At 38.0% G+C, this 288,358-nt stretch overlaps 13 protein-coding genes and 4 long non-coding RNA genes across 28 annotated transcripts; 11 read left to right on the top strand and 6 right to left on the bottom strand.

Annotated features, from left to right (window-relative positions):
* The first annotated feature begins 61,048 nt into the window (after positions 1 to 61,048).
* On the top strand, positions 61,049 to 116,175 carry LOC106087870 (zonadhesin). Its single transcript, XM_059361099.1, has 15 exons — positions 61,049 to 61,141; positions 69,298 to 69,563; positions 69,620 to 70,678; positions 70,738 to 71,019; positions 71,083 to 71,265; positions 71,326 to 71,436; positions 92,569 to 94,029; positions 94,096 to 94,263; positions 94,323 to 94,496; positions 98,479 to 98,649; positions 98,722 to 99,231; positions 104,715 to 104,891; positions 104,971 to 105,543; positions 113,066 to 115,867; positions 115,927 to 116,175. The coding sequence occupies exons 1-15, from the start codon at positions 61,135 to 61,137 to the stop codon at positions 116,098 to 116,100; spliced, it is 8,118 nt and encodes a 2,705-aa protein (XP_059217082.1). The 5' UTR covers positions 61,049 to 61,134; the 3' UTR covers positions 116,101 to 116,175.
* A 34,629-nt stretch (positions 116,176 to 150,804) lies between these two features.
* Positions 150,805 to 192,557, top strand: LOC106087881 (anoctamin-5). Its single transcript, XM_059361108.1, has 12 exons — positions 150,805 to 151,372; positions 180,703 to 181,038; positions 181,235 to 181,413; positions 181,746 to 182,792; positions 187,993 to 188,138; positions 188,199 to 188,779; positions 188,842 to 189,059; positions 189,155 to 189,319; positions 189,394 to 189,847; positions 191,360 to 191,753; positions 191,822 to 191,912; positions 191,977 to 192,557. Exons 2-12 carry the CDS (start codon positions 180,795 to 180,797, stop codon positions 192,325 to 192,327), a joined length of 3,870 nt encoding a protein of 1,289 aa, XP_059217091.1. The 5' UTR covers positions 150,805 to 151,372; positions 180,703 to 180,794; the 3' UTR covers positions 192,328 to 192,557.
* Positions 192,558 to 195,932: 3,375 nt separating this feature from the next.
* On the bottom strand, positions 195,933 to 196,479 carry LOC106087864 (uncharacterized). The gene is made up of 3 exons (XR_001221338.2): positions 196,417 to 196,479; positions 196,180 to 196,306; positions 195,933 to 196,073 (listed from the first exon to the last, which is right to left on the bottom strand). It is a non-coding gene; the product is annotated as an uncharacterized LOC106087864 (long non-coding RNA).
* Positions 196,480 to 205,407: 8,928 nt separating this feature from the next.
* On the top strand, positions 205,408 to 206,521 carry LOC106091180 (tubulin polyglutamylase complex subunit 2). 3 transcript variants are annotated; one of them, XM_059360759.1, is made up of 5 exons: positions 205,408 to 205,553; positions 205,607 to 205,774; positions 205,834 to 205,913; positions 205,974 to 206,152; positions 206,266 to 206,396. In XM_059360759.1, exons 1-5 carry the CDS (start codon positions 205,484 to 205,486, stop codon positions 206,309 to 206,311), a joined length of 543 nt encoding a protein of 180 aa, XP_059216742.1. In that variant the 5' UTR covers positions 205,408 to 205,483; the 3' UTR covers positions 206,312 to 206,396. The 3 variants fall into 3 exon arrangements, with proteins under 3 accessions (XP_059216742.1, XP_013113073.2, XP_013113072.2); XM_013257619.2 differs by having other exon boundaries at positions 205,412 to 205,553; positions 205,974 to 206,178; positions 206,266 to 206,521; XM_013257618.2 differs by having other exon boundaries at positions 205,412 to 205,553; positions 205,974 to 206,521.
* On the bottom strand, positions 206,451 to 207,707 carry LOC106091181 (viral IAP-associated factor homolog). The gene is made up of 2 exons (XM_013257621.2): positions 207,451 to 207,707; positions 206,451 to 207,249 (listed from the first exon to the last, which is right to left on the bottom strand). Exons 1-2 carry the CDS (start codon positions 207,451 to 207,453, stop codon positions 206,542 to 206,544), a joined length of 711 nt encoding a protein of 236 aa, XP_013113075.1. The 5' UTR covers positions 207,454 to 207,707; the 3' UTR covers positions 206,451 to 206,541.
* A 1,345-nt stretch (positions 207,708 to 209,052) lies between these two features.
* LOC106091170 (uncharacterized) lies at positions 209,053 to 213,100 on the top strand. Of its 2 annotated transcripts, none has more exons than XR_009396422.1 (3): positions 209,053 to 209,207; positions 211,705 to 211,785; positions 211,875 to 213,100. It is a non-coding gene; the product is annotated as an uncharacterized LOC106091170 (long non-coding RNA). The 2 variants fall into 2 exon arrangements; XR_001221963.2 differs by lacking the exon at positions 209,053 to 209,207 and adding an exon at positions 211,130 to 211,435.
* A 3,287-nt stretch (positions 213,101 to 216,387) lies between these two features.
* On the top strand, positions 216,388 to 217,281 carry LOC131995149 (uncharacterized). Its single transcript, XR_009397205.1, has 2 exons — positions 216,388 to 216,604; positions 216,698 to 217,281. It is a non-coding gene; the product is annotated as an uncharacterized LOC131995149 (long non-coding RNA).
* Positions 217,282 to 217,796: 515 nt separating this feature from the next.
* Positions 217,797 to 227,920, top strand: LOC131995146 (uncharacterized). 9 transcript variants are annotated; one of them, XR_009397200.1, is made up of 6 exons: positions 217,797 to 217,870; positions 219,242 to 220,229; positions 220,283 to 220,362; positions 226,889 to 227,023; positions 227,102 to 227,243; positions 227,337 to 227,920. XR_009397200.1 is itself a non-coding variant. In XM_059363212.1 (4 exons), the coding sequence occupies exons 1-4, from the start codon at positions 219,824 to 219,826 to the stop codon at positions 225,814 to 225,816; spliced, it is 570 nt and encodes a 189-aa protein (XP_059219195.1). In that variant the 5' UTR covers positions 218,347 to 219,823; the 3' UTR covers positions 225,817 to 226,618. The 9 variants fall into 9 exon arrangements, 2 of the variants coding, with proteins under 2 accessions (XP_059219195.1, XP_059219194.1); XR_009397204.1 differs by lacking the exon at positions 217,797 to 217,870 and having other exon boundaries at positions 218,351 to 219,815; positions 220,126 to 220,229; XR_009397203.1 differs by lacking the exon at positions 217,797 to 217,870 and having other exon boundaries at positions 218,352 to 219,826; positions 220,126 to 220,229.
* Positions 227,921 to 233,276: 5,356 nt separating this feature from the next.
* LOC106091179 (alpha-endosulfine) lies at positions 233,277 to 240,494 on the bottom strand. The gene is made up of 4 exons (XM_013257617.2): positions 240,260 to 240,494; positions 234,096 to 234,174; positions 233,913 to 234,029; positions 233,277 to 233,806 (listed from the first exon to the last, which is right to left on the bottom strand). The coding sequence occupies exons 2-4, from the start codon at positions 234,156 to 234,158 to the stop codon at positions 233,633 to 233,635; spliced, it is 354 nt and encodes a 117-aa protein (XP_013113071.2). The 5' UTR covers positions 234,159 to 234,174; positions 240,260 to 240,494; the 3' UTR covers positions 233,277 to 233,632.
* A 5,788-nt stretch (positions 240,495 to 246,282) lies between these two features.
* LOC106091168 (probable prefoldin subunit 6) lies at positions 246,283 to 246,933 on the top strand. Its single transcript, XM_013257606.2, has 2 exons — positions 246,283 to 246,470; positions 246,547 to 246,933. The coding sequence occupies exons 1-2, from the start codon at positions 246,398 to 246,400 to the stop codon at positions 246,849 to 246,851; spliced, it is 378 nt and encodes a 125-aa protein (XP_013113060.1). The 5' UTR covers positions 246,283 to 246,397; the 3' UTR covers positions 246,852 to 246,933.
* A 7,719-nt stretch (positions 246,934 to 254,652) lies between these two features.
* Positions 254,653 to 256,566, top strand: LOC106091171 (Golgi reassembly-stacking protein 2). The gene is made up of 2 exons (XM_013257608.2): positions 254,653 to 254,869; positions 254,930 to 256,566. Exons 1-2 carry the CDS (start codon positions 254,807 to 254,809, stop codon positions 256,319 to 256,321), a joined length of 1,455 nt encoding a protein of 484 aa, XP_013113062.2. The 5' UTR covers positions 254,653 to 254,806; the 3' UTR covers positions 256,322 to 256,566.
* An 82-nt stretch (positions 256,567 to 256,648) lies between these two features.
* LOC106091172 (zinc finger MYND domain-containing protein 10 homolog) lies at positions 256,649 to 272,666 on the top strand. Its single transcript, XM_013257609.2, has 4 exons — positions 256,649 to 257,746; positions 257,806 to 258,223; positions 258,326 to 258,771; positions 272,516 to 272,666. Exons 1-4 carry the CDS (start codon positions 257,298 to 257,300, stop codon positions 272,562 to 272,564), a joined length of 1,362 nt encoding a protein of 453 aa, XP_013113063.2. The 5' UTR covers positions 256,649 to 257,297; the 3' UTR covers positions 272,565 to 272,666.
* Positions 259,586 to 260,684, bottom strand: LOC106091173 (uncharacterized). The gene is made up of 2 exons (XM_013257610.2): positions 260,651 to 260,684; positions 259,586 to 260,584 (listed from the first exon to the last, which is right to left on the bottom strand). Exons 1-2 carry the CDS (start codon positions 260,667 to 260,669, stop codon positions 260,121 to 260,123), a joined length of 483 nt encoding a protein of 160 aa, XP_013113064.1. The 5' UTR covers positions 260,670 to 260,684; the 3' UTR covers positions 259,586 to 260,120.
* LOC106091174 (small ribosomal subunit protein eS12) lies at positions 272,610 to 273,648 on the bottom strand. The gene is made up of 4 exons (XM_013257611.2): positions 273,621 to 273,648; positions 273,477 to 273,519; positions 273,152 to 273,286; positions 272,610 to 273,086 (listed from the first exon to the last, which is right to left on the bottom strand). The coding sequence occupies exons 2-4, from the start codon at positions 273,491 to 273,493 to the stop codon at positions 272,819 to 272,821; spliced, it is 420 nt and encodes a 139-aa protein (XP_013113065.1). The 5' UTR covers positions 273,494 to 273,519; positions 273,621 to 273,648; the 3' UTR covers positions 272,610 to 272,818.
* A 1,137-nt stretch (positions 273,649 to 274,785) lies between these two features.
* On the bottom strand, positions 274,786 to 275,830 carry LOC106091176 (SAGA-associated factor 11 homolog). Its single transcript, XM_013257614.2, has one exon. The coding sequence runs from the start codon at positions 275,813 to 275,815 to the stop codon at positions 275,042 to 275,044; it is 774 nt and encodes a 257-aa protein (XP_013113068.2). The 5' UTR covers positions 275,816 to 275,830; the 3' UTR covers positions 274,786 to 275,041.
* LOC106091177 (uncharacterized) lies at positions 275,726 to 276,694 on the top strand. Its single transcript, XM_013257615.2, has 2 exons — positions 275,726 to 276,187; positions 276,267 to 276,694. The coding sequence occupies exons 1-2, from the start codon at positions 276,087 to 276,089 to the stop codon at positions 276,637 to 276,639; spliced, it is 474 nt and encodes a 157-aa protein (XP_013113069.1). The 5' UTR covers positions 275,726 to 276,086; the 3' UTR covers positions 276,640 to 276,694.
* A 1,287-nt stretch (positions 276,695 to 277,981) lies between these two features.
* Positions 277,982 to 279,161, top strand: LOC131994025 (uncharacterized). Its single transcript, XR_009396381.1, has 3 exons — positions 277,982 to 278,261; positions 278,340 to 278,482; positions 278,578 to 279,161. It is a non-coding gene; the product is annotated as an uncharacterized LOC131994025 (long non-coding RNA).
* The last annotated feature ends 9,197 nt before the right edge of the window (positions 279,162 to 288,358 follow it).

Raw genomic sequence — 288,358 nt, 5'->3', positions numbered from 1 at the left:
GCCAATTGACCGGTCTCGAACGAGACATAAAATGTTCACCAAACTCTCCTCTTAATAAGTCCATTGTCTTTGCTCGGTATCTCTTTGTAGGTAAACAAAGAATAATGGATAAAAATTGTCATGCGATTGGAGCTATATAAGGTTATGGACCGTTTCGGACCATATTTGGTTTGGATGTTGGAGACCACAGTAAAAGTAATTGTGCATAATTTCAACCAAAACAAACAAGAATTGCGCCCTATATGGTCTTAAGAAGTAAAACCGGGAGATCGGTTTATATGGGAGCTATATCAGATTTTGGACCGATTCAGACCATATTTGGTACGTATGTTGAAGGTCATAGGAGAAGTCATCGGGTAAGAAATTTTTGAACGAATTTAAATAACAGCAGACAGAATAACTTCTACTTAAAGTGGCAAAATTTTTGTCTTATATATAAAAATCAATTTGTGTTTGTTTGTATGTTTGTGTGTTCTTTATAGACTCAGAAACGGCTGAACCGATTTTCTTGATATTTTCACAGATGGTGTATAATGACCCCGTGGTGAAAATAGGGTACTACATTTTTTGATAACTGAAGGGGGAGCGGACCCTAATGTTCAGAAACGCCAGATCTCGGTGATAGGTGGTGCGATTTAAATTTTGTGTGCTCTCATATAGTACCCTAAAAATAAAAATTTGGTATCCAAATTTCAGATGGGGTACCTAGGGGGGATGCCACACCCGAAAACTTACCAAACAAATATTTGGACCATTCACGACAATATGGGACTCAAATGAAAGGTATTTAGGATAAGAAAACGTATCTGATATCCAATTGTCGGACCAAGTGCTAGGAGGACCACCCCAAGCCCCTAAATCGGACATATTTACCTACCATGGCAATATGGGCTCAAATGAAAGGTATTTACGAGTAGAATACGAATCTCATATCCAAATATGGGACCACGTTTCTGGGGGTCCACCTCTTTCCCAAAACACCCCCTAAACTGGACTTATTTACTGACCATGGCAATATGGGGCTTATATAAAAGGTATTTGAATGTAGAATACGCCTCTCACCAAAAACATCCCCCAAAAGGGCACAAACTTACGACCATAGCAATATGGGGCTCAAATGAAAGGTCTTTGGGAGTAAAGCACGAATTTTAATATTCGGAAAAAGTGTGTATGGGGCCACGCTACCCCCACAACACCACCCAAATAGTAAGTAATTTCTGACCTTTGCAATATGAGGCTCAAATAAGAGGGTTTTTAAAGTGGAACACGAATCCGATATACATTTTCAAGGCCAACTCACTGAGTGGCCGTCCATTCCCCAAAACACCCCCCAAGCCGGTCATGTTTGTCGACTATGGAAATATGGGGCTCAACTTAAAGGTATGTGGGAGTAGACCACGTATCTGATATCAACATTAGGGGCCAACTGTATAGCGGACGTCCCACCACCATATCAACCCCCAAGACAATTTGGGTCTTAAATAGAGTGGAACTAAATATTCACAGTTTTTAGGGCCAATACCCAAACCGGACATATTTGTTGACTTTTGCAATAAAGAGTTTAAATGAGATTAGAAAACGAATTTGGTATCCAATTTTGAAACCAATGGCAATATGGGGTATAAATAAATGATATATAGATATATGAGAATAGAGCACGTTGCTGATATATTTTCAGGGCTAAGTGTTTGGGGGACCACCCCAATCCCCAAAACACCCCTAAATTGGGCATATTTACCGACCATGTCAATGTGGAGCTTAAATAAATGGTATTGGGGGGTAGAGTAAGAATTGATACCCAATTTCGGTACCAATTTTCTGGGGTCTAACCCTTTCCCAAAATACACCACAAACAGCAATTTTCTACTGACCATCGCAATATAGGGCTCAACTAAAGGTATTTGGGCTTCACCCCTTTCCCAAAACACCATGCCAATATATGGCTCAAATGAAAGGTATTTGAGATTAGAAAACGAATTTGATAACCTATTTTGGGACCATGTGTTTGGGAGACGCCAATTGCACGATGCTGACATTTTTTCAGGGCCAAGTATCTGGGGGACCACCTCTCCCCCGAAAACACCACTAAATCAGACATCATGAGAATATCGGGCTGAAATGAAGTATTTTAGGAATGGAGTACACCTTACATCCAAACTTAAATTCGTAGACCAATAAAGATCATATGTCATTCAGATAAAGGCACTTATATTGTTAAACTGTTATTCAAGTTAGCATGGTATCTCACTAAAAGATCTTTAATTGTCAAATAAATATTCCCAGGAAACTTTTGTTCCATATAAAGTAAAAGAAGGCGCAGCGGGCCCGCTAGTAGCTAGTATGATATAAAAAATGAGGTCCATGTAATTGATGGTCTACCCACCCACGATAAACCCCCCAAATGGGAATATTACTCAATCATAGCTTGATGAAACTCAAATAAAAGGCATTTGGGAGCAGATTACGGATATAACATTAAACTTTGTGTCCATGAATCTAGGTGGTGCTTTACCTAAAATCGCCTCCAATAGGTTATTTGACTCATTAAAACAATGGGGAATCGAGTGATAGAGATAGATGAGTAGAGTGCGTCTTTCAAATATGTGCTCAAGTGGCAAATGAAGTGTGGCGCACAACCCTCATATAGACACGCTCCACCAAACGGCTGTATACACCAATAATGACAATATGGGGTTAAATTAAAGGTATGAGGTTGTGTAGTGCGAATCTGATATCATTATTCTGCTCATATATCTAGCGGACCACCTCACCCAAAAACAGTTGATTAAACATAATGACCTAGCAGGACACTGTGTGATTTAATTAATGTGTGGGGACACAAATAAATGTAGGCCGCAATACCCCAAAAATTATGACGTTCAGCGTGATAGGACGAGTTGCAAACCTTAATGTTAAGATTGCAACCATTTTTAGCCCCTCGAGAAACAAAACCAATCGACGTGCTGCAGAGCAACACTTTTTTGTTCAAAAGATTTACATGGTTTAATAGTAAGAACTATCGCCACCGCACAAGATATATAGACTGGCAAATTAGTTCTTTACCACAGAAAATCGTTTAATATGGCAATTTGATTTCATTTAAAAAATACTAAATGATGACTATTTAATGGTAGTCATATAGTTATTTATAGACAACTACCACATGATGATCAATGCTATAGGCGTTAAGCCACTTCAAGCGAGTAGTAGCACTAACATTTAAATTATCGCCATCTACTGGCTGCTTTCAAATGGATTTAGTTGATTCAATTGAAAACAGCCAGTAAATGGCGCTAATTTGGAGAATCCAACATGAACCGAAAGAGGGCATTATTTGTTAAAAAGATTTACATGGTTTAATAGTAAGAACTATCGCCACCGCACAAGATATAAAGACTGGCAAATTAGTTCTTTATCACAAAAAATATATATTTAATATGGCAATTTGATTTGATTTAAAAAACACTAAATGATGACTATTTAATGGTAGTCATATAGTCATTTCTAGACAATGACCACATGATAATCAATGTTATAGGCGTTAAGCCACTTCAAGCGAGTAGTAGCATTAACATTTGAATTATCGCCATCTACTGGCTGCTTTCAAATGGATTTAATTGATTCAATTGAAAACAGCCAGTAAATGGCGCTAATTTGGAGAATCCAATATGAACAGAAAGAGGGCATTTATCTTCGCTATGACTTCGTTTCTGTTGTCTGGGGTATTATTTTTTATCTTTTACACCCTAGAGGGCCTAAACAATAATTTTCAAAAACACCAGATCGGAAACTCAATTTTTAAACTACGAAATGATTACCCAGATTAATTTACATTTCAAATAAAATAATTATTTCAAATAAAAACATTTTAATTTTTTTCCTGGAATTCCATAATTGACAATACAGTATTTAAGGTCATTCTTGAGGCCATACGGAGCTCATAGTGATTAAGGGACGAAAATTCTAGTAGAAATTCTAAAAAAAAAATCTTTAATGCAATTCGACGAGTAAAATTACATATTTACAAAAAGGTGGGTATTAAGTTGGCGTTTCACAGTGATATACCCATGTTTTTTACGATAACGTTTTTGAAAAACTACAAAAACCTCGCTGATAACGTAACACTTTTATTAAAATTTTATTATAAATAATGGAAATGCCCTAATGAATGAAATCAGATACCTTTTTCCTTCAACATCTACAAAAAGTAATGCGTTACCATAAGAGAGGAAATGTGAGAAAATATTATTAGTCAGCAGACTTTTATCTATGAGAGCAAGTTTTATATTACACTAACGTTTGCCGCTATGTCGCTTGACATCAATTAGTGGGAGAAGAAGGAACAAGTAAAAGCGCGCTAAGTTCGGCCGTGCCGATTCTTGGCTGATGGCCATGGATTCTGCTAAAAATGTATAAAAAATCAATTTAGTTGGAGGGCATCATTTTATTCTACATACCAAACTTCTGTGCAACCAGCAAAAATTAAAGTTTCTGGGAACCGAACAAGGATGATCGAGAGACCAGTTTACATGGGAGCTATATCAGGTTATAGGCTGATTTGGACGGTACTTGGAACAGTTATTGGAAGTCGAAACAAAACACTATGTGCAAAAATTCAGCAAAAGCGGACAAAAATTGCGGCTTCCAGGGGCTCAAGAAGTCTAATCAGGAGATCGGATTATATGGGAGCTATATCAGGCTATAGACCGATTTGGACCGTACTAAGCACAGTTATTGGAAGTCATAACAGTCAAATCGGGAGCTTTATCTAAATCTAAAATACGACCTACATCGACATTACGTATCTGTGCAAAATTTAAAGCGGATAGCTTTACGCGTGCGACCGGTATCGTGATTTCGACAGACGGATGGACGGACATGGCTAGATCATCTCTAAAAATCAAGACAATCAAGAATTTATAAACGTTATGAGGTCTTGGACGAATATTTCGAGGTGTAACAAACGGAATGAGTAGATTAGTATTCCCCCATCCTATGGTGGAGGGTACAAAAAAGTTTACAACGGCAATAACATAGACATTTTTAAGTTCTACCACCTTTTCTTATTTTATCTCCAATAATAATAAATTTAGGACTCATGTCTTTATGGAATTTATAAGCATATACGAAAATAGTCGGATGCAATTTTTACCGGACATATTTTCCATCAAAAACGGATTTTCGATCGATTTTAATTAACTTCGAAGAAGATATAAGCGACTTCGTTAGAGCAGAATGTAGGTGTTTCTTCGCAAAAACTGTTTAAAGTTTATTTTTTTCAAATATTGGGTTGCCCAAAAAGTAATTGCGGATTTTTCATATAGTCGGCGTTGACAAATTTTTTCACAGCTTGTGACTCTGTAATTGCATTCTTTCTTCTGTCACTTATCAGCTGTTACTTTTAGCTTGCTTTAGAAAAAAAATGTAAACAAAGTTTATTTGATTAAAGTTCATTGTAAGTTTTATTAAAAATGCATTTACTTTCTTTTAAAAAATCCGCAATTACTTTTTGGGCAACCCAATATTTAGCAATTATAGTTGCTTAGTGTTTGCGTAAAATTTGTTGCGTAAAATTTTAGAGAAATAAAAGACATTTAAACCAATAGAACACTGTGTGCCTCTATTGCTTAAGCTAATTCGGAGTCTATCGTTTGATACTTCGAAATTCCCAATTGCTCGTATTCTCCGCTTTTGTTATCCTATGTATTATGGAATCAGATTCTATAGCACAGGATGTGACATCATCATCGCACTCCCTCTAATTTGAGAGGTCATTAATTGAACATCCAGGCGTTATAGCAATGTTTCAGCAGCATAATTCTTTATCTTGGGACAGCAGGTTGTTCCAAACATTACGTTTAACTTGTTGTCAGGGACTTGATAATATTATGTCTGCTTTCTGAAGCCAAAAGTTTTTGGATTATTAGTTTACGGTGTTTGAATCTTCGGATTGCTGCTTTATCTATAGGCTGAATTAAGTATGTGGAATTCGGTGGAAGAATATTACTGTAACTTTTTCAGATATCAAAACATTTACATCTGGTTGTGCTCTCATCCAGAAGCAAAAGCACTTTGCGTTCCTCATCGAAGCCAATGCTTTATAGAATTTGTCTTACTTCTGGCTTTATTCAAACCATCCATAGATTCACTTCTAGAGGCATATTTTAAATTTGTTTTCTTCTTTTTTATTAAATCGCGTAGAATTTGATTGCTTATATCATATTTTTCTGATTAGAAACCAACCGAGATGTGTATTTACTGCACTCAACCAAATTTGTTATTCAAAACAGCAAAAATGTTTGCTAAAACAGCAGTTTTTGTCTTCTGAAAATGGGAAAGCAGACATTACTGCTGTTTCAGCAAACAAAGGGCTGCTGTATCATTAAACAATTTTTACTGCTTTTTCTAACTAACAAAATCTGACAGACTTTTCAGCAGTAAGCCTGCTGCTCTGAAATTGCAGTACTACTGCTGTAATAGCAGAACTACTGCTACAATAGCAGCAAAATTAACTACTTATATTTAGCAGACAGTATTTGTTATTTTAAGCAAACTTTTTTCTTTGAGTGTGTGATCTTTAATCTGTTCTAATTGTTCCTGAGTTGAATGAACTTCACGTTTCCTTCTTTTCTTTATTGTTGTTGGAGCCATTTTCGAACAAACACCTTGACCTGCCATTTTTCAGACTGACAAGTAGAACTTTAACTCAAAATAAAATCCCAGAATTTTACATCAATAATGGGTGCAGTGCTCTATTAACCACGGTTAATAGAGGTCGAAATCCAAAAGCACAACATGTCGGTTAACAGGCGTAACCGTTTAATAGAGGCCCGGATAATCGACTAATTCAACTGTAGTAGTATTAGTATTAGAGGTATATAGAGTATATGTTGCTCTAATTTTCTACAATTTTATAATTTTTATACCCTCCACTATAGGACCACTATAAGACCCTATAAAGTATATATATTCTTGATCGTCATGACATTTTAAATGGATCTAGCCATGTCCGTCCGTCTGCCTGTCGAAAGCACGCAAACATTCGAAGGAAGCCGCTTTAAATTTTGCACAAATACTTCTGATTAGTGTAGTTCAGTTGGGATTGTAAATGGGCCACATCAGTCCGTGTTTTGGTATTGCTGCCATATAAACCGATCTTGGATCTTGACCGATCCGATTTGACTGAAACTTTGCATGAGATGTTTTGCTATAGTTTTGAAAAATTGTGCTAAGTATTGGGTTGCCCAAAAAGTAATTGCGGATTTTTTAAAAGAAAGTAAATGCATTTTTAATAAAACTTAGAATGAACTTTAATCAAATATACTTTTTTTAACCCTTTTTTTCTAAAGTAAGCTAAAAGTAACAGCTGATAACTGACAGAAGAAAGAATGCAATTACAGAGTCACAAGCTGTGAAAAAATTTGTCAACGCCGATTATATGAAAAATACGCAATTACTTTTTGGGCAACCCAATATAATTGAAATCGGCCGATAACCTGATACAGCTGTCATATAAACGGATCTGGGGTCTTTTGAGCCTCTAGAGGGCGCAATTCTTATCCGATTTGGCTGAAATTTTGCATGACGTGCTTTGTCATGACTTGCAATAATTGTGCCAAATATGGTTTGAATCGGTACATAACCTGATATAGCTGCCATATAAACCGATCTGGGATCTTGACTTCTTGAGCCCCTAAAGGACGCAAAATGGTGGAGGGTATATAAGATTTGGCCCAGCCGAACTTAGCCACTTTTACTTGTTTAATGATGCAGCAGAAAAAATATCTACTAAAATCATTTTTTTGATAAATGAACCCGAAAACTGATCAAAACCGTACATTAACGTATGGGAAATGTTTTATTTATTGTTTTTAAATTCATTAATTTGATAAGGTTTCCTTTAAATGTTAAAATATTGTAATTTAAAATCTGTAAACTCATTCCTCTAAGTAGTTATCTTTAAATGTAATGTCATTCCTTTTTTAAAAGTAAATTCATTTTAAATTCAATTGCCGTCAATAGGGGTCAAAAACCATTCCAATCATTCACAACAGGGTCGTTTTGCTCTTCAATCATTGAATTTAATAATAGTTGCTATTAATTCCAATGGCATCAATATTTACCTATTAATACATTTCTACTCAATGTGTTTTCAAAAAACTCGTCCCAAATTAACTCCACGTTTATTAAAAAAAATATAACTCAGAAACATGAGCAGACTTCTTGCGCCAAGTATTATGTCATCATAAAACAATGTTAAAGTTTAAAAACATTCTTTTGAGGAATGTAAATTTTCTAGTGGTGCAGCATTTTTTCTTTTGTTTAAACGCGCTGCTGAGTTCACGCCTTAAAGCTGCTTAATCTCTTTTAAAGTATTCGTCTTTATTTTTTCGCATAGAAAACAAGTTTAATTTTCGAATAAGAAAAAATCAACGTGCTTTATTTTAGTATGCAACCTATCATCATTTAGTCGCTGTTATTTGTTTGAAATGTTTGTGTCTTAAGTCTTTTGTTGACACAGTAACACCCCAGATCAACACTCAAATCCATAACTGAATACATGTTTAGATTTTAGAATTTGCTAGCATTTGAAATTCCGAATATTTGTCTCAGTTTTTAGGGCCGATGTTATTTTTCAAATCACAATTTTTCAAATGCTAATTTTAAATTGAACCTATAAATTAAAGTCATCAACAATAGAAATACCACAGTGTTATTAAAACAGACATTTGAACTAAAAGAAGAATCAAAATCAAAAATCCAAAAAACCCACAGAGACGTCAGGTCTTATAAATGTCTGTTTTGCTTTTGGCTGCTGGCACGCTTGCAATCAACGGGAATTTCCCACAATGCTCTGTGGCTAAGCCCTCCCCGAGTTGTTCGGCAAGGCAAGCAAATAAAAAGCAAAATCACCAAAATCAAATTTCTTTGCCGGTATTTGTCAAATCTCTGACTTTTGCATACATTTTTAGATCTATAGGTCCATGGCTGGATAGGTTATTGTTTGATGTGGCATTTTTTTTTATATATCTAAAATGAATTGGCTGTGTCAAATTTACGTCATTTATTATGGCAGAGAATTTTAATGTTGTTTTTTTTTTGCTTGTTAAAGTGATGATTTTGTTGTTGCCCCAAATCCAGTTCGAGAAAGTAGCTTTGGATTTTGGCATTTAATGGCGTCTAGGTGACGCCAAATCATTTTGAGTAGCTAATAAAGGTGTCGCCTTTTGAAATGCATAACTTTGGGTATATTAAACCGGTTTGCAGATGGCGAATATGGGTTGGTTAAACCCACCACGTGTGAAGACGAAATAAACCACAATAACTAAAACTAAAATAACCATATAATCTGATACATTTGACCACAAATATTTTCTTTACTTTCTAGGGGGTTTTTGGAATATGCATTAATTTTTATAAACATCAGTATAAAACTTAAAATAAAATACAGAAAACAAAAACTAATAAAAAATTTGCATTGGATCAATATAGTGTTGTCTTCCAAAACCTCTTCTCTTCTTCTGCAGACCATAATTTAAAATTATCAAATTATTATTTATAGATATGAAAATATATATTGGCAATTATAAAAAAAATAAAATTTAAGTCCAGTAGTCAAATCCAGTAGCTATATTCAGTGATTGTCTATAATTTATAGAAAACAAAGTTAGGAAATAACAAAATAATCAAAGAAATCTAGTGTTAAACCAATCCAACAGCAATTCCATAAATCCTTGCTCAAGTCACTCTATTAGTTCATGTATATTTAAATAAATAAATCAGAATTTAATTCTTCAGGTCAAGGTCAACATATTAGGAATTTTAAAATTGCATTTTTAAATAGAGAAGGGAAGTCATAAATTTTTATCTAAAAAAAAAAAAAGATTCTTAAAAATTTTAACGTATTGTGGTTGGGCCTACACTGAGAAAAAATTAAATATTGAATGAAGGATGAATGAAACTTTTTTGAGACGTTTAAGTTTTCCTAAGAAACAAAAGAAAAATATTCGATGACCAATTCATGTTGAAGTCTAGGAAATGTATGAAAAGACTCAAGAAACAAACAGTCAATGACATCTTTTAAATAGTAGTAACAAAATTTATGGTCACCTCGGTAGTCTAGTTGGTAACGTGCTTGAATTACTAGTGCTAGATTCTGACTGGAGGCTACTGTGAAATCGCAATAGGTTAAAATAGTCTCAGTGAGTGTTTAGAAAGAAGAATACCACTCGAAACTAACCGAACCTGCTACAGGTTATTGACCAACCATGCTGGTTTCAAATACGTTAAAAAATAAGATCCCTAGACTCCGGGTCAAGTCTAAGCATATAAGGGTTTGCAAATTGTATTATTCGTAAAATTTTAAACATACAAAGAAGAAAGCTCCAAATTTGAAGCTGATGCACATATAAAAACTTTAGCTACATCATTTGGCTAACAAAAACATTGGAAAATCTAAAAACAGAATAAAATGTATTCCAAAATTTAAAACAAAAATAAAAAGATATTTTTTATTTAGAGTTTAAATTAGACAATATACAGAGAAAAACTGCTCCATGATTAAATTATGAAAAAATTTTTAATGTTTTACAAAAAGTAAGCCAGGAAATGCCATTAATTTTTAGAAACATAACAAAAGGCTTTGGAAATAACCAAACAAATATCTGCCAACTTTTTATTACTATTGAAAAAAATGAAGAAAACGTCAAGAAAAAAGGCTAGTATTTTAAACTGCACAAACACTTCTTATTGATGTATATTGGGGGATTGCAAATTGGTAATATAGATTTAGAAATTGTTCACGTGGTGCTCTGCTATGCCAAGTACGAGTCAATCGGTTTATAACCTGATGTAACTAACATATACACCGATCTCCCGATTTCAAAGCAGCAATTGTTATCCGATTTGTCTGATTTCGCTTCCAATATATGGTCCAAATCGGTGTATAACCTGATATAGCTCTCATACGATCTACCGATTAGTATTCTACGCCCCCCAGAAGTTTAAATTTTTGACTGAATTGTTAGAAATTTGGTAGGTAAAGAACAAATATGCCCTTTAAACAGGTTCATTGGTGGAAATTTTTATCTGAATCCATGGTGGTGCGTTTCCAAGATTCAGCCCGGCCGAACTTAGCATGTTCTTACTTGTTTAATGAATTTTATAGAATCGTCCAAGACCCCATAAAGTATATATATTCTTGATCGTCTCGACTTGAGTTGATCTAGACTGAGTTGATCTAGCCTGTTTGTCCGTCTGTCGAAATCACGATAGTGGTCGAACTTGTAAAGCTACCCGCTTGAAATTGCAGAGATACTTAATATTGCTGTAGGTCGTTGAGGATTGCAAATGGGCTATATTAGTTCAGATTAAGATATAGCTCAGATATAAACCGATCTCCCGATTTGACTTCTTCAGCCCCTGGAAGCCACAATTTTCGTGCGATTTGGCTGAAATTTTAGATGTAGTGTTCTGTTATGACTTTCAACAACCGTGCCAAGTACGGTCCGAGTCGGTCTATAACCTGATATAGCTTCCATATAAACCGATCTCCTGATTCGACTTCTTAAGCCCTTACAACCCGCTTATTTTATCCGATTTGGCTAAAATTTAGCATGTAGTGGTCTGTTAGGACTTCCGACAACTATGTCAAGTACGGCCCGAATCGATCATTAACCTGCTATAGCTCCATATACCCCGATTTGACTTCTTGAGCCCTTATAAGCCGCAATATTTGTCCGATTTAGACGAACTTTTGCAGATGGTGTTCTGTTATGCTTTAATTTTGATAGTTTGGCAGAAGTTTGGTATGTAGAACAAGATTTAGCCCTTCAACTAAATTTGTTTTGTATACATTTTTTGCGAATCCATGGTGGTGAGTTTCCAAGATTCGGCCCGGCCGAACTTAGCACCATTTTACTCGTTATAAACTAACTGTCTTGATTTGGTAGAAACATATGAAGTGGAGTATTTTTCTTTCTTGCTGCGCTACAAATGAAAATACACTTAAGAGAATAGTTTCAATCTAGAAGACATACCTTATGTTACTTGTATATGAGTTCTTGGGACCTGAATAAAATATGATCGAGACCAGCTCCTATTTAGATATAACTATGGATATAGTAATGGAGTTATAATAAAGTAGGATGATTAATATATCCTTAGTGGTGGGTATCCAAAGTTCGGCAAGGCCAAAATTAAAACGTTTTTACTTGTTTTCAAGTTTTTTCGACTGTTAAAGCGAAGATACATTTTATTTAATAATTCTCATTTTTATTTCTCTATCGAGACTGCCTTAGGTTAGTGTAGGTAAGGTTTAAGTGTTAGTCTGCCATCAGAACTTAGAGGTATTCGTCCATTGTGATACCATAGGAACAGAAGAAGGAAGATGATTTCTAGTTCCTACTGTTTAACCATACAATTCGCTCTAAAAAGCCCAACAATTTGCGAATGTTCACGTCCGCTAAATCAGACAGGTTCTCAAAGAAATGTGAACCTAAATTGGTACTCCATCTGACTGCCAGTGCTTGGTCCTTAAAACTTAGCTTACATGTCGTAGAGACATACCCATAGATTCCAGTTTCCCTGGTATGTGTAAGGTAGTTTATAGTCTCGGAAGCTCGTCCGCTTTACAATTCCCTGGGATATTTCTGTGGCCCGGCACCCAGAACAGGTGAATTTTGAACTGTTCAGCCATCTCGTTAAGATATCTGTGACAGTCGAGGGCGGTTTTTGTGTTCAGAAATACGTTCTCCAGGGATTTAATGACTGCCTGGCTGTCTAAGAAGATATTTATGCCAATCGTCGTTATGAAATTATATAGTAGTCATTCTACTACTTCCTCAATTGCAAGGATCTCCACATGATATACACTGCAGTGGTCGGGTAACCTTTTTGATATGACCAGTTCTAGATCTACAGAGTGCACCCCAAAGCAGACCTGGTCGTTTCGTTTGGAACCATCCGTATAGAAGTCTATGTAACTTCTATTACCAGGGATATTGTAGTTCCAATCGGTTCTATCAGGAATAGTGGTACAGTACTTTTTATCAAAAAGCGCCTCAGGTAAGGTGTAATCCACACTGCCTGGAACATCGGACACATGATCAAAGGAGAAAGCTGCCTTAGCTTCACGTCAGTGGTCGCAGCAATTTGTTTAGTCTCATTGTCCATAGGCATAAGATGTAGCATTAAATTCAGTGCATCAGATGGTGTCATCCTCAGTGCGACTGTGATGCACAAACAAGCCATCCTTTAGATCCGGTTGATTATTGAGCAGTAGGTGGACATTTGAATCGCCGTCCACCAAACCACAACACCATATAGCAACTTTATGATCGGAAAAAATTTTTTGGACGGGAAAAGTAAAGTCAGAAGATACAGCAACACCACAACGTGTGACGCGTTTCGATTCTTGGTGAAAATCTCATGGGACACTTTTAGGTTTAAATATATCCGCCCATATATAAGATTCGTGCTCTTTTTGATTTATATTTCCATTTGGTGGTTTTTGGAGGTGGCGCGGCCCCCAATATATCCCACCCTAAATAAGGATACCAAATAAACAAACTAAATTTCGTTTAAATTGCCTCACCTATCTCCGAGAAGTGGCATTTTAGAAAAAAGGGTAAGGGGAGGGTCGCCCATCAAAGTTTGGATGTTAGATCTACTTTATTCTCTTGATTTTGGTGTAGGATTGGAGTAGCCAAACCCTTTGCCCCAAAAGTGGATATTAGATTCATATCCTTCTCAAAAAAAAAAAAAAAACACATTTGAGCTACATATCGCTATAATCGGTATATATGTATGGTTTAGGGGGAGTTCATGAGGTGAGGCCTCTTTGAAACACTTAAACACACCCTTTTTGCCATAATCCACAAATATGTCCAGTTTGGGGGTATGTAGGATGGGTTGGCCACCCATACACTTAGCCCTGGAAAAATATCAGAATCGTGCTCTACTCTCAAATTTCTTTAATTTGAGCCCCAATTGCCATTGGTTTGGAGAGTTTACGGGGTGAGACGACCCCCAAACACTTGGCCTCAAAATTGGATATCAAATTCGTTTTATACTATCAAATACCTATTATTTATTACCATAGTAGGCAAATAAGTTTGAAGCGAGTTTAGGGGGCAGACCCTGAAATAATATTAGCATACTGCTAGAACATGGTTTTGTTTGAGCCCCATAATGTCAAGCATTTCAGGACCAGAAACGGGGTCCTGATAGTGGGTATGTATTTCGTGCTCTACTCTCAAATGCCTTTTATTTGAGTCTTATATTGCCATGACCGGTAAATACGTATGTCTGATTTAGCGGTTTTTTCGGAAGTGAGGTGGTCCCCTAGACACTTAGCCCTACTCTAATATACCATATCATATATAAAAGCCCCATATTGGCATTGGTTGAAGGGGAGTTTATAGGATGAGACCCAAATTCGTTTTCTAATCTCAAATACCTTCCATTTGATGCACCTTCTGTGAAAATTTCATGAAAATCGGTTCAGCCGTCTATAAGGATCTATAAGGATAACACAAACAAACAAACACAAATTGATTTTTATATAAAACTAGCTGAACCCGGCCCGCTTCGGTGCGCTTCCTTTTACACCATATGAATTATAACTTTCTTATCAATTATTATACCCACCACCGAAGGATGGGGGTATATTCATTTTGTCATTCCGTTTGCAACACATCGAAATATCCATTTCCGACCCTATAAAGTATATATATTCTTGATCAGCGTAAAAATCTAAGACGATCTAGACATGTCCGTCCGTCTGTCCGTCTGTCCGTCTGTCTGTTGAAATCACGCTACAGCCTTTAAAAATAGAGATATTGAGCTTAAATTTTCCACAGATTCTTTTTTTGTCCATAAGCAGGTTAAGTTCGAAGATGGGCTATATCGGACTATATCTTGATATAGCCCCCATATAGACCGATCGGCCGATTTAGGGTCTTAGGCCCATAAAAGCCACATTTATTATCCGATTTTGCTGAAATTTGGGACAGTGAGTTGTGTTAGGCCCTTCGACATCCTCCGTGAATTTGGCTCAGATCGGTTCAGATTTGGATATAGCTGCCATATAGACCGATCATCCGATTTAGGGTCTAAGTCCCCTAAAAGCCACATTTATTATCCGATTTCGCTGAAATTTGGGACAGTGAGTTGTGTTAGGCCCTTCGACATCCTCCGTGAATTTGGCTCAGATCGGTCCAGATTTGGATATAGCTGCCATATAGACCGATATGCCAATTTAGGGTCTTAGGCCCATAAAATGCTTATTTATTATCCGATGTCGCCAAAATTTGGGACAGTGAGTTAAGTTAAACCCCTTGACATACTTCTGCAATATCGCACAGATTGGTTCAGATTTGGATATAGCTGCCATATTGACCGATATCTACGTTTTAGGTTTTGGGGCCATAAAAGACGCATTTATTGTCCGATGTCGCTGAAATTTGAGACAGTGAGTTTGGTTAGGCTCTTCGAAGTCCTTCTTCAATTTGGCCCAGATCGGTCGAGATTTGAATATAGCTGCCATATAGACCGATATCGCGATTTAAGGTCTTGGCCCCATAAAAGGCGCATTTATAATCCGATTTCACTGAAATTTGACACAGTGACTTATGTTAGGCTTTTCGACATCCGTCTCGTATATGGTTCAGATCGGTTTATTTTTAGATATAATTAGTGTACTTTTAGTATTTGGTCCAAATCGGAACATATTTTGATATAACTGATATGGGACATAAGGTATGAAATTTCCACCGAATTTTGATGAAAGGTGGTTTACATATATTCCCGAGGTGGTGGGTATCCAAAGTTCGGCCCGGCCGAACTTAACGCCTTTTTACTTGTTCTTCTTTGCATTGTCTAAGTTACGAATCTATTTTGTGGCCATGTTTTTATAGAACTTTTTGACTATTGAAGGACAGACAATTTGTCAAAACAGTAGTGAAAAGCATATGATTATCTTTGAACACACTCTCCTGTACCTCTCACGATCTTTTTATTTGTTGGGGCTTGCAAGGCTATTCAAATAATTTCTATCCCCCAATAGATGGCGCTGAAGTTGTTGTTGGTGATGCTCGCTGTTAATCCCCATTACATTGTCATAATTTTGTCTATATTTGAATTCAATCGAATTTCCACTCTTGTGGGCCTATCTAATGTCACCGTTGCGCATGGGTGAGCATCTTCGGCTTACCCATGGCATAAATATCAGAAAAAATGTTCTGCACTGGATATTCCTTTAATAATAGTTGCGACAATAATCATTATCCATTTAAGACTTCAGTACAAAAACTTACGGCCTAGACCACTAAATTTGTTTTTCCTTTTTATACCCTTCATCATAATCTAATTTCGTCATTCCGTTTGTAAAGCATCGAAATATTCATCTGAGACCCAACAAAGTATATATGTATATTTTTGATCGTCTTGACATTCTAACTCGTTTAAGCCATGTCGGTCCGTTCATCTGTCGAAAGCACGAATCTTTCGATCGGAAAAAGCTATGCGAATGAAATTTTGCACAAATACTTCCTTTTAGTGTAGGTCAGCTGGGATTTTAAATGGGTCATATTGGTCTATGTTTTGATATAGCTGCCATATAAACCGATTTTAGATCTTGACCACTTAAGCCCCTAAACGTCGCAATTCTTATCCGATTTGTCTAAAATTTTGTATTTTATATTTTGGTATGATTTCCAACATCTGTGCTAAGTATGCTTCAAACCGGTTTAAAACTTTATGTAGCTTCCTTATAAACCGATTTCCCAATTTGACTCTCTGAGCCTCTAGAGGGCGCAATTCTTATGCGATTTGGCTAAACATTATTTTAACGTCTTCTATGACCTTCCACATACGTGCCAAATATGGGCTGATTGGATCCATAACCTGATATAGCTCCCATATGAACCGATCTCACGATTTTAATTCTTAAGCCACTATAGGGCTCAATTCTTATCCAATTTTGGCTGACATTTTGCACAATGACATCTACCATGGTGTCTAACAGCCAAACCAAGCACGGTCCGAATCGGTTGATAACCGAGAAATAGCTCCAATAGCTTTGGAATTTTTATCCATTATGCTTTGTTTGCCTATAAAGAGATATCGGGCAAAAAATGACAAATGAGATCTATGGTAGAGGGTATATAAGATTAGGCCCGGCCGAACTTTTCACGCTTTTACTTGTTGTCACTCGATTCTTTCGCCAAGCTCTTTTCCTTTTATAAAATCAGCTGTTTTCAATGACTTGGCGAACGAACAAAATGAAAAAAATGTGTGCTTATCGGCATGCCACTTGGGCTCGACTATAAAAAGGAGGCTTCTTATCTTATCTCGCTCCACTGTGCTTTCGCTTTCAAAACGTAGAAAAATTTCACCTCTGTAACGTAACCTACTCTCCAATAGCTCTGATTCTGTGTACGTTCGATGAGCCTTCCCCTCTAACAGTTTAACACAAATTTGGATATTCGCATTCTACAAAATAAATTTTTATCTATGGCAAAGATAGCTAATATGTCCGATTTAGGGGTGTTTTGGGGGTTGGGGTGGTTCCCCTAACACTAGGTCCGACAATTGGATATCAGATACGTTTTCTTATCCTAAATACCTTTCATTTGAGTCCCATATTGTCGTGATTGGTCTAAATATATGTTTGGTAGGTTTCAGGGTGGTTTTACTTTTAGGGTACTATATGAGAGCACACAAAATTTCGCTTAAATCGCACCAGCCATCTCCGAGATCCGAGAGAGTAAGGGGAGGGTCCGCCCCTCCTTCAGATATCAAAAAATGTAATACCCTATTTTCACCACGGGATCATTATGCGCCATCTGTGAAAATTTCAAGAAAAACAGTTCAGCCGTTTCTGAGTCTATAAAGAAACACACAAACTAACCTACAAACAAACATATATTGATTTTTATATATAAGAAGATTATGACAATATGGGTTCTAAGTATAAGGTGGTAGAATGAAAATATGATATCTTTATTCTGCTCATATATCTAGCGGATCACCTCAACCTTGATCAATTATAATGACCTAACAGGACTCTGCCGCCATACCCCAAAGTTATGACGTTCAGTGTTGTAGGAGCAGTCAAGGTGGCCGCCATTTTTAGCTCATCGACAAGAAGCTTTTTTTCCTAGACAAGTCCAAACAACGTGCTGCTGGGCAACAGTTTCATGTTCAAAAGTTTTACATGGTTAAATTACTAAGAACTGTCGCCACCGCACCAAATATTATGACCGGCAAATTAGGTCTTTACCACTGAGAATCGTTTAATATGGAAATTTGATTTGATTTAAAAAGACTAAATTATGACTATTCAACAGGTGGTCATATAGTATGTTATAGACCACTTCCACATCCACTTCCAAATAGGCGCTAAGCCGCTCCAAGCGAGTAGCTGCATAGACAAAGAAAATCTATAGACTCATAACATATGTCTAAGAAAGTTCTAACAGATGGGAGAAATGTAAAATTCTCAATCGTTTATATGTGATTGCGCAAGCATCCGAGACGACATGGAACGGAGAACTTTTAAGATATTTTATTAACATTTTGGGTATTAAAGTCTACACCTTTCCCTTATCGATGTTTAAATTAGCGCCATCTATTCTGTTTGCAAATGGATCAACTGAATGGGGACGCCACCACGAACAGAGAGAGGGCAGAGTGGTGAAAATTTATCATGCAGCATTTATCGTTGTTGTGGCAACCTTCCGGTTCATAAAATAAAGAAAAATAAAGTATAGGAATTTCGTTGCGGTTTTTTGCTGTATTATTTTTTAAATTTGCCACCCTAAGGCGGGCCTTAACAATAGGTGTTTCAGGTAGTTTAAGTGGCTATCTTTTCCATAGATAAAAATTTATTTTGTAGAGTGCGAATGTCCACGTTTTGTGTTAAACTGTTAGAGGGGAAGGCTCAACGGACGTACACAGACTCAGACCTATCGGAGAGTAGGTTACGTTACAAAGGTGACATTTTTCTACATCTTAAAAGCGAAAGCTCAGTGGAGCGGGTTTGATTGAAAACAAAGGATAATGGATAAAAATTGCAAAGCTATTGGAGTTATTTCAGTTTATCAACCAATTCGGACCATGCTTGGTTTGACTGTTGGAGACCCTAGTAGATGTCATAGTACAAAATTGGATAAGAATTGAGCCCTATAGTGGTTTAAGAATTAAAATCAGGAGATCGGATCGGTTCATATGGGAGCTATATCAGGTTATGGACCGATTCAGACCATATTTGACACGTATGTGGAAGGTCATTGGAGACGAGTGACAATAAGTAAAAGCGTGAAAAGTTCGGCCGGGCCGAATCTTACATACCCTCTACCATGGAACTCATTTGTAATTTTTTTTGCCCGATATCTCTTTATAGGTAAACAAAGGATAATGGATAAAAATTGCAAAACTATTGGAGCTATTTCATTTAAGCTAAATCGATTTAGAATGTCAAGACGATCAAAAATGTGGGATGAGGGATGTTTTAGGGAATACCAAATACCTTTAGTTGAGCCCCATATTGCGATGGTCAGTAAAAAATTGTTGTTTGTAGGTTATTTTGGGAAAAGGGGTAGACCACTTGGTCCCGAAAGTAGGTATAACTTCTTGCTCTACCCCCCAATACTTTTCATTTAAGCCCCACATTGCCATGGTTGGTAAATATGCCCGATTTAGGGGTGTTTTGGGGAGTGCGGTGGTCCCCCAAACACTGAGCCCTGAAAATATATTAGCAACGTGCTCTATTCTCATATATCCATATATAATTTATTTGAACCCCATATCGCCGTTGGCCTCAAAATTGGATATCAAATTCGTTTTCTAATCTCAAAGCCATTCATTTAAACCCATTATTGCAAAAGTCAGCAAATATGTCCGGTTTGGGGTATGGGCCTAAAAACTATGAATATCGAGCTCCACTGTCTTGAGTGTCCACTGTCCTACTTGGGGGTTGTTATTGAGACGGGATTCATGGTCTACTCCCAAATACCTTTCATTTGAGCCCCATTTTTTCATAGTCGGCAAACATGACCGTTTTGGGGGGTGTTTTGGTGACTTGGCTTTAAAAAAATATATCCGATTCGCGTTCTACTCTAAAATACCTTTTATTTGAGCCTCATATTGCAATGGTCAGAATATACTTCCTATTTGGGTGGTGTTATGGGGGTGAGGTGGCCTATAGATAATTTTCCCGAATATTGAAATCCGATTCGTGCATCTTTACATCCAAAGACCTTTCATTTAAGCCCCATATTGCAATGGTCGCAAATTTGTCCTCTTTGGGAGATGTTCTCGGGGATGGGCGGCCCCCCAAACACTTGGCCCCACAACCGGATATCAGATTCGTATTCTACACTCAAATACCTTTTGTTTAAGCCGCATATTGCCATGGTCAGTAAATAAGTCCTCTTTGGGTGCAGTTTTTGGGAAGGGTTGGACCCCCAGAAACTGATATCTAATTGTCGGACCAAGTGTTTGGGAGACCACATTTACCTACCATGGCAATATGGGACTCAAATGAAAGGCATTTGCGAGTAAAATACGAATCTGATATCCAAATGTGGAACCAAGTTTCTAGGGGTCCACCCCTTCCCCAAAACAAACCCCAAACAGGACTTATTTACTGACCATAGCAATATGGGACTCAAGTGAAAGGTATTTTACATTAGAAACGAACTTGATATCCAGTTGTCGGACCAAATGTTTGGGGGACCACCCCAACCACCAAAACACCCCAAAATCGGACAAATTTACGACCATAGCAATATGGGGGTCAAATGAAAGGTCTTTAGAAATAAAGAACGAATCTGATAACAATATTCGGGAAAAGTGTTTATGGGACCATCCCACCCCCATAACACCACTCAAGTAGTAAGTATTTGCTGACCAGTGCAATATGAGGCTGAAATAAGAAGTTTTTAGAGTAGAACATGAATCTGATATATATTTTCAAAGCCAAGTCACTGAGTGGCCGCCCCATCCCCCAAAACACCCCAACATGCCTGTCATGTTTGCCGACTATGGAAAAATGGGCTCAAATGAAAGGTATTTGGGAGTAGTCCATTAATCTGATATCAATATTCGGGACCAACTGTCTAGGGGACGTCCCATCCTCATAACAACCCCCAAATAGGACGTCTTTGCTCACCAAGACAATTTGGGTCTTCAAGACAGTTGAGCTCGATATTTATAGTTTTTAGGGCCCATACCCCAAACTGGACATATTTGCTAACTTTTGCAATAAGGGGTATAAATTAATGGTATTTGAGATTGGAAAACGAATTTGATATCCAATTTTCACTAAAAGCTCTTTAATTGTCGCAAATAAATATTCAAAGAAAAATGTTGTTCCATATAAAGTAAAAGAAGGCGCAGCGGAGCGGGCCCGGTTCAGCAAGTATAAATATAAATATGACCAATAGTAAACTGTTCAGTGTGAACAAAGGGCATTAACAAGCTCTCTTTATGGAGGTCCATCGTTAGCCAAGCCTTGGCTTGAGTCCAACTTAAATAATAAATAATTTAATACATTGTTTCTACAGTTTTTTTTTTCAGTGAACAAAGTTAAAAAAGAAATGACAGCATTGTCTTGAGTCAGATATTTTGTTTATTATTTTAAATTAACTAACCGTACATTACACTTCAGTTTTAAGATAACCTCTCATTAGTAATCGAAAAAGGTCATTGTTTTGTTTTGCAAGACTTTTAGTTATTAGAATGATGTGTGGTTTTATTTATATATTTTTATTGCATCTAATTTTCAAAATAAAATTTCTAGAAAAGCAAAAAAGTTAAGGAATTTTTAATTAAGATAACGGACAGACAAAAGTATAAACATCAGTCTTTGGCTCGTAAATAAGATAATGAGGTATAACGTACTATTAAGTGCTACAAGCCGTACTACACTTGCAATAATATTGATCATATATTCGTAAACAAGGAATTTAGAAATTATACTCACTAATTAGGAAGGCCATGTCAATCTACAATAAGTAATGTAATCGTCTTCTGAAAGGATTTTAATTGAATATTCCATAAAAACAGTTAAACCCTATTAATGTTGTGTTAAAAATATAATTAATAAACAAATCGCTAACATATATTTAAAAAACAATTATTAGTGACGCAATTTTATGGCATGGCAAGAGCTACTGTTTAATAACAATTTATTTTTGATTTATTCCATTCGTGAAAAAATTAGAATAAATTTAGTACTGACGAAAAGGTTAAGATAAAATTAATTTTTAATTAGAAAAGGTAATAAATAAAAATAATATAAATAAACAATATTTTTAAATGTATTCATTCCACTTTGGTATGAAATGCTAATTGTATGTGTGCTAATTTTGGATTAAATTAGGGATTTTTTATTATAAAAAAAAAAAACAAACTACCTTTGCATTCCCGTATTTTAATCCAGACCTTGGTACTTCACAAAATATGATTAAGTGCCATAAAATGAGCTCAGCAAAAATGTGCAAGTTTCACTTGCAGATTGACGCTTCTTCCATGAAACTCGTCATTAAAATTAAAAAAAAAATACACTTCAAACATAACCGATGAAGCATTCAGCCAATAACTTTCCTTATGTGTCATTTAATGATCTGTGATGCTTTCAACCATTGAAAAAAATAAAATTATTTATAAATAGGACGTGCTAATTTTATGTCATACATGGTAGCGCCAATGTAAATTCCATAATCGATAATACAGGCATTTAAAGTGTTTAATTATAACATATTGTATAATTAAAAGGGAATTTCGCAGACAATAAGAGATGTGGGATATTTGTTTTTGTTAAATACATGAGAAAATTCAAGTTGCTTCTTAATACAGATAAACAATTTCTTGAAATTGATTATAATGATGGCTCTTGGCATCTGTATGATACAAAAGAGGCTGCTCCCTTAACTTTATTGTTTGCAATTTTATTCATTTCAGCGTTTTTTATCTTCAGTTTTAATGATTTTTGTCTAGGTTGACATTTTTGTTCTCAGAAAACGAATTTAAACCAGATTAAACTAAGCAAAAACCCATTAAAATGAAGAGCAAAACAAACCCCCTACCCTTTCTACCATATACTTTGTACTTTAATGAAATTTACGATTTTGGTGTTTGTATTTCAAACATCAAATTCCAAAATGGCAATATCATGTTTATAACATTTTCAAGCGGTTTTGATTTGCCAAATTGTTTTGTTTTTTCCCTTGGTTCGTTTTCTAATTTTGCATGCTGATTTCTCATTAAGCAGTTGTTTTTTGAAATATTATAGTTTCGGCATTTAATTTATTCAAATTATGTGAGATTAGAAACAAACAAAATTTCGATTGGAGATAAAAAAAAATCAAAATAGAAAAACCCAAAATATTTTTGCATTTATCTTGTTTCGCCCCCGGTGACGTCAATGTAAATTATTTGACGACATAAACAAATAAAAATACATTATTAAGCCATAATAATAAACAATTGTTCAGAGATGCTAACCCAAAAAAGGAAAGAGTTGCATTGCTCCATGCAAATCTTTTTCAATATGCTAATTTTTTGGGCGGGAACTAGCTCAATATTTGGGATTTTTTAAGTTATTAAGATAAATACTTACTCAAGTTAAAGAGGAATGTAAAGGCACTTGGATTTAACCTAGGGTGATCAGTTCGGTTTTTGAAAACCAGTTGTTTGAGCTCAATATACTAATCGGTTTCTTCATAATTGCCAATTTTCGGGTTTTTGATAAATTGGTTTCTTGCCAAAATTAACAGGTTTCTTACTAATGGTTAATTTTTACCCATATTTTGTGATAATTACCAATATTATTTCATTAAAAACTCGTCATTTGAGATTTTCCTTGGGGTTTACCATTTAGAGAAAAATTCTTAAAAAAAAATTTCGAATTTCTGTTTTTTCCTACGAGCGCCTAGAGAGAGAATATGACCTCTGCCCCGCCAATGACATTAAAATCGTTCTGGGAGATTTTAAAGCGAAGATAGGGAAGGAAGACATCTTTGGTCCAACAGTCGGAAAGTTTAGCCTCCACGAGATAACGTCCAGTAATGGGTTGAGGCTGATAGATTTTGTCGCGGCAAAAAACATGGTAGTTAGTAGCACCAGATTTCTACATAACATGTAAAAAGGTGTAAAATTCGGCCGGGCCGAACTTTGGATACCCACCACCTCAAGTATGTATGTAAACCACCTTTCATCAAAATCCGGTGAAATTTGCAAACCTTATGTCCCACAGTAGTTATAACGAAATATGTACCGATTTGGACCAAATACTAATAAGTACAAGTCATGGTTCAATTGTGTATAACAAAATATTGGTCTTTTTAGTAGCTATATCTACTTATAAACCGATCAGAACCATATAAAACATGGATGTCGAAAAGCCTAACATAAGACACCGTGTCAAATTTCAGTGAAATCGGATTATAAATGCGCTTTTTATGGGGCCAAGGCTTTAAATCGAGATATCGGTCTATATGCCAGCTTTATGCAAATCTTGATCGATCTAGACCAATTTGCAGGAATATGTGGAGGGGTTTAACTTAACTCTCTGTCCCAAATTTCGGCGACATTGGACAATAAATGGGCCTTTTATGGCCCCAAACCCTAAAACCGAGATCGGTCTATATGGCAGCTATATCTAAATCTGGACCGATCTGTGCCATATTGCAGAGGTATGTCAAGCGGCTTAACTTAACTCACCGTCCCTAATTTCGGCGATATCGGAAAATAAATGTGCCTTTTATAGGCCCAAAACCTTAAATTGAAGGATCGGTCTATGTGACAGCTATATCCAAATCTGATCCGATCAAAGCCAAATTTAAGACAGATGTCGTAAGGCCTAAGACAACTCACTGTCCCAAAATTTCAGCAAATGGGATAATAAATGTAGCTTTTATGGGCCTTAGACCCTAAATCGGAGGATCGGTCTATATGGCAGCTATATCCAAATCTGGACCGATATGCGCCAAATTGCAGAAGTATGTCAAGGGGCTTAACATAACTCACTGTCCCTAACTTCGGCGACACCGGACAATAAATGCGCCTTTTATGGGCCCAAATCCTTTTATGGGCCCAAAAACCTTAAATTGAGGGATCGGTCTATATGGCAGCTATATCCAAATCTGATCCAATCAGAGCCAAATTAAAGACAGATGTCGAATGGCCTAAGACAACTCACTGTCCCAAATTTCAGCAAAATCGGATAATAAATGTGGCTTTTATGGGCCTAAGACCCCAAATTTGGGCCAATCTGAGCCAAATTGACGAAGGATGTCGGAGGGCCTAACACAACTCATTGTCCCAAATTTCAGCAAAATTGGATAATAAATGTGGCTTTAATGGGCTTAAGACCCTAAATCTGAGGATAGGTCTAGATGGCAGCTATATCCAATTCTGGACCGATCTGTGCCAAATCGCAGAAGTATGCCAAGGGGCTTAACATAACTCACTGTTCTAACTTCGGCGACACCGGACAATAAATGCGCCTTTTATGGGCCCAAAACCTTCAATTGAGGGATCGGTCTATATGGCAGCTATATCCAAATCTGATCCAATCAGAGCCAAATTAAAGACAGATTTCGAAAGGCCTAAGACAACTCACTGTCCCAAATTTCAGCAAAATCGGATAATAAATGAGGCTTTTATGGGCCAAAGACCCTAAATCGGAGGATCGGTCTATATGACAAATATATCCAAATCTGAACCGATCTGGACCAAATTGACGAAGAATGTCGGAGGGCCTTACACAACTCACTGTCCCAATTTTCAGTAAAATCGGATAATAAATGTGGCTTTTATTGGCCTAAGACCCTAAATCGGCGGTTGGGTCTATATGGGGACTATATCAAGATATAGTCCGATTTAGCCCATCTTCTAACCTAACATGCTTATAGACATAAAAAGAATCTGTGCAAAGTTTCAGCTCAATACCTCCATTTTCAAAGACTGTAGCGTGATTTCAACAGACAGACGGACGGACATATCTAGATCGTCTTAGATTGGTCAAGAATATATATACTTTATAGGGTCGGAAATGGAAATTTCGATGTGTTGCAAACGGAATGACAAAATGGATATACCCCCATCCTTCGGTGGTGGGTATAAAAATGTTCACAAAGCCACATGGCTGTCACCCGAACAAAACACGAGGAACCAAATTGATCACGTGATAGATGCCAAGAATGTAATCAGTAGCAACGCGCCACATGAAGGAGAGATATCGGGAGAAAAGGAAAGAGGCGAAACGTCCATCCCGCAGAAAGAAAAAGGAAATGAAAATACGTGAGTGTGAGCGAATTGAGATGTACAGGAGTTAGAATGAAGTCCGGAAATTCTACCAAAGAAATAAACATCAAACCGATGGCTTTGGTGCAGGCAAATCCTCATGCAGAGACAAATAAGGAAGTCTGGCAACTGACACAGATAGCATGCTGAGGATATGGAAAGAACATTTTACCCAACTGCTAGTGTCCGACGTTGGCAGCGAAGAGGATACCGCAGAACCAATCAATGATGACGGTATAGAATTTTAACCTTCTAATCAGAATGTGGTCTAAGTAGCAGTGACCCGATTGAAGAACAACAATGCAGCAAGAACCGACGGGTTACCCGCTGAACTATTTAAGACCGGAGGCGACACGCTGATAAGGCGTATGCATCAGCTTATCTGCTCAATGTGGCTAGAAGAACATATACCCGATGATTGGAATCCCAGCATACTATGTATCGTACACAAGAAAGGAGAGAAGACGGAATGTGCCAACTACAGAGGAATAAGTCTTCTCTCAATCACATACAAGATACACTCGAGCGTACTGTGTGAAAGATTAAAACCTAAAGTCAATGATAAAATTAGGCTCAATTAATGCGGCTTTAGACCTGGTAAATCCACCCTAGACCAGATATTCACATTAAGCCAAATACCCGAGGCCAGATATCCTGGAAAATACCCGAGAACGACAAATCAACACTAACCATCTCTTTGTTGACTACAAAACCGCCTTCGATACCCCTTTACGTTCAAAGGTATTTGAAGCCATTTCTAAGTTTGGTATCCCTGCAAAATTAATAAGATTCTGCAGGATGACACTTGCTGATACGCGTTCGTCAGTAAGAATAGGAAAGAATCTCTCCTAACCATTCAATACCAAACTAAGTTTCAGACAAGGAGACAGCCTATCGTGTAATCTCTTTAATATCCTGCTGGAGAAGATTATACGAGATGCAGATGTGAAAAGATATGCCACATTAATCACAAGAGAACACATGCTACTCGCCTATGCCGACGACATCGACATCATAGATCGGAAGTAGAAACTGCAGCCGTTGAAAAAATCGAAAGAGTGTCAATGAAAATGGGTCTGCCAGTAAATGGAGACAAGACGAAATGGATGGGTTCAACTCCCAAAACGTCTTGTACAACCGAGCAGAGATAGTCAGTAATTTCATTCACCTCGGCACCGCAGTAACCGAAACGAATGACAGTTTTGAGATTAAGGGAAGAATAATACTGGCAAACAGATGATACTTTGGATTAAGTAAGCAGTTTAGAGACAAGGCCACCTCTCGACGGACGAAGACTACACTATACAAGACACTGATACTACCTGTGTTGTTATATGGTTTTGAGGCATGGGTACTTGTGAAAGCAGATGTGCCAGTGCTTGGAGTATTTGAGAGAGAAATTCTTCGTAAAATATATGGACCAGTTTCCGTTAATGGAGAATATAGGAGATGTATGAACCACGAGCTGTATGAGCAGGGTGGTTCATACGTCGGCTAGGCTAGATCATGTTGTCAGAATGGATGAAGAAGCTCCAGCAAAGAAGTCTTTTTGAAAACAAACACGGTGGTATACCCAAATCGGGAGAGACAGAGATTTTAGTATGAGCGCGGAGGATCGAGGGGCTTGGAAAGCTATTCTATGTTCGGCTAGTGGAACAAATGTTCTGAAATAGCCAATTAAAGTAAGTAAGTAAAAAATTTAATTAAAATTTGTTCTTTGGAAAATTTTTATTGAAATTTTGTGTTAAAAAAATGTAATAAAAAATTTGTCTTGTAAAAATTTGTTTGACAACAAATTTCATCGAAGTTTGAAACAAAAATTTTTAAAAAGTAATATATAATAATATTTTGTCTCAAAGATTTTTTTATTAAATAATTTTCCTAAGAGAAAATATCATTGAAATCTTAACTTTATAGAAAATTTCGTTAGATTATTGCTTTTAGATAATGTTTCTTTCCAAATTTCATCTTCTCAGAAAACTTAAAAATTTTTCAGTAAAATTAAAGCGAAATGTTCTTCGATAGATTTTGCTTCCGTTCTACATCAAAGTTGTCTCAGATACTGAAAAAAGCATATTATGGTCGACTTAAAATTCTTCTAATGTTCATCCAATTTATAAAACTGTTTAACTTTATAGAGAAAATAACCAGTTGGCCGGTTTTTTAAAAAGCAAATTTTTTGAATAGTTCGAAGCTCGGTTTTAGTGGAAAAAGCCGGTTTAGTGATCACCTTAGTTTAACCTAAAAGCAGAGAAAAAGATATTATTGTAGGAATTTTCTTGTTTTAAATAATTAGAAATAAATTTGTTAACGTTTTATAGTAAGAACTTTTAAATGGTATGTTAATAAATCCTTATCTTTGCGTTTTGTTATTAAAGACAAAAATCTAAAATGAAGGTCAAAATATCATTGAAAGTTAGCAAACTTACCTTGGGACAAGACAACAGTGAACCGTAGTTAAAGACGTAAAATAGCCTTACAAATAGAAGCGTCTTTAAATATTTAATTTTTTTGGGTTAAGATGCTAAGTTTAAAAAAAAGGAATTTTCAAAAATTCTAGAAAAGTATATGACCGATATTTCCGACTTACAAGAAGTGCGATGAATTAGGAAAGGCATGACAACAACACCCAAATACCCAAAAGGTATTTACCCGGTAAATCGAGTCAATACTTGGGTATTTACCCATTTATACCCAAAAGCTGGGCATTTATAATTTTGCAGATATCTTGGGTAGAAAAACATTTTTCAAAACATTTTTGATTTCACATTCTTTGTATAGAAACCTGAACTTGTGATCTCATAAAATCGGATTTTAGTTCTATATAGCCGCTAAATAGACCGATCTCCAAACTTAAAGTCTTGAGGCAATAAATTGGTAATTTTTCTACCGATTGCGATGACATTTGAAATTTCATCAAAATCAAACAAAATGCTCCCTTTATGGGCTCAATACTCTATATCGTGAAATAGGTCTATATATTGGGTTGCCCAAAAAGTAATTGCGGATTTTCATATAGTCGACGTTGACAAATTTTTTCACAGCTTGTGACTCTGTAAGTTATCAGCTGTTACTTTTAGCTTGCTTTAGAAAAAAAGTGTAAAAAAAGTATATTTGATTAAAGTTCATTCTAAGTTTTATTAAAAATGCATTTACTTTCTTTTAAAAAATCCGCAATTACTTTTTGGGCAACCCAATAGCAGCTTTATCAAAATATGGTCCGATCTGGACGATATTTAACAAAAAGGTTTAGAAGGATACCGGAACTGGATGTGCCCAATTTCATTGAAATAGGATGAAAAATGCTCCTTTTATGGGCTCATCACTCGGTGCGGCAAGTGATAGCATGTATAGGGCATGCGGGGACGATGATGAGACGTTGGAGCATTCCTTTTGTCATTGCCCGGCTTTCGCGTAGAACAGATACCGGTACTTAGGTAAAGGCATAATATTAGATATGAACCAACTTAGGGGAGTGGTATTGAAAACAATTAAGGATTTTGTAAGTAGCATGGAAATCCTAACATAAAATTTTCATTTTAGAGGTTACTTTATAGTTTTTAGAGCGCAAAACTAGCCGATTACCGGCTTAGGTGTATGTCCATAGTGGCATGGGGCGGATTAATATCTGCACCCTCTTTTCAACCTAACAAAACCATGGGCTCATTACAGAATATCGGGAGATCGTTATGTATGGCAGCTATGTCCAAATATGGTCTGATCTGCACCACATTTGACAGGACCAATTTATTGTCTCAAGACTTTAAGCCTGGAGATCGGTCTATATAGTGGCTATGTATCACTACAATCCGATTTTATAAGGTCAAAGATCAAGTTTATATACAAAGAATACGAAATCATCAAATATTTTTTGAAAAATATCTTTATACCCAAGATATCTGCAAAATTATAAATACCCAAAAAAGGTATTTATTGGGTATTTACCCAATAAATACCCAAGCGTTGAGTATTTACCCGGTAGATACCCATCTTTATTCATTTATTATACCCCTGTTTAGAAGTGGATATAAATCTCATGTCAAAAACTATAGAACAATCATAGACTTCAACGCTTTTCCCAAAATTCTTGAGAAAATCATCACCGAGACACTGTTTCCCGACATCTGCACGGATTCCGTAAATCAAATTCAAAATGCAAATATTGCACATGAACATTCCACTAAGGAACAGGGGAAAACTTCTCACATATCAATGAGTGCAGTCCGATTCCTTTATAGCCGAGTCCGAACTCCGTGCAGCATAGTACCTCATAAATGTTGCCAGCATTAGGAGGGGAAAACCAACGCAGAAATTTTGTTTTCTGATGGTCTCGCCTGAATTCGAACCCAGGCGTTCAGCGTCGGACCTATAAACGAATTTGCATTATTGATTTACCATTTTGCAATTAGGATTTATGGCAAGCTCAAAAATTCAATTAAAGCGGTAATTTATGCAGCAACAACAGCTTGAAGACGCTTCGGCGACAGAATTTTCGGCGGATTTGGAGACAAGGGGGTCTAAGGACTCAATTCTGAATTCATTGTACTAAATGGAAGAACAATTGGGGCGAGGAAGGCAATTTTACTTATATCAGCACAACTGGATCTTCGGTTAATGACATTGCCTCGGTATCACTGGATGTACTTAAAACCATAAAGAGTTTTTGTATTGAGGACAAAATATGATCCGATCACTTACTTATTGAAATGAATGACAAAGAAAATAGAAAAACAACAAAACCATTGAGCCTTTTGCCAAAGTTGAAATGGAAGGATCATGAAAAAGACGGTTATCAAAGAAATTTGAATAGATATTTGTTGGATGCAGGAAATAGTATAAACAATTTAATGGTTCTTGTAAATATAGTAAAAAATGCAGTACCAGCACCAAGTAAAAAGAACTTATCGAAATAAAAAAGCAAGTGGTTTAATTATGCTTGTGAAAAAGTAAGAATTCGATGTTTTGAGTGTCTCCAAAACTTTGGAAGAACATATACAGTGATTATAGAAAAATATATTTGAATGCGGTAAAATCATATAAAAACATCTGTAAATGGAGTAAAATTGAATTTTTCAGAAATCTGGAACAAAAAGTAACCCAAACTTCTGATCCCAAGGAATGATGAAAGCTAGCTAGACTAATAAGAGGTCAAGACCATAAAATAAGTACAAGTATATCATCACACGACTTCAAAATATATTTTAGAGCTCTATTAAACCAACCACTTATTGCAAATGATATTCAGTACGCTATATTTTACCAGAAAGATCAATATATGGACTATGATATTGATATAGTGGAAATACATAGCATCTTACAAACACACAAAATATAACAAAGCTCCAGGGATAGAAATCATAAGGCACCCTTATGAATTCTACAAGAATGCATTAAACGAGTTTCTAGAAGAAATGGCGACAATGTGTTTAACACAAAGTGTTTAACACTGGCCAAGTAGATGGCATTCTAAACGAAACGGTTATTTTCCCAATAAACAAAAAAGGAAAAACTGGCACACTGGGCAACTACATGGGAATATCGTGTATGAAACAATGTTCTAAACGAGTATCAAGCTGGTTTCAGAGCAAGCTATTCAACAGTGGTCAATATATTCAAACTGTCGTCTATCATTCACCTGAAATTGGCAGAGAAGAAAAAGGTGTATACCTTATTTGTTGACTTTTCCGCGGCTTTTGATAGGGTATCAAGAAACCTTTTGATATATAATTTGCATGCTGCAGGAATGTCCACCAAAATGGTGAATATGATAAAGATTCTATACCAAGATACAAAATCTGTTGTGTGGACAGGCAACGATTTATCAGAATACTTCATTACGTATTCAGGCTTGAGGCAAGAATGTCTATTATCTCCGCAACTTTTCTCTTTCTCCATGACTGCCTGGAAGGCGGTCTAATGTTGGAGGACCTCAATATTAATGCATTTATTCAAAGTGGAAAGCACTGATAAACCGACCAAAGGTTACCCTTTTGTCGAAGTGAAGAAATTTCAAAGGTATTTTCTTAAAAGGGCTCTTAAACTCCCTGATTTTATACCGAACTACATATTGTCGTTGGAAACCGATACAGTTGGCAATCACTTCTACATGCTACAAATGCATATAAATTATATTTCCAAGGCGCTGTATCAATATGGAAACGAAAGACTGCCGCATAAACTAACGTTGAAGGTATGGGATATAAAAATTTTCTGAACAGAAGCGTTAGTAAGCAGGTTGAGCGAAGCAAATATCTCAACTGATAATATTAAAAGAACTGCAGAAGAATGGAATATAAGAACTAATGCATTGATGCAAGAACTCAAGTAACGAAATTATTTGGAAAATATTGATCGAGCCCTAACAAGCGAAACCCGTTACTACAGATTTTTAAATTACAATGTTGGCGTAGATTACATGAAAGATTTCTACAATCTGGATAAAATTTCCATTATAATGAGAACCAGAGCAGATATACTGCTATTAAATGCCAACTCTTTTAACCGAACGGTTAGTACACAGTGTACCTTATGTAACACAGAGCAAAATGAAACTATTCAACATTTCATTGCAATATGCCCAATTATGAGAGAATTAAGGATTAGATATTTAGGAAAGAGTCAATTAGAAGATGGAGAGCTAATTAACTTATTAAATGGTGAAGAAGATAATAAAATGGGAAATTTTATAATTATATTCTACTGCATTAAATTACAACATATGTATAATTCATGAATTATATTGAAAATATGAAAAATTTTATATCTATAAGAAAATACACAATTTTTCTTTAATATAAAAAACTTAGCAGAAGAAACTCAATTGATAATTGGTTGTGAAAGACAACTTTTAGTTATTGTCACATAGTCGATATGGTATTCTTAAAATTAGTTTAAAATTTTAATAATGTAATCTTTGTAAATACTATTATAACTAGTTATATTGTTTTAAATATTTGTAAAAGAAAATTATAAGAATGAATAAACTACTACTACTCAATAAGCCAAATTATTTGAAAGTTGTCCCTTTTATTAAATAACATTTTTGACAATTTAATAAAAAGGAATATTTGATATTTTTTGCATTATTAAAAACCTTTTTAATTTATTGGATTAAATTGCGGATAAAACATATAATATATTGCTTTAAACTATTTACTTTTTTAATTTATATTTTCTAAGAGAAAGAAAAAAATTGTCTCTTTCATTATCATAAAAAGTGATAGTTACAAGTGTTTTTTTTTTTAAATTAATAAATTTGGAAATGTGGAAACTAAAGGAAAGGAAATATCCATATCTAAAAGAAAAATAATTATTAAATTGTGGAAAGAAGGACAAAGCTTTAAAATATTGGTGGAACAGTTGGAAGAACGTATTCTTCTCTTCAGCGCGTAATTTATAATTACAAAGAAACCGGCATTATAAATTCAAAGCCCCGGCCTGAGCGTCCAAAAAAATTATCCGTTAGAGAAGAGCGCAAAGCGATTAATATGGCAAGCAACAACTCTCGTATAACATCAACCAAAATTGTTGATAATATTAAAACAATGTTTAAAAAAAGCATCTGTGCCGAAACTGCCAGAAAAATATCACATAGAGCTGGATTTCATGGAAGAGTTGCTCGAAGAAAACCGTATATTTCAGTCATAAACAAACAAAAGCGGATTGCGTTCGCTAATACTTTCATCAATAAGCCTCCTGAATTCTGGAAAAAAATTATTTTCTCCGACAAGAGGAAATTCTGTATTTTTGGCATTAAAGGTCGGCAAATAGTGTGGCGCAAGTCCGGGAATGAGCTGGAAAAACAAAATTTAGTTGGAACGGTGAAGCACGGTGGTGGTGGAGTTATGGTGTGGGGGTGTATGGCTGCTAGTGCAGTGCGTCAATTAGAATTTATTGAGTCCAAAATGGATAAATGGGGTTATCTCAATATTAAAAAAAAATTTAAGCCAGGTGCTGCTTAACTAGGGTTAGCAACGACATTATGGTTCCAACAAGATAACGATCCAAAGCATACATCGGAGGTTGTTAGGCTTTGGCTTCTATATAACCAATATAACCTCAAATGGAAGGTATTTGCGAGTAGAATACGAATCCACCCCTTTCCCAAAACACCCCCCAAACTGGACTTATTTACTGACCATGGGAATATGGGGCTTAAATAAAAGGTATTTGAATGTTGAATACGAATCTGATATTCAAATATGTGATCAAGTGTTTGAGGGGTCGCCTCTCACCAAAAACATCCCCAAAGGGGACAAATTTACGACCATAGCAATATGGGGCTCAAATGAAAGGTCTTTGGGAGTAAAACACGACTTTAATATCAATATTCGGGAAAAGTATCTATGGGGCCACGCCACCCCCACAACACCACCCAAATAGTAAGTATTTTCTGACTATTGCAATATGAGGCTCAAATAAGAGGGTTTTTAAAGTAGAACACGAATCCGATATACATTTTCAAGGCCAACGCACTGAGTGGCCGCCCCTTTCCCCAAAACATTCCCCAAGCCGGTCATGTTTGCTCAAATTAAAGGTATGTGGGAGTAGACCATGTATCTGATATCAACATTAGGGGCCAACTGTCTAGCGGACGTCCCACCACCATAACAACCCCCAAGACAATTTGGGTCTTAAAGGGAGTGGAACTAAATATTCACAGCTTTTAGGGCCAATACCCAAACCGGACATATTTGCTGACTTTTGCAATAAGAAGTTAAAATGAGATTAGAAAACGAATTTGATATCCAATTTTGAAACCAATGGCAATATGGGGTACAAATAAATGATATATAAATATATGAGAATAGAGTTGCTGATATATTTTCAGAGCTAAGTGTTTGGGGACCACCCCAATCCCCAAAACACCCCTTAATCGGGCATATTTACCGACCATGTCAATGTGGAGCTTAAATGAAAGGTATTGGGGGGTAGAGCAAGAATTGATACCCACTTTCGGGACCAATTTTCTGGGGTCTACCCCTTTCCCAAAATACACCACAAACAGCAATTTTTTAGTGACAATCGCAATATGGGGCTCAAATAAAGGTATTTGGTCATCATATATTTGAGATTAGAAAACGAATTTAATAACCTGTGTTTGGGGGACGCCTCATCCTGTAGACTCCTCTTAAGCCAATTGCAATGTGGGGTTTAAATAAATTATTTTGTTCCGAATAGAGTCAATAACGGCTAAAATAATTTCATTGAAATTTTCACGGATTGTGAAGAGTGATCCGGAAGGAGCAATATATTTATTGTAATTTTTAGATATCGCAAGGGGAGTAAGGTGAAGGGTCCTCTCTACAATATGGGACTCAAATGAAAGGTATTCGGGAGTAGAATACAAATTTGATGTCAAAAATTCCAAGTACCTAGGGGGCTGTCGAGACCCCAAAACAATTGGGTCCGAGTAACTAGGAAGCCGTTCCAAGCCCAAAACTGCCCCGAAAGTAGTGACACAAATCAAAAGTTGCCCGATCGGTACACTATGGGACTCAAAGGAAAGGTATTGGGGAGTAGATTACGAATATGACATAAAAAGTTCGGTAGGTCCAAGTAATTCGGGGTCGTCCCACCACCAAAAGGGTATATTAGCCTATTATGAATATGTGGGATTCAAATAATAGGCATTTGGGGCTAAATTTACAAGTATGACATCAAAATTTGTGTCCCAGTATCCAAGTAGCGCTGTACCTTCTAGAAGTGCTTCAAATAGATTAATTGACCTATTAAGACAATGGGGGACCAAGCGAAAGATATTTTAGAGTAGAGTGCGATATTTTAATAAATCATATGAAGTTGTGACCTTCGAATCTGATATCTTTAATCTGGTAATATATCAAGGGGAGCACCTCATCCCAAAACAGTCGATCAATCCTAATGACCCAACAGGATGCTGTGTGATTTAATTAATTTTTAAGTTGAAGTTGCGCCACGGTGGCCATCACAGTGACAGCAGGGATATATCTCACATATCACTTATCCGATTAAAATTTTAGTTAACCGATATCGGACCTTTCTTTCCTAGGCAAGTCCAGACCGAGGTGCCGTTGGGCAACATTTTTTTTGTTTAAAAGTATTACATAGTCATCTTCACACTATTGGCGTGTGGAGATGACCATACATTTTTTTTCAATGCCTTCGCAAGAATAAATAAAAAATAAAATATCGGAATTTAATGAAGGTTGTTTGCGGCCTTATATTTTAACGCTCCTACCCTGAGACGAGCCTTAACAATAATTGTTGAAAATAATTTAAGAGCCTGTCTTTATCATAGATTAAAGGAAGACAAATATTTAAGAAAAATTAATAGAACAAAGAATTTAGATCTGTACAATTGAAATGTCAATTTTTTTATAGACTAAGAACAAGAAACATACTTTTCGCTTGGTGTATATGAAGGCACAGGAAAGCGGGGAGGCCTTAGCTTATATATATATATATATATATATATATATATATATGTATATATATATATATATATATATATATATATATATATATATATATATATATATATATATATATATATATATATATATATATATATATATATATATATATATATATATATATATAAGTATATGTAAGCTGAGGCCTTCCCGCTTTCCTGTGCCTTCATATACACCAAGCGAAAAGCATGTTTCTCGTTCTTAGTCTATAAAAAATTTTACATTTCAATTGTGCAGATCTAAATTCTTAGTTCTATAAACTTTCCTTAAATATTTGTCTACATAAATATATATACATATATATATATATATATATATATATATATATATATATATATATATATATATATATATATATATATATATATATATATATATATATATATATATATATATATATATATATATATATATATATATATATATATATATATATATATATATATATATATATATATATATATATATATATATATATATAGATGTGGCCAAATACTGTCCACATCGATCGAGAACATGATATAGCTCCCATGTAAACAGATCACCCAATTTGACTTCATGAGCTCTTATAAGCCGCGACTTTTTATCCGATTTGGCTGAAATTTTGCATACATTGTTCTCTCATGACTTCCAATAACTGTGCTAAGTACGTTCCAAATCGCATGTTGGTGCTTTCCGGCCCAGCCGAACTTACCACGCTTTTACTTGTTTTTCTTCCTGTAATCATAATGGTCTAAAACTTTGTTCCGATTTTTTTCTTCAATAATTTATGGCAATTTATAAAAATTAATTGCACAAAAACCTATGCGATTAATTCAAAAAACAATAGCAATGATTAAGCGAAAACAGTAGTGAAAACAACATTAAAATTCTATGAATGAAGATAGAGAGGAAGTAATAATAACACGTTCCAGGTATTACAAATAAATCAAAAGCCCAAACGACATACAAATGATTCTACTTGCGCAATTGTCGGAGTCCCCTTTGGTAATTTACATTGAGCGGTGTGTTGATTATTACAATTAAAAAGTGATAATGTCGTTAAAAATAATCTAATCAAAAATATTATATCACATGATGCTACAGAACAAATTTGATGTTGTGTTCTGTAACCATGAAACAAAGCGTTGCACAATAATATGACATTATTGTTAAATTGTGATTTTATGTATGTAAATATATGATAATAATAAAATAAATAATCATACCCGTCTGTTAAAAGAATATATTTCAGTATTTTTTTCTTTTAACGTCATTTTGTTAAAAGGAAATCTATTTATGTATATGCTATGAAACCTTCACGAATTCCAAGAAAACAATGGACATATTTATTGATTTATTTACGATCAGACCCGATTAAAAAACAACATTATTTCAAATTACAAAAATACGTCTTAATAACTTTTGATTTGGATTAATTTTGTCGATTAATTTGATTTGGATGAATAATTCAAATCAACAAAATAGCACAAACGGGTTCATTCAATTGAAATGTTTTTCAAATGATAGTATTCGGCCGAATTGATAGTATTCCTTGTGGTTAATCAAAAACTATTGTCTAGTTTTAGGCAATTTTATTTTAAGGCACATTAAAAGATAAGCCTACACAGAAAAAAATAAAAATCGGTTCCAATCACTAATTAATTTTTCAATTGAAACTGCTTCAATGATAATATCAATCAGAGTTTATGAAAACAATGATTGAAAAAATTGTCAATTGTCACATATGTTAAACTCCTGGCATACGAATTTGAGGTTTAGGTGTGGGTCTATGATCACTCCTTAGAAACCAAACATTTCCGGGGGTTTTTCCAAAAATGAGACGGAAAAACATTTATGTAGAATATGTTAAGCCGTTATGCCATTAATATGCACACTTTGATCATAAATAAGATAAGAATTGTGTTTGTGAGAGCGTTTTATCTTCTATATATAGAAAGTAATTATCAAAATTTTGAGGGGTTAGACTTTTTCAAAAACGGAAAGTCATAACTTTCATTTTTTAATTGGAAATTTCAATCACGATCGTAATTGAAAAAATTCGGATTCATTTAAAAAAATTATTTAATCAATTAGTGTTTTAACTGGAAATTTCAAAAAATGAATCACGATCGTAATTGAAAAAAAGTCGGATTCATTTAAAAAAAATATTTAATCAATTAATTTTTTAATTGGAAATTTCAATCACTATCGTAATTGAAAAACAAATCAATTAATCAATAAATTTTTTAATTGGAAATTTCAATCACGATCGTTATTGAAAAAATTCGGATTCATTTGAAAAAATTATTTAATCAATTAATTTTTTAATTGGAAATCAATCAAATCAATTTTTCAATAACAATCACGATCGCTATTGAAAAAAATTCGGATTCATTTAAAAAAAATGATTTAATCAATTAATTTTTTTAAATCGTACGTAATTTTTTAATTGGAAATTTCAATTACGATCGTAATTGAAAAACAAATCCGGATTCGATTAAAACGATTGATTCAATTAATTTTTTATTCGAAAATATTTTTATTTTGTTATAAATTTTTAATTAAAAAAATGTTCGTCATATTTTTTCCTGAGTAGTTAAAAGATAATACATTTAAAATTTGAATTAATATAAATAAAAAAATTGTATGTATAATTTAAAATTAGCTTAGGGTTTATTGTTTTAAAAAATATAATTATTATAGAAACAATAAAGCGTAATATTTATAACAATGTGATTATACATCAAATGAGACAAGAGTGGACCCAAGATGAATGAGTTTACAAGTCCCCTGAGATGTTGTATATGCTCTCCCGACAAATTACCTGCCGTGCTCAGAAAGATGTAAGGCAGCCACAGCCATAAGGTAGCACAAGATGGTGTATCGCAAATATTCGCAGAACAACTTGCCGAAATCATAGTTATATGCGAGAAATAAGGGGAAAGAAGTCACAGATCATCACTTGGGGATAAACTAGATGAGATTAAATACACAAATCTTATATTAGAGGGGCATAACATAGCAGCTGGCGATTTCAACTCTCTAGGTAGGGATAGAATGAGACATGCAAACGACTATTGAAAACGAGTTCCAGAAAAAGATTACTTACTGTAAACAGTGGCAACGCACCCAATTTTAAGCGACCAGCATGCGGTGCCACCATACCGGACATCATCCTTGGGTGCTTTATAAGTTTTTGGCCTAGCCAACACTAATTGTTGCTGGGTTTAATTTGAGCGCATGCAAAAGTGTATAAATCTAGTTGGAGGATACTTTGAAAAGCATTAAACCCATTTTTCATGATAAACATTTGCATTTTCATTATTAGGCGAGAAACTAATGAAGTTACGAGGGTGTAACCTTTAATACTGGAAGAAATGTCAAGACGATCAAGAATATGTATACTCAGTCTCAGATGAATATTTCAGATAGCTACAATCAGAATGACGAAATTAGTATACCCCAATCCTATGATGGAGGGTATAAAAAGGGGTATTGTATTATGTAGTAAAAAGATTTACCCAAAATTGGTATAAAAATCGTATTACGCCCAATGAAAATGTTCTCATTTGTAATGAAATTTTGCTAAACTACGGTAGGTTAGGTTAGGATTAAGTGGCAGTTTGCCATTAGATCCACTAAGACGTTTTCGTCCATTGTGATACCACAGGAACAGAAGGAAGATGCCTTCTAGTTCCTATCGTTGAACCATCCAGATCGCTTTAAAAAGCCCAATAACTTGTTAATGTTTACATCCGCTAAATCAGACAGGTTCTTAAAGAAATGAGAACGTAAAGTGGAACTCCTTCTGACTGCTAGTGCGGGACACACACACGGAAGGTGTTTTTTAGTCTCATCTTCTCCGATGTCTTCACAGCTTCTGCAATAGTCGTTGCTGGCAAACTTCAGTCTGTCAGTATGTTTTCCGATTTAACAGTGACCTGTCATGACGGACACAATGACTGAGACGTCTGTTCTAGCCAATGATAGCAAAGCAGTGGACCTCTTCAAGTCTAGATTACTTTATTTAGTTTACTTTAATTGGCTATGATAGAATAGCGTTCCAAGCGCCTCGATCTTCTGCGCTCATTCTAAAATCTCTGACACCAAGTTTCGAGGTGTCTCCCACAACTTGATCTTTCCATCGTGCTTTTGGTCTTCCCAGTTTGCGTGTACCCCCGTGTTTGCCTTCAAAAGACTTCTTTGCTGGAGCTTTTTCATCCATTCTGACAACATGACCTAGCCAACGCAGCAGTTGTATTTTGATGCGTGTAACTATGCTTTCGTCGTCATACAGCTCGTGTTTCATACGTCGCTTATATTCTCCATTTATATATTTTACGAAGAATCTTCTTCTCATCTGCTTTCACAAGTACCCATGCTTCAGAATCATATAACAGCACGTGGAGTATCAGTGTCTTGTATAGTGTAATCTTCGTCTGTCGAGTGGTGGCCTAGTTTCTAAACTGCTTACTTAGTCCAAAGTAGCATCTGTTTGCCAGTGTTATTCTTCCCTTAATCTCAAAACTAGTGTCATTCGTTTCGGTTACGGCGGTACCGAGGTAGATAAAGCTACTGACTGTCTCGAAGTTGTGGTTTCCAACTTTCTCCATTTTCTTTATCTGCTCGGTTGTGCAATGCTTTTTGGGAGTTGAAACCATCCATTTCGTCTTATCTCCATTTACTGCCAAACCCATTTTCACTGACTCTCTTTCTATTCTTTCAAATGCTGCAGTTACTACTTCCGTTGACCGACCTATGATATCGATGAGGTCGGCATAGGCGAGTAGCATGTCTTCACTTCTGATTAGTATGCCATATCTATTCACATCTGCATCTCGTATAATCTTCTCCAGCAGGATATTAAAGAGATCATACTACAGGATGTCTCCTTGTCTGAAACCTCGTTTGGTTCGGAAAGATTCTTTCCTATTCTTACTAAGGAACGCGTATCAGCAAGTGTCATCCTGCATCCTTTTTCTTTCTGTGGAATAGACGTTTCTTCTTGTCTTCAGTAGCATCTCGACACTCTTGGTCGTACCATGGGTTTCTTGGAGGAGGCTTCCGGTACCCTAGTACGGATTGTGCGGCATTTTCCATGGAGTGGGCAATAGTTTGCCACTGCGCCATTATATCATCGGAACAAGGAGTGCTTTCAACAAGCAGTTGGGTCAGTCGAGTGGAATATGCCGCTGCCATTAGTTGTGTTCAATGTCCAGCTTCAGTGCAGTGTCAGATCGTACTTTCCTCGCCATGTTCAAACGGGTGCAAACCTTTGCTGCAACAAGGTAATGATCCGAATCTAAGATTAGATTTGTTTTCTATTGCGCTTATGAATCAAGTCGTCTTAAAGAGCCCTGTTCAAATTCAGATGTGTGCTTTACAACTTACTCCAGTTGGAATGGTTGTAAAGCACCATGATCCATTTGGCATCTCCTGCTGATGATTTTTCTTGGTCGAAAATGAAATCGCGATACAGGAAACCAGTCAAATGCTTTTAACACCTTATGCTGACTTTTAAATGGTTTTTACTAAACTATTCTTTGAATAGAAGGCATTAAACATTGGTCTACAGCCGGACAATATCCTGCAATGGAATCTCAATAAGAGTTTAAGAGCAAAAAACGAAAGCGCAAACAGATATACTACAGTTACTTCAATTAGTTATTTTTTGTTTTCATTTTAGATATTTTACTTGGTAAATCAAAATTGCAGATAATATTTTTTAAACCACAAGCGTGGCTTTTTGCAGCTTAGAAATTACAAAGCAGCAGATATATATCCACTTTAGGTAAGTCCTATTTAAGTAATTTTATATTTACAAAAATAATTTTTTTTATTTAATTTTAGAAATTTTTTTCGGAACATCCTAACTCCGGTTAAAATGATTAAAACCACTAGTAACCATGGGTTTAAGCAGCAGATAAATATCCAAAATGGTTAGAAGAAGCGTAGAAACGCGTCAAAGGATGCGTAGAATAATTCATCTTTAAAATAAATAAATGTTTTAGGTAACTTATTTGTCAGTGCAGCTCGAAAGTGATATGGAAGAGTTGTAAAACGATCAAATTTAAACTTTTTGTTTGACTAAAATTATAAATTACTGACCATTGTTTAAAACTTTCCTTTTTGATTAAGCGTAAATTAAATAAATGTAAAAAAGTTAAATCCAAATAAAACGCTTAAATTCTTAATTAATAACTCTATATATATATATATATGTATATATATGTATATATATATATATATATATATATATATATATATATATATATATATATATATATATATATATATATATATATATATATATATATATATATATATATATATATATATATATATATATACATATATATATTTAAAAATGAATTTGTGTTTGTTTGTGGGTTTGTAAATTTGTTTGTTCTGTATAGACTCAAAAACGGCTAAACCGATTTCTTTGAAATTTCTCAGATTGTGGGGAGTGGTCCGGAAGGAGTAATAGGCTGTATAAGTTATTGATACCGGGAGGGGTTGGACCCTCCAACTTACCCCAAAAGTACCACCCAAAACTAAAAGTGGACCGATTGGGACAATATAGGGCTTAAATGAAAGGTATTCAAGAGTAGAGCACGATTTCCATATTAAAAATTGAGTCCAAGTAATTGGGGGGCCGCCCGACCCCAAAACCCCCCAAATTGGTTTATTGGACGATAATGACAATATGGGGCTCGAATGAAAGGTATTCGCGAGTAGATTTCGAATATGATCAGGAAGGAGGTATAGGCTATGTAATTTTTTGGAAGAGGGCGAATCCTCCCTCGTTACCGCAAAAACTCCACTCAAAATTAAAAGTTGATCGATAGAGACAATATGGGTATCAAACGAAGGATATTGGAGAGTGGAGAACGAATGTGGTATAAAAACTTGGGTTCAAGTATCCAAGGGGTAGGCCAAGCCCGAAAACTGCTCCAAATAGACATATTGGACGTATATATCAATATAGGACTCAAATGAAAGGTATTCGGGAGTAGACTACGAATATGACATTAAAAACGAGGTCCAAGTAATTGATAGTCGCCCCATCCCTGATAAACTCCCCAAATGGGAATACTACTCAATCATAGCTTGGTGAAGCTCAAATGATAGGCATTTGAGATCAGATTACGAATATGACATTAAACTTAGTGTCCAAGAACCTAGGTGGTGTTTTACCTCCTACAATCGCCTCCAATAGGTTATTTTTGCTGTCAAAACAATGAATGAGTGCGTCATTCAAATTTGTGCTCAAGTGGCAGTGTGGTGCACAACCCTCATATAGACGCCCTCCACCAAACGGCTGTATACACCAATCATGACAATATGAGGTTAAATTAAAGGTATAGGTTGTGTACTGCAAATCTGATATCATTATTCTGCTCATATATCTAGCGCACCACCTCACCCCAAAACAGTCGATCAATTATAATGACCTAACGGGACAATGTGTGATTTAATTAATGTGTAGGCTGCCATAGCCCCGAAATAATAACATTCAGCGTGAAAGCAGGAGTTGCAAACCTTAACGATAAGGTTGCAACCATTTTTAGCTCACTGATAGACAAGACCAAACGACGTGTTGCTGGGCAACACTTTTGTGTTCAAGAGTTTTACATGGTAAGAACTATCGCCACCGCACCAAATATATAGACTGGCTTATTAGTTTTTTACTACAGAAAAACGTTTAATATGGCAACTTTGGATACCCACCACCTCGGGTATATATGTAAACCACCTTTCATCAAAATTCGGTGAAAATTTCGTACCTTATGTCCCATAGAAGTTATATCAAAATATGTTCCGATTTGGACCAAATACTAATAAGTACAATTCAATTGTTCAACTGTGCATAACAAAATAGTGAAATTTTTAGTAGCTATATCTAATTATAAACGGATCTGAACCATAAACGACATGGATGTCGAAAAGCCTAACATAAGTCACTGTGTCAAATTTTAGTGAAATCGGATTATAAATGCGCCTTTTATGAGGCCAAGACTTTAAATCAAGATATCGGTCTACATGGCAGCTATATCCAAATCTGGACAGATTTGGGCCAAGTTGCAGAAAATTTAAAATTTTCAAAATTTCACTCACTTGGAGTAATCATATCGACTCTGTCGTTGGTCAGGGATATTCAAAATTGCGTGCTCTCTGGGCCACTCAGTCGGTTACTCCGCTGCGGGTTAGGTCTCTCTTGGCCAACACTAATCTTGTTCCTGGCATTTTCTACGGCTGTGAGTTGTTTGCTAATTGCGACTCGGTAAGTAGACGTAAGCTAAACACCTTTTTTAATAGCGTTACTCGTTATGTATTTGGCTTGAGACAGCGCGATTCCATCTCTGAATACTCTTTATGCCTGTATGGGGTCTCCTTACAGCACCTGTTGTACCTGAGAACGCTTACTTTCGTGCATAAACTGATCTACACGCAGGCAACACAATATTTGTATGGATTTATTGATTTCGCCAGATCTACTAGAGGTAAAAAATCGTTCCCAAAATGTATCGGAGACTTGTTTCTGAATGGCATATGTTCATATTCGCTGTACGTCTCTGGAATTCACTTCCTAACGATCTGCAATTACTCAGTAACTCGGCAACATTTAAAACCAGACTTTGGAAACACTTTACTGCATTAAGTTGATGAACCTTAAGACTCATTTATATATTTATTTTTATTCTTTTATATTTAACTTCATTTCTTTTTTTCGGATCAACTAAGTCTATTAATTCCTCTTTAATTGATAAATTCACTATTTTTTTTTTAATTCAAATCTACAAAGCCACAAATGTTAGTTTTTTCCGTTAGTAAGATATTCATTCAAAATCTGTGATGTATTATACAATACATTAGCTATAGATTCTTAGTTTTAAGTGTTTACTGTACTATGTATGTTGGAGATATTACCCGCACTTTAATTATAAGAATTTTATATTCTTGTTGTGCGGGTGTAAATAAATAAATTACAAATTAAAATTAAATTTCAGCGACATCGGACAATAAATGCGCCTTTTATGGACCCAAAACCTAAAACCGAGATACCGGTCTATATGGCAGCTTCCAAATCTGGACCGATCTGTACGATATTGCAGAAGCATGTCAAGGGGCTTAACTTAACCCACTGTCCCAAATTTTGGCGACATCGGACAATAAATCGTTCTATATGGCAGCTATATCCAAATCTGAACTCATCAGGGCCAAATTGAAGAAAGGTGTCGAAGGGCCTAAGGCAAATCTCTGTCCCAAATTTCATCAAAATCGGATATTAAATGTGGCTTTTATGGGCCTAAGACCCTACATCGGAGGATCGGTCTATATGACAGTTATAATCAAACCTGAACCGATCTAGGCCAAATTAACGAAGAATGTCGAAGGGCCTAACACAACTCACTGTCCCAAATTTCAGCAAAATCGGATAATAAATGTGGCTTTTATGGGCCTAAGATCCTAAATCGGCGGATCGGTCTATATGGTGACTATATCAAGATATAGTCCTATATAGCTCATCTTCGAACTTAAGAATCTGTGCAAAGTTTCAGCTCAATATCTCTATTTTTAAAGATTGTAGAGTGATTTCAACAGACAGACGGACGGACATGTCTAGTTCGTCTTAGGTTTTTAAGCTGATCAAGAATATATATACTTTATAGGGTTGGAAATGAATATTTCGACATGTTGCAAACGGAATGAGAAAATGAATATACCCCCATTTTCGCCCCACCACCAAAACCTACCAAATATATATATACACCAATCACGACAATATGTGCCTCAAATGAAAGGTATTTAAGATTAGAAATCGAATCTGATATCTAATTGTCGGACCAAGTGTTTGGGAGACCACCCCAATCCCCAAAACACTCCAAAATCGGCCTTATTTACTGACCATGGCAATATGGGGCTTAAATAAAAGGTATTTGAGTGTAAAATAAGATGTGCGACTAAGTTTCTGGGGGTCCACCCCTTCCCCAAAACACCCCCCAAACAGGACTTATTTATTGACCATAGCAATATGGGACGCAAATGAAAGGTATTTTACATTAGAAACGAATTTGATATCCAATTGTCGGACCAAGGGTTTGGGGGACCACCCAACCACCAAACACCGCAAAATCGGACAAATTTACGACCATAGCAATATGGGGTTCAAATGAAAGGGGCCACCCCACCCCCATAACACCACCCAAATAGAAAGTATTTGCTGACCATTGCAATATGAGGCTCAAATAAGAGTTTTTAAGAGTAGAACATGAATCTGATATATATTTTCAAAACCAAGTCACTGAGAGGGCGCCCCATCCCCCAAAACGGTCATGTTTTTATCGACTATGGAAAAATGGGCACAAATGAAAGGTTTTTGGGAGTAGTCCATGAAACTGATATCAATATTCGGGACCAACTGTCTAGGGAATGTCCCACCCTCATTACAACCTCCAAATAGGACGTTTTTGCTCACCAAGACTCGATATTTATAGTTTTTAGGGCCCATACCCCAAACGGGACATATTTGCTAACTTTTGCAATAAGAGGTATAAATTAGTGGTATTTGAGATTAGAAAACGAATTTGATATCCAATTTTGAGGCCAATGGCAATATGAGGTTCAGTTAAATGATGTATAGATATATTAGGATAGAGCACATTGCTGATATATTTTCAGGCCTTAGTGTTTGGGGGATGATTCCACTCCCCAAAACACCCCTAAATCGGGTATGTTTACCGACCATGTCAATGTGGGGCTTAAATGAAAGGTATTTGAGATTAGAAAACGAATTCGATAAGCAATTTTAGCGTGATATGTTTGGTGGACGCCTCGTCGTGTAAACTTCCCTTAAACCAATGGCAATATGAGGTTTAAATAAATGGTATTTGAGAGAAGAGTACGATCCTGATATTTTTTCAGGCCAAGTGTCTGGGGGACCACCTCACCCCCGAAAACACCAGTAAATAAGATATCATGAAAATATGGGGCTGAAATAAAGTATTTTAAGAATGGAGTACACATTACACCCAAACTTAAATTCGTCGACCCATAAAGATCATATGGGATTCAGATAAAGGCACTTATATTGTTAAACTGTTAGTCAAGCGATATACTTTTTTCGTAGCATGGTGTTTCCTTAAAAGCTCTTTAATTGTTGAAAATAAATATTCAAAGAAAAATTTTGTTCCATATAAAGTTAAAGAAGGTGCAGCGGAGCGGGCCCGGTTCAGCTAGTTATTCTATAATTTATTACACAATGTATAATAGTTCCTGAGAACTATTATTTCTTATACCTTACACAAATCAAATCTTACTTTAATTTATTCCGCTTATACCTCAAACGTTGGAGTACTTAAAAAAGATAATAATTTCTAAGAAATACATCAATATTTCCAAATTTATATGTTCTAAATTAAGGGTTATCATTCGACAAATTTGTATGAAATTGTTATTTAATTATTATGTTAATATTTAATTATTATATTATTTTACTTATAAATTTGTTTAAAATATGCTGAAATTGAGTTCAGATATCCCAACATATAGAAAATTGTAGCTTGATTTTATTACACTACCATATATCTAAAACAAGGAATTGTGTATACTAAACGGTACTAAACAAATTTTAAGCGCTAAATCAGAGTCAATTTTACTCCCATTTAGTTAAATTTTCATTCATTTGGGGTTTACTTTTTTAGTGTACTTTCGCTAATAAAATCTTATGAAAAAGTCATTACGAAAAATTCTGACTGTTGCAAAACAGTCTTAGTATATCACTTACAAGCTGCTGTTAACAATGTTATAAAAGTGCATTTACACATTGAGAGGATCATGTAGACCTATTTTCACTCCACACCAACTACAAATTTATATATAAAACTAGCTCTTACAACGTGATAGGCTTCGTACTGACGAATCCTCAAAATCAATGGTAATAAGTTTAAGTAAAAATTTGCAGCATAATTTTTTTCCACACACATTTTTTTGGCATGTCATGGATTACAATTTGAGATCTAATTTTCCTCCTCTTTCATACCCACTTCAAGTATATGAACTATTTGCAATTTCTTTGGTAATAGGATATATTTTCAATTCAATTAATTTATTCATCCAATGATTGTAGGTACTACATCCAATTTATTTACAATAGTTTATGAGATCTATCTTAATTTAGATATTACAGCATACAATTCTTGCGCATTTGTTTTAGGTACTTGAGATTTTCGACAATGAACAATATTTTAAGGTAAAAATTGGGATAAAAAACCTTATCTAGTAAAAAAGAGGGGTTTTCAAACATAATTTGGAAATGTAATGCTTATTTATATACAATAATCTACTATAAACAAAATTTCCAGTTTGTTGATGAGATAGTTACACATGATTGTGTAAACAATTATTCTATGGATTCTCTAATTATTTTATAAGAAGAGCTTCTTACTTTTGTAAAAAAAAAAATAAATTTTGTCTTTCTATGAAATCGCGAAATTTTTCATAGCCAGTTTCATCATGTAAGGATTGTGTGGGGAATCTCTATTGTTTGATTTAACTGTTTTTTCGCAGGCGCTTTTTATATGTTTGCTAAACAGAAGTTTATAGTCAAGAGTAATACCAAGATATTCAACAGTCGTTTGTATCTCTACATTGTATCCATTAAAAATAATAGGGCAGGGATTCCTTTTTGGAGATTTATTATATGGAAATATTATATCTGGGGTCTATGAATGATTGATTTTAATTTTTCACTTCGTGAAGTATTTGTAGCAACTTTCTAAACTTTTTTCCATTTTTATGAGTAGTGCACTGGTAAGTTTACTGATCGAGATTAGTGCCGTATCGTCAGCGTAGTACGCAACGTTGAATGATCTGGAGGGTTTTGAAGTCAGATGCCTACAGGGAGTATATAATTGGCGATAATATTGAACCTTGAGGTAGACCTGCAGGGATACTTTTAAACGATGAAGTTCTGTTGTTGACGGATACATAAAAGCTACGATTTTTTATTATTCAAAAATATTTTTATTTTCCGAAAGATTCATGGAGATTAATTTGTAGATTAGCTCATTGTGCCACACAGTGTCGAAAGCTTTCTCGATGTCCAACAAAACCATACCTGTCGACTTCTTGCATGGTTTGTTTATTAGAATTTAATTACGTATTCCCTTTCCTCGTCCACAATGTTTGACTCGTTCGCCACTTCCATGTCATCAGGAGTGGATAAAATACCATATATGTTTCGGCAAGTAGTGGTGGCCCCCAAACGTAAACATTGGATTGGGGCGTTTATGAACATTGGCCGGCCCTCGGGCCATGATGGACTATTTTACTTGTTTTCCAAAATTGGATGAAACTTGCGTAACCAGTTTAAGGGAACACAGATTATTCGCAATTACACTGCTTTAATTCTTTATGCACTCTTTATGACCGTTCAGAACGAAAGCCGAAAACGAACTGCGTGGTATTAGGATATGTTTCCGTAGTTTTGCCAAATTTTCACAGCATGAGAGAAAATGTTAATAAAGCGTAATTAAATTTGTATACCAACTACATAATACTACATAATATGATACTCTTTTGTATTAGTGCATATAAACCACTCTCCCTATTATATATATTCTATTTGGCTATTATTTTGTACTATGACGTTTTTTATGACATTCAACAGATGTGCTGAGTATGGTCCGAATCGGTTTAAAACCTGATATTTGATATTAGAGGTCGTAATTGTTAGTTTGGCTGAAATTTCCCACAGTGACTTTTCTCAGACCTTAAAAAATATACGTGGCAATTATGATTCACAACCTGATATAGCTCCCATACAAACCGATCCCATACAAACCGATAGGGGCGACTGGCGGCAAGCATCGAATCTTGGAGCAAGCGGCTCGCGACATCGAGGGATGCGCGTGCGATCCCACAAAACCCATGCGGTTGGGGCGCTGGGCCAGTAACTCGTCCCCGGAAAATTATAAGAATGACTCTGAGAAATAAAAGAATAGTAAGAACGGACTCCCCTTACGTTGACGAACCACGCAAACGAAAAAAGGACCATGATTTGTGAATCTGCACCTGGAATGTCCGGAATCTTTATAAAGAAGGTGTAGAATGTATTGGCGGATGTATTGGACCAGTACAAGGCAGATATTACCGCCTTACAGGAATTGCGATGGACCGGGAATGGGGTCACAACAACACCAAATGGTGACGAGCTGTAATATAGCTGCCATGACACGAAGCATGAATTTGGTTGTGGATTTGTGGTTAGTCGGAGACTGAAACACCTTGTTTCCAACTTTACTCCGGTGGGTGAGAGAAATTTGTAGAGGAGGACATAAGCTTTCAGAAAAGTACTGCCGTGGGTCCATATCTTTAATACAGGGTGTCAATGTTGACCACGTTTCACATCTCCAACCTTACCCTATTTTTCAGAAACGCCAGATCTCGGAGATGGGTGGTGCGATTTAAGCGAAATTTTGTGTGCTCTCATATAGTACCCTACAAATAAAAATTTGGTATCCAAATTTCGGATGGGGTACCTAGGGGGGCTGCCTCACCCTAAAACCTACCAAACATATATTAAGACCAATCACGACAATATGGGACTCAAATGAAAGGTGTTTAGGATAAGAAAACGTATCTGATATCCAATTGTCGGACCAAGTGCTAGGGGGACATTTTTACGACTATAGCAATATGGGGCTCAAATGAAAGGAAAAATTTCTATAGGGCCAGCCCTACAACACCACCCGAATAGGAAGTATTTGCTGACTATTGCAATATGAAGCTCAAATAAGGGGGTTTTTAGAGTAGAAAACGAATCCGATATATATTTTCAAGGCCAAGTCCTGAGTGGCCGCCCCACCCCCGAAGCCGGTCATGTTTGCCGACTATGGAAATATGGGGCTCAAACTAAAGGTATTTGGGAGTAGACCACGTATCTGATATCAACATTAGGGACCAACTGTCTATGGGACGTCCCACCACCATAACAACCCCCAAATAGGACGTATTTGCTCATCAAGGCAATTTGGGTCTTAAAGAAAGTGGAACTATAAATTTTTAGTTTTTAGGGCCAATACCCCAATCCGGACATATTTGCTGACTTTTGCAATACGGAGTTTAAATGAGATTAGAAAACGTTTTTGATATCCATTTTTGAAGCCAATGGCAATATGGGGTTCAAATAAATGATATATAGATTTATAAGAATAGAGTACTTTGCTGATATATTTTCAGGGCTTAATGTTAGGGGGCCATCCCAATCCCCAAAACATCCCTAAATCGGGCATATTTACCGACCATGTCAATGTGGAGCTTAGATACAAGGTATTGGGGGGTAGAGCAAGAATTGATACCCACTTTCGGGACCAATTTTCTGGGGGTCTTCCCCTTTCCCAAAATACCCCACAAACAGCAATTTTTTAGTGACCATCGCAATATGGGGCTCAAATAAAGGTATTTGGGAGTAGAATACGAATTTGATATCCAAATGTAGGACCATGTGTTTAGGGCATCACCCCTTCCTCACAACACCCCCAAAGGGTAAACATTCAAATGTTTGAGATTAGAAAACAAATTTGATAACCGATTTCGGGGCCATGTGTTTTGAGGACACCTCATCTTGTAGACTCCCCTTAAACCAATGGCAATATGGGGTTTAAATAATTGGTATTTGAGAGAATAGCACTATGCCGATATTTTTCCAGGGCCAAGTATCTGGGGGACCACCTCACCGCCGAAAACACCCCTAAATCAGATATCATGAGAATATCGGGCAGAAATGAAGTATTTTAAGAATGGAGTACACCTTACATCCAATCTTAAAGATCATTTGGGATTCAGATAAAGGCACTTATATTGTTAAACTGTTAGTCAAGCGAGATACTATATTCGTAGCATGTTATTTCTCTATAAGCTCTTTAATTGTCGAAATAAATATTCCAATTAAAATTTTGTTCCATATAAAGTTAAAGAAGGCTCAGCGGAGCGGGCCCGGGTCAGCTAGTATCTAAATATAATCCGATCTTGACCATAGTGCTTATGGAAAAAATGTGGATCTGTTTCAAATTTCAGCCCAGTAGCATTATTACAATGCCCGTCTGTTGTAAATGAAAGACATGATCTGGAGTCGACTCACAGTACCAAACTTCAGCAAAATCGGGTAACAGATATATTCAAGAACCTAACCTGCGTATGGAAATAATATAGATCTGTCTCAAATTCCAGCTCAATATCCCAATTTTTTTTTTGATAGTTGGTTGTCAAGAGACATTTTTTCAACAAACAACATAAAAATTTTGTTGTTACAGAACATATATAATTGCTAAGTAGCAAATCTACGACTCACCACTAAATATTTTGCAATGCTTTGCGCTCAACAAACTATATTGTTAAGAATACATTTTATTTGTTGGCTTGGTAAATGAATGGTTGTATTTTGGGTTGCTAAAATTTTAATTTGAGCCTTGTTCGTCTATCTGTCGAAATCACGATAGCGGTCGAATGCGTAAAGCTATCCGCTTGAAATTTTGCACAGATACTTAATATTGATGTAGGTCATTGGGGATTGCTCCCATAAAAACCGATCTCCCGATTTGACTTCCTGAGCCCCTGGAAGCGGCAATTTTTGTCCGATTTGGCTGAGTGTTCTTCTGATATTTTGAATGCGATGTTCTGTTATGACTTTCAACAACTGTGCCAAGTACGGTCCAAATCGGTCTGTAACCTGATACAGCTCCCATATAAACTGATCTCCCGATTTGGCTTCTTTAGTCCTTACAAGCCGCAATTTTTTCCGATTTGGCTCAAATTTTGCATGCGGTCTTCTGTTAAGACTTCCAATAACTGTTTCAAGTAAACAGAAAAAAATATCCCTTAGAAAAAACCAACTATTAAATTTGTATATGAAACTTTAAATTTTCCACGACTTTTAGCATTGAATTGTTGAAGTACGTAAGTAAGTCTCTACAAAAGACTTGACAGACCAAAATTCTCATGCCATTCGAGTCTCCCAGTCGGCCGAACATTTTTTTTTGTTTTTATACCCTCCACCATAAGATGGGGGGTATACTAATTTCGTCATTCTGCTTGTAACTACTCTAAATATTCGTCTGAGACCCCATAAAGTATATATATTCTTGATCGTCGCGACATTTTATGCGATCTAGCCATGTCCGTCCGTCTGTCTGTCGAAAGCACGCTAACTTCCGAAGGAGTAAAGCTAGCCGCTTGAAATTTTGCACAAATACTTCTTATTAGTGTAGGTCGGTTGGTATTGTAAATGGGCCATATCGGTCCATGTTTTGATATAGCTGCCATATAAGCCGATCTTGGGTCTTGACTTCTTGAGCCTCTAGAGTGCGCAATTCTTATCCGATTGGAATGAAATTTTGCACGACGTGTTTTGCTATGATATCCAACAACTGTGCCAAGTATGGTTCAAATCGGTCCATAACCTGATATAGCTACCATATAAACCGACCTTGGGTCATGACTTCTTGAGCCTCTGGCGTGCGCAATTCTTATCCGATCAGAATGAAATTTTGCACGACGTGTTTTGTTATGATATCCAACAACTGTGCCAAGTATGGTTCAAATCGGTCCATAACCTGATATAGCTACCATATAAACCGATCTTGGGTCTTGACTTCTTGAGCCTCTAGAGTGCACAATTCTTATCCGATTGGAATGGAATTTCGCACGACGTGTTTTGTTATGATACCCAACAACTGTGCCAAATTGGTTTAAATCGGTTCATAACCTGATATAGCTGTCATATAAACAGATCTGGGGATTTGACTTCTTGAGCTTCTAGAGGGTGCAATTCCTATCCGATTTGGCTGAAATTTTGCATGACGTATTTTATTTTTACTTTCAACAACTGTGTCAAATAAGGTTCAAATCGGTTCATAACCTGATATAGCTGTCATATAAACCGATCTGGGATCTTGACTTCTTGACCCCTAGAGGTCGCAATTATTATCCGATATGCCTGAAATTTTGTGCGATGGATCCTCTCATGACCATCAACAAACGTGTTTATTATGGTCTGAATCGGTCTATAGCCCGATACAGATCCCATATAAATCGTTCTCTCAATTTTACTTCGTGAGCCCCAATGGGCGCAATTCTTATACGAATTGGCTGAAATTTTACACAGGTCTCCAACATATAATTTAATTGTGGTCCGAACCGGACCATATCTTGATATCGTTTTAATAGCAGAGCAACTCTTTTCTTATATCATTTTTTGCCTAAGAAGAGATGCCGGGAAAAGAACTCGACAAATGCGATCCATGGTGGAGGGTATATAAGATTCGGCCCGGCCGAACTTAGCACGCTTTTACTTGTTTTCTATAAAGTTGCATGTTGAATTTATATGCGGCGTGGTTTCCGTGTTGTAATTCTGTGATTTTATTGTTGACCTTTGGAATTTTATAACTTTGTCCCCTTGGTTTGGCTCGAGGTCATCGAACAATTTGCAAAAAGTTGTTGGTGTTTTATTTAATTGTTTTATTTGTAATTTTTACCAATAATTCGATCACCGCCGGTGATCTTCATCAGGGTTTTAACTGATTGTCTGCACTTGATGAGGAATGTTGCTGTTGATTTTTATTAAACTTATTTTAGAAAATTCGGCATAAAAAAATATGAATTTCGTATTCAAGAAAAAAAATTTTAGAGTGGTTTTTACCTTTTTCTAAATTTAATTAATTGAGATACTCATTACAGTGCATAATGAGTATTGATTTATTATTGATTTATAAAGAAGATGATGTCGGTAGGCTAGAAGATGCGTGAAAGACTACCAAACATGAGATCATGAGTTCAATACCAAAATTATTAAAATTTGTTTTTATTTGTGGCAGAGGAAACCCCGAGAGCAGCAGTAAAATGAACGAGACAAAGCAGCGCGAGCCGAACAAAGAAAACAAAAACATCACCACCCGAAGCAAATCAAATGCGGTTGGGCTGTTTAAATGGTTTTTTTTTCCTTGCTTATGGATATATTGTTGTTGTTGTTATATTTTGGGTTGCAAAGAGAAATTTTCAACAACAAATTTGTACTTTGAGTCGTTAAGATTCAAAATAAATTGTTGCAGGAAAATTAACAACTTTCGTAGTTGTTTTCTCGACTAAAGTGATGGTTTTTCAAAATTATTGGGTTGCCCAAAAAGTAATTGCGGATTTTTTAAAAGAAAGTAAATGCATTTTTAATAAAACTTATATAATTGCCATTTTGTTCCATAACCTTTTGCCATCTTCCTGGCAAATTTAGTATTCCACGCTCATAGAACTTCTGGCCTTTATCTGCAAAAAACTGAACCAAGTGCGATTTTATAGCCTCATCATTGCCGAAAGTTTTACCATTTAAGGAGTTCTGCAAAGATCGAAATAAATGGTAGTCTGATGGTGCAAGGTCAGGGCTATATGGTGGATGCATCAAAAGTTCCAAGCCAAGCTCACTCAGTTTTTGGCGAGTGACCAAAGATGTGTGCGGTCTAGCGTTGTCCTGGTGGAATATGACACCTTTACGATTGACCAATTCTGGTCGCTTCTCCTTTATGGCTGTATTCAATTTGTCCAATTGTTGACAGTAAACATCCGAATTAATCGTTTGGTTCCTTGGAAGCAGCTCATATTATACCACACCCTTCCAATCCCACCAAACAGACAGCATAACCTTCTTTTGGTGGATATCACCCTTTGAACGTTTTCGACTAACGTTGTTGTGAACAATCCATTTTTCATCTCCAGTTATGATTCGTTTTAAAAACGGATCGAATTCAATGCGTTTAAAGTGCATATCACAAGCGTTGATTCGATTATTTGTTAAATGAAGTCCAAGACTTTTTATGTGATAATGAACGGTTGATTTTGGTATATTTAACTTCTCTCCTATCTCACGCTCAGTTACATGACGATCCAATTCGATTAATGCTTAAAATTTGTCAACGCCGACTATATGAAAAATCAGCAATTACTTTTTGGGCAACCCAATAGCTTGCTTTACAAAAAAAGTGTAAAAAATTTATATTTGATTAAAGTTCATTCTAAGTCTTATTAAAAATGCATTTACTTTCTTTTAAAAATCCGCAATTACTTTTTGGGCAACCCAATATTTTTATCTGTGTACGGTCCAAATCAGTCAATAAGCTGCTATAGCCCCCATATAAACCGGTCTCTCCATTATCCTTGTTCGGTTCGTCAAAGCTTTCATTTTTGCTGGTTTGACAGAAGTTTGCTTTGTAGAATAAAATTATGCCCTTCAACAAAATTTATTTTGCATACATTTTAGCAGAATCCATGGTGGTGGGTTTTTTAAAATTCGGCCCGGCCGAACTAAGCACGCTTTTGCTTGTTTATGTTCAAAATCATGGTTGAAGATAAGCTTTAAAATATGACATATAAACAAAAAATTTCTTTAACATTTGTTTTAACATTGGCCATTGCCCTTATTACTGGTTGCTTACAACTGCATGTGTAATCAATGTACACATGTACAACAATTTGGTGAAGTTACATGAAGATATTAATGAAGGCCTACATTTACCAACTTAGGTTATTCAAGGCCAAAGTTAACTCAATGTTACCAATACCTTCGGTTGATGGCAGATACAAGCATATCAATTTCAAAATGGTTATGTTCGTAATTTAGTATATCTACTATTGAAATACAATTTAGAAAAATTCTTATTCAGCGTGTCTTGTGATAAGAGAAAATTTCCAAAATATAAAATAATTCTTATCAAACAATCGCTGATGGCGCACAGGCGATTGGAAAACGATATGGCGCACCCCAGAGTCAAGTTGAACCAGTAAGGAAAGGCAAAAGTCGGGCGGAGACGACTATATAATACCCTACACCTACCCTATAATCATAAATTCGGGCAATATATGAATGTATGTGTATATGAGAGCTATATCTAAATCTGAACCGACTTTTAAACAGATCGTTTGAAAATTGTTGTTATTACGGCCATATAAGTACAAGTCCGGCGATAAATGTGTATGGGTGCTACATCCAAATTTTAACCGATTTTGATGAAATCTCGCTGATATGTTAAGATCAGTAACAATTCAATCCGTTCCAAATTTTGTGCAGATCGGTTACAAATTGTATATATTACATACAATGGGAGCTATATCCAAAGCTTAACCGATTTTGGAGAAATCTAACAGGTATGTTAAGATCAGTAGCAAAACAATCCGTGCCAAATTTTGTGCAGATTGGTTAAAAATTGTAGTTACTACGGCCATTTAAGTGCAAATCGGGCGATACATATATATAGGAGCTGTATCTAAATCTGAATCGATATTTACCAAAATCAATAGCGTTCGTCCTTGGGCCACTAAAGTGATGTGTGCAAGATTTCGTGATGATGGGACAACAAATACGACCTCCACTTTGATTACAACAATACATGTACTGGACTTTGATTACAAGAATACATGAACAGACGGACATGGCTAAATCGAATCAGAAAGTGATTCTGAATCGATCGGTATACTTATCAATGGGCTGTTCTAGCTGTTCTCCTTCTTAGCGTTGGCACACAGTGGTGGTGTAGGGTATAACAATATAAATCGAGTAGAGTACGAATATTTCATTCAACTGTATGCTCTAAACGATTTGTCTAAAACATAATTTTTAAAATATTTCTATGATAGAAAATTCGGTGGAATTTTGTATATCATAATTTAGTTCCATGCGAAGATCTTATATTTATTAGAATATCCTAGGCAACAAAAATTATAAAACAATCAGCGATCAGGTTAATTTCTGGGAAAATTGATACGTTAACAAGCAAAACTATTGCATCTGGAATGAAGAAAAGCCACATGGCGTACAGTAGTTCTCAATGCGTCCCGAAAAAACAACAGTGAGGTTTATGGGAAGGTATGGTATAACACATGTTATTAGTGGAACACAGGCCGAAATGCGCAAAAAAGTTGTGGACAATTTGAACCAGTGCCGCGCGCAACATTCACATAAAGTCAGTTTAAAAGCGTAAATGACAATTCCTGTAAAAGTTTTATTTATAAGTGAACAAATTTAAGTTTTTAAACGATTAAAAAAAACTACATAAAAAATTGTTTTTTACAAATCACTGATAGTACATTGTATGGAAATTTTATCAGGTATATACTTTTTGTTACTCGATTCGTTTGCTAATTCAATGAAAGCTGCTTACCCTTTATAAAATCAGCTATTTTCAACGAATTGGTGAATGAATCGAGTGACAAAAAGAGAAAAAAGTTGGTTATTGTTTAACTGAAAAGATAAAGTTTTCATTCACATTTTATATATAAAAGTTTTTAAGATGGAGATTTTAAATGAAATTTTAAAAATTTCAATCATAATCGCAATTGAAAAAAATTCAGATTCATTTAAAAAAATGATTCAATCAAATAATATCTTAATTGAAAATTACAAAAATTCCAATCACGAAAATTCAGATTCAATTAAAAATAATTAAATCAATTAATTTTATAGTTGAAAATTGCCTAAATATCAATCCATTGAAAAAACCCGGATTTAATTAAAAAATTATTGATTCAATTAATTTTATATTTTTAATTGAAGAAATGTTCGCGAAATTTTTTCAGTGTACGGGTGCCCACGAACATTTCTTTTTAATTGAAGAAATGTTCGCAATATTTTTTTTTCGGTGTATGGGTGCCCACGAACCGTTTCCCAAACAATGCATCTCAAGTTCATGTTTCAGGAGGTAAATATCTGTGTACCAATTGGTAATTTCTTTACAAAAGGCGACAGATTTTTAAAATTTGATACGCAATTACTATTAATTAATTCATTAATTTATTAGATCAATTAAAAAATAATTGAAAATTTTAAAAAAATTCAATGCCTTTTTTAATTTTAAAATTTTTCCATTACTTTTTTAAATACGATGATTGATATTATCATTTTCGTGATTGAAGCAGTTTCGATTAAAAAATTAATTGGATAAATTCATTTCGTGATTGAAACCGATTTTTATTTCTTTTGGTGTAGTAAACCCTCTCCTGTAGTGAAGGGCATAAATATAAATTTGGGTTTGTTTGGGATTCTCTGGTGCAAATAGGGTGCTTAATTTTTGAAGGGGATAGAAACTTATTCACGCCCCATGCGGTAATTTTTCAAAACTAATAATTTTCAAATGGGAGTTACGATTCGAGTGAGTATTATTTGATTCCTTATAGAGTTAGCCAAAAGCTCGAAAATAGCATACAAATTAAAGAATCTGGGGGAACGCCTGATCAAGGGGACATGTATATATGCATAAATCGAGAAAATATTGGCAACAAATTGAAGGTACATTTAATATCAGAAGATAGGGGCAGTTGTCTGACGGTCGCCCCACACTCGAAATTCCCCCTTACCGGAAATTGAAGCCAATACGGCCAATATATGACTCAAATAAAATTTTTGGAGAATAGACTAGCATAGAATCCAAATTTAAGAATCCTGGGGGACGCCTCATCGAGCGGACATGCGTATATATAAAATCGAGAAAATATGGGCAACAAATGAAAGGTACATTTGATATCAGAAGTTTGGGACAATTGTCTGAGGGTCACCCCACACTCGAAATTCCCCCCTACCGGAAATTTAAGCCAATATGGACAATATATGGCTCAAATAAAATTTTTGGAGAATAGACTAGCATAGCATCCAAATTTAAGAATCCTGGGGGACGCCTCATCGAGAGGACATGCGTATATGTAAAATCGAGAAAATATGGGCAACAAATGAAAGGTAAATTTGATATCAGAAGATAGGGACAATTGCCTGAGGGTCACACCACAATCGAAATTCCACCCTACCGGAAATTTAAGCCAATACGGACAATATATGACTCAAATAAAATTTTTAGAGAATATATTCGGATTCGAAATTTCTAAACCAAAATATGTAGTATGTTCCATAGTGTTAGGTTCGGTAAAATCTTAGTGTCAATAGTTTTTGCTACTGGTCTTTATATAAGCGATAGCGACAATATCGTACATAACAAACACACATTAGCAGCAACACTTCTAAGAATATGTCTCCATTTTGCTTTTTGCATTATTCCCCATTAACGATAGCATCAAAATTCCCAAAAATTTTTATGTGTATTTAATAAAATGGCTCGTAGAGAAAAACAAGATAAATGGACGTGTTCATGTTCCGATGTCAACGATAAAGAAAAAAATGTGTTGAAAGCATCCTTATCAATCGAAAGATTTTTGATTTTGCTATCAGCATATATAAGGGTAAGGAAGTTTTGGCAAAGACACAGAGTTGCTGTGAAACTCTAAAAGTGTGTCGGTTTTTTGAATAATTGCGGTGAAAAAAATTGAAATTTATTGTCAGAATAAGAGATATTTCAAAATGAAAGGTGAGTTGGTACAACCTAAGGACAACACACACACACAACTGTGGAATATCACCCATCTGATGGACGACAACGGATACAAAATGGAATCAGTTATATATGAATAAAATATTTGTAGTGAAGTGGATCGATTGTAATATATTGACAATTGAATCGTAGTCTCAATAATATGCTGTGGAATTTTAAAATAATTAATGGAGATTATTCTACGTGGCATATATAGTTCTTCGAATCAGTGCATAAAAATATATTGTGAAATAATCTGAAGTGATCTTTCAAACTATTTGAATACCTTCTGAATTTGGTTTTGACCAAAAGTTTGAGCGCTCCGGTAAATGAGCCGCCTTACCTGTGCGGAAGTTGAGGCTTTGATTGCCACCAGAGCTTTGGCCTATTGTAACAAAGTAAATATCTAAATGAACTAAAAACTGTCTAAGTGAGTTTGAATGCACACAGCGACTAACATCTAGGTTTTTGTTCAAAAAAGAATGATTTCTTATCATTCATCATCATTGCATGGCCCATTGATATGACTATTTCAGTGTTTTGGCCTCGTTATGATTGTGCTTATAATCTTGCTAGTAGAAAGATTAGCATGTCTGCCCATGATGCTAAATGTCTCGGTTCGAAATCATGCGAAAAAAACTGTTTCAGCCGTGTAATATATGACCAAATTATTGCAATATTAGTCAAAATCGGACGAAAATATATGTTAGAACTGCATCTGAATCTTAAAAGATTTTAACCAAAATCGGCATACATAGTTAAAATCATAGAAAAAGACATTGTGCAAAAATTTTAGAGAAAATCTGTTAAAAGTACATTGACAAAGGCTTTAAAAGTGAAAATCGGTTGATACACATACATGGGTGCTATATCTGAATATGAACCTATATTTATGAAATTCAACAGCAATATCGGGTGCCATAAGGGAATCATTTGTGCCAAATTTCACGTGAATTGGTTAACAAATGACCACATTATTGCAATATTACTCCAAATCGGATGAATATATATATATGAGAGCTATATCGAAATCTGAACAGATTTCGACCATAATCCCCACTTTTGTGGTAGTCGTTGAAAAAAAGTTGAAATTGAAATCGGGCGATAGATATATATGGCACCTATATCTGAATTTGAACCGATTTCCATCAAATTCACCAGTAATGTTGAGACTCATAAAAGACTCCCTTGTGCCAAATTTTGTGAGAAACGGTTCACAAGGATGGGGGTATATTCGCTTTGTTATACTGTTTGGTACGTATCGAAGTATTTATTTCTGACCCTACAAAGTATCTATATTCTTTATCGTCGTAAAATTCTCCGACGATCTATACATGTCCGTCCGTCTGTTTGTTTGTGTCAATCACGTTACAGTCTTTAAAAATGAAGACACTGAGATAAACCTTCGCACAGTCAATTTTGTTTACCATAGGTAGGTTAAGTTCGAAGATGGGCTAAATCGGCCTTATCTTGATATAGCCCCCATATAGACCTATCTCCCGATTGAAGGTCTAAGGCCGCATTTATTATCCGATTTTGCAGAAATTTTTCATAGTGAGTTGTCTTGAGATCCTCGATATATGTATCGAATATGGTCTTGATACATCCCCCATACAGACCGATCTCCGGATTTAAGGTCTAAACCAGTGATGCCCAGCCCTTTACGGCAGCGTTGATGGTGAGTCACAGGTATTTTTATTAGACTTCTTGAGCCTCTAGAGGGCCCAATTCTCATCCGATTTGACTGAAATTTTGCACGTAGTGTTTTGGTATCACTTCCAATAACTGTGTTAAGTATGGTGGAAATCGGTACATAACCTGATATAGTTGCCATATAAACCGATAAATTTAGCATGAGGTGTTTTGTTATGACTTCCAATAACTGTGCTAAGTAGGGTGCAAATCGGTACATAATCTGATATAGCTGCCATATAAACCGATCTGGGATTTTGACTTCTTGAGCCTCTAGAGGGCGCAATTCTCATCCGATTTGGCAGAAATTGTGTACAACGGCTTCTCTCATGACCTTCAACATACGTGTCTAAAATGTCTGAATCGACCAATGGCTTGATACAGCTCCCATATAAACTGATCTCCCGATTTTGCTTCTTGAGCCCCTACAAGGCGCAATTCTTATCCGAATGAACTGAAATATTACACAATGACTTCTACAATGTTAAGCATTTATTTGTGGTCCGAATCGGACTATAACTTGATATAGCTCCAATAGCACAACAGTTCTTATTTAATATTCTTTGTTTGCCTAAAAAGAGATACTGCGCATAGAACTCGACAAATGCAATTCATGGTGGAGGGTATATAAGATTCGGCCCGGCCGAACTTAGCTCGCTCTTACATACACATAAAACGTGTATATTTTTGCAAAACACGAATCATTATGTTCCAAAAATAATTTTTTACATATTGAGAGAATTAAAAAACACTGTAAGAGAGTATTTCACACATACAGTCACATTTAAATTTTAGACATCGCTGGTCTAAATACATAGAAGCCGTGTGTAGTACACGATTGGACTGACATTTTTAACGTGATTTGTCTTGGAACCCTTGATATCCGTATCGCATATGGTCCAAATCGAACAATATCTTGAGCTTGTTGAAAAACCGATTATTACGGGCCTTTAGAAACCGAGTTTTTTACCGAATTTCGCTTAAATTTGGCACTTTGAGCTGTGTTAGACTTTCGTTGCTTATGCGGAGTATGGTTCATTTGCGTATTTATTACGAGATATTTTTTAAATTTAGTATGGTGAGTTGTATTAGATCCCTATACATCCGTTTCAAATATGGTGCAAATCGGATCATGTTTGGGTATTTATATGACCATATTTGGATTTAGCTGTCATACAGACCAATCTACCGATAAAGAGTATTGAACCCATAAAATGAGCATTTTTTGTTGAATATCGTTCATATCGGACCATATTTGGATAAAGACGATACTCAACAAAAACTTGTAGAGGTCTATCAAAACTCACAGTTTCAAATTTCATCAACATCGGATGAAAAATGCTCCTTTTATGGGCTCAATAATCTATATCGGTGGATCGGTCTATATGGGGTCTATATCAAGATATAATCTGGACAAAAAAAGAATCTTTTCAAAGTTTCAGCTCAATATCTCTATTTTTAAAGACTGTAGCGTGATTTCAACAGACAGACGGACATGGTTGGATCGTCTTAGATTTTTCCCGACTATCAAGAGTATATATACTTTACAGGGTCGGAAATGGATATTTCTATGTGTTACAAATGGACTGACAATTTATTGGGTATTTACCCGGTAGAAACCAATCTTTAGACATGAACGCTGGCTGTATACAAATACTTACTTAGGCATAGGAAGTTTGGTGGAACGCGACGGAGAAGTGCAAAGTAAGGATATAACAAAAGGTTTAAAGAACACGTTGTCTTGGTACAAGTGGGGCGATGAGAATTCCGCCTACTAGGGCACTGGGAAATTAAGTCGATAGGAGAGTGGATAGAAGATATACCGATAGATACCATCGTGGGATAATCGAAGCAGCGATAGGAGACCTGCATGGATTGGAAGAGGTTTCTGGTCAGACAGCTGAGAAGATTTTGAGGTCGAGTGCAAGACTTTATTATCAGTGGCAGTCTTGAATTGACCGAACTCTGATATGAAGTCTGGGTGTCTTCAATGAAGATCTAGAGACTGAGTTCGGTGTCCGGATATCTGACTATAAAACGGTGTCTTTGGGTGCAAAGTCAGGTGATTTACAATGATTCTTCTTCTCTTGTTCGTTTTTCAAATTTCTCCGAAGACTTCAGGCAAAGAAATTGTGGCGTGTGTCATTCAGAATTCACCGTTCTACGTTGTTCAAGCGAAACTATAGCTTCATAACCCAAGAAACTGGTGGCTATTAGCTTCAAAATTCTTCTTCAACGAACAGGTTCGTTGGACTTGACTCTTCGTTGGACTGGACTCTTCAAAGACCCACATGGTCGAATGTTGTTTTGTTTCGGGCTCATACTCATAGCTTTATGATTCGTCACCTGTGACTATCTTATAACGGCTTTTGAAGCACCGCGATCCTATTTTTTCAACATTTCTTTGCAATAATGTTGACCGATTGTTAAATTCCCAGGATTTAAAGAGTACAAACCTTTTTTTAGGGCTAGGTGCCCATGCAATATCGAATGTATTCTGGTGAAAGAAATGCCTGAAGATCCTCCCATCTAACGGAATCTAGCGGCATCAATGTTCTCTGGTACAACGTCAGTTTTTGGACAATCTTTCTGGAATTCGGCTTTGAGCCAGCGTCGGCAACGATTGAATTCATTAAACCAGCATTTCACAGTGATGGTGCTTCATCGCCATACAAATAAATAAGTTCACCAGTGCTGATTTCGATAGATGGACAGACATTTTAGAATGTCAAGTCGGGAACAAGAAGACAAGCATTAGTTAGCTACAATAAATTTGGAAAATGCCAAATCTCTCAATCTCTCGTGGTAATTCGCACCAAGTCAAAAATATTTCCACTTAAATATCTAGATACGAATCACTGTAATTTTTTCCAACTTTAATTTATGACATATTTTTGGCGTAGTCAAACATTTTTATACCCTCCACCATAGGATGGGGGGTATACTAATTTCGTCATTCTGTTTGTAACTACTCGAAATATTCGTCTGAGACCCCATAAAGTATATATATTCTTGATCGTCGCGAAATTTTATGTCGATCTAGACATGTCCGTCCGTCTGTCCGTCCGTCCGTCCGTCTGTCTGTCGAAAGCACGCTTACTTCCGAAGGAGTAGAGCTAGCCGCTTAAAAATTTTCACAAATACTTCTTATTAGTGTAGGTAGGTTGGTATTGTAAATGGGCCATATCGGTCCATGTTTTGATATAGCTGCCATATAAACCGATCTTGGGTCTTGACTTCTTGAGCCTCTAGAAGGCGCAAATCTTATCCGATTGGAATGAAATTTTGCACGACGTGTTTTGTTATGATATGCAACAACTGTGCAAAGTATGGTTTAAATTGGTCCATAACCTGATATAGCTGCCATATAAACCGATCTTGGGTCTTGACTTCTTGAGCCTCTAGAGTGCGCAATTCTTATCCGATTTGAATGAAATTTTGTACAAGGTCTAGTATGGTCTGAATCGATCAATAGCTTGATACAGCTCTTATATAAACCTATCTCCCGATTTTGCTTCTTGAGCCCATACAAGGCGCCATTCTTATCCGAATGAACTGAAATATTACACAATGACTTCTACAATGTCAATCAGCATTCATTTATGGTCCGAATCGGACTATAACTTGATATAGCTCCAATAGGATAACAGTTCTTATTCAATATTCTATGTTTGTCTAACAAGAGATACCGCGCATAGAACTCGACAAATGCGATCAATGGTGGAGGGTATATAAGATTCGGGCCGGCCGAACTTAGCACGCTCTTACTTGTTGTAATTTTGATTCTTTCTTCATTGCACTCTGTAGCCTTCACCACTACGAGTTCTGCGGTAGTAGGTATTATAACATAATACATTTGTTTGCAACGCTAAAACGGAGAAGTGGTAGACCCATCTTTAAGTACACTGTTGGAAAAAATAGTTCGCATGAATTTGGGACAATGGTGTCATTATCATACGCAGGCGTTGTTGAAGATATTGTCAACATGCGCGGGTAAATTTTGAGAACGAGCGTTGGTTGTTGTTTCTTGCACCGACCATTGTGAACATCATCCCTAATATTGTACATAGGCGGCTGTGGTGCAATTTGATAAGGCGTTTGTAAGCACACAATCATCAGATGGAACACAGTTCCGATTCTCAGGATCACACAAAAACTTTTTGGAATCTTTAAAATAATACCTGTGCACAAATTGATGAAAGAATCTGCACAAAAACTGTAGATAATTTATGAAAATTTGGTGTTAATCAGGTTTAAGATTTAGCATTGTCCGCTTGTTTGTGCTTGAAGTCTTGTAATCCATATGTACAGATCTCACTTAACTTTGGCATTTCTGGGTGGCGTGAAATTGACATACATACCACTATAGTAATACTAGCTGACCCGGGCCCGCTCCGCTGCGCCTTCTTTATATGGAACAAAAGTTTCCTGGGAATATTTATTTTCGACAATTAAAGATCTTTTAGTGAAATACCATGCTAACTTGACTAACAGTTTAACAATATAAGTGCCTTTATCTGAATCCCATATGATCTTTATTGGTCTACGAATTTATGTTTGGATGTAAGGTGTACTCCATTCTTAAAATATTTCATTTCAGCCCGATATTCTCATGATGTCTGATTTAGTGGTGTTTTCGGGGGAGAGGTGGTTCCCCAGATACTTTGCCCTGAAAAAATATCAGCATCGTGCTTTTCTCTCAAATACCATTTATTTAAACCCCATATTGTAATTGGCTTAAGAGGAGTGTACAGGATGAGGAGTCCCCCAAATACATAGCCCCAAAATAGGTTATCAAATTGGTTTTCTAATCTCAAATACCGTTCATTTGAGCCACATATTGGCATGGTCGTAAAATTTTTTCCCTTTGGGGGTGTTTTAGGAAAGGGATGAAGCGCAAATACCTTTATTTGAGCCCCATATTGCGATGGTCAGTAAAAAATTGCTGTTTGTGGTGTATTTTGGGAAAGGGGTAGACCCCAGAAAATTGGTACCGAAAGTGGGTATCAATTCTTGCTCTACCCCCCAATACCTTTCATTTAAGCTCCACATTGACATGGTCGGTAAATATGCCCTATTTAGGGGTGTTTTGGGGATTGGGTCGGTCCCCCAAACACTAAGCCTGGAAAATATATCAGCAACGTGTTCTATTCTCATATATCTAAATATCATTAATTTGTACCCCATATTGCCAAAATTGGATATCAAATTCGTTTTCTAATCTCATTTAAACTCCTTATCGCAAAAACTATGAATATTTAGTTCCACTCTCTTTAAGACTCAAATTGTCTTAGTGAGCAAATACGTCCTATTTGGGGGTTGTTATGGTGGTGGGACATCCGCTAGACAGTTGGCCCCTAATGTTGATATCAGATACGTGGTCTACTCCCACATACCTTTAATTTGAGCCCCATATTTCCACGTCGGCAAACATGATCGGCTTGGGGGGTGTTTTGGGGAATGGACGGCCACTCAATGAGTTGGCCTTGAAAATGTATATCGGATTCGTGTTCCACTTTAAAAACCCTCTTATTTGAGCCTCATATTGCAATAGTCAGAAATTACTTACTATTTGGGTGGTATTACCATAGACACTTTTCCCGAATATTGATATCAAATTCGTGCTTTAGTCCCAAAGACCTTTCATTTGAGCCCCATATTGCTATGGTCGTAAATTTGTGCCCTTTGGGGGATGTTTTTGGTGAGAGGTGGGCCCCCAAACACTTGATCATATATTTGGATATCAGATTCGTATTCTATATTCAAATACCTTTTATTAAAGCCCCTTATTCCCATGTTCAGTAAATAAGTCCAGTTTGGGGGGTGTTTTGGGAAAGGGGTGGACCCCCAGACACGTGGTCCCACATTTGGATATCAGATTCGTATTCTACTCGCAAATACCCTTCATTTGAGTCCCATATTGCCATAGTAGGTAAATATGACCGATTTAGGGGTGTTTTTGGGCTTGGGGTGGTCCCCCTAACACTTGGTCCGACAATTGGATATCAGATACGTTTTCTTATCCTAAATACCTTTCATTTGAGTCCCATATTGTCGTGATTGGTCTAAATATATGTTTGGTAGGTTTTAGGGTGGGGCAGCCCCCCTAGGTACCCCATCCGAAATTTGGATTCAAAATTTTTATTTTTAGGGTACTATATGAGAGCACACAAAATTTCGCTTAAATCGCACCACACATCTCCGAGATCTGGTGTTGGTGAAAATTAGGGTAAGGGGGAGGGTCCGCCCCCCCTTCACATATCAAAAAAATGTAGTACCCTATTTTCACCACGGGGTCATTATGCACCATCTGTGAAAATATCAAAAAAATCGGTTCAGCCCTTTCTGAGTCTATAAGGAACACACAAACCTACAAACAAACACAAATTGATTTTTATATATTGTCAGTATCCTTCTTGGCACTCACTCTACTAACTCACTTATAATATTCCCATATCTAGGTTCTCTTTTGGCTCTAGCAGTCTTAGCTGCTATAGCTATACCCTCATTGGCGGTTGATGAGGAATGTATACAACGTAAATTGCAAGGTCTACGAATGCATTGGCCAAATCCAAAATCTTGTACAAGTTTCTATCGTTGCACTAATAAAAATATTGTACGAGAATTACGCTGTCCAGAAGGCAAAGAATATAATCCCAAGACAGGAAGATGCGCTCCGCTTGGGAGAAATTTGTGCAAATTAAGTTTAAAGGCTCCCTTGGAAGAGGTAATACAAGTATTGCTTCTCACTTTTTTGTATTCTATATGAGTGTTCTTCCATAGCCCAACACTAATCCGTGCGCTGACCAAATATCTGGTACTTATGTAGCTGATCCGAAAAGTTGCCGCAGTTTTAGCATTTGCAATAAAAATTTGGCCTATCCTCAGTCCTGTAATGCTGGAAGTTATTTCAGTATATCTGTAGGAGCATGTGTGCCTGATACAAATACCGAATGCTGGGAAAATCTTTGTGTCAATAAAGCGAATTCTATTTTCTTGCCAAACGCAGATAACTGCAAGGGATACTACGTTTGCTCCGACAAAACTGCTATACCTCAAGATTGTCCCGTTGGCAGTTATTTCGATACCGAAAACTTAAACTGTATACCCGGTACCTGCCCATCTGATGAAACTGCAACTACGATGGAGCCTTCGGATGGAACCACAGAAACGCCAACAGATACCACTTCAGATGGCGAAACAACTATGCCAACAGATACAACATCAGATGGAGAAACAACTATGCCAACAGATACAACATCAGATGGAGAAACAACTATGCCAACAGATACAACATCAGATGGAGAAACAACTATGCCAACAGATACAACATCAGATGGAGAAACAACTACTACACCATGTACACCGACTACAACAACTTGTACTACAACCACAACTTGTACCACTACCACGACTTGTACCACTACCACGACTTGTACCACTACCACGACTTGTACCACTACCACGACTTGTACCACTACCACGACTTGTACCACTACCACGACTTGTACCACTACCACGACTTGTACCACTACCACGACTTGTACCACTACCACGACTTGTACCACTACCACGACTTGTACCACTACCACGACTTGTACAACGACCACAAAATCCTCATCAACAACTACAACTTGCACAACCATCGCAGAAACCACAACCACCTGTACGGAGGAGACAACAACCACTTGTACCCCCGAAGAAACTACAACGACGTGTACCGAAGAGACTACAACCACATGTACTCCCGAGGAGACCACAACTACGTGTGCCGGAGAGACTACAACCACATGTACCCCCGAGGAGACCACAACTACGTGTACGGAAGATACCACAACCGAAGTAAGTAAATAACAAAAACATATGTAAACTAACTTAATACCATTTGTTCTGATTCCTAGGAATCAACAACACCATGTAAAACTACTACGACATGTGCAACCACGAAAAAAACTACCACATGTACAACAACGAAAAAAACAACCACATGTACAACAACGACATGTTCTACTTCCACTACCACACCCTGTACTACTACTGAGGAGACCACAACCACTTGTACTGAAGAGACTACAACAACGTGCACGCCGGAAGTAACCACAACCACTTGTACTGCAGAGACAACAACCACATGCACACCAGAGGAAACTACAACTATGTGTACAGGAGAAACCACAACAGAGGTAAATGATTCATAAACGCAGATTTCATTTTCGTTAATTGTATTCAACAAATACTACTTTTAGGAATCAACAACACCATGCACAACTACAACAACATGTACAACTACAACGACGTGTAAACCCATCGCAACTACTCCTTGCACAACTACAGTAGATACCACAACAACATGTACCCCAGAAGAAACTACAACTACCTGTACGGAAGAGACAACAACTACTTGTACAGAAGAAACCATCACCCCAGAGGTAAGAAATTCAACAATGATAAGAAAGACGTTATAATGACATTTATTCTTTAACTCAAAGGAAACGCCGTGCATTACTACAACCACATGCACTACCACTACAACATGTACTACCACCACGACATGCACTACTACTACCAGGTGTACAACTACCACATGTGTCAATGAAACGGTACGTATGCATATACAGCCGGACCTCGATTATCCGGAATTCTCGCTACCAGAGGCATTACGGATAATCGATTTTCCCGGATAATGGTTTTATACATATTTTATTTATTTATTTTGTCTTGTTCTGAAAAGACAGAACAGACACGTCTCTCCAATAAGTCAAGAAAATGTAGAGGAACAATGTATTGCTTCTTTTAAAGATATTTTTGGCCGAATAATATCATCGCCATCTCTTTCATCCGAACTATCCTTCTGAGTCTTATCTGTGGCATATGACATATCTAAAATTTCACCATCAGGCAAAACAGCAAATTTGGAAGCATTATTACACCTGAGCTATCTTTCCATATACTCTAGGGTAAAAACATTCGATACATTTAGTATTTCTGTTGCTTTATCGGATATATATTATGTGTCATTCCCAAAATCTGCACTCTGTTCCATCGGCTGAATTTAATTTACTTTATGTCTGGATGTGTCGGACAGTTTTTTTATTAGCAGAAGGATTCTACTATCATCTTCCAGACCAATTTTCTTAAAATGATCTCTTAGTTTTTGATTTACCCAAGCTTTTCTATTCGCTTTTTACACTGCATTGGCTTTGCTAAAAATCATTAAAGATCTTATCCAAGAGCTTTTTCCAATAACTAACGTCTTGAATTTGAGAGTACCAGTAGCATTAGAACACAATAATGCAGTTAGTCACTCATTTGCCCATCTATGACTGCATCATCATGGCATACCAAATAGCTTTATTGCAAACACTTCCAAAATAGAACAGTTTTATCACCTCCATTAAAAATTTGTCTTATTGCTTAGTTTTCCCTAGGTGTATATCCATAGTAGCACGAGACAGATTATTATCCGTAACCTCTTTCGCCCTTGAAATAAATTAGTTCAATTTTCCACAAAATATATGGCAACTAAAAAGTCAGGTGAAGCTTTTTCTCCTTCAGCCTTATGCTTAAGAATTTGAATTCGCTTTTTAAACTTTTGCAACCAGTTAAAATAGTCACATTTCGATCTAATCTTCATCTTTAAGTGGAATACTTACGCCTTTTCCATTATCAATGTTGTAAGGGAAGAGTCTTCTTGGACAGGGTAATTGTCCGGTTAAGGGCTTTACCTCAATGTTGTTTTAATTTTAATTGATTGTAATTTTATACCTAGACATGAATAAGGCAAAACAGCAGTTTTCAACTCGCTGCGGTAATCTAAAAAATATTCCCGAGTCTGAGCGAATAATATGGTTTTATTCGTATTTAATTTTTAAGTGTCTGCGAAGTTTGATTTTTCAACTTTATTCTCCAATAGTGGGACAAGAATAATTCTTTATTTTAAAATGTACATAACCATTAAGACTTTGACAGAATCATTTTAACTATCTAGAGTGAAAACAAATCAATGTTCGAAAAAATCAAAAGAACAATTATTCATAATAATCGAGATTTCGAGCAAGAGTACATAAAGTCATGTTGAATATTAAAAAGAGAGAACAGGTATACACCATGCAAGATAGAGTGAGACAGCAATATAAAAATATCAAGAGAGTAACATTTTCCCTCGACGAAAGGCTAACACAAAGCGTGAATGTTTTTAACAGAAATTAGTATTATTAATATTGACAAGCTCTTTTGGACATTTACTCTGCTTAAGGCTCTTTTACATGGCATGTAGTTGTCTTATGACATGTCAAATTTAGCACATGTTGAGTTTTACATGTCGTGAGATACAAACGAAACAAACAAATGAAAATCACTTTTCAAAATAGCACATGTAATTGTTTTCGATTATAGCGTGCTCTGTTCCTTCTGACAGAAACATAAAGAAATCAGCTGTTTTTGTTGTCAGTCGAATAAAAGCAACCCCAAATTAAATTGTTTTAACAAATTTATGATTTAACCAGATTTCTCAAAACTTTAAGAATTATTACGCATAAAAAACAGATTTTGCTAAAATTTTTAGGTTATGTATACGAAAATAACACACAGGTGTGATGGCAAAATTGATGAATCGTGTGTAAATTGGAAATTTTGACAAACATATTCAATTACATGTAAATACAAAAACTGACATGTCATAAGACATTTTTATGCCGTGTAATAGCGCCTTTAGCATACGATTGAATATTGGTGACGTTTAACATGTACATGAAAATATTTTTGGGCTGTTACAATGTGCCCGTAACTGAAGTTCCCCTAAATCGTTCTTGACGACCATTCTTACATTTCTAAGTCCACTTTTGGTTCTTCTGCGTTTTCCAAAGCTTTTGGGGTTTAAATCCCACAAACAGTCACATTCTGCACAAAAACTGAGATCCATCTTTGATTTATTTTCATTTTGTTTGCTTATCTTCTTCTTATATGTATATAAAAATTAATTAGTGTTTGTTTGTTTGTTCCATATAAACGTCTGAACCGATTGAAATTTTCACAGATTGTGTAGGTTGGTCTGGAAGGAAACTTAGGCTACTTAATTTTTGATATCGGAAGGGGGCGGACGCTCCCCCTTACCCCAAAAGTACTTCCCAAAAATAAAAGTGGACCGATCGGTACAATATGGGATTCACATAAAAGGTATTCAGGAGTAGAGTACAAATTTCATATCAAAAATTGCATCCAAGTAGCTGGGGGACCGCCCCAACCTCAAAACCCCCAAAAATAGGTTTATTGGACTATCATGACAATATTGGACTCAAATGAAAGGTATTCGGGAGTAGATTGCGAATGGGGTCAGGAAGGAGCAATAGGCTTTATAATTTGTTGATTTCGGAAGGGGGTGGACCCTCTCCCTTTAACCAAAATCATAAGTGGAACGATCGGGACAATATGGGTATCAAATGAATTGAATTGGAGAGTAGAATAGGAATATGTATTAAAATTTGCGTCTAAGGTCTCATCGGGGCATCAAACCCCAAAACTTTCCCAAACAGACATATTGAACGTTCATGTCAAATGAAAAGTTTTCGACAGTAGACTACAAATATGGCATAAAAAATTAGGTCCTAGTAATGGGTGGTCGCCCCACCCCGAAATGGGCACATTAGCTGACCATGTCTATATGGCACTCAAATGAATGGTATTTGGGAGTAGATTACGCCCTAAAGGACCCCAAATCTGAACTTCATTTCCAATTATGGCGATATGGAGCTCAAATTAACGGTATTTGGGAGTAAAGAACGAATTTGATATCCATTTTCAGGTCAAAGTGCCGGTGGCCGCCCAAGCCCCAAAACACCCTCCAAACGTTTCATATTTCCGACCATGGCAATATCGGGCTCAAATTAAAGTGATTTGGGAGTGGAGCATGAATTTGATATCCATATTAGATTCGATATGTCCGAGGTACCATCCCTCCTCTAAAAAGCACATCTCATTACCCAAATTTTCAAAAACACCACATCCTGAAGATTGCTAATGCGTTTCGTTCGAAATTTTTTTTTTTTTTGCACTCTTAACGTGAAAACAAAACATGATTTCTTTTGTTGGGATCGGGTGCCTCGGGGACCGTCCAAAACCAGCCAAATGGATATATAGACCAATCACGACAATATAGAGCTCAAACGAAATGCGCTTAAGAGAAAAAAATTAATTTGACATCCAATTGAAGAGCAATGTGTTTGGGGAACTGCCCCACCAGAAAATAACTCCCTATTACATAAAAGCTATTTGATGTGGAAATTGATTGATTTCCAGGAAATTGATACTCATTTTCGGGACAAAGGGGCTCTTATAAAATGTATTTGAAAATAGAGCACGAAGCGTATATTTACTTTAAGGGCCAAGTGCCTGGTTTGCCACCCCACCCCCGAAATGCCCCCCAGGAATAGAGAAGGGGCAAACTTCTCACAAAGGAATTTTTTTTTTAGCCAAGTCCCAATTGCGTGTCGCAGAATTTTTTACTTGCCCATGCATGGCATGATACCTCGCAAATATCGCCAGCATTAAGAGGGGATAACGACTGCTTTAAATTTTGTTCAATGTTCTCGCCAGGATTCGAGCGCAGGCGTTCGGCGTGATAGGCGCACAGAGGCTACAGTGGCACGAATTCGACATTCGACAGGGCGAAGTGTACCCATATTAGAAAATTAACAAGTAAAAGCGTGCTAAGTTCGGCCGGGCCGAATCTTATATACCCTCCACCATGGATCGCATTTGTCGACTTCTTTTCCCGGCATCTCTTCTTAGGCAAAAAAGGATATAAGAAAAGAGTTGCTCTGCTATTAAAACGATATCAAGATATGGTCCGGTTCGGACCACAATTAAATTATATGTTGGAGACCTGTGTAAAATTTCAGCCAATTCGTATAAGAATTGCGCCCATTGGGGCTCACGAAGTAAAATAGAGAGAACGATTTATATGGGATCTGTATCGGGCTATAGACCGATTCAGACCATAATAAACACATTTGTTGATGGTCATGAGAGGATCCATCGTACAAAATTTCAGGCATATCGGATAATTATTATTATTATTATTTATTAATAGATTGATTAAGAAATACAAAATAATACATGCATGTATATAATATTGATTCTTAAGCATACAATCTATATATGGCTTAGCACATATGCTGCTTGCCATGTTAAAATATTTAATCATTTATATAATTTTCAAACATCAAAACAGTTTATTATTAATTTTCTATATTTGATACAGCTTTCTAAATAAGAGTACAGAGAGGTAAGATTCGTGCCATTTAGTATGTTTAATGTTTCATTTTCTTCGAGACTTATTTTGTTAAAATAAAGTTTCCTAAATTCTTTCAAAATAGGACATTTTCCAATAAAATGTAAAGTATTTTCAGGTTCATCTGTGTTACAGATAGAACATATGCCAGTAGTGTTACTTCGAAATGCCCTGGAATTCAGATCAAGCAATCCACCTCTGGCTTTAATGATCAAGCTGGTAGCACGAGCAGAAAGATTCTCTGTCAGTGTTGGGATCATATTATAATCAAGATATGGGTAGAGATCGTGAAACTGAGAATTTCTGGCTGCCGATTCAAAACTATATCGTTCCTTTACATTCAAGGCATCAATTATTTCCCTCCAATAGGCGCATAAGGGCAATCTATTGTTGGCGGGCAGATAGTTCAAATCCTGACATAATTCCGACCACACTTTTGCCCAGGAAATATTTAGTTTAAGGATTTCCTCTGCTAGAATTCGAGGAAGTCTATTAACTTCTAGTTGAAGTACCCTCTTGATGTAAAGAAAATGAGTTTTAAGGGTGGAGGAGTATAAGGAGTATAGTCCGGATTCTAGATACAACATATAATTAGGTGTGTTGTTAGGTAAGTAAAACATCTTTTTAATGAAAAAACGAAACAACTTTTCAACATCATCATATTTTTCGTAACCCCATACTTGAGCAGCATAACACATGATAGACTTTGAACAAGAGTCAAATATTTTTAATTTATTATCGTGAGAGATTCTTGGGTTATTTATATATTTCGACCACGTGGAGTTAATAGCAATTTTCGATGCCGATAATTTGTTCTTTAAATGGTCTTTGAAAGACAAATTGTACGCGATTTCCACACCGAGATAAGTATATCTGTTAACTATTTCTATATCTTCATCGTTGTAGCGGAAACGAAGACCGGACGATATCCTAGTACTCTTTCTAAAAACCATAACTTTCGACTTAGTAAGGTTTACTTTTAAGCTCCATGTACTGCAATATTCCTGCAAAGTGTCAATCATAATCTGTAAATCTTTAGGTGTATCAGACAAGATCACAATATCGTCGGCATAGAGTAGTATCTTCACGTGTGTGTTCGTGATATTTATTCCTCCAGTTAGAGCATCGGGTAAGTCATTTAAATATAGTGAAAAAAGAACTGGGCTAAGAATACATCCCTGTTTCACTCCCGACTCTACAGGAAAATATTCCGAGTATGTATTTCCATCCCATACTCTGCTTTTAGTATTCTTGTACAGTAATGTCACTATCGATACAATTTTCGTTGAAAGTCCTAAAGATGAGAGTTTGTAGAACAGACTGTTTCTTGGGATAAGATCAAAAGCCGCGGAAAAATCAACAAAAAAGGCATAAGTGGTCTTACCTTTAGCCTGGTTCAACTTCACAATGCTAACTAAATTGAAAATGTTGTCAATCGTAGAATAATCCTTTCTGAAGCCAGCCTGAAATTCATTCAAAATACTATTCATTGACAACCAATTCGTTATCCTATTCAAAAGAATAGAGTTGAAAATTTTACAAACCGAGTCAATAAGCGATAAGCCTCTGTAGTTGCTTGGTACGTTTACATCCCCTTTTTTGTGTAATGGAATCAGAATGGATTCAGTGAATGTGATTGGTATGTCTCCCTTAAGGAAGATTTGATTGAAAACGTATAACAGTTTTTGAAGGAAACATCTGGGAGCATGTCTGTAGAACTCATAAGGGATACCATCCTGCCCTGGGGACTTATTCGGTTTCAACTTCCTTATAACATTATATAATTCATAATATTCAATAGGGGAATCTAAGAACGGGTCTACGAAAAACGGCATGCACCAACTAATTTCCTGGGATTGACCAGACTTATCCAAAAGCGAGCTGAAATATCGTTTGAACTCATTTGCATCAATGTTTCCTTTCATGCTGTTCGAACTGGTACTTAATGATTTAGATAGTTCCCACCATTCCTTGCTACACTTTACTTCGTCTAACCTCATCAAGTTGTTGTTAAAATATTCCAACTTCTTTTCACTACACAGCCTTCGAAAACTTTTCCTTGATGAGTAATAGAGCCTCCTATTGTTCTCCGTATTCATTCTTTTGTACAATTTTAGCCTTCTGTACATAACAGACCGTGCACGGAAGCAAGACCAATCAAACCATCTTTGCCTAGGTTCAAAAAATTTTCTATTCCTCCTGTGGATATGAGCCTGTCTAATTGCCCGGGAAATGCTCTCGACCATAACATCAACAGGTAAACTATTTATTTGACCTAGATCAAGTAGCATGGAATTAAGTTTTCGTACATACTGTGCTTTATATATTCCTTTCCAATAAAGACGGTGTTGAATGTTGTTATCGCCTCCACTGCCCATTAGCCTAGGAATTCTGATTTGAAGGCACAAAGGCATGTGGTCAGAATATGGTTTAGGGGGAATCACAAGTTTCTCGACATAATGAATGAAAGTAGTGGAACAGATACAGTAATCAATAAGCATATCGGATAATAATTGCTACCTCTAGGGGTCAAGAAGTCAAGATCCCAGATCGGTTTATATGGCAGCTATATCAGGTTATAAACCGATTTGAACCTTATTTGACACAGTTGTTGAAAGTAAAAATAAAAAACGTCATGCAAAATTTTAGCCAAATCGGATAGGAATTGCGCCGTTTAGAAGCTCAAGAAGTCAAATCCCCAGAACTGTTTATATGACAGCTATATCAGGTTATTGACCGATTTGAACCATACTTGGCACAGTTGTTGGATATCATAACAAAATACTTTGTGCAAAAATTCATTCAAATCGGATAAGAATTGTGCCCTCTAGAGGCTCAAGAAGTCAAGACCCAAGACGGTTTATATGGGAGCTATATCAGGTTATGGACCGATTTGAACTATACTTGGCACAGTTTTTGGATATCATAGCAAAACGCGTCGTGCAAAATTTCATTCCAATCGGATAAGAATTGCGCACTCTAGAGGCTCAAGAAATCAAGACCCAAGATCGGTTTATATGGCAGCTATATCAGGTTATGGACCGATTTGAACCATACTTGGCACAGTTTTTGGATATCATAGCAAAACGCGTCGTGCAAAATTTCATTCTGATCGGATAAGAATTGCGCACGCTAGAGGCTCAAGAAGTCAAGACCCAAGATCGGTTTATATGGCAGCTATATCAGGTTAAGGACCGATTTGAACTATACTTGGCACAGTTGTTGGATATCATAACAAAACACGTCGTGCAAAATTTCATTCCAATCGGATAAAAATTGCGCACTCTAGAGGCTCAAGAAGTCAAGACCCAAGATCGGTTTATATGGCAGCTATATCAAAACATGGACCGATATGGCCCATTTACAATACCAACCGACCTACACTAATAAGAAGTATTTGTGCAAAATTTCAAGCGGCTAGCTTTACTCCTTCGGAAGTTAGCGTGCTTTCGACAGACAGACGGACGGACGGACGGACGGACAGACGGACGGACATGGCTAGATCGAAATAAAATGTCGCGACGATCAAGAATATATATACTTTATGGGGTCTCAGACGAATATTTCGAGTAGTTACAAACAGAATGACGAAATTAGTATACCCCCCATCTTATGGTGGAGGGTATAAAAAAGGCGCGATGGAGCGGGTCCGGTTCGGCTAGTTCAAAAATAATGGTGGGGGTATATGCGGATTATCGAAGCATTGAAAAAAAATCAAAAACATCTTGACTATCCAGGATAATGGTGGTTCCCGGATAGTCGAGATTCGACTATAAATACTATAACCAGTTAAAAACGACTTATGTTTGGCCGTGATGAGCTTTGGATATTCACTAAGATTCATATTTTTATTGGAAAACCCTTCTTTTTTCTATTTTTCCCTTATAAACGGGCCACAAAACGATGATTAGATTAGAAAATTATTAGATAAGAAAATTATTTCTATATTCCAATGGCTGAAAAATAAACGTCAGGATATGTATATTGAAACATATAAAAACAAAGTATTTATTCACCAACTCTCCACCACAACATGCATATTCCTAGCATTTTTTCAATCACTTCATATTAAAGTCGACTTTTGACTAATCGATAAGTCCACTCTCAATGATTAAAAAGTCGAATAGTCGAAAAAAAGCTGCATAGATATACAAGTTTGGCTTTGCTAATGTTGCTGCTAGGTAAGAACTGTTTTCTATTTTACGATTCATTGCTATTTGATTTACTCTTGTTGCCATAAATAACTCGAGCCAAAGTTTGTGCATATTCAAGCCAAATTTTGGTATTGCGTCATTTTAACTGTAAGATTCATCTTAATAGTTTTATGTTTATGGAAACACAAATGTATTTTTTTATTCATTATGTTCGAGGATGATCTGTATAGGACTTTATCTTTTCATAGCCCCCGCATAGACTAGACAACAGATTTGAAATCTTCAGTTGCTAAAAGGCGTATTTAATGTCCTATTTTGCTTAAATTTGGAATAATTTATTATAATATACTAGGCGTCTTATGAACCATGAGCTGTATGACGATGATAGAATAGTTAAACCCATCAAAATACAACGTTTGCGCTGGCTAGATTATGTTTTCAGAATGGATAAAGAAGCTCCAGCAAAGAAATCTTTTGAAGGCGACTATAAAATAAAACGCAAAAGGGGAAGACCAAAACTCCAATGGAGTGACCAAGTGGCGAGCGACATCTCCAAACTGGGTGTCAGAAATTGGATAAGCGCAGAAGATCGATGCGCTTGAGCATCCACGTTCGGCCAGAGGAATACATTTTCTGTAATGGCCAATTAAATTAAAGTAATATACTCATCCCAGTCCATATGTTGATGTAGCTATCATGTAGATCGATCTCCAGATTAAACATCTTAAGCCTATAAAATGCGAATATAACGAATATGGTCCATATTGGTCCAGTAGCTCCTATATGAGGTTACATTTCACAAATAGAGATTTTTGCAAATTTGCGAATTAAGCGAAGTCTAGATGGAATTTAGAATAGATGGACTCCAATTTCGATAAGGCGGTCTTTTTTCATGTTTAATGGTGACGACAACAAAGCAATTTGGAAAATTCAACATTTTTTGAAAAATAGTCTTTGATAATGCAGGGTACTTAAAATCGAATAGAATAGAGATATTTTTTTGTGTTTCTTTTTGGGTTTTATAGAGAAAGTGTTATTCATATTTGCGTTCGTTTCGTTATTCATATTTGCTATAAAATGTAATGTTCTACTTAGGTTTTAATATTCATAAAAACACTAGTTGAAAGTGGGCTAGGATATATGGACCATTTGGAGCTTTAATTCATAGACAAAAAAGGGTAAAAATATGCAAAGATGTGGAAACTTTTAAAATGTAGTAAAAAAACATTAGCCATATTGGCTTTAAGATGACGGTGTGGCTTGACATAAAAATGAGCCAATTTTGCATTTGAAAATTTTCTTCAAAGCTCCCTTAGAAAATTGAAAGAAATGATCATATCTTGATGGCAAAAGTTTAAAAAAAAATTGTTGCAAATAGAGATATCTTATTTAGAAAATTTTGCAAATTGTTGACAAAAAGTCGAAACGTCTACTTTTTGCAAAAGTCGACTTTTTGATAAAGGCGAAAAGTCGACTTTTTGGCCCAACTTGGGATCCCTAGGATGTAAACACATATTCAGCTTCAGTTCTACTTAAGACGAAATCCTGATGATCATGGCACTGCAGCTGGCTTGCAATTCTCCATACTGCATTCTTTCAGTATTTTATTGATGAACGTATCTTGACTTATTTTAATGTCTCCAGTTTTACCATTCCGGCATACTTCCGTTCTGAGAAAATGCTCCAATTTATCAGTCAATTAAAAATTTGATGCAATTTCTTTTGATTCCGATTATCAAGTCATCAACGCAGACAGCTATCAGCACTAAATGACCATTTCGATTTTATTTGTACAAACAAGACTCATTTTCACAGCTTTTAAATCTTATCTTGCACAAAAAATCATTGAGAGTTGAATTCCATACGCTCCCAGCTTGTGTGAGTCCACAAAGTGATTTATTTAAGCGTGGAACTTTATTTTTGTTGTTCTCATCTATAAATTCTTCGGGTTGGCGCATGTTTATTTCTTCATCCAAATCGCCATTCTAGTATGCAGTTAAAACATCTACTCTAACATTTAATGTTCGACGGCTAATGCAAGTAATATTCGAATAGTTGAATATCTTACCACAGGCGAAAATATTTCATTGTCATCTATGTAGTATTTCTGACTACAACCAGCAGCCTTGCCTTGTAGTGCTCCACCTGGCCATTCCTTTTTCCCTTTATCACATAAACCCATTTGCAGTTTATCGGTTTGCATCCTGGTGGAAGGTCTTGCACTGTCCATGTGTTATTTTGATGATGCGATAATATCTCAGCTTCCATTGCTTTTCTTCACTCATTGCTCAATTAACTTGACAATTCTCCTTTGTATGACTTTGGAACCCTCTCCTCCACCACATTATTTAATAAATTATAAACCTTTCGGGGACGAGCAGTATTATCATTCCTTATAATTTTTGTGCCTACCTCGTCCTCTATTTACTGCAATAGGTTCGGGGTCTCTTGCTCATCCGAAGATGTGGAGTCATGAAATTCTATGGCCTCTTGAAAACATTCGTCTGAACTTGAATCTTCCCATTGGTTTCGTGATTGTTTGAATATGAATATCCTACCATGACAATTCTGAAACCTTTTCAGCAAATTTACAATTTGCCTTTTTGTTCAACATAACTGCTTTAGAACCAGGCACTCTCAGATGGTTGACTTTTGGTTTTCGGTCGGACCATACTTCCATAGGTGTTGTATTTTCTAAACATTTTGAGGGACATCTGTTTCTTAGGTAAGTTGCGGTTGCGATTGCCTCGGCCCACAAACTTTCATGTAGTCCAGATTCAATTATAAGGCAACGTCCCATTTCAACCAATGTGCGATTAACTCGTTCCACAATACCATTGTGTTCGAGGTATATGGAACAATTAATTGCCGTTTTATGCCCTTATCCTCAAGATACTTGCCAAATTCCTTGCTTGTATATTCTTCACCATTATCGCTTTTTTCAAATACTTCCGACATGTTCTTCATAAAATATGTAAATATTCGATGAGATTTATCATCAACAAATGTCACGAAGTACTTTGATCCACCCAATGACCCAACTTTCATAGGGCCACAAACGTTTGAATGTATCAATTCCAACAATTCATTTGATTTTCTCTCGGACTTTTTATACCCACCAACGAATGATGGGGGCATATTCATTTTGTGATTCCGTTTGCAACACATCGAAATATCCATGTCTGACCCTATAAAGTATATATATTCTTGATCAGCGTAAAAATCTAAGACGATCTAGCCATGGCCGTCCGTCTGTTGAAATCACGCTACAGTCTTTAAAAATAGAGATATTGAGCTGAAACTTTGCACAGATTCTTTTTTTGTCCATAAGCAGGTTAAGTTCGAAGATGGGCTATATTGGACTATATCTTGTTATAGACCGATCCGCCGATTTAGGGTCTTAGGCACATAAAAGCCACATTTATTATCCGATTTTGCTGAAATGTTATTACAGTGAGTTGTGTTAGGCTTTTCGACATCCTTCTTCAATTTGGCCTAGATCTGTCCAGATTTGGATATAGCTGCTATATAGACCGATCTCTCGATTTAAGGTCTTGCGCCCATAATAGGCGCATTTATTATCTGATTATGCCAAAATTTGAGATGGTCTAACCTTCAATGTCATAGGTTGTCATAGACAAATTGTTCTTCCTAGTACCTCTTAATAGTAACTGACCTTTATCACTGTACAACCGTTTTCCACCATTTTGTTGACGGAAATAAAATTCTCATTTAATTCGGGACAAAAAAAAATCACATTCTTGAGTCTTATTTTCGAACCATTTACTAATATTTCAACAGAACCTTTTCCTTTAGATTTGATGGACCTTTTGTCGGCCATGGCTATCATTTCGTCTGAATCCTTGAGAATCGTATCAGCTTTCTTTTCCATTCCGGCTGCTACAGCAATCATTGTAAACGATTTGTGATCACCTCCTTTCTGCCATGTTTTGATATAGCTGCCATAAAAACCGATCTTGGGTCTTGACTTCTTGAGCCTCTAGAGTGCGCAATTCTTATCCGATGGAATGCACGACGTGTTTTGTTATGATATCCAATAACTGTGCCAAGTATGGTTCAAATCGGTCAATAACCTGATATAGCTGTCATATAAACCGATCTTTGGTCTTAACTTCTTGAGCCTCTAGAGTGCGCAATTCTTATCCGATTGGAATGAAATTTGCTCGTAGTATTTTGTTCTGATATCCGATTGGGATGAAATTTTGCACGACGTGTTTTGTTATGATATCCAACAACTGTGCCAAGTATGGTTCAAATCGGTTCATAACCTGATATATTGAGTTGCCCAAAAAGTAATTGCGGATTTTTTAAAAGAAAGTAAATGCATTTTTAATAAAACTTAGAATGAACTTTAATCAAATATACTTTTTTTACACTTTTTTTCTAAAGCAAGCTAAAAGTAACAGCTGATAACTGACAGAAGAAAGAATGCAATTACAGAGTCACAAGCTGTGAAAAAAATTGTCAACGCCGACTATATGAAAAATCCGCAGTTACTTTTTGGGCAACCCAATAGATGCCATATAAACCGATCTGGGATCTTGACTTCTTGAGCCTCTAGAGGTCGCAATTATTATCCGATTTGCCTGAAATTGTACGATGGATTCTCTCATGACCATCAACATACGTGTTTATTATGGTCTGAATCGGGCTGTAGCCCGATACAGTTCCCATAAAAATCGATCTCTTTATTTTACTTCTTGAGCCCCCAAAGGGCGCAATATAAGATTCGGCCCGACCGAACTTAGCATGCTTTTACTTGTTTTTGATCACGTTTCCTACCATTGCTATTCTTTTCTTTCATTCCAACAGCTCCAAATGCCCGTTGACTGGCTGATAAACTTGCCGTTGTATCTTGTTCACGGCGATCCCATTGGATGATTGTCTCTAGTCTCCATGGCTATTATAAAATTTTCGTAATCCTTTTCCAAACTTGACAATAAGATTATCACCAACAGTTCTTCTTAAATCTGTGATATATGAAAATGCGTTCAAATATTCTTGCCATATTCTTGCAATTTTTCATGTTTAAGTTTAGCAGCATCTTATATAGGGATACTTTTTGCATAGGACCACTTGGCTTATGAATAGCTTTCAGTTTCTCCCAAGCATCATTCTTATATAATTCAATTGGGAAGGCTTCACATTAAGCTTCCAAGAAGCAAGAGCATTTCATCAATGTCATGCCAAGTTTGTTTTTGCTCCGCAGTCCAAGTTGAAATTTTCTTTATATCACCTTATATCCAGAATGCATGAACACTCATCGCATCTGCACAGACCAAGTCTCATAGATATTTGCATCCAGAACAATGGAGTCGATGCCATGATGATTTCGTTTTTCTACAAATTCTTGCGTTAACCACACTATCAATTAAGCCCATAATCAATTGAAATAACCTTCTATAATCACCACCACCATAGGATGGGGGCATACTAATCTAGTCATTCCGTTTGTAACACCTTGAAATATTCATCTAAGACCCCATAAAATACACATATTATTGATCGTCTAGAAGTGTAGGTCGATTGGGATTGCAAATGGGCTATATCGGTTCAGATTTAGATATAGTTTCCATTAGGGACGTAGCCATGGGGCGAGGCCTCGGGCCCCACCTAAAAACAAAATTTGAATGCATTTTTAAGGACTAAATTTTAGCGAAAAACTCTCTTAAGACAACCTAACCTAGAGATTATATTTTAAAGCCAAAATTTCGATAAAAAGTAGCATTTTGCAACACAACATTTTGCATAAACATTTTTAAAGTCTTTTTATTATTATTTTTATTATTTTATTATGCTTATCTGTCCCAAACAACATTCTCATAAAATTTTTTCTGAGACAAATTTCAACAAGTCTTTTTAAAGACAACATTTTTACCCATTACGCCTGACCCTCGATTCCTTTGTCCGATTTAGATGAATATTTATTTATTCATAATTTAGAGAATTTATAGCAACGTATATATATATATATATTTTTTTTTGTAATAGTTTGAATTTTAAAATTTTTGAAAAAATAACTTCTTTTATTTCCTAAGCCCCTACAACAACAAAATTATTTTCTTAATATTTTGTGACCATTTTGCGAAGAAATCTGGATTTAATGATTTTGGCATAAAATCGCACCTGCCGTCGACAGAAGCCATAAATTTATTTTTTAATATAGAAACCATCAAATGCAACAAGACATTAAAGCGGATTCCAAAAATCTCACTCCTCAAAATTTTGAGAAAGTTTTTCGTTTGATTTTTGGGATATAAAAAATTGCCAACTTTCGACAATCCAATATCCACCAAAACATGACGGGAAAAATTTTTGTAACTGGTTTCAGCCGTCCACTTTACGCCAATCCAAAATTCATTGCGATACCTCTTTCCAAACTCGAGCTAGCATTTTCTAAGACAGTTCCTAGATATTTTTTGTAGTTAATGGATTAATGCAATTTTTTTAAAGGATGAATCGCATTGCAATTTTTTTAAAAAAGATGTTTTGAACGAAAATTTTCTATGACAAAATTCTATATGCATTTTCTCTTAATTCTCGTTTTATTATTTTAATAGAAATTTTATCTGTAGAAAAAAAAATTATTTAAAAAATGTTTTTAAATCAAATATTTTGCTTGCTCGTCTGAAAAACTTTTCCAAAGAATAATTAGTAAAATTTAATTATAAAAAATATTCGAATTACATTAGCGATGAAATGAATAAATTTAAGGACTCGGAAACACAATTTAAAGTTCCGCAATGATCACCCGGATTAATTTACAATTTAAAATAATTATTTAAAATGAAACATTACCATTTTTAACTTGGAATACATAATTCGCAATACAGTATTTAAAGCAATTGAAACGGAGCTCATAGTGATTAAGGGACGAAAATTCTAGAAGAAATTTTTTGGTTCTGTTGGCTTTAAGCGTAGATTTATGTTCAGTAAAATATTATTTAAATAAATTTTAATATTGCAAATTTTGCCTATGAACATTCCACTAAGGAACAGGAGCAAACTTCTCACATATCAATCCGATCAAGTTTAACCTCAATTATAAGGGGTCTCCCTTGCAACACCTCCTTGGAGAGAAGTTTTACATGGCATAGTACCTCACAAATGTTGCCAGCATTAGGAGGGGAAAACCACCGCTTAAAGTTTTTATTTTTGATGGTCTCGCCATGATTCGAACCCAGGCGTTCAGCGTCATTGGTGGACATGCTAACCTCTGCACCTTTTTGAATTTTTGATTTTTCCCAGAAAGAAAGAAAGAAAGAAAATCTCTTTACAATGAAAAGATTTTGCGAATAGTGATTTTCTTATGTGTTATGTACGAAAATCTTTAATGAAATTCGGCAATTCAAATTGCATATTTACAAAAAGGTGGGTATTTAGTTCGTGTTTCACAGTGAAATTATCATGTTTTTCACGGTTAAATTTTTTAAAACTAAAAAAATATCACTGATGACGTAACCCTTATTAAATTTTTATCATAAATAATGGGAATGTCCTAATGAATGAAATCAGAAAGTGATGTTGCTTGAAAATCTATTATCTACAAAAAGTAATAAAAAAAGATTAATTTTCGCCGTGAAACACGATCTTAATACCCACCTTAAGTGCAGTAAAATAACATAGTCATCAGACTTTTATCTATGAGAGCAAGTTTTATATTTTTTCATTTCATTTGATATCAATTAGTGAACAAAGAATGAAAGAAAGCAGAATGTAGAATATATTTTTTGAAATATTTAACAATTATAGTGGCTTAATGTTTTCAGTTGTTTGCGTAAAATTTTATGAAATCAAACGATAACTTGTTGATTAGCGCAATGAAAAAATTTCATCAAAATACTGAAGCTGATTACTCGAAACTTTCACTATAAAACTAAGATATTCACACAGACAACCACACTTTGAAGTCTTTGAAAGATTAGGATCGGTCCATAAATAGTGTGTTGGCAATCATTACAAAATTCAGGTCTGACTTAAACCAAATGTCTCCACCGATGGTTCAGTTGCTGCACCAAATAGCGGCCACAATATTCATAAAAATTTTTTTTGCGGTATCTTTATCAATTTCATAGTAACAGAAAAATGTTTTCAATTTTCGATTTTGAAAAAATGTGGGGTGGGGCCCCCCGCAATTTTTGTGCGATTTGGCTGATATTTCGCATGCAGTGTCTTAACAGAGACTGTGGTGGATTGTGTTTTGGAGTCAAGCTTTTCGACTTTCCATTAAGAAACAAAAACATTGAAAGCTGTTTTCTTAGTACCCCGTGCTTAGGGTGTACTATAATTTTGTTCATCTGTTTGACTTTTAACAGCCGTTCATGCGAATCAATTTCTATTTCATTGTATTTCAATTTTAGCTAATGACCATGAAGAGATGAAGACACCCAATTATCGAAACGCGTCCACCAGTGGGGTGACATGTGTCCTGCCTTGTCTGAGGAACTGACAACTTCTTTTCTTCAAGACTCATTTAACAATCATTCCTTTGTGTGTTGCATTCGCTTGGTCATTAAGCTCGACTTGAAAAACAATGAAACACAAATTGATTCACATGACCGGCTGTTAAAAGCCAAACAGATGAAATAGAGAATATATTTATTATAAAGAACCCACCACCATGGGTTCAAAGATTTGGGCCGGCCGAACTTAGCACGCTTTTACTTGTTGTAATTGAGTTAAAGCTTGAAGTAGTCTATATTACCTAGAGGACTTTCAACTAGTTTTACTCTGAATGTTAAAACTCAAGTAGAACATCACTTTTTCTTGCACATATCTACAACGAACTTTTTTTCTTTATCACTTCCTCTATAAAACCCAAAAAAAAACACAAAATTATCTCTATTCTAACCGGTTTTATGTATCCGGCATTATCAAAGACCATTTTTGTACCCTACACCACCACTGTGGTACAGAGTATTATAGATTTGTGCATTTGTTTGCAACGCTAAGAAGGAGAAGAGACCCATCGATAAGTATACGGATCGGCTTAGAATCACTTCCTGATTCGATTTAGCTTTGTCCGTCTGTTTGTCTGTCCATGTATTCTTGTAATTAAGGTACAGGTCGCATTTGTTGTCCGATTTTCACAAAAATTTGACGAACGCTATTGATTTTGAAAAAAATCCGTCCAGATTTAGATAAAGCTCCCATATAAATATTTCATCCGATGTGCCCTGTTAAAGCTGTAGAAGCCACAATTTAGCTCCGATATATATCTTTCACAATTACACAATTTTGGTCCCATCCTTTAATGTTTTTAATGTGGCACTACATGCAAAAAATGTCATCAAAATTGAAGCAGATTTGGGTAAATTTCCCACTATTAATGCTGTAGTAGCTACAATTTTAGTCCGATCTCTCTTTCATGAGATGTTTTAATTGGCATCCCAATACGTGTGCAAAATTTCATCAAAATCGAATCAGGTTTAGATAAAACTCCCATACATATCTTTTATGCATTTCAACATTTTAGGCTGTAGAAGCCACAATTTTCGTACCATCGTAAAGAAGAAGGTTCTATTCGATATTTCAATAGGTATGCAAAATTAAAGTCTGACAAAATTTGGATATAAATGCTATATATTAAAAGTATTACGTAGACTCGGTGGTGTAGGGTATTATAAAGTCGGCTCCGCCCGACATTTGCCTTTCCTTACTGGTTGAAAAATTAAATCAAACATGAAAACAGACCGCCTTCACTAAATCAGAGTCTACCTGTTCTAAATTTCCTCTCAACTTGCATAAGTTCGTTGCAAAAATCTCAATTCGTGAAATGTATCCTTATATGGGAGCTACTATAAAATATTGTTCGATTCGTCCTTGGATTGAAATACACTTTTACCATACCGAGAAATTTCGCTTGGACAAATATATCTGTGCAGCTTGTTTTTATCTGTGCGGCTTTCTTTTGGACTATTCGACTTCAAAATAGATTATTCGACTTTTTAATCATTGAAATTCGACTTCGACTTTTAGTCATTAAAAGTCGACTTCGACCTTTTCACACAAAAAGTCGACTAATCGATTAGTCGAAAGTCGGCTTTGGGATCGCTACGCCTGAATTTGTGAGCATTGAACAAAATATATATTTGTTAAATATAATCACAGGGTTTAAAGTGATTTAGAAGATTTGATTGCAACGAGATTTAGATGATCAGAAATTTTGGTATTCAAATAAAAGGTCTTTGCGAGAATAAGGGTAGGTTAGGTTAGGTAGAAGTGGCAGTGGCATTTACGGACTCACTTAGACATCTTTAAGTCCATTGTGATACCACAGTGCCGACAGACATCTGGTGCAAATCGAACGCACGACCCTTTCACTTCAAAGTTAGCTTGCTGACTGATTTATATTCTACTTTACAAATTAATCCCAGTTGTTTCTTTTTTTTTATTTTAAGACCCAGTATGCACCTCAAGCGAAATTTTAGGTAGCAAACACATGGTGACAAAAAAAAAATGAATTCGTTTGGCCAATCTGCCACACTTTTAGGTGATTAAGTAAGCATTTATCCAAATTAAGCGGTATTTTGTTCAAATAAATACATTACGTTGCGCAAAAAAATTATCAAGGCAATAGCTTTCTTGCAATGAATCATAAAAAAAAATATTAAATTTTTCAATGTCACATACAGCCCTTAAAATATAAATATTCTAGGAATATTCGCAAGAAGTACAAATATTTATTCGAAGGATTCATTTCCAACAACGAATAGTGAATTACATTAAACAAGTAAAAACGCGTAAAGTTCGGCCGGGCCGTGCTTTGGATATCCACCAACTCGAAGACTTACCTCACTACCTCCGATCTAGACCAAACTTGGAAACTGTCCTAGACCATAAAAAGGGAGATTGGTCTATATGGTATTTACATACAGTCGAACTTATCTGTAACGAACATCCTTATAACGAATAAAAATTGTTAACACAAAAATCTGCCATTTGAGAACGGGTGGAAAGTTTACGGGATTATGTACGCCTCTCATAAATTGGTCAACTCGGGATTTCGAAAATTTTTTCGGGTTGCCAATTTTTAATTTGTGGTCTAATTTGCAAAATTTTTGCTTGATGTGTGCAATATCACTTCTGGTTTCGGGACTTTCGACTTTTTCAAGTTTTGTTGGAAAGGCCATCTTTGTCCGAAATGGATGTTTGGGTATTTTAGTGAAAAACTGGGTTGGTTTTTTGTTTGTTGTTTTTTTTTTTAAGGACAGTTTTATCTGCAAAATTCAAAATCTAAGGCCTTAAATTTTTGGGCAGAATCTCATTAACACCTCAGCTTAACCATTCAAAATTTGAAGAGTTATCTTAACCCGTTCTCAAAAGGCAAATTTTTTTTAACCATTTTTTCGATTCTATCCCACTGTGTAGAATCGGGTTGTTTGCACTCAAGTCAAATTAAACCTTATTATTATCAGCTTCTCTTTAACGCAGTATTTCGTCAGTCCCCAACTGGTACGTTATAGAGAAGTTCGACTATATGTCCAAATAAAGTCCGATCTACACCATATTCAGGATGTATCGGGGTCGTATACAACTCATTGTACCAATACTCAGCGAAATTGGGTAATAAATACAGCTTTTATGGCCCCTAGACCTTAAATGGAGGTATTGGTATATATGATAGCAATATCCAATTCAAAATCCAGCTCAGAAAGTCAAATTGGAAGATCGATTTATATGGCAGCTATATCAGGTTATCAACCGATTTAGACCATACTTGGAACAGTTGTTGGAAGTCGTACCAAAACGTGGATATATCGATGTGGCAAAATGAATGTACCTCCATCCTTCGGTAGTGGGTATAAAAAAATATTTCTCTTAAGGAAATGTTCCCTTAATTTTTTTTTTAGTTTACAAATCATATATTTTAACATTAGTAGCCAGCGTGGTGCATAGGGTACCTAGCCTATAAATAACTCTGAACACCTGCCTTCGAATCCTCATGATTAAAATATTTCAGCGCGACTTTCAGTCGTTTAGCGTTAAGCCCCTTATCATTGAACTGAAACATGAATCGGGCCAAATTTGCAATATCAATTAAAAGAACAGATCCCTCCAAATCAAAAAGATTGTTGTTCCACAGTTTAGCTTTTTAAAACCAACAACAAGTGTTTAACAGTTACATAATATTTTTCTAGATAACAGTTTGCCAGCCCTGACAACAATTTATATCAATAGTTGAAAACTATTATAGTATTCCAAAACTCAGTTCGTCTGAACATTTTCCAAATACCTCATCATTAATGTGTTCTCCCTTTAACTCTCAGAGTAATTGTGATCAAAATAGATGCCAAACGGAAGGAGACTTAAAACCATTCCCAGCCTTAAACAACAACAAAGGTTTTTGTGTCTGCGACAAAGGAGAAGTGGAATACCGCAGTTGTCCCGACGATACAGTTTTCGATTCAGTGTTAGGAGTTTGCAAATATGGAACCGCAGCAATGCATGAAATACCTTGTCCCAATGGCTACAAAGAGGGAGATTTCATTCCTCACCCAATGAGCCGCCAACTCTTCTTTATTTGCTTTAATGGAGAACTGGTCGAGGCCAAATGTGGAGCTGGTAACTACTATGACAAGGACAGCCAAAGTTGCTTACCTGAAAAAATTGAAAGACAACACATTGAAAAAATTAAAGTTGAAGAAGAAGTTGAAGTTGAAGAAGAAATTGAAGACACCAAATCGCGTCGTAAACGCAGTGTGGTTCATCCCAGATCCCTAGATGCTGATTGTTGTCCCGGTGGTTATAAGAACGGAGATGCCATTCCCCATCCCAATGATTGCACCAGAATGTTGGTTTGCTGCAGTGGAGAATTTAAGGAACAATCTTGCAATGCCGGCGATTATTTCAATCCGATTTCCAAACAATGTGAGCAGGATGTAAATAAATCTTGCCGAACTCCATGGGGCCCCTGTGAAGCTGGCGATCAAATCCAAAATCCTGCAAATTGCTCTTCCTACTATGTGTGTTGTAGTGGCTCTTTTAGGGAAGAGTTCTGTCTTAAAGGGGAGTATTACAGTCCTGTAAGTAACCAATGTGAACCTGATACAAATAACATCTGTTGGCCCAAATGTTCTGAGGGTGAACCCGAAGACAAATGCACTGAGGGCGAAAACGAACCCGCCGAAGACTGTGACAAATACTACACCTGTTCCAATGGGGAGTTGGTGCTGAGCGAATGCGGCATAAACAATTATTTTGATGCTATCAAAGGCGAGTGTCTCCCAGATACCAAGCATGTTTGCTGGATTAATTTGTGCGCCAATGAGAGCACGGGCACTCTATTGCCTAATCCCTTGGAATGTGATGCCTTCTATTCCTGCAAAAATGGCCAATCGACAATATGGCAATGTCCCGAAGGGGAATACTTTGATGCCACCGAACTTGCCTGCCTTCCCGATTTACAAGCTGTATGCTATAATCCTTGTGCCAGCGAGCAGCAAATCACCGTACTACCGCATCCAAGTTGCAACAAGTTCTACTGGTGCAATGGCAACCAGACATTGGTGGGCACCTGTAACCAAGGTGGCTTCGATGAAAGCATATTAGCTTGCAATCCCGAAATATCTTGTTCCACCAACCTGTGCGAAGGAAAGCCCAATTACTATCCCTTCCCGGATCCGGAGAGCACCTACAATGTTTATATTTGCATAAACGGAGTTCCAGTATTGTTCACATGTCCCAATGGTACTCAGTTCGATGGCACGGTGTGTGCTCATGCTTCAGATGTAAGTCGAAAGAATTTATGATTAATGTTTGGTGTAGGAATTATTTATTTGAATTCTCATCTTCAGCCCGATTGTGATGCCGAACTTTGTGATACACTTTCACCATACGAAGCCTTCCCAACTTTAAATGTCACAGACACCAATGCCTTCTGCATGTGTGTCAATGGTTACGCCAACAGATATGAGTGTCCTGCCGAATATATCTTTAGTGCCGAATACGGCAGATGTGTGTCGGTATGGAAGACTTTTGTAGTATTATTTTATTTTATTTGATTACATTTTTTTCTGTTTAGAATGAGCCTTGCGATCCCATGATTTGCAAAACAAGCCCTGATTTCTTTGTGTTTGCCAATAACAACGACACCAACAGCTTCTGTTTGTGTCTGAACAATGAAGCGATAGTTGTTGAATGCCCCAGCGGCAGTTATAATCCCTACACCTCATCCTGTACTGATGTAGAAATATCGGTAAGTACTAAATTACTCAAATTTCATAGAGACTAAGCAATTTTAGAGAATCTTACAATAAACTTGGTTAATCCGAAGCATTTCGGGGCGACGCAGTCCGAGTTAAGAGCGTCCTAACCTATCCTAACTATCTAAAGGCTTTTTACACGGTATTTAATTGTCTTATGACTTGTCAAATGTAGAGTTGCACATGTCGTGTGATACAAATGAAACTCACATATACACTTTTCAAAATACCTTTAGTCAAAAACATAAAGAAATCAGCTGTTTTTGTTATCAGTCGTATGAGTGCAACCCCAAATAAAATTGTATTCACAAATTTATGATTTAACCACCTTTTTCACAACTTTAACGAATTTAAGGCATAAACAAATCAGGTTCGCTAACATTTTAAGGGTATGTCATACGAAAGTAACATACAGGTGTGATAGCAAAAATGCAATCCCATGGCAGCCGGTTGTACGCACCGGATTGACCCGATGGAATCCTCATCGTCAAGGGCTGCCGCCTCAGTGTACGTGTTCGTCTTTTTTCGTCATGGGAGAGGGACATCCCGGAGTGCCTTCTCCGCCTCCATCATCGGTCGGTGTCGGTGAGATGTAACCGATGCATGGAGTGGGTACATTCCCAATCTTGCTCTGGCCTCACTTCACTACAAGAGTATAGTCATACTGGTTATGTCGCAAGGTGCTGTGCGAACATAGCCAGCAGTGGGTGACAAGCGTCGTCGTCGTCGCCTTCTGCGTCCTCGTCGTCGGACTATGTGACCCTCCCGACCTCTCCTGTACGGCAATTTACACAACGGCATCATCCCAGCCCAAATATGGCCAGGCCAGTGCCGGGAAGTGTATCGATTTTGCAGTTAAACTGCAACGGACTCCGTGGCAAGATCGATGAGATTATGGGCTTCATGAGTCGGAAGAGCATATCGGTCGCAGCGATCCAGGAGACAAAACTGACCAACACCTGCAGCTTGCACAGTTGCCACGGATACAATGTGCTACGTAAGGATCGCTCAGGGAATGAATGTGGGGGATTGGCCTTCGTGATACACCATTCCGTGCAATATCGACCTATCTCGCCTGCGCATAGCGCTAGTAACCCCTACATGGAGAGCATGGGGATAGCAGTCAGGTCCGGTACTGCCGTGATAGAGCTATATGACGTGTACATACCGCCGGTTGGTAGCTGTGTCCCGATTAATGGCCAGGCTTACAACCCCGACATAAGTGGGTTACTATCTGGCCATAATCGTCTGGTTCTAGGGGACTTTAATGCGCATCACACTTCATGCGCATCACACATTCCCCCTAAATAACGACCAGCGTGGAATAGCTTTGGCAGAGCAGATTGAAAACTCCACGTTTTGCACGGTGAATGAGGATGCCCCCACTAAGATTAGGCGGAGGTGCAGCAGCTCGCCAGACATCTCCATTGCATCTCCTGATCTCCTGAGTTACGTATCCTGGCAAACCATCATCTCTTTGGGGTCAGACCACCTACCCATAATTCTCACCATCGACCGAACACCCGACTTCATAACCTCTGAGCGCCGGACGTTTATAAATCATAAGAAGGCCGATCGGACTGGCTTCAGAGAGTATACCAATCGCCGCTTAAGTGAACTGCCACCCCCCTCTGATGTGCTTGTGGCCGAGAGGAAATTCCGAGACATCATTACCGCAGCAGCCGCTCGCTTTATACCAGCCGGTCGAATACCCCTAGTGCGTCCCAATTTCCCGGTGCAAGCAGTGGTACTCGCAGATAAGCGTGATGGGATTCGTGCTATGGACCCCACTAACCCCAGAACAGCGAGCTGAATCTGGAAAACGAACATAAGCGGAATTTGTGGCTGGAATACTTGGAGTAATGTAGCTTAGGCACCGCTGTAGGCAAACTGTGGGCCACTGTTAAGTCACTCTCGAACCCGGCGAAATAACCGTGACTGATCCGAAGAGATGTGCCAGGTTGTTCAACCGTCAATTTATTGTGCATCCCGAGAGAGACAGGGCGAGGAGGAGAGCCATTAGCCGTATTCGTGGTCTCCGAGCCGATGAACAGCCATCACAATTTACCGTGGGCGAAGTTACGAATCTCATCCGTGGCGCCAAATCATTTAAGGCGTTAGGCCCCGACGGAATCTCTACATTGATGTTGAAGAATCTGGATTCACCTGGAGTTGAGTACCTTACCACTGTCCTCAACCTGTCATTGAACACTCTTATAGTTCCCGATGTCTGAAAAATGGGGAGAGTGATCCCGCTACTGAAGCCTGGAAAAGACCCGAGTTTGAGGGAGTCGTACAGACCGATCTCCCTTCTCTCACCAGTGGCAAAGACGCTTGAGGCATTACTCCTCCCGAGCCTCGTAGGAGAATTTCCATTCGCCTAGCATCAACAAGGATTTCGAAGACTGCATAGCAAAACAACTGCTTTGCATGCCATCACCGCACCGTGGCTTCAATCAGCCCAGGCCATGTTATAGGACGGTCTTTATGACACTGGACCTATCGAAGGCATTCGACACGGTCAGCCATGCCAATTTATTTGAGGACATCGCCAACACGTCGCTCCAGCCAGGTCTGAAACGATGGGTCGCGAATTATCTGTGTGGTCGCCAGGCATTTGTGGAATAAGAAGTCGAAACACCGTAAAGTGAAACAGGGAGTTCCCCAAGCTGGGGTGATATCTCCGGCACTGTTTAACCTCTACCTATCCTCCATTCCAACCCCTCTAGACGGCATAGAGATCGTATCATATGCGGACGATTGTACGATCATGGCATCGGGCCCCCCACCCATTGATGACATCTGCGATAGGTTGAACGTCTACCTCAACGAGCTTGCCTCATATTTCGCTGCAAGAAATCTAAAGATATCCGCCACCAAATCTTCAGCCACATTCACTACGAATACACGTGAGGTGCGACCATCAAGTGTCCCAAAATACTTGGCGTCACATTTGACAGCTCTTACACATTCACCCCACATGCCACAGCAATCTGCGATAAAGTCAAAAGTAGAAACAAGGTCCTCAAGTCACTTGCTGGCAGCACTTGGGGTGCAGACAAAGAAACCTTGTTGACCACGTACAAAGCAATTGGCCGGTCTGTGGCAAGTTATGCAGCGCCAGTGTGGTCTCGTCAACTTTGTGACACGCAGTGGAATAATATTCAGATCTGTCAGAATGCCGCCCTCCGAACTGCGACGGGCTGTCTCCTCAGTTCTCATGTGGACCACCTCCATCAGGAGACAAAGATCCTACCAGTGCGAAGACATAACTACATGCTGTCCAAGGAATACCTTTTGGGCTGTTATCGCAGAAACCATTCAAATCATCATCTTGTGGATAGATATCCACCGCACAGAAGCCTTTAGGTAAATCTACATAGAGCGTGAGGTTCAGCGCTACAAGAGAGAACCTCTAGATCAAGCGGCATATCAAGCGGGTCTGAACAACATTCATGCAGACACGGTAGCAGACGCGGTAATTGGCTACCGGGTGAATGTAGTCCTTGGAGAACGACCGCCACCCATTGCACCCGAAGAAATCGACCTCCCCCGGCAAACCAGAGTAGTTCTGGCTCAATTACGTTCCGGCAGATGCAGCCGCCTCAATTCCCACAGAGCTAGGATTAATGCCGACGTGCAAGACGTATGTCCCGATTGTAACCAGGGACCGCACGATACACGTCACCTGTTTAACTGCCCGGCCAGACCCACTCGACTCAGACCCAGATCCCTGTGGACGCACCCCATCTTAGATGCAGAGTCCCTGGGTCTTGACACTCAACAGAATCAAGCAGACGAAAGATAGAACACAATAAACTGCTACAACAACAACAACATAGCAAAAATGATGAATCGTTTTATTTTAAATTACATGTGAATACAAAAAGTGGCATTCATTAGACAACTAAATGCCGTGTAATAGCGGCTTAACTAGCAACTTTTTACCTTTTTGACAATGTTTCTTTTTCGCAGAAACAATGTGATCAACTTGTATGCCGCAATACAAGCGATGATTATATCTATTCTGCCGATAACTCCTCTCTCAATGGATTCTGTAGATGTGTATCTCAAGTGGGCGTATTTGAGGATTGTCCCGCAAATTCCCAATTCGATCCAACAATGAATCTGTGCAAAATGTTCAGCGTATGTTATCCACTCACTGTACTCAAAACGAATTGTTTAATGAATTTCTATTTTGTCTACGTTATTTAACAGATTAATTGCGATTCCTCGCAATGTCCGAGTGGCACAGATATTGTAAAAATTCCTGCCCTCACCACCGAGCAAGGCTATTGTGAATGTGTTAACGGCAGTGCCACATATTACAATTGTGAAAACTATGGTGATTTTAACGCTATCACCAGTGAATGTGATCCACCCGTTTGTAATCCTACAGAGTGCGTGGGAGCTCCAGATGGCAAGGCATTCCCAGCTTACGGCATTCCAACAGGTTTTTGTCTATGCGAAAGCGGGAAAGTTCAATATTACGACTGTCCTGGAGGAGGCGTTTTCAGCAATGTAACCGGAGCTTGTAAGGTGCCTTTGCAAAACTGCAACAGTAACATGTGCATTGGCATAGCGAATGGTGACAAAGTGGCCGCCCTGTATACGCAGTACGGTTATTGCTTATGCAATGGCAACTTAGCTACCTATGAGGACTGTCCTAATCAGTGGATTTTCAATGCGGATACACAAAGTTGTAGTCCTAAACAAGTTCCCATTGAGGTAAGTTGTCTTTGAGACAAAGAATTTAGTAAACATTTTATTTAATCAACATATAATTATGTTTTAACAAAATTTTGTTTTTACAGAAAAATTTAATTTTATAAAATTTTAACTATTACTTTATCAAAATTTTATTGCTACAGAAAATTTTGTCAAAATTTTTAAAAAAGCAAATTTTTTCAAGCCTTAACTTCTACAGAAAATTTGATCGGAAATTTATCTTATATATAAAAATCAACTTGTGTTAGTTTGTTTGTATGTTTGTGAGTTCCTTAAAGACTCAGAAACGGCTGAACCGATTTTCTTGAAATGTTCCCCGTGGTAAAAATTGGGTACTACATTTTTTGATATCTGAAGGGGGGCGGACCCTACCCCTTACCCAAATTTTTACAAAATGCCAGATCTCGGTGATGGGTGGTGCGATTAACCGAAATTTTGTGTGCTCTCATATAGTATCCTAAAAATAAAAATTTGCTATCCAAATTTCGGATAGGGTACCTAGGGGGCTTCCCCACCCTAAAACCTACCAAACATATATTTAGACCAATGACGACAATATGAGACTCAAATGAAAGGTATTTAGGATTAGAAAACGTATCTGATATCCAATTGTTGGGGACCACCCCAAGCCCCAAAACACCCCTAAATCGGACATATTTACCGACCATGGCAATATGGGATTCAAATGAACGGTATTTCCGAGTAGAATACGAATCTGACTTCCCTTTCCCAAAACACCCCCAAGCAGGACTTATGTGCTGATCATGGGAATATGGGGTTTAAATAAAAGGTATTTGAATGTAATATACGAATCTGATATCCAAATATGCGACCAAGTGTTTGGGGGGCCGCCTCTCACCAAAAACATCCCCAAAAGGAGACAAATTTACGACCATGGCAATATGAGACTCAAATGCAAGGTCTTTGGTAGTAAAGCATGAATTTGATATCAATATTTGGGAAAAGTGTCTACGGGGTCACGCCATCCCCATAACACCACCCAAATAGTATGCATTGCAATATGAGGCTCAAATAAGAGGGTTTTTAAAGTGGAACACGAATCCGATATATAAAACACCCAACAAGACCACGTATCTGATATCAACATTAGGGGCCAACTGTCTAGCGGACGTCCCACCACCATAACAACTCCCAAATAGGACGTATTTGCTCACCAAGACAATTTGGGTCTTAAAGAGAGTGGAACTAAATATTCATAGTTTTTAGGGCCAATACCCCAAACCGGACATATTTGCTGACTTTTGCAATAAGGAGTTTAAATAAGATTAGAAAACGATTTTGATATCCATTTTTGAAGCCAATGGCAATATGGGATTCAAATGAATGATATATAGATAAATGAGAATAGTGCACGTTGCTGATATATTTTCGGGCTTAGTGTTTGGGGGACCGACCCAATCCCCAAAACACCCCTAAATCGGGCATATTTACCGACCATGCCAATGTGGAGCTTAAATGAAAGGTATTGGGGGGTAGAGCAATAATTGATATCCATTTTCGGGACCAATTTTCTGAGGGTCTACTCCTTTCCAAAATACACCACAAACAGCAATTTTTTAGCGACCATCGCAATGTGGGGCTCAAATAAAGGTATGTTGGGAGTAGAATACGAATTTGATATCCAAATGTAGGACCATGTATTTAGGTCATCACCCCATCCCCAAAGGGTAAAAATTTTTCGACCATGCCAATATGTGGCTCAGATGAAAGGTATTTGAGATTAGAAAACTAATTTGATAACCTAGTTTGGGGCCATGTGTTTCGGGGACGTCTCATCCGGTAAACTCCTCTTGAGCCAATGGCAATATGGGGTTTACATAAATGGTATTTGAGAGAAGAGCACGATGCTGATATTTTTCAGGGCCAAGTATCTGGGGGACCACCTCACCCCCGAAAACACCTCTAAATCAGACATCATGAGAATATCGGGCGAAAATGAAGTATTTTAAGAATGGAGTACACCTTACATCCAAACTTAAAATCGTCGACCAATAGATCATATGGGAAAGCACTTATATTGTTAAACTGTTAGTCAAGTTAGCATGGTATTTCACTAAAGATCTTTAATTGTCGAAAATAAATATTGCAAGGAAACTTTTGTTCCATATAAAGTAAAAGAAGGCGCAGCGGAGCGGGCCCGGGTCAGCTAGTTTCTTATAAAATTTGGTCAAAATATAATTTCTACACCCATAGAAAATAGTCTGCTGACACTAACTGCTGACTGTAAGTTGTTAATTTTGCTGCTATTGTAACAGTAGTTCTGCCGACAAATGTTTGCAATTTCAGAGCAGTAGGGTGCCTTATAAAAGATTAGGTTAGGATGATGCCAAGACCTTAGTCGTCTAGACATCCACGTTGTCCAGATTAAGGTCCATTGTGATTCCTCATCTTCCTTCTTCTCCTTCCGATTAAATCACTTCACAAAACAAACATGACAGCCATACGTTAGAACTGGATATACCACCGCCTATTACAGCCAGTGCATCAACCTAGATCGTAGACCCCACTTACTTCCTATAAGCTTCTGACAGAAGAAAAGAGCCGTAAATGCCTTCTTTACCCAGGAGGCTCTATTCAAGTTCCAGTCCCATTTACTATCAAGAATAACGCCAAGATATTTAGCCGATTTAACCAACTCCGAAAACGCCATGCACCAAAGAGCACAACAAAATGTCCGATATAATGTCTAGAAATTTACCCGTAGCGAGAAAGACAAGGTCATCTGCATATGCATACACCTTCACCCTTTCGACTCCTATCTGAAAAGAATCATATCGATTACAAGAAGCCATACTCTCAACCAAATTTGGTATACAAACAGTAAAAATGTTTGCTAAAATAATAGGTTTGTCTGCTGGAAATAGGAAAGCAGACATTACTGCTGTTTCAGCAAATATTTCGGTAAACTAAATCAGCAAACAAAATCTGCTGTTTTAAGTACAAAAATCTGATGAAAAAAAAATGGTTATGCTATTTTTAATGTTTGCCTGTTACGTGCTTTGATTACTTTAGACTTAACGCCACTAGGGGTCTAAAGTATAATAATGTAATAAATTTTATAGCCTCATTATTGACGAAAGTTTTACCATTTAAGAAGTTCTGCAAAGATCAAAATAAATGGTTGTCTGATGGTGCAAGGTCAGGGCTATATGATGGATGTATCAAAAGTTCCCAGCCAAGCTTACTCAGTTTTTTGGCGAGTGACCAAAGATGTGTGCGATCTTGCGTTGTCCTGGTAGAATATGACACCTTTACGATTGACCAATTCTGGTCGCTTCTCCTTGATGGCTGTATTCAATTTGTCCAATTGTTGACAGTAAACATCCGAATTAATCGTTTGGTTCCTTGGAAACAGTTCAAAATATACCACACCCTTCCAATCCCACCAAACAGTCAGCATAACCTTCTTTTGGTGGATATCAGCCTTTGAAGTGGTTTGAGCTGGTTCACCATGCTTGGACCATGATCGTTTTCGACTAACGTTGTTGCAAACAATCCATTTTTCATCTCCAGTTATGATTCGTTTTAAAAACGGATCGAATTCATTGCGTTTAAGGTGCAAATCACAAGCGTTGATTCGGTTTGTTAGATGAATTTCTTTCAATACATGTGGTACCCATATTAAAATTGACGCCAAACAAACAAATGTAAACAAAATTTCGCGCACTTTTTTTCTAAAGCTAGCTAAAAGTAACAGCTGATAACTGACAGAAGAAAGAATGCAATTACAGAGTCACAAGCCATTGAAAAAATTTGTCAGCGCCGACTATATTACTACTATATTTCCGACAATTACTTTTTGGGCAACCCAATATATGGTTGGTATCCAAATTTCGGCCCGGCCGAACTTAACTAATTTCTATTTCTAATGAAATTTTTTAGTTGTGACTTTTGTATAAAGTTTTATTAAAATTTTAGTTTCATATAAAACCAGCTGACACGGGCCTGCTCCGCTGCGCCTTCTTTTACTTTATATGGAACAAAAGTTTCCTCGGAATATTTATTTTCGACAATTCAAGATCTTATAGTGAAATACCATGCTAACTTGACTAACAGTTTAACAATATAAGTGCCTTTATCTGAATCCCATATGATCTTTATTGGTCTACGAATTTAAGTTTGGATGTAAGATGTACTCCATTCTTAAATTACTTCATTTCAGCCCGATATTCTCATGGTGTCTGATTTAGTGGTGTTTTCGGGGGTGAGGTGGTTCCCCAGATACTTGGTCCTGAAAAAATATCAGCATCGTGCTCTTCTCTCAAATACCATTTATTTAAACCCCATATTGCAATTGCCTATCCCAATGTTAAACCTAAATGCACGAATTAAAAACAAATCTTCTAACAGCCCAATATTTACTGTCAAGGTGTAACCGCATCCTAATTTTGATCAATTTGTAAAGAAAGTACATATTTGTACGTTTTAGTACCTAAATGTACGATTTTGAATAATCGCCTGATCACCCAAAATTTATAGTCAAGGTGCACTTGTCTTTCTTCCACATGTCGTATTTTTATCATGACTGCGATAATGATTGTCAAATTGCTGATTTTTGCCCTATCCGATCGCGCTGTGCAAATATGTACCATTTCGTACTTTTTAGTATCTAATCGTACGAATATCACCAAATCCAGCCTTATCCCGTGCCTCTGACCTAGCTAGCTTTATCCGTTTAGGTTGGGCGATGATCAGTCCGTCTGCAATTAGTCAGTCACTCAACTCTTTTATGTCCTTTATTTACAATTGAAGTATATTAAATATATTACAATCCAATATGGCCAATAATCAACTGTTCAGTGTAAACATAGGGCATCAACAAGCTCTCTCCATCGAGCTCTATCATTGGCCAAAGCCACGATATATGGGTTTATTCCAACTCTCTTTTCGTGCAGAGGATCCATGTGTTTTTCGGGCCTACCCTCCCTCGTTGTCCTTGTGAACCAACCAAGTCCATTTTCTCATCCGAATTTCTACATCGACAGGGGAAGTGCTTGTTCTCATTTGCAATTCTTCATTAGAAATACGGTTTGGCCAGAAAATTTGAGGTATTTGCAGCGATTTATGAAAACTTTGACTTCATGGGGCCAAATCGGTCCTTGTTTCGATATATGTAGCTGCCATATAAACCGATCTCCCGATTTAAATTCTTGAGCCTCTAGAAGGCGCAATTACTATACAATTTGGCTACAATTTTGAACGTGGTATGTTTTATGACTTCTAACAGCAATTGTTCATTCAAAGAAAAAGGATTTAGAAAGTTTTCTCAACATTTTATATCTACAAAAAACAAAAATATGTACATATGTATATAGAAAATATTTTATCTTTATTGACAAATTTCTCAATAATTTATATGTATGAAAAATATTGTCAAATTTGTTCATGGACTTTTTATTAAAGTTTTATATCTATAGAAAGTTTATCCAAAATTCAAGTTTTTTCTTTTCCACTTCTTTTAGAATGTATGCGACGTGAGTTACTGCAATGACCCTGAGGCCACCGTGGGCGAAAGATTCCCCTCATATAACAATGTCTATGGCTACTGTATGTGCACAGATTCCGGCACCACTTTTGTGAACTGCGGCGCAGGCGAGATTTTGGATCTTTCCACAATGGCATGTGGTCCTTCGGCCGCTGTAAGTAATTTGTTCATACATAACACAAAACACTACTGATATTCATCGGTATTAATTTTTTTTTTTTTTCTTTTTTCAGAGTCAATGTGACTTGGCCCTGTGTGCCAATGCTACAGCGGACAATACCTATACCACACCGGCCAAGAGCAACAATACCCTATTCTGTTTCTGTGCCGGTCCCGACAATGTCATGCTGCTCAGCTGTCCCGATGGCAAATACTATAGCCAAGAACAGCAGTTGTGTGTCAGCAGCATACAAGAGGGATGCTCTTGTCCCAATGGTCTTCAGAACGGAGACAAAGCTCCAGACACTAGCGATTGCACTCAATACTATGTATGCAATAGTGGCTCCATGCGCCTTCAATGTTGTCCCACTGGCCAATACTTTAATATAGATGCCAATTTCTGCTCTGTCGATAATGGAACATGCAATCCAAATACAAATGCCCGCACCTGCGTGGGTGCATACCGTGAGGGCGAACGCATAATCCACCCATATAATCAGCGAATGTATTATGTGTGCGAAAATAAGATGTTGCACGAACATGATTGCGGTCTGGGTCGCATTTTCAATCAATTCATCAACCAATGCATGAGGGCCCCACGCATTCACAATCATTTAATGAGCAAACGATCTGTCGATGTCGATGAAGTAAGAACATTCAAAAAGTTTACAAATTTCTCCACAAAATTTCTTTGGTGAAAACCAGGCGGGAAATACTGACAGGCCGTTTAATCCTAAGTTGAGACATTAATTCCAAAACCCTAAAAGCCTAAACCAAAAAGTAGCTGCCCTTTAATATTGTGGGGATATAAGACATTTCCAATGTGTGCTTCTGTTTTGAAATGTATTCGATAAATTAAGAAAAATAAAACAAAATTTTAAAAGGAAACATGAAAACGTTTTTAGCGAAATTCTTAACAATATTTGGCATTTTTATTTTTTCAAAAAAAACTGCACTAATACTCGGTAAGTAACACTGTATAAACAAAATCAAACGGATTTCGCTAGAAAACACGTTTTTTGTTTGTATAGATTTTTTTGGTCTTGGTATCGTACAAAAAAAAACACCGTTGCCATGTTGGAAATGTTATATAACCTACAAAAATGGCGAAAAAAAGGAAATTCTAAAAAACCAACATGGAAAATATTTTTGCCATATTGGATTTACTAGCATACCCCGGTCCGCTTCGCTACTCCTTTGGATGGTATTTAAGATGGCATTACAGTGAACTACAAATTTCAAAAGCAATGTTTTGAAAACTTAAATGTGTAACTGTAATAAAATTTTGCGTACCCGAACGTACTCATTTCAAAAAACTCTTGCAGTCGTGCAATCGACAAAGTGTAACTGTATCCCAATTTTGATAGCTTTAGCTCATTCCGTAAAGGAAGTACCATATTGAACGTTTTGCTACCTAAATGGATGAATAAAAAATTTTTCTAGACGGTTAATGTACACTGCCTAGGTGTAACTGTATCACAATTATGAGAGCTTCAACTCAATCCGTAAAGAATGTATCATTTTGTACGTTTTAGTAACTAAATGCACCAATTTCAAATTAATCTTTTGGTAACCAGATATGTACTGTCAGGGTGTATCCAATTTTAGAGAGTTTTAACTCAGTCATTGAAGAAAGTACCATTTTTGTACATTTTAGTACCTAATCGTATGAATTTCAAAAAAGTCTCTTAGTCGCCTGTTATAGACTGTCGAGGTGTAACTATATCACAATTTTGAGAGCTGTAGCTCACTGTAGTCGCCCTATATATACTGTTAATGTGTACCTGTATCCCAAATTTCCGAGATCTAGGTCAAACTGTAAAGAAAGTATCAATTACAGCACTATAAGTATGTTTTCTTCCACTTCTAGTACGATTACAATATATCGTATCTGGTACAACTTCTGATATTTTTTTTTTCACGACGATAATTTTTACCAAATTGCTTAATTCTAGCTGTTTTCCATCGCTATAGACAATGATAAGCTACTTCGTACTATTTTGCACTATTTTTGTATGAAAATGTACGAATTTTGAAGTAACCATTCAGTCAACCTAAATATATTTCCAAATTGTGTCTGCATGTCAAATTTCAAAGATCTAGCTCAATCCGTAAAGAAAGGACCAATTGGAACCAATTTTGGTACTTAATGTACGATTTCTCTTGGTTCGGGAACTATTTTTCAAAACGTTTCGCTTCACCCCCATTTTTACGCAACAGCGTCCTCTAGGCCAAATTTCGAAGTTCTCGCTCTATCTGTTCGCCCTGTGCAAATGTCGTACCTTTTTGGTACTTTTTAGTACCTAAATGGCCTAAAGCCAAAAAACTCATTTACCCATCCAATTTAGGTTGCTATAGTGTACCAAAGGACCGAAATTCAAAGCTCTAGCTCAATTAACAAAAAAGGTACCAATGCGTTACAAAACGTGCTATTTCTGCCACCTCCGGTACGATTTTGCGAAATTTTTTCACCAAATCTTTATTTTTTCGACACGCTCTTTAGTTTGAGCCCAAAATCACAATCATAATCCGTTCGCTCTGGGAAAGAATTCACCATTTCGTAATTTTTGGTACTTTTTAGTACATAAACGGACGAATATTACTAAACCGCGTTTTATCCCGTGCCTTTGAGCCAAGACCAATGTTCGTGTAAAATTTCATAATTCTAGCTTTAGCCGTTTGGGTTGGACGATGATCAGTTAGTGAGTTAGTCTTTTATTATTCGATTTATAAACAACTTTGTTTAGAGATTTAACAGTGCACAGAAAATCGAAAAAAAAAACCAGGAAAAAATATGCAGTGTGAGAACGGGTGGAGAGATCTCTTTAAAATTTGGATTGGTTGGAGCCCTTCAAGGCCCTATGTTGTTCAGGTGCCTTTTGGTAGGCCCCTTAAGTTGGTCGCATCGGTATTTCAAAAAATTGTTTGGACTGCCAAATCTTTATTTGGTTCGATTTTTTGCTGGATAGTGCTCAAAAGCCCCTACAAAAAAAATCCTCGTGAGGTCTACAATGTCTCCAATGGTTTCGGAGAGTTTTAATTTTTATTTGTTGGAATTTTGGCCGAGATTGGCTTTATATATTGCAATTTACGAAAGCATTTCGATTTTAATTTTATGCATGATTTGGATTTGTGACAAAATTTACAACGAATTTGCAGCAACAAGTGTCCACATATGACTATTCAGTTAAAAGTTATACAAGTCAAAAAATGTGAAAATAAGTATTTTTTGCGTTGTCTGGTCAAAAAAGTGATGTCATCTTAAACTCGTGCTATATGTATTCAAAAATAGGCAATTTTTTATTAAAAAATTAGGAAAACCCCTCGAGTTCTCAAATTCGAACCCAGATCTCCCATTTGGCATTATGTTTTTTTACTTCATATGTCTTCTAAACTCATGCAAAACATTTTTTGCACCTAACAATATTTGTAGCCTCCATAGCAAATTTACTAAAAAAATGCCGATATTGAAACCGTCTTTGCCCTGTGGGTTTTTTAAGCACACTTTTATCTGCAACATTCAAAAGGAGTAACAAAATATATTTATTCGCTATTATACCCTACACCAGCACTGTGGTACAGGGTTTTATAAGTTTGTGCATTTGTTTGGAACGCTAAGAAGGAGAAGAGCTAGACCCATTGATAAGTATACCGATCGACTCGGAGTCACTTTCTGATTTGATTTAGCCATGTCCGTCTGTCCGTCCGTCTGTGAGCCCATTTATTCTTGTAATCAAAGTGCAGGTCGTATTTGTTGTTCAATCATAACGAAATTTTGCACATATCACTTTTTTGGCCCACCATCATTCATATTTAGATATAGCTCCCATATATATGTATCGCCCGATTTGCAATTAAATGGCCGTAGTAGCTACAATTTCCAATCGATCTACACAAAATTTAGCATGAACAGTTTTGTTAATGATTTTAACATATCTGTGAAATTTCATCAAAATCGGTTTAGATTTAGATACAGCTCCCATACATATGTATCGCCCGATTTGCACTAAAATGGCCGTAGTAGCAACAATCTTCAACCGATCTGCACAAAATTTGACACGAATTGTTTTGTTACTAATCTTAAATATGTGCAAGATTTCATCAAAATCGGTTCAGATTATGATATAGCTCCCATATATATGTTTCACCCGATTTGCACTTAAATGGCCGTAGTTACTACAATTTTCAACCAATCTGCACAAAATTTGGCACATACTGTTTTGTTACTGATCTTAACATATCTGCAAAATTTCCTCTATGGCTATCACAATCAGCGATCCGGACCGGGTACCTTTTTTCCGCTCCCGCTTCTTTACTTTTAAAATGACTATTTATTTTTACATTTTCTTTTTATACGCACCGTGCCCTATGAAGTGATATATTAACTTTTTCATTAAGTTTACCACATCAAGCAATATTCAACTCCGATTATATGAATTCTTGATTTCCGTCTATATCGGCTTATATCCTTATAAAGCCGCTATATAAACCGATCTCCTGGATTGATTTCTTGAGCCTCTAGATGGCGCAATTCTTATCCGACTTGGCTGAAATTTTAAAAACCGGTTTCTTTTGTGACCTCCAACACTTTTTTGAAGTATAGTCTCAATCGATTCATAACCGTTTATAGCCCCCACATCAACCGGTTTCCCGATTGTATTTCTTGATCCCCTAGATGACGCAAATCCTTTCCGATTCGGTTTGCATAATACCTTCTACGACCTCCAACTCCCTATAACCCGACTCCGATTTTAGTTCCTAAGCGTCTAGGGGGCACAATTATTATTTGACTTGAGTGAAATTTTGCATAATGATTTCTCCTATAACCTCCAACATCCATGCCAAATATGGTCTGAATCGCATTCTATTGGTCCTATATAAAAAGATCATGCGACTTTGCTTCTTAAGAATATACCGGAAGCAATTCCTAACCAAATTTTATACCAGTAGGAAAGGCTAAAGTCGGGCGGAGCCAACTATATAATACCCAATAGATATATGTATATGAGAGCTATATCTAAATCTGAACCGACTTTTCAAACATATCCTTTGAAAACTGTTGTTTCTACGGCCATATAAGTGCAAATCTGGCGATAAATATATATGGGAGCTATATCCAAATCTGAGTCGATTTTGATGAAATCTTGCACATATGTTCAGATCAATAACAAAACAATCCATGCCAAATTTTGTACATATCGGTAGAAAATTGTGTTTATTACGATCTTATAAGAGTAAATCGGGCGAAATATATATAGGAGCTATCTTATATATAAAATTCAATTAGTACCCTACCCCTTACCCCAAAAGTACAACCAAAAGCTATTCAAGACTAGAGTACGAATTTCATAATAAAAGCTGCGTCCAAGTACCTGCGAGGCCGCCCCAGCCCCAAAACCCCTCAAAATAGGGTTATCATCATCATGACAATATGGGACTCAAATGAAAGGTATTCGGGAAGTAGGAATAAGCTTTATGATTAATTGATAACCGTTACCCCAAAAACACTACCCAAAATCAAAAGTGGACCGATATGGACAATATGGGTATCAATTAAAAAGTATGCGGGAGTAGATAACGAATCTGGCATACAAATTCATGTCGAAGTATTGGGGGTCACCCCACCCCCACAAAAACGCACAAAAAGGGCACATTAGCCAATCACGGATATATGGGACTCGGTTTGTTTGTTCCGTATAGACTGAAAAACGGCAGAACCGATTTTCCGAAATTTTCGCATATTGTGTAGGTTGGTCTGGAAGGAAACATAGGCCATATAATTTTTCGATTATCCCAAAAACACAACCCAAAATCAAAAGTGGACCGATCGGGACACTATAGATATCAAATGAAAGGTATTGGAGAGTAGAATACGAATTTGGTAATAATTTGAGTCTAAATACCCATCGGGCCGCCCCAACTCCAAAACTCCTCCAAACAGACATATTGGACGTTCATGTCAATATGGGACTCAAAAGAAAGGAAAGGAGTAGATTTCGAATCTGGCATACAAAATCAGATCGAAGTAAAGGGGGTCACAACACCCCTCAAAAACGTAAATGACTGTATGATACTTGGCTGAACCGATTTTCTTAAAATTTTCATAGATTGTGTACGTTTGTCTGGAAGGAAACATAAGCTATAAAATTTTTAGATATCGGGTGCAGCACGAATTTGATATCCATATTTGAGTCGAAATGTCTGAGGAGTCATCACTCGCCCCTTGAGAACATTACCACCGGGAACCGAGAAGGGACAAATTCTCTCACATAAATGAGTGATTTCCGATTCAAATTTAAACTCAATGATACGGGAATTTTTTTTTATAGCTGAGTCCGAACGGCGTCCCGCAGTGCGACACCTCTTTGGGGAACATTTTTTAAGTGACCATTCATGGCATTGTGCCCCGGAAATGTCGCCAACATTATGAGGGGATAAACACCGCTTTGTCCGATGTTCTCGCCAGGATTCGAACACGTTAAGCGTTTTAAGCCACAATGGCACGAACTCGATATCCGCATTCAGGGCGAAATGTCCCCATCCTAAAAAGATATTAGAGAATTAGAGAAGGCGCAGCGGATTCAGCATGTAATAACGCATTAAGTTCTGCTGTGCCGAACTGTGGATACCCATTACCATGGATATATTTACTATAATTTTTTATTATAAACCTAATATTTAAATATTAAAGCCAAAGTATGGTACCGATAAGTTTATATAAGTCTCAATTTAAAAGTTCAACGAAATCAGGTAATAAATGAGGATTTAATGGCTTAAGACCCCAGCTCCCTCAGATCGGTCCATATGGCAGTTATATCCAAATATGGTCTGATATGGACTATACGCGATACCGGTTGGCCTAGTGCTATTCCATGTTCCAAATTTATATCAAAGTGTGATCCGATCTGAGCCAAATTTGGTTCGGACAAAGGGAAATCTAGTCCAACTCACTACTCTAAACTTCAGCGGAATAAGAAAATGCGACCTTTTATCGGCTTAAAACCCAAAATCGGTAGGTCGGTCTATATGGCAGCTATATCTAATTATGACCAAATATGAACCATTTTCGGTTCTTATATTCGGGGCCTTTGTACAACTTGGGATTTCAAATTTCAAAGAAATCGGATAATAAATGCGGCTTTTATGGGCTTAAGACCCTAAAAAGGGTTTATATGGCAGCTATATATTAGTATGGTCCGATTTGCTCGTTCAAGAACTTATGCTGCGTATAGACAAAATTCGAATCTGTGCCAAACTTTCGCTCAATACCTCAATTTGTTTAATGCTGTAGCGTGATTATAACAGACACACTACCATTGTTAAATCATCTTAGAATTCAACGACGATCCAGAATATATGTATATCGATTTGTTGCAAACGGAATCACTAAATGAATATACCTCCTTTCCTATGGTGGTTGGTATAAAAATCTATATATTTTGCTGATTTATTCTAGTTATCTGTTATCTCATGTTAATTTAATAATTTAAGATTTTTGTTTAAAGATTTTTATTTGTTTGAGCGGAGTAAATTTTGAGATGGGAAACCGCTCCGCTGCCGCTCTGGCAAAAATAGGCCTGTTCCGCTCCGAATCCCTGGTCACAATATCAATGGAGTTTGGTGGAAATCGGTTCAGATTTCTATATAGCTCCCATATATTTGTTCGTCCGATTGGGAGTTATGTTGCAATAATGTGTTAATTTTTAAACAGTATTCACGAAATTTGGCAAAAAGAATTCCCGCCAATGTTGATGAATTTCATAGATATCGGTTCAGGTTTAGATGTACAATAGTTACAACCAGGGACGTAGCCAGGAGCCCTCGGGCCCGAGCTGAGGAAACAGCTCAAAGCTATGGCTATATCTCCCATATTTTTTATACATTGCCCGATTTTCACTTCTAGTGTCCTTCCAAACTCATTTATCCTTTCTTTTATCTATCTTCTCAAGACTTTGCACAGAGAATTCCTTTATGACTCTCACATTATATACGGATTTTGGCCAAAACTCTAAAATAATAACAAATTTTAATTTCGACCACTTAGCATGTATACCCAATATGTGGTAGGGTATGCTAAGATCGGTAATGCCGGAATTAAGCCCATCCTTACTTGACTTCTCTTAATCCATTGTTACCTAAACATTAGTCTCTACAACTCTTCCATTTCAGTTCTTTTGTATCAATGGAGAAAAGCGCTCGGTTCCCTCCAACTGTTCCCAGTACGAAATGTGTGTAAATCAAAACTGGAAACGTCAAACATGTACGAATTTACAATACTACAATCCAGAGCAAAAGAAATGTCTAGAACCTCGAGATGATACAATCTGTGAATATGCCAGGGTAAAAAATCTGCCAGAGTGTACCAGTAAAATGGAACAACGCTTACATCCGGGACATATGTGTCAACAATATTTTCGTTGTCAAAAAGGCAAATGGCGTTTGAAGACCTGTGGCAAAGCTCAGTATTTTGATACATTTTTGGAGGCTTGTCTTCCCCATGGCCAAGGAAATAAATTCAAATGTCCTAACATATCTCAGTCTTTGATTTTCAAAACTCAGCAAAGCCAATGTGCCCATTTGTCGATGAGGCCATATGAGGAAAATTGTGCCATGTATCTAATGTGCCTGGAGGATCAATGGTGGTATCAATATTGTCCATTGGGCATGTACTTTAATAGATCTCTTAATTACTGTATGCCCGATTCTGATAACAAATGTCCCAAGGCGATCAAATCTAACAACGTCACAGCTGCAGTAGAAGATTTTGTTAAGGAGAAATGCAACCACGAAGGGGTCCTCCGTCCCTCAGCTTTGGCCTGCAATCGTTACTACATTTGCATAGGGGGACAATGGCTACAACAGCAATGTGCCTCCCAAGAGTTCTATGATGTGCAACACAGTAAATGTGCGCCAGATGTAAATGGTTTATGTGCTCAACTTCAAATGGACTGTATGCCACATGAGAAACGCCCGTTTCCTTTGAACTGTTCAGCCTACGAGGAATGTTCAAGCAATGGTCAATGGCAGAGAATGGATTGTGCAGCAACAGAGTTCTTTGATGAACTATTACAGCGCTGTGTACTCAACGAAGAGGGGTTGTGTTCATCCCGTGGTCTGACCCGAGTGTGTAATGAGCGTGAGACCAGACGTGTAACCATGAATTGTAGCCAGTTTTACTATTGCGACAAAGACAATTGGGTTTTGGGAAATTGTTTGAAGGGCCACATGTATTTGCCGGAGAAACAAACCTGTATTCCCCACAGCGTGAGCGATACGTGTTCACCATTCCATGACCTGGAGATGCATCTGCAAACCCCTTTATCCGAGGCAAATGCAACGAACATATGTGAGAATCAAGAAGAGGGCGCTTCTGTGCCCCATCCCTCAGATTGCACACGATATTTCATATGCGTTTCGCCTTCAAGACCATATGAGATGCAATGCTCTGTAGGCAGTTTCTTTGACAGCTCCTCAAGTTATTGTCGTCCCAATGATGGCTCCTGTCGTCTACAGTTGACGGGCGCCTGCGAAAATGCCACCGATGGTTCCTTTGTGGCCCATCCCTCAGATTGCCAATCCTACTACTCATGTTCCACTCTAACGGGAACGGAATTGAAGCATTGCCCCGAAGACCAATATTATCATAATTTCACGCGTCAGTGCCGCGTAGATCATGGCGAATGCAAAGGAGCCAACGGCAGTAATGCCAAATGTGCAAATGCTACTCATGGTACACGGCTGCCACATGAACGTTATTGCAACATTTACTACGCCTGCGTAAAGGGCTTACCCATACCCGTGGAATGCCCCGACCATTATCAATTCAATGCCCTGCTGGGCAAATGTCTGTATGATGACGAGAATCAATGTCAGGATGGTCAATTGGTGGATAGCAACCAAACCACTTACAGTTGTGGTAATTTATCCGATGGATCCTATTTGCCCGATCGCAAGGACTGTACCCGCTATTACATATGCTCCGAGGGTAAGGCCCAACCTAAGAAATGTGCTGGCAGCACGTTTTTCGATGCAGAGCAGCTGCTGTGTGTGCCTGACGATGGCTCCTGCCCCTTTGTTGATGATGATGAGCCCAACCAACATCCGGTGCCCCCTGACCCCATAGTGTGTGAGGGAAAGCATGGCTATTTGATGCCAGATCCCTTGAACTGTAATAATTTCTATGTCTGCCTTAACAGCAAACTCAGACATGAGCGTTGCTATCCCCAGCATTTCTTTAACGCCTCAAGCAATCAATGTCACCCCAAGATGGAGCAAAATGAGGAAGACATTGAACTTAGTGCAGAAATAGAAACGAAAATCAGAAAAGACCAATGTTGGGATAACATCACTTCAGTAGAACAAATGTGCTTGGAATATCCACCTGGTTCAACTCTGGCTGAGCTGGGAGATTGCCGATTTTTTATCACCTGTCAGCAGGATGATGTGCCCATTGCCCAAAAATGTCGCAATGGTGAAAGTTACGATAGTCTACTTGGTTTTTGCAGACAAAATGATGGCACCTGCCTGTTGGAAAATGGCAAAAGGGTTGGAGAATGCAATGACCGCCATGGCCAATTGGCCAGAGATGCCAATCATTGTCGGCAGTATTTCACCTGCATAAATGGTCAGAAAATTCCTCAGACTTGTCAGGAGCACGAATATTTCAGTAAATCTCAAAATATGTGCCTTAATGATACCCTGAAGATATGCAATCCCGAGCAGGAAGAAATCGAAGAAATTGGTCAGCAAAGTTGTGTGGGCCTAAGTGAATCTGTCTTATATCCCTACATTTACGACAATTGCCGTTCATATTTCCAATGTGTAAAAGGTGTGGCTAAAATCCATCAATGCGCCGATGATTTATACTTCGACCCCGTGGCCATAAAATGTGTTAAGGAACCCACAGAATGTGTGATGCCCCAAAAGAATGTGCAAAGGACGCAGGAATTTAAGCGACATACCTACGAGGAGGTAAGAGAAATGTTAAGGAACAATAATTGTTTGCTAATATAACAACTGTTTATTTGCAGTTATGCCTGGGAAAGGAGAATGATAAAATGTATGCCAATGTGGAGAATAAATGTCGCTCTTATTACATATGTCGCGAATCTGGAGAAGTTGTTCACGAATTGTGTCCTTTGGGTATGGCCTATGATAAGAAGCAAAATCAATGTGTACCACAAAATAAAGCGATTTGTTTATAAAACATTTTTTTTTGTTATAAAAGACTTCCCAAAATCCAATGAAATTCGTTTGGTTACAACTACAAGAAACATGAATTTGTATGATTTTCCTTTTTTCCTTATAAATAAAAATTAATTGCGTGTTTTTTTTAAACAGAAATAGTCAATCTTAAAATAGAACAACTATTTTTACACTACACAATTGCGAACAAAGTACTTGGGAAAATGACTCAGATTGAGTGTTTTTTGAGGTACCGCTTGAAAACTCAATGGGGAGCACACGTCAATCGACGATGACGTAGAAAGCACGCAAATACAAGACAACGATAACCTTACAAAAGATATTTTTAATGCTAAAGTACGTGATAACAGCTGAATTCGATTTGTTGTTTGTTGCAGTTAATACAAGTTGAGAAGGTTAAGGAAACAAAACCATTACCGAAAAACGTGCGTGTCCACCCATCGAAGTAAAACCAAACATTGACCTTAAGTGCTGTAAAGCTCACCGCTTAGCTATTCATTAACTTTATTTGTGTATGTCATATTAAATCTACCTTTCGTTAAGGATCCTTATGCTAGGTCACGGCACATTACAGCATGTTTCGATTTAAACCCATCTAACATTTTGTAAGAGATCGTCAGGCAAAATCATATTGCCATGACTCACCGCTAGCCCGAAAAAAAAAATTTTCTTATTTTAGAAATAATTTTTTTTCGTAGTATTTAGGAAGGTATTTTGTCTTAAATGTCAAGTAAATGCACCTAATATTTACGATTTTAAGCTTGGTTTTAAACACAAAAATTTGTTGACTTAAAATTAGTATGTTTAACCTTTGTAAAATTTCGTCCTTGACATAAGGCTGCAAATCCTTAAGATAATTTGTAATATATAATTTGTTGATATTGGCAGAGAGCGGACCCTCCACCTTACCCTAAAAGTACGACCCCAAAATAAAAGTGAACCGATCGTAAGTCACAGGAGAAGTCGTTAAAATAAGGTTTAGCCAAATCGCATAAGAATTGCGCCCTCTAGAGGCTCAGAGAATCAAATTGGGAGATCGGTTTATAGGGGAGCTACATCAAGTTTTGAGACAAATCGGAAACATAGACCAATATGACCCATTTAAAATCGCAACTGACCTACACTAATAGGAAGTATTTGTGAATTTGTGCTTTACAAACGGAATGACGAAATTAGATTATGTTGGAGGGTATAAAAAGAAAAAACAAATTTAGTGGTCTAGGCCGAAAATTCTTGTACTGATATCTAAATGAATAATAATTATTGTCGCAACTATTATTGAAGGGATATCCAGTGCGGAAAATTGTTTCTGATATTTTTGGCATGGCTAAGCCGAAAAAGCTTACCCATGCGCAACGATGACATAAGATAGGCCGACGAATCCGGAAATTCGATTGAATTCAAAAAAAGACAAAATTATGTCAATGTGATGGGAATCAACAGCATAATCAACAACAAATTCAGTGTCAAGCAAAAAGAGCGCGAGAGAGTGTGTTCAAAGTTGATCATAAGTTTTTCACTACTGTTTTTAAAAGTTGTCTGTCCTTCGAATAAATAAAATAGAGGGACTAACCTTTGACTGTTTTCGGTACTATTTGTTTAACCCTCCTACCCTGAGACAAGCTTCCACAATAGTCCAAAAGTTCTATAAAATTACCACGCGACTTTGATTTAAAGTAAAAAAAGTATTGATATTAGTAAGAAACTTTTGCAACTTTATTATACCCACCACCATTGTATGGGGGTATACTTATCAAGTTTTTAAGATTAAGCAAGTAAAATCGTGCTAAGTTCGTCAGGACTGAATCTTGGGAACCCACCACCATTTACTAAAAATTTATGCAAAATAAATTTGTTGTAGGGCATAATTTTATTCTACATACCAAACTTCTGACAAACCAGCAAAACCGAACAAGGATGATCGAGAGACCGGTTTACAAGGGAGCTATATCAGGTTATAAACTGATTTTGGCCGTATTCGGCACTTATTGGAAGTCATAAGAGAACATCGCATGCAAAATTTCAGCGTAATCGGACAAAAATTGCGGCTTGTAAGGACTCAAGAAGTCAAATCGGGAGATCGGTTTATATAAGAGCTGTATCAGGTTATAAACCGATTTGGACCGTACTTGGCACAGTTATTGAAAGTTATAACAGAACACTATCTTCCAAATTCGGACAAAAATTGCGCCTTCCAGACGGTCAAGAAGTTAAATCGGAAGATCGGTTTATATGGGAGCTATAAATAAATCTGAACCGATATGGCCCATTTACAATCTCCGTTGACCTAAATCGATATTTAGTATCTGTGCAAAGTTTCAAGCGGCTAGGTTTATGCGTTCGACCTCTATCGTGATTTCGACAGACGGACGAACATCGAGGGATCGCTAGATCGACTCAGAACGTCGAGACGATCGAGAATATATATACTTTATGGGGCCGAAGGCGAATACAAACGGAATGACTGCATTGGTAGACCCCCATTCAATGGTGGTGGGTAGAAAAATACTTAAACGAAAGCCAAGTTTTAATAAATTTTAAGATATTATCCTCATTATGAGGCAAATCTCCATATTTATTTAATTAGACCTCATAAAGTGGCCTAATTTAATAAATATGGAAATTGGGATTGCAATCCCATATTCGGCCCATATTAGGGAAGAAATATTATTATCTCTTTGCCCTTAAAAATTCTGATTCAAAAATGGGAATATAATGCATGACTTGACTTGAAATTTAAACGGTTAGTTCCATCGTCGAATGTGGTGAATCAAAATATAGTAAAAATAAATAAATATGTAGTTTAAAAGTTACCATATCAAAACGTGAAAATATTTAAAATAGACTTTTTGCTATAGTTGTATTCCATTCAAATTTATTCATTAAACATGTCCTAAAAAAATCCCTAAATCCCGTAGATTATATTCTTCATGTTTTCTTTTATTTCTCCCCAATATCTTTTACGTCATAGAATAACAGGTAAAAACATTATTTGGATTTTTTTTTCATTTCGTTCAAATGGTTTCTATAGCATAACAAACCAAAATTGGTATTTACAGGCCTTGGATAGGGAAGCATGTCCGCTTATGAAGCCGAACGAATTGGTTTTACCAAAAAAAAGCGGTGGTTATGTTCCTATTAATACTGGTGACATTCTTGAGAACAGTCATGTTAAACTTTTATACATTTTGGTTACGCTCAGCGGTACACTATTCGGACTTGGCTACAAACACGAGGTCGCTTATCATTGGGTTACAAATTGGAATCGGACAGCATTCACTGAAATAAGGGAAATCTCTTGTTCTCTAATGAGATGTTTATAAGGAAATTTGCAATTTACAAGAACATATCAATGAGTTCTGCCCTATACAAGTTTAAGCTCTATGAAAGAGCTTATTGTCGAGTCCGAACGTCTTACCGTTCTTAACAACACTTTAGTAGATAAATTTTCACGGCTGATTAAATAAGGTTAATACCTCATAAGTGTCGCCAGAAGTAGGAGGGGATAACAACCGATGAAAAATGAATAAAGTAGCTACACTGATAGAAAAATGACGGTACTTTGCTTATACCATCTGGTATTATTTTGTTTTCGTCATTGAAAAAGATTTTTAACTCCATTTGGTATATATTCAATACCAGGCAAAGGAGGCTATTGAGAATTGACGGCGTCAAATTTATATTCTTGTCATCTCGCCAGAAGTGTTGTTGAGCTTTGTACTTAAAATTTGTTAAACAAATATTGTAAATAATATGTAATTGCCACAGAAAAAAGTCTGTCATTACACAAAAACACATTAATTGGGAAAAGGTACAGCTAATAAACAGGGTTATCGAGCGCGGTTAATGTGATAATTGTATCATAGATGCGTTTTCGCAATTAATACGATTCAAATACAACGTACCAACGCACGGCCCTTGAAGCCATCACACCTAACATGGTTGAAAAGTCTTCTAACCAAAGACAAAACGCGTCCCATTGTAGTTGGTGTGTGTTGCTATCTTTGACATTTCTTTTCCACTTGCAATCTCCGATCATTGAGCTTGTAACCTTCAAAGAAGCCTGTTGTTTGTTTTGTGCAGCTCCAACTATTCTGCAAGTCAAGGGCGATAGAGTAAATCTCGTAAACCGTCTCCACTTAAATTTGGCGAATCCAAACGCACCACATATATTCAATGACGAAGAAGGCAGAGTAACACATTCGGTGGTTAAGCAACAATTTCAAAATAATTTAATTCAATTATTCACAAAATGAATTAGAAAACCATTGGAAATACCCCATCACAACTAATATTACAATAAACATTCAACAAACATCAGCTGCGCTGTTTACTTAAACCTGCTGTTCGTAAGTCTATTATACCGTCATCGATTACATTGTAATTGTGGAATCATATTGTAGTGGCGCTTGTGGTTGTGTTCATGTCTTTCTTTGTATTGTAGGATTGGTGATTTTATTTTGGCAAAAGGCTGGCAAAAGGCAAGTATAATTTAACCTGTGATTTCGCACATTTAAACTCTGTTGTTTCAATGTTATGCCATTGAGTCTTTGTGCCTTAGGTAATGATGTTATCTCCCTTTCCCCGCGACATATTGAGTTGTTTTGCATTAGTTGGGTCATTTCTTTGTTTTTGTAAACTTTGGTAAGAGCTTGGGAAATTTAAAGTCTTGGTTTTTGACTTCTTGAGCCTCTAGAGTGCGCGATTTTTATCCGATTTGAATGAAATGTTGCACGACGTATTTTGTTATGATATCCAACAACTGGGCCAAGTATAGTTCAAATCGGTTAATAACCTGATATAGCTGCCATATAAACCGATCTGGGATCTTGACTTCTAGAGTCTCTAGAGGTGGCAATTATTATCCGATTTGCCTGAAATTTTTTACGACGGATCCTCTCATGTCCGTCAACATACGTGTTTTTATGGTCTGAATCGGTCTAAAGCCCGATACAGCTCCCATATAAATCGATCTCTCTGTTTAAGTTCTTGAGCCCCCAAAGGGCGCAATTCTTATTCGAATTGGCTGACATTTTACACAGGTCTCCAACATATAATATAATTGTGGTCCAAACCGGACCATATCTTGATATCGCTCTAATAGCAGAGCAAATTTTTTCTTATATCCTTTTTTGCCTAAGAAGAGATGCCGGGAAACGAACTCGACAAATCCGATCCATGATGGAGGGTATAAAAAATTCGGCCCGGCCGAACTTAGCACCCTTTTACTTGGTTTTTCCTTACATTTTTAAGGTTTTTTTTTTTTTTTTTTTTTGTTATTGGGTTGTTTTTCTCGCTTCCATACTATTATTTTGTTTCTTTTTTTATTATTTAAGGAAAATACTTTTCCGAAAATTTCTAGGTGTTTGAATTAAATCCTTTTTGTTTAAATTTTTCTTTCCGATTGAACTTATTTTTTTTCAGAATTGTACTTCAACGGAGTAATGAAAATTTGCCTACCGCGGTAGCTGATAAGGAAGATAGCTTATGAGGAAGATGGAGCGGCGGCTAATGGGGAAGTTAGATCGATATGTGGTATATGCAGTGCTATCGTCCCAGATAAGTCGGCGGTGTTTCTGGTAGTAGAGTGGGTCATCTTCAAAAGCAATTGTCAGAAATTGATATCTTATCTGACCAGACACCGGTGTTAGAATTTTTGCCATATGATGAGGATATAGCAGAGATAAGTTTGATTTGCTGGAATTGCCGAGGGGCTGGACACCGTTACCATGATTGTTTGGCGGAACGCACCGTATTTTGTTATGGGTGTGGGCGCAACAGACATATAAACCCAGCTGTAAGAAATGCAGTTCAAACTCAACAAACTACTTATCGACGGCACAAGCCCCGAGACGATGTAGGATATGAAAATATCTTACCCAGATATGACACCACTTCACCCAGATAAGACAAAAATTTACCCAGACTTGAGAATGAAATACCTAGCTTTGATGATGAAAATGATGTGTTACTCACACAGGAAATGGAAATGAAAAGGCATGGCTTTATACAGATACTCCCGATTTAGAACGACGCTTAGGTCCTAATCCTTTGGTTTCTTTCCATGGGAGGCTTAGGAATTATTATGAAGTCAGAAAGAGTATTTTCGGTGAAAATTACAGGCCTAGTAGGTCCAGTATTCGAATGAAAATTTTTTGGAGAAAGGTTAAGTCTGTGAGGAAAATTTTCTCTATTTCCGTCCTGGATAGACCCGTGGATGTAAGACCTTATGCTGAGGTTCAATTGTTAGGCAGAAATATAATATGTCTCCTTAAAACTGGCGCACGTATATTACATTCGGATGTTCCACACAAACGCCTTCACACCACAGTGAAAACTACCGATGGCAAAGCTCAAAAGGTTTTAGGGACTTTGGAGACTTCAATTGAATTTCGCGGGCGGAGAATGAACATACGGCTTTTCATTGTACCTACTCTCGCACAGGATCTGATTTTAGCTATTGATTTTTGGCGGTTATATGACCTTCTACCACCGTCTTCGTTACCAGCCATAGGTTCCCTTAAGCTTTTCCTGATATAAATGAGATTTGGGTGATATTGTTTTGACTTCCGAGCAGCGTTTTGAGATACAGAAGGCAATAGGTCTTTTTCTATCATTTGCGAAAGAGGGCCTGAGAAAGACTGGTGTTTTATGCCATACCATTGATACTGGTGATGCGAAACAACGGCAACGGTCTCTACGGCGATTGAGAAATGGATTTATGAGGAGTTGGACCGAATGCTTGCTATGGGGGTGATAGCAGAACCCTCCAGTGCCTGGTCCTCTCCAGTGGTTCTACATAAAAAACCTGGCAAGAATAGATTTTGTCTCGACAGCAGAAAACTGAACTCTCTGACAATAGGTGACGCTAATCCGCTTCCACATATCGACGGTATTTTGAGTCGTCTGCCCAAGACGGAATTTATCAGTAGTTTGGACCTTAAAGATGCCTTTTGGCAAATACCACTTGATGAATCATCGAAAGTTAAGACAGCATTCACGGTACCGGGACGGCCGCTATATCATTTCAAGGTCATGCCCTTCGGTCTGCGCAATGCGTCACAGACTATGTGCATCTTTGAGCGACATATTGCTGTGTTAATGGAAGTGGGTAAGTGTTTACGAAACTCTGGTTTAACCATAAATGTTGAGTAATGTAAATTTTACGTGACTGATGACCGATATTTAGGCCATGTTTTGGGAAACGGGGTGATTCGCCCAGATAAGTTGCCGCCGTTACAGGATTTCCGATACCGAGGTATGTTAAATTGGTCAGACGTTTTTTTGGTATGTCAGGTTGGTAGCGGAAATTTATTAGGAACTATGCTGCCCTTTCAACCCCTTTAACAGATTTGTTAAAGGCAAAAAGAAAATGTGTGTGGACCGACGACTCGCAGAAAGCTTTTGAAGATTTAAAGTCAATCTTGAGTTCAGCTCCTGTTTTGCATAGTCCTGATTTCTCGCAGCCTTTTTACATACACTGCGATGCTAGCAAAACAGGAATAGGAAGTGTATTGGTGCAGATGAATGCAGAGGGTGATGAGTTTCCGATAGCTTTTATGTCTAAAAAGCTTAACCAAACCCAACGCAACTACAATGTCACCGAACAAGAAAGCTTGGCAGCGATGCTGAGTATAAAGAAATTGAAGGCTTATGTTGAGGGACATGAGTTCACAGTGATTACTGATCACTCATCATTAAAATGGCTCATGTCCCGAACGGACTTAAGGCTGGCCAGATGGGCTTTAAAACTACAAGGCTATCGGTTTAAGATTGAGCATCGAAAGGGTACCCAAAATATAGTTCCTGATACGCTTTCCCGTGTCAATTCTGATGAATTGTCCGAGGTCTTTTGTTTGTCCGAAGTAGATAAGGACAGTGGAGTTTTTGTAGATTTGAATTCTACCCATTTTAACTCTGAGGACTACAAGGACTTGTTAAGAAGGGTCCAAGCTAATATCGATCACACACCTGACTTAAAGATAATCGATGGGTTCTTGTATAGAAGTACAGAGCACGCATGTGGAGAACAAACAACTGACGATTTGGCTTGGAAACTTTGAATTCCATCGGGCTGAGTTCCTGAGGTCCGGCGAAAACACCACGATGACCCCCTTTCATTTCATTGTAGAATTAACAAGGCACTGGAGAGAATCAGAAGATACTGCTACTGGCCAAATTTAGTCAATGATGTCCGGAATTACATAAACGGTTGTGAAATCTGCAAATCCACTAAGCACCCGAATTACGTTATGAGGCCACCGATGGGAAAGGCAGGGGTTCTTCCAGAGGTTGTATGTAAACTTTTTAGGACCGTATCCTAGGTCCAGAACCGGTGACGTTGGACCATTTCTCGAAATTTTGTTTCATACATCCTGTTGAAAAGTTTATGGCCGATATAGTTGTCAAGTTCCTGGAGGAGTATCTTCTTCACACTTTTAGCGTCCCTGAGGTGGTTGGTTACGACAACGGCACCCATTTTAAGGCAAATACTTTTAACAGACTTTTGCATCATTATGGCGTCTTCTCTTCTTAGGCAAAACAGGATATAAGAAAAGATTTGCTCTGCTATTAGAGCGATATCAAGATATGGTCCGGTTTGGACCACAATTAAATAGAGAGATCGATTTATATGGGAGCTGTATCGGGCTATAGACCGATTCAGACAATAATAAACACGTATGTTGACGGTTATGAGATAATCCGTCGTACAAAATTTCAGGCAAATCGGATAATAATTGCGACGTCTAGAGGCTCTAGAAGTCAAGATCACAGATCGGTTTATATGACAGCTATATCAGGTTATGAACCGATTTGAAACATACTTGGCACAGTTGTTGGATATCATAACAAAACACGTCGTGCCAAAATTCATTCAAATCGGATAAGAATTGCGCCTTCTAGAGGCTCTAGAAGTCAAGACCCAAGATCGGTTTATATGACAGCTATATCAGGTAATAGACCGATTTAAACCATTCTTGGCACAGATGTTGGATATCATAACAAAACATGTCGTGCCAAAATTCATTCAAATCGGATAAGAATTGCGCCCTCTAGAGGCTCAAGAAGTCAAGACCCAAGATCGGTTTATATGACAGCTATATCAAAACATGGACCAATATGGCCCATTTACAATACCAACTGACCTACACTAAAAAGAAGTATTTGTCCAAAATTTCAAGCGGCTAGCTTTACTCCTTCGGAAGTTAGCATGCTTTCGGCGGACAGACGGACGGACGGACATGGCTAGATCGACATAAAATGTCGCGACGATCAAGCATCTATATACTTTATGGGGTCTCAGACGAATATTTCGAGTAGTTACAAACAGAATGACGAAATTAGTTTACCCCCCATCCTATGGTGGAGGGTATAAAAATTAAAGAGAAAACAAATCATTTTCTTAGCCCTTATTGTTACTTAAAAAAGAAAGAACGACAAAATATTTTTTTTTTTGAATTTTGTTTTAAAAAAGTATGCAACGAAATGAAGAAATTCAAAAAGAAGGAAAAACAATTCTGGCGTTGTAGTAAAAACAACAATTTATAAAAAAAACATCAATTTAATTTTGTTGTTGCCCAAATCACTTTGAACTAATTTACTTTGACGACATTCAAAGCCCATGTCCATATTTTATACACCATGCTATTACAAATGACATGATACATGTGTATATATAAAACGATGACGTCCTTGAGGAGGTGTAATTAAATTGAATTGATGTGCGAGTATACAATTATTTTACGTATGAACAATGGGCAATTTAAAAACTATTTTCAAATGTCATAACTATATCACTTTTTTTAGCTATCCATGATTTTTGGGAGGTGGTAAAAGCAAATACTTGTTACTTACCCATGGTTTTAAAAAGATGTCTCAAAGAACACCTGTGTACAATGGGTTTGGAAGAAAAAGGTTTATGCCACCTGGAAAAGCATAGAAAAAGAAAAGGAAATTAAAAACATTATTAATCAAAAATTTATTGTGTAAATATGAAGATGAATAATAATAGATTTGCACAAAAACCTCATTGAGGTTGTGACACCAAAGAAAATATTTGTGGGGGAAGGTTGAATTTTAACGATTTTGTGGAGCCTGTAGATTAAGTTGCGGAACAATCGATTAATGATTCGTCGATTTTGAAATTAGTTAGAATAGCGCTTTCTAGAAAATGTTCGGAACAGCTGCTAGCTATGATGCAGGTGAAAGGCCTGGATGTGCCGCTTTCTGTAAGAAATTTATTGGAGAAACAAATAAGAGCGTGCTAAGTTCGGCCGGGCCGAATCTTATATACCCTCCACCATGGATCGCATTTGTCGAGTTCTTTGCGTGGAATCTCTAAATAGATAAGAATTGTTATGCTATTGAAGATATATCACGTTGTAGTCCTATCTGGACCATAAGTGAATTGAATGTTGAAGACCATAGTATTGGGTAATATTCCAGTCCATTCGGATAAGAATTGCGCCTTGTAGGGGCTCCAGAAGCACCATCGGGAGATCGGTTTATATGGGAGCTGCATCAAGCAATAGATCGATTAAGACCATATTGGACATGTATATTGAAGGTCATGGGAGAAGCCATTGTACAAAATTTTAGCAAAATCGGATAATAATTACGGCCTCAAGATGCTTAAGAAGTCAAGATCGCAGATCGGTTTATATGACAGCTATAGCAGGTTATGGAGCGATTTAAACCGTACTTAGCACAGTAGTTGGGAGTCATAAAAAATCACCTCATGCACAATTTCAGCCAAATCGGAAAAGAATTGCGCCCTCTAGAGGCTCAAGAAGTTTAGATCCAAGATCGGTATATATGGTAGCTACATCAGGTTATGAACCGATTTGAACCATACTTACCACAGTAAAGTGATACCAAAACACCCCGTGCAAAATTTCAGTCAATTCAGACGAGAATTGCGCCCTCTAGAGGCTAAAGAAGTCATTTACAATCCCAACCGACCTACACTAACAAACAGTATTTTTGCAAAACTTCAAGCGCCTAGCTTTTCTCCTTCGAAAGTTTGCGTGCTTTCGGCAGCCAGACGGACGAACGGACATGGCTAGATCTAGCTAGATGCATATTTTGAAGTGTTACAAACAGAATGACGAAATTAGTATACCCCCATCCTATGATCGATTTATATGAGAACTATACCATGTTCTTGACCGATTTAAACCGTACTTATCACAGTTGTTGAATGTCATAACAGAACACTGTGTGCAAAATTTCGGCTAAATCGGAGAAAATTGCGGCTTCCAGGTGCTCAAGAAATCAAATCGGGAGATGGGTTTTTATGGAAACTATAGTAGGTTCTTGACCGATTCGGACCGTACTTGGCTTAGATATTGAAAGTCATAACAGAACGATATATGCAAAATTTCAGCCAAATAGGATAAAAATGGAGGCTTCCAGGGGCTCAACAAGTTAAATCGGGAGATCGGTTTATATGGGAGCTTTATTAGGTTATAGACCGATTAGGACCGTACTTGGATTAATTTGTGAGAGTCATAACGGAACACTGTGTGCAAAATTTCAGCCAAATCGGATCAAAAGTGAGGCTTATAGGAGCTCAAGAAGTCAAATCGGGAGATTGGTTTTTATGGGAGCTATATCAGATTATAGACCGATTCAGACCGTATTTGGCTCAGTTGTTGAGAGGCATAACAGAATGCTATGTGCAAAATTTCAGCCAAATCGGATAAAAATTTAGGCTTCCAGGGGCTCAAGAAGTCAAATCGGGAGATCGCTCCCATATACGTCTTTCATCCGATTTGACCTATAAAGGCTGTAGTGTGGCTTCTACTACATTTTGGTCCAATCGTTACTAAATTTGGCATAAAGTTCTTTTTTCGGATCAGATTTTGATATATCTTTCGTCCGATATGCCTTTTAAAGCTGAAGAAGCCACAATTTTGGTCTGATCTTTGCCAAATTTGATACGAAGTGTTTTTTTTTCGACATCTCAATATGTGTGCAAAAGCGTTTTAGATTTATATATAGGTTACATATATATCTTTCATCCGATATGACTTTTTAAGGCTGCAATCGCAACAATTTTGGTTCGATCTTTATAAAATTTATCTTGTGATATTTTATTTAGCGTCCTAGCACGCGTGCAAAATTTCATTAAAGTCTGTCCAGATATATTTAGATATATTTCGGATATATCTTTCATCCAATATGGCCTGTAAAGTCTGTAGTATCGACCCTTTAAGTCCTATCGAAAAAAAAAATTACAAAGTTCTATTCAGTTTTTCAATAGGTATGCAAAATAAAAGTCTGACTAGATTTCAACATAGGTTTCAAATATTGAAAATAGTATGTATGTTTACTTGGTGGATTAGGGTATTATATAGTCGGCACCGCCCTACTTTTGCCTTTCTTTACTGTTTTTTTTTTTTTTGTAAAATGAAAATTGCCAAAATTCTTCCGTTTCTGTGAAACTGTTAAAGATACCTCAAATTTTGTTTTTTGAAAATTGTGGTCGCCATTGGGTGCAAGAACTGACCCATCGGCGGTAACATTTGGTCATAAAGTCAGAGATGAATTTTGTACTGATTGCCAACGCACTATTTATAAGCCGATCCCAATCTTTCAAACGCATTCAATGTGTGGTTACCTTTGCGAATATTTTCGCTTTATAGTGAAAGTTTAGGAGAATCAGCTTCAGTATTTTGATGACATTTTTCATTTGCGCTCATTTTTGCTCTCAAACTAGTTATTGTTTGTGTTGATTTTGGATTTTGGTTTTAAATGAATTTTATTTCCATAAAATTTTACGGAAACTAACATTTCAAAAAATTTACGAAAAACTATCTAGATTCTGCTTAAATGATGTTTTTTATTGCAGATAAAATAAGAATAGATGGTATAACTAATAAGTAAGTTCGTGTTAAGTTCGGCCGGGCCGAATCTTATAAACCCTCCACCATGGATCGCATTTGTCGAGTTCTTTGTGCAAAATCTCTTTTTAGGCAAACTGCCAAAACGAATTTGAATTGCGCCCTCTAGAGGCTTAAGTAGTCAAGATCTCAGATCGGTTTATATGGCAGTTATATCAGGTTATGTACCGATTTGCGCCACACTTGGCACAAATGTTGGAAGTCATAACAAAACACCTCATGCAAAATATCAGCCAAATCGGATTAGAATTGCGCCCTCCAGCTGCTCAAGGAATCAAGCTTTAAGATCGGTTTATATGGCAGATATACCAGGTTATAAACCGATTTGAATCATACTTAGCACAGTTGCTGGAAGTAATACCAAAACACCACGTGCAAAATTACAGCCAAATCAGATAAGAATTGCGCCCTCTAAAAAAGTTAAGACCCCAGATCGGTTTGTATGGCAGCTATATCAGGTTATGGACCGATTTGAACCATACATACCACAGTCGTTGGAAGTGATACCAGCAGGTGCAAAATTTCAGTCAAATCGGAAAATAATTGTGCCCTCTACAGGCTCAAGAAGTCAAGACCCAAGATCGGTTTATATGGCAGCTATTTCAAAACATGGACCGATTTGGCCCATTTACAATCCCAACTGATCCACACTAATAAAAAGTATATGTGCAAAATTTTAAACGCCTAGCTTTACTCCTTCGAAAGTTAGCGTGCTATCGACAGACAGACGGACGGACATGGGTAGATCCACTTAAAATGACATGACGATCAATCGCACTAATTCAATCAAATTAATGAAATGACATAGCGTCAAACGTAAGTGCAATATATGTAAATCTTGCGCTCATAGATAAAAGTCTGCTGACTAATATTATTTTAAAACATTTCCTCCCTTAAGGTGGGTATTAAGTTCGTGTTTCACAGTGAAAATTAAAATTTTTATGATTACTTTTTGTTGGTAATACAATAGAATTTGAAGCAAAAGGACTTTCTGGAATGACAGTAAAATGCTTGAGAACTGATAACGGTCGTGAAAATTTAAATAAAGAATTTGATTTGTTTTTGCGAAATAATGGAATTAAAAGACAGCTAACCGTACCATATATGCCGCAACAAAATGGTATCGCGGAAAGAGCCAACCGTACGTTAGTTGAGATGGCCAGGTTGTTCAACCTCGAAAATCGAAAGGTGATCGTCGGACTAGATGTCGTATTCTTGGAGAATACGTTTGATGAGGTAAGCCAAAATTATGATGTTTTCATTTATAAATATGATAGCCCGAATACTGAAAAAATTGTGGTGGACAATGAAAGCGAAGTTGATGACGACGAAGACGAAGATGAATGCTACAGAAGACATCGAACCAGAAGCAGAAATGGATGCATTAAATTAAGAAGATGAGCCTGAAGAAAACAATGCAGAAAGCCATCAACGAGAAGGAGCTCATGAACAGCCAGCAAGAAAAAATTGGACCTGGTAGACCCAGATTACTGCGTGACGGTTCCCGAGGACGACCACGAAAGCTGTTTCATGAAATAAATGCTCTAAGTAAATGCAATATGGAGACTCCAAACAACGAAATTGAAGCAATTAATTGTCCATATTCTGAGGAATGGAGAAAATCTATGCAAAGTGAGTACGATTCTCTAATTCGTAATAAGACTTGGGAGTTATCCGAGTTGCCAGAGGGACAAGTAGCCATTGGGTGTAAATGGGTTTTCACCGAGAAAAGAAACAAAGATGGTGCTGTGCAGAAACTAAAGTCTAGACTTGTGGCAAAAGGGTGCAGCCAAAGTTACGGCATATATTATAGGGAGACATTTTCTCTAGTGGCTCGCTACTCCAATATACGGCTTGTAATAGGTTTGGTCGTAGAGCATGGTCTTGTAATAGGTTTGGTCGTAGAGCATGGTCTTCATTTGCATCAGATGAACGTATCTTCAGCATACCTTAATGGCGATTTAAAAGACATAGTTTATATGAAGCAGCCTCCACAATTTGAAGACAAAAGAAGTCCACAGACAGTTTTACGACTAAAGAAGTCCTTATACGGTTTGAAGCAGAGTGGCCGATAGTGGAACTCTAAATTAAATGACATCTTAATTAAATACGATTTCAAACCCTGCATCAGCGAACCTGTATATACATAAAGCGCCAAAATGGTATATACAGCATAATCGTCGTCTATGTTGATGATTTAATCGTTGGAAGTTCATGTTTGTTCGAGCTGGAAAATATCAAGAAATCCCTTGCAACGGAATTCGAAATTGTAGATGGCGGAGAATTATCATATTTCCTTGGTATGGAGTTTAATCGCGAAGGTGATCTTGCAGCGATCACTATATCCCAAAAGCAGTATATACTTGACGTTCTCGAGCAATATGGAATGCGCGACTGTAAAGAAGTTTCTACGCCGTAAGATCCAGGATTCCAGGTAAATTGTACTGACTCTAAATGTAGACGAATCGACAAAACTCAGTACCAGTCAGCGATTGGAACCTTAATGTATTTAGCGTTATCGACTCGACCTGACATTCTATTATCGGTGACGAAACTATCACAGATGAATTGTGACCCTCATTCTGAAGACGAAGCAGCGTACAAACATATACTCCGATATTTGAAAAAGACCGCCGAGTATAAGTTACATTTTAAGAAGACTGGGAAACCCATTGAATGCTTTGCAGATGCCGATTGGGCAGGTGATGCTAGTGACCGAAAATCATTTTTGGTTACTCATTCGTTATAGCAGAGTGCGTTTTTACTTGGAGTGCAAGAAAGCAAAATGTGGTTGCTTCACGCACAACAGAGGCCAAATATATTGCTTTTTTATCGGCTGCGGCTGAGGCGGCATACGTGCGGAAAATTTTAAGAGAATTGCAGTTTCCTCAAGACAGTCCGATGGTCGCTTACAACGATAATCAAAGCGCTCAATGTCTAGTGAAGAATGCTATCCATCATTCCAGAAGCAAACATATTGAGATAAAAGATCTTCACGTCCATGATATGCACTCCGAAAAATTTATGTAAAATAAAGCATTTGAAATTTTTGAAAAGTATGGGCTTAGGTTAAGAAAACGTACGTATATAGTTTGAAATTAAATGTTTGTATATAGGCATTTTGATAGATGAATTAATTAAAGTGTTGAGAAAGAGTGTTGGAAATATGGCAACACGTTAATTGAATTAGACTAGGCAACTCTTCTTAGAGATATAAATAATATTCTACTTAAAAGTTGTCGGCTTTCATTTATTTTGGATATTAAACAAATGACGAAACGCGTCCCATAGTGGTTGGTGCGTGTTGTGATCTCTGGCTTTCCTTTTCCATTGAACAAATCTTCGATCGCTGCGCTCATCTCGAAAGAAAAACAAAACGAAAAGTTACTAATTATTCTATGGAAACGTTTTTCTGATAAGCAAGTAAATTATTTCATTTAAAGCATTATTTAAATAATATTTTTTCTACTGATAAAATTTCAATTAAAATAATAAAACGAAAATCAAGAACTAATTATTTCTTAACAAAATCTTATTACATGTTTGTCTTTCGGAACAATTTTCATAAACAAATTTTTTGGTAAGAAAATACTTGAAGATTGTGGCTCAAAGAAACTTTTAATAACTTTAATCGTCAAAGAATCACAAAAATTTTATCTTTTGAAAAAATAACATTGCGATTCGGTCTTTAAAAAAAATGCGTTTACCCATTAACGATGAAAAATACCCAAGAATAGAACTGCCTTACAAAAATTCTAGCTCGAGTTTGGATAGAGGTATCGTTATGAAATTTGGTTTGTCGAAAGTCGGCAATTTTTATATCCTCCACCATAGGATGGGGGGTGTACTAATTTCGTCATTCTATTTGTAACTACTCGAAATATTCGTCGGTTGGTATTGTGAATGGGCCATATCGGTTCATGTTTTGATATAGCTGCCATATAAACAGATCTGGGATCTTGACTTCTTGAGCCTCTAGAGTGCGTAATTCTTTTCCGATTGGGATGAAATTTTGCACGACGTGTTTTGTTATGATATCCAACAACTGTGCCAAGTATGGTTCAAATCGGTTCATAACCTGATATAGCTGTCATATAAACAGATCTGGGGACTTGACTTCTTGAGCTTCTAGAGGGCGCAATTCTGATCCGATTTAGCTGAAATTTTGCAAGACGTATTTTATTCTTCATTTCAACTACTATGTCTAATAAGGTTCAAATCGGTTCATATCCTGATATAGCTGCCATATAAACCGATCTGCGATCTTGACTTCTTGAGCCCCTAGAGGTCGGAATTAGTATCCGATTTGCCTGAAATTTTGTACGACGGATCCTCTCATGACCATCAACATACGTGTTTATTATGGTCTGAATCGGTCTATAGCCCGATACAGCTTCCATATAAATCGATCTCTCTATTTTACTTCTTGAGCCCCCAAAGGGCGCAATTCTTATTCGAATTGGCTGACATTTTACACAGGTCTCCAACATATAATACAATTGTGGTCCAAACCGGACCATATCTTAATATCGCTCTAATAGCAGAGTAAATTTTTTCTTATATCCTTTTTTTGCCTAAGAAGAGATACCGGGAAAAGAACTCGACAAATGCGATCCATGGTGGAGGGTATATAAGATTCGGCCCGACCGAACTTAGCACGCTTTTACTTGTTTAAATTTCAAATCATTTATATCAAACGAAAAAAATTCCGACATTTCTTAGGAGTGAGATTTCTGGAATCCGTTTTAATGTCTTGTTGCATTTGATGGTTTTTATGTTAAAAAAAATAAATGTATGGTTATATTCCCAATTCTTTTGACAGCAGATGCTATTTTATACCATTAAAACCAGCATACTTCGCTAAATGGTCCTAAAATATTAAGAAAATGTGTTTTTTTGTTGTAGGCACCGATAAGCATAATAAAAAGAAGTTGAAAAATTTTGAAAAATTTGAGCTTTAAAAATAGTCTCGAGGTTCGGTTGTCTTTAAGGAGTTTTTCGCCTATAAAAATTCATTAAAAAGTTTTCTTTAGAAAAAATTTTAAAGAAATTTTGTCTTTTAAAAATAATTTCGCGGGGGTCCGTCCCGTGCTTTTTTGCATTAGTCCTTTTGTCCTTACGAAAAAAAATTTAAAGCGGCCCTGTCCTCAAGAAAGTTTTGTCTTTGTAAAATAATAAAAATATGAAATTTTTTTACTGACATGTTTTTTTTAGAATAAATTTAATTTTAATTTTTGTTTAGACAAAAAAAAAATATCATTAAAAAAAGTGTTAATGATATTTTTCTAGGGACAAAATTTCAGCGTAATATTCCCTCATGAGAAAACTTCAGCAAGGGCCAGGGCTTTTCAAGACAAAATTTCTTAAAAATTAAAGAAAAAATTTTTATAAAAAGAAATTTTATTATATTTTTTTAAAGTCTACATTTTAATTAATTTTTTAAGGACTAAATTTCAGCGAAAAACGCTCTAAAGACAACTTAATCTCGAGATTATTTTTTAAACCCAAAACGTAAATTTTGCATAATCGTTTCTAAAGTCTTTTTTATTATTCTTATCACTCCTAAATTACATTTTCCTAAAATTTTTTCCATAGATAAATTTCAATAAATATTTTTAGAGACAAAATGTTAACCATTACACCTGACGCTCGATTCCGTTTTCTGATTTTGATGAAATTTTATCTCTATATATAAAAGAGACGCGTGATAGACGGATTAGCTGACTGACTGATCAACGCCCAGCCCAAACGGTTAAGCTGGAATCATAAAACTTGGCAAAAATGTGGGTCTTGGGTAGTAGGCGCGCGATAATACGGAGTTTTGTGATATTCGTACGTTTAGGAACTAAAAAGTACAATATGGTGACTTTTTACCCAGCGCGAACGGATGGAACTCAAAATAATACCGAAAGTGAAAAAATGGTACGTTTAGTATCGTACTTTTTGGTACCTTGTTTGTTAATTGAGCTAGAGCTTTGAATTTTGGGTACACTATGGCAACCTAAATTGGTATGCCAAAGAAGTTTTTGGACATTTAGAAACAAAAAAGTACCAAAAATGGTACAAGATAAGTGAACTTTGCATAGGGCGGACATACAGAGCTAGAACTTCGAAATTTGGCTTAAATGATTGTTAAATCGCTAACAATGATCGATGTCTTGACATATATACGATAAGTTGTACCAAATATCAAATGTTGAAATCGTACAAGAAGTGAATAAAAAGTACTTAAGTGCTGTAATTGGTACCATTTAGTACTTTCTTTCTACATTGAGCTACAGATCTGAAATTTGGGATACAGGCATATCTTGGCAGTATGTACCAGACGACCAGAAGATTTTGATGATATTCGCAAATTTTGGTACTAAAACGTACAATATGGCACCTTCTTTACGGATTGAGTAACAGCTCTGATATGTAAAATACATGTAAATCTAGGCACTATTTACCAAGCGACTAGAAGATTTTTTGATATTCTTTAATTTTGGTACTAAAACATACAAAGTGGTTCTTTATTTACAGATTGAGCTTCATATGTGAAATAAGGGATACAGGTACATCTTGGCAGTCTGTAACGGATGACTAGAATATTGTTTTGTACATTTTGCGAATTGAGCTAAAGATCTCAAAATTGCGATACAGTTACACCTTGACAGTATTTATCGGCCGACTAGAGTTTTTTCTCCTAAGCCCCTACAGCAAAAAAAAAACATTTTCTTAATATTTTAAGACCATTTATTGAAAAAAGCTGGATTTAATGTCTTTGGCATAAAATAGAACCTGCTGTCAAAAGAAGAATGATTATTGCCTTAATTTCTTTTTTTTAATAGAAACCATCAAATGCAACAAGACATTAAAACGGATTCCAGAAATCTCACTCCTAAGAAATTTGCGTAATTTTTTTGTTTGATTTTTGGGATAAAAAAACTTTTTGAGCCCTTACAAGCCGCAATTTTTGTCGCATTTGGCTGCAATTTTGAGTGTAGTGTTCTGTTATGACTTCCAATAATTGTGCCTGGTACGATCCAAATCGGTCTTTAACCTGATATAGCTCCCATATAAACCGATCTCCCGATTTGACTTCTTGAGCCCTTACAAGCCGCAGTTTTTGTCCGCTGAAAATGGGAAAGCAGACATTACTGCTGTTGCAGCAAATATAGGGAAGCTGTATTAGCAAACATTCATACTGTTATTTCAAGTAACAAAATCTGCTGTATTGAGTACACAAGTCTGCAGAAAAAAATTTATGCTACTTTTTATGGCTGACCGCTACTTGTTTTGATTACTTTAGCCATTTTTTAGAATTTGTTAGAAATTTTGTTGGAAGAGATGATTTACATTTGTGCAACATGTCTGCAAAAAAGCTACCTGATCCATCCATTGGTATACATTTAGAACTGCCATATAGACCGATTCCTCGATTTAAGGTTTTGGGGCCCAAAGAAGGCGCATTTTTTGTCCGATGTCGCCGAAAATTGGGACAGTGAGTTGTGTTAGGCTCTTCGAAATTTTTCTGAAACTTGGCCAAAATCGATCCAGATTTGGATATAGTTGCTATGGGGCATAAGGTATGCATTTTCATCGGATTTAGACGATAGGTGGTTTACGTATATACCCGAGGTGGTGGGTATCCAATGTTCGGCCCGGCCGAACTTAACGCTTTTTATTTGTTTGTTATTGATGTACTAATATGCACATAACTGGCATGGCATTGTGTATCTAAATTTAAAGAAAAAAGTTATGGAAAGTATACATTCAGTGGTGATTATAAGCCACCACTGATACACACATTTACATGTGTTCTATTTTTTCTTCTAACGTCCCCTTCATAATTGAGCGGCAGTCATTGTCAGCAAACATCAGACTTTTCAGCAATAAGCCTGCTACTCTGAAATTGCAGTATTACTGCTGTAATAGCACTACTAATATTCAGTGGACAATGTTTACTATTTTCAGCAAACATTTTTCTATGAGTGTATATAAAAATAATATTGGGTTGCCCAAAAAGTAATTGCGGATTGTTTAAAAGAAAGTAAATGCATTTTTAATAAAACTTAGAATGAACTTTAATCAAATATACTTTTTTTACACTTTTTTTCTAAAGCAAGCTTAAAGTCACAGCTGATAACTGACAGAAGAAAGAATGCAATTACAGAGTCACAAGCTGTGAAAAAATTTGTCAACGCCGACTATATGAAAAATCCGCAATTACTTTTTGGGCAACCCAATATTAAGTTTCGCCAAATTAAATTTCTCTTTAAATAAGTATTTTTCATGTACTTTCTTGTTTAGTTAACCGAAACATATATATATACATTAGGGTGGGGTGATTAGCATGGAAGAAAAAAAAATCTAAATGGATTCTTAGCGTTTCTGATTCTTGGGATTATACTGATTAAAAAAGTCCACTAGGCCATACGTCTACGGTGAAAATCGAGCTTCCAGATTTTGACATCCAGTTTTTCTCAAACTTTTGCCACATTTTTTGGATATTTTAGCCTATAACAGCCAAACCGTTGAGATTCTCGATCCAATACTCTGTCTAAAATTTTTGGGAAGACAGTAATTAAGAACCCTCACGTACATCGCAAAAGCATTGGAAAGCTGCTTCAGGCAGTTTTGACATTTTTTTTGGTGAAAATATTAATAAATCTCCATTTTTAGTTCTTTATAGCGCTAAATCATAGAAATGTTCTATTTCGTATTTTTATAAATTTTTTTTTTTATTTTTTTTACCCTCCATAATAGGATGGATAAACTTAATTCATCATTCCGTTTGTAATACCTCGAAATATGCGTTTAAGACCCCATAAAGTATATACACTCATAAAAAAAGTTGATAAAAATAGCAAACACTGTCTGCTCAATATAAGTAGTCAAATTTGATGCAATTTCAAAGCAGCAGCAGAAAATGACTGCTTCTTAGTTATGAGGCTGATGTTGGAAGAAAAAATAAAATACAAATGAAAATGTGTGTCTCAGTGGATGTTTATTATCACCACTGAATGTATACATTCCATAATATTTTTTCTTTAAATTTAAAAACAGAAGGCCATGCCAGTCATGTATACACAACTCTAATAGAAATTTGTTAGTAAAAACAGCAAAAATGTTTGCTGAAACGGCAGTAATATCTGCTTTCCCACATTCAGCAGACAAAAACTGCTGTTTTAGCAAACATTTTGAAAAACAAATTTGGTTGAGTGTATATTCTTGATCGTCATGACATTTTAAGTCGATCTAGCACTGTCCGCCCGACTGTCTATCGAAAGCGCGCTTATTTTCGAAGGAGCAAAACTACGCGCTTGAAATTTTGCACAAATAATTCTTATTAGTGTAGGTCAGTTGGCATTGTAAATGGGCCAAATTGATCCACGTTCAATTCTTATCCGATTTGGTGAAAATTTTGCACATTGTGTTTTGGTATCACTTCCAACAACTGTGTCTAGTATGGTCTAAATCCGTCCATAACCTGATATAGCCGCTATATAAACCGATCTCCCAATTAGACTTCTTGAGCTTCTACAGAGCGGTTAATAACTTGATATATATGTCATATAAACCGATCTCCCAATTCGATACTCTGAGCCACTGGAGGGCGCAATTTTTACTAGATATGACTTCTAACAGACATGACAAGTACGGTCTATATCGGTCAATAACTTGATTTAGCTCATATATATTGAAAAAGTCCCGGCCTCTACGGGATAACTATGAGCACCACACAGGCTGGAACTTTGAGCTCCGACTTGTGTGGTGTCCATCGTTATCACAGGAAGCTTAGCTGAAAGCTACCGGGCGCGTCCACAGGTTGCGGGTGGTGGAAAGCTCAGTTTTTATGCGGAATAGCTGCAAATGCGGCCGCGGGCAGTCAGCGATTTTCGAGAGGAGAGCCTCAGTGAAGAGTCAGGTGGCACTGGTTCTTAATTAAATGCTGAGTGCCAATGATACTCGAGATGAAAAGGCGAGTTATTGACGCCTTCAAATAGCCAATGACCAACATGGTAGTTAATAGCACCAGATTTCAACATAAAGATATTCACAAAGCCACATGGCTGTCACCCGATCAAAACACGAGGAACCAAATTGATCACGTTGTGATAGATGGAAGGCATTCATCCAGAGTGTTAGATGTACGAACGATCCGTGGCGCGAATATAGATTCGGATCATTAGATTGTTACAGCAAAGGTTCGCACCCGTTTGAACATAGCGAGGAAAGTACGATCTGATACTGCACGGAAGCTGGACATTGAAATGATGCAAACCTAACAGATGGCAACGGCATACTCCACTCGACTGACCCAACTGCTTGATGAAAGCACTCCTTGTTCCGATGATATAATGGCGCAGTGGCAAACTATTGCCCACTCCACGGAAAATGCCGCGAAATCCGTACTTGGGTACCGGAAGCCTCCTCCAAGGAACCCATGGTACAACCAAGAGTGTCGAGATGCTACTGAAGCCAAGAATGCGACATATAGAACAACCCTGCAATCAGTAGCAACGCGCTAGATGAAAGAGAGGTATCGGGAGAAAAGAAGAGAGGAGAAATGTCTAATTCGCAGAAAGAAAAAGGAAATGAAAAGACATGAGTGTGAGCGAATTGACATGTACAGGAGTCAAAATGATGTCCGGAAATTCTACCAAAAGATTAAAAATCAGAACGATGGATTTGGTGTAGGCACATTCTCCTGCATAAACAAAGAAGGAAATCTGGTATCTGATACAGATAGCATGCTGAGGATTTGGAAAGAACACTTTATACAACTAGTGTCCGACGTTGGCGGCGAAGAGGATACCGCAGAATCAATCAATGATGATGGTATAAAATGTTTACCTCCTAGTCAGAATGTGGTCCAAGTAGAAGTGACCCGATTGAAGAACAACAATGCAGCAGGAGCCGACGGGTTACCCGCTGAACTATTTAAGACCGGAGGCGACACGCTGATAAGGCGTATGCATCAGCTTATCTGCGCAATCTGGCTAGAAGAAAGCATACCCGATTGGAACCTCAGCATACTATGTCCCGTACACAAGATACTCTCGAGCGTACTGTGTGAAAGATTAAAACCTAAAGTCAATGAGATAATTGGGCCCTTTCAATGCGGCTTTAGACCTGGTAAATCTCCCCTAGACCAGATATTCACATTGCGCCAAATCCTGGAAAAGACTACCATATTTTTGTTTACTACAAAGCCGCTTTCGATACCCCTTAACGTTCAAAGGTATTGCAAGCCATGACTGAGTTTGGTATCCACACAAAATTAATAACACTCTGCAGGTTGAAACTTGCTGATACGCGTTCCCTAAGAATCTGTCCGAATCATTCAATACCAAACGAGGTTTCAGACAGCCTATCGTGGGATCTCTTTAATATCGTGCTGGAGAAGATTATACGAGATGCAGATGTGTTGTTATATGGTTTTGAGGCATGGGTACTTGTGAAAGCAGATGAGGCAATGCTTGGAGTATTTGAGAGAAAGATTCTTCGTAAAATATATGAACCAGTTTGCGTTAATGAAAATATAGGCGTCGTATGAACCACGAGCTGTATGACGCCGATAGCATAGTTGGTAGGAGACACTTCTCTTGGTGTCAGAGATTTTAGATATAAAAATAATAAAAAAAATGTGGATAAACCAGTGGATTCGGATAATACATGCGGAGATGGAGACGCAGCCAGAATCATCAGAGTCAACATCAAATCTAGAAAAAAATGCTTTCGCAAAACGTATTGGCATTCGATTTAGAGGCAGCATTTAGAAATATTATTTTTTCTTGGCCGCTCGTTGCAAAAACGCAAATAAAAGTTTTGCGTCAAATTTGGAACAAATTAAATATTGAGGTTAATGAAAAAAAATATTATTAAGAAATTGGGCAGATTACCGAAAAATGACGGTGAACTTTGTAAGGGACAAACAAAAAACAAGTAAAAGCGTGCTAAGTTCGGCCGGGCCGAATCTTGGAAATCCCACCACCATGGATTCTGTAAAAAATGTATACAAAGCAAATTTAGACGAAGGCCATCATTTTATTTCACATACGAAAAATCTGTCCAACCAACAAGAATCAAAGCTTCAAGAACCGAACAAGGATGATCGAGAGACCGGTTTACATAGGACCTATATCAGGTTATATTATAATACTGTATGCAAATGTCAGCCAAATTGGACAAAAATTACGGCTTGTAAGGGCTCAAGAAGTCAAATCGGGAGATCAGTTTATATGGGGCTATATCATGTTATACAGCGTTTTGGACCGTACTTGACACAGTTGTTGGAAGTCATAGCAGTACACTACATGCAAAATTTCAGCCAAATCGGAAAAAAATTACGACTTCCAGGGGGTCATGAAGTCAAATCGGAAGATCGATTTTTTTTTGGGGCTATATCTAAAGCTGAACCGATACGGCTCATTTGCAATCCTCAACGACTTACATCAATATTAAGTATCTGTACAAAATTTCACGTTCGACCGCTATCGTGATTTCGACAGACGAACGGACAAGGCTAGATCGACGATCATGTATATATATACTTTGTGGGGTCTTAAACGAATTTTTCGAGATGCTGCAAACGGAATGACTAGATTAGTATACCCCCATCCTATGGTGGTGGGTATAATAGTGATAAATTCAGAGAAAATATTTTGCATCGGAAAATGTAAATGCCAGCTCAAAACATCTCCTTGAAATTGGGGCAAAATTTCGGACCGACTCCATGAATTCATCTTGGATCAGTATAACGAACGCAGACTTACAATACCTGAATACATGTCTGTCGATGATAACACATCTTTACATTCAGGTGCATCATATTTCAACCAACCACATCAGTTGTGCATGAATTGGAAAACTCTGAATCTCCAGGTTCGCAAATCCATACAGCAACCGAGCGAAGAATGTATACTCCACGATATAGTACACCACGGTTTACAAGGATGTACGATCGCTTTAGGGTATCCGATCGATTAGCATCTGTTTTGGTTTCAGCTTTATTTGTTGACATACAGTTTAAGGATGAGCGAGGTAAAACCATTGTAATGGATAAAAGAAAAGTGAGCCGAGAGCGTGAAAAATCGAAACACGATATTTTACGATCGCTTTTTCGTTTGATGGTCGCAAAAATTATTCACTAACTCGGGAGAAAATTAATGATGTATATCATACTACAATACGAAGGGAACCACACCTAGTAGTAATACGTGAATTACATTCGTCACTAATTGGGCATTTGATTTAGTAGGCAAAGCCGAAAGTCAAAGCGAAACAAGCCGAATTGACTGCATTCAAATCTAAAAGTCTTTCACTTGAAAATTTAATTGCCGTTTGTAGTGACGGTTAGATGGCAAACACTGGGTGTATATAGATAGACCAATATCTACAATAGATAGACCAATACATTGGTTTATCTGTTTACTTAATTTCAACGAATTGCTGTTCTGTCATCTGTACACCGCTGTCGAAAAATTCGGCACCTACTGGATCAACAAAAAGCACAGGATCGTTAGCTCAAAGGAAAGATATTTGCAATACATTACAAGTAAATAACATAACTTTATGTACTTCTTTCTCTATACGATATAGTTTTGTAATTTTTTATTGAAATTATTTAAACAGGTTATCGAAAATTTTCAACTTATTGCACTTGAACACATTCCTCCAATGAATACAGATGCTTATGCACATTAAAGCCACATTTATAATCCGATTTTGCTGAAATTTGAGACAGTGAGTTTTGTTAGGCCCTTCGGCATCCTTCTTCAATATCCCAGATCAGTCCAGATTTGGATATAGCTGCCATATAGACCGATCCGCCGATTTAGGATCTTAGATCCATAAAAGCCACATATATTATCCGATTTTGCTGAAATTTGGGACAGAGGCCCTTTGACAACTCCTTCAATTTGGCCCAGATCGGTTCAGATTTGGATATAGCTGCCATAAAAACCGATCTCTCGATTTAAGGTCTTGCGCTCATAAAATGCGCATTTATTGTCCGATGTTGCCAAAATTTGGGACAATGAGTTGTGTTAGGCTCTTCGACGTCCTTCTTCAATTTGGGTCAGATCGGTCCAGATTTGGACATAGCTGCCATATAGACCAATCTCTCGATTTAAAGTTTGGGACCCATAAAAGGCGCATTTATTATCTGATGTCGCCGAAATTTGGGACAGTGAGTTGTGTTAGGCCCTTCGACATTCTTCTTCAATTAGGCTCAGATCGGTCCAAATTGGGTATAGCTGCCATATAGACCGATTTCTCGATTTAAGGTCATGGGCCCATAAAAGGCGCATTTATTGTCCGATGTCGCCGAAATTTGGGACAGTGAGTTATGTTAGGCTTTTCGAAATCCTTCTTCAATTTGGTCCAGATCGGACCAGATTTGAATATAGCTGCCATATAGATCGATCTCTCGATTTAAGGTTTTGTGCCCATAAAAGGCGCATTTATTGTCCGATGTCGCCAAAATTTGGGACAGTGTGTTGCGTTGGGCCCTTTGAAATTCTTCTTCAATTTGGCTCAGATTGGTCCAGATTTGGATATAGCTGTTATATAGGCCGATCTCTCCATTTAAGGTTTTGGGGCCATAAAAGGCGCATTTATTGTCCGATTTCGCCAAAATTTGGGACAATGAGTTGTGTTAGTCCCTTTGACATTTTTCAGAAACTTGGCCCAAATCGGTCCAGATTTGCATATAGCTGCCATATAGACCGATATCTCGATTTAAAGCCTTTGGCCCCATAAAAGCCGCATTTATAATCCGATTTCACTGAAATTTGACGCAGTGACTTATGCTAGGCTTTTCGATATCCGCTACTAAAAAGACCAATATTTTGTTATTCACAATTGAACTATAACTTGTACTTATTAGTATTTGTTATGAATTTTTGACCACATTTTGACGAAAGCTGGTTTACATATATACCCGAGGTGGTGGGTATCCAATGTTCGGCCCGGCCGACCTTAACGCCTTTTTACTTGTTTTAATTAAAAAAATTGCCTACTTTGAAGTACATATAGCACCCGTTTGACCTAATATATCTTCTTCAAATTTCACTTAAAAACCATCTACAATAAGTCCTCTTTACAAGTAAGAAATAAAAATATTAAGGTATTTGAGCAAGTTTTTTCTATAAAGACTAATAAAAAAATACTTGTTTTGACCAAAAAAAAAACGCAAAAAATTAAGTGTTTTCACATTTTTTGATATACAAACTGCATAACTTTTAACTTTTAAGTCGATGTAAATTTTGTCACGAATCCAAATCACGCATTAAATTGATAACAAGAACCACGAATGCCTTCGCAATTGCATTGCTGTCACGAGAAGCTCAGCTGCGAGCTACCGGGCGCGTCCACAGGTTGCGGATAATGGAATGCTCCATACGAAGTAGCTGCAACGGCAGTCACGGACAATCGGCGGTGTCGAGCGGAGAGTCTCATTAAGAGACCGGGCGGCACCGGCTCTTTCACAAATGTTGAGTGCCTATGATGCTCGAGATGACAGAGCAAGTTAATGGCGCTTTTAAACAACCAATGGCCTCCCAGTTCCAGCGGCGACGGAGCGAGACTCCTACCCACGCTCTGATGGAGGAAATCAGCAAGGGCTAGATTAATATTGCTTTAATTCAGGAGCCATGGACGACCCGGAACAAAGTTTCTGGACTAAACCATATCAACTACCAATTATTCTATGCTAACACTGGTACTCGGCCGAGGACCCGCGTTATTTGTCATAAAAATTTGAATTATATATTTTACCCAGAGTTGCCAACTTCGGATACAACAGTGGTGAGACAGGGAGACGGTGGAGCATACCTGGCATCACTTTATCTGTCTTTCGACTCTCCGACACCCCCACCCACGTTGGCGCTGCAATGGCTAGTGAGGAAATCAAAACAGACAGGAAACGAGGTACTAATAGTGTGCGATGCGAACTATCACCATATTTCGTGGGGTAGTACCAACACTAACAAGCGGGGCCAAGCCCTGGCAGAGTTCATGATTACTTACGACCTAATAACACTTAATATTGGCAACACCGATACCTTTTTAATAGGTTTAGGGAGGAGGTATTAGATGTGGGGATATGTTTGGAAAATTTAGTCGATGAGGTTCAGGATTGGAGGGTCTCTATGGAACACTCTTTCCCCGACCATCGCTACATTAAGTTTAAAATAGCACGGCCAGCGCCGAATCCGATAGGCTTCGGGAAAACTAACTGGAAAAAATTCGGAAGGCTACTTAGAAGAAGACTTGGGCAAGATAATTTGGATTGTCCAAGCATAGAAGACATGGACAAAAATATCAACAGGATTACGACTGCTCTGGTGGGGTCCTTCGAAGATAGTTTTCCTTTTCGAGAAAGGAAATCAACCCAAGAAAAACCCTAGATGATCGGGGAGATTCGCAATATTGGGAAATAGGTCCGCAGACTTTTTAACAGAACACGTCGTAAAAAAGCGGAAGTTTATCGGGATGTGTATTACACAGGGCTTAAGGAATACAATAAGATTACCAGAGCGGCAAAACGTGCCTCCTGGAAGCTTTTCTGCAAACAGGTCGATAGAGTTAATGACGCCGCCAAGATAAAAAAGTTTCCCTCTAAAACCCATGTCCAAACTGAAACTTTAGTAAATGACTTGGAAATGAGGGCAGAGACAACGGAGGACATGTTGAGGCTTTTGATGAAAACCCATTTTCCCAGGATACGACGGGACTCACGGAGACACCTGAATCTTGCAATAATGACGTTGAACAAAGGTTTATAATTACGGAATTTATGGAGAAGGAATCCTTAAGGAGCTTCAAACCATTTAAGTCACCCAGAACTGATGGAATATTTCCGGCGTTAGTGCAGAAAGACTCAGACTATCTGGCGCCTCATCTGACCAATATTTACACCGTGCCTAGGGCTTGCATATACTCCGAAAGCCTGGCAAGAGGCAAGGGTGGTGTATATACCCAAGCATATGACTGAGCTAGACCTAGTCTCAATGTTAACCCAGTGAAGACTGAAATATGCCTGTTCACGAGGAAGACGAAGGTGGGCCAATTTAACGCCCCACGTTTCCTCAAAAAGACGATTTCGATATCTGATAAGGTTAAATACTTAGGTGTGATCTTGGACAGGAAACTGAATTGGAAGTGTCACATTCAGGAGCGTACTGAGAAGGCTCACAGTTGTTGGGCACTATGTAGAGGGGCCGTAAGCTCGATATGGGGCTCTACAGGAACGTGATTAGACCAATACTTACTTGCACCTCAGTAGTTTGGTGGACAGCTATGCAGAAAAAGTGGAACATAAGGACCGTACAACAAGTTCAGAGAACATGTTGTCTTGGCATAGGCGGAGCGATGAGGAACACGCCCACTAGGGCACCAGAGACTATTCTATGGGGGTTCCAGATTGTTGGAAGACGATGCTATTACTGAAAGGAAATAAGAAGGAGGTCAGTACAGCTATTGGTATCATAACGGGACACATAGGACTACGAGCTCACTTATGTAAAATCGGTGCGGCAAGTGATGGCATGCGGGGAAGATGATGAGATGTTGGAGCATTTCCTTTGTCATTGCCCGGCTTTCGCGTCTAACGGATACCGGTACTTAGGTGGGGACACAATACCAGACTTGAACCAACTTAGGGGAGTGGTATTGAAAACAATTAAGGATTTGTAAGTAGCACGGAATTTTCTTTTTAGAGATTACTTAATAGTTTTTAGAGCGCACAACAAGCCGATTACTGGCTAAGGTGTATGTCCATAGTGGCATGGGGCGTTTTAATTTCGGCACCCTCTTTCAACTTAACCTTCGTCGTTGTAAATTTTGTCACGAATCCAAATTTTATATATAAAATTCAATTTGTGTTTGTTTGTATGTTTGTTTGTCGGTTTATTTGTTTGTTCCGTATAGACTCAAAAACCGGTGAACCGCTTGCCTTCAAATTTTCACAGATTGTGTGGGTTGGTCTGGAAGGAAACATAGGCTATATAATTATTTCATATCGGGAGGGGGGCGTAGGGTCCAAGTACCTGGGGGGCCGCCCAGTCCCAAAACCCCTTAAAATAGGTTTATTTGACGATTATGACAATATTGGACTCAAATAAAAGGTATTTGGGAGTAGATTAGGAATATGGTCAGGATATAGGAATAGGCTTATAATTTATTGATAACGGACGGGGCGGACCCTCCGCCGTTACCCCAAAAACACCACCCAAAATCAAAAGTGGACCGATAAGAACAATATGGATATCAAATGAAAAATATGCGGGGGTAGGTAACGAATCTGGCATACAAATTCATGTCGTAGTATAGGGGGTCACCCCACCCCCACAAAATCGCCCAAAATGGGCACATTAGCCAATCACAGAACCGATTTTCTCGAAATTCGCATATTGTGTAGGTAGGTCTGGAAGGAAACATAGGCCATACAATTTTTCGGTATCGGAAGGGGGACAACCCTCCCCCTAATGCCAAAAATACAACCCTAAATCAAAAGTGGACCGGTCGGGACAATATAGGTATTAAATGAAAAATATTGGAGAGTAGAATACGAATATGGTATTAAAATTTGAGTCTAAGTACCCATCGTGCCGCTCCAACTCCAAAACTGCCCCAAACAAACATATTGGACGTTCATGTCAATATGGGGCTGAAATGAAAGGTATTCGGGAGTAGAGTTAGAATCTGGCATACAAAATCAGATCGAAATATAAGGGGTCACGACACCCCTCAAAAACGTCATTAGACCCATTACGACTATATGATACATTGCTGAACCGATTTTCTTAAAATTTTCATAGATTGTGTACGTTTGTCTGGAAGGAAACATAGTCTATATAATTTTTAGATATCGGGTGGAGGCGGACCTTCCCCTTACCCCAAAAACGCAACCCATATCCGAAAGTGGTCCGATGGGCACAGAAAGGGTATCAAATGAAAGGTATTGGAGACAAGAACACGAATATGGAATTAAAATTTGAGTTCAAGTACCCAGCGACACCTCTTTGGGGAAACTTTTTCAAATGACCATGCATGACATTGTACCTCGCAAATGTCGCCAACATTAAGAGGGGATAAACACAGCTTTGCTCGATGTTCTCGCCAGTATTCGACCGCGTTCAGCGTCATAGGCTACAATGGCACGAATTCAATATCCGCATTCAGGGCGAAGTGCCCCCACCCTAAAAAGATATTAGAGAGTTAAAGTTTTGTCAGCCCGAAAAATTTTTCGAAATGCAGAGGTGACTAACTTTAGGGGTCTGCCGAGAGGAGCCCGGATCACCTAAGACCTTGGAATTTTGCACACGATATCGATAACATCTCACCTCTAACTATTCTAAATTTCAAACATATATATCTCTATTTATATAATAGTTTTTTTTTTCGATTTTCTCCCACTGTGGGACGTTAAATATCTATACCAAATTGTCCATGCCATTTCAAATGGTACATCCTATTAATCTTGCAGACGTCAGCAAAAGCTAGCAGATTGCTCCATTTGTATATTACGACAGAAAACCCATCACAAAATTTACAAATTTCGGTAGGGTACATCACCATTTCAAGGCCCACTAACACCTTGTGTTAGTGTTGCTAAGAGCTCAATCGACAAAAACAGTGCAGGTATAAAGGTATCTGAATATGAAGTCCGAAAGAAAGCGCCTCGTATGGAATCTCGAAAAGATGTAGAAGGCAATCTTTATAATAATAATAATAATTTAAATGAATTTCTAATCATTTTCAAAATAAATATTGAACAAAACAAGAAACAAACAAACATTATATTTTTGGACAAATAAGTGGAAAAATAAGAAATAGAATATTTCTATGATTTTGCGCTATGAACAACTGAAAATGGTAATTTATCTATATTTTCATACTGCCTGAAGGAGCATTCCAATGCTTTTGCTATGCACTATTTGTTAACTATTTTTTGGCTACAATTTTTGTCGTAGTATTGGATAGAAAATCTCATTGGTTTGGCTGTTATAGATCAAAATATCAAAACAAAACGTAACAAAAAAGGTTAAATTTTCTATATACTCGTAACTAAAACTTTACTTTAGAAAATAAGTCAACATTTTAAACAGTTTACAAAATATAAGCCCAAGAAAATTTGCAAATTTTGCAAAAAAGAATTAAGTCAGCGATAAAACTGCAAGTCAATCTAGAAGCTCGATTTTCACCGTAGACGTATGTTCTAGGGAACTTCCCAAGAATCAGAAACGTGAAATGTTTTAACAATAGAAGTTAAAACTTCATATGGATACATAATTTCACAGGCATAGGAAAAGATTTCATTCGTGTAAAATACTGTTTTCAAATTTGGAGCTACTTGACATACATACCCCTATACATATGGACATTCAATAGTTCATTACTTCAATATGCCTCTTAAGAGAGACATAGTTTAACTAAATTATATTGAATAGCGAATGTTTGGTTTACACTGTTCGACAACAAAATTTTGTCAAAATGAGAAAATGCACTTACATATTCACTATTATGTTATAAATCTCAATCTCATGTTTTGCGCTAAATTTATTAGGTCAAGGTCTTAGGAAATAATTCATACAATCGGATATTGTCCGGGCGCAGACCATAGGGTAATCTGTTTCTAAAGGGTGATTTTTTTGAGGTTAGGATTTTCATGCATTAGTATTTGACAGATCACGTGGGATTTCAGACATGGTGTCAAAGAGAAAGATGCTCAGTATGCTTTGACATTTCATCATGAATAGACTTACTAACGAGCAACGCTTGCAAATCATTGAATTTTATTACCAAAATCAGTGTTCGGTTCGAAATGTGTTCATTCACCGTTCAGCGATGAGGCTCATTTCTGGTTGAATGGCTACGTAAATAAGCAAAATTGCCGCATTTGGAGTGAAGAGCAACCAGAAGCCGTTCAAGAACTGCCCATGCATCCCGAAAAATGCACTGTTTGGTGTGGTTTGTACGCTGGTGGAATCATTGGACCGTATTTTTTCAAAGATGCTGTTGGACGCAACGTTACGGTGAATAAACACATTTCGAACCGAACACTGATTTTGGTAATAAAATTCAATGATTTGCAAGCGTTGCTCGTTAGTAAGTCTATTCATGATGAAATGTCAAAGCATACTGAGCATCTTTCTCTTTGACACCATGTCTGAAATCCCACGTGATCTGTCAAATACTAATGCATGAAAATCCTAACCTCAAAAAAATCACCCTTTATTACAAATAGAAACAGATTACCCTATGGTATGCAGTTGTTCAGCCGAGTTTTAACGAATCTCTTAAAAAACTCAACTAGTAGCTCGACAACTTCATGGTGAATCACAAATTACATATTAATCTAAAGCACTTCAAGGTATGCAATAGATTTAAAACTGTGTATTATCCTAAATGCTTACTACAGAGGCAATTTTTGTTTTGTTTTGTTGCTTAGTGCTTTCAATAGACAATCTTTCGAGGTAAAAGTAACGAATTGTATGTAAAATCTAGATAGGATTGTTTTTGTAGTCTTCTACTCCATATGAATTGATTGTTACAATAAATATTTCATTCTCTACAGTAGTTGTAGTTGTTGTAAACATTTTTATTAACGTTAGCCATTGTCATTGCCACTCGGTACTCGGTGGTAAAAAGAACACATGTTTGTCTCTTCTGCACAGGAAGTGCAAGTTCCAAATGCGTGACTATACACGACGTTTCTGTATGTTGGTATTTGACGGTTGACCAATAAAATATTGAGAGCTAACTTCCAACCATTCTTTAGTGAGCGGTTAACTGGAGAGGTTCACTGAAACGGGACAATATATAAGAAAAAAACCATAACCAGCCTAAAATCCTACCTAACTGGTTTTATACTAGAAGTAATAAAAAAGAGTACAATCAAAGTGTCAAACCTAGTGTAAATATTTAATTATTTATTAGTTATTATTCGAATGTAATTGTAATATTTACAACAACTTGTGAGAACTTTCCAAGTTGATGACGTAAAAAAGTGAATGGTATAGAAAAAGTTATTTCATTCTAAGGAAAAAACAAAGGAAAATCCTTTAAAATTCCCTTAAGAAAAAATTGTCACCAGTCTATATGCAATGATACATTTAAGTCATATGAAATCCGACAAATCTTTCTCAGATATATCACTTATTGAATGCAAAATATATTTTATAACTTAATATATTGTAAGTACAAAAAAAACTTAAAAGATAAAATATTTTAAAAGAAGTGAACAAAGTTTAAGGGAAGACTTTTTTGCCAATGAGAAAATGTTATTGTTGGATACATAGGTAAACATATGGAAAACAGATCGAATGGCTTAATCAATTTGTTTTATTTGGATGCTTGCAATCAGCCCACGAAGGTAAGAAATTTTACCACGTAAACTTTTTAACAACAAAATTTCACATTTACACTTACCATTAACTTTGCTTTAAGGAACAGGAGTATTTCCCCATAGCCGGTTTATTTTTACCTCAAAGGTTATCATTGTCTCCTTTTAAACGAATTTTTAGTCATTGCTGCAGCGTTAGCCAGAATCAGATTTCTGGGTCAAAGTCGGGCTTCGACCCAAGGTCTTCTAATCCGCAGCCCTGATTCTAATATCAGCGACACGTATTGCATATATTATATGGTTAACATAGTAAAAATCGTATCACATGTTCTTTTTTTCTATTTCTGTTACCATATTTTCCCTTTCTTGCGCCAAATCAACTTTCAAATGACTTCTTGCCCAATTTTCTCGTCATTCCATTTGATACACTTCGAGTAATTGATCTACGATTCATTATAGAATACAGCAATCTAGTTTTGTGCATCCGTCTATGGAAATCACGATTGCCGTCAAACTTTTCTGGAGATATCCGCAGCCCTGATTCTAATATCAGCGACACGTATTGCATATATTACATGGTTAAAATAGTAAAAATCGTATGGCACATGTTCTTTTTTTTCTATTTCTGTAACCATATTTTCCCTTTCTCGAGCCCAATCACCATTTAAATCGCTTTTTGCCCACTATTCTCGTCATTCCATTTGAAGCACCTCAAGTCATTGCTCTACGATTTTTTAAAGAATATATCAATCTAGTTTTGGTCATCCATCTATGGAAATCACGATTGCTGTCAAACTTATATGGAGATATGCGCTTGAAATTTTGTTGGATTTGTCAAATGGGCCGAATCAATTTTTATTTGGATATGCATAACTCCCATATAAAATGGTCCTTCAATTTGAATTGTTTTACCCCCGAAAGCTAAAATTTGCAAAGGGAAATACATTTATGCCCATTAGTTACGGACGGACTTTGACGTTAAACTATTCAGCTCGGTTTAGCATTCGCTGGGCCAATTTGCTTAGAATTCTTTGTAACGGGATTTCGATTTTGACCGCTTGGTGGTTCTTTTTTTGGTCTACACAAATTGACCCACCCAATGTGGAGTATATTTATATACACTCCAATACTTAAATTCAATACCTGCTATATACGTCAATAAAGGTCAAAGACATACTACACTCAGAAAAATGCTTACTGTAACTATGAGTTAAATACATTATACATGTCACTTCATGATATTTACCCTTAATTAGTTAAAAATTCTTAATCATCTCCATTTTTAAAGACTTTTTACGACGATCAAGAATATATGTACTTTAGAGGGTCGGAAAACGATATTTCGATGTGTTGCATCCTTCGGTGGTGTATTTATTGGGACGATAAGTCATTAACCGGCACCCATCTCCCGGTTAAGGGTTATCGTTAGGATAAGCAATAATCATATATTCGGAAAACCAAATTCCTTTAACCAGGAGAATATCGATACGAAAAATTGTAAGCAGAGAATGAGAAAACGGCCATTACGCGGTTACACCCTTTCGTAGGTGTAACCTCAACTATTAGAATGTGCCACATTTCTCATAATCAATAAATGCGCATGGCGTGTCTATCACGATGTATGAACAAAACACTAGCTAATCGCCAATTTGAATCTACTAAAGAGATATACAATTAATTACAAAGCTACAATGCTTGAGGTAGGGTTTTATCTAGATATTACTTAGCTCAGGCTTCATAATTTATTCTTAAAAAACTATCAATAGATGTGATAATAAGTCTTGAACATCCATGTACATACTTCATTGGTTTTGTAAACTTGCATTTTAATGAGATCAAGAACTTTCTAATTTAGAGAAGAAAAATATTTTAATAATTGTAATAGCTGTGATCACCTGTTCGGCTAAGGCCTTTTCACAGACCATCATTGCGTTGACGCCTAACTTATGATTTTGTTGTTTAATATCAAACCAATGCAATTACTTTAATTGCATATCCTTACAAATGAATAAAAAAAATACGAGCCTTATACTATGCGAGCACTATTGATTGTTTTACCGTGACATTGCTCACAGGTGTACATAAGTAGCTACGGCATATACATAAGGGTGGTTTACAAACTTAAAAATTATATATTGCTGTATAAAAAACAAGTAAAAGCGGTTGGGCCGAATCTTATATACCCTCTACCATGAATGACATTTGTCCAGTTCTTTGGGCGGTATCTCTTTATATGCAAACAAAGGATAATGGATAAGAATTTTCCACAATGGGTTCTTCTATTGTCTTTCAAATTAAGCCAAGTATTATCCGAATTGGTTTATAACCTGACATAGCTCCAATAGCAGAGCTATGTCAGGTAATAAACCAATTCGGGCAATACTTGGCTTGATTTTAAAGACAATAGTAGATCCCATTGTGAAAAATGTCAACCAAATCGGATAAGATTAGCGTCGCTTTGCATGGAAGCTATATCACGTAATGGACCGATTCAGACCATTTTTGGCACGAATATTAGACGGCATAGAAGAAGTCAGTGCGCCCTAGAAGCTCAGGAAGTAAATCGGTTTATATAACAGCTATATCAGGTTAATGTAACGATTCAGACCATATTTGTCATGTTTGTTAGAGATCATAGATACAGTGACTGTGTCAAATTTCATCAAAATCGGATAAGAATTACGCCTTTTAGAGGTCCAAGAAGTAAAATCAGACTGGTTTGTATGGAAGCTATATCAGGTTTTAGACCGATTCGAACCGATCCATTCGACCGATTCCATTATATCTCATAGTGCAAAATTGGAAAAGAATTTCGCCCTCTAGAGCCTTAAGAAGTTAAACCTGTAGATCGATTTATATGGGAGCTACATCTAAATATGGCCCATTTCCAATCCTACACTAAAAGGAAGTATTTGTGCAAAGTTTCAAGCGCCTAGCTTTACTCCTTCGAAAGTTAGCGTGCTTTCCTCAGACAGACAAACGGAGATGGCTAGATCGACCTAGAATGTCAAGCCGATGAAGAATATATGTACTTTATGGGGTCTAAGATCAACATTTCGAGGTGTTAAAAACGGAATAGCGAAGTTAGTATACCCACATCCTATGTTGGAGGGTATAAAAATTAAATGTAATTTAAGAGAAGTTTTGCGAACCTATTTTTAAGTGCAAATTCAAGAAGAATTTTTTTAGAAAATTTTGATACCTGCACCACATTGGGTATGTGAATAAAGTTGTCGAAGTTATAGTTTGCTTACGTTGGAAATGACTATTTCGGCCAAAATCCGTACATATAGTGGGGAACATAAAGAAAATCGCTAAACAAACTTTGATAAGATCGTTTGATAAATGCGTTTGCAAAGGGCGGAAAAGAAAAAATGCGGCGATATATTGTAAATATACATATATATATAAGGGAGCTATAATAATTTATATAATATAATTTTGTAAAAAATTTTATGAGATCGGTTAACAAATTAGCGAATAATGACTGTATTAGAAACGCTGACAAAGGCTCTAAAAATTATTTTTTTTTTTCAAATTCAATAGGCTTCGTTTCTTAAAATATCGACTTGTACTTTGCACACAAATTTACATGGATATGGGAGCAGCAGTCTTCATTGAATTTCTTGAAATCGGGGAATCTTATAAGCTTCAGGATGGGCGCAGCGTCTTTCAGTCGAAGGTTTTCGCGATCCTGAAGGCACTGGAGACGATGGTGATGCGGGAGCGGCGGAACGATTAGACTGTGAATATACATGTGGACAGTTAGACGCCGCTGGGCAAAACTGGTTAGGGAACGAAGCGGTCGACGAGCTGGCCAGGAATGGATCGCTGATTGCCTCAATACTTGCTATGGAATCCGTGAACCCACCAATCTGCGACCTTCTTGTTAGGGTTGAAGCCTTCTATAATGTTTGTGTCAATAAGGCGTGGGCTGGTGCTGCAGGTTGTAGGATTCAAAGACCCTGTAGCCTTCGTCTGAGAAAGCATAGCAGCTATGACTGCAACGCGAGACAGACTGCAGGATGTGCGATGTTAAGGACGAGTTGAAGATGGGCGAGCACCTGTTGTGTCACTGCCTCGCAATTGCGAGGGGAAGATATAGGACAATGGGTGAAAACCTCTTTCCGTGCCTAGATTCCCTACAGGCTCTTGGCCTCTTGTCATTCTGGAGTTCCGTAGAGGCCTAAATTGGTTGGTTGGATCTTACTCGCCGGTAAGAGTTTTTCTTCTTGTCTCATTCGTTAGTTATATAAAGAATGGTTTTTATAGGGTGTTTTTTAAAAGCTATCGGAAAGTTTTTAACATAGTGCCACAAAAAATAGTCAATAGGTTATAGTTAAATCGCACGATCAAGGTGGCCAATTTAACAAATCCCGAACGTGAAATGACATGTTCTCCGAACTCGCCTCTCAATGAGTCCATTCTTACGTGTGCTGTGTGACATGCGGCACCGTGTTGTTGAAGCCATATGTTATGGAAGCCAAGCTCTTGCATTTTGGAGAAAAAGGTAGGACATCATCTCACGATAGCGCTCACCGTTCACAGTTACGTTACGATTCGCATCATTGAAGAAGTACGGTCCAATGATGCCACCAGCCCATAAACCGCACCAAACTGTGACATTTTCTGGATGCATTGGTAGCTCTTGCAATTCATCTGCTTATTTACGTACCCATTGAGCTAAAAATGAGCTTCGCCGCTGAGCACAAAACGCTGAACGCTTAACTTTTTAACAGAGCACGTATTTTGATAATTAAATTTAATAATTTATAAATGTTGTTCGTTTGTAAGACGATTCATGTTTAAATTATAGACCAAACTGAAGATATTTGACAGTGAAACAAAACATGAAACATACGAAAGCTGTTTAAACCCATGTTGCCAAAAGGATAATTTAATTTACCAAATTCGACTCATCTTACTATTTCAAATTCCACCCAAATTGGATAATAAATGCGCCGTTTATGTCCTTAACCCATAAATCGGCTAATCAATGGCCGAATCTCGACATATTTGAGTTGGATGTCGGAAGTCCTAAAGCAGCTCAGTGTTTAAAATATAAGCAAAATTCTAAAGCTGAAGAACGTTTCGTTCAATATGGCACCTATATCTGAATAAATCCCGATCTGGACGATGTTCGGAACATATGTCCGGAGTCTTGATACAACTCACTGTTCCAAATTTTAACGAAATCGGGTAATAAATGCGTTATAGGCCTAAAACCCAAAATCAGCAAAGATCGGTCTGTATGGCAACTATATCGAAATATGTTCCAATCTGGGCCATATTTGGTTCGTAAAATAATAAAATTGGTATAAAATTGGAAATAGTCATGTATTTCTTAAAAATCACTCTTTTTTCCTGTTTTATGAAAAGGAGAATAAATAAAAGTAAGGTTTTATTTGCATTACGTAGTTGAAATAAATAGTTCCCATGAAAACTTTACCCAAAGCTTTTATATTGTGTAATTAACTGTGGCTTAAAAGTATTATTAATTAAGAAATTTATTATTTTATTTGTAAATATGTAATTATTTTAAATGTACAATTTTCGCTTAGCCAAAAAAGTGTTAGTCAACTTTTAGTCAAGCTAAAAACACAAATTAGATTGTTTAATAACACTTGCACCTCACTTTTCAGTCGCATTTATCTAAACTACTAAATTTCCCATGAACATTCCACTAAGGAACAGAGGATAATTCTCTCATATCACTGAGTGCAGTCCGATTAAAGTTTAAGCTCAATGATAAGGGGCCTCCGACACCACCTGGAAAAAAAGTTTTAACTTGGCAGCATACCTCACAAATGTAGCCATTAGTAAGGGGATAACCACAGCTGAAAATGTTTCTGATGTTCACGCCGGGATTTGAACCCAGGCATTCGGCATCATTGCTAACCTCTGCTTCACGATGGCCTCCCGAATCATCTAAAACATTTATTTATTTAACGATGAGTGTGTATCCTTTTGGACCCATGAATGGCGCATTTATTGCCCGATGTCGCCGAAATTTGGGACAGTGAGTTAAGTAATACCCCTTGACATACTTCTGCAATATGGTACAGATCGGTCCAGATTTGGATATAGCTGCCATATAGGCCGATCTCTCGGTTTTAGGTTTTGGGACCATAAATGGCGCATTTATTGCAATTTGGGACAGTGCGTTGTGTTAGACTCTTCGACATTTTTCTGCAACTTAGCCCAAATCGGTGCAGATTTGGATATAGCTGCCATGTAGACCGATCTCTCCATTTAAAGTCTTGGCCCCATAAAAGGCGCATTTATAATCCGATATCACTGAAATTTGACACAGTGATTTATGTTAGGCTTTTTGCCATCTGTGTTGTATATGGTTCAGATCGGTTTATTTTCAGAACAATGACTTGTACTTATTAGCATTTGGTCCAAATCGGCACATATTTCGATATAACTGCTATGGGACATAAGGTATGCAATTTTCACCGGATTTTGATAGAAGGTGGTTTACATATATACCCGAGGTGGTGGGTATCCAAAGTTCGGCCCGGCCGAAATTAACGCCTTCTTACTTGTTACCATTCATCTAGCCAATTTGGATATATATTTGAATAAAAAGTCATGGTTAGTTTTAGTTTGATTGGTGCACAGAATGTCTAAAATTAAAACAAAAGAAAAAAACAATTTTTTGTTGAAGTAATTTGAAGTAGCTATAAATAATAAGATACTGGAAGGTGAAAACGTAGACGAGTCATTTATTAAAACTATTATATACGCAATATAAAAAAAGGCGATTTTAATTACAGAGGAATTGCGTTCTCAAACTGTATTGCAAAGATAATGGTGGGGATTCTTAACGAGCGGTTATGGAAATGGGTAGAATCTGAGAATGTTTTCAATGAATTTCAAGCAGGATTTAGACGAGGCTAGTCCACATCCGATAATATATACAACTTGTCTACAATAGTAAGACTTAAACTAAACGAGAGAAAGAAAGTCTATGCATATATTGTTGACTTTTAAGTTGATTTTGACAATGTGTCCAGACAAGCCTTAATTTATAAATTATTTGAACTGGGAGTCTCCTGTAAATTTGATAGGCTTGTTGAGAACATATACGACAATACACAGTACGCAGTATGGACGGGGAAGGAAATGTCCGGATAATTTCAAACTAAGGCTGGCGTAAAACAAGGATGGTTGCTATCACCCCTGTTATTCGCTTTATACATCAACGATTTGCATGATAACCTGGAGGGAAGACTGCAGTGCATTAGTATCAATCTGAGAATTTTACTACACGCAGATGATATTGTCATTATCTCTGATGATATGGAAATAACGCAACGAATGATTGACAAGTGGGAAATCTATCTCAGATGTTCATATTTAGAAGAAGTGGAAGATTAAGCTCACTAGAAAAGTGTTATTATAAAGGGGAAGAAGTCAAAATTACCTCTGAATTTAATTATTTGGGAATTATTTTTATTCCAAAGCTGAGTTTTCAAAAGCATGTAGAAAAGAGAAACTCGAGGCTAAGAATGCTCTTAATTCGAATTGGAACCACATAATGAAGGAGAACTACATCAGTCTACATATGAAATGGAAGTTGTACTTAGCAGTTTGTTGTCGAAAATACGTCAAATTTTCTACTGATGTTGGAAACTAATGTTGAAGGAAGTCATATACATATATACGATAGGTCTTCATTTGAAATATATTAATAATGTTGTGCTATATTATCCCGATAATCGGTTGCCAAAGAAGCTTACGAGAGCCCTAATTGAAAGGAATTCGTTTTGGGTGAAAGATTTGAGAAATATAGCAAGATATCTCAATATCAATTGGCCGGAATTGCCGAATATTTTCGACCAATGGCAAACTTCCAGCATTGACCTGCTAACGGCTTTAAAACTGAAAAACATCCATGGTAATATCCGAAATAAAAACTCAACAGAACGGTTTTACAAGCATTTGACTATAATAAAAGGCTATCATATATAACAGATAAGAATACTTTAGAAGATAAGAATATACTAAGAATGCATCATATGGATTCTAAAGGCGCGAGGCGGAATGCTTACCTAAATGACAATTTATACGGAGTGGAAGATAACCATAAATTATGTAACCTCTGCAACATTCAGGCTATCGAAAATATATATATATAAACTTGAATCGGATTGCACTCATTGATATGTAAGAAGTTTGCCCCTGTTCCTTAGTGGAATGCTCATGGGCAAAGTAAGACTCTACAAGAGACTTGACAGACAAAATTATTGATATTTTGTTGACTTCCTATAAATTCTTTAGTTGAGGTAGTTGTTACTGTGCAGCAGTATTTATTCATTATTAGTATTATTTCATCATAAAAAAGACGATGTCGGTAGGATATGCGTTCAAGACAACCAAACATGGGATCATGAGTTCAATACTCTGCTGCACCAAAATGATTAAAATTTGTTTTTAAGGGTCATAGTAGGGAGAGTGACAAAGAGATTTTCTCACGATAGGACCAAAATTGTGGCTACTAGAGCTTTAAAGGTCATACCATATAAAAGAGATATATGGAAGCTATATATATCTTAATCTGGCAGACTTTGATCAGTTTTAGCGCACGTACTAAGAAATCAAATAGAACAACTCACGCTAAATTTTATAAAAATCAAACCAAAATTGTGGTTTCTATAGATTAATAGTTCATATCGGATGGAAGATATATATGGGAGCTATATCTAAATCTGAACTGATTTTTATGAAATTCTGCACACGTATTTGGGCATAAAAAAACCATATCATGCTAAATTTTTAAAGATCGGACCAAAATTGTGGCTTCAATAGCCTTCATGGGAGCAATATCTAAATCTGAACCAATTTTTATGAAATTTTGCACACACACACACGTCAAGTAAAACATCTCATACTAAATTTTGTAAAGATTGGACGAAAATTGTGGCCTTCAAAGGCCATATCGTATGGAAGATTTATATGGGAGCTATATCTAAATCTGAACCGATTTTTATAAAATTTTGCACACATATGGGAATATAGAATATAGACCCCCTTGAAATAGAACCCCTCATGCAAAATTTTGTAAATATCGGACCAAAATTGTGCATCTAGAGCCTTAATAGGCCACATCGGTTAAAATATATATTTGGAAGCTATATCGAAATCTGGGCCGAATAGCGTTTGTCCTTGAACCAAATAAGTGACTTGTGCAGAATTTTGTGACAGTTGGAACAAATGCGACCTGCACTTTGATTACAAGAATACATGGACAGACCGTATGACGGACATAGCTAAATCGAATCAGGAAGTGATTCTAAGCCGAACGGTAAAATTATCAATGAGTCTACCTCGCCTCCATCTTAGTGTTGCAAACAAATGCACAAAGTTATAATACCCCTTACCACAGTGGTGGTGTAGCATATAAATACAATTTTGTTTTTTTATTTTTATTATTTTTTTTATTATTTTTAACACAAATTTATCTTTTGTTTTAGGAAGGGCTAATTAAGTACATTTTCCGTCAGGAAAAGAACAGTTTTAGTAAATTTTCTCTTAGAAAAGTGTTTCTTTAGTTTCATTTCCTTTGGGCAAGTGTCGTTTTATTATCCATATCCTTAAAAACGGTATTTTATTACCGTTTACCTTAGGAAAGAGTAGCTTCAATACATTTTCCTTACAAAAGGCACCTTCTTCCTTAGGAAATGTTCTAGTGCCTTTCCCTTAAAAAGTAGTGGTATTTTTCTCCTTTCACCATAAAGGAAAAGTAGTTAGCAAATGATACTTTAACTCCACATACATTTAGAAAGAGAGTACTTTATGTACCCATACCCTTAGTAAAGGAAATTCCAAGTAGAAAACCGTTCATTTAGTTCCCGAAATCTTAAAAAAAAGAGTACTTTTAGTACCCATACGCATAAAAAAATTAATGTTTTAGGACTTTTTACATTACGAAAGTTTCATATTGAATGTTGGAGTACGTTAGGTTAAAGGGGCAGTCTATTTTCTGAGCAGACTCATTTAGACTATTGAAATCCATTGTTACTCGGTTTTTTTTAGCTTTTGTTCTGGTGATCCAATGTCGCAACTTTGATTTTCACACCCTCAGGCAATTAAACACCGAAACTGATATTTGTACATGTACGTTATACCTAATACTCACAAACTTCTCTCACATAAAATAGGGATGTACATTTGTACCAAAATTGGAGCATTTAATGTCCTCGCGCCGCAGTAATTATACACTGCTATGAATAAAATGTTTCAAATCCAAGCCCCTCGTAATAACATAGTTTGTCTGGTAACATAGATTTACCCTAGTATGAAAGCAATGGGAATAGCGTGTCATACATTTAACTACAAGCGCAATATATAACAAATTATATTTATGGCATGTACACTGACGCATAAGTACACATACTAACCTACTTAAATTGTTTATAGCATATTAAAAATAGACACTCGTTGTGCTAGGAAAATCCATCATTCTTCGTTCCACGGCAACAGAATTTATAAAGATTGTCCAACAGAATTTATTGCTGATTCATCCCTAGGGAGATTTTTGGGGAATTTAGCTATCACCACAACAAAGTGTTATTCAAGGCTATTCTGGTTCGGTTGATTACTTTTTCAAAGCCCTCATATATATCGGAACGAAATACATAGCTACGATATAAACTAAATCCTTCACTAATTCAACAAATCATAAAACGAACAAAGTCAACCCTCTTAGTTGGTTTTTTCTTTGTTTATAATTTGTGGGAATATTGACCAGTTGGACTAGTTGAGCAACAAGTTTATGGCCTGTCTGCTTATTAGTTTGACCTTCCATGTGTGTGTACTTTGCAAGGCAATGTGTGACGTTGATTCAGAGGGAGAAACATTTAATATTACCTAGAACAGGTTGGAAAGAATCTAATGACAACAGTAGTAAGAATACTCGTACATGTGACATTCACACATACTATACCAATAAAGGAGTATATTGTTATTGAATATTCAGTTATTGACCAGTACATTTAAAATGGGTCACACCTCATTGTTGCCGCATTTTAATGACCGAACCACCCCAATAGCTTTAATCTGGAATTGTTTTTAATAGCAATTAGAACATTTGAAATCCGATATTAAAGGCGGAAAATTGACATTAACTACCTAAAATTTAAAATCAAGAATTGAATATTATTTTTAAGCGTCCCGGTAGCCAAACAGACAGCGTTCATGGACTCATGCAGTTGACTATAATCAAAAGTCTGGTTTTTTGCGGCTTAACCCATTTTCGTCGAATAGGGAGGAAAATGCACAAAAATAGAGCGAATTTAGAAGGAAAGAGGTATTCGAATGCGGTGATGAAATACATAAAAAGTACGAATGAAACTAGTTACAAAAAACGTTCCCGTCATATCATACATCAAAAGTGAGCAATAACTCAAAAATTAAAACCAAACATTTTTTTGAAATTCTTGAGAGTGATATGAAACCGTTTTAGTGTCCTATTGCATTTAACGGTTGAACTCAACGTTCCATATTTCTGCAAAATCGCAAGAAAAGTATGGATTTTATGAGCTCAAAACGTAGCATCCTGCGATTTGGTCGGCAGTTAACTCTAATATTGATATGACCATTAATCCTTTCACTTAAAGTTGCCAATGAACGAATTTTAAGAGAATAAAGCAATTGCCTTCAAATTTTGCACAAATACTTCTTTTTGATGTAGTTCGTTGGGGAATGAAAATGTGCCACATTGGTTCATATTTGGATATAGCTCTCATGCATACCGATTATTATCAGATTTAGCTGAAATTTTGCACAATGACTTTTGTTGTGGCTTTCAACATACATGCCAAGTTGTTTGGTCCAAATCTGTATAAAGCGGTATAATAACATAGATAAGATTTCACATTAGGCTAGATCTCTAATTTTTATACCCACCACCTTAGGATGGGGGTATACTAATCTAGTCATTCCGTATTTAACACATCGAAATATTCATCTAAGACCTTATATTCTTGATCGTCTCGACGTTCTGAGTCGATCTAGCCATGTCCGTCCCTCCGTCTCTCGAAATCACGATAGTGGTTAAACCCATAGAGCTAGCCAGAGCTATATATAGCTCCCATACAAACCGATCTCCCGATTTGACTTTTTGAGCCCCTGGAAGCCGCAATTTTTCTTCGATTTGGCTGAAATTTTGCCAAGTACGGTCCAAATCGATCTATAACCTGATAAAGCTCCCATATATACCGGTCTCTCGATCATCCTTGTTCGGTTCCTAAAAGCATTAATTTTAGCTAGTTTCGCAGAAGTTTGGTATGTAGAAGAAATGTATGCCCTTCAACTTAATTTATGTTGAATAAATTTGTAGCAGAATCCATGGTGGTTAGCCTGGCCGAACGCGCTTTTTGCTTGCATTTTACCAAGCAACATTTTTTCTTTCCAGAGAAAAATACCCATTTATATACTTCTCGTAGCAATAGATAGAAGAAATCTATTTTAGTAAAAAACGAAAATGTGCTTTTTAGCCGACAGCGTCACACAGAATCAAAAGTAAAATGACAAAATAAGTGTTGTCCTGTCCACAATTGATATGTAAATATAAGAATAGTACCGTTAATACACTTAAACAAAAAAATATAACAAAAATCATATGAGTAATGAACAGTGGACTCTACAGAGGACATCAGTAGTGAATTTAGTGATTTAGGGTCTTAAGCCATTAAAAGCCACATTTATTATCCGATTTTGATGAAATTTGGGACAGTGAGTTGTGTTAGACCCTTCGACTTTCTTCGTCAATTTGGCCCAGATCGGTTCAGATTTAGATACAGCTGCCATATAGACCGATCCGCCGATTTAGGGCCTTAAGCCCATAAATGCCACATTTATTATCCAATTTTCTGAAATTTGGGACAGTGAGTTGTCTTAGGCCTTTCGACACATATCTTCATCGGTTCATATTTGGATATAGCTGTCATATAGACCGATATCTCGATTTTAGGTTTTGGGCCCATAAAAGGCGCATTTATTGTCCGATGTCGCCGAAATTTGGGACAGTGAGTTAAGTTAAGCCCCTCGACATACTTCTGCAATATCGCACAGATCGGTCCAGATTTGGAAGCAGCCATATAGACCGGTATCTCGCATAAAAGGCGCATTTATTGTCCGAATTCACTCAAATTTGACACAGTGACTTATGTCAGGCTTTTCGACATTCATGTGGTTAAGATCGGTTTATTTTTAGATATAGCTACTAAAAAAATCACTATTTTGTTATGCACAATTGAACAATTGAATTGTACTTCTTAGTATTTGGTCCAAATCGGAACATGTAACTGCTATGGGACATAAGGCATGAAATTTTCAATGAATTTTGATGAAAGGTGGTTTACGAGGTGGTGGGTCCGGCCGAACTTTTCGTTTTTTTACTTTTTTTTTAAATCATATTAAATTGCCATATTAAACGATTTTCTGTGGTAAAAAATTAATTTGCCAGTCTATATATTTGGTGCGGTGGCGATAGTTCTTACCGTGTAAAACTCTTGAACTTGGTCTCTTCTATCGGTGAGCTAAAAATGGTTGCAACCATATCGTAAAGGTTTGCAACTCCTGCTTTCACGCTGAATGTTATAAATTCGGGGCTACGGCGGCCTACACATTAATTAAATCACACAGTGTCGCGTTGGGTCATTATAATTGATCGACTGTTTTGGGATGAGGTGGTCCGCTAGATATATGAGCAGAATAATGATATCAGATTCGCAGTACACAACCTTATACCTTTAATTTAACCTCATATTGTCATGATTGGTGTATACAGACATTTGGTGGAGGGTTGTGCGCCACACTGCCACTTGAGCACAAATTTGAATTACGCACCCAACTCAAAAAAACCTATCACTTGATTCCCCATTGTTTTGATAGGACAAATAAAGTATTGGAGGCGATTTTAGGAGATAAAACACCACCTAGCTTCTTGAACACAAAGTTTAATGTCATATTCGTAATCTTCTCCCAAATGACTTTTATTTGAGTTTCATGAAGCAATGATTGAGTAGTATTCCCATTTGGGGAGCTTATCGGGGATGGGGCGACTATCAATTACTTGGACCTCTTCCATATCTTCCATTTGATACCCGTATTGTCCCTATCGGTCAACTTTTCATTTTGGGTGGCGTTTTTGTGGTAACGGGGGAGGATTCCTTCCTACAACTTACATATACCTCCTTGCTGACCATATTCGTAATCTACTCGCGAATACCTTTCATTCGAGCCCCATATTGTCATTATCGTCCAATAAACCAATTTGGGGGGTTTTGTAGTCGGAGCGGCCCTCCAATTACTTTGACTCAATTTTTAATATGGAAATCGTACTCTACTCTTGAATACCTTTCATTTAAGTCCCATATTGTCCCAATCAGTCCACTCAGTGGCACTTTTAGTTTTGGGTTGTACTTTTGGGGTAAGTAGGAGAGTCCGCCCCCCTTGCGATATCAAGAACTTATATACCCTATTGCTCCTTCCGGACTATATTCGTAATCTACTCCCGAATACCTTTCATTCGATTCTCATTTTGTCACTATCGTTCAAAAAACCTATTTTGGGGGCTTTTTGGGGTCGGGCCGGCCCCCCAATTATTTGGACCCAATTTTTAATAGGGAATTTGTACTCTACGTTTGAAAACCTTTCATTTAAGTCCCATATTGTCCCAATCGGTCCACTTGTATTTTTGGCTGGTACTTCTTGGGTAAGGGGGGAGGGTCCGCCTCCAATGCGAAATCAAAAAATTATTAAGCCTATTGCTGCTTCCGGACTCTGTGAAAATTTCAACGAAATCGGTTTAGCCGTTTTTGAGTCTAAACGAAACAGACAAATTTACAAACCCACAGACAAACAAACAAGCAAAAATCATTTATATATATATATATATATATATACCAAATGTAATACATTTACCACTTCCCCACTGGGCACTTTCCAAGAGTAGGCAAGAATAAGGAGCAAAAAACAATGCTGTTTTTTCTAAAGATAGACCAATTGTATTTGTTTACCTTTAGCCGCACACAATATAAACAAGTGGTTTGTTGGTAGCGCACCTGACTAGGAAACGAGAAGACCCGCACACAATATAAACAAGTGGTTGGTTGGTAGCGCACCTGACTAGGAAACAAGAAGACCCATGTTCAATCCCCACTGGCAGTAAAAAGTAAAGGTTGCACTAAGATCCAATTATTTATTATTATATATAATAATAAATAATTTAATACAATTAGATCCAAATATATATAACCATTTTTCGGATCCAATTATATCTGATGCCATATGTAATTGGATCTGAACCAGTAAACTTTTTTTACTCGGGCTAAAAAAACTGAACATTAAGGACACTTTACTTGAAAGGCTATTTTGCGTCTTTAACTACGATTTACTGTTGACTTGTCTAAAGGTCAATTTCCTACCTATCTACGATATTTTTACTTTCATTTTAGATTTTTGTTTTTAATAACAAGATGCAAATTTTCTTCATATTAGGAAATTATCTTTCACCAATGCGAATATTTCCTTAAAAATTTGGAAATTAGGTTTTTATTAAGTTTGCTAATCTTTGTCTCGAATCTTTAAAATTAGGACAACAAATTTTTCTCTGTACGCCTTTTATCACAACCACTGTACTGTTGCAGGATACAGTTTGTGTTTTCATAATAAATTATATGGATGTGTACTAAGTTAACCAATTTCATGCTGGGACCTAAATTACTGAACCTCTAGAGTGCGAAATTATTATCCGACTATGGTTGTCAGCTAAATTGGATAATTACTGCGCATGGTATGGTCTAAATCGGTTTATAACCGGATATAGCCCCCATATAAACCGATCTCCCGATTCTTATCCGATTTGGCAGAAATTTTGCTCAATGACTTCCACTATGATCTCCAACATCCAAACCAAGTATGGCCAGCAACGGTCCATAACCTGATATTTGTTTGCCTATAAAGAGATACCGGGCAAAGAACTTGACAAATGCGATCCATTGTGCAGGGTATATAAGATTCAGCCTGGGCGCTTTTAATTGTTTTAGTATAATGGCCTAGGAGACCACCTTGGCGCAGAGGTTAACATGTCACCCTATGACGAAGAACGCCTGAGTTCAAATCCCGGAGCGAACATCAGAAAATTTTTCGATCAGCGGTTGTTATCCCCTTACTAATGCTGGCTACACTTGTAATGTATCCTGCCATGTTAAAAACTTCTCTACCAAGAAGTTCGATATGCGGCACGCCATTCGGACTCGGCGTAGCAAAGGAAGCCCCTTATCATTTGGCATAAACTTTAATCGGACTGCACTCATTAATATGAGAGAAGTATCCCCTGTGCCTTAATGGAATGTTCATGGAAAATTTAGTAGTATTATAGCTTTGTCCGATTTTTCTGCGATTTCGCGGTAGAAATATTTTTCCGAGTGGTAAACACCAATTTTTATCATTTCCGGTGAACTCAAACATTTTCATTTTAAAATTGAGTCTTGAAGCTTCAATGTTAATTTTTTTATACGCATACTTTTTAGCTCCCAACGAAAGGGCAGAATGCACCTCTGGCGTAATTTTCGTTGCCATAAGAAATGCATTGACATATCCTGAGCGAAATTTTCGGTTCCGAAACCGTTACTGAAAATTTCGCTTGCAGGTACGCCGCTAAAATGAAATTTTCTTTGCGTAACAGGGAGCATTTTTTTCTTGCAACTATGAATGAAATTGTATGATTGTATAGCTCCATGCAACATAAAATAAAGCTATTTGCAAAAAAAGGTAAAAGGTTCGGGAAATATGTACTTCATTAGCCAAAAATTTTTAGAAAAACGGCAAAATATTGAATTGATTTTTGTCGCCATCTTGTAGTCTACACAGCTATTTTCCTGTGGAGACATAAATGTCTTGTTTGCAACCGAAAATTCCGCTAGAGGTGCATATCCAGCTTAAAGAAAGAAAAAGTACCGTTATACAGAAATTGAAGCCAATATTTGCTGTTGGTAGCAGTGGGTTTCATTCCTTTGATTAATTTTATACTATAAAAACCAAGTACTCTCCCCTCTAGTAATAATAGAAACTTTTTTCTGCCAATATCTCAGTGGTTCAATCCTGGTGAACCGCATTGAAGAAGTATTTAAGAACAATTTCGGTTGGGTAACAAGTTCGCACTTTTGACAAAACTAGAGGGACTTAAAATATAGTGGCAATTAACAATATACATATATATTTTATTGTGTCTCAGGCCAATATTTCAAGGTGTTGCAAGCCGAATGAGCGATTCAGCAATTTAGCCTTAAAATTATTGTAGTTATACATACATGTTCTGTCCTTTAAAAAAGTTTTATTTTTTTATTTCAGACTACATATGCTAATAAAATTTTTACAACTATTTTTAGTGAAGCCAACAATTATTGGCCTCATTTAACAAGTCTTTCAAAAGTGTGCCAATAACAGAGGGTTGGTAAATAGACAAAAATTCCTATGAACTTTCACATTTTTCAAGGTTTCTATTATCCAAGTATATAATGCTGGTCATATTTTTGTTGGAAAACTATTTAAAATTTAACAAATTTAACTGTTCTTCTTCTATGACGTGCCAGATTTTGTTTCGAAAAGAAAATATTGCGTGGAATTAAGTTATGGGCTTATTATACACATACATTCTAAATATATGCCAACAACGTCATGGAGCAAACAAAAAGTAATAACATTTATTGAAAAAGGGTAAACGACAAAACATTAGGTTGTAATAAAAACGATTATAATAAAAATATATAAAACAAGTAAAAGCGTGCTAAGTTCGGCCGGGCCGAATCTTCAGCTAAAATATGGGAGCTATATCTAGTTATATCTGCCAAATCAGAAAAAAATCGCGGCTTGTAAGGTCTCAAGAAATGAAAACGGGAGAACGGTTTATATGGGAGCTACATCATGTTCTTAACCGATTTGAACCGTACTTACCACAGTTGTTGGGAGTCATAACAGAACACCTTGTACCATATTTCAGCCAAATCGGATGAAAATTGCGGCTTCAAGGAGCTAAAGAATTCAAATCGAGAGATCGGTTTATATGGGATATATATCAGGTTATACACAGATTTAAACCGTACTTGGTAGTCATAACAGAAAACTGCAATATGTGCAAAACTTCAGCCAAATCGGATGAAGGGGCTCAAGAAGTCAAATCGGGAGATCGGTTTATATGGGACCTATATCCAAATCTGCATCGATATGGCCCATTTGCAATCCCCAACGACCTTCATAAATATGAAGCATCTATGCAAAATTTCATGGGGCTAGCTCTACGCATTCGACCGCTATCGTGGTTACGACAGACGGACGGACGGACATGGCTAGTTCTAATCAGAATTCCTAGACGGTCAAGAATATATATACTAGATCAATATTTCGAGGTGTTTCAAACGGAATTAGTATACCCCCATCCTATGGTGGTGGGTATAAAAATGCTAATCAACAATACTGAAAAGAAAAGATAACAAGTAAGAGCGTGCTAAGTTGTGCCCTTATATACCCTCCACCGCGGATCGCATTTGTCGAGTTCTTTGCGCGGTATCTCTTTTTAGGCAAACAAAGAATAAGGAATAATAACTTTATGCTATTGCAACTATATCAAGTTTTAGTCTGATTCGGACCATAAATGAATTGAACGCTGAACATTGTAGAAGTCATTGTGTAATATTTCAGTTCATTCGGATAAGAATTGAGCCTTGTAGGGGCTCAAGAAGCAAAATCGGGAGATCGGTTTATATGGGAGCTGTATCAAGCTACAGATCGATTCAGACCTTATTGGACATGTAGGTTAAGGTTATGGGAGAAGCCGTTGCACAAAATTTCTGCCAAATTAGATGAGAATTACGCCCTCTAGTGGCTCAAGAAGTCAAGATCCCAGATCAGTTTATATGGCAGATATATCAGGTTATGTACCGATTTGCGCCATATCTACCACAGTTATTGGAAGACATAACAAAACACTTTATGCAAAATTTCAAATCGGATGAGAATTGCGCCGTCCAGCAGCTGAAGACGTCAGAATCCAAGATCGGTTTATATGACAGCTATACCAGGTTATGAACCGATTTAAGTGATACTTAGCGCAGTGGTTGGATGTGACACCAAAACACCACGTACAAAATTACAGCCAAATCGGATAAGAATTGCGCCCTCTAAAAGCGCAATAGCGTTTATATGACAGCTATATCAGGTTATGAACCGATTTGAACCATACATAGAAGAGTTATTGGAAGTGATACCAAAACACCACTTGTAAAATTTCAGTCAAATCCGACGCCCTATAGAGGCTCAAGAAGTCACGACCCAAGATCGGTTTATATGACAGCTTTATGAAAACATGGACCGATTTGGCTATCCCAACCACCTACACTAATAAAAAGTATTTGTGCAAAATTTCAAGCGCCTAGCTTTACTCCTTCGAAGGTTAGCGTGCTTTCGACAGACAGACGGACGGATGAACGGACGGACTTAAAATGATATGACGACCAAGAATTTATATACTTTATGGGGTCTTAGACGCTTATTTCGAGGTGTTACAAACAAAATGACGAAATCAGTATACCCCCATCCTATGGTGGAGGGTATAAAAAGAGGCTAGGAAACATAATTTGCTCATCAGAAAAGAATTACTCATTGGCTTTACAACTAAAGGCGCTATTACACGGCATGTATATGTCTTATGATATGGCACTTTTTGCATTCACATGTAATTCAAAATGTTTGTCAAAATTGTCAATTTACATACGATTCATCATTTTTGCTACCACACTTGTATGTTATTTTTGTATGGCATAACCAAAAAATTTGAGCGAAACTAATTTTGTTTATTAAATTTTACCTTAAGCAGACCTAAGTTCCGTAAATGATTTTTTATGCTTAATAATTGTTAAAGTGCGCTCTAATCGAAAAAAAATATATGTGCTGTTTTGAAAAGTGAATTTCATAAGTTAGTTTTGTTTGTATCACACGACTTGTACAACTCAACATGTGCTAAATTTGACATGTCATAAGTTGTCTTATCACGCCGTGTAATAGAGCCTTAAGTCCTACAACTAAATTTCTACCTCTCCAAACATTTTTTTGTAGATTGTCTGGTATATGCATTTGAACATGGTCAGAGACTTGCATCATCAGTGTCTCTATAAACCCAGACAGATGATACATTGAATTGTTTATTAGAAACCCATATACACAATCATCACACCCTAATACAACATACACTTATACGCGTCTAAATACCCATTTGTGTGAATGTCTATGCTTTGTGTAATTTATTAGAACTTTGACCCATAAGTAAGTAAAAGAATCCAAAGTAAAAACAAAACGAAAAATTAAATGCTCAGCCAACTGATGAAATAAACCACCAAAACAATTTGTTATTCTATTGTTATGATTTATTTAAGTTAAGTTATTTATTTTGCCTATAAGTGTGCTTTTCATTCAGTTATTATCTCACATTAGATCCCCAAAAAGTAGACGGTTGCTTCATTTAAACAATTAATAATATTTATACAACATTGCTCTCACCCTTTCACAAACAAAGCTAATTATAGCAAAGGACTCTAATGTATATAAAGTGTTAATCAAGATATATGAATTCTTGAATATTTCCTAACAATTTCATTTACTGCGTATTTGGAACAAGAATTGTCCAATAAATTATATGTATACATTGAACAATTCAATTGGCTCTTTTTATACGCCCAATTGGCTCTTCTATGGGCCCAGTGACCACTTTCAGAGGTAAAAAGTTTATTTCCAAACCTTGCAATCTTCAAAAAGCAACACGAAAAAAGGCATTAAGTTCGGCCGGGCCAAACTTTGGATACCTACCCACCTCGGGTATCTATGTAAACCACATTTCGTCATAATCCGGTGAAAAATGCATAATTTATGCACTCAGCAGCTATACCGAAATATAGTCCGAACTGAACCAAATTTGGTTCAAGTGGTCTAATAAATACAAGTCTGTCAATTTTGTAGAACACAATATTGGCCTTTTTGGCAGCTATCCAAATCTAGACCGATCTGAACCATATAGGACACGGATTTCGAAAAGCCTTACATAAGTCACTGTGTCTAATTTCGACGAAATAGAACAATAAATGCGCCAGATATGGGTCCAAGGCCTTATATCGGTGTATATGGCAGCTATATCCAAATCTGGACCGATCTGACCTTAATTGAAAAAAGATTCGACAGGGCCTAAAACAACTCACTGTCCCAAATTTCAGCGAAATCGGACAATAAATGCATCATTTTTGGGCCCAAGACCTTATGTCGGCAGATCTGTATATATCGCATATCCCAATCTGGACCGATCTAAACCAAATTGAAAAAAATTCGAAGGTCCTAAGACAATTCAGTGTCCCAAATTCCAAAACCGGACAATAAATGCGCCTTTTATGGGACTAAGACCTTAAATCGAAAGTTCCGTCTATATGGCAGCTATATCCAATTCTTAACCGACCTGGACCAAATTGAAGAAGGATGTCGCATAACATAACCCACTGTCCCGAACCGGGCCCGCTCCGCTGCGCCTTCTTTAATTCTCTAATATCTTTTTTAGGATGGGAACATTTCGCCCTGAGTGCGGATATCGAATTCGTGCCATTGTAGCTTATAACGCTGAACGCGTTCGAATCCTGGCGAAAACATCGGACAAAGCGGTGTTTATCCCCTCTTAATGTTGGCGACATTTCCGGGGCACAATGCCATGCATGGTAACTTAAAAAATTTTCCGCAAAGAGGTGTCGCACTGCGGGACGCCGTTCGAACACGGCTATAAAAAAAATTCCCTTATCATTGAGTATAAATTTGAAACGGAAAGCACTCATTGATGTGAGAGAATTTACCCCTTCTCGGTTCCTGGTGGTAACGTTTTTCTGGTGGTTTCAGTTTTTGGGGGGTGCTTTAGGGCGTACCTCAAAACACTTGGCTCCAAAATTGGATATCAAATTCGTTTTCTACTCTCAAATACCTTTAATTTAAGTCCCATATTGTCATAATGGGTCAAATAACCTAGTTGACGTATCTTTAGGGGGAAAACCCCCACCTAGACTTGAACGCAAATTTTAATATCATACTCATAATCCCATGAGTCGCTATATCGGACTCAAGGGACACATGGTCGGCTAATATGCCCATTTGAGGGTATTTGGGAGTGGGCCACCTCCCTTTACTTGGACCTAATGTTTTATGCCATATTTGTAATCTACTGCCTAATACTTTTCATCTGAGTCCCAGACTGTTTATCTGTTTATAGGAGTTTTGGGGTTGAGGGGCCCGCTGGGTACTGGACACTTCTTTTAATACCATATTTGTTTTCTGGTCTCCAATAGCTTTCATTTGATACCCTTATTGTGCCCATCGGACCACTTTCGGATATGGGTTGCGCTTTTGGAATAAGGGGGAGGATCCGCCTCCACCCGATATCTAAAAATTATACAGCCTATGTTTCCTTCCATAGGTGTCGTGACCCCATATACTTCGATCTGATTTTGTATGCCAGATTCGAAATCCACTCCTTTCCTTTCATTTGAGCCCCATATTGACATGAACGTCCAATATGTCTGTTTGGTGGAGTTTTGGAGATGGGGCGGCCCAATGGGTATTTAGACTCAAATTTTAATACCAAATTCGTATTCTACTCTCCAATACCTTTCATTTGATACCTATAGTGTCCCGATTGGTCCACTTTTGATTATGGGTTGTATTTTTGGCATAAGGGAGAGGGTTCGACCCCCTTCTGATATCGAAAAATTATTTGGCCTATGTTTCCTTCCAGACCAACCTACACAATAAGCGAAAATTTCGGAAAATCGGTTCTGCCGTTTTTCAGTCTATACGGAACAAACAAACCTAGTCCCATATATCCGTGATTAGCCAATGTGCCCATTTTGGGCGATTTGTGGGAGTGGGGTGACCCCTTATACTTCGACATGAATTTGTATGCCAGATTCGTTATCTACTCCGTCATACTATTCATTTGATACCCATATTGTCCTTATCGGTCCACTTTTGATTTTGGGGTAATGGTTATTAATAAATTATAAAGCCTATTCCTACTTCCTGACCATATTCGTAATCTACTCCCGAATACCTTTCATTTGATTCCAATATTGTCATGATCGTCAAATAACCCTATTTTAAGGGGTTTTGGGGCTGGGGCGGCCTCCCAGGTACTTGGACGCAACTTTTGTTATGAAATTCGTACTCTACTCTTGAATACCTTTCATTTGAATCCCATATTGTCCCGATCGGTCCACTTTTATTTTTTGGTTGTACTTTTGGGGTAAGGGTCCGCCCCCCTACCGATAACAAAAAATTATACAGCCTATGTTTCAAGGTAATCCATTAAGTCGTTTTTGCTTCTATACGGAACAAACTAACAAACAAGCAAACACAAATTAAATTTTATATATAAGACTAGCTGAGCCCGGCCCGCTCTGCTGCTCCCGATTATGCTATGTTGGAGAAGAGTACCCTAAATTTGAAATTTTCTACGTAATTGTAGTTGAAAATGTATTCCAATTTTCCTATGGATTTTTCTACACTCAAGTACCTCTTATTTAAACCCCACATTGCAATGGCAAGTAAAAGTCCTTATTGGGGTATGGTGGATCCCCAGAGACTTGGTCCCAAAAGTGAAAGTCAATTTCGTGCTCTATTCCCAAAGACCTTTCATTTAAGATCCATATTGCCATAGTCGGTAAATATGTCCGATTTGAGGGGTTAGTGGAGGGGTGACCCACGAAACACTTAGTTCTGCAATTGGTTATCAGATTCGTTTTCTACTCCCAAATATCTTTAATTTGAGTCCCATATTATAGTGGTTGGTCTATAAATCCGTTTGCCGGGTTTTGCTGGTGGGCGGCTCTCCTAGGCATCCCACCCCAGAATTTGATACCAAATGTTTTGCTTTTAGATCCTTCCTATATTCCTATATTTTATTTTTCTTTATTCAAAGGACCGATAGGTTGTCATAACAAAATTACATGATGATGATTAATTTTTACCACTCTGCCCTCTCTCTGTTCATTTCGGCATGTTTTTAATTGGATCTACTAAATCCAATTGGATCAAACAATTTCAATTGATGACTGCCAGATGACGCTAATTTAAATGTTAGTGCTACTCGCTTAGAGTGGATCATATGGTACGGTGGTTGTCTATGAATAGTCATTCATAGACAACAACCATACCATATTAAATAGTCATCATTTAGTATTTTTTTTTATACCCACCACCGTTTGCAACATATCGAAATATCCATTTCCAGCCCTATTAAGTATATATATTCTTGATCAGCGTAAAAATCTAAGACGATCTAGACAAGTCCGTCCGTCTGTCTGTTGAAATCACGCTACAATCTTTAAAAATAGAGATATTGAGCTGAAACTTTGCACAGACTCTTTTTTGTCCATTGATTCGAAGATAGGCTATATCGGACTATATCTTGATATAGCCCCCATATAGACCGATCCGCCGATTTAGGCTTTAAGGCCCATAAAAGCCACATTTATTAACCGATTTTGCTGAAATTTGGGACAGTGAGTTGTGTTAGGCCCTTCAAAATCCTTCGTTCATTTAGCTTAGATTGGTCCAGAATTGGATATAGCTGACAGATAGACCGATCCTCCGATTTAAGGTCTTAAGCCCATAAAAGCCACATTTATTATTCGAATTAGTTGAAATTTGGGACAGTGAGTTGTGTTAGGCCCTTCAACTTCCTTCGTTAATTTGGCCTAGATTGGTTCAGATTTGGCTATAGCTGTCCTATAGACCGATCCGCCGATTTAGGGTCTTGGGCCATTAAAAGCCACATTTATTATCCGATTTTTATGAAATTTGGGACAGTGAGATGTGTTAGACGCTTCGACATTCTTTGTAAGTTTGGCCCAGATCGGTTTCGATTTGGATACAGCTGGCATATAGACCGATCCGCCGATTTAGGGCCTTAGGCCCATAAAAGCCACATTTATTATCGGATTTTCTGAAACTTGGGACAGTGAGTCGTCTTAGGCCCTTCGACATCTATCTTCAATTTGGCCCTGATCGGTTCAGATTTGTATATAGCTGTCATATAGACCGATTTCTGGATTTAAGGTTTTGGGCCCATAAAAGGCGCATTTATTGTCCGATGTCGCCGAAATTTGGGACAGTGAGTTAAGTTAAGCCCCTCGACATACTTCTGCAATATCGTACAGATCGGTCCCTATTTGGATATAGCTGCCATATAGACCGATATCTCGGTTTTAGGTTTTGGGTCCATAAAAGGTGCATTTATTGTTTAGTGAGTTTAGTTACGCTCTTCGACGTCCTTCTTCAATTTGGCCCAGATCGGTTAAGATTTGAATATAGCTGCCATATAGACCAATCTCTCGATTTAAGGTTTTGGGCCCATAAAAGTCGCATTTATTGTCCGATTTCGCCGAAATTTGGGACAGTGCTTTGTGTTTGGCTCTTCGACATTTTTCTGCAACGTGGCCCAAATCGGTCCAGATTTGAATATAGCTGCCATGTAGACCGATATCTCGATTTAAAGTCTTGGCCCCATAAAAGGCGCATTTATAATCCGATTTTACTGAAGTTTGACACAGTGACTTATGTTCGGCTTTTCGACATCCGTGTCGTATATGGTTCAGATCGGTTTATTTTTAGATACAGCTACCAAAAAGATCACTATTTTGTTATATACAATTGAATGACCTGTACTTATTAGTATTTGGTCCAAATCGGAATATATTTTGATATAACTGCTATGGGATATAAGGTATGAAATTTTCACCGAATTTTGATGAAAGGTGGTTTACATAGGTGGTGGCTATCTAAAGTTCGACCCGGCCGAACTTAACGCCTTTTGCCAGTCTATACATTTGGTGCGGTGGCGGTAGTTCTTACCATGTAAAACTCTTGAACACAAAAGTGTTGCCCAGCAACACGTCGTTTGGTCTCGTCTATCGGTGAGCTAAAAATGGTTGCAACCATATCGTTAAGGTTTGAAACTCCTGCTTTCACGATGAATGTTATAATTTCGGCGCTATGGCGGCCTAGGCATTAATTAAATCACACAGTGTCGCGTTTGGTCATTATAATTGATCGACCGTTTTGGGGTGAGTTGATTCGCTAGATATATGATAGTTCGCTAGATAATGATATCAGATTCGCACTACTCAACCTTATACCATTAATTTAACCTCATATTGTCATGATTGGTGTATACAGCCGTTTGGTGGAGGTCGTCTATATGAGGGTTGTGCGCCACACTGCCACTTGAGCACAAATTTGAATGACGCACTCAACTCAAAATATTCTATCACTTGATTCCCCATTGTTTTAATAGGTCAAATAACCTATTGGAGGCGATTTTACGGGGTAAAACACCACCAAGGTTCTTGGACACAAAGTTTAATGTCATATTTGTAATCTTTTCTCAAATGCCTATCATTTGTGTTTTATCAAGGTTTGATTGAGTAGTATTCCCATTTGGGGAGCTTATCGGGGATGGGGCGACTATCAATAACTTGGACCTCGATTTTATTTCATTTCATAGTCTACTCCCGAATGCCTTTCATATGAGTCCTATATTGATATATACGTCCAATATGTCTAGTTGGAGCAGTTTTCGGGCTTGGGCTACTCCTTGGATACTTGAACCCAAGTTTTTATGCCACATTCGTTCTCTACTCTCCAATATCATTCATTTGATACCCATATGTCCCTATCGGTCAACTTTTGATTTTGGGTGGCGTTTTTGTGGTAACGGGGGAGAGTCCGCCCCTACCAACATCAACAAATTACATATCCTATACCTCCTTCCTGACTATATCCGTAATCTACTCGTGAATACCTTTCATTCGAGCCCCAAGTTATCGTCCAATAAACCAATTTGGTGGGTTTTTGGTGTCGGGCGGCCTCCCAATTGCTTGGACCCAATTTTTAATGTGGAATTTGTACTCTATTCTTGAATACCTTTCATTTAAGTTCCATATTGTCCCAATCGGTCCACTTTTATTTTTGGCTGGTACTTTTGGGGTAAGGGTGAAGGTCCGCCCCCAATGTGATGTCAAAAATTATATAGCCTATTGCTCCTTCCGGACCACTCTCCACAATCTCTGAAAATTTCAAAGAAATCTGTTTAGCCATTTTTGAGTCTATATGGAACAAACAAATTTGCAAACCCACAAACAAACACAAATTCATTTTTATATATATATATATATATATATCTCAAGATATAGTCCGATATCCCATCTTCGAACTTAATCTGTCTATGGACAAAAAAATAATGCGTGCAAAGCTTCAGCTCAATATCTCTATTCTTTAAAGAATGTAGCCTGATTTCAACAGACAGGCCGACAGACGGACGGACATGGCTAGATCGTCTTAGATTTTTACGACGATCAAGAATGTATATACTTTATAGGGTCAGAAAAAAAATTCTTTTTCAAAAAGGTTTTTATTCCCTACACCGTAGGATGGAGGTATACTGACTTCGCTATTACGTTTGCAACATCTCGAAATATTGATCTAAGACCTCATAAAGTACATATATTAATGATCGTCTTGACATTTGAAGTCGATCTAGCCATGTCCGTCCGTCTGTGGAAAGCACGCTAACTTCCGAAGGAGTAAAGCTAGACGCTTGAAATTTAACACAAATACTTCCTATTAGTTTACGTCGGTTGGGGTTGTAAATGGGGCATATCGGTCCATATATAGATATGGCTCCCATATAAATCGATCTCCATATTTTAAATCATGTATAAATCTCAGCCAATTCGGATAATAATTGCGCCCTCTAGAGGCTCAAGAAGCATAATCGGCAGATCGGTTTATATGGGAGCTTTATTTAAACATGGACCGATTTGGCCAATTAACAATCCCAAGCGACCTTCGTTAGAAAGAAATATTTGTGCAAAATTGCAAGCGGCTTACATCACTCTTTCGAAAGTTAGCGTACTTTCAACAGACGGACGGATGTCTAAATCGACTTGAAATTTCAAGACGATCAAGAATATATGTATATATTTTATGGAGACTTAGAGCAATATTTCGAGGTGTTGTAAACGGAAAAGCAAAGTTAGTATATCTCCATCTTTTGGCGGAGGGTATAACCAGAAACAGTTGGGTCTAAATCTAGTCAATATTCTGTTAAAGAGCGACATCTCGAAACTGGGTGTCAGAGATTGGAGAAGAAGTGAATATGATCGAGGCGCTTGAACAGCTATTCTACGACGAATAAATTTTCTGTAAGGGCTAATTAAAGTAAATCAAGTAAAAATCAGCCTAGCGTTGTCAAATTGACCACAGTGGTTCATAAAAATGAATCAACACACAGGTGTTATCAGTTCAACCTCAGTTGTTTATTAATTAACAACAGTTCGAAATTGTTCCTAGCCGTCAACATTCTGACAACGTCTAGTGCACAGTTTTGTTAAAGATTGCAAAAAGTTTTTGTGTTTTGCTGACCATCGAACCTGTGTTCCATTATCCCATGATTTTTTCCTTTAAACGCCTTACCACATTGCATCATGCATGTTTTTAGTCATTTAAACTAAGGGATGGTATACATACACATTTTGAAGGGATGATGTTCATTCCCTCACGTTGTCAATTTTTCAACAACGCCTATATATGATAATGACACTATTGGTGTATGATTTTAGAGTATCTTTTTTCTATCAGCGTAAACATTCAGAAAAGCGGGAAAGACTTTTCCAAGCTTTGAAAAACTCTTTAAAAATGTTAAATTTTTTTAGAATTCTGATCCAACCGGAGTGGGCTTGTATACAGAATTAAAAACAAGGTTATGGTACAACTCGTGATGAGATTTTAAACCAAGTCATGTATAAAATATTTTTTCTGCTTTTAAGCCCTGTTTTATTGTTCTCTTTCTAAATAAATTTAATATTTTTCGGTTCTTCCATAACATGCTACTAAATATTTACTGAGAGCAGTTGTGGTGCCAAAGGTCCAAACAATACTAAAAATTAAAAAGAGATTACGTGGAAGGCATCGTGATATTAAAATAAAATAAACATGGTCAATGGAAATTCTAATTAAAAATTCAAGACCATTTCAGTACATGAAAAGTTAATTGTGCAACCGAAAACATCTGCTGATAATAAACTTCAACTGTAGTAGCAATATTTTGTAGTGCTCTTAGTTACAAACCATGTAAACTATATGTTATTTAAAAATTTTCCTTTTGTTTATTCCAATATACATAGAGTACTTTACAATTTCTAATTATAAAATAGCCTAACAGTGACGTATATTACACACACAATCACATTGCGGACTTTTATTTTAAGTGAAATGTGCTAAGAGTGAAGCGGATATCGAAATCGGTGTCCAAATTAATGATTCTTTGGGCGAAGCAACACGGTTTATCGCCCGCCTTGATATGAGTGAACAGAGTAATGCAATCAAACGACATGTGGGTCGAGAATCCTCCGCGTCAGACACTCAACACCCATTCCAACATCCCCCACCATATGCCATACGTGTTGATAGCCTGGAAGAGGATCCAAGTACGGCCCCCATAACCGAATCCAATTCACATGAGGACCTTATTGTTCAAGATCCCGATGATGAGGAAGGAAATGCAAGGACAACCCATTACAAAGAGGCCACACAACAGTTTCCACGTAAGTCCGTCCGTCAGTCCGCCCTACCAACACTTATCACACAAATGTACAAATTTATCGATGATGGCGATTATACGATAATTACACGCAAAAACACCAAAAAAAAGACTTAAATATGTATAAGTAATTTTTTTTAAACACCAATACAGCTGAATGTTGTTGATATTTTTTTTATGTTTTACTCGATTGTTTCCAGGATTCCTTTCGGTGCCAGCTTTGCGCAATGCTCCAACACGAACTATGGGTAGAAGACAAATTGTCTCCAGTCCAGCCAAAAGTGAGCGCATGAACCGTGATGGTTCAAGTAAAAAAATACCAGCTCGAAGGTTGAGTCAGGACAGTGGCATTGTGGCAGGTCGTCTATTTAATGGAGCGGTAAGTAAACTATGTGATGTACACAGAATATTTGAAGTAAATTTGCTTGTGATATTTTTACAATGGTAAAAACATACTCGCATAGTATGGAAAATTTACATAATTATATATTAATGAGAAAAAAAATATTTGTGTGAGAAAAGCATACGAAAAAGTTAATTTAAAATTTTTATATATGAACATATTTATTTGAAAAAAAGGTTTTCGATAACATTTTTTTTTTGAACATTTTGTCAAAAATTGCTTGAAAGTAAATTTTGTGAAAATTGGATCTAGAATTTGTGACAGCTAATTTTTAATTGTAACAAAAATGTTTCTTTTCTTTTTCCCAGGATTTAAGCCTTTTTGATACTGGACCTTTAAGCTCATTCAGTATACATCATCCAAGAACATCGACCGATAACATTTATGCTCTTCTTGTTAACGAGGCGGAAATTCGAAACTGCGATAAAGATACATCACTCACTACACCTCAACACTCACCGGAAACGGAAATGACAATGTTAGCGCCTTTTCCTTACTCTAGCAACAACGACAACGGTAATAGCAATAACACCCATCAACGCAATAGACTGGGCAGTGCCAACAGCAACAATCAATACAATGACAAATGGCGTCCTAATTATTATAAATCTCACAATATGTCCATACCGCTGCCTACCCATTTGGAAACGGATTCGGCCGAACCCAGTCCCACCCAAGCATTTGGACCCAAAATTGATAACATGGAAAACTTACCCGGTACAGCAATGCATCGCTCTTTAGCCTTACAATTGTCCGCCCCACCTACCCCAGACACCATGGACCACAATTCTTTGGTCAATGATTATGTACAACCACCTGATGAGTTGGAAAAACCTATGATTAAGAGTCAGGTTTCAATGCTGGAAGATCAATTTGCCTATAAACAACTAATATCCTATGAAAAGGCCCAGTTAAACTCAAAACCCACATCAATGGAGTCCAGCCTTAATGGAAGTGTTTTCAATAACAGTCGTAAGGAGAGCAAACGTAACTCCATGGAGGAGGAACAATCGCGACGTGTAAGCAAACAGGATCGCGAAGGTCTTGACTCAGAATCATTAATGTTTCGCGATGGTCGTCGTAAAATCGATATGGTTTTGGCTTGGGAAGAGGAAGATTTGGGTGTAATGACTGAAGCTGAATCAAGAAAACGAGATAATCGCAAAACATTCATGGAAAACCTAATTAAAGAGGGCCTCGAAGTAGAGTTAGAAGATAAATCGCAATCATTCAATGAATGTACATATTTTTTAAAAATTCATTTACCCTGGCGTTTGGAAACTCGTCTGGCCGAGGTAATGAATCTCAAATTGCCAGTGAAAAGATTCATTACCATATCGGTAAAATCTCCATGGGTAAGTGTAGTTTTTTATACTCATACATTCATAGAAAAAAGTCAGCTGAAAAAAGCAAACATTATCTGCTGACTGTTAGCATTAAATTCTGCTGCGATCACAACAGTAGTTCTGCTGTTATAGCAAAATGTTTGCAGTTTCAGAACAGCAGGAAAAAAAGGAAAAATCTGGTGTTTGCTGAAAATTACTGCTGATTAATTTATGATGGGTTTGTAAGAGAGAAAATTTTAATCTTGGAAAGAAAATGAGAAGCAATTGCCGAATCGCAGCCAGAAAAAATATCTAAAATAATCAAAACACAAAACCTGTTAGGCAAACATAAATGAAAGCATAACATTCCACAACATTTTGCGACACAAAACAAGTAATGGCTCTTGTTGATGAGTTTCAAAGATAGCAATAACAAGTAAAAGCGTGCTAAGTTCAAAAAGCAAAATAGAGAGATCGATTTATATGGGAGCTGTATCGGGCTATAGACAGATTCAGACTATAAAACACGTATGTTGTTGGTCATGAGAGGATCCGTCGTACAAAATTTCAGGCAAATCGGATAATAATTGCGACCTCTAGAGGCTCAAGAAGTCAAGATCCCAGATCGGTTTATATGGCAGCTATATCAGGTTATGAACCGATTTGAACCTTATTTGACGAAGTTGTTGAGAGTAAGAATAAAATACGTCAAGGAAAATTTCAGTCAAATTGGATAGGAATTGCGCCCTATAGAAGCTCAAGAAGTCAAGACCCAAGATCGGTTTATATGACAGCTATATCAGGTTATGGACCGATTTGAACCATACTTGGCAAAGTTGTTGGATATCATAACAAAACACGTCGTGCAAAATTTCATTCCAATCGGATAAGAATTGCGCACTCTAGAGGCTCAAGTAGTCAAGTCCCAAGATCGGTTTATATGGCAGCTATATCAGGTTATGGGCCGATTTGAACCATACTTTGCACAGTTGTTGGATATCATAACAAAACACGACGTGCAAAATTTCATTCCAATACCAACCGACCTACACTAATAAGAAGTATTTGTGCAAAATTTCAAGCGGCTAGCTTTACTCCTTCGGAAGTTAGCGTGCTTTCGACAGACAGACGGACGGACGTACAGACGGACGGACATGGCTAGATCGACATAAAATATCGCGACGATCAAGAATATATATACTTTATGGGGTCTCAGACGAATATTTCGATTAGTTACAAACAGAATGACGAAATTAGTTGAAGATTATTTCATGCAAATGTTGACCGTGGCTGCGCCTCAAATAGTCCATCCGCTTAGTTCAATTTTGGCATACTCTTTCCAACATTTCGGCTGGTAACTCACGAATAAATGCTTCAATTTTGTCTTCCAATGCGTTAATTGAAGCGGGCTTGTCTGTATAGACATGCATTTTAACATAGCCTCACAAAAAATAGTCTAAAGGCGTTAAATCGGACGATCTAGGCGGCGAATTGACCGGTCCCGAACGTGCAATAAAATGTTCACCGAACTCGCCTCTCAAAAAGTCCATTGCTATATGTGCTGTGTGACATGTGGTACCGTCTTGTTGAAACCACATGTCATGCAAGTCAAGCTCTTACATTTTGGGCAAAAAAAGTTGCCATTTCACGGTAGCGCTCACCATTCACAGTTACGTTACGATTTGCATCATCTTTGAAGAAGTCCAGTCCAATGATGCCACCAGCCCATAAACCGCACCAAACTGTTACTCTTTCTGGATGCATTGGTAGCTTTTGCAATGCTTCCGGCTGATCTTCACTCCAAAATCGACAATTCGGCTTATTTACATACCCATTGAGCCAAAAATGAGCTTCGTCGTTAAAATGGAAGAAACGCGCAATGAACATTCTTAACAGAGCACGCATTTTAATAATAAAATTGAATAATTTAGCAAATTTTCATCACGAGAGAAAAAACGGACATGGCAAAATCGACTTAAAATGTCATGACGATCGTGGGGCCCTAGACGTATATTTCGAGGTGTTACAAACGGAATGACGAAGTTAGTATATCCCCATACTATGGTGGAGGGCATAAAAATTAAGTCAACAATTTCAATGGAAATTTGATTTCCTTTGAAACCCACCGCTGGGCAGAGGTTCGAATCCTCGCAAGAACATCAGAAAAAGTAGCTAAGCGGTGGGTTTCCCCTCCTAATGCTGGGGACATTTTTTCGGTGTAATGCTATCTTGTTCCATACGCCACTTTATTGATTTTGGGATAAACGCACTCTAAGTTTGCAAAATACATTGAAATAGGCCCCATTTGGTATATTTATACTTCAATATCTGGGAAACTAAATAAGGAACGTGAAATTTTTCTTAGTGATTCTAAAAGGACGGGTCATAACATTAAAATAACCGATACTAACCCAAAAAATTCGAAAATGGCGTATAAAACAAGATAGCATTAAGGCAACAATTTGTGAGATACTATGCCATGCATAGACCCTTGTAAAAACTTCTCTCCAAAGAGGTATCGCGCTGCGGCACGCCTTTTATACTCGTCTATAAAAAGGAGTCCCCTATCATTGAGCCTAAACTTGAATCGGAGAGCACTCATTGATATGTGAGAAGTTTGGCCCTGTTCCTTAATGGAATGTTCATGGGCAAATTTGCATTTTTATACCCACCATAAGATGGGAGTATACTAATTTATTCATTCCGTTTGTAACACATCGAAATATTGATCTGAGACCCAACAAAATGTATATATTCTTTATCGTATTGACATTCAGAGTCAATTTAGCCATGTCCGTCCGTCTGTCTGTCGAAAGCACGCTAACTTTCGAAGAAGTAAACCTAACCACTTGAAATGTTGCACAAATACTTCCCTCTAGTGTAGGTCGGTTGAGATTGTAGATGGGCCATATCGATCGATGTTTTGGTATAGCTCCCATATAAACCGATCTCCCGATTATACTTCTTGAGCCTCTAGAGAGCGCAATTCTTGTCCGATTTTACTGAAATTTTGCGCAATGACTTTCCCTATGACTTCTAAGATACGCACTAAGTATGGTTTGAATCGATTCAACACTATATAGAGCTCCCATAAAAAACGATCTCCCAAATATACTTCTTGAGCCTCTAGAGAGAGCGATTCTTGTCCGACTCGGCTGAAATTTTACACATTGACTTTTCCTATGACTTCCAACAGATATGGTTTGAATCGATCTAAAAATTGATATAGCCCCCATATAAACCGATCTCCCGAATATATTTTTTAAGACCTAGAGGGCGCAATTCTTATCTGATTTGGCTGAAATTTTGCACAATGACATCTACTGGTCTTCAATATCCAAGCCAAGTATGGACCGAATTAGTCTATATCCGGATGTAGCTCCAATAGCATAGAAATTCGTATCCATTATTCTTTGTTTGTCTGGAAGCCACAATTGTTGTCTAATTTGGCTAAAATTTGCACATGGTGTTCTGTTATGACTTCCAACAACAGTGCCAATTACGGTCCGAATCGGTCTGTACCTGATATAGCTCTGATATAAACTGATCTCCCGATTTGACTTCTTGAGTCCTTGGAAGCCGCAATTTTTGTCCGATTTAGCTGACTGTTGTGACTTTTAACAACTGTACTTAGTAAGGTCCAAATCGGTATAAATCCTGGTATATCTGTCATATAAACTGATCTGTCCGATTTGGCTGAAACTTTGCATGCCATGTTCTGTTACAACTCACATAGCTCCCACATAAACCGGTTTCTCGATTATCCTTGTTCGGTTCCTAGAAACTTTAATTTTTGCTGGTTTGGCAGAAGTTCACTTATGCATTCAACTAAATTTAGTTTGTAATTTCGTGGATAGTTCGGCTTGAGGTCATGTACAATTATTAAAAACAGGTGTCGGTGTTTTTTATTAATTGTTTAATTTTAAATTTTTCCAATATTTCGACTACCGCCCGGTAATCTTCATCAGGGAATGGATTAATAAAAAGATTATAGTAACATAAAACAGTATTTAACAAAAGCACAGAAACAAAATATGAATTTGATTAAAATTGAACGTTTGAAACATAAATAACATTTTAAAACAAGTGACCTTATTTTTTACACCACACAAGAATGACTGAAGCTTATTGTCTATGGCTTATATTAGTCTATTGCTTATATCAAGTTTCTATATATTGGTGCACAGTGGTCTGTATCCGTTTTGTAGTTCATACGTTCGGCAGTTGGGGTGTTAATTATGTACAGCATTTCCAATGTGTATCTTCTTTTGTAGTTAGGTTCTTGGGCTAATATGTTGACGTCCTTGAAATTTGGTACATGTCCTCGAGTAGCACAGTGGGCTGTGAGTGCAGTCTTCTGTTCTAAAGGCTTATCCTTTGCCTTTTGATCCGATTTATGAGCGGGACAAGTTTGTAGGACTTGTCCCCATCGCAGCTTATCTTGTATACCACGTTCGATTTTTCCTCTTTCCTTATCCTGGTTTTAGTCTTGCTAAACAAGTTGTTGACGGTATTGCCGCTTTTTAGTGCCAGTTGGTATGAGTCCTTGTTGTAAATGTTGGAATTACCAAAGCTCTCCGAAAAGCCTGAAATATATGTTGTCCTTTTATAAATTCTTGGTGCAAGTTCCTTCGTATCCTTGTCCTTTTTGTTCTTCACGTGTTTTATTAGATCCGTTACCGTTTTTCTTGGGAAATCATTTTGCTCTAATAGGTTTCGAATTCTCTTCTCATTTTCGATGTGGAAGGATTTGTCGCTTATTTTGAACACCCTATTGATAAAATTTGTGGCAGTGTTGATTTTTATCCTCCTTGGATACTTCGAATAGAAGTTAATGAGTCTTCCGGATGCTGTTTCTTTTTGGTACCAATCGAGCTTCAATCTGTTGCCTTTCCTATGGACTACTGTGTCAAGTTAGGATAGCATGCCATTTGTTTCACATTCCATTGTAAATTCGATCTGCTTATTGAATGAATTCAACATTTAATTTGTATAATTTTTTAGCAGAAATCATGGTGATGGGTCACCAAGATTGGGTCCGGCCGAACTTAGCACGCTTTTACTTGTTTCAACCTAACCTCACCTAGATTGAACCTTTTTTAGTGTACATTTAATAGAATATAGGTTTTCTAACATTTTAATAAAAATTGATGTTTATTAAAATTTAATTCTGATTGATAATTTCATCCAATGAAATTATAAAAAATATCAATATGTTATAAATTTTCAGGAAGAGGAAAACATTGTTTCGCGTAATATTACCTACTGGAAAGAGGTATGGCATAAATTAACTCAAAAAATACAATTGGAAGCAAGTGTTTTAGAAGGCGAGACGACTTTTAAGGCTGCAACGGCCAATGGAAACCCGGAAGAACAGTAAGCTAAACAATTTTTGAGCTGGTAAATCATGCCATAATTTTTTTCTTAATAAAATAGGTTTATTGTTAAAGACCGAGCAACTGCCTACACCAGTGCCCAAAGATCTCAAATGGTCATGCAAATTCTCTTGAGAACACCCTTTGATGATAGTGATCGCTGTGGCATACGGCGTCTCTTGAATGACAACACATATTTGGCTTGTTTTCCACTGCATGAAGGTCGCTATGATCGTCCTCATTCCAGTGGAGTATCATTGGACCGACGAGTTCTATATCAAACATGGGCCCATCCCTCACAGTGGTATAAAAAGCAACCACTGTGTCTTGTGCGCAAATATTTTGGTGATAAAATATCATTGTACTTTTGTTGGCTGGGCTTCTACACGGAAATGTTGGTCTATCCATCGATAGTGGGCACCTTATGCTTTATCTACGGACTAGCTACTCTGGAGTCTGAGGATAATACACCTAGTAAGGAAATATGTAATGAATGGGGACCGGGCAACATAACGCTATGTCCTTTGTGTGACAAGGCTTGCAGTTATCAGCGGCTCTCACAGTCTTGTTTATTCTCAAGAATCACATATCTTTTTGACAATCCGTCGACGGTATTTTTTGCAATATTTATGTCCTTTTGGGGTAAGTGTACATCACATAAGTAGAAACGGCAAATCACCGTTTTGCAATTGCCAACATTTCAGCAACAACATTTTTGGAGCTGTGGAAACGTAAGCAGTCTGTGGTTGTTTGGGAATGGGATCTAAACAGCGTAGAATCAGATGAAGAAAATCGCCCAGAATTTGAAACAAATGCGACAAATTTTCGCATAAATCCTGTCACTAGAGAAAAAGAGCCATACATGTCAACTTGGAATAGAAGCATACGTTTTGTGATCACAGGAAGTGCAGTATTTTTCATGGTAATTATCAAACATATATATATATATATATATATATATATATATATATATATATATATATAATTGTTAAAATCCTTCTGATTCACTTCTTTCAGATAGTTGTGGTTCTCTCTGCTGTCTTGGGTACCATTATCTATCGCATTTCCATGGTCACAGTTATATATGGGGGCGGTGGATTTTTCTTGAATGCGCATGCCAAACTATTCACCACTATAACAGCTGCCCTTATCAATTTGGTTGTTATCATGATATTAACAAGGGTGTGCCAAGATACTACAAATTACTTTTTACCACATACAATATATTTATTCATTTATTTTTCTTGGTATTCCAGATTTATCATCGTCTGGCTATACGTCTAACAAATCTGGAAAATCCTCGCACTCACACAGAATATGAGGATTCATATACATTCAAGATATTCTTTTTTGAATTCATGAATTTTTATTCATCCCTGATCTATATTGCTTTCTTCAAGGGACGTTTCTTCGACTATCCCGGCGATGATCAGGCTCGCCGTAGTGACTTTTTTCGCTTGAAGAACGATATTTGCGACCCGGCAGGTTGCCTTTCCGAATTATGTATTCAATTGGCCATTATAATGGTGGGCAAACAGTGTTGGAATAATTTTATGGAGTACTTGTTTCCCAAATTTTACAATTGGTGGAGACAGAGAAAACACAAACAGGCTACGAAAGATGAAAGTCATTTGCATATGGCCTGGGAACAGGACTATCATATGCAGGATCCTGGGCGACTGGCTTTGTTTGATGAGTATTTAGAAATGAGTGAGTATACTTTGTATGGATACATCCATTTTTCCAACTTTACGCATGTGGAGCACCCTCTATTATAGCTCTCTGAAAATATTTTTCATAATTTTGGAAGAGCGTTTGTCACCGCGACGAATAAAACTATTTTCTGGAAGATCGTTCTTCCGAATGAGTAGCGAAACACTCTTCTAGGATTTCATTGGATCCATTTGGTGTGTGGAAGTTTTTACAATTCTTCGCGACGATTATTACGCAACTCATTGCGTTACAATCGTCCAGAAGAATTGTTTATCTCCTGAGTTTACTTTTCGCGATTTTTTCAATTTTCATAGCGAAAAATATAAGGAGTTGTTGACACGACTTCGGAACAAAATGTCTAGGGGAAATCTGATGTTTTTGTCGACACTTCGCACCGAATTCTGACAGAATTCTGAACCAAAATTATGGGAAATTCGGAAGGAAATTTAAACTTGTCATAGTTGTAGACTTCTGACCGAATTCTGATGTTGATTCTTATGAATACGGATGTGTTTTACGACTTTTCTTATCGAATTTGGACCGAAAGTATATTAGAATTCCTTAAGAATTTGAATGTTTTTTCCGTTAAGTCGAATCGAATTCTGATATAAGAATTTGTAGAATTCGGATGTGCTTTCTGACTTATCGAATTCTGAAAGATTCTTACAATATTCGAATGAGTTTTCCGACGGTTCAAATTTGCTCTTGAACATTCTCTAAGAATTCTTTCCTTTTTATAGCCGAGTCCGAACGGGAGAAGTTTTTACATTGCATAGTCACCACCAGCATGGAATAATCACTATAGAAATTTTTTCTAATGTTTTCACCAGGATTCGAACCCAAGCACTCAGCGTCAGCGGCATCCAACGGTTCACAAACAAAAATATGGAAACAAGCAAGCATAGAAGAGACAAAAACATTTGACAACGAGTTGAGACATCGTTCAGAATTGCTTCCGTACTGTCGGGAAAAATTTCTACCAGTAAAAAAAAGGAAGCTCAAAAGAAACGACAAGTCGTTCAGAACTCTTTTAAAGTGTAGAAAAAAAATCCCTCAGAAAATCAAACGGACTTCGGAACGATTTCATAAGGTCTTGTCAGAAGAGTTCAGAATTTGTACAGAAATGTCTGATATCCGAAATTTGGTTCACTGGGTAGATAATTCACGTCTCGACAATTGAGTAGTGGTTCGCGAATACCTGAGATAAATCCACTGGTTGTATTAACCCGACAACTTACAAAGAGTTAACAACTTTTGAACCAAATCCCTGGAAGACGTTCTTCTTTTTGATAAGTTCGCAAATGCAAATTGCAAATTTGCCCATGAACATTACATTTCTCCGCACTACCACCCATTCCTCGCTTTAGTTGTTGTTCTAGCATTGGTTGTACACTGAGGCGGCAGCGCTTGCCGATGAAAGACTCCATCGGGCCAGTCCGCTTTAGTAGAATTACAATGCTCCTTTGGCACACCAAAGATTACATATTACAAAATTTTCGCTTTTTTCAGTTCTCCAGTATGGTTTTGTAACCCTTTTTGTAGCTGCTTTTCCTTTGGCGCCCCTGTTCGCATTACTGAATAATGTTGCCGAAATTCGTTTGGATGCTTACAAAATGGTAACTCAAGCCCGTCGCCCCTTAGCAGAACGAGTCGAAGATATTGGTGCCTGGTATGGGATATTAAGAATTATCACCTACACAGCCGTTGTCTCAAATGCCTTTGTGATAGCCTACACAAGTGATTTTATACCAAGAATGGTTTATAAATTTGTCTATTCAGAATCGAATACTTTAGCTGGTTACATTGAACACTCGCTGTCTGTATTTAATACTTCGGATTATAAAGAAGAATGGGGTGCCAAAACCGAAAAGGATCCAGATACATGTTATTATAGGGGTTATAGGTAATCCTATTCGTAGATGTATTCAAAACTACACTCTGCTCATGCTTCATTGTATTTCTTTTTTCAAGAAATGGTCCTCAAGATTATGAACCCTATGGATTGAGCCCACATTATTGGCACGTTTTTGCTGCTCGTCTTGCATTTGTTGTGGTGTTTGAGGTACGTATTTTCAATTTTTTGTCTCAAAATGTTCCGATTTAATTGTTTGCAATCTGTCTTATAGCATGTGGTTTTCGTTATTACCGGCATTATGCAATTCATTATACCTGACATACCTGCCGAAGTAAAAACCCAAATGCAAAGAGAACAACTATTGGCCAAAGAAGCCAAATATCAGCATGGCATGAAGAGAGCTCAAGGCGACAGCCAGGACCTAATAAGTGTATTTCGGGAGGCCGGAAGTCGGCAAAGTAATGCCAGTTTACAATTTTCTGGCTCGGATGGAGGACAATTTGCAACAAGACGTAGTTGGGCTCGACGTTTTTCACGTTTAAGTGATGGTTTAGATGCCCATGTTGAGGTACCATCACGGCCAAGGCGTTCCATGGAGTCTACTGTTTGGGAAGTTTCCTGACATGAAGAAGAAGCGGAATCCGAAGATATTTTAAAGGCCAAAAATAAACATTAGACATAAAAAGGGAAACATTTGTGTAAAAATTACATTTTTTTAAATTTTTTTCTAGTTTAAAATCGGATAATCAGGTTGTTTACTTTTCTTTTCTTCATATAGTACTCATTTGTTCTAATTTATTATAAAATTTTATTAGACTTTATGTAAATAAATAATTACTCTTTAGAAATGTTTATGCAAATATAATTTTTTGTGGAAAAATTGTTAAAGTTATGAATCTCAGCGACACACAGAGAAAATTATCTCCAATTTATACCCTTTATACCATACCCTTTACACATTTTCCCATGAACATTCCATTAAAGAATAGGGGTAATTGGGATGAGTTCAGTCCGAATAAAGAAAGCTCAATGACAAGGAGCCTTCTTTTCATGCGGAGTTCGAACGGCGCAAAGTGGTGGACAAAAATGCCAACATCGAAAATGAAAATTGTTAAAATTTGTTAATAATCTTTTAAAAAACCCCCCTTCATATAAGAAGATTGAAAAAAAAATATTTAATTTGATGTCCCCTTTAACTAATCGATGTTTTCGTACAAAGGTTTTTTCACAAATGCATGCTACATACTTTTAATTTTCGGCTCCTTTTTGGAAACAGGGATCTAGCATATCGTAAGTTGAAGTAAACGCCTTCTATAGACTTAAGATCTCAAATCAAGAGACTCGTTTAAATGGAAGCTATATCAGGTTTTATGCCGAATTGGACCGTTCTTGGCGGCGTTTTTAGAGCTCTATGTTAACTCAAACTATTTTCGTCCAACGAATACACTTAGAGGCAACACTGTGCGACGTGCTGCTTAGCAACACTACACTCCGAGAATTTACCCCTTCAGTATCTTAGGCGGACATACTAACCTCTACAGCAAGATTGTCTAAAGGTTATACTGTTTGACTGAGGTCTAGACAACATTCAGATACAGTTAATATTTACCGGGTGAATGTCGTCCTTGGAGAACGACCGCCTCCAGTTGCACCTGAAGAAATTGACCTCCCCCGGCAAACCAGAGTAGTTCTGGATCAATTACGATCTGGCAGACCAATTCCTACAGACCAAGGATTGATACAGACATCCAAGATGTATGTCCCGGTTGTGACCAGGCACCACACGTTACCTGTTTAACTGCCAAGCCATCTCCACTCGACTCAGACCCAGATCCCTCTGGGCGCACCCCATGTTAGTCGCGGAGTTCCCGGATCTGGACACTCAACAGAATCAAGCAGGCGAAAGATAGAACACAACAAACTGCTACAACAACGCGACTGAAGAATGATAAGACAGCGGCATCACACACAGGGCATTGTTGTTTAAACTATTTTCCTACAACTCATGCCCTATGATTATAATCTCTGCAAATTACGCCAATAATATAGGATAAATACTTCTTCCCAACTATGTCGAAAGCCGCTTATCTTTGGGCTTCTCTGTAAAGGGTTTGCCTTCTTTATAAAATTTCTAAAACTTGTTAAGGGTTATGTTTAAATAAAATCGGAAAGAACCCCTCTAAATGATTTGATACTAAACATGGTTGAATTTTCAAACTTGGAAAAGTTGCGTAAGCAGATGTGATGTGGTGCATCAAAAAAGATCATGCTAGTCAATCACTTAAGGCCTAAACAGAATATGCGTTGCGTCGTGTTGAAAAATTCAACTCTCCAAATAAATGTTAAAAAATCGCAAATGTTAAACATTTTTCAACTTTGACGACCAAAAACGCTATTCCACGTGTGGCAACACAAAATGGCACTCGCTTTCAACTGCCAAAGTTGAAAATCTTCTAACTTTTCCTCATTGTTTTTGTGGATTTCGTGTGCAGAGTTGCATTTTTGCACGCTCAAAACCAAAGCTCAACGCGCTCATTCTGTTTTTTCTGCCTTTATGCACTTACGCCAACAAGGTATCGGTAGAAATAATCTGTTGTTGTTGTTATTGCAGCAGTGTAGACCCATCTCGCCTACGCCTGGCGCTAGTGACCCCTCCATGAAGTGCATGGGGATAGTAGTCAGGTCCGGTACTGCCGTGATAGAGCTATACAACTTGTATATACCGACGGCTGGTAGCTGTGTCCCGTTTAAAGGCCAGGCTTACAAGCCCGACATAATCGTCTGGTTCTAGGGGGCTTTAATGCGCATCACTTTTCTTGGCATTCTCCCCTAGGTAACGACCAGCGGGGCATAGCTTTGGCAGAGCAGATTGAAGGTTCTACGTTTTGCACGGTGAATAAGGATGCCCCCACTAGGATTACGAGGAGGTGCAGCAGCTCGCCAGACATTTCCATTGCATCCCCTGTATGATGTATCCTGGCAAGCCGTCTTTCTTTGGGATCAGACCACCTCCCCATAATTCTCACCATCGACTGACCACCCGACTTCATAACCTCTGAGCGCCGGACGTTTATCAATCAGAGGAAGGCCGATGGGGCTGGCTTCAGAGAGTACTCCAATAACGGCTTCAGTGAACGGATGTGCTAGTTGCCGAGAGGAAATTCCGAGACATCATTAACGCAACAGCCGCTCATTTTATACCAGCCAATCGAATATCCAAGTGCGGTCCAATTTCCCGGGGCAGGCAATGGTACTCGCAGACTAACCCCGGAATCATCGGGCTGAAGATAATTCTTCTGTTACTCGCGTCTCTTCAATCTCTGCAGTAGTGCCCACTGTCTCATTTAGGGCCACATTCGATGGTTCATAGGTTACTTGATCACCAGAACCCTGCATTATCCGCATTTGTTACATGCCGCATTGGCACTAGGAGAAGCTCGGAGACCAGCCAGCTCAGACCGTCTCTCCAGGGAGTCTTCATCCCAACCTCTAGCCCAACGACATCTACATAAAAAGACAACATTATACACAAACATCTATACCAAAAGCACACATCCAGATAGGGAAGAAGGTGTTACCTCCAGTCGCACCTTGGTCATAAAATTTCCAAATCAATGTACTTTTAGTTTATGACCCCTCACACCACTCACCCTTCCCTTACCCGCTTATAAATTAACCACCTATCTCCTTTTTAAATAAATTCAGCCTTCCCTAATTTCTCTTACGTTATAAAAATTTTCAAATCATTTATTTCCATTATATTAAAAATTACTAACCTAAACATTGAAATAATTGTATTAAATAATTGTAATAAGAAAATTAAATAAAATGTAGGTCTATTCTATTAATATTTATCTTAAATTTTGGTTAATAAAAAAACTCTTGTTTTATTTTTTTTTTTTGTGTTAATCATTATTTTTTGTTTTTTTTTTTTTTGTTCTAGGTCACTTTGAACCAAATCGATTCCCTGAAGCAGTGTATTTATTCTAACCGAACCGATTCTATTCTCGTTATGACTGACATATTCTTTTCAACTTTGAATCTCTCTTTGCAGTTATTTTCTTGATTTAAAAAGGTCAATAAAATGATGTAAAGATAATAAAATAAATACTTCAAACATCAATTATCACAAATTACTATACACAATAAAATAAACATTTTATTTGCAAAAAAACAGTTTAATCAAGGAAAACATAGGACAAATTATAAATGTACTTATTTTTTTTTTTAAATATGTAGTCTCCAAGAATTTTCCCGAGAATACTGAACTAGTACACACTATGGCAACCTAGCCTTTAGTCAAATTGTTCATACAGTCCGGGTAATGTGTTCCACAAAACATCCACCTAACTGACCTGAAGGAGCTTCCTAAAGATAGAGGAAAACCAATAATTATACCTTATATTCATCTGCGTTGAACTAAAGTTCTTTAGTCAACGGGCTCAGATTTTATGTTTTCTTGATCGTTACTTACCGGGCTGGGGTATAAACTTTACCACCATTCAAACGAAAAAAACAGAAATGATACTCTTTCTCCTTTTTACAATGTTGTTGGAACCTTTTATCAATTATTTTCCTTCACCAGACCTCAGGTGCATTAACTACAAAACAATTAAAAAAAAAACAAAAGCAGCATTTATTTGTAAAAATCATTAGACAAGCAGCATTTATTTGTAAAAATCAAAAACAACAACATTAGATTTTGTAGTACTTTCATAGTTAAGGCTGGTACTACATTCTTTTTTACGGAAAATTTTCCGAAAGTCGTTCTTTCGGTGGTTTGACAAGGTTGATTTTTTTTGGGTTTCTTTGGCCAAAATGTTGCCATTTACATATATAGAAATATGTGGCAACTATAAAATAATATGGCATCAAACAATTTATCAGCTGCTTACGAGCATGTATGTTTTTGTAATTTCAACCAAAACCCACCCCTTTGTAATAATATATAATGAAACACAAAACAATTTAAAAAGAAACAAATGCAGAATTTATTTGTAAAAATAATTAGATTTTGCAGTTTTTTTACTGGTATAAGTTTAATAAGCACAACTTTCAAAAAGCTTTTGTCAGCATCTTCCACTTTTATCGAAATATTGTTATTGTAATTGCAAGACACTCAGTTACAATTAGAAGTTTGACGTATTTTGCGTAAGAAAATGACTTGTCGCACAGCGACTGTGGTTGTGCTGGGCGTCACGAAATGTAAATTTTCCCTAGATGAAAAAACAAGTTATGACGAAAGAACACATTTCGGCAAATTTTTCCGTTTATTTTTTTATATGGAGTTTCAACGCGAAAACCGAATATTGTACCGGCCTTTATAAGTTAAACTAGCTGACCCGGGCCCGCTTCGCTGCGCCTTCTTTTACTTTATATGGAACAAAATGTTCCTTGCAATATTTATTTTCGACAATCAACGATCTTTTAGTGAAATACCATGCTAACTTGACTAACAGTTTAACAATATAAGTGCCTTCATCTGAATCCCATATGATCTATTGGTCTACGAATTTAAGTTTAGATGTAAAGTATACTCCATTCTTAAAATACTTCATTTCAGTCCGATATTCTCATGATGTCTGATTTAGGGGTGTTTTCGGGGGTGAGGTGGTCCTCCAGATACATGGCCCTGAAAAAATATCAGTATCGTGCTCTGCTCTCAAATACCATTTATTTAAACCCCATATTGCCATTGGCTTAAGAGGAGTTTACAGAATGAGGCGTCCCCCAAACACATGGCCCCAAAAATAGGTTATCAAATAAGTTTTCTAATCTCAAATACCTTTCATTTGGGCCACATATTGGCATCGTCGAAAAATTTTTACCCTTTGGGGGGTGTTTTGGGGAAGGGGTGATGACCTAAATACATGGTCCTACATTTGATCAAATTCGTATTCTACTCCCAACATACCTTTATTTGAGCCCCATATTGTGATGGTCACTAAAAAATTGCTGTTTGTGGGGTATTTTGGGAAAGGGGTAGACCCCAAGAAAATCGGTCCCGAAAATGGATATCAATTATTGCTCTACCCCCCAATACCTTTCATTTAAGCTCCAAATTTGCATGGTCGGTAAATATGCCCGATTTAGGAGTGTTTTGGGGATTGGGTCGGTCCCTCAAACACTAAGCCCGGAAAATATATCAGCAACGTGCTCTATTCTCATATATCTATATATCATTTATTTGAACCCCATATTGCCATTGCCCTCAAAATTGGATATCAAATTCGTTTCTTAATCTCATTTAAACTGCTTATTGCAAAAGTCAGCAAATATGTCCGGTTTGGGGAATTGGCCCTAAAAACTATGAATATTTAGTTCCACTCTCTTTAAGACCCAAATTGTCTTGGTGAGCAAATACGTCCTATTTGGGGGTTGTTATGGTGGTGAGACGTCCGCTAGACAGTTGGCCCCTAATCTTGATATCAGATACGTGGTCTTGTTGGGTGTTTTGTTTTGGGGCGGCCACTCAGTGAGTTGGCCTTAAAAATATATATCCGATTCGTGTTCCACTTTGAAAATCCTCTTATTTGAGCCTCATATTGCAATAGTCAGAAAATACTTACTATTTGGGTGGTGTTGTGGGGGTGGCGTGGCCCCGTAGACACTTTTCCCGAATATTGATATCAAATTCGTGCTTTACTCCCAAAGACCTCTCATTTGAGCCTCATATTGCTATGGTCGTAAATTTGTCCCCTTTTGGGGGTGTTTTTGGTGAGTGGCGGCCCCCCAAACACTTGGTCCCATATTTGGATATCAGATTCGTATATTACATTCAAATACCTTTTATTTAAACCCCATATTCCCATGTTCAGCACATAAGTCCTGCTTGTGGGGTGTTTTGGGAAAGGGGTGGACCCCCAGAAACGTGGTCCCACATTTGGATATCAGATTCGTATTCTACTCGCAAATACCTTTCATTTGAATCCCATATTGCCATGGTCCGATTTAGGGGTGTTTTGGGGCTTGAGGTGGTCCCTTTGGCACATGGTCCGACAATTGGATATCAGATACGTTTTCTTATCCTAAATACTAAATACCTTTCATTTGCGTCCCATATTGTCGTGATTGGTCTAAATATATGTTTGGTATCCATCCGAAATTTGGATACCAAATGTTTATTTTTAGGATACTATATGAAAGCACACAAAATTTCGCTTAAATCGCACCACCCATCACCGAGATCTGGTGATGTAAGGGTAAGGGATAGGGTCCGGTTCAGATGCACCATCTGTGAAAATTTCAAGAAAATCGGTTCAGCCGTTTCTGAGTCTATAAGGAACCCACAAACATACAAACAAACACAAATATATATAAGATAAGCACACATTTCCAAAAGCCTTTGTCAACATCCTTCACTTTTACCAAATACTGTTGTTGTAATTGCAAGACCAAAAGCACAAAACATTCTTTCACAGACCTTTTTATGTAAATTTTCCCTAGATGAAAAAACAAGTTATGACGAGGCGAACACGTTTCGAAGATTTTCCGTTTGTTTTTTTTTTTATATGGAGTTCCAACGCAAAACCCGAATATAGTACCGGCCTTTATTTGAATTAAATTTTTTATATTGAACGATCAATCTTACGTTCCTTTAGTGCATATTTATTGACCTTTTAAATTTTTCTATATTTTTTTTATATTCACTTATTTTTTCTATATTCACTTATAAAGTCTTTAACTATAAATCAATAGTTCACAATAGGGCCGTTATAGTTTGGAGCGTACTAATTTCACTTTTTCCACACTCTGTTTACAACATAAAATTCAAAGTATTTAATCTATATGATAAGGTGATGTCCGTCTAAACTCGCTGATGGGAACTTTTGCATTGGTTCCTCATTCGCAGAGCTCGCTTGGGTAAAATTTCTCCAAAATCGGCCATTTTTATTCCAACATTACCTACTTAAAAGTCCCATTCCCGTGCTTTTTCTCAGGGCCACCTATATCCATCCTATTCTAAATTGTGGCCCGGACCTTTTATTTTGTTCCCACTATCCTGGATCAAAACCTTTTTCTCCCGCTTGCAAAATTGCATGTTTACAAAACATGTCCAATTTAAACAAAAATCGTTAATGAAACCCTATCGTAGTACGTGGCGGAACGCTTTTTATTTCGGTGGGCTTTCAATATGAACCAATCAGGATCCACATAATACAACATATGCACAGAATACAACGGTGCACGCCAATCTCATAAGTATTCCATCTAATTCATTTTCGACTGCCACTCTTACCTAACCTAACCTAATTCATTTTAAACTTTTCTCCTTTCTTTTCAGATAGAGCGGAACTCGAAATAAAAAAGAAAAACATTATGGACATCACTAATAACTTTTCTTTTCTTCTATTTCGTGATTAATGTTGGACTAGACTGGAGAAATCATGGTTATTGCGATAACATGTGCCTTACACCACATATTGTTGTTGTTGAGGAGACCCGGGATGAAGTTCATACCTCCATAATGATCATCCCCCTCGCCGCATCGTGGGGCAAGAGAATAGTGGGACAAGGCAACGTGAGGGTATTGGGTGGACAATAAGGTAACAAAACAAAGGTCCACCCTCCCTCCAAAGTGGGATAAAAAAATAAAAAACAAGTAAAAGGGTGCTAAGTTCGACCGGGCCGAATCTTATATACCCTCCACCATGGATTGCATTTGTCGAGTTCTTTTCCCGGCATCTCTTCTTAGGCAAAAAAGGATATAAGAAAAGATTTGCTCTGCTAATAGAGCGATATCAAGATATGGTCCGGTTTGGACCACAATTAAATTATATGTTGGAGACCTTTGGGGGCTCAGGATGTAAAATAGAGAGATCGATTTATATGGGAGCTGTATCGGGCTATAAACCGATTCAGACCATAATAAACACGGATGTTGATGGTCATGAGAGAATCCGTCGTACAATCGGATAATAATTTCGACCTCTAGAGGCTCAAGAAGTCAAGATCCCAGACCGGTTTATATGACAGCTATATCAGGTTATGAACCGATTTGTACCATACTTGGCACAGTTATTGGATATCATAACAAAACACGTCGTGTCAAAATTTATTCAAATCGGATAAGAATTGCGCCCTCTAGAGGCTCAAGAAGTCAAGACCCAAGATCGGTTTATATGACAGCTATATCAGGTTATGGGCCGATTTTAACCATACTTGGCACAGTTGTTGGATATCATAACAAAACACGTCGTGCAAATTTTAATTTCAATCGGATAAGAATTGCGCACTCTAGAGGCTCAAGAAGTCAAGACCCAAGATCGGTTTATATGACAGCCATATCAAAACATGAACCGATATGACCCATTTACTATACCAACCGATTTGTGCAAAATTTCAAGCGGCTAGCTTTACTCCTTCGGAAGTTAGCGTGCTTTCGACAGACAGACGGACGGACATGGCTAGATCGACATAAAATGTCACGACGATCAAAAATATATATACTTTATGGGGTCTCAGACGAATATTTCGAGTAGTTACCTATCCTATGGTGGAGGGTATAAAAACCTAGACCTACCCTGTAAGTACAATGTGGGCGCTATATTCAATTTTGAACCAAATTTAATGGACCTTGGCGAGCCTATATGTTCAAACTGTATTAACTACGGTTGACAAATGACAACATTATTGCAAATTTGCCAAAATCTGGCGAACATATATATGGGAGCTATATCTAATTTGAACCTATTTCGAGCAAAATTCTAAGATAATGTAGTCGTCGAGGCTATTATCTTTTTGGCAACACTGGTTTAAACAGCTCAGGCATGTTTCGCGTTTTGATTCTCTATCAAACATCTGGAGTTTGGTCTATACTTTAACTACGAATCGTCTTGCAAACGAACAGCGCTTGTAAATTATTGAATTTTATTATCAAAAAGCTTGATCTGTTAAGAAAGTTAATCGCGCGCCTTTTCCATTCCATCGCCGAAGTTCATGTTCGGCTCAATGGGTACGTAAATAAGCAGAATTGTCGATTTTGGAGTAAAGAGCAGCCGGAAGCATTGCAAGAGCTACCAATGCATCTAGAAAAAGTCGCAGTTTGGTGCGGTTTATGGGCTGGTGACATCATTGGACCATACTTCTTCAAAGATGATGCGAATCGTAACGTAACTGTGAATGGTGGGCGCTACCGTGAGATGATATCCAACTTCTTTTGCCCAAAATGCAAGAGCTTGAATTGCATAACATGTGGTTTCAACAAGACGGTGCCACATGCCACACAGCACACGTAACAATGGATTTATTGAGAGGCGAGTTCGGAGAACATGTTATTTCACGTTCGGGACCGATCAATCGGCCGCCTTACCGTGCGATTTAACGCCTTTAGACTATGTTTGTGGGTCTATGTTAAAGCTCATGTCTATACAAACAAGCCCGCTTCAATTGACGCATTGGAAGGCAACATTAAAGCATTTATTCGTGAGATACCGGCCGAAATGCTGGAAAGAGTATGCCAAAATTGGACTAAGCGGATGGACTTTTTGAGGCGCGTCACGGTCAACATTTGCATGAAATAATCTTCAAACATAAAATTATATGGACCGTACTATCGATTCAAATAAAGATTTCAAGTGTCAGTTAGTTTGGCCAAAATCGTTCATCGAACGGATCCTTTTCGGTGCGTTCCGACGGAGGAACTAGTTCCAGTTTATCGTTCCTTAGTTCCTATACCAAAGTAACTATTTTGGTTTTGCAAAAATATGGTACACAACACAAACACAATTGACTCACAACAAGAATCTTCCTTCACCTTGCGACAAATTTGTTTATTGAAGGTAACATTTGGAAATGTCCAAGAAATGAGTGTGTAAAATTAATTAGTTTGTAAATTTTCAGAAAAATGAAAATTCAAATTGATAAATTATAAGCAAAACTTGTTTCTGAATTTTTTAGAAAAAATTGTGCTTAAAAAATAGTAAATAAAAACTGCCCAAAATTTTTTTTCAAATGTACATATTTTGGGCCATGATTGTTTCCAAATGGACATATTTTAGTAAATTGGCTGAGTGTATGGAACATATGAGTTAAAACAAGTAAAACGGAGTTAAGTCCGCCCGGGCCTAACTTTAGGTACCCACCATCTCGTTTATATATGTAAACCACCTTTCGTTATAATCCAGTGAAAAAATCATATTTTATGCCCCCATAGCAGCTATATCGAAATATGGTCCGATTTGGACCAAACTCGGCGCGGACAACTGGCGCAAATATGAGGTAAATGAAGCTAACCGTAAATAGAGCAATCCGATATTTATTCTCTTTGAAACGTTTCGATCACGTCTCTGCTCATGCCGAACGCTTTGTAGGTTGTTCGTTTTGAGATTTACCGATTTTAAACTGCTGTTATTTTTCCGCAAAATTTTTAAAGCCCAATCACCTCAATTTCTTGTATACTTTTACATTTGGTCGTTCAAGGCGTAACCAAATGATTTTTCCATCTGCCAGTGGTTATATGAACAAATCATTTCTTGTTAGGATAACCAGGTTACACAATCTTCTTCCTGATACAATAAGAGATTTCTCGCCGTCGAACTATACGTATCGTTAAAACTTCAATATTTTGAGTAAAAATGCAGATATGTAAACGATGACTTTTTGGCTATTACTTTTTGGCAACACTGGTTTAAACAGCTCAGGCACATTTCGCGTTTTGATTCTCTGTCAAACATCTACAGTTTGGTCTATAATTTAACTACGAATCGCCTTACAAACGAACAACGCATGCAAGTTATTGAATTTTATTATCAAAATGCGTGCTCTGAAATGTGAATGTGAAAAATTGTGTTCCGCGACGAAGCTCATTTTTGACTCAATGGATACGTAAATAAGCAGAATTGTTGATTTTGGAGTGAAGATTAGCCAAAAGCATTGCAAGAGCTACCAATGCATCCAGAAAAGTCACAGTTTGTTGAGGTTTATGGACTGGTGGCATCATTGGAAAGTACTTCTGCAAAGATGATGCTAATCGTAACGTAACTGTGAATGGTGAGCGCTACCGTGAGATGATATCCAACTTTTTTTGCCCAGCTTGACTAGCAAGAGCTTGACTAGCAAGGGGTTGACTAGCAAGGGCTTGACTAGCAAGAGCTTGACTAGCATGACTAGCAGGTCATGTCTATACAAACAAGCTCGCTTCAATTGACGCATTGAAGCATTTATTCGTGAGATACCGTCCGAAATGATGGAAAGAGTGTGCCAAAAATTGACTAAGCGGATGGACCATTTGAGGGGCAGTCACGGTCAACATTTGCATGAAGTAATCTTCAAACATTAAATTATATGGACCGTACTATCGATTCAAATTAAGATTTCTTGGATTTTTTCTGAATTTTATGTGTCTTTTTTTTTTGAAAAACTTTTCTATAGCTCTTACAAAATCACCCTTTATATACACAACATATGATAGGCGGTATATTCATGTAGTCCTTCTGTTTATAACCCATTGGCCCTTCATTTCTTCTTAAACCACCTAAAATTTTAAGACGATTTACAAATTTCTGTATGTCTGTATTTCTGTCCATCTATAAGTTCTAATCACTGTTTTACACAGATTTGTATTTTGACCTAACGCAGGATAATTTCCTGAACTAGCCCATATAGGACCATATTTACACAAACCTCTGCACATAAAAGAGACATTTATTAGCCGATTTCGCCGATTTGAATACAGCTGCTGGGTAGAACAATACACCTTTTAAATGTCTTAAACAAAACGTTTTTAAAAAAATTCTTAGAGTCGCCCGATATACTGCCAAATTGTACCTGCATGCCAAATTTCAGTTCTAGCTCAATCCGAAAAGAAAGTACCATTTTGAACTTTCTTAAGTATCTTAATATACAAAGTTCGAGAAAAAATCTACTAATCGCCCAATATTTTATAGCATGACGTATCTGTATCTCAATTTATAGATAGAAGATACCAATTTGACCTTTCAAGTACCCAAATGTACCAATTTAAAAAAAAAATCTTCTAATCGTCAAACATTTACTGTCAACCCGTAAAGAAATTACCAAATAGTACTAATTACAGCATTATAGGACGTTCTCTTCCACACCTTGAACTATTCAATATCGCATATTCTATTTTTTCAAAAATAGGATAATTTGTACCAAATTATTAATTCTAGCTATCGGCATTCACTGTACACGACGATATGCTATTTCATAATTTGATATCAGTTTCATATTCCAAACCTAAATACCATTGAGTCCCATTTTGTCCCAATCAAGGTAGATGTCAGTTTGGAGAGGGGTTTTATGTTGGTGCAGCCTCTTGAACCAAAATGTTGTGACAATGTTCGCATTCTACTCCAAAATACCTTTCATTTGAGACCCATATTGTTCCATCGGTTCACTTTTAATTATAGGTAATTTTTTGGGGTGGGGGTTAGTAAATGGATATACAAAATAAGCAAAACTTAAGTAGCTTAGAACGACTTTAGGTCACGACGATTTTAGGTCTAAAAACATTTGTGTGAAATTGGGACTTCAATGCGTTCATCCGTAGCATCAAATATGCTTTTGCATAAAATCCGGCCTCTACTTATCATATAAAAAAGGGGTGGTATCGTTTTGGGATTTGTATTTTTAAAGAAAAATTAAATAAACCAAACAATTCAAAATTAAATTTTTATGAAAGATGATAAAAATTCAATTTATTCTCACAGTGTACATATACATCCTTTTAATTCAGGCCGATTGGCCGTTGTCATAGTTTTTTATTTGTTTATTCAAAAATGCTACCATGATTTGTACATCCATTTCAATTGAAAATGTCTAAAAAACTTTTTCCAGAAGATGCATTTTTCGAAAACCTTTTATTAGGTTTAAACAATACTTTAGGTAAAACTTTATGAATTAAAATTACATGTTCTATATTACGTGTTTAATTCCAGCTGAAGTGCCACGCATATGCAATGTAACGATAGACAAACGTCAACCATGTGAGAAATCCCAACTTGTGACTTGGGAACAAAGACATGGAGTTTATTTGCCAGAAGATATGAAAAAATTTTACCTCTCCACTGATGGTTTCATGTTGCAATGGAGCTATCAATATGCTCGTAAGTTGTAACGCATTTGAATTAAGTCAAATAACTCATTTTTATGTCTTTAACATAAGCCAATGATATAAGAAAAGTTGGATATATTCACTTTCGGCATTTATTAGAAATTTCATTGTTACGTGAAAATGTTGAAATGGTAATAACAATTTTTACAAGAAAAAACATTCATCTCAAAAAATGTATTAAAACATTATAGACTACGGCGGCCGGGCCTACCAATGATCAATGGGGTAATCCACTTCCTGTTCTTGGGGCGAAAACAAAAATATTTGAAATTAATACCATAAACGAAGTAGCAAAGGTTTGCCTTCTATATGACTCTTCCGGATGTAATATATCGCCAAAAATTTATCTCTTGGAATTAAGCAATCTAAAGTGGGTATTCCTAGCGGACAGCTTCAGTGAGTACTTACGTATGGCCATTGCACATTTGGGGTTGCCCTATTGGGAATTGTGTTTTGCTTCATGTGGTTTACCTTCTTGGACAGAGCAACTATTTTTGTTATTGGCTCCACACCTATTGGAAGAAAATGAAACTCGCAGATCTCGTTTAATTAATCCAGGACCTGAACACCCCTACAATGTAATTGACCCTAATATATTCCGCGTTAAATTCAAGACTACATCCATAAAAGCAGGAACCACAGGAAAGCATAAATAAATAGGCCACTACTATTTTTCTGTTGTAAATACAAATAGTGTACTTCTCATTGATTTAAATAAAATATTGCCTAATAAAAAATACTTTTAATAAGTGTAGACCATCAATCAAATTCTACGTGATTTTCCAAGTCAGCAAACATTTTATCCTTTATGCGTGGTTTGGGATCTTCTTTAATCTCTGTAGGCACAGCTCCGGCTTGACCCAACAAATACTCCAGTTCACCTTGTGTCAATTTTTCACCTCTCAACTCAAGGGGCCCAATGAATTGTTTCTTCATTTGCCCTTCATGGTACACGAAAATAGTGGGTAAATTCTTTTCGGGAAAATTTGGTATGCAGGTAGTGGCTATTGAACGTAGAAATTTGGTTTGGGGATAACGCATTGCCAACGACTGCATATGATGGTGAATCAATGCACATAGGGGCACACCGTTGGCATACAAATGCAATACCACCCAAATGCCTTCTCCTGCCTTCGTCACTTCATCCACATAATCAGTGCCAGCTATTTCTCTGACCGAGCCAAATTTGGCCTTTTCTGCAAAGGCTTTCATTTCTGCTATGCGCTGCTGTCGATAACGTTCCAAAACCTCCTCATCTTCGGAATCTTCCAATTCGTCCAGTTCATCCAAATTCATATCCTCCATATTCTTGCGGCCATCGACCAAATCAGTGCGCTTTTGTATCGTCTCATCAATCATTGCCTGAATTTGATCCTCGGTGATTTCAGCTTCTTTAGGTTTTTGGGGAATAATACCTTTGGCACGCAAAACATCATTCCACTCTGTGTCTTCATTGTAATCGGGTTCCTAAAAACAGGTACACAGAAATAGGTACATCACATCAAATCACAAAAGTTGCACATTGTGTTGTTTATTTTTAGTTCTCATTCATTGTTTCAATGTCACTACATGCCCATATATGGAATAATACCAACAGACAGCATCGCATCCACATTGATGATTGGGACAATGAAACTTACGAATTTATGAATTTATGGACAAACTTACCATTTTAGTACTTTTCTTCAAAAGCTTTGAAAATTTTGTTATATGTACAAATTATTCAGAAAACTAATGAAGTTACTGATTTCTTGAAGAGGTGACTAATAATACAACAGTACCATCCCTCTTGCTTTTTGCAATGAATGAAAGATGATGTGAAGCTCAATGGAATCTATCAACAGCTGTTGGGGCAGGGTTCACTAAAGAAGGTTAGCTCACTTGACCAACTGATGTAATTTTCCAATTTCAGAGTTGTATCTACATCCCACTAAAACGTTAAATGCTTTGTTGGGACTTTTTTCACATTTTGTTTCTTTTTTTCAAAATTTAATTGTTTTAATTTATAAATAACACGTTTATGATCACAAATCTTCCGGTCTCGTGGCTGCTACAGATGATAACGCAAAAACTAAAATGACAATTAGGAAGTGTCCAGAAATTTGACAGCCTAATAGGAATTTGTGCCACCATTCCCACAAGGATGTATCCAAGATATATTCATTTACAGGTAGTGCCAGTTGCCCAACAACAAAATATTGAGCATGGATGAATTAAGAAGGTTGGCTCACTTGTCCAGCTGATGGAATTGTCCAACTTCAGAGTTGTATCCAAATCCCACTAGAATGTTAAATGCTTGGTTTCGATTTTAAAGTTTTTCACATTATGTTGCTTTATTCACATTTTAATTGTTTTAATTTATAATTTACACGTTTATAATCATAAAATCTTTTGATCTTGTGGCTGCTTAACATGATTATGCAAATAAAACTAGAATGTCATTTAAAATTTGACAGCCTAGTGGGAATTTGCGCCTCCATTGCCACAGGATTGTACCGCTGATTCCGTTGTTATTGGGTAAGTGAGCCAACCTTCTTAATTCAATCACGATATTAAGTATGTTAATAATTCGCGCCATTTTTCGTTATTTGTGTGTCATCATAGTGAAACAATAAAAGGTGGTCTCATTTGTACAACAACCATAAATCATATGGTACAACCCGCCATGTTGTCATCAAGCTGATCGATGTTTTGCCAACACACACAAAGAAATTTGTGCACACACTAAGGAGGATTTAAAAAGGTGGCCTCACGCGAACAGCTGTTAACAGCCGGCCAGGTTTGACGGTATTAAGATGTCAGATTTTTATTTGTATTCTCTTTGTTGTTATCTTCTTTCTCGCATATTCTCTGCTCATTTACGCACACGTATACACAAAGGCACACAAATTTCTTTGTGTGTGTTGGTAAAACGTCGATCAGCTTGATGGCAAGATGACGGATAGCACTATATGATTTGTGGTAGTTGTACGAAGGAGACCACCTTTAATTGTTTCGCCATGGTGTCTGCTATAGTTCTTCTTCTTTTTGCAACACTAGTTTAAACAGCTCACGCACGTTTCGTCTTTTGTTTCACTGTCAAACATCTTCAGTTTGGTCTATAATTTAACCACAAATCGTCTTAAACCCCGTTTACACTAGAGCTGGCAAAATACCGATAGATACTATCGACACTTAATGTTTTGGCTAAATATCGATTGTTATATTTTTCTATCGATATTTTGACAAAGATTTGCCATTTGCAAAATTAAAAGACAAATCAACGCCAACATTAGAACAGCAGTATATTTCATCATTTAAATTTATGAAATATATATTTAAAACTTTGTATCTTGGGTTATTATGACATGCAACTGTATGCTAAGCTTGGTCGAATCGGCGAATAATCGTATAAAGCTAATACATATATAAACCAATGTCTGAAGGTAAGATTTTGAGCACCAGGATATATAGGGTTATTGACCGATTTGGACTATGCTGAGTTTGGCAGTTAAAAGTCATAACAGTCTATTGTGATCCACAGTAGCGACGGACCAAGGCCTCTGATGGAAATCAAATCCACGATTCCCGCATTGGCAATACGAGTCCGCTACCAACTCGGCTTTTTAATAAAAGTTAAAAAATAATCTAAAAAGTATCGAAAAACTAAAAATAATGATGCAAGTGTTACTACCAGCTCTATCTTCGATATTTTACTAATATATGTAACACCTACAGACTCCTCTAGTGAAATTCGATTTGGAACATTTCTTTCATTGAGATCATCCTCTTTAAGTGAAGATTTTGGGGACACTATGCAATGAGTTCAGAAAAATACGAAATTTACCAAAAATTAAGACACTTGTTTTTATGCATATATTATTGGCGGTACTTATGTGATTTATATTGTAATTACAGATTCCATTTCTTTGGTGACTTATAGTTATATTTTATATGGGATATTTTTTCTTTAGAATATTGTAGGAATTAATTAATTAACATATCCTAAAATAACACTTAAAGGTGCCAGCAAATAATTTTTGCATGGAATTTGAAAATTTGTATTTTAATTTCCTTAAAAAGTTTTATATCTACATGCATAGGCAACCGTAGCGCAGAGGTTAGCATGTCCGCCTATGACGCTGAACGCCTGGGTTCGAATCCTGGCGAGACCATCAGAAAAAAATTTTCAACGGTGGTTTTCCCCTCCTAATGCTGGCAACATTTGTGAGGTAATATGCCATGTAAAACTTCTCTCCAAAGAGGTGTCGCACTGCGGCACGCCGTTCGTACTCGGCTATAAAAAGGAGCCCTTTGTCATTGAGCTTAAAAAACTTGAATCGGACTGCACTCATTGATATGTGAGAAGTTTGCCCCAGTTCCTTAGTGGAATGTTCATGGGCAAAATTTGCATTTGCATTGCATAGTCTATTTTAAAACTTGTAGTGACATTTGATGGAGAATATTTCTTTCTTTAAGACCATTTCTCAAAAATGAGTTTTCATGTTTCTTTCATGCACAAACTTGAAAAAATTAAGGCAGTCCAAGGGTTTTGGACACTATTTGCAAGCAAACTCATTGATCCTCTTTTGGGCCGATGTTATGTGGTTCTTTAGGTTAACTTCCTGCTGATAGCATTTGCCGCAGAATCAAACATTTTGCCAGCAGTATGTGTGAACTTGGGGTCTGGTAAAGTCTGTGTTGCCTCCTTCAGGCAGAAGGCCCACTTATAACTTTTCCAAGGACACTTGCTTGATGGTTCGTCGGTCAACTTGTGTATATTCTTTCGAACTCTTTTTCTTAGCTTTTATTTATTGTGCAAAAACTAGGAACTTAAGACTGAAATGTATGTTTTTTCCTTTGAAGTTACTGAAATTAACAATGGTATCGATAGTTATCGATATTTTTTTGAAAAATAATATTGATAGTTTGCCAGCTCTAGTTTACACTGCTCTTTAAATCTGGATTTAAGGCTCTAATCAGCTGATTTTATAAAGGGAAAACAGATGATCAAGCCATTAAATCCGGATTTAAAGAGCAGTGTAAACGGTAAATGTTATTATCAAAATGAGTGCTGTGTTAAGAAAGTTCATCCCGTGCTTCTTCCATTTTACGACGAAGCTCATTTTTGGCTCAATGGGTACGTACATAAGCAGAATTGTCGATTTTGGAGTGAAGATCAGCCAGAAGCATTACAAGAGCTACCAATGCGTCCAGAAAAAGTCACTATTTGGTGGCATCATTGGACCGTACTTTGTTATGGTGGTGTTTAGAAGTTGGTATCAACTGGACGATAAATCGCCACCCGATAGAGCGTAGAACTATCCATTTAGGCTTTGCCGGTACGATGACGTTTTGCGCGGCTATCGCTCGCCGGATGGGGGGTGGTTCTTGCCAGGGAAGTTCATAACACCATACCAAAAGAATATCATACCGGGCTTAAATGAATATGGAAAAAAGTTTGACGCCTAAATAAGTCCATACAAAAGAGAAAAAGGGGATAATGACCAAAAAACACACACGTTTACTCACGAAACGAATGGACAGGTTATCTACACGGCACCGGATTATACGTGGCTTGGCGGCTGACATTCCAAGCGTCTAGCCCTCCCACAGAAACCACGATCGGGCTTCACCATGATACCTACTTCATGCGCTAGGCATCTCAACATCGGTACCTTTACCTACCTCTTACACGCTCCCTACCACCTTCCTGAATTAACCTAAGCCAACATCGTTATCGTTTCTTTTCTTCACACGTTATAAACGAAAGTATTTATTTCTTGAGCATCAGAACAAATTCAGATATAAAAGAAATCAGATATTGAAATTGATAGCAAAAGGAATGATTGTTTTTTTTATTATATTTGCATATGTCATACCTTTTTCTTTCTTAATAATTAGGTGGCGATGGAATAATAATGTTTTTTTTCTCATTTACAGAGACACCGCAACCGGCCTATGCTACCTAGCTTGAGCTCAACCTATGTCGCCTTGGGCACCCTTTCTATGTTACGCTGAAAGGTAAGTTATCTCGTCTACGCACAATTGTAATGCCTAACCACCTTCATAAATAAACGTATTGTTTTTTTTCTAATTTGCTACAAATATAGACCACTGAAATCAAAAAGGAAGTCTATCGGTCGTTCGTCTGTCCAAGGTTGTGTGTAAATTATCTGTCCGCATAGGGTTTTTTTACATGGGCGGTCGGTGTGATCATACCGGTTTTCTGCGCCTCCCCCAATGACTAGAGCGGTGATGGTAACTGGACGTGCTGGATAACCGATCGCGTGCTTCGGTTTTTTAATTTTGTTTATATTTTGTAAGACTTTAGTTCCTGTAAAACTTTAGTTGCTTATTTTTTTTCTTTCCTTTTAAATATTGGATTGCCCAAAAAGTATTTGCGGATGTTTTAAAAGAAAGTAAATGCATTTTTAATAAAACTTAGAATGAACTTTAATCAAATACACTTTTTTTGCACTTACAGTCACAAGCTGTGAAAAAATTTGTCAACGCCGACTATATGAAAAATCCGCAATTACTTTTTGGGCAACCCAATAGTTTGTAACGATCAAATCTTTTCTTTAGCTTGTAAGACTTTAGTTTATCTTTAGTTTTAATTTGTTTATAGTTTGCGCTCACAATAGTATTGAAATGCCACAGGTTGTTTCTTTTGCAGATTTCTAGTTTGTACGACTGCCACATTCACAAGTGTTTTTTTTCTTCGACCCTTAGGTCACACTTTCACCAATTTGAGATTTAATGTACAACAAAATTCGATAAAATAAAATATGTAGCGGATGCATTTTTATAAGTTAAATATATTAAAATTACTTTACTCATTTTAAGTTTATTTCAATTATTTGATGGAAAGATTCTAGTTTAAATTATTTAGCGAACATGAACTAACTATTATTTTCGAGTGTACGAATGAATATTATTGTTTCTATGAGTTAAATGTTACAGTAAAGTATAAGAGATTCAATTATTTTGAGAGTTAATGTTTTGTTCTTTTGATCTCAGCAATGAGTGTATTTTTTTATCTCTTGTTTTCTCGCACAATCTTTTGTATAACTTTAATATATAGAGAGAAGCTTAAACACATACGACTCTACTCTCAACCAATATGTCTGTTGAGTGATTGTTTTGCTTGTCTCTTTTCGCTTGTAATATTGTTTTTGGGATTATTTAGTTATTACTCAATATTTTCGAATTCTTGTTTGTCATCGCTTACTTTCAATTCAAGGTTATTTTCTAATTGCCTATACAAGAAGATGCACAAACCAGAAATTGGTATTCTTGGAGTTGCAGCCACCAATAAAGGTTGAAAATAAAACAAGCCAAAGTGTTTTATTTAAGCCCAAGATAAAAAAAATACGGAGTGGACGAAATTGGACAATTGTCTGTTTTGACCCTCCAATTAAAAAATATTAAGTCTATACCGAAAATAAAAACGTTTTTGGACGGAAACGACTGGCACGTTATATTTTCGGAATAAAGACACATTATAAAAATTAAAATAAACAAAATAAAATTATAATTAAATTAAAAACTCAAAACCTTAGGCTAGTGGATTCTTCACGAACCCTACAAATAATGTATTTGTCTTCTTGTCTATCTTGTCGATCTTGTTTTTTTTATGCGGTTGATTTAAGGTGGGTTGTGTCGACTAGCCACTTCGCCACAAAAAAAAACTTCTCTCGAACCACAATATTTGGTATAGTTTCCACGCAACTTCGACGTCCAGTCAGCTCCAATATCAAAACCAAAGAGATCGGAAAAAGCCCAGGAAACCGGCCATCTAACCAAAATTTCCGGTAATGGCCTTTCCTTTCTCTTTTTCCTCCATTTCTCCATATTTGTCCCCAAGCGACCTGACGTGCCTAGAGTTAAATATTGTGTCAGCTGACAATAGCATCAATATGGGCCCCCTACTCACGCCATGTCATCGCGCACACAATAACTTCTTTAAAGATGATGGGATGGTGAGTGCTATCGTAAGATGATATCCAACTTTTTTGCCCAAAATGCAAGAGCTTTACCTGCATGACAAGTGGTTTTAACAAGTCGGTGCCACACAGCACGCGTAACAATGGATCCAGGCGGATTTTATAAGGTGGTCTCACGCGAGCAGCTGTTAACAGCCGGCCAGGTTTGACAGTATTAAGATGTAAAATTTTTGTTTGCATTCTCTTTGTTGTTATCTTCTTTCCGCATATTTTCTGCGCACAAAATTCTTGATGACAAGATGGGGGATTGCACCATATGATTTGCGTTTGTTGTACAATGAGACCATCTTTAATTGTTTCGCCAAGCAATGGACTTAAGGCCAGAACAGAATAGGCGCGTTGAGCTTTGGGTTTGAGTTTCGCTTTACAAAAAAGCAAACGTTCGGGACCGGTCAATTGGCAGCCTAGATCGTGCGATTTAACGCCTTTAGACTATGGGGCTATGTTAAAGCTCATGTCTTTACCATGACATAACTACCAGGTAGTGTACCGTAAACATCTGAGCACCATTTTTTCTCGCGAAGTGCACTATCTGTCAACGAGTTCTGATTGTGTGTGCGTATTAAGTCAAGAACTTAACACACACAAACAACGAAAAATGGCGCGAACTAGTAACGTACACAAAATCAGAGTTGCACTAATCACCGATTTTGACAGATAGTGAACTCTTAAATGAAAGGTATTTGGGAGTAGAACACGTATTTGACATCCATATTTGGGTGAAATGGCTGAGGTACCATCTCACACCTAAAAATCACTCCCCGTCAAATGCATGCATAGACCAATCATGACAATGTAGGGCTCAAATGAAACAGGTCTTATTTACCGTCTATGGTAATACGACGCCCATATCAAAAAGGTAGAGTAAAAAATTTGTCCATGAACATTTCTTGCCAATACATTAACGGATTGCAAAATATTGCCATTTTGAAACCAGCAGACTCTAGCGAGGCGCCACTTTTAATATTTTGCGAGTTGTTATCAGTAATTAACCTCTAATAACGATTTGAAATTAAGAGATAGTTGGATTTGTTAGGGTTTATATGAAGGTAAATGACATGAGCCCAGTTGGAAAAAAATTCAAAATGACAGTTCTATAAAGGAAATCTGTGAAATAAACCTATTTCAAATCTGCAATAAGTTTTGAATAAAGGATTTAAAGAGCAGTGTAAGCGGGGTTTTATTCATTAGATCCTTGATTGCCTTCTAGTTCCTACCGTTGAACCATCCGGATCGCTTTAAAAAGCCCAATTCCTTGCGAATGTTCGTATCTCCTAAATCAGGCAGGTTCTCAAAGAAATGAGAACTCTTCTCCTTCGATGTCCTCACAGCATCTTCAAAAGTCGTTGGTGGCAACCTTCACTCTGTCAAAATGTTTTCCGATTAGAGAGTGACCTGTCATGATGGACACAATGACTAAGACGTCTGTTCTAGCTAATGACAGCAAAGCAGTAGACTTTTTCAAGTCTAAATTAGGGCACATGGTTTTGGAATGCTCACAGCCCCCTCTTTGTGACCATCTATCATTTGTTGTCCTTCGGGTCTGGTCCTGAAAACTTAGCTTACATGTCGCTAGAGGCATACCTACAGATTCCAGTATCCCTGAAATGTGTAGGGTAGTTCCCAGTCTCGCAAGCTCGTCCGCTTTACAGTTCCCTGGGGTATATCTGTGGCCCGGCACCCAGAACAGGTGAATTTTGAACTGTTTAGCCATCTCGTTGAGAGATCTGCGACAGTCAAGGGCGGTTTTGTGTTCAGAAATACGTTCTCCAGAGATTTTGTCGTGTACCCAAGGGTCCACGTTGCCGTTGGAGTGAGGAGTCGGACTGGCGGGCGCTGGTCGCTGGCATTCGAGCACCGGCTTTTGGCTCAGTCTTTGGGGCGCGGTTCTTTGCCAATCCAACCCTCTGGCAAGGTGACAAAAAAAACAAAATAAACAACCAGCTGTCGGTGGTACGAAACGGACGACAATAGAACATTAACAAAACACCCACTGGAACGAACTGGAGGACATTACGGCTGTGGAATTGCCTGGCGCCTAAAATCCTTCATGGCGCCTCAGGACTTTGCCCACCCCAACCATGGCACCCCTCGTCCTGTAATATTAAGGGTACCCCGTAATCCATCACCTGTCTATCTTTGCCGCTGCTCAGTCACTTACCCCATATTCCGATGCTTTAGCCTTCCATCATCCTTTAGAAATCACCAAGGCAAGTGTTTTTGATAATCATTCTTGTACAGATTTCAGTATTTTATTGAGTAAGTAAAAGAATATTCACATGGTAAATAATGTAAAAAAAAACAAATAATCAAAAAGGCAAAATTCAATTACAAAAAAAACAAGATTTAGAATATAAAGAACCGTTTTCAAGCAAACATGAAATATATTAGATTTTGAAGGCAAACGTTAACACTGCTTCTACACATTGCCATTCACAAAGACAATATTAACAATCTTGAAATTTTTCTCTATTTTCAGAAGAATGGGTCGGTCGCCTCGTCAGCTCTAGATGGATGACCAAGAATCGCCAAAACGGTACTGCGGCCTTGATGCGGGCCTCTGCGGCCAATAAGGTCTCTTCAAGTTCTCGTCGGTCCGTCCGTCTGGTATTCGGTGAGTATTGTCAAGTTTTAAGTGTATTTGTCGCAGTCTGTTTTTCTTGTCTAAAAAAGTATTCTATGTTTCTTTTAGGGTCTTTTTTTTGTTGTGCTACCTTTTTAGCACCGTAGGACCAACATCAGCTGATTGGAGGACGAAAATGTCCTTTAACTGCGTTGCTACCTAACCTAACCATGAGCTCATGTTTGGTTATAGCCTGTAACCCAAACAACGGGTGAGTAAAAAAAAGCACTAATGTTGCCCCTACCTAATCTATTTCGATTGTATACTTTAATACAAAAAAACCCTTTTTTAAACAAAAATAAAGCAGTCCAAGGGTCGAACGTCAGTAAAGCAGTTTGGTTTGCTAGTCTGGAGAAACTAAAAAGAGTACCTTAGGAACGCTGGGGAATGCAACAGCGTCTGGATCCCTCGCTGGTGGATGGTGTGCGTTGCGGATGTGGCGGTGACCAGTGTGGCGGTGACCAGGGTGTCGGTAGCCGATGTGGCGGTTGTTGATGCAGCGGTTGGTGATGGAAGCCTTCTTCTTTGTGCGGCAGTGGAGGTGGAGGAGGCGTGGATTTTGATTTTTATGTTTTTGACTTTTAGTTTTGAAATGTCCACTTGTTTATTTTAATTTTAATTTCTATTTCTTTTCAGGTTTTTAATATATTCCTTTTTTCAGGTATTTAACGTTCATTTCATTTCAGATTTTTGACAAAGTTTTTCTTCTCTTTTTTTTACGTTACCATTTCAATTGGCTCTTTATGTATCGTCTCTTCACTTTTCAGGCATTTCAAATTTTCTATTTCTTTTTTTTTTTTTTTTTTAAAAAACTGTCCTTTTTATTTTGTTTAAATCCGTTTTTTTCACATTCATATGAATTTAAATAAAACACATTTACCAAATTTATTTCTGGTCTTTTCTTTTACGTATTTTTCTTGTTGATCACTCCACCTCCGTACGCTGCCAAGTCCCAATCGAAAAAGAAAGAAGCTTCCTTGGGTCACCGGCCGGCTTGGCTTGGATTCGCCTCCATCATCAAATTTGACTTCCAGCGGGCACCAACAAAACATATGGTGGTAGCCATAATTGTCAATTGGTGTCAGCTGGCTGTCTCTTTCGTTGACAGAGGCGAATTAAAACCATCAGATGGCGCTGGCGGTCTTCTATCCGCTAACAGATGTCGCTAGGGTCGCACATTCGGCCGCACACTACAAACCAAACCATCCTTTGAACATCACTGTTAAAGGATGGGAGGGAGAAAAATAACAATTTCTCTCAGTGTATTCCATGCCATAAAGTGTATATGCTCCTTACGCCAAACCTATCTCACTGTGTGTAGGTCCCATTAATAATGTGTAAGTCTTCCTCAACTAGTATACCTTGAGTTAACCATTTTTATACCTTACGGATATACCTTCATCAAATTAATTGGTAGCAATTGCAGCAGACGGACGACGCGGGAAATAATTTTCACCAACAAAGCAAAAAAAAAAAGGTAAGTATTGTAAAAAAAAATGTGTTAAATCAAAAGCTAGTAATAAAAAAAAAATGATTGTTCAGTGTCCCGAAGTGCGTGCCCAACATTATAGAAATAAATAACAAGAAAATTGTGACCGGCGGGCCAAAGTGTTTGTGTGTGTGTGCTAATGAACGGCAAAGTAAAAAAACAAAAACTACGCCTTTTACAACGTACTGGCCCACAAAATAAATAAAATGAAAAGAAATCATCAATGCCACATGCCCCTTGTCGCCAGTGGTAGTGAAAATATAAAAAAAAAACAATGCAAAAATAATTAAATGTGCTCTGAGCCCTGTGTGTGTGATTGAAAGAAACAAACCGGCAAACACAATCACCGGCGTCGGCGTATATCTGATTTCATGAATGAAATGGTGAAAAAACAATATTCCAAATGAAACGCCTTGCAAATCGGAAAAAAAATTTAAAAAAAAGGTAAAGTGAAAATAATTGCGGTTCGAATGGTGAAATAAAAAAGAATCCTAACCACAATTTAAAAAAACTCCAACCAACGTGGTAAAAGAAACGGTTCATTATGTGACAGTGTGCGTGATTCCATGAATATGAGTGCGTGTGTTATAATGAAATCACATGATCGTACGGTACCCCTGCCATTGTGTGTAAGCCACTCAATTCATGAATGGTGGTGGGGGTACTAAGAAGTGACTCAATGACTTTCAAACCAAATGTCCTCAAAAATTTTCGGTGGCCATAACGAAAAAGGTGAAGTGACGTTATTGTGATTGAATTTAAAGTGTCATGGTTCTACACAAAAGAAAATGGTCTTGATATAAAAACTCAAAAGTGAACTTAGTTCGGCAAAGTTACCAAAAGAAAATTAATAAGAAGGGAAATTATGGAAAATAACTCAATGAGGAAAATTACAAAAATGCACGAAAAATGTGAAAAAACCAAATTCTGCCAAGAAAATGAAAAAAAACAAAAAAAAATTAAGAATTTTGTGTGAAAATTTGAAAAAAAAAAGAAAAGAAATAATAATAAAAATAAGGAAAACGGAACAAAGAAAAATAAATTTCTCTGAAAACGGAGCGATATTAATATAGCCGAAAACAAAATTTTAAATAGAAATGCAGAACAAAAAAGTTTTTGTCTTTTCCTTAAGCTGGCAAAAAAAAACAAGCAAAAAAACTTATGAAAAACTAAAATAAAATTGCGTGTTCTATTCGAAAAACAAAAAAATCAGGGCCAATAGGAGGGAATTTTAAAATATCAGAAAATCTTAAAAAAAAACACTAAAGTGAAAAAGAAATTTATCCAAAAAAAATCCTTCAAACAAAACAAACCACTTTCATAACTAATTTGATCTTTTCTTCTTGTCTATCTTTCCAGGAAACCCACGTCATGGACCTGCGAACTCGCAACGGCTGCCTCGCTTGAGAGCATGAGCCATGCCATTTGTGGTCTAACGCTGTGGTGTGCCCAAGATAAACGAACTGGTAAGTATCAAATAGATGGTGCACCTTGGTGTATCCTCTATGACTTCTCCTAGCCGCCTCTCATCACTCACCACGGCATCCCTCGCCCCATGTCCAAGATGCCATAGCGATAGAAAGACGGGTCGACCCGACATACACCGAGGTCGTCAAGAGGCTCTACCGTGGTTGAGTGATCTCCTGGGGCCGGCATCGAGAGATGACAATCTCTCGTCCGGACAAAACGCCTTCCGCCGCAACTCGCGTTCCATGTCCAAGATGCCATAGTGATAGAAAGACGGGTCACCCATTGCGAGGTTGACAGCGAGCTCTCCGGCGGTCGAGGCACCCCAGAGGTTGGCAGAGAGAAGTAGCACGAATCAGCGCGTAATCTTGCGCACATCACACCACGGGACCCCTCTTGGCGGTTCAGCACTCGCGAGAGCGTAAGACCACGAGTCCACTCCAACAACCTCACCTGGACCATACGGGTAAGTCCATGGTAAGTATTAACACCCTTTTACAGCGCCACCCTAAATCAAAAATTGCAAATATACACCCCATTGCACAATTTGTGCACTCGCCCAAGGATGTAAGCCCATGGCTTGGAAATATACGCACACTTGTATATTTGCCCACTACTGCCTTGAACACACACACACACCCACCATTCGAGATGAACCTGAGGTATAATATGGGCACGAGGCAAAAATCATTCGGACCTCTGCAACGATCACCACTTAAGTTAAGTATAAATCATAAAATACAATTCAAATCTAAATTCTCTTCTAATTCATTTAGGTCATCTTATGCTACAGTTTACCACAAGACGACGGCTGTTCTACAGCTTGTTCCTTACTGCTATAGAGATCCCTGGGACTTAATTCCTCTGCTATCTATCACAGGTGAGTATGTAATTCAATTCATATCTATCATATCTTAACCTATTTCCCCATAGGGTACAACTAAAACTAACTAAACCTACATTAGACCATGGCTTAATATTGGAAACTCCCAGCTACGGAAATGGAATTTCAGGTGAGTGATTTAATGCTTGTGTGAGCTGTCAACCGAAAATTTGCCTCTATTGGCCAAAGAATTTCACTCTTTTTTACATGTGGCTCAGAAGGAACCCCTTGACCATTTGTGAGTGTTAGAGTGTGAAAATGGGTCGTTGCCATTATTGTTTCAAGTCTCTTGCGTGATAGACCCCTATCGGTTTGCCGTTTAGGTTCTCGATTTCGTATAGACTACGGCCTATTGCCCGCACAATCCTGCACTTCAAATACTTCTGGCAAAGCTTGGCATTTATGTTTTTCCCAAAATCGCTAAGTTGATGGTTGCGATGAAATACTTCCTGGCCTGGATAAAATTTTACCTCTCGCGCGCGGGTATTGTATTTTGTAGACCGCTCTTTGTAACTTTTTTCGAGATTCTTTCGAATTTCTTCTCTGACTAACTCCAAATGAGTAGCTTTGGGCAAAGCGTTAAATTCTGGGTCCCTCATTGAAGACAATTGCTTAGCCAAGCGATAGACACTTCCATGTGTCACCATATTCGTGCCAAAAAGCGCGAAATAAGGCGTCATTCCAATTGACGAGTGCACAGATGAACGCAAAGCACACTCTATAGCTGATAGGTTTTGGTCCCATTCCCTCTGGTCGCCATCCAAATAAGACCTAATAGCCGCCAAAATCGACTGGTTTACCCTTTCGGATGCGTTCGCCTGCGGCGAGTACAGTCCAGTCTTATAATGAATTACTCCCTGCACGTCTAAGAAGTTGGAAAAATCTTTCCCCACGAACTGTTTTCCATTGTCCGACATGACAATTTCTGGAACTCCAAATTTGTGAAACACCTCACCGGTCAAAAACTTAATTACGTTTCTCGAGGTGGCCTTGGACATGGGCTTCAACAGCACGAATTTAGTGACGTGATCAAGGACTATAAAAATGTATGAATTACCGGCCTTCGACCGGACGTACGGCCCTAGGAAGTCTACATAAATCTTCTGAAAAGGTTTGTCTATTTTGTACTCTGGTCCCATAGGCTGTTGCATATTTTGATAATTGGGCTTAGCCCCTTTACAGATCTCACACCTCTTTATGAAATCACGGACCTGTGCACTCATGTTTGGCCAGTAGTACAGCTCTCGTAACCTTTTCAGAGTTCTATGGAAACCTCCATGTGCCGCCGTAGTCGGTTCATGTGCCTTTGCTATGGTGTTTGTCGTCAACCGTGATGGAACCCATAGCTTCCAAACATAATCCTCGCATGGCATGTCCACAGTCACAGGGATTGTCCTTTTGTAGATGAGGCCGTCCTTAACCATCAGGTCTGGCAATGATTCTCCGTTGTCGGAGATAGTTTTTATTTTGTCCAAATACTCGTCATCTTTGAACTCGTCTGCGTCGAGATCCACAAGGCTGGCAAATTCTTCGCATAGCTCCTCCAAATCCAATCGCGATAGAGTGTCTGGGACCACGTTCTGGCTTCCTTTGCGGTGTTCTATGCCGAAGTTGTGACCCTGGAGCAACAAGCTCCATCTAGCCAATCTCCCACCGAGCTCTCTGTTGGACATTAGCCACTTCAACGAAGAGTGGTCCGTAATCACAGTAAATGGCATTAGCTCAATGTAGGGTCGGAACTTCTTTATGGCCATCACCACAGCCAGACACTCACGCTCGGTCACAGAGTAATTCTTTTGCGCCGGTGTTAATTTCTGGGACATGAAGGCAATCGGGTGCTCGCTTCCATCTTCGTCCTTCTGAAAGAGAACTCCCCCAATTCCCACATCCGATGCGTCACACTGGACGAAAAACGGCTTGGCAAAATCAGGATGTCGTAAAACGGGACTTTGGGTGAGTGCGTCCTTCAATTTCCGGAAGGCCACCCTGGCTTCCTCACCGAACGCAAAAGTCTTACTCTTTTTGAGCGTTTGGAATATCGGTGCTGCTATTGTCGCATAGTCCGGGATGAATCGGCGATACCATCCGGTCATGCCAGTGAATCTCCTGACCTGCCTCACAGTTTTGGGGTAGTCACACTCCAGTATGGCGGACACTTTCTCGGGGTCTGGCTTCAATTTTCCTTCCCCGACAATGTAGCCCAAATATCTGAGCTCCCGAAAGCAAAATTTCGATTTGGCAACGTTGATTGTAAGTCCGGCATTCGTCAAGGCTTTCGCCACTTGCGCCAACAGCTCCAAATGGGTCCTGAAATCGGGTGACACTATGAGTAAGTCGTCCAAGTAGACGAACACTCGCTCCCGCAGATGCCCTGGGATGACCTTGTCCATTAATCGACATAACCTTTGGGCCGCATTACACAGCCCAAAAGGCATGACTGTGAAATGGTACAAGGGTCTTCCCGGCACGGTGAACGCCGTCTTCTCCCGGCTTTTTATCTCGAGAGGGATCTGCCAGAACGCATCTTTCAGATCCACACTCGAGATAAAATGCGTGTCTCCCAGCCTACTCAGCAGGCCTTCAATATTCGGAAGTGGGTAGGCATCTTTTACCGTGAGGGCATTGAACTTCCTCGCATCGAGGCACAATCGGTTTTTAGCGCCCTTGCGCACCAAGGTAACCGGGTTGTTCCACGGGCTTTGACTCTGCTCAATGACTCCCATGGCAATCATCCTATCCAGCTCCGAATACATCAGTTGCTGAACGGCAGGAGATACGGGATAATGCCTCTGTTTGACGGGTTCAGCCTCTGCGGTATCGATACTGTGTTCCTCCAATAGTGTCTTCCCCAGGCCCCTCACCTCAAATGACGGAAACATAGAGATGACCTCGTCTAGGCGTAGCTTCTCTTCACTCCTCAAGCAGTGTTGCGATGGGTCTTTCGGCTTGTCTTCTTCTTCCTCCAAGCTTAAGCTCTCAATGGTGGCTACTAGTTTAAACTTCTTCATGAAGTCAACACCAAGGTATAACGCTTTACCCAAAGTTGGTATTAAAAAGAATGTAACTTCCTCTTCAGACTTTTTCACTTTTATCTTTGCCCTTATGCGCCCCACAATCGCGTGCGGAGTCTCATCGGCGGTCATAATGACAGATCTATATGGAAATATGGGCAGCCCTATTTTCTCCACCAACTCCAAGCACCCTTTCCCTAGACCTGTAACGGTGGCACCGCTGTCCAATAAACCTTCTACTTCCTCTCCTGCAATCTTTACGCGCATATAGAGCCTTGTATCTTCGCCCTCGTACAAAGTGGCTGAAGCAATTTCTTGCCTGAGAGCTTTCCTTCGCCTATAACGTTCTCTAGCTTTATCTATACGTGTCACCTTTTCTACAATCTTTTTCCTTTCAAGCTGACCTTCTTCAGCAAATATCCTCTCTCGAGCTTCGTTATATTCCTGCATTCTGATATGCCATGGCCTAATTTCCTTAAGTCTAATATTCAATTCAATATTCTCACCACCACCCTTAATGCTTTTATTACTTAAAATAGTTATTTTGGTAGAACCTGTCTGTTCCTCGCCTAGTTTTTGGGTTCCTTTTGGGGGTTCATGTTGTTCGGGCGCGTCTCCCCCTTCATCGTGCCCGCATATCGGTTTCCCCTACATCTGGTACAATTCGGCTTGACTACGTTCTCCATGCCACACCCATAGCAGAACAGATTTCGGGTCGTGGAGGGGCAGTCCATAAAGCTATGCCCTTTTTGCTTACAGTTCCAGCACACGTAGTTTGCTTGTCGACTGATGGCTTCAACTTCCAGCTCTTCGGGTGGTTCCTCAAATTCCAGCTCGTTTACCCGCGGTGCGAATTGTTGCCTGTGCGCTTGTGCCGCTTGCCTTTGGTTACTTAGCAGCAACTCTGCTTTCCTGCATTCCTCGCGGAAATGTTGCAGGCCATACATACGTATGGGGAACACTAAGGCGGCCATAGGTGGCTTTAGATTGCTTTTCATCATCTCCACCATTACTTGCTCATCCATGGGCTTTCTCTGCTGGTGGCGCAAGCGCAGCATGGCGTTGCAGAACTCTTCGAAAGACTCATGGGCACCCTGTCGACGGTCCATCATTTTACGCTGGATATCGAAATCGCTCTCAAATTTTCTGAATTGGGCTAAGAAAGCTTCTTTGAGTTCTGGGAAGCTTCGAATGTGGTCTAGTCTGCGCTGCATCCAGTACCAGTCCTCTGCTGGCCCCTCTAGGAACTGGGGAAACTTCACCAGAATCTCTTCCCAATCGCATTGGTAATCGGCCCTTAACTGCTCCAGTCTGAACATGAAATCTTCAGCCCCAATCGTCTTCGAAGTGCCATCAAATTTTAGCCTCCATTTCTCGACATCGAACTTTCTCGCTGCACTCCGGTATGTAGCTGCAGGTGACTGTGCTGCCTGCGCCTGGTACCCATATGCCGGCTGCGACGGAGGTAATCCTACCCCCATCGTTTGCGTTAGTGGCCTCGATCGGTCGAGCGGTTGCTCATGCGGCAAGTAAGCATTACTTGATGCCATTTGATATTGGGGTTGCGACCATCCTTGGGACGGAGGTGCATAAGCATGTGGCGCTGGCTGTTGCTGATTCGAACCCATGTAGTTAAGCGGTTGCTGGTGGTCACTAGCTCCGGGCTGGGCTCTAGGCAAATCCTGGGCTTGCTGGATAACCTGCGCTTCTGCACGTGCTTGAACTGGGCTTGGCAACGTATTCCGATTAGCTGCACTGTTTAAGTTGGCCATGCTCTGCTGTACCAGTTGTGGCACCAATAATCTTAATTTCTCGTCGAGCAGACGAATCATCTCCATTTGGCCTACACCAATCGCGGAATCAATAACGTGCTGCAAATGCTCGTCTGCATGCGTCTCACGCCTGGCCTCTTGGTTTTGCCTTACCGCCTCTTGCCTCTCCAGGTTTATATTTCGGGCTGTCAGGCTGCTGAACTCTGGCGTAGTTGGCGTCGAATTCAATGTGTCTGACACCTGTGTTACTGACACAGCTGGGCTTGAAACGGCTGAAGTGACCATCATTGCGTTGGCTACGCTTGTTGTTGTTGTGCTGGCTGTAGCCTGTGTAGTTGTAGTTGTTGACGTAGTTGTCGTTTCCATTTGAAGGCTGTTCGGAACAGAAGGTTCAATGGAATAACTATTCGCTCTAGTGACTACCATTTAAAAACTAAAAATCCAATGATGCAAATTCAAAATATAATACCCCAAAAACTCAAAAAATAAAGAACTAACTTCTATTATATCCTTCTAGGTTCGTATCCAAAATATGTTATCACGGATGGGGTTAGTGACTTACAGCTGCGGCTTCATAAACAGTTGATAAAAATTGGCAATTCCACCCATAACAGGTAATGGCTATACACTCAAAACAATCAATTTCTCCAAAAATTAATCATTCTTGAAATTTTCAGGTGTCTATATTGCCCATTGCTGTTGATTGGTAATTGGGATCGTGACTGCTGCCTTCGGACTGTGCTCCATGGCGACTACATAAAGCTTTGCAAGTCTTTACCATGTAGGACTCACAGGAGCTAGGAATTAAATTTATTCGGAATCGGACGGACAGGCAGAAAGTCATAATTTGGGCTATTGGCTTTAAAACTATTGTGGAAGAAGGTGGAAAGTGTCTACCATTGTCTCCCGAGGAAGTCGCATGGCTCATCTGGACTCACAGCCACTTCGACACCAGACTTACTTCCCATGGAGGCTTTGGACGACACTCTGTTAATACAAAGTATCAGTGCCTCTTCAAGCTTAGACGTCGCACTCGACTAGCTTGTCTTATAATCAAACTGCTGTCGGGACTTACGCAAAACATAGAAGGAAACCACAAACACAAATATTAACAGCCACACAATTGAAACGGTCAACCCGATTGCTCGGGCCCCACGTTGGGCGCCATTTTTTGTCGTGTACCCAAGGGTCCACGTTGCCGTTGGAGTGAGGAGTCGGACTGGCGGGCGCTGGTCGCTGGCATTCGAGCACCGGCTTTTGGCTCAGTCTTTGGGGCGCGGTTCTTTGCCAATCCAACCCTCTGGCAAGGTGACAAAAAAAACAAAATAAACAACCAGCTGTCGGTGGTACGAAACGGACGACAATAGAACATTAACAAAACACCCACTGGAACGAACTGGAGGACATTACGGCTGTGGAATTGCCTGGCGCCTAAAATCCTTCATGGCGCCTCAGGACTTTGCCCACCCCAACCATGGCACCCCTCGTCCTGTAATATTAAGGGTACCCCGTAATCCATCACCTGTCTATCTTTGCCGCTGCTCAGTCACTTACCCCATATTCCGATGCTTTAGCCTTCCATCATCCTTTAGAAATCACCAAGGCAAGTGTTTTTGATAATCATTCTTGTACAGATTTCAGTATTTTATTGAGTAAGTAAAAGAATATTCACATGGTAAATAATGTAAAAAAAAAACAAATAATCAAAAAGGCAAAATTCAATTACAAAAAAAACAAGATTTAGAATATAAAGAACCGTTTTCAAGCAAACATGAAATATATTAGATTTTGAAGGCAAACGTTAACACTGCTTCTACACATTGCCATTCACAAAGACAATATTAACAATCTTGAAATTTTTCTCTATTTTCAGAAGAATGGGTCGGTCGCCTCGTCAGCTCTAGATGGATGACCAAGAATCGCCAAAACGGTACTGCGGCCTTGATGCGGGCCTCTGCGGCCAATAAGGTCTCTTCAAGTTCTCGTCGGTCCGTCCGTCTGGTTTTCGGTGAGTATTGTCAAGTTTTAAGTGTATTTGTCGCAGTCTGTTTTTCTTGTCTAAAAAAGTATTCTATGTTTCTTTTAGGGTCTTTTTTTTGTTGTGCTACCTTTTTAGCACCGTAGGACCAACATCAGCTGATTGGAGGACGAAAATGTCCTTTAACTGCGTTGCTACCTAACCTAACCATGAGCTCATGTTTGGTTATAGCCTGTAACCCAAACAACGGGTGAGTAAAAAAAAGCACTAATGTTGCCCCTACCTAATCTATTTCGATTGTATACTTTAATACAAAAAAACCCTTTTTTAAACAAAAATAAAGCAGTCCAAGGGTCGAACGTCAGTAAAGCAGTTTGGTTTGCTAGTCTGGAGAAACTAAAAAGAGTACCTTAGGAACGCTGGGGAATGCAACAGCGTCTGGATCCCTCGCTGGTGGATGGTGTGCGTTGCGGATGTGGCGGTGACCAGTGTGGCGGTGACCAGGGTGTCGGTAGCCGATGTGGCGGTTGTTGATGCAGCGGTTGGTGATGGAAGCCTTCTTCTTTGTGCGGCAGTGGAGGTGGAGGAGGCGTGGATTTTGATTTTTATGTTTTTGACTTTTAGTTTTGAAATGTCCACTTGTTTATTTTAATTTTAATTTCTATTTCTTTTCAGGTTTTTAATATATTCCTTTTTTCAGGTATTTAACGTTCATTTCATTTCAGATTTTTGACAAAGTTTTTCTTCTCTTTTTTTTACGTTACCATTTCAATTGGCTCTTTATGTATCGTCTCTTCACTTTTCAGGCATTTCAAATTTTCTATTTCTTTTTTTTTTTTTTTTTTAAAAAACTGTCCTTTTTATTTTGTTTAAATCCGTTTTTTTCACATTCATATGAATTTAAATAAAACACATTTACCAAATTTATTTCTGGTCTTTTCTTTTACGTATTTTTCTTTTTGATCACTCCACCTCCGTACGCTGCCAAGTCCCAATCGAAAAAGAAAGAAGCTTCCTTGGGTCACCGGCCGGCTTGGCTTGGATTCGCCTCCATCATCAAATTTGACTTCCAGCGGGCACCAACAAAACATATGGTGGTAGCCATAATTGTCAATTGGTGTCAGCTGGCTGTCTCTTTCGTTGACAGAGGCGAATTAAAACCATCAGATGGCGCTGGCGGTCTTCTATCCGCTAACAGATGTCGCTAGGGTCGCACATTCGGCCGCACACTACAATTTAATGGCTGTCTGAGAAGATATTTATGCCAATTGTCGTAATGCGCCGTCCACCAGACCACAACACCATATAGCATTATAGGTCTGACAACTGCAGTATATACCCAATGCATGACACGCGGTGTAAACCCCCAACTTTTGCCAATGGTTCTTTTGCAGGTGTATAGGGTAAGACTTGCCTTTTTTTATTGCGCGCCCTCTAAATTTGACCCCATACTAAAAACTGATTTTGGGTAAATGCTCGTGGACCCCCTATTCCTGTCGGGGCTAAAAGACTAGAGGAATTTGGAGACCACCATCTTCGGATGATCGAATTGACGAAAGAGTAACGGATTGGAACGGAGAATGTTTCGGGACGGGTGGAAAAATAACAAAAAATGTTACACAGGTGGCTTGATGTAAGGCAAGAAAACGAGCTGGGTGTTTACATATTAGGACGGGATTGAAAGGAACCCCGGACCCTGGTTCTGTTTGATTTGCCAGAACCGCCTCCATCATCGATCGGTGCGAATACGAAGTATCCCGTTAATCGCAACCTGTGGATGCACCCGGTAGCTGTTGTTGTTGTTGCTGGTTGTACGCACCGGATTGACCCGATGGAATCACTCATCGCAATGGCTGCCGCCTCAGTGTACGTGTTCGTCCTTTTTTCATCACGAACCATTCTGGTCCGTGCCGGGATTGAAAGGAACCGCGGACCCTGGTTCTGTTTGATTTGCCAGAACCGCCTCCATCATCAATCGGTGCGGTGAGGTGTAATCGGTGCATGGAGTGGGTACATTTCTGATCTTGCTCTGGCCTTACATCACTGCGGCAGTATGGTCATACTAAATATGTTGCAAGGTGCTGTGCGAACATAGACAGCAGTGGGTCACAAGCTTCGTCATCGTTGCCTTCTGCTAACTCATCGTCGGACTATGTGATCCCCCCGATCCTCCCGTGCGGCAAAATACGCAACAGCAGCAGCCCAGCCCCAATATTGTCAGTCCAGTGCCGGGAAGTGCATCATTTTTGCGACTGAATTGCAACAATCTCCGTGGCAAGTTAGACGATTGTGGATGAGTCGAAAGAACATATTGGTCGCAGCGATCCAGGAGACAAAGATGACCAAAACCTGCAGCTTGCACAGTCATCACGGATACAATGTCCTACGTAAGGATCGCTGAAGGAATGGAGGGGGGGGATTGGCCTTCGTGATACACCATTCCGTGCAGTATAGACCCATCTGACCTGCGCCTAGCGATATCCCCTATATGGAGTGTGTTGGGATAGCAGTCAGGTCCGGTACTGCCGAGTTATGACATTAGATATGAGGTCCAAGAAATGGGGGGCCGCTCCAACCCCCTATACCAGTCCTCAACCGCAATATTAGGTGACCATACCTATCATCAGATAGGTATCAGAGCTAGGATTGATGCCGACGTGCAAGATGTATGTCCCGACTGTAACCAGGGACCGCACGATACACGTCACCTGTTTTACTGCCCGGCCAGACCCACTCGACTCAGACCCAGATCCCTGTGGACGCACCCCATCTTAGTCGCGGAGTTCCTGGGTCTTGACACTCAACAGAATCAAGCAGACGAAAGATAGTACACAATAAACTGCTACAACAACAACAACAACAACAACCATACCTATGTGAGGTTCAAATGAAAAATATTTGAGAGTAGATTACGAATATTGAACTAGAATTTGCTTCCAAGGAACTGGGTAGCGCTCTAACCCCTAAAACCACCCCAAATAGGATAACCGGCCAATCATGACAATGTGCGGATCAAGTGATGTATATTTTAGGTAGAATGCGAACCTAACATACAAACCTACACAATCTGAAATTTTCACAGATTGTGTAAGTTGGTCTGGGAGGAGCAATAGGCTATATAATTTGATGATATCGGAAGGGGACGGACCCTCCTCTAAAAGACGCCCCACACCAAGGACACCCCGGAATAGGAAATGTTTTGACCATGGAAATATAAAATTCAACGGAAAAATATTTGCTGGTAGAACGTAAATTTGGTATCCACTTTTGGAGCCAATTGCCTGAATGTCCGACACACCCCCAAAACTCCCCCAAACAGGAAATACTTATCGAACATGGCAATATGGGGGTGAGCGGGCTCTCAGACACTTGGCAGCAACTTGGATACCAAATCCGTGTTCTACTTCCAAATACCTTTCATTTGAGCCCCATATTACCAAGATCTATAAATATGTCCGGCTTATGCGGTGTTTTGGGGGTGGGGCAGCCACCCACACACTTGATCCTGAAAATAGATATGAGTTCCATGCTCTACATATAAATACCTTTCATTTGAGTCCCATTTTGTATGCCCGATCTGTATGCCTGTTTTAAAGGGGTTTTGGAGAATGGCGGCCCCACGATAATTTGACACAAATTTTAATACCATATTGGTATTCTACTCACCAATAATTGTCATTTAATTCCCATATTGCCATTATCGGCCAATATGGGTGTTTAGTGCGGGGACGGCTCCCTAGATACTTGGAACCAATTTTTAAATGTCAAATTTGTACTCTACTCCCAAATATCTTTTATTTAAGCCCCATATTGTCCCGATCGGTCCAATTTTATTTTTGGGCGTGCTTTTGTGGTAAGGGGGAGGGTCCGCTTCCGATATTAAAAAATATATAGCCTATTGCTCCTTCCAGACCGTATTCGTAAGCTACTCTTGAATACCTTTCACTTGAGTCCATATTGTCCTGATCGTACAATATGCCTATTTGAGGGAGTTTTGTGGTCAGGCGACTTCCTTGGTAAATGGACTCAATTTTTAATATCAAATACTTTTCATTTAAGTTCCATATTGTCCCAATCGGCCCACTTCTATTTTTGGTTGTTGCTTTTAGGGTATGAAAGAGGGTCCGACCCCTTTCTGATATCAAAAAATTATGTAACCTCTTAATTCTTCCAGATCAACCTACACAATCTGTGAACAAATTTACAAACCCGCTCCGAAATGCCTTTTATCTAAATATCATATTGGCCTATAAGTTGTTGTTGTTATAGCCACATTTTCATGTGGCTTTTATGTTCGTTTAAGGTTCTTTTGGGTGCAGCATGGCCCCCAGATAATTGGGATAAATGAGGCTTTATTAATCAACACTAAAATGATTGACACCATTCACTGCATATTCGTTGCCTCTGAGAGTGTTAAGTCAGATGAACAAAAGACGTGCAATGCAATGCACGGCTTTTGTCATACTCTCTTTCTATGAAGTGTTGAATGCTGTAGTTTTAAGAAATCATGTATGGTGACGACAATGTGCATTACTTTTACGAATGGATTCATAGGTATGAAAAGATGAATCATGTGTGGGAATAGAAAGTAGAACACACGGCACGTACGAGTGAGTACGAGATTTACTTTTGCCTTTATGACAACTTTTAATTATGAACTCTTGTTTGTTCTAAAAATAAATCCCCGATTACTGCAGATAGGATTACTGGCAGAGTATGAGTGGAGGACAGCGAAACTTTGCAAGACTTCCTTTGCTAAGAGCATAGAATGGAAATTTGCAAGGATCACAGAATTCTTAACATAGGAAGCCAAGTGCTAGCTTATGTGTAGTCCTGCAAGGGCATTGGACGGATTAAATCCCGCACCAACTTCTTCAATCTTACATACTATGCGAATATGTTTTGAGACACTCTTACAGCAAAAAAAAAATCTGTTACCAATAACAAATGTTTTTAGCAACATCAAATCAGATTAATATCTGCAATTTGTGGTAGTGGTTTGTCCGAATATATTTAGATTGTCTGGCGCTTTAATTTAAAAAGTTATTCTAAATAAAATTGAGTATGTCTTTACGGAATTGAATCTGTGCGGTACAGACTCATTTTGATTTTCATTTTTTGTTTTAATACAACGCCAAATAAACCAAATAACCCAAATATAATCTGACGAAACATAAATTGCAGATTCTAAATTTATTTATGGCCAATAACAAATTTTGTGATTGGATACTGATTTTTCTATCTGCAAATTGCAAATTTTGCCCATGAACATTCCACTAAGGAACAGGAGCAAAATTCTCACATATCAATGAGTGCAGTCCGATTCAAGTTTAAGCTCAATGATAAGGTCCTCCTTTTTATAGCCGAGTCCAGACGGCGTGCCGCAGTGCAACATCTCTTTAGAGGCATAGTTGCTCACAAATGCTGCCAGCATTAGGAGGGGAAAACCACCACTGAACATTTTTTCTGAAGGTCTCGCCAGGATTCGAAACCAGGCGTTCAGCGTCTTAGGCGGACATGCTAACCTCTGCGCTACGGTGGCCTCCAGATTTTCTATCTGACTGTGTTTATATGCACAATATTACGGTCTGTTGTTGTTGTAGTAGTGCATCGTACACAGAGGCGTCAGCTCTTGCCGATGAAGGACTTTATGGGGTTAACCCCGTACTTACAACTAGCTGCCATGGATTAATTACGGTCTATTAGGGTACAAAAGCTATCGATATTCGCAAGTTTTAGAAATGTACCTCATCAAAAGAATTGCTATTTCTTTCATTTAATTGGTCGCGTACTTTTCCAGTTAAAATTAGGAGTAGGAGAGTAAGAACAGCTTTTATTCTCTTTTTTTGAACAGTTGGTTTTCAAAAAATATCTATTCGATGCTGCAAATTACTGCTGGAAAAAACACTCTAACAGCAATTTGCAAATTCTCCCAAACTTTCAAACTATCACGCACTCTCTCGCTCTCTACTGCTAGCAAATAAAGTGCACAAATTGTTGAGTACGCGAACACACTTAATATATATGGTTTAATAAAGTTTCTTTCAATTTTTGTGCATTTTTGTAAATTTTTTAATTCGTTTCGATTTTTGTAAGTTTACAGAACAAAAGTATAATTAAGTTTAAAAATGAGTAGGGCAGAGAAGTAAATAAAAACTTATTAACTAAATTTAAGGCTTTTTTTAATTTCTCATTCGCTCTTTTTAGAACAGAGCAGTTAAGCCAAATCTTTGAAACCTCCCTCACAAATATGTGTACAGGAAATAAATTATTTGTTTAGGAATAAGGGTAAGAAATAAAAGAAAATAAGATTTTATTTGTATTTTATAATAATCAATATAGTGTACTTGATGAGAAGCTAATTGTTTTTTTTTTTTTTTTTGTTATTAGACCATAGTACAGCTTCAAGATTGCTTTCTGGTATTTTGTTTTCTTGGGAGATTATTGGTTACATTTCCATGTTATAATAAGCAAAAGTGTAATCATTTTCCAACAAAAAATGTATCCCAGGATTTGAAAGTATTTTCAGAATGGATAATCGTATTTAAAATTATTAAATAGCATAATAATAATAAGTTTGTGGTAAGTAATAGGAGGATAGATTTTTATGCAGGGGTAAGTAGGAGGAGGAAAACTAACTTAACTCGTCGCTGGAAATTTGTTACAAGGCTGAATAATTGAAGTTTTACGCGCTGGCACGGTTTCCGGTGTTGGGATGGCTTCACCGGTTGTATTTTTATTGGCAAAGACCTGCTTAATGCCACCTCCTTTCTGTTTGGCCATCTGATAGTCACCTGAATCAAAATATTTTTGCTGTAGGTAATCAAAGAAAATAGTTAACTTACTCACGACTTCTACATATGCATATATAAAATAGTAATAGCTATTGAATTTATTTTTTAGATAACGCTTAACCTACCCCCTTTTGTAGTCTCTTTTGCAAAAATGCGGTATGACCACCAGGACCTCGAAGGCCCACAGGATATTTCGATTTCAATTTCTCCTCTTCGATTTTTTCCAATTCTCGGGGATTTGACTGAAATTATAAAAATTTCAATATTGTGCCACATACATATTTTATGCATGGAAGTATTATGCTTACCTGATCTTCGGGGCCATCTTGTGGTGTTGTAGCTTGGCTGCTGGTTTCTTCAGTCGAACTCATTTTTATTAAAAAAAATCTAAAAATATAAAGTTTTTGGCAGTTATTAATCAAATAGAAACAGAAAATATGCTCAAAATTTAATTTTATTCCCTAAAACATATCAACAACTAATCGTGGATCGTTATGGCGATCGAGATACGTGGTAGCATTGTCCCATCCATATAGAATAATTACATACAAACATTTCAGTAACCTGAATATGACAGATAATTAAATTCATTTCTTAACATAATGAGATACTTTATTATATTTACCTAATATTTGGCTCTCCAGCCATAAAAAAATAAAGAATATAAAAGAAATCCAAATGGAAGAGAGCGATAAATTGAAGGTGGTCCAACAAAGTGCACGAGAATTAAAAAGAGTTCAGCTTTGAAAAACCGTAGTTAGAATAGAACAAGGAAAAAATTAACCACCAGCAAAAGAGTTACAAAAATCAAGAAGTTTTAAACGGAAAACGTTGTTGGAATTGAAAAAGATGCGTTACTCATGAGGCAGTCGGTTCCAGCATCTTGCTACTCTAACAGCATATGATCTCACATATATGTTCCTTCTAATTCTAGGAATAAATAATTGCGGGTTTCTAGTAGACCGAGAGAATACAAAAATCCTCCTTAGAGGAACAGGTCTAATATAAGCAAAAGCGTTATGAAAAAGTAGTAAATTCCTACACTTGACAAACCTTTTAAATGAGCAATTAAGAAAACGTTCTACGAAGCAAGATATTTTAAGACATATTTTTGCATATTCATAACTAGCTGGACCGAGTCCGCTCCGCTGCGCCTTCTTTTACTTTATACGGAACAAAATTTTGCTTGGAATATTTATTTTCGACAATTAAAGAGCTTTTAGTGAAATACCATGCTACGAAAATAGTATATCGCTTGACAAACAGTTTAACAATATAAGTGCCTTTATCTTAATCCCATATGATCTTTATTGGTCTACGAATTTAAGTTTGGATGTAAGGTGTACTCCATTTTTAAAATACTTTATTTCAGCCCGATATTCTCATGATGTCAGATTTAGGGGTGAAGTGGCCCCAGACACTCAAATACCTTTTATTTAAACCCCATATTGCCATTAGTTTTGTGGGGAGTTTCCCAAACTGGATATCAAATTCGTTTTCTAATCTCAACCTTTCATTTGAGCCACATATTGGCATGGTCGAACAATTTTGAAAGGGGTGATGCCTCAAATACATGGTCCTACATTAGGATATCAAATTCGTATTCTACTCCCAAATATCTTTATTTGAGCCCCATATTGCGATGGTCAGTAAAAAATTGCTGTTTGTGGGGTATTTTGGGAAAGGAGTCCCGAAAGAGGGTATCAATTCTCGCTCTACCCCCCAATTCCTTTTTTTAAGCCCCACACATGGTCGGTAAATATGCCCAATTTAGGGGTGTTTTGGGGAGTGGATAGTCCCCCAATCACTAAGTCCTGAAAATATATCAGCAACGTGCTCTATTGTCATATATTTGAACCCCATATTGCCAGTGGCCTTCAAATTGGATATCAAATTCGTTTTCTAATCTCAAATACCATTCACTTGAACTCCCTATTGAAAAAGCCAGCAAATATAACCGGTTTGGGGTATGGGCCCTAAAAACTATGAATATCGAGCTCCACTGTCTTGAAGACCCAGGGGGTTGTTATGATGGTTGGACGTCCCCTAGACAATTGATCCCGAATGTTGATGTCAGATTAATAGTCTACTCAAAAATACCTCTCATTTGAGTTCCATTTTTTCCATAGTTGGCAAACATGACCGGTTTGGGGGGTGTTTTAGGGGATGGGGCGGCCACTCAGTGACTTGGCTTTGAAAATATATTTCAGATTCGTGTTCTACTATAAAATACCTCTTATTTGAGCCCCATATTGCAATGGTCAGCAAATACGTCCTATTTGGGTGGTGTTATGGGGTGGGGTGGCTCCATAGACACTTCCCTAACATTGATATCATATCCACACTGAATGAATCTTTTCCAACCTAAATGAGGACTTTTCCAAAACAAGTGAAACCTTTTCAAAGTAAACTAAACCTTTCTCATTCATTTAAAATTTTTTCCTTTCAAATGAATTTTTTTCCAAATTAAGGCGGGTACTGTATTAGCTTTTCGGATTTTAATAGATTTTAAAGCAAAAAAACTTGCTGATTTTATTCAGTAGGACATTCCCTGTTTCAAAAAAGTAATCACGAAAAACATGGGGTTTCAACGGTGAAAAACGAACATAGTACCAGCCATTAAACGAAACCAAATTCGTTATATGACAATATATTCTGAATACTTTAATTGGTGAAGAATATGTACTTTACTCTAATAACCGTTCTTCAACATTTCTTAGAAATATTTCGTTTAATTAGAATTGAGTGGCAACCCAACAACAAAATCCTATCTTTTGCTTTGCTTTGAATATTCTTCCTACTGTTGTTTTCGAACATTCCATCAAAAAGTCGTATTTTGTTTAGTACCTTCGTAAGTTTAATCAGAGAAGCATCATTTGAATTGAACGAAATGAGTGATCAGGATTTTAGTGCAGGAAGTTCTGAAAATTGGGAGCTTGATCAAGAATATTTATGTAGTTCCGAAAGCCATGAATTAAACCAAGAGAATAGCGAAGAAAGTACTAGTTTTCCGCCTGCTAGAGCTCCACGAAATAGGCCAGGCTCTTACTCTAAAATTACCAAGGAGTGTAAAAGTTGAAGGAAATACTATTTCTTAAGTTGCGATTCAATTACTTCAATCACTATTGTATCAAGATATAAAAAATGACTTTAATTTGAAAGAAAAGAAAATAGGAGTTAATTGACCCAAGGTTTTATCCGCTCAAGTGCTTGGATGGATAGAAATGTATGTCGAAAGACAAGGAAAAACATTGACGAAATTCGAAAAAATATGCTAAACGAAAACCATGTCTCAATTTCTAAAAGCACTACAGCAAATGGACTCCGAGAATTAAAAATAACACTTAAACTGGCCTCAATAGACGTTGATAGAATGAATAATCCGCGCAAATTGGACTTACGCCAAGAATATGGAAAAGATTTTACTAGTTGGCAGAGCAAAGAGAAAAATTAGTATTTATTGATGATTGTGGACTTAATCTTCACATTCGTTGAACGGAAGCTCGCTCGAAGATTGGTTCAAATGCGAACGTCGTTATACTAACTGTGCAGGGACAAACGTTTCTTTAATTGATGCCATTAACAATGGAAGTTTGGTACATACAATGATTGTTGTTCTTTCGATCGATTTAAATTATTTGTAGGTCTTCTCCCAAAAAAAAAAAAAAAAAAAAAAAAAAAAAAAATATATATATATATAGTTTTTAGTTAATGCTTTATAGTGCAGTAATAACTTTAAAGAATTAAAAGTAAACTCATTCTCATTAAAATTTTTACAGATATTCTTTAAGTGATTTAAATTAGTACCTTCAAACAATCATTAGTGAAGGTCTTGGCGATTTGCAGTTTTTGCTTTTATTTTTGGGAGAAGATCTACAAATAATTTAAGTCGATCGAAAGATCGATTTATATTCATTTAATTTGGAAAAAGTTTCACTTAGTTTGGAAAAGGTTTAAAGTGGAAATGCTATATATGAGCTATATGTAGTCATTGACATTTTCCCGCGGCGTTCAGTCAATGGTGAAACAAGTAAAGGTGGTCTCTTTTGTACAACGACCACAAATCATATGGTGCAATCCGCCAACTTGTCATCAAGCGTGTGTATATACCTGTGCGTACATCAACAGAGAATATGCGAGAAAGAAGATATGAACAAAAAGAATGCAAACAAAATTCTGTCAGCTTTATGTTATCAGTTGTTATTGTGAGACCACCTTTTAAATCAGCCTTGGATCGGAAGGAACTAGCTCACCCACAGCAGCTTGACGCGGATCGCCACCTCCACATAAAAATGTGGCTACAACAACATGGACCGTACTTTTCATTGAAAAAATACTACCTCCAAAATTTAATGCAAATCGGGTAATTATTGCACACTCCAGAGGCTCAGAAAGTCAAATTGGGAGTTCGGTTGATATGGCGGCTATATCAGGTTATGGACTGATTTAGACCTAACTTGACGCAGTTGTTGGAAGTTATATCAAAACAATATTTGCAAAATATCAGCCAAATCAAATTAGAATTGCGCCCTCTAGAAGATCGAGAAGTCTAATCGGGACATTGGTTTATATAACCGGCTATATCAGGTTAAGAGTCGATTTGAACCATACTTAGCACCATTGTTGAAAGTGATACCAAAACACCACGTGCATTTCTGCCTAATTGGTTAAGAATTGCGCCCTCTAGAAGCTCAAGTAGCCAAGATCCATGATCGGCAGCTATATCAGAACATTGCCAATTTACAATGCACTGATAACAAATATTTGTGAGAAATTTCAAGCGCCTGGCTTTACTCCTTGGAAAGTAAGAGTGCTTTCGACAGACAGACGAAGGGAAGGACGGACATGGCTAGATCGACTTAAAATGTCATGACGATCAACAATCTACCTATAGGATTGTACTCATATTTCGAGTTGTTTCAAACGAAATGACGAAATTAGTATACCCCCATCCTATAATCGAGGGTATAAAAAGTAAACACGGAAAATTTGGCGAAAAGTAACCATCTACAGCATACACCTCTGGCGAAATTTTCGTTACCATAAGAAATGCGTTGACATATCCTAAGCATATGGTGCTTTTAAATAACCAATGGTCAGCCTACAGGAGCTTGACTATCATCGCCACTTCTACATGAAAATGTGGCTATAACAACAAAATTTTCTTTTATGCAATTACGGATTAAAATGCATGATTCTATAGCTCCAAATGCAAACTTTACCCATGAACATTCCACTAAGGAACAGGGGTAAACTTCGCACATATCAATGAGTGCAGTTCGATTCAAGTTTAAACTCAATGATAAGGGTCCTCCTTTTTAAAGCCGAGTCCGAACGGCGTGCCGCAGTGCGACACCTTTGGAGAGAAGTTTTACATGACATAGTACCTGACAAATGTTGCCGTCATTAGGATGGGAAAACCTTAAACGCTAAAAAAATGTTTTTTTTTCTGATGGTCTCACGAGTCCAGGCGCTCAGCGTCATAGGCGAACATGCTCTCTGCCCTACGGTGGCCTCCGATTTTGTAGCTCCATTCAACAAAAATAAAGTTATTTCCAATATAAAATGGTTAATTTCAGCAAATATATACTTCATTTTTTTAAAAATCTGACAAAAATAATGTATCAATGTTTGTCGTCATCTTGTAGTCTACACAGCTATTTTCCAGTTATGTCTTGGCTACAACCGAAAATTTCGCTAGAGGTGCATACTCAGCTTTATCTACGTACAATATATATAGTCAACACAGTTAAATTAGATTGTGACGGTAAACATAATATAACGAAGTTTACAGTCACAATGTGCTCCATAGATTTATTTCTTTGTCTTTTGTTTGTAGCATTTCTTTGACGTCACTAAATCGCGATCAGCAAATTATCACAATTTGTTTGTTTATAGATTTAGATATAAACGACAAATTACAAGTATAAATAGACTTGACTACGTAGTCAACATCAGTTTCCCACACGTCTCGTAAAAGATGCAGAAGCTGGCAACCCTCAAATTAACTATTGACAGTTATAATTATGAGAGAATGGTCGCAATGTAAACAAATGGTAAACCATAAAATGAAAAGAAAAAAAACGGTCGAAATGCAATTTATCCTCAAAAAGCAAATGGAAAGTCAATCGCTTTGTCGCTTCATATTTCAAGTGATGTGATTTAATACACAAATGCATTCCATATAGAGCCATGATAACAATAGAAATTTTGTTTTATTCTTCTTGTGGATGTTTTTTTCGTTTGGTTGCATCAAAATGGCGGAGCCTGAAAATTAAAACTGCATAAAAAACAAAAATGTCACAAGGGCGACCACTTCTTTTAGAAGAGGTTAAAGGTGCTGAAAATGAAAACAGTACATATTTCGTCACTGTATTCTCCATATGCAGTCAGAAACCTATCCCGAGATAATTAGTTTTAATATAACCTTTATAATTCACACTACCCTTTGCTTGTTTTCCCATTTACATACCTTAAGAAAAATAATCAGTTCAGCAAGTTTTGTGGAAAATTTCCGCTCCAATTACTTATTTAATCTTTTTAATAAAACAACGTAATTTGCAAAAACTGGATCCAAAAAGTTGATAGACTATTCTTGCATACAATGAACTAAAGAGAATTTTCGTCTACAATCAAAATTTTCTGAACAATATCTCAATTATTTCTCTAGTTTGCAATTTTCACCTAAAGCCGATGAGATACTATGGACGCCGTAAGAAAATATCAAAACGCGGCGGCAAGCCATGAGCTAATTTGCCAAGATATATTCATTTACAGGTAGAGGCAGTCGCCCAACAACAAAATATTGAGTACACTATCTGTCAAAATCAGTAATTAGTGGAACTCTTATTCCGTATGTGTTACTAGTACTAGAATAGTACATAACTATAATACGCACACACAACCAAAACTCGTTCGGGAGAACAAATTGTAGGCAGCTGTTTACGGTACTCCACCTGATTGTTGTGGTTGTAACAACATTTTCATGTGATGGTCAATATATTTTCATTTACAGGTAGTGGCAGTTACACAACAACAAAATATTTAGAGCACTATCTGTCAAAATCAGTGATTAGTGCAACTCTGATTTTGTGTATGTTCGTTGTATTATGGTTCTTAACTATAATACACACACACAACCAAAACTCGTTGACGGATAGTGTACTCAGAGAGAAAAAATTGTACTCAGCTGTTTACGGCACACTACCTGCTAATTATGTCATGGTGGAGGTGGCGAACCTCGTCAAGCTCCTGTAGGTGAGCAAATTCGTTCCGGTCCTTTGGTTATTAAAAGGCGCCAATAACTCGCCTTCTCATATCGAGCATAATAGGCATTCAGTATTTGTGCAAGAGCCGGTGCCACCCAACCTCTCACTGAAACTCTCCGCTCAATGCCGCTGATGCAGTTACAGCGATTGCAGTTACAGCTACTCCGGATGTGTGGTGCCCACAGCTAACCCGTGCCGGGACTCCACCTGGTAGTTATCATGACATAATTACCAGGTAGTGTACCGTAAACAGCTGAGTACAAATTTTTCTCGCGAAGTACACTATATGTCAACTAGTTTTGTATTATCGTTAAGAACCATACACACACAAACAACGAAAAATGGCGCAAACTATTAACATACACAAAATCAGAGTTGCACTAATCACTGATTTTGACAGATAATGCAATTAATAATTTGTTGTTGGGCAACTACCACTACCTCTAAATGAATATAACTTGGTAGTTATCATGCCATAGGGATGTTTTATTTTTGGTGAGTAAATAAAACTACCTGGTAGTTATGTCATGTAATTTGCGACCAATAATAGGTATGTTTAATTTACCCACCAAGCGGACTTTCTCGCTTTTCTGTTCAGCTTTTCAGGCGGAATGCTGTCAAACTCCATATAAAAGAAACGTCATCGAAACTTTGGCTACAAATAGGCGGAATAGTAGAACTCTGCTTATAGTGAGGAAAATGGCAAAAAACTATTATAGTGGCAACACTTGAAACTATTACCGGCATCATTTGTTTGTTTTATTGGTTTCAGTGGTTCGTTTTTCTTCAATTATTTGAGAAAAAGTATATAAAATAGAGAAAACAATAAGTGCAGATAAAGAAACGTGTTTTGGTATGGCCACAAAAAACGTTTGATTGCTGTCAAATTTCGCTCGGGGAACAATTCAAATTTCAGCGGCCATTCCGAAAGCTGAAGAGAATATCAGCCCTCAGTTAATATGGAAAAAATTAAATCCTCGGTTAGCTAACCGGTTAAAACCATGTTTACATTTGGAGTAAATCTAGATTTGCGACTGCTGACCACTACATATATATGCTGAACACAATAAAAAGGCAGATCACAATAAAATACTGTCAAAAACATCCTTGTTAACAAATGCAAATCACTTGAATTGAAGTGCAAACGTGGATTGGAGATTATCTCGAATAAAGTGGATTTGGGTTCTATTGTAAACATCGTTTAATCTCATCGTCACCTAATTGGGTTGTTTTTTAACCATGTTTACACTTGAAGCAAATCTAGATTTGCAACGAGATTTCGGAAATTTCGTATTTTGCAACGAGGTTTCCCATACATTTTCAGTTTGAGCAAATCTACTTTATTTATACATAAAATCACGTTTAAACTAAAGCCCAAATCCACTTGATTTGAGATAATCTCCTAAACCCCGTTTAAGGCTGGTTAGGTTAGGTTGAAAAGAGGGTGCAGATATTAATCCGCCCCATGCCGCTATGGACATACACCTAAGCCAGCAATCGGCTTGTTGTGCGCTCTAAAAACTATAAAGTAACCTCTTAAAAGAAAATTTTAAGTTAGGAATTCCGTACTACTTACAAAATCTTTAATTGTTTTCAATACCACTCCCCTAAGTTGATTCATGTCTGATATTGGGTCCCCACCTAAGTACCGGTATCTGTTGGACGCGAAAGCCGGGCAATGACAAAGGAAATGCTTAAGGCTGGTACTACTTTTTTTGTGGAAAAATTTCCGAAAATCGTTCTTTCGGTGGTTTGACAAGGTTACCACTTTTAATTTATCACAATTTATCAGCTGCTTACGTGCATGTATACACACAAATTTGAGTGTGTGGGTCGTACTGAAATTTGATTTAGATTTTGTAGTATTTTCACTGCTATAAATTAAATTAGCGCAACCTTCCAAAAGCCTTTGCCAGAAAGAACCTACTTTTATCCAAATATTGTTGTTGTAATTTCAGACCATAAGGACAACACATTCTTTCACAAACCTTTTTATTTTGTACAGATTGATTGAGTTACTTGTTGTGAAAGAAATATATGTTTTTTTTCGAGTATATTTATTTATTTATATAAAAAATACTTTCTTACTTATGCATCCACAAACACTTTACTGTTTTCCATCGAGAGTAATTACATGTGAACAACATCACTAACACTAACAAACACTCAGAGTTACAATTAGAAGTTTGGCGGTCGCGTCAATTTTGTGTAAGAAAATGACTTGTTGCACATCGACTGTGATTGTGCTCTTAATGGGCGTCCCGAAATGTAAATTTTCCCTAAACGAAAAACCAGTTATGACGAAACGAACACATTTCGGCAAATTTTTCCGTTTTTTTGGAGTTTCAAAGCGAAACCCGAATATAGTACCGGCCTTTACCGGATTTAAAGCTCCCGTCAGCTGATTTTACAAAGAAAAACAGATGATCGATCCATTAAATCCAGATATAAAGAGCTGTGGTTTACACTTCAAAACCCGTTTACACTACGATTGAAGTGATTTGCATTTGTCAACAGGGATGCTTTTGACAGCGTTTTTATTGTGATCTGTATTTTTATTGCCCACAACATACATATATATTGTGGTCAGCAATTAAATTGGTGAAGCGATATTTTTAAATTTAATTACAAAATTTTATATTTTGAATAAGAAATTGTCAGATATTGAGAAAAAATTTTGCCCAAAACTACCGATAATAACCGGTATTCATACTGAAAATGTATGGGAAACCTCGTTGCGAAACACCAGATTTCCGAAATTTAGTCGCAAATCTAGATTAGCGCCAACTGTAAACAAGGCATAAATAAGTTGCGTTTATATTCATTTACAGGTAGTGGCAGTTGCCCAACAACAAAATATTGAGTGCACTATCTGTCAAAATCAGTGATAAGTGCAACACTGATTTTAAGTATGTTACCAGTTCGGTCAATTTTTCGTTGTTTGTGTTATATGGTTCTCAACTATAATACACACACACAATCAAAACTCGTTGACAGATAGGGCACTTCGCGAGAAAAAAATTTGGTATCATAACGGGACACATAGGACTACGAGCTCACTTATGTAAAATCGGTGCGGCAAGTGATAGCATGTGTAGGGCATGCGGGGAAGATGTTGAGACGTTGGAGCATTTCGTTTGTCATTGCCCGGCTTTCGCGTCCAACAGATACCGGTACTTAGGTGGAGACACAATATCAGACATGAACCAACTTAGGGGAGTGGCATTGAAAACAATTAAGGATTTTGTATGTAGCACGGAATTCCTAACTTAAAATTTTCTTTTTAGAGGTTACTTTATAGTTTTTAGAGCGCACAACAAGCCGATTGCTGGCTTAGGTGTATGTCCATAGCGGTATGGGGCGGATTAATATCTGCACTCTCTTTTCAACCTAACCTAAAGCAAAAAAACTTGCTGATTTCATTCAGAAGGACATTCCCTCATTACTTATTTCAAAATTGTAATAAAATTGTTATTTTCTCAGTATTATTTGTGAAGTGTTTCAAAAAAGTAATAGCGAAAAACATGGTTTTTCAACGGTGAAAAACGAAAATAATATCAGCCCAGGATGCACATATAAGGTGAAGTCATGCGAACAGCAGAGTAATTTTTTTTTATTTTTGTTTTGATTTCGCAGTAAATCTAAATATCAAAGGCTTGAAAACACAGCTGTGAATTTTTCTCAAATCTTTAAAAGATGTTCCATTTGATCCAATATTCCACACATAAGCAACAAAACAGTGTTAAAACGTGTTTCCTTACTTACTTTACTTTAATTGGCTATGACAGAATATTTGTTCCACTAGCCGATCGTAGAATAGCGTTCCAAGCGCCTCGATCCTCTGCGCTCATTCTAAAATTTCTGACACCAAGTTTCGAGGTGTCTCTCACAACTTGATCTTTCCATCGGGCTTTTGGTCTTCCCGGTTTGCGTGTACCACCGTGTTTGCCTTCATAAGACTTGTTTGCTGAAGCTTCTTCATCCATTCTGACAACATGACCTAGCTAACGCAGTCGTTGTATTTTGATACGTGTAACTATGCTTTAGTCGTCATTGAGCTCATACAGCTCTTGGTTCATATGTCGCCTATATTCTCCATTAACGCAAACTGGTCCATATATTTTACAAAGAATCTTTCTCTCAAATACTCCAAGCACTGCCTCATCTGCTTTTACAAGTACCCATGCTTCAGAACCATATAACAGCACCATGTTTCCACTTGTAGCAAATTTAGAATTGCAAAATGATTTCGGAAATATCATGTTTTACAACGAGGTTTCCTATACATTTTCAGTGTGATCACTTATTTGAGATTTTCAGCGAATATCCTTCCAAATTCAAATGCAACAGTGCGCTTGCAATGAATACCGATTATTATTGGGATTTTTGGGCAGCACTTTTTCTTAACATCTGATAACTTCTTATTGAAATTATAAAATTTAATAGTAATATAAAAATAAAACCATGTTTCCACTAGAGCCCTAATCCACTTGATTTGAGGTAATCTCCAAAACCCTTTACCACTACAATTTATGCGGTTTTGATTTGTCAACAGTGATTAGCATTTTCATTGCGCTCAGCATATACATTGCGGCCAGTAATTAACTTTGTGAATCGATTTTAATTAATACTAAATTTTATAATTTCAATAAGAAATTATCAGATGTTTAGAAAAAATGCAACCCAAAAATCTCAATAATAGCCGGTATTCAATGCAAACGCAGTTTTGCATTTGAATTTGGCAGGAAATCTGCTGCAAATCTCCTTATATAAGTGGATTTGCTCACATTGAAAATGTATGGGAAACCTCGTTGCAAAACACGATATTTCCGAAATCTCTTTCAAATCAAAAGTTGCTCCAAATGAAAACATGGTTTAAGTTGTAAAACAAAGTTTATTTCTAAAACCACTTTGACATTTCAATTTAATGCAATTGCCATTCAAGGTAGTTTCGTTGGGGGTAGTTTTTTGTTTTTGTGCTAACAACAGTACCTCTTAATTGTACCATGGTGTAAGCCATAAATGTGTTTTGGAGATTATCTCATATCAAGAGGATTTGTACTGGCAAATTTTTATTGGACCTATCATATTATTGGTTTCAATTGCAATCAATATAATATATCGATCAACTAATCTGAACTCTCTCCAGACATTTCTCCAAAAAATTTCTTTCTGTGTACCATGTGTTTCCCATGGTTGCTGAGAATGATTCACTCAATACCATTATTCGAATTAACAACCCTGTCCCCATGGCTATAAGATTTTAATTTTCTTCTTTCATCGAAGCATCTGCTTTCAACTTGTTCAACATTAGTTAAAACTTAAGAATAACGATACAAAAAATGGATAAAAATAGTGCCGCTTTGTTAAAGAAATTGCAATCTGAATTGGAAGCTTATCAGAACCAACAGAAAAGTACGTATTTAAGTAAATTCTCTTAACCACTGGTATCAATGGGTTGTTTGTGTGTGTGTCTGCCTTTCCTTTGCAGCATGCCTAAAGTTGGTGAAACAACGTACTTTGCTGGAAAGCCAACTTAATGAAAACAAATGTGTTTTGGATGAATTAAACCTTTTGGTTCCCGACAACAAAGTCTATAAATTATATGGTCCGGTTTTGGTGAAGCAGGATCTTGAGGAGTCTCGTCAAAATGTTGGAAAACGTATTGAATATATTTCCAAAGAACTGAAGAGCTCAACCGAAACTCTGGAAAGTGTGGAAAAGGATATGGCAAAACATCGCGAATCGGTGCAAAAATTGCAACAGCAATATCAAGTAGCTTTGGCAATGAAGTAACAATCTTAACTTCCGATAATGTTGACGAAAGGCTTAAAAAATAAAAAAAAAAATGATTTTGTTGTATATGCCATAAATTCAACTTTTGCAAGTTTTCGAATCAGAAAATTAATATGTATTGTATATTCAAATTTGACAACATAATTGACTGTGCCTCAATTCATATGTATATTCAATTTTGACAACGTATTTGACTGCCTCGTTCTTGATTAGGATATCGAAAATGTAGCAGTTGCTATTGTTTCATAAGGTGCATTTCATGCAATAGGGAGTCGTACCATTTTATTAGGCTTGTTTTATTGATCCAACAGCTGGCGATATTTATACATTATAGCTGGTACTGTTCGTTTTTCGTGATTGCTTTTTAAGATAATAGATTTTGAAGCAAATGGCTGGTACTATGTTAATTTTTCGTGATTACCTTTTTTAGATAATAGATTTTGAAGCAAACAAATTGCTAATTTCATTCAGTGGGACATTCCTTCATTAATTATGGAAAAATATTCATAATAGTATTCTGTTTTCATTGAGATTTTTGTAGTGTTTCCAAAAAGTAACCGTGAAAAATTTGTGTTTTCAACTGTGAAGTCGACATCGCAGAATAATACACTTCTACTTAAATCAAACGTGCCCTAAAGCTAGGTGAACAGCCGTATTGTCCAGGATGCTCTTATAAGGTGAGGTCATGCGACAGCCGAGTACAATTTTTTATTTTTGTTTTGATTTTGCAGTAAATCTAAATGTCGAAGGCTTGATAACACAGCTGTGATTTTTTCTAAAATCTTAAAAATATGTTCTATTTGATACGGTATTCCACGAAAATACAAATATAAAACACATTTGAAGAAGAAAAGTTGTAAAACAAAGTTTATTTCTAAAACCACCTTGACATTTCAATTTACGGCAATTGCCATTCAAGGTAATTTCGTGGGGATAGATTTTTGTTGTTGTGCTAATGACACTACCTCTTAATTGTACCATGCGTATTGTCTAATCTGCGTTTGAAACTTGAATTTTAATGAACCCGTACCAGATGATATGATTTCTATTCTGGGATACAATATATTTAGGAATGTCAAGTAAAAGGTTATCTGCAAATATAAACAAACATCTGTTAACTGTCGACCAGGTTTAACGGTACAAAGATGACAGATTTTGGTTCGCATTCTCTATGTTGTTATCTTCTTTCTCTGCTCATGTACGCACACGTATACACAAACTCATACAAATATCTTTGTGTTCGTTGGCAAAACGTCGATCAGCTTGATGACAACATGGCAGATAGCACCATATGAATTGTGGTTGTTGTACAATTGAGACACTCCAAAGCCTTTGTGTTAATCATGGTGAAACCCTATGCTATAAAATAAAACGTTTCTCTTACTTTTCGTCCACTGTTGTTTATCTCTTTAACGCCAACAGAAAAAGAAATTACCATTTCTCAATTTAGTGAATCGTTTCAAGAGAAATTGATGGCTGGCATAACATATACCAACAATCAGCTTCAAGAAGAGCTATTAAGTATGTCAACGAGATTATCAAAGAGGGAGAGGGATGATTTATCAAATCCAAAAAACATAGCAAAAACACCTGACCTGTTTCGATCTAAAAATAATATAATACATCAATCCGAAATGCGCTTTGAGAGGCAGTGGATGATGTTCAAAGAAGCTCTTAAGGAAACTGTAGAGAGATTGAACACATCTTTGAATAAAATATTAGAAGAAGAAACTCTTAAACCATGTCGACTCACACATTCAACAAATTGCAGTGAAAGCAAATGAAATAGATGGACGCTTACAGAAGGTTGAAGTTAAATGTACGAAAATAATCAACATGAAAGAAGAAATAAAAAACTAAGGATACATTTGTCAAGGCCACCGTAGCGCAAAGGTTTGCATGTCCGCCTATGACGCTGAACGCCTGGGTTCGAATCCTGGCGAGACCATCAGAAAAAAAATTGTTTGCCGTTGTTTTTCCCCTCCTAATGCTGGCAACTTTTATGAAGTACTATGGCATGTAAACTTCTCTCCAAAGAAGTGTCGCACTGCGGCACTCCTTTCGGACTCGGCTATAAAAAGGAGGCCCCTTATCACTGAGCTTAAACTTGAATCGGACTGCACTCATTGATATGTGAGAAGTTTGCCTCTGTTCCTTAGAGGAAGGTTCATGGGTAAAATTTGCATTTACATTTGTCAAGACAAGAAAACATGTCGGTCTCTTGTGATCTTCGGGTAAATGGCATATCATTTGGAGAGTCTGGATCAGATCTTTGACTGTATATGTAAAACAATAAACATAGCAACACCATCATACAAATCCATATACCGTCTGAAAGGCAAAGGAGGGAATTATGGTAATATTTTTATCGAAACCTCTTGGCATATTGGTAATATCGTTGACATACAGTGAAAAAAGCAATGGTCCCAGCACTTACCCCTGGGGAACACCACGTGAACATGTGAAGTAACCAGAAGAGCAGCCATTTACGGAAACAGATTGTATCCTTTCGGACAGATATGATTCCACAAGTTTCGCCACATAATGGCCGAAAACGGAACAAATTCCTAAGCTTCCAAATTAAAATATCATGGCATACTGCGTCAAAGGCTTTTGAATGATCGAGGAGAATAGGAATGAAATATTTTTATTATCAATGGTAGAGCGAATAATCTCCATAACATTTAGATAAATTCACTTATCTGCCTTTGAAGGATCGTCTCGGACGCCTTTGACAAAACAGATCGTGGTTTGCCGGGAGAGGTCAATTTCTTCAGGTGGTCGTTCTCCAAGTACTACATTCACCCGGTAGCCATTTACCGCATCTGTTACCGGGTCTGCATAAATGTTGTCTAGACCAGCTTGATAGCGCTGAACCTCACGCTCTAGATCATGTAGATCTGCTTTAAGACTTCTGGGCGATGGATATCTATCCAGAAGATGATGATTTGGGTGGTCTCTGCGATAACAGGCCAAAAGGTATTGCTTAGACAGCATGTAGTTATGTCTTCGCACTGGTAGGATCTTTGCCCCTGAGGGCTGTCTCCTCAGTTCTTATGTTGACCACATAAGAACTGAGGACACAGCCCGTCGCAGTTCGAAGAGCGGCATTCTGGCAGATCTGAATATTATTTGACTGCGTGTCACAGAGCTGACGAGATCACACTGGCGCAGCATAACTTACCACAGACCGGCCAATTGCTTTGTACGTGGTCAACAAGGTTTCTTTGTCTGCACCGCTAGCGCCTTTGGGCAAGTGACTTGAGGTCCTTGTTTCTACCTTTGACTTTATCGCTAATTGCTGTGGCATGTGGGGAAAATGTGTATGAGATAAGGTAGATGGTCAACCTATCGCAGACGTCAACAATGAGTGGGGGGGCTTGTTGCCATGAACGCATAATCGTCCGAATGTGATACGATCTCTATGCCGTCTGGAGGCGGTGGAATGGAGGATAGGTAGAGTTTAAAGAGTGCTGGAGATATTACCCTGCCTTGGGGAACTCACTCTACGGTGTTTCGACTTCTTATCCCTAAATTCCACAAATAATTGGAGACCACACAAATAATTCACGACCCACCGTTTCAGGCCTGGCTGTAGGGATCTGTTGGCGATGTCCTCAAATAGTTTGGCAAGGCTGACCGTGTCGAATGGCTTGAGTAGGTCAAGTGCCACGAGGACCGTCCTCTCACATGGCCTTGTCTGATTAAAGCCACGGCAAATGTGTGCGGTAATGGCATGCAAAGCAGTTGTTGTGCTATGCAGTCTTTGGAATCCATGTTGATGCTCGGCAAATGGAAATTCCCTGCGAGGCTCGGGAGGAGTAATGCCTCAAGCGTCTTTGCTACGGGTGAGAGAAGGGAGATCGGTCGGTACGACTCCCCCAAACCAGGCTTCAGTAGCGGGATCACTCTACCCGTTTTCAAGACATCGGGAACTGTAAGTGTTCAAAGACAGGTTGAGGACAGTTGTAAGGTAGTCAACTCCAGGTAAATCCAAATTTTTCAAAATCAATGTAGAGATTCCGTCAGTGCCCAACGCCTTGGATGATTTGGCGCCATAGATGACATTCGTAACTTCGCCCACGGTAAATTGTGAAGGCTGCCCATCGGCTCGGAGACCACGAATACGGCGAATGGCTCTCCTCCTTGCCCTGTCTCTCTCGGGATGCACAATAAATTGACGGTTGAACAACCTGGGGCATCTCTTCGGATCAGTCACGGTTACTTCGCCAAAAGTGACTAAGGTCCTGTCATCCCGTCTACCGGGGTTCAAGAGTGACTTAACAGTAGACCACAGCTTGCCTAAACCGGTGCCTAAATTACATTGCTCTGAGTGTTCCAGCCACAAATTCCGCTTATGTACGTTGACTATCCTGTTTATTTTCAGATTCAGCTCGCTGATTCTGGGGTTAGTGGGGTCCATGCAACGAATCTCATCACGCTCGTCTGCGAGTACCACTGCCTGTGCCGGGGAGTTGGGCCACACTTGGGGTTTTCGACCGACTGGTATAAAGCGAGAGGCTACTGCGTTAGTGATGTTTCGGAATTTCCTCTCGGCAACTAGCACATCCGAGGGGCTAGACAGTTCACTGAAGCGGCGATTGGTATATTCTCTGAAGCCAGCCCAATCGGCCTTCTTTTGATTGATAAAACGAAGTTATGAAGTCGGGTGGTCGGTCGATGGTGAGAATTATGGGGAGGTGGTCTGACCCCAAAGAGATGACGGCTTTCCAGGATACGTCACTCAGGAGATCAGGGGATACAATGGAAATGTCTGGCGAGTTGCTGCACCTCCTCCTAATCCTATGGGGGGCATCCTCATTCACCTTGCAAAACGTGGAGCCTTCAATCTACTCTGCCAAAGCTGTGCCACGCTGGTCATTACCTAGGGAAGAATGCCATGAAGTGTGATGCGCATTAAATTCCCCTAGAGATCGTATCATATGCGGACGATTGTGCGATCACGGCATCAGGCCCCCCACCCATTGATGACATCTGCGATAGGTTGAAAGTCTAACTCAACGAGCTTGCCTCATATTTCGCTGTATGAAATCTGAAGATATCTGACACCAAATCTTCAGCCACATTGTTCACTACAAATACGAGTGAGGTGAATACTGAGCTGACTGTGATGGTCGATGGAGAAATGATTCCGACCATCAAGTGTCCCAAAATACTTGGTGTTACATTTGACAGCTCTTACATATTCTCCCCACATGCCACAGCAATCTCCGATAAAGTCAAAAGTAGAAACAAGGTCCTCAAGTCACTTGCTGGCAGCGCTTGGGATGCAGACAAAGAAACCTTGTTGACCACGTACAAAGCAATTGGCCGGTCTGTGGTAAGTTATGCAGCGCCAGTGTGGTCTTGTCAACTTTGTGACCCGCAGTGGAATAATATTCAGATCTGTCAGAATGCCGACTTCGAACTGCGACGGGCTGTCACCTCAGTTCTCATGTGGACCACCTCCATCAGGAGACAAAGATCCTACCAGTGCGAAGACATAACTACATGCTGTCTAAGCAATACCTTTTGGGCTGTTATCGCAGAAACCATCCAAATCATCATCTTGTGGATAAACATCCACCAGCCAGTAGCCTTAAGATAGATCTACATGATCTAGAGCGTGAGGTTCAGCGCTACAAGAGAGAACCTCTAGATAAAGCGGCATATCAAGCGGGTCTGAACAACATTCATGCAGACAGGGTAGCAGATGCGGTAATTGGCTACCGGGTGAATGTAGTCCTTGGAGAACGACCGCCACCCATTGCACCTGAAGAAATCGACCTCCCCGGCAAACCAGAGTAGTTCTGGCTCAATTACGTTCGGGCAGATGCAGCCGCCTCAATTCCCACAGAGCTAGGATTGATGCCGACGTGCAAGATGCATGTCCCGATTGTAACCAGGGACCGCACGATACACGTCATCTGTTTAACTGCCCGGCCAGACCCACTCGACTCCGACCCAGATCCCTGTGGACGCACCCTATCTTAGTCGCAGAGTTCCTGGGTCTTGACACTCAACAGAATCAAGCAGACGAAAAATAGAACACAACAACAAAAATGGCACGAACTATTGGGTTGCCCAAAAAGTGATTGCGGATTTTTTAAAAGAAAGTAAATGCATTTTTAATAAATCTTAGAATGAACTTTAATCAAATATACTGTTTTTACACTTTTTTTCTAAAGCAACCTAAAAGTCACAGCTGATAAATGACAGAAGAAAGAATGCAATTACAGAGTCACAAGCTGTGAAAAAAATTTGTCAACGCCGACTATATGAAAAATCCGCAATTATGTTTTGGGCAACCCAATAGTAACATAGTTGCACTAATAACTGATTTTGACAAATAGTGAACACAATATTTTGTTGTTGGGCAACTGCCACTACCTGTAAATTATTGGGTTGCCCAAAAAGTAATTGCGGATTTTTCATATAGTCGGGTTTGACAATTTTTTTCACAGCTTGTGACTCTGTAATTGCATTCTTTCTTCACTATTTGTCAAAATCAGTTATTAGTGCAACTATGTTACTATTGGGTTGCCCAAAAAGTAATTGCGGATTTTTCATATAGTCGGGTTTACCAATTTTTTTCACAGCTTGTGACTCTGTAATTGCATTCTTTCTTCTGTCAGTTATCAGCTGTTACTTTTAGCTTGCTTTGGAAAAAAAGTGTAAAAAAAGTATATTTGATTAAAGTTCATTCTAAGTTCTATTAAAAATCCATTTACTTTCTTTTAAAAAATCCGCAATTACTTTTTGGGCAACCCAATAATATATCTTGACAAATTTATACAAGGTTAAGTCATTAGCCCAGGTGATGAAATTTTCTAATTCCAGAGTTGTATGCAAATCCCACTAGAACCTCAAATGCTCTGTTTTGGATTCTAACGGGTTTTTATGTTTTGTTTTTTTTTTTCACATTGTATAGTTTGAATTTATAATTTACACGTTTATAATCATAAATCGTTTGATTTTGTGGCTGCTAAACATTCTAATTCAACTAAAAACTAGAATGTCAATTAGTAAGTGTCCAAAAATTTGACAGCCTAGTGGGAATTCACCATGACATAACTACCAGGTAGTAAGATATATTCATATACAGACAGTGGTAGTTGCCCAACAAAAAAATATTCTGATTTTGAGTATGTTACTAGTTCACACCATTTTTCGTTCTTAACTATAATACACACACACAACCAAAACTCGTTGACAGATAGTGCACTTCACGAGAAAAAATTGTACTCAGCTATTTACGGTACACTACCTGGTAATTATGTCATGGTGAATTCCCACAAGGCCGTCAAATTCCTGAACACTTCCTAATTGACATTTTAGTTTTTTTTTGCATTATCATGTGTAGCAGCCACAATATCAAAAGATTTATGATTATAAAGGTGTAAATTATAAATTCAAACTATAAAAATGTGACAAAAATGTAAAACCCCAAACAAGCATTTGAGGTTCTAGTGGAAATTGGAAATTTCATAACCTAGGCTAATGACTTAACCTTGTATAAATTTGCCAAGATATATTAATTTACAGGTAGTGGCAGTTGCCCAAAATCAGAGTTGCACTAATCACTGATTTTGACACACAGTGCGCTCAATATTTTGTTGTTTGGCAACTGCCAATACCGTAAATGAATATAACATGGAATTCACGCTACCATTCCCACAGTGTTGTATTGTTTATTCATTGTTGCTGGGCTAATGCTTTACCTTGTACAAATTTGCCTTGGCATAGTGGGTGTTTAGCGAAAAATTACAAAATAATACTGGCAACACTGGTAAGAATTATTTCTTCTATTTTTCTGATAGTGCCACGCAATTGTTAGGGCGATAATCCAAGTTCTTTTCTACTTATTACATTTTTCACTTTCAGCAAGCTACATAAAGATAACTTGAACATCTTATTGATAGTTAAGCGAAATAGAGGAGAAGTAAGATTAACAAATGGGTTCAGGACAAAGTGTTGAAATCCCTGGAGGAGGCACTGAAGGGTACCACGTATTAAAGGTTGAAACAGTGATGTTCTTTAAGTAGAACTTTCTAATATCCTTTATCTTTATTTAAAAGGTTCAAGACAATTCGCCTGGTCAAAAAGCTGGATTGGAGGCATTCTTTGACTTCATCATTGCCATAGCGGGAACAAGACTGGACCAAGACAACGACATGCTGAAGGAGTTGTTAAGACAAAATGTTGATAAACCTGCAAAATTAGTTGTATATTCAAGTAAAACGCAAACGGTGCGTGAATTGACCTTAACTCCAAGCACTGGTTGGGGTGGCCAGGGCTTGTTAGGGGTCAGTATACGATTTTGCTCATTTGAAGGAGCCAATGAACATGTGTGGCACATACTAGAAGTATATCCAGATTCCCCAGCACAATTGGCTGGTTTGAGAGCATACTCGGACTACGTCATTGGTGCCGATGCCATACGACATGAGAATGACGATTTGTTTACATTGATAATGACACATGAGCAACAACCTCTTAAAATGTATGTTTACAATATTGACGATGATGCCTGTCGTGAAGTTACCATTAAGCCTAATTCTAATTGGGGCGGTGAGGGTGCCTTGGGATGTGGAATAGGTTATGGGTATCTACATCGTATACCTCTTCAGGCTGGTAGCTCTGCCGTTGCACAGCCTCCAACAAGCATACCTACTCCCATATCGGTGCCAGCTCCAACTGCGGGACCAGCTCCAGTGGCGGCTGCAACTAGCACTGTTATTGCACCTACTTTGCCCTATGTGCCTCCTTTGAGCAATACGTTTGCTCCTGCTGCGACAACAGCCTCAACGAATCCACAACAAAGCGTTTTTAAACAATACTTCAATCCGGACGACAACACCTCGGAACTAATTACTGGAGCAGAACCTCCAAAATGCTTATCAAGTGAAAACGACCAATCCAATGCAATAGCGCAAAAAGATCTAAGTGATAATGTGACTGCAACTCCACTAGCCCAACATCAAACGAAAGCCACGACATCGACAACTGAAGCGCCAAGCGCTCCAACACAGACCGACGTAACCGTTCCAACAACAATTGGCACGACTTTACCACCGCCAACAAATCTTTATATACCAGGAGTTCTACAAGCACCTACGACTAACAATGCTTCGAACATACAATTACCTTATCCACAGGCTACAGCGCCATCTCAAATGGCACCTGTGGATGGCTCTAATGCAATTCCTATGTACTCCACTGGGGTACAACAACAATATATGTCATCACCAGCTGCACTTTCTTATCCAGCGGCTCAAACAATCGCCAGTTATCCACAGATGCAACCACCACCGATGGGTTATCCAACACAGCAAACGCCAATGCCACCACAAATGGCTTATCACCATCAACAACAACAGCAGCAACAACATCCCATACCTACAACAATATCTACATCTACGACCAATGTAAACCACCCCACATCTGCTTCAGCAGCATTCACCAATTAAGTTATTTATGATTTGATTTGCATTCTATCTTTGTTTTGTTTATTATGATTTTCTATCTATTTCCATACATATGTACGTATATTCCATATAAGGTATGGGGAAAAATAGAATGCCTTCTAAACTGTTTCTCCTCTTTAATGCTAAATCTACCTACTATTATTATGTTTACGCTTGTATTAATTAAATAGTTTGCAATACATCAAAACTTATAATACATAAAATAATTATCGTTATAAAACCTATAATGCTTTACAAACAATTTTTTATTGAGTAAATAACATAAATTTATATGTACACTTCATAAATGTAGTTTAACGAATAAACCATCAAAAAAGATGTCACAAATTTGCGATTTGTTGCTGTTAACACGGCTTTAAAGCTAGAAAGACCCGTCGGTCACTTTGACCAATATATGAATTTCATTTTGTTCGAAAATGTATTTACAATTTTATTAATTTGGTGTAATCTATACCCATTTTAAGCCACATTTTTAATCTACTCGCGAATGCCTTTTATTTGAGTTCCAAATTGACATGATCGTATAATATGCCTATTTGGGGATTTTTAGGGTCGGAGCGGCCCCTAGATACGTGGACCCAATTTTCTCTCATATTGTCCTGATCAAATTTTGGTTAGCGTTTTGGTGGTAAGGTGGAGGGTTCGCTCACCAAGCAGACCAACCTTTACAATCAATAAATATTTTGAAAAATGTATTGAAATTTTAGGAATATCGAGGTGTCATGCCCGATATAAAAAAACTTGCCCCGTAACACTACAAACGACACTTTTCTTTTCAGTTTCCCTTATTTTCAATATAGCAAACACTGTCCTTTGTGTAAAATTAGTTATAAAAACGAAACCATAGCAACGGTTATTATTTGTTTGCCATTCCAAAAAAGTTCTTCCAATTTTAATATTAAACTTCCATTATCTTTCGTATCACATTGGTCATAGTTGAGTATTTTTGTTTAAAATAATGACTAATTTCGTATTCCCCGAAGAGTTGAATTTCTTTGTGGAAAGCATCCGCCCATTCCAAATACGAGAAGTAGGCTCTGAAAAATGGTTAGATACTCATGAAATGATTATAAAACTCAGCCAACAAGCCGCCTTGGAGGCGGCAGCACATCGTGAAGAAGAAGTTAAAGAGATGCTAATATCTCGCGATAAATTGAAATTTTTAATCCATGAAGCTTACTGCATTTTCCTCTGGAAAACCAAAATTTTACCTCACCTTCTTGATATCGATCCCAATCCGCAGGCAACATTTCTAATATACACAGTTTTGTTTCACGAAGGTGCCGTTATAACTCTGCTAGATCTAGCTTTGTATCATTCCAGTGGATGCGAGGCTTTACAGAATTCAGTTTTAGATCTGATTGACTATTGTGCCCAAGGTGTGACCCAACTTATTGGATTGGTTAGGTGAGAGAAGAAGAATAATAAAGTAATGTGGAAAAACACATGATTTTCTTAATTTTCAGCATGGGTCATCATGAAAACGATTCCACTGTTGATGTAGATGAGGCCATACTTAGTGAATTGGAACGTCAAAAACGCGATTTGATCTACAAGATCGGTTTGCGCTGCATTTCCATACTTTATTTCTTGTCTGACAGTTTGAATGCATTGCCGTTAAGTGCTGGAAGGCGCATGATTGTTACCCATGACATAATCTGGTTAATGGCGGATTTGTTACATTTCCGCCCTTGGCAAAGACGATCTAAAAATGGTACGGAAAAGTTCATTGATGAAAAGTGGATGCTAGTGCAAGGCGAGGAATTGGGAAAAGTTGTCAAACATGAAGCTCAAACGTGGTTTTGTTTACGCCAATTGTTGTTTAATCGAGGTTTTATGGAATCCTATGAATTTAACGACGAAAGGCGCAAACATTTAAGCAAGGTACTCTGATGGAGATGGATGGCTTAAAGCTGCTCATTTATGGGAGCCTGCTTCCATTTCCATTTAAATTATCTAACTTATTTCATAAATATAATTTTCTAGACTTTGGGTCTAATGTACGAGCCCCTTTTGGACCAGTTGCCACCATTGATTGAACTCAAACAATACCTATGCCAGCTCACAGTTTCCAATGCTCAGCCCAATGGTATGGGTAATTCGAAAAAGACAACACTGGTTTTGGAAGAAGTTCCTGAAATCAAGGACAACCTTATTAGAGAAACTGAAAAATTCGGTGGATTTTTGGCCATTGCTCAGTTACAAGGGGAACTGTTCTTGTCAAGCGATAAGGACTATATACTAAATTTGGCTCAACGTTTAAATGTGGCCTATAATACTGATTTACTGGCAGAATTGGAAGAAAAAGTAACAAAGGCCGACATGGGAAAATCTTTAGAAGAGAAACCAAAAGCAAAACACTTGTGTGAAAATTGTTCGAACATCGCAGAAAAAAAGTGCTCCAAGTGCAAAACTATTTACTACTGTTCAAGGTAAGTACAAATTTTTGTAAAAACATTATAAGGCGATCAAATCATCCACTAAAAGCTAAAAAGAGGAATTTTTCTGAGTAGGGCGGCACCCCAGACACCTAGTGCCTAATAGCCATATCAGATTTTCTTCTTCTTCAAATGAGTCCCACACTGTCTCGATCGGTCTACATGGTCTTATGGAGGTGGGCGGCCTCAAAATATGTTCCCGAATTTGGAAGCCTAATTTTTGACTCCACTTCTCAATACCTCTAAATTGAATATCTTATTACCCTGATCGGACTACTTTTCCGTTTGGGGGCTTTTTGAAGATGAGGGCATCCCCAAAAGTACTTTGGTTCTAAGAACCTGTATTAAAACAAACCTTTGCTTACGTCACTATGAATAGACTATTAACAAGGGAGGCACTCCCATGGAAGCCGGTTGTACGTACCGCATTGAACACATGAAGTTCTTCATCGGCAAGGGCTGCCGCTTCAGCGTACAACACACTGTTACAACAACAAGGGAGAAGACAACTAATCTCCCAAGGTGAGATTCTTGGGGGTATAAGTATTGCCCAAGTTACAAAAATTGATCGAAGAACCTCCATATAAGATTCAGCCCGGCCGAACTTTACAGTTACTTACTTGGATAATTTGAAGTAAGTATTAAGGAATACTGCAGTTTTGGGGAATATTTATCTTTTTTCATACCCAGTAAGTAGTACTTAAATGGTAGTTTTTATGTGTGTTTTTTTCCTCAAACATTTGTGCCCTGAATATTCTAGACTAATGATCGTCTTTATCAAAGGAAGTCAAAGGAATAGAACAACAAGTGGTTTTGTCTAAATATGTATTCAATTATGTACAATTTTTTAAAGATATATTTAAACTTGCAGGATTTTAAATTACATTTCTGGGGTCCTAAACAATCTTCTATAGCAATAAATGTTTGTTTTATCATTTACTAAATATGGGATTTTATCTTTTCCTTATGTGTATGATTTAAAATTTAGTTCACGCTTGTCTGAATCTACTGTCAGCTTTATTTTGCATTTAGCATCGCAGTGTATGTTCGGAATAAGTGTTTTTCATGTAATCCTCTACACTATGTTGTACTAATCTAAAGTAATAATCCATAAAGTCATCTTTAGATAATGGAAACAATTTTCGCATGAAATGGCCTTTTTATGGAATCTTCCATTTTCTAGTGAAATGAGACTGCTTTTTGAAATGTTGGTATTTCCACACTCTCTGCTAGTTTTTTGTTTTAGAAAGAAAGACTACTCTTCTCTCTCTGGATAGCTCACAACACGCAAATCTTGCGTTTCTTCGTCATCCTTATACCATTTACACCACAACTGTGTTATTTCACTGCACATCCTCATTTCTGCGATTACTTAAATAGTTGTAGATTTGATTAAATAGCAGTAGCGATAAACATTCCTTAGCTTTTTCTATTGATGTCGCTTCGCAACGCTCCAAGGGTATGCAAGGATGTCGGTCTAGAAACTCATTTAGCCAGTCTTCATCGGCAGCGCCTTTTAATGACCATGACGATGGAATTACCTTTTGATTCTTGTAGGCAATGAGATATGCAAATTTCATCACATCACAGCGGCTAAGATCATACTTCAATTGTCCCAAAGTTTTTATGTATTCAGCTAAGAATACTTCTTCTTCGTTGCTAAAGACAGAATCCACTTTTTTTGTTGCATTGCTGCTGGTGGTGTTAGTGGCGGTGGTCTGTAAAACTTGTTTGCGTTTTTTGTAATGCCTCCACAGCGTTGTTTTTGCTACCATATGTTTTTTTGCAGCCGTTTCTATGGTCATGCCTTTTTCAATATCGAAAATAGCAGCATTTATGTTTTCTATATTCATAATAGGCCTTTTTATTATACCTGATTTATTTTTAGGCATAGTTTCTCTTGTGTTTTTGTTAGGAACTCACAAATGTCAAAACATCGTTGACATAAGACGCCATTTGCAAAGTTTTGGAGGTCTGCAGAAAATGCACTATTCACGCACCCTGTATCCTTGCAGTATAGCCCATATGTTCACTGAAACACACATACATATATCCCAATGTTGCCGTTAAAAACAGGTGGTTTTGAAATAGCTTTTTCTTTTGTTCAGTTTGAGGTGAAGTGGCAACTTTAGTAACGTTTTGAAGAATGTACGGTTTGCATTGATGATACATTTACATGTCCATATAGAGACGTACGTGAATGGGGTCCTCTAAGACCAAACGGCATATAAAACGGGCCTAGACAATATTCGTTGAGACACGGCAGCAGATGCGATAAATAGCTAATGGATGAATGCACTCTTTGGAGAACGACCGCCTCCCATTTTACCTGGTACCTGAAGAAATTGACATCCCCCGGCCAGAGTAGTTCTGGCTCAATTACGATCGGCAGATGCTGCCGCCTCAATTCCGACATGGCAAGGATTGATGGCAACGTGCAGCATGTATGTCTCGATTGTGACCAGGAACCACACTACACACGTCACCTGTTTAACTGCCCAGCCAGACCCACTCGTTCAGACCCAGATCCCTCTGAACGCACCCCATCTTAGTCATAGAATTCCTGGATCTTGATACTCACAATAATTTGCTAAAAGATCATATGTGATTTGTTTTAGAAGAGGCAAATCTGCGAATTATTGATTATTATTATTACTATTAGAGGCTCACGACTCCTGAGTCAGGATTCAACTCTGGGGATAAATTCTTGTCTTGTCTTGAAGGCCACCGTAGTGCAGAGGTTAGCATGTCCGCCGTTGACGCTACGTCTGGGTTCGAATCCTGGCGAGAACATCAAAAAAAAAAAATTTCAAATTTTCGCTCCTAATGCTGGCGACATTTGTGAGGTATTTTGCCATGTAAAAACTACCTCCAAAATAGGTGTCGCTCTGCGATACGCCGTTCGGACTCGGCTATAAAAAAGAGACCTCTTACCATTAAGCTTAACTTGAATCGGACAGCACTCATTGATATGTGAGAAGTTTGCCCCTGTTCCTTAATGGAATGTCCATGGGCAAATTTGCGTTACAAGTTTTAAGACATGGACGAACATATGAACGCTGCCCCGCACTTGACATGAAAATCGTTCCAATCATTCAACTTGACTAACCTAACAGCTTTGTCCCGATATAACGACGCAATGGCAAACCATTGGCCACCCCACGGAAATGCAGTGAAACCTGTATTTGGATACCAGAAATAGACTGTACTCATGGAGTATTATGTACTTGGGAGTCTTATTAAACAAGTCACTGAAATATTTGATTTTGGTGTATTGGCCACCCTACGGAAATGCAGTGAATCCTGTACTTGGATACCAGAAATAGACTGTACTCATGGAGTATTATGTACTTGGGAGTCTTATTAAACAAGTCACGGAAATATTTGATTTTGGTGTATTTTTTGATTCTATTTTACGTTGCTTTCCATGGTTTAATTGCTAACATAATGCCGAAGGCATTTCTGGCATTCACAAAACGGCAAAGTTCTGAATATTATGACCATATGTACGAAAAGTCCTGTATACATCCCTGGTTAGATCTGAAGTAGGATATGCAAAAATTGCTTAAGTTTTGCTTAAATTCATTCAACTTTAATGAACCAATTCCTTCTTATAAATTCCATTGTAAGTTACCCCATTTGCCACTTTTGTATAAACGAAGAATTTTTCGAAGCATATTATTTGTATGAAAATTATTTTTGGATTTATAGATTGTCCTTATCTAGGTAAATCAAATTTCAATTAATGCTTCTTGAGAAATATTGAGTTCTTTAATGTGCCTTGCCATAGAACTATGTCATGAATGAGCCAATTATAATAACCCTTAGGAAGTTTAATAAAATTAGTTTTATTTATGATATCGATTTCTCTTTTAACATTAATGAATATGAAAGGCTGTTAGAATTAATTTACTATTCAGCAATTATCTGCAAGGATTATAGCCCATAGACTGAATAAATAAACAAGAAGTCTAGCCCAAGAAACCCATGGTACGACCAAGAGTAACCCGGCACAGGATAACTATGAGCACCATACAGTTTGGAACTTTTAGCTCTGATCTGTGTTATCAGCTGAAAGCTACCGAGCTCGTCCACAGGTTGCGAGTAGTGGAACGTTGCATTTTGAATAGCTGCAAATGCAGTCCCGAAAATCGGTGGTATCAAACAAAGAGTCTCGAGTACCTATGATTCTGAGCATCATAGGTACTCGATAAGACAAGCTGTGTTATTGGCGCCTTAATATAACAAATGGCTATCATACTCCCTCATCAAACGAGCTTGCTCATCTATAGAAGCTTGTTGTGGATCACTCTCAAATATGTCCACTACTGCACCATCCAAATATGTGGTTACTACCGCAACAGACAACTGTGGCGAAATGCTACTGAGGGCAAGAAAGCGACAGACAGAGCAACCCCCAATCAGAATAGAACGGCATGTGAAGAAGAAGTTTCGGAAGAAAAGGCGAGAGGAGAAACGTCTATTCCGCAGAATGAAGAGGGAAATGGGAAGATGTGAGTGTGAGCGAATTGAGATATACAGGAGTCAGAGCGATGTCTGGAAATTTTACCTAAAAATCAAATATCAAACCGATAGATTTGGTGCAGCAAATCTTCCTAAAATGGCACAGAATGAAATCTGGAACTGATGCAGATAGTGTGCTTGGGATATGGAAAGAACATTTTTCCCATCTGCAAGTGTCCGGCAATGGCGACAAAGAACCAATCCCTGAAGATGGTATAACACTACTCAAAAGTCATTTTTGTCGGTGATTTTAACTGCGATTTATATGATGTATCGAAGTCTACCTTATTGCGATCTGTTTGTAGTAGGCTCGATTTATCTATTGTACATAATTCTAGACCGACCCATTATAGTTTTGCCCATGGATCATCATTTTTAATAGATTTTATGCTCGAAGGTGATAGCTCAATGACCTGTTACTCTAATCAAGTTCAGTGTCTATCCATTTCTCACCACGCACTTATATTTTCATCTTTTAATATCATTTTAGCGGCTTTTGGGGACATTTGATGCAGAACTTATCTGCCTTTGATTATACATCCTTCCTTAACATTTCTGATGTCGATGACTTGGGTGCTCGTATCACCTTGCTTTTTGATTATCTTTTTGCGTTCGTGCCTGTTGTTAGAAAAAGGATTCATGATGATGGCGGCGATTGGATGAAGTGCAGGAAGATTTTGTCTGCTCAGAATTTCAGTTTTATCCTATAGTGCATATTAAGAGCATCGTACTCCTGCGAATTGGAGGACTTTTTATAAATATGGGAACAAGGCCAAATCCGTTATATGAAAGGAAAAAAATAGATATTATTCTGAACGATTTGGTAGTTTAGATTTCAAGGGTTTTTGGCGTGTTCTTAAGGGTTCTGATTGTTTTGGCGATGACAGCATAGTGTATGATGGTGATTTCGACTCGAGCTAACCGACCTATTCATATTGATTTTGAATCGTTTCCCGATATTAGGGATTCAGTTTCCTTTCTTTGGGTAAATATAAACGATGTTGCGGTAGCTTTATTCTTATCAAGTTTCTTAAACTTTTAGTTCCTATACTTCTGATTTGATTTTGCATTTATTTAATTCTATTTTACGTATAGTACCAATTCCTAAGTCTTTTATTATTCGTGGTCCTGATGATCTTTCTAAAGTTTTCGAACATATTCTTAAAGACCAGATAATGTTGGGTGCTGGGCATAAAATTGTTGATTTCCAATATGCGTTTCGATTAGGTCACAGCACAACATCTATGCTGCTTCATCTTACTGAGTCAATACGGAATGGCTTGAATAATGGGATCGGTTTTAGGATCTCTTCTGTTTATACTCTACATTAATGATTTTTCTGAACTCTGAACGATATATATCTTCTTTTTAGTGTGGATCGTGGTTTTAGCAATATTTTGGAGACGAATATTAATGCTTCTATAGGATGAATCTTGTTATGTTCTAGCCTTAACTCGCTTTCTATCAACCCCTCGAAAACAAAGGCGTTACAGTTTAAATCCCAGACGCAATCTGGATTTGATATTTTTGTGGCGAATTCTAGAGTAAATTTTGTTGATAGGATTAAATGTTTGGGGATAGTGATTGATAAAGACCTTAATTTCGGTTGTCATATTCACTCTCTCCACTCTCGTGTTTATGGTATTTTGCGTCGGTTGTATTCGTCAGCTATTTATTTCCCTTCGTGGGTGAATATCAGACTTGCTCATGCTCTGTTAATGCCTCAGCTTTTATATGGCTGTGAGATAACGTCTGGAACGTTTGACTATAATCTTCTAAAACTGAAACGGGTGATGAATGCAGTAGCTAGATTTGTATGTAATGTACGTGTTCGTGACCACATTTAAGGGTATGTCAAAACCCTGACCGTTTTATTAATCTAGTGGAACAACGGTAACACTGCGTAGATACTTTAATTTTTCTCGCTCGAGTAGGAGTACTCAGATAAACTTGCCCCGTATATTTAGGTCTGTTTTCGAAAGATCATTCTGTATTCTTGTGACCAGGTTAGAATGTATTGCCCGCCGAGCTAAGAATCTTTTCACATTGAATAATGTTTTTCGCATAAAACTTATAACTTCTATTCTACAGATCAAACTTAGTGTTGTTGCTTGAATCTTTTTGTATTGCTAACATGAGACTTGTTCAAAAATCCAACAATTTAGATTTTCGCATTATCTTGTTAAGGCTGGGGAGCCAATTAAAATGAATTAGGCTAAGAATCTTACACCTTTTGGTAACTGTGAAGTACGTAACTTTTTAATGTTTATTTAGGAGTGTATATCGTTGTAATACGTTTTTTTGGGCGAGGAGGCGTATGTATTACAATTAAGAATTAAATAAATAAATATTTAGTAGTGGCAGTCACCCGACTGAAGAACAACAAGGCAACAGCATCCGATGAGTTGCCAGCTTAATTATTTAAGACCGTAGACGACACGCTGATAAGACGTATACATCAGCGCATCTGCGCGATCTGGCTAGAAGAACGCATAACCGGTACTTGGAACTTCAGCATACTATGTCACGTACACAAGACAGGAGACATCACAGAACGCGCCAACTAAAGAGGAGTAAATCTCCTCACCATCACATACAAGATACTATTGAGGGTACTTTGTGAAAGATTAAAATCTAAAGTCAATTAGATAATCAATATTATGCATTAAATTAAATATCATGCATTTTAACTCCAAAACTTAAATTTAAATCCTTCGTTAACCAAAATTTTTGACATCAAATGTATTGTTGAGGATAGTTTTTTAGATATTGTTGGTATATCTGAAACCTGGCTAAAGCTGTCCAACCCGTCTGGATAGGTGAATGTTTCTGGGTTTGTTGTTTGTAAGAACGATCGCCCTGATAGAAAAGGAGGGGGTGTGGCCTTGCTTATTTCAAAGAAATTGAAATACATGGTCGTTTACTCGGGGTCGAATTATGGAGCGCTTCAGGAGGTATTTTAGTAAGTGTAGCTTACCTACCGAATGGCAATTGCGATTCTTTCGAACATGAAATATCCGACCTTCTTGTTCGATACAGGAATATTGTCATAATGGGCGATTTCAACAGCAATCTTTTTGATCCCTCCATCGCTGCTACCATAAGGAAGTTCTGCAACAGAATTCGAGTGTCTGTTTTCCATAGCAGCTGCCCGTCTCGTTTTTATGTTTTCCATCAATATGCTTAGTTGATTGACTTCTTTTTGCTGTCACAACGACAAAATGCCCTAATATATTGTATATATCTCTCTCAACATCTCCGCGGGGAGAAATGATAAATTTTATGAGTTTTTTGATTACAACAGATTCAGTGAACCAGAGTTGCTTGAAAAGGTGGCTTCAGCTTGGCTTGAACGAACGTTTTCGACTACTGATGTTAATGGTCAACTTGAGTTATTAGAGTGCGGCTTAGATAGGATTCATTCCGTTTTTAAGAAGAAGATGTTTGTGAAACAACACGATTCGGAAAATTGGATCAAGTGTCCTGAGATCAGGTTTCAGCAGTCAATGGCGGATTTGGCATATAAAGGTTTTCTTAGAGATAGAAGCGATGATAACTGGAGAACATACTGCAAAGTGAGGAACCGCGCCAAGAGAGTGTAAAGAAGGATTAGGAAGAATGTACATCGTGCACTGTTTGATAGTTGTAGTACTTCTAAGGGTTTGTGGAAAGTTATTTAGAGATAATGGACTTCTCAAGACCAGTTACTACTAGCATCTCTCCTGGTACTCAATGAGATGAACCGTTCATTTGTAGATAATAAATTGGATGTACAAGACGATGTGTCGAAATTTCTGCGTTTCGCTGCTAATGACGGCTTTTCTTTTAGCAGCATTACTCCCGATGAATTGTTTGATGCTTTTATGTCAGTTAAATCTAATGTCGCTGGGTGTGACGGGTTCCCGATGAAGTCTTTAAAGAAAATTTTCCCATTTATTTCCGATTTTCTTCTTTTTTTGGTTAATAACATAACCATTTCCTTCACATTTCCAAACAGCTGGAAGATTGCTAGGATTAACCCTATAAGGGAAAAGAGTAGCACTGGTAATGTATCGGAATATAGACCTATAGCGTTACTGCCGGTGCTTTCGAAGGTAGTGGAACATGTTTTGAAGAAGCAGCTTGTAACCTTCATTGACCGCAGTTCGCTTTTACATGGAAGGGTAGAGGGACGTCCATGTTGCTTTACGGTCTTACCGATAAAATTCGCTTGCTCTCCTTGGATCTAGAGAAGACCTTCTATCGGGTGGATTGTCCCTTCCTGATTAAGAAGCTGTCCACAGTTTGCGGTCTTGGTAAAAGCGCTTGTAAACTTTTATTTTCCTATTTGGTTGATAGAAAGCAATTTCTTCAAATAGGTGATATAGCTTCATCTACGCTGCCGGTTAAAGCGGAGATGGGGATGGGGTACCTAAAACCTATCAAACATATATTTAGACCAATCACGACAATATGGGACTCAAATAAAAGGTATTTAGGATAAGAAAACGTTTGTCGAACCAAGTGCTAGGGGGACCACCCCAACCCCCAAAACACCCCTAGATTGGACATATTTAACTACCATGGCAATATGGGACTCAAATGAAAGGTATTTGCGAGTAGAATACGAATCTGATATCCAAATATGGGACCACTTTTCTGGGGGTCCACCCCTTCCCCAAAACACCCCCCAAACAGGACTTATTTACTGACCATGGAAATATCCAAAAACATCCCCCCAAAGGGACATATTTACGACCATAGGAATATGAGGCTCAAATGAAATGTCTTTGGGAGTAAAGCACGAATCTGATATCAATATTTGGGAAAAGTGTCTATGGGGCCAGCCCACCCCCACAACACCACCCAAATAGTATGTATTTTATGACTATTGCAATATGAGGCTCAAATAAGATGGTTTTAAAGTGGAACAAATCCAATATATACTTTTAAGGCCATCCCCCAAAACACCCCCAGCCGGTCATGTTTGCCGACTACGGAAATATGGAGCTCAAATTAAAGGTATGTGGGAGTAGACCACGAATCGGATATCAACATTAGGGGCCAACTGTCTAGCGGCACCGGTTTAGGCAAGCTGTGGTCTACTGTTAAGTCACTCTCGAACCCCGGTAGATGAGATGACAGGACCTTAGTTACTTTTGGCGACGTAAGCGTGACTGATCCGAAGAGATACGCCAGGTTGTTATGACGGTCCTCGTGGCACTGAACCTATCGAAAGCATTCGAACCGGTCAGGCAAGCCAAACTATTTGAGGACATCGCTAACACGTCCCTCCAGCCAGGTCTGAAACGCTGGGTCGCGAAATATTTATGTGGTCGCGAATTATTTGTGTGGAACTCCCTGCCTTGGGGAACTCCCTGTTTCACTCTACGGTGCTTCGACTTATTATCCCTAAATTCCACAAATGACTGGCCACCACACAAATAATTCGCGACCACACAAATATTTCGCGACCCACTCGGCAACTAGCAAATCCGAGGTGACAGTTCACTGAAGGGGCGATTGTTGTACTCTCTGAAGCCAGCCCAATCGGCCTTCTTCTGATTGATAAACGTCTGCGCTCAGAGGTTATAAATCGGGTGGTCGGTGGATGGTGAGAATAATGTAGAGGTGTTCTGATTCCAAATAAATGAAGGATACGTCAGGGGAGAAATGAAGGAGATCAGGGGATGCAATGGAAATGTCTGGCGAGCTGCTACACCTCCTCATAATAATCTTAGTGAGGGCATCCTCTTTTACCGTGCAAAATGTGGAGCCTTCAATTAGCTCTGCCAAAGCTATGACCCGCTGGTCGTTACCTAGGGCAGAATGCTATGGAGTGTGATGCGCATTAAAGTCCCCTAGAACCAGGCCAGATAGTATGTTTGGCTTGTAAGCCTGGCCGTTAGTTGAGACACAGGTACCAACTGGCGGTATGTACACGTTGCTATCCCTCTGCATTCCATGTAGGGGTCACTAGCGCCAGGCGCAGGCGAGATGGGTCTATACTGCACAGAATGGTGCACCTCCATTCCTTGAGCGATTCTTACGTAGGACACTGTATCCGTGACAACTGTGCAAGCTGCAGGTGTTGGTCAACTTTGACTCCTGGATCGCTGTAACCGATATGTTCTACCGACTCATAAAATCCAAAATTTCGTCGATCTTTCCAAGGAGATTGTTGCAATTCAATTGCAAAAATGATACACTTTCTTGCACTGGCCTGACAATATTGGGGCTGGAATGCTGCAGTTGTGTATATTGCTGTCCGGGAGAGGTCGGTGGTCATATAGTCCGACGACGAGGTGACGACGCTTGTGACCCACTGCTGTCTATGTTCGCACAGCACCTAGCAACATTTTCAGTGTGACCATTCTCCCGTAGTGATGTAAGGCCAGAGCAAGATCGGACATGTACCCACTCCGGTTACACCTCACCGAAAACCGATGTTGGAGGCGGTTCTGACAAATCGAACAGAACCAGGTCCGGGGTTCTTTTCAATCCCGGCACGGACCAGAAGCGTGCGGAGAAGGCACTTCGGGATGTGCCTCTCCCATGACGAAAAAAGGACGAACACGTACACTGAGGCGGCAGCCCTTGCCGATGAAGGATTCCATCGGGTCAATCCGGTGCGTACAACCGGCTGCCATGGGATTACTTAGTTGTTGTTGTTGTTGTGGCAGTTTATTGTGTTCTATCTTTCGTCTGCTTGATTCTGTTGAGTGTCAAGACCCAGGAACTCTGCGACTAAGATCGGGTGCGTCCACAGGGATCTGGGTCTGAGTCGAGTGGGTCTGGCCGGGCAGTTAAACAGGTGACGTGTATCGTGCGGTCCCTGGTTACTATCGGGACATACATCTTGCACGTCGGCATCAATCCTAGCTCTGTGAGAATTGGGGCGGCTGGATCTGCCGGAACGTAATTGAGCCAGAACCACTCTGGTTTGCCGGGGGAGATCGATTTCTTGGGGTGCAATGGGTGGCGGTCGTTCTCCAAGGACTACATTCACCCGGTAGCCAATTACCGTGTCTGCATGAATGTTGTTCAGACCCGCTTGATGTGCTGCTTGATCTAGAGGTTCTCTCTTGTAGCGCTGAACCTCACGCTCTAGATCGTGTAGATCTACCTTTAGGATTCTGGGCGGTGGGTATCTATCCACAAGATGATGATTTGGATGGTTTCTACGATAACAGCCCAAAAGGTATTGTTTAGACAGCATGTAGTTATGTCTTCGCACTGGTAGGATCTTTGTCTCCTGATGGAGGTGGTCCACATGAGAACTGAGGAGACAGCCCGTCGCAGTTCGGAGGGCGGCATTCTGACAGATCTGAATATTATTCCACTGCGTGTCACAAAGTTGACGAGACCACACTGGCGCTGCATAAATTACCACAGACCGGCCAATTTCATTTTTATGTGGTCAACAAGATTTCTTTGTCTACACCCCAAGTGCTGCCAGCAAGTGACTTGAGGACCTTGTTTCTACTTTTGACTTTATTGCAGATTGCTGTGGCATGTGAGGAGAATGTGTAAGAGCTGTCAAATGTGACGCCAAGTATTTTGGGACACTTGATGGTCGGAATCATTTCTCCATCGACAACCACAGTCAGCTCAGTATTCACCTCACGCGTATTTGTAGTGAACAGTGTGGCTGAAGATTTGGTGGCGGATATCTTCAGATGTCTTGCAGCGAAATATGAGGCAAGCTCGTTGAGGTAGACGTTCAACCTATCGCAGATGTCATCAATTGGTGGGGGCCTGATGCCATGATCGTACAATCGTCCGCATATGATACGATCTCTATGCCGTCTGGAGGGGGTGGATTGGAGGATAGGTAGAGGTTAAACAGTGCCGGAGATATCACCCCACCTTGGGGAACTCCCTGTTTCACTCTACGGTGTTTCGACTTCTTATCTCTAAATTCCACAAATGACTGGCGACCACACAGATAATTCGTGACCCATCGTTTCAGCCCTGGCTGGAGGGACGTGTTGACGATGTCCTAAAATAATTTGGCATGGCTGACCGTGTCGAATGCCTTCGATAGGTCCAGTGCCACAAAGACCGTCCTATAACATGGCCTGGGCTGATTGAAGCCACGGCAAATGTGTGCGGTGATTTCATGCAAAGCAGTTGTTGTGCTATGCAGTCTTCAAAATCCTTGTTGATGCTAGGCAAATGGAAATTTTCTGAGGCTAGGGAGGAGTAATGCCTCAAGCGTCTTTGCCACTGTTGAAAGGATATCGGTCTGTACGACTCCGCCAAACTCAGGTCTTTTCCAGGCTTCAGTAGCGGAATCACTCTGCCCATTTTCCAGACATCGGGAACTATAAGAGTGTTCAATGACAGGTTAAAGACAGTGGTAAGGTACTCAACTCCAGGTCAATCCAGTTTCTTTAACGCCTTAGATGATTTGGCGTCACGGATGACATTCGTAACTTCGCCCACGGTAAATTGTGATGGATGTTCATCGGCTCGGAGACCACGAATACGGCGAATGGCTACCAGTGCGAAGACATAACTACATGCTGTCTAAGCAATACCTTTTGGGCTGTTATCGCAGAAATAATCCAAATCATCATCTTGTGGATAGATACCCACCGACCAGAAGCCTTGAGGTAGATCTACACGATCTAGAGCGCGAGGTTCAGCGCTACAAGAAAGAACCTCTAGATCAAGCGGCATATCAAGCGGGTCTGAACAACATTCATGCAGACACGGTAGCAGACGCGTTAATTGGCTACCGGGTGAATGTAGTCCTTGGAGAACGACCGCCACCCATTGCACCCGAAGAAATCGACCTCCCTCGGCAAGCCAGAGTAGTTCTGGCTCAATTACGTTCCGGCAGATGCAGCCGCCTCAATTCCCACAGAGCTAGGATTGATGCCGACGTGCAAGATGTATGTCCCGATTGTAACCAGGGACCGCACGATACACGTCACCTGTTTAACTGCCCGGCCAGACCCACTCGACTCAGACCCAGATAACTGTGGACGCACCCCATCTTAGTCGCGGAGTTCCTGGGTCTTGAAACTCAACAGAATCAAACTGCTACAACAACAACATGACATGAGTGCTTTATACATATGCATATATACATAGCTCATGTAGGGCATAAAAACTAGTTGATTAACAATATCATACCTTGTTACTTGGTAGAAAGTTGCATATTCAGTTATCAGGTATATTTTTAAACATACCAAATTTTTAATTTCATTCTCTTTCCCATTTACAGAGAATGTCAACTGGATGATTGGCCAAACCATAAGTCTGCTTGCACTTAAATATAATCTTGGAATATCAACGAGATGGTTATTACACACAAGAAGTTTATCTTAAGCTTTTTTTTCATTTTTTTATTATTAAAAACGTCTCAACACATCAAACATGTTGTTTCACCTTTAAAACTATAGTTGTTTGTATTTAGCCACTATATTTTTGTAATTTTGGTTGATGGTTTTTGAAAAAGACAAAAACAAGTAGCATCGTTATCATCAACTGTATGAACCCCATCACAGAACTAAACCAAGGCGACAGTTTAGCTATTTTGTCTGAGGTGCTCCTTGACGACATCCAAAGCTTGGGTTTCCTCACCAAAGTCCTTGATGACAACAACGGAACAACCGCAAACCTTTCGGGGCTTGCCCTCCTTGTCGATCTTGCACAAACCTGACCATTCGCCCAGTTTTTTGTGGGAATCTACACGGATCAAAGGAATTTGATGTTCGTGGCAGAGGGCAGTAACGAGCTTCTTGTAGTTGGGTTCGTCAAAAGACTCAGCCAAGATACACAAAACAGCTTGACGCCTGAAAGAAAATATGTAGTCTGGAGTGAAGACAATGCACATGGAATTAAACATCTAAAAACTTACTTGTCCAAAGCTTTGCAAGCTTGGTGAATACCGTGGACAAGACCATCAGCAATAAGGGATTTCTTCAAGACTTCTTGCAAAGCTTGATTAATGTCCATGGCACCACCAACGGCGGGAGCAGCAGAAGGAACATCTCTGATAAACAAAAAAAAAAACAAGTACTTGTTAATGAATCGTTATTAAAAATATAAACATATGCTGGTCATTATGCGATTTGAGGTGATTTTATGCAATTGGCCATATATTTATTTCATATTCTTGCCATTGTTTACTTTCCACCACTTCCTCATATTGCATACGAACAATATTATCTCTTAAAACTTACACGTCAACGTCAGCCATTTTTTAATGTATTTGTCGTCCTTGCACTGTAATTACAAAAGGATTTATTTATTAATTCACTGATGCTCATTGAAAATTATATTATTTTCGCCGAATTCAAGCCAAAAAAATTTCTTTGCTTTCCTACCTTTTTGACAACCGGAAAGAAAGAGAGGTTTTTTTTGCGGCCAACTTCATATTGTTTTTTTTCACATTTTCGTTGAGGTTTGACATATAGCTGTATACATATCAAAGCTGAATGCTATGAGTCACTACGTGCCAACATTATTCGGTAAGGTTGGTGGCATAGCTAGCAAAACTGATTGAATTTAAATTTGGCAGTACAATATGAATTTTAAGGCTAGTATGCCTTAAAATTCATTTTATTTTTGAATGCTTAATGAGTTTTCAAGGAATAGTAGCCTTTTTGATGTTAGTGAACATATAACAAGTTACATAGTTATGCCTGTATTAACAAAACTTAAAGTAGCTTTGAAGTAGGCTTATTTGACAGATTTCCTTTATACAACTGTCAAACAAAACTGATTTAAGTTTTGTGAATGAATACCTGTGTTAGTTATTAGTTTGGCGTAACAAACGACGAATGTATATGGGTCACTAACCAAACTGGGCCCGATTCGCTGCGCCTACTTTCACTTTCTTATAGCTTTTATTTTGTCCCTATAGTGTGATGTCCTGTACATAAGACAGTTTTGGTATTAGGGGCGCTCCCTGGGTTCTTGGGCCTAATTTACCATATTCGAATTTTTCTCCAATATATTTCATATGGTACCCATATTGTCCCAATCGGTCGACTTAAAGTTTTGGGTGGTGTTTTCGGGTTAAGGGCGAAGGTCCTCCTTCCGATATCAAAAAATTATATAGGTGAGCAAGCTCGTTCTGGTCCTTAGGACCAATCGCCGTTGCAACGTATTGGTCATTGGTATTTAAAGGCGCCAATAACTCGCCATGTCATAATAAGCATCATACGCAATCTTTATTTAAGCAAGAGTCGGTGCCGCCCGTGTCATAATGAGCATCATAGGCATTCTTTATTTAAGCAAGAGTCGGTGCCGCCCGACCCCTCATAAAATAATCCACTCGATACCGCTGATTATCTGCGACTGCAGTTGCAGCTACTCCGTGTGCAGCATTCCACTGTCCGCAACGATAAAGACCGCGCAGTGGTTTAAAATTGTCTACACTTTCTAAAAACAAATTGGTCTCTATACTGACGAGACTCCCCGCTATACTACTACATACTAACTATGAAAGCAAAGTTAAGTTTTAAAAGCTCATATATCCTTATCTCATTTGTTTGCAATCTATATTATATTTCCATTTCTTAATATTAGTTTATGTATAGGTATGAATGTATATATATAAAAATTTAAATGAATACATCATTTACAAAACTAGACATATAATAATGATAATACATTCTCATAAATAGAACTAAAACGTAATTAAATGAATTTTACTTCTACAGCAGAACTATCGACTAAATTTTTTATGCATTTATAGGAGAGTAATTAAGTCGAGTCGAAAAGGACAAGTCGTCGACTCAGCTCAAAATGTTTTGCCATTATTCTTCTTGGAACCATTGTTGCGAGAATTTTGGCTGGACTTTTTGCGACGCTTTTCGGATGACCAATCAATGTCATCTTCATCATCACTGCCGGCATTGTTTGTTTGCAAGTAGGTAGACGATGATGATGAACTTGCACTATTACTCTCCTTGGTTGCCAGACGACGGCTAGCTATTCGCGACGAAATGCGACCCATACCCATGCACTTTTCCAAGTGAGGGGCAAAGCGAGCTGCCGACACTGGCCTATCACAGTTGGGGCATGTGCAGTCCATAGGTTTCTTGGCAGTCGAAATGCCGAAAATATCAAAATTTGGCATATCAACAATACGAAAAGAAGATTCTGCGTCATTCTCATTCACACCTTCTAATGCTGTCAAATTACCAGTCTTGCGTAAATGATGGATTTCCAGAAAAACACCAACGACAGCATCGTCCAGTAGAGATTGATACAAATAATTTGCAGCCTCATCAAGAGATTTGGGGTCTTTTACAACATCTCGATAGGATTTGAGAATGGTAGCTGTTGAGGCATTCTGTGAGTTAGACTTTTCGATAGCAGGAACTTTGGACGTTGAAGATGTTGTATTTGTGGATTTCGATCCAGCATTATTACTATTCGCTGCGCCGGTGGACATCTCAACAATAAAACTGGGATGGATGTGTGTGTCTGTATGTGTTGTAATTGAAGGTTGACAGTTGACGGCAGCTGGTCCAACCTCAAAGACCTTTGCGTGACGTATGGCGGCGAACATAAAATACAGCGTACAGTCATATGTAGATTAACAAAACAAAACAAATTTCTAACAAATTTGCAACCTGCTAGAAAAACTTTGACTTTATTAAAGTAAAAAGTTTCAATTAAAATTTCGAATTTACTCAACGGTTTTATTGTTAAAAACATTGTTGCAGCAGTGACATCTCAACGCATTTTGTTTGGCTAATTATCGCAAACGCATTCAATTAAGTTCGTTACCCGCATTGACATTTTTTGGTTTATTTTCAATAATCAAATAGAATAATAAAATGCTTATTAACGAAAAAGAAGAAAATTATAAACGTTTTGTGGAAAAATTAATAAGGCGATGTCAGGAGATACAAATAGAAAACGAAAGATGTGTACTGAGGCAAGTTCAATATTTATGGCCTTCAATTTCATGTTCTATATCTATTTACTGATCTATGCCGTCCTACTACTTCCTTTAGAATAAACAATGTAAAGAAAATTATAAGGAGACGTGTTCGAGATGTGGAGATTTTAAAGGTTCGATTAGATAGACACAACGATGCTTGGAGGAGTCTACCTATGGTAGCCCCACATCCCAAGCGTAAGATTGAGCAGAAAAGAGGGCCAAAACCAAAGAATAAGGATAATAATGCCGAGACAGGTAGTAATAAGGAGAAGAAGCCTAGAAAGCAGCGTGTAAAGAAATCCAGTAGCGATGATAAACTTCTACTGGGAGGAAGCACAGTGGCAGCGGTTGATGTGCAAGACATGTTGTATCAAGAGAGTCAAGCCCAACAGCTTTTAATGATGCAGCAAAGGCAAATAAACCTTAAAAATGATCTACTATCATAAGTTTTTAGTTGATAACATAATACATTCATGTTTAGGAGTACTTTATTGAATTTAATTTTTGTGAAATTGTGCCTTTGATCTTTTAAAACGTTTGTTGTTCTAACAGAGTGTTGTACAATGAGGCGGCAGCCCTTGCCGATGAAGGACTTCATCGGGTAAATCCGGTATGTACGACCGGCTGCCATGTACAATGAGGCGGTAGCCCTTGCCGATGAAGGACTTCATCGGGCCAATCCGGTACGTACAACCGGTTGCCATGGAATTGTTTTAAAACGGTCGCCTGGTTTAGCATTAAGAAATCCACTTGGATTGTTGCGCAATATTGCCAATGCAATGGCCCACGAACTTTCCATTAACGAATGGGGGGGGGGGCAAACTTCTTACCGCTGAGTGTTGTCCGATTCAGTTGTAAAGCTCTTTTTTGATATCAGCGTACGCCGACCTACATCAACAATCCCATGGCAGACGGTTGTACGTACCGGATTGACCCAATAGAGTTCTTCACCGGCAAGGGATGCCGATTCAGTGTATAACTCACTGCTACAACAACAAAAACAACAAGAAGAATTTGTGTAAAATTTGAAGCGATAAGCTTTATTTGAGAACTATGTATGTGCGAAGTTTAGTTCAGATTAGAGTGACATTCTTTTTCTAAGCAGATTTAGTCTTATTTTAGTCCACAGCAGCGACAGACCAGGCCTCTGATGGCAATCGAACCCAAGACCTTTGGACCGGTAATCAGAGCACCCAACCAACTCGATCAACATTTCAAGGTTATACAAACACATGTCGTGGACCCAAGGGTCCACGTTGCCGTTGGAGTGAGGAGTCGGACTGGCGGGCGCTGGTCGCTGGCATTCGAGCACCGGCTTTTGGCTCAGTCTTTGGGGCGCGGTTCTTTGCCAATCCAACCCTCTGGCAAGGTGACAAAAAAAACAAAATAAACAACCAGCTGTCGGTGGTACGAAACGGACGACAATAGAACATTAACAAAACACCCACTGGAACGAACTGGAGGACATTACGGCTGTGGAATTGCCTGGCGCCTAAAATCCTTCATGGCGCCTCAGGACTTTGCCCAACCCAACCATGGCACCCCTCGTCCTGTAATATTAAGGGTACCCCGTAATCCATCACCTGTCTATCTTTGCCGCTGCTCGGTCACTTACCCCATATTCCGATGCTTTAGCCTTCCATCATCCTTTAGAAATCACCAAGGCAAGTATTTTTGATAATCATTCTTGTACAGATTTCAGTATTTTATTGAGTAAGTAAAAGAATATTCACATGGTAAATAATGTAAAAAAAAACAAGTAATCAAAAAGGCAAAATTCAATTACAAAAAAAACAAGATTTAGAATATAAAGAATCGTTTTCAAGCAAACATGAAATATATTAGATTTTGAAGGCAAACGTTAACACTGCTTCTACACATTGCCATTCACAAAGACAATATTAACAATCTTGAAATTTTTCTCTATTTTCAGAAGAATGGGTCGGTCGCCTCGTCAGCTCTAGATGGATGACCAAGAATCGCCAAAACGGTACTGCGGCCTTGATGCTGGCCTCTGCGGCCAATAAGGTCTCTTCAAGTTCTCGTCGGTCCGTCCGTCTGGTTTTCGGTGAGTATTGTCAAGTTTTAAGTGTATTTGTCGCAGTCTGTTTTTCTTGTCTAAAAAAGTATTCTATGTTTCTTTTAGGGTCTTTTTTTTTGTTGTGCTACCTTTTTAGCACCGTAGGACCAACATCGGCTGATTGGAGGACGAAAATGTCCTTTAACTGCGTTGCTACCTAACCTAACCATGAGCTCATGTTTGGTTATAGCCTGTAACCCAAACAACGGGTGAGTAAAAAAAAAGCACTAATGTTGCCCCTACCTAATCTATTTCGATTGTATACTTTAATACAAAAAAAAACCTTTTTTAAACAAAAATAAAGCAGTCCAAGGGTCGAACGTCAGTAAAGCAGTTTGGTTTGCTAGTCTGGAGAAACTAAAAAGAGTACCTTAGGAACGCTGGGGAATGCAACAGCGTCTGGATCCCTCGCTGGTGGATGGTGTGCGTTGCGGATGTGGCGGTGACCAGTGTGGCGGTGACCAGGGTGTCGGTAGCCGATGTGGCGGTTGTTGATGCAGCGGTTGGTGATGGAAGCCTTCTTCTTTGTGCGGCAGTGGAGGTGGAGGAGGCGTGGATTTTGATTTTTATGTTTTTGACTTTTAGTTTTGAAATGTCCACTTGTTTATTTTAATTTTAATTTCTATTTCTTTTCAGGTTTTTAATATATTCCTTTTTTCAGGTATTTAACGTTCATTTCATTTCAGATTTCTGACAAAGTTTTTCTTCTCTTTTTTTTTTTACGTTACCATTTCAATTGGCTCTTTATGTATCGTCTCTTCACTTTTCAGGCATTTCAAATTTTCTATTTCTTTTTTTTTTTTTTAAAAAAACTGTCCTTTTTATTTTGTTTAAATCCGTTTTTTTCACATTCATATGAATTTAAATAAAACACATTTACCAAATTTATTTCTGGTCTTTTCTTTTACGTATTTTTCTTGTTGATCACTCCACCTCCGTACGCTGCCAAGTCCCAATCGAAAAAGAAAGAAGCTTCCTTGGGTCACCGGCCGGCTTGGCTTGGATTCGCCTCCATCATCAAATTTGACTTCCAGCGGGCACCAACAAAACATATGGTGGTAGCCATAATTGTCAATTGGTGTCAGCTGGCTGTCTCTTTCGTTGACAGAGGCGAATTAAAACCATCAGATGGCGCTGGCGGTCTTCTATCCGCTAACAGATGTCGCTAGGGTCGCACATTAGGCCGCACACTACAAACCAAACCATCCTTTGAACATCACTGTTAAAGGATGGGAGGGAGAAAAATAACAATTTCTCTCAGTGTATTCCATGCCATAAAGTGTATATGCTCCTTACGCCAAACCTATCTCACTGTGTGTAGGTCCCATTAATAATGTGTAAGTCTTCCTCAACTAGTATACCTTGAGTTAACCATTTTTATACCTTACGGATATACCTTCATCAAATTAATTGGAAGCAATTGCAGCAGACGGACGACGCGGGAAATAATTTTCACCAACAAAGCAAAAAAAAAAAGGTAAGTATTGTAAAAAAAATGTGTTAAATCAAAAGCTAGTAATAAAAAAAAATGATTGTTCAGTGTCCCGAAGTGCGTGCCCAACATTATAGAAATAAATAACAAGAAAATTGTGACCGGCGGGCCAAAGTGTTTGTGTGTGTGTGCCAATGAACGGCAAAGTAAAAAAACAAAAACTACGCCTTTTACAACGTACTGGCCCACAAAATAAATAAAATGAAAAGAAATCATCAATGCCACATGCCCCTTGTCGCCAGTGGTAGTGAAAATATAAAAAAAAACAATGCAAAAATAATTAAATGTGCTCTGAGCCCTGTGTGTGTGATTGAAAGAAACAAACCGGCAAACACAATCACCGGCGTCGGCGTATATCTGATTTCATGAATGAAATGGTGAAAAAACAATATTCCAAATGAAACGCCTTGCAAATCGGAAAAAAAAAATTTAAAAAAAAGGTAAAGTGAAAATAATTGCGGTTCGAATGGTGAAATAAAAAAGAATCCTAACCACAATTTAAAAAAACTCCAACCAACGTGGTAAAAGAAACGGTTCATTATGTGACAGTGTGCGTGATTCCATGAATATGAGTGCGTGTGTTATAATGAAATCACATGATCGTACGGTACCCCTGCCATTGTGTGTAAGCCACTCAATTCATGAATGGTGGTGGGGGTACTAAGAAGTGACTCAATGACTTTCAAACCAAATGTCCTCAAAAATTTTCGGTGGCCATAACGAAAAAGGTGAAGTGACGTTATTGTGATTGAATTTAAAGTGTCATGGTTCTACACAAAAGAAAATGGTCTTGATATAAAAACTCAAAAGTGAACTTAGTTCGGCAAAGTTACCAAAAGAAAATTAATAAGAAGGGAAATTATGGAAAATAACTCAATGAGGAAAATTACAAAAATGCACGAAAAATGTGAAAAAACCAAATTCTGCCAAGAAAATGAAAAAAACAAAAAAAAATTAAGAATTTTGTGTGAAAATTTGAAAAAAAAAAAGAAAAGAAATAATAATAAAAATAAGGAAAACGGAACAAAGAAAAATAAATTTCTCTGAAAACGGAGCGATATTAATATAGCCGAAAACAAAATTTTAAATAGAAATGCAGAACAAAAAAGTTTTTGTCTTTTCCTTAAGCTGGCAAAAAAAACAAGCAAAAAAACTTATGAAAAACTAAAATAAAATTGCGTGTTCTATTCGAAAAACAAAAAAATCAGGGCCAATAGGAGGGAATTTTAAAATATCAGAAAATCTTAAAAAACACTAAAGTGAAAAAGAAATTTATCCAAAAAAAATCCTTCAAACAAAACAAACCACTTTCATAACTAATTTGATCTTTTCTTCTTGTCCATCTTTCCAGGAAACCCACGTCATGGGCCTGCGAACTCGCAACGGCTGCCTCGCTTGAGAGCATGAGCCATGCCATTTGTGGTCTAACGCTGTGATGTGCCCAAGATAAACGAACTGGTAAGTATCAAATAGATGGTGCACCTTGGTGTATCCTCTATGACTTCTCCTAGCCGCCTCTCATCACTCACCACGGCATCCCTCGCCCCATGTCCAAGATGCCATAGCGATAGAAAGACGGGTCGACCCGACATACACCGAGGTCGTCAAGAGGCTCTACCGTGGTTGAGTGATCTCCTGGGGCCGGCATCGAGAGATGACAATCTCTCGTCCGGACAAAACGCCTTCCGCCGCAACTCGCGTTCCATGTCCAAGATGCCATAGTGATAGAAAGACGGGTCACCCATTGCGAGGTTGACAGCGAGCTCTCCGGCGGTCGAGGCACCCCAGAGGTTGGCAGAGAGAAGTAGCACGAATCAGCGCGTAATCTTGCGCACATCACACCACGGGACCCCTCTTGGCGGTTCAGCACTCGCGAGAGCGTAAGACCACGAGTCCACTCCAACAACCTCACCTGGACCATACGGGTAAGTCCATGGTAAGTATTAACACCCTTTTACAGCGCCACCCTAAATCAAAAATTGCAAATATACACCCCATTGCACAATTTGTGCACTCGCCCAAGGATGTAAGCCCATGGCTTGGAAATATACGCACACTTGTATATTTGCCCACTACTGCCTTGAACACACACACACACCCACCATTCGAGATGAACCTGAGGTATAATATGGGCACGAGGCAAAAATCATTCGGACCTCTGCAACGATCACCACTTAAGTTAAGTATAAATCATAAAATACAATTCAAATCTAAATTCTCTTCTAATTCATTTAGGTCATCTTATGCTACAGTTTACCACAAGACGACGGCTGTTCTACAGCTTGTTCCTTACTGCTATAGAGATCCCTGGGACTTAATTCCTCTGCTATCTATCACAGGTGAGTATGTAATTCAATTCATATCTATCATATCTTAACCTATTTCCCCATAGGGTACAACTAAAACTAACTAAACCTACATTAGACCATGGCTTAATATTGGAAACTCCCAGCTACGGAAATGGAATTTCAGGTGAGTGATTTAATGCTTGTGTGAGCTGTCAACCGAAAATTTGCCTCTATTGGCCAAAGAATTTCACTCTTTTTTACATGTGGCTCAGAAGGAACCCCTTGACCATTTGTGAGTGTTAGAGTGTGAAAATGTGTCGTTGCCATTATTGTTTCAAGTCTCTTGCGTGATAGACCCCTATCGGTTTGCCGTTTAGGTTTTCGATTTCGTATAGACTACGGCCTATTGCCCGCACAATCCTGCACTTCAAATACTTCTGGCACAGCTTGGCATTTATGTTTTTCCCAAAATCGCTAAGTTGATGGTTGCGATGAAATACTTCCTGGCCTGGATAAAATTTTACCTCTCGCGCGCGGGTATTGTATTTTGTAGACCGCTCTTTGTAACTTTTTTCGAGATTCTTTCGAATTTCTTCTCTGACTAACTCCAAATGAGTAGCTTTGGGCAAAGCGTTAAATTCTGGGTCCCTCATTGAAGACAATTGCTTAGCCAAGCGATAGACACTTCCATGTGTCACCATATTCGTGCCAAAAAGCGCGAAATAAGGCGTCATTCCAATTGACGAGTGCACAGATGAACGCAAAGCACACTCTATAGCTGATAGGTTTTGGTCCCATTCCCTCTGGTCGCCATCCAAATAAGACCTAATAGCCGCCAAAATCGACTGGTTTACCCTTTCGGATGCGTTCGCCTGCGGCGAGTACAGTCCAGTCTTATAATGAATTACTCCATGCACGTCTAAGAAGTTGGAAAAATCTTTCCCCACGAACTGTTTTCCATTGTCCGACATGACAATTTCTGGAACTCCAAATTTGTGAAACACCTCACCGGTCAAAAACTTAATTACGTTTCTCGAGGTGGCCTTGGACATGGGCTTCCACAGCACGAATTTAGTGACGTGATCAAGGACTATAAAAATGTATGAATTACCGGCCTTCGACCGGACGTACGGCCCTAGGAAGTCTACATAAATCTTCTGAAAAGGTTTGTCTATTTTGTACTCTGGTCCCATAGGCTGTTGCATATTTTGATAATTGGGCTTAGCCCCTTTACAGATCTCACACCTCTTTATGAAATCACGGACCTGTGCACTCATGTTTGGCCAGTAGTACAGCTCTCGTAACCTTTTCAGAGTTCTATGGAAACCTCCATGTGCCGCCGTAGTCGGTTCATGTGCCTTGGCTATGGTGTTTGTCGTCAACCGTGATGGAACCCATAGCTTCCAAACATAATCCTCGCATGGCTTGTCCACAGTCACAGGGATTGTCCTTTTGTAGATGAGGCCGTCCTTAACCATCAGGTCTGGCAATGATTCTCCGTTGTCGGAGATAGTTTTTATTTTGTCCAAATACTCGTCATCTTTGAACTCGTCTGCGTCGAGATCCACAAGGCTGGCAAATTCTTCGCATAGCTCCTCCAAATCCAATCGCGATAGAGTGTCTGGCACCACGTTCTGGCTTCCTTTGCGGTGTTCTATGCCGAAGTTGTGACCCTGGAGCAACAAGCTCCATCTAGCCAATCTCCCACCGAGCTCTCTGTTGGACATTAGCCACTTCAACGAAGAGTGGTCCGTAATCACAGTAAATGGCATTAGCTCAATGTAGGGTCGGAACTTCTTTATGGCCATCACCACAGCCAGACACTCACGCTCGGTCACAGAGTAATTCTTTTGCGCCGGTGTTAATTTCTGGGACATGAAGGCAATCGGGTGCTCGCCTCCATCTTCGTCCTTCTGAAAGAGAACTCCCCCAATTCCCACATCCGATGCGTCACACTGGACGAAAAACGGCTTGGCAAAATCAGGATGTCGTAAAACGGGACTTTGGGTGAGTGCGTCCTTCAATTTCCGGAAGGCCACCCTGGCTTCCTCACCGAACGCAAAAGTCTTACTCTTTTTGAGCGTTTGGAATATCGGTGCTGCTATTGTCGCATAGTCCGGGATGAATCGGCGATACCATCCGGTCATGCCAGTGAATCTCCTGACCTGCCTCACAGTTTTGGGGTAGTCACACTCCAGTATGGCGGACACTTTCTCGGGGTCTGGCTTCAATTTTCCTTCCCCGACAATGTAGCCCAAATATCTGAGCTCCCGAAAGCAAAATTTCGATTTGGCAACGTTGATTGTAAGTCCGGCATTCGTCAAGGCTTTCGCCACTTGCGCCAACAGCTCCAAATGGGTCCTGAAATCGGGTGACACTATGAGTAAGTCGTCCAAGTAGACGAACACTCGCTCCCGCAGATGCCCTGGGATGACCTTGTCCATTAATCGACATAACCTTTGGGCCGCATTACACAGCCCAAAAGGCATGACTGTGAAATGGTACAAGGGTCTTCCCGGCACGGTGAACGCCGTCTTCTCCCGGCTTTTTATCTCGAGAGGGATCTGCCAGAACGCATCTTTCAGATCCACACTCGAGATAAAATGCGTGTCTCCCAGCCTACTCAGCAGGCCTTCAATATTCGGAAGTGGGTAGGCATCTTTTACCGTGAGGGCATTGAGCTTCCTCGCATCGAGGCACAATCGGTTTTTAGCGCCCTTGCGCACCAAGGTAACCGGGTTGTTCCACGGGCTTTGACTCTGCTCAATGACTCCCATGGCAATCATCCTATCCAGCTCCGAATACATCAGTTGCTGAACGGCAGGAGATACGGGATAATGCCTCTGTTTGACGGGTTCAGCCTCTGCGGTATCGATACTGTGTTCCTCCAATAGTGTCTTCCCCAGGCCCCTCACCTCAAATGACGGAAACATAGAGATGACCTCGTCTAGGCGTAGCTTCTCTTCACTCCTCAAGCAGTGTTGCGATGGGTCTTTCGGCTTGTCTTCTTCTTCCTCCAAGCTTAAGCTCTCAATGGTGGCTACTAGTTTAAACTTCTTCATGAAGTCAACACCAAGGTATAACGCTTTACCCAAAGTTGGTATTAAAAAGAATGTAACTTCCTCTTCAGACTTTTTCACTTTTATCTTTGCCCTTATGCGCCCCACAATCGCGTGCGGAGTCTCATCGGCGGTCATAATGACAGATCTATATGGAAATATGGGCAGCCCTATTTTCTCCACCAACTCCAAGCACCCTTTCCCTAGACATGTAACGGTGGCACCGCTGTCCAATAAACCTTCTACTTCCTCTCCTGCAATCTTTACGCGCATATAGAGCCTTGTATCTTCGCCCTCGTACAAAGTGGCTGAAGCAATTTCTTGCCTGAGAGCTTTCCTTCGCCTATAACGTTCTCTAGCTTTATCTATACGTGTCACCTTTTCTACAATCTTTTTCCTTTCAAGCTGAACTTCTTCAGCAAATATCCTCTCTCGAGCTTCGTTATATTCCTGCATTCTGATATGCCATGGCCTAATTTCCTTAAGTCTAATATTCAATTCAATATTCTCACCACCACCCTTAATGCTATTATTACTTAAAATAGTTATTTTGGTAGAACCTGTCTGTTCCTCGCCTAGTTTTTGGGTTCCTTTTGGGGGTTCATGTTGTTCGGGCGCGTCTCCCCCTTCATCGTGCCCGCATATCGGTTTCCCCTACATCTGGTACAATTCGGCTTGACTACGTTCTCCATGCCACACCCATAGCAGAACAGATTTCGGGTCGTGGAGGGGCAGTCCATAAAGCTATGCCCTTTTTGCTTACAGTTCCAGCACACGTAGTTTGCTTGTCGACTGATGGCTTCAACTTCCAGCTCTTCGGGTGGTTCCTCAAATTCCAGCTCGTTTACCCGCGGTGCGAATTGTTGCCTGTGCGCTTGTGCCGCTTGCCTTTGGTTACTTAGCAGCAACTCTGCTTTCCTGCATTCCTCGCGGAAATGTTGCAGGCCATACATACGTATGGGGAACACTAAGGCGGCCATAGGTGGCTTTAGATTGCTTTTCATCATCTCCACCATTACTTGCTCATCCATGGGCTTTCTCTGCTGGTGGCGCAAGCGCAGCATGGCGTTGCAGAACTCTTCGAAAGACTCATGGGCACCCTGTCGACGGTCCATCATTTTACGCTGGATATCGAAATCGCTCTCAAATTTTCTGAATTGGGCTAAGAAAGCTTCTTTGAGTTCTGGGAAGCTTCGAATGTGGTCTAGTCTGCGCTGCATCCAGTACCAGTCCTCTGCTGGCCCCTCTAGGAACTGGGGAAACTTCACCAGAATCTCTTCCCAATCGCATTGGTAATCGGCCCTTAACTGCTCCAGTCTGAACATGAAATCTTCAGCCCCAATCGTCTTCGAAGTGCCATCAAATTTTAGCCTCCATTTCTCGACATCGAACTTTCTCGCTGCACTCCGGTATGTAGCTGCAGGTGACTGTGCTGCCTGCGCCTGGTACCCATATGCCGGCTGCGACAGAGGTAATCCTACCCCCATCGTTTGCGTTAGTGGCCTCGATCGGTCGAGCGGTTGCTCATGCGGCAAGTAAGCATTACTTGATGCCATTTGATATTGGGGTTGCGACCATCCTTGGGACGGAGGTGCATAAGCATGTGGCGCTGGCTGTTGCTGATTCGAACCCATGTAGTTAAGCGGTTGCTGGTGGTCACTAGCTCCGGGCTGGGCTCTAGGCAAATCCTGGGCTTGCTGGATAACCTGCGCTTCTACACGTGCTTGAACTGGGCTTGGCAACGTATTCCGATTAGCTGCACTGTTTAAGTTGGCCATGCTCTGCTGTACCAGTTGTGGCACCAATAATCTTAATTTCTCGTCGAGCAGACGAATCATCTCCATTTGGCCTACACCAATCGCGGAATCAATAACGTGCTGCAAATGCTCGTCTGCATGCGTCTCACGCCTGGCCTCTTGGTTTTGCCTTACCGCCTCTTGCCTCTCCAGGTTTATATTTCGGGCTGTCAGGCTGCTGAACTCTGGCGTAGTTGGCGTCGAATTCAATGTGTCTGACACCTGTGTTACTGACACAGCTGGGCTTGAAACGGCTGAAGTGACCATCATTGCGTTGGCCACGCTTGTTGTTGTTGTGCTGGCTGTAGCCTGTGTAGTTGTAGTTGTTGACGTAGTTGTCGTTTCCATTTGAAGGCTGTTCGGAACAGAAGGTTCAATGGAATAACTATTCGCTCTAGTGACTACCATTTAAAAACTAAAAATCCAATGATGCAAATTCAAAATATAATACCCCAAAAACTCAAAAAATAAAGAACTAACTTCTATTATATCCTTCTAGGTTCGTATCCAAAATATGTTATCACGGATGGGGTTAGTGACTTACAGCTGCGGCTTCATAAACAGTTGATAAAAATTGGCAATTCCACACATAACAGGTAATGGCTATACACTCAAAACAATCAATTTCTCCAAAAATTAATCATTCTTGAAATTTTCAGGTGTCTATATTGTCCATTGCTGTTGATTGGTAATTGGGATTGTGACTGCTGCCTTCGGACTGTGCTCCATGGCGACTACATAAAGCTTTGCAAGTCTTTACCATGTAGGACTCACAGGAGCTAGGATTTAAATTTATTCGGAATCGGACGGACAGGCAGAAAGTCATAATTTGGGCTATTGGCTTTAAAACTATTGTGGAAGAAGGTGGAAAGTGTCTACCATTGTCTCCCGAGGAAGTCGCATGGCTCATCTGGACTCACAGCCACTTCGACACCAGACTTACTTCCCATGGAGGCTTTGGACGACACTCTGTTAATACAAAGTATCAGTGCCTCTTCAAGCTTAGACGTCGCACTCGACTAGCTTGTCTTATAATCAAACTGCTGTCGGGACTTACGCAAAACATAGAAGAAAACCACAAACACAAATATTAACAGCCACACAATTGAAACGGTCAACCCGATTGCTCGGGCCCCATGTTGCGGGCGCCATTTTTTGTCGTAGGACCCAAGGGTCCACGTTGCCGTTGGAGTGAGGAGTCGGACTGGCGGGCGCTGGTCGCTGGCATTCGAGCACCGGCTTTTGGCTCAGTCTTTGGGGCGCGGTTCTTTGCCAATCCAACCCTCTGGCAAGGTGACAAAAAAAACAAAATAAACAACCAGCTGTCGGTGGTACGAAACGGACGACAATAGAACATTAACAAAACACCCACTGGAACGAACTGGAGGACATTACGGCTGTGGAATTGCCTGGCGCCTAAAATCCTTCATGGCGCCTCAGGACTTTGCCC

Source organism: Stomoxys calcitrans, chromosome 1 (genome assembly GCF_963082655.1).
Source record: "Stomoxys calcitrans chromosome 1, idStoCalc2.1, whole genome shotgun sequence".
Lineage (NCBI taxonomy): Eukaryota > Metazoa > Arthropoda > Insecta > Diptera > Muscidae > Stomoxys > Stomoxys calcitrans.
This window is presented reverse-complemented; position numbering and strand designations above follow the sequence as displayed.

Excerpts from the sequence above, each read along its gene's own strand:
- LOC106087881 (XM_059361108.1), top strand. The coding sequence starts at position 180,795 with ATGAGTGAACAGAGTAATGCAATCAAACGACATGTGGGTCGAGAATCC. Across the intron at positions 181,414-181,745 it reads GTCGTCTATTTAATGGAGCG|GATTTAAGCCTTTTTGATAC; the intron begins GTAAGTAAACTA and ends TCTTTTTCCCAG. Across the intron at positions 191,913-191,976 it reads CATTTGTTGTGGTGTTTGAG|CATGTGGTTTTCGTTATTAC; the intron begins GTACGTATTTTC and ends TCTGTCTTATAG.
- LOC106091176 (XM_013257614.2), bottom strand. The coding sequence starts at position 275,815 with ATGTTCGCCGCCATACGTCACGCAAAGGTCTTTGAGGTTGGACCAGCT.
- LOC106091180 (XM_013257618.2), top strand. The coding sequence starts at position 205,484 with ATGTCTAAAAAACTTTTTCCAGAAGATGCATTTTTCGAAAACCTTTTA. Across the intron at positions 205,775-205,833 it reads ATGGAGCTATCAATATGCTC|CCAATGATATAAGAAAAGTT; the intron begins GTAAGTTGTAAC and ends CTTTAACATAAG. Across the intron at positions 205,914-205,973 it reads TACGTGAAAATGTTGAAATG|ACTACGGCGGCCGGGCCTAC; the intron begins GTAATAACAATT and ends AAAACATTATAG.
- LOC106091177 (XM_013257615.2), top strand. The coding sequence starts at position 276,087 with ATGCTTATTAACGAAAAAGAAGAAAATTATAAACGTTTTGTGGAAAAA. Across the intron at positions 276,188-276,266 it reads AACGAAAGATGTGTACTGAG|AATAAACAATGTAAAGAAAA; the intron begins GCAAGTTCAATA and ends TACTTCCTTTAG.
- LOC106091179 (XM_013257617.2), bottom strand. The coding sequence starts at position 234,158 with ATGAGTTCGACTGAAGAAACCAGCAGCCAAGCTACAACACCACAAGAT. Across the intron at positions 234,030-234,095 it reads AAGATGGCCCCGAAGATCAG|TCAAATCCCCGAGAATTGGA; the intron begins GTAAGCATAATA and ends TTATAATTTCAG. Across the intron at positions 233,807-233,912 it reads AAAAGAGACTACAAAAGGGG|CAAAAATATTTTGATTCAGG; the intron begins GTAGGTTAAGCG and ends GATTACCTACAG.
- LOC106091171 (XM_013257608.2), top strand. The coding sequence starts at position 254,807 with ATGGGTTCAGGACAAAGTGTTGAAATCCCTGGAGGAGGCACTGAAGGG. Across the intron at positions 254,870-254,929 it reads AAGGGTACCACGTATTAAAG|GTTCAAGACAATTCGCCTGG; the intron begins GTTGAAACAGTG and ends TTTATTTAAAAG.
- LOC106091174 (XM_013257611.2), bottom strand. Across the intron at positions 273,087-273,151 it reads GCTTGCAAAGCTTTGGACAA|GCGTCAAGCTGTTTTGTGTA; the intron begins GTAAGTTTTTAG and ends ATTTTCTTTCAG.
- LOC106091168 (XM_013257606.2), top strand. The coding sequence starts at position 246,398 with ATGGATAAAAATAGTGCCGCTTTGTTAAAGAAATTGCAATCTGAATTG. Across the intron at positions 246,471-246,546 it reads TTATCAGAACCAACAGAAAA|CATGCCTAAAGTTGGTGAAA; the intron begins GTACGTATTTAA and ends TTTCCTTTGCAG.
- LOC106091172 (XM_013257609.2), top strand. The coding sequence starts at position 257,298 with ATGACTAATTTCGTATTCCCCGAAGAGTTGAATTTCTTTGTGGAAAGC. Across the intron at positions 258,224-258,325 it reads GGCGCAAACATTTAAGCAAG|ACTTTGGGTCTAATGTACGA; the intron begins GTACTCTGATGG and ends ATAATTTTCTAG. Across the intron at positions 258,772-272,515 it reads ACTATTTACTACTGTTCAAG|AGAATGTCAACTGGATGATT; the intron begins GTAAGTACAAAT and ends TCCCATTTACAG.
- LOC131995146 (XM_059363211.1), top strand. The coding sequence starts at position 219,824 with ATGGTAAGTATTAACACCCTTTTACAGCGCCACCCTAAATCAAAAATT. Across the intron at positions 220,230-225,532 it reads TCCTCTGCTATCTATCACAG|GTTCGTATCCAAAATATGTT; the intron begins GTGAGTATGTAA and ends ATATCCTTCTAG. Across the intron at positions 225,630-225,692 it reads GGCAATTCCACCCATAACAG|GTGTCTATATTGCCCATTGC; the intron begins GTAATGGCTATA and ends TGAAATTTTCAG.
- LOC106087870 (XM_059361099.1), top strand. Across the intron at positions 70,679-70,737 it reads CGGAAGATACCACAACCGAA|GAATCAACAACACCATGTAA; the intron begins GTAAGTAAATAA and ends TCTGATTCCTAG. Across the intron at positions 99,232-104,714 it reads CTAAACAAGTTCCCATTGAG|AATGTATGCGACGTGAGTTA; the intron begins GTAAGTTGTCTT and ends CACTTCTTTTAG.